The sequence below is a fragment of the Eleutherodactylus coqui genome, chromosome 6 (genome assembly GCF_035609145.1).
Source record: "Eleutherodactylus coqui strain aEleCoq1 chromosome 6, aEleCoq1.hap1, whole genome shotgun sequence".
Lineage (NCBI taxonomy): Eukaryota > Metazoa > Chordata > Amphibia > Anura > Eleutherodactylidae > Eleutherodactylus > Eleutherodactylus coqui.
In genome coordinates, this window is record NC_089842.1 from 23,674,900 (window position 1) to 23,963,257 (window position 288,358).

Genomic DNA, 288,358 nt, shown 5'->3' on the forward strand with positions numbered 1-288,358 from the left:
GCTCCATTCTCACTGCAGTGGCAAAGCTTGGAATTGCAGGCACAACTCCCATTGAATTGAATAGGAACTTTGCCTGTTATACCAAGCCTGGCCATCGCAGGGAGAACGGAGCTATCTGCTTCTCACAGAAATCAGATCAGTGTAAGAGCCCACTGGCTCAGAGTAGAGCTGATCAGCAGGGGTCCTGGATGGCGGACCCTCACTGATCTACTAAGGATAGATCATCAATAGTTCACAACTGTTCAACCCCTGTAATGCAACAGGTATAGAGGAAAAGCTCTTATTGCATTAGTTCATTGACATGTCTGCTGCACAGACTCATGGGAGTTGTAGTACAGTCATTATGTAGGGCAGTAGAATAGCTTGTATCCTCAGTCTGTGTACTGGAGGTCATAGGTGGAGTAGCTGCTGCACATCATAGTGGTAGTAGTAGCTTTTGTAGTAGTAGTTGTGCTTTGTGCTTCTCTCCTCCACAGCTGCTCCATCATTTGGCCATTGCCACCATTACAGTATCCTGCTTTCCACAGACACAGAATGGCTTATCAATTGCATCATTCTGTGTCAGTCTTCACTGTAGCCCTGGCCTTCTATTCACGAACACAGGACACAACGATAGACCATAGTGCATGGAATTGATATCAGTAGGGAACGCTGCGGGACTCCCGTTATATCCACAGCCTGCCTGATTCCAGGTGCCAGTAATGTGATCCTGTCCCCATGGATGTCGCCAGCGCTGCATCCATATGTTATCAGTGGTATGTGCAGCGCAGCGTGTAATGAACCTCCGCAGTTTTAATTCAGGCAGAGCTGGGCGAGCAGAGCTGAGATCACATGACATGGCAGCGTCTACGGGCAGCAACATCTCGGGTGCTGCTAGATGTACACTGTCTATAGACTTGCATCTTAAAACCTGCGACTAATGAACATCCGAACGTAAGAGCAGATTATATATCGTAGATTGTTACAGATCTCCGACCTCCAGACCTCCTGCATAGACACAGAATCACATGGTCACATCCTCCCCTGCAGTATACAGCTGCTACTATAGGAAGCTCAGGGAATTATTGTATGCACATTTACATAGCTACCACTAGGGGGAGCTCACTACATACAGTCACCACTAGGAGGAGCTCACTACATACAGATACATACTGCTACCACTAGGGGGAGCTCATTATATACAGCCCCCACTAGGGGGAGCTCACAACATACAGCCACCATTAGGGAGAGCTCACTACATACAGCCACCACTAGGGGGAGCTCACTACATACAGCCACCACTAGGAGGAGCTCACTACATACAGCCACCAATAGGAGGAGCTCACTACATACAGCCACCACTAGGAGGAGCTCACTACATACAGCCACCACTAGGGGGAGCTCATTACATACAGCCACCACTAGGAGGAGCTCATTACATACAGTCACCACTAGGAGGAGCTCATTACATACAGTCACCTCTAGGGGGAGCTCACTACTTACAGCCACCACTAGAAGGAGCTGACTACATACAGATACATACTGCTACCGCTAGGGGGAGCTCATTATATACAGCCACTACTTGGGGGAGCTCACCACATGCAGCCAACACTAGGGATACTTTATTTATATAGTGCCAGTATATTCCGCAGCAATATACAGCCTATACTACAGTGAATGCCCTACATACAGATATATAAAGCCACCTCTAGGGGGAGCGCACTGCATACAGTCACCTTAGTGGGAGCTCACTACATACAGCCACCACTAGGTGGAACGCACTACATACAGATATATACAGCCAGCACTAGGGGAAGTGCACTACATACTGCCACCAGAAAGGGTAGTTCACTGCATATAGATTTATATAGCCAGCACTAGGGGTCTCTTTGCATAGAGATATACACAGCCACCACTAGGATGAGCTCAGTGTATACAGATATATACAGCCACCAATATAGAGCCACTATTCAAAGATATATACAATCACCACTGGGGGGAGCTCAAAAAATGATGTACATTACACTCCGTAATAACCCAGTATACAGTAAACTCCCCCTAGTGGTGGCTGCCGGCAAGGAAGATGTTACCATGTAACTGTAGGTCTATGCAGGGGATCTGGCGCTCTGATAGTAACTAATGAACATGCATAGAGTTCTGAGCCTAAAAACAACATGAAGGTGAATGTGACCAAAGAGAGATGTTATCATCCGTGGTGGATCCTGTATTATCTGCCATCATGTAATAGATGCCAGTTATAGCTGACGGTGTCCCTTACCATCACCATCCTCCTCATCTTACCAGCAGCAGCCACCACATCCCCTTCTCCCACTTCCCAGCTGTCACCTCTGCCTGCAGGGTGTGAACACGCACCTGTTCCACTGAACCTCTGAAAGGGCCGGCACGTACACCCAGCTTTCCGGTTATCAGCCAATCCAGATGGGCTCCAATCTATTCAAGCCACTACCACCTATGGGTGCCGGAGCAACTACTGCCCTACTGTGCGAAGTTGCTAATGGAATCTCCTCTGTGCCTGTCCTACTCAACTTTTCTGGTTTCATCTCTCCTGACCTCGGCTTGCTTACTGACCACAAATCCTCTGCCGGCTGAGTGCCCTTACTCTTGGCCTGTTCCTCGAAAATGCAAGTTAGCTGCCTGTCCCGACCTCAACTCTGTTCTATAGCTCAGCCTATACCCTTCGGTACCGCAGGCCAATCCTGTGCCAATTATTGTATTCCTGCAGTATAATACAGAATGTGACTCAGGATAAGTAATGTATGTACAGAGCGACTCCACCAGCAGACTAGTGAATGCAGCTCTGGAGTAAGGCTGTGTGTGTGCTGAGCTCTGCTGGTTCAAGGGTGTGGTCACAAGAGGCAGGTGAAGGTCTTGCTGGATCCCAGGAATAGTGCACAGTTCCTGGGTTCATTTGCTATGGAGTCCCGTGCTTCCCCCCCCCCCCCTTCCCCTCCGGCTCCGGTCGGGAGGGGGGAGTAATGAACCCCAGGAGGGGAGAGGATCCAGTTGGGGTACGAGCAGCGTCACCCAGACTCCCCGGGAGGACATGGAGCACAGGAAGACCTGAAGCCAAACTAAAGGCAAGGTGAGTGCTGCAAAAGCACCTACAAGTGCCAGCTGGGGAGAGTGCAAGAGCGGTGAGCCTATGACTGACATGGCGTCTCAGATAGCTGCCATTTTAAAAGACTATGAAGAGGTTGGTAAGCAGCTTCAGAAATATTGCAGGGAACTGCAGACTGCCCTCAGCGATCTGGATAAAGCCCCACAGGGAAAGAAGATCACTGCAGCGGAGAACGTTAAAGAACTGCAAGGAGGCTGTTGATTACTACAAGGAGGAGAGATATAAGATACTCCAGGCCAGCGGCCCGTTTAAAGAAAAGCTCCTAAATGACGAGCGATTCTCCGGTATGGCGCAAGTGAGCAGTAACAGCAGCTCCGACAAGTCGGAGGATGCGCAGGACGGGATGGTGGTATGTTCAGGGGAGCAGCCGTCCTTACAGCAGAGGGGAACTGCAGGGAGCAGCATTCCTGCTGAGCAGGTTAGCCTGCCCCCCACATCGGAGGAGTCCAGTGCCGAGGACTGGGATGATGACAGCGACAGCAGCAGCGGTGAGGGGGCCCTCATCATGCAGCAAATCATGCTGCAGGAGTCCCCAGAAAGGATGCAGAACATGTACTTTGGTGACGACATGCCTGAAACATCGGCAGGCAAAAAGAAACAGAAAAAAAAGATGAAGACCACGGTGCAGGAGAGGTTTGTGTACGTCACCAAGCACTCCGGTCCGGCTGCAAAGTCAGATCGGGGTGCTAGCCCTGGTATACCCCTAGTCCCGGGCTCTGCAGTGGGTCCGGTGAAGGGGACTGGGGAAGAGAGGGTTAATGCGGCCCAAAACTCCATTCCTGCTTGTGCCAGTAGTGGGAATGGAGGCGATAAGGAGGCAGAGAAGGTCCGTGGGAAAGATGGAATGAGGGGTCGCGGCCAATCCGGAGGTGCTGGTGCTGATGGCTGCCCCCCAGTGGGAGGGGGGGGGGCAGTCCGGCATCAGGTCCCGCCAGTGGCGGCTTGGCTGTCTCTCCTGTGTCCCTAAAACGCCTGTCAGGTGTAGAGGGCGCGCAGTGGGTGGTGGCCAAGCCTGCCAATCCTCCCACCCATCATAAAAGTATTGCGGTAACAACTAAGCAAGTAAAAAGTACCACAAGTCCCAGAATGGCTGGCAAAATGGGCGGAGCTAAGGCTGCAGAGACAGCTCCTACCAAGAATAATATGGGATTTAGAACTGATTCTGTCGATGCCGGTCTCCAGCCTCAGCCCACTGGAAAGTGTAATATTAAAAAAGCAAAGGTGAAGCAGGTCCTGGTCCAGCGAAAGGAAAGAAAGGTGCGAGTGGTGTGATGGATATAACTGCCAGTGCTAGCGCTGCCCCTGTTCCCGTGGAGGCTCCAGAAGCTCCGGATACCCCCAACCCCATGGGAGGTATGCCATCAGCTGTACAGGAGGGTGGGGCTTCTGGTAGTCAGGGGATGGGCCAGGATCCAGTCACCCCTCCAGCGGCGACAACACCTGGTAGAAGTTATGCCAGTGTCACCGCTGGCACCAGTGTCTTTGGGCTCTGGGGACGGCGTTTTGCAATGGCGCCTCCTGGAGGCCTTGAGGAGGGGGGGAGAGCTCGATGAATGTAGGGGGCAGAGTTGTGGATTTGTCTCTCTGGGTGGAGAGACATGGTCTTGGTGCCTTCCGAGAACAAAGGGGGGAGACCATCTGGTCCCTGCCGACAACCGGGCAGGACATTGGTCGTAGGAATGTGGCTCGTCTTCAGTGGAGAGGCAATGATGCATGCCCATCCAGGAGTAAGGTGGTGGAGCTTCTGCTGAAGATGGGTTTCAGGGCAAATGACATCTATGCCCTGATCCATCCTTACGGCACGTCTGAGTTCGACATCAGCTTTGTTCGCCCAGAGGGCCTTGAGCTCTTTTGGGTTAACTATGAGTTGATGAAGGACGAGCCAGGGTGGCGCGGTTTTGCTGCACAAGTGGTAACCCGCCAGACTGGAGTCAAGAGAGTGACTGTTTTGACTCGTAACGAGTGACTCTCTTGTTACGATATCATGACTTGGCTAAGTCAGTACGGAGAGGTGGTGGATATGCCCAATAAGAACCGGGATGAACACGGCATCTGGTCTGGAGCCTGGACGTTTATGGTGAAACTTAAGCATTCAGGGAATTCGGTGTCCCACATACCATCTGCGGCCTTCCTTGGCAGGGATCGTATCTTGGCCTTCTACCAGGGGCAGCCGAAGCTCTGTCACAAGTACGGCGACCCCACACATTTGAGTGGGGCCTGCAATGTCATCAAGTGCGCTCTGTGTGGCGAGGTAGGTCATCTTGCGGCATCTTGTGCGGAGATTAGGTGTCTCCTGTGCGGTGACCTCGGTCACCCATTCAGTCGCTGTCCACGCTCTTTCGCCAATGCGGTCATGGCCCCAGCGGAGGAAAGCCTTGTGGTTGCTTCTGCAGGGGAGGGGACCAGCAGAGGCGATGGAGTCCAGGAGCCAAGAAAGAACAAACATGCTGGGGCAGCCAAGCTAAGGCACCAAGAGAAGTGCGGAAGGGGCAGGGAGCTGGTGGGAACCAGGGTGGCAGGTGGGTCAATGCTGGCCCCTGCTCCAGATGCAAATCATGTGGCTGAGGCTCCAGGGGACAGGGCTGGATGAGGAGGTCAGGAGGATCTGAAGGGAAGAGGATGCCACTTCTTCAGATTTTTTCCACTATGAAAGTGTGGGTGAGGTCAAAGAAGAGTGGCAAAAGAAAAAGCACAAGCAGGGCGCCAAGAAAGGGGAAAAAAAGAGAAGGTAAATATTCCCCTGCAACGGGCCAGGCGCAGGAAGGCATTCCAAACTCTCCTTTTGTTGGGCTCTCCAACAGGTACCAAGCTCTCTCCTCCTCTTTGGAGGAGGCGGAGGGAGAGGTGTCTAGGGCAAGCGTGAGGCCTACAGGGGGTGCTGAGCCTTCCTCTTGTGGGGGTTCGGTGACCTCCAGGGAGAGGGCTGGCCCGGAGCCCAGTGGCAAGGAGGACGAGGTCGAGAAGCCCTTTGCCATGGGCCTTTCAGTGTCCAAGAAACGTGGCAAGGGGTTAATCTCAGACCCTGATGAGAAGGGGGGTGGGAAGAAGAAAGCCATCTAACTTGATCACCAGTGATGGCGGCACCCGCTCCATTGACGCTGGCATCCATTAATGTTGCCAGCATTAAGTCTGATATGGCTAGATTTGAGGCCTTTGATTTTCTTGGCCGCGTTAAAGCCGCCATTTTGTTTTTGCAAGAGACCAGGCTGCCAAATTTGGCAGCTGTGGATAAGGCAAGGAGGGAATGGAGGTCTGGTCCATCTTACTGGTCTCTTGTGGCCAAGCCATATAGCGGAGTGGTGGTTCTTTTTACCGCAGCGGTTGAATGCCGACAGGTTATTGAGTTAGAAAAATATGGAGGTGCCTGATCCTGGATGTTCTCATGAAGGGACAAGAGCTTCGGCTAATCAACATCTACGGTCCCCAAACCAAGCGGGACCGCAAGGATCTCTTTATGAGGATCAAGCCGGACCGTTTTAACAGTCGGCAGGTGATCTTTGGGGGTGACTTTAACGCAGTCACGAGGACCCGTGACAGGGGAGGCTCCCTAGGCAAGCTGACTTATGATAGCGTTGCGCTTAATAGCATAGCTAGTGAAGCTCACCTGGTGGATGTCCACATCCGGCACACCCCAGGCCACAAGGGGTTCACCTATTAAAGAGGCGAGAGCAGGTCTAGAATAGACAGGTTTTATTTAAAGGAGGAAGCCATCTCGTCAGTTTCTGTTGTTGAGGTGGAATTCTCCGACCACTGTCTGATTTTGTTTTCACTGAATGTTGCAGAGACCCCCCTGGATAAGCAGAGGCTTGTGGAAGCTGAATTCATTACTCCTGGAGGAAGCAGAGATAAGACAGTCCTTTGAGAATTTCCTGTAGAGCCAGGTACCATTACTGGATCTTTGTAGCAGTAAGTCAGAGTGGTTGGAGATGGTCAAGATCAGGGCGGCGAGGTTCTTCCGCCAGCTCTCTAGCCTCAGGAGCCTGAGTAAGTACTATCTTTATCAGGGCCTGAGGAGGAAACTCGAACATCTCGTCTCGACTGGAGGTAGCCGAGAGGATATCTCCAGAATGAAGTCTTTGCTCAAAGGGTGCCAGTATAATAGGCACGCATCTTTGGTTTTTGAGAGGGATTTCGGAAAGTACCACTCGCCTGACCCTCACAGAAACTGTAAGATGTCAGTGAATCGTAAAGTTGTCACTGGACTGATCGACGGTACAGGATCTCTGAGCAGATCCAGGTCAGGGATTCTGGAGGTCGTCAGATCCTTTTACTCGCACCTTTTGAGAAAGAGGGATCTAGATTGAGATGTGATGTCGGCTTTCCTGGTTGAAGTTGTCCCTGAGCCAGGGGATGACATTTCCCTTAATGTTTTGACTGAGGAGATCAACATAGAGGAAGTTAAACTGGCGATAGATGGGCTTGCGCTCAAAAAATCGCCAGGACCGGATGGCTTAACATCTGAGTACTGTAAGACCTTTAAGGACCTCTTGAGTCCCCTTTTGACTGAGGTTTTCAATGAGTGTCTTTCCTCGGACACTCTCCCAAAGTCAATGAGGAGGTCGGCCTTGATCCTTCTGTCAAAAGGTAAAGACTCGAGCCGTATTGAGAACTGGCGTCCCATAGCGCTTCTCAATACACACAGGAAGGTTCTGGCAAAAGTGCTGTTTAATCGGCTGGTCAAGTTTGCACCCCGGCTCCTCTCGGGGGCCCAGCATTGCTCTGTTCCAGGTCGTAGCACCTTTAGTGCTGTTCTCGGTGTCCGGGAGGCAGTGGAGCAGAGTGGGGCGGGTCACTGGGAGGGGTTCCTGCTGTCCTTGTATCAGGCCAAAGCACTTGATCGGGCTAACCACGAGTACCTCTGGTCTGTTCTTCTGAGATATGGCCTGCTGGTGGGATTTGTCAATTGGCTCAGGACATTGTATGCGGGAGTGAGACTTTCCCACTGGTGAACGGTTGGGTCGGCCGCCCATTTGAGGTTGGGTCTGGCGTCCGTCAGGGCTGTCCTCTGAGCCCCTTGCTGTACGTGTTTGCCATTGATCCTCTCCTTAGAAGGATTGATGGTGGGCCTATGGCGGGGTCGGGATGGATCGGGCGATGCCGGAAGCCGCCCTCAGGGTGGCAGCATACGCTGATGAAGTCACCGTCTTTGTGTCCTCGAGGGGGAAGGCAGAGTACATGATGACGGAGGTGGATCGCTACTCGGAAGCATCCGAGTCCAGCATCAACTGGAATAAGTGTGAAAGTCTCTGGTAAGGAAGGGGAGATCCTACATTTGGTCTCCCGGACACCCTTCCAGTGCCCCAGGACTCGGCTAAAGTTCTCGGCAACAAATTTGGCCGGAGAGATTACCCCATGCAAAATTAGGTGGTCAGGCTCAATGGTGCCACTCAGAAGGTGGCCCAGTGGAAGGGTTGGTCTTTGACCCTTCGGGAAAGGGTTAACCTGATCAAAACATACCTGCTCCCTTTATTCATCTATCTGGGCAGCGTATGCATTATGCCAGAGCCTCTCTGGACCCGGGTCTACAACCTGTTCTTCCTAATGTTGTGGGGAAACAGGTTGAACCTAATTAGGAGAGATGTCACATATCGCACGAGGAGACTAGCGGGGTTATCTATGGTCAACCCTGTGGTGTTTCTCGTAAACCCCTTTGTTAAGATCAATATAGGCAACCTCTGGCAAGAGAGGGCTCCTCCGTGGGTATTCTCCTGTTGGGGATGGCATCGGCCTTTCTTCCAGGAATGGGATACTGGAGGGCGAGTGAAGGATCTTCGCACGCCGCACGGGCATCTTCCGGCTTACGCTACCGTGATTCTGAAGATGATACGTCGGTGGGGTCTGGGGATGTGGGAGATCAGAACTCTGTCGAGGAAACTCCTCGATAAGAGGGTTCTGTTGACCCATTTCCAGAAGCCCCTGGCGCTCAAGGACTGCCCAAGTCGGGACCTGGAGGGAGGGTTACGTTTATTGAATTCTGACAGGATCCCCTTGAAGTTTTGGGGCTTGACTTGGCGCTGTTTCCACGGGAGACTGTATGTAAGGGGCAACTTGAAGAGCAGGCCTCTGGTGGATAGGGGTTGAGCCCGTCAGGAGTGCAGCGACGTGCTGGAAAGCATGGAACATTTCCTGCTTCAGTGTCCCTTTAATACAGAGGTGCACAATCGGGTGGGAGCCTCCATTGGTTGGCCCAGGTTGGCACGCCTCTCGTATGCGGAATGGGTCTATGGGGCATTCAGGGACCTTGGTGGCAGCCTAGTGGTGAGGTTTCACATTTGGAATGCACGGTGTCTAGTTTCGACGGAAGAGAAAACCCTCCCCGTGCATGTGGTGAATAGAAACATCCTGGGTGACCTGGTGAAGGTGCGCTCTCTGGATTATGAGAGGTTGGGCACGACTAAGGCCTCTCTCATATGGAGAGGGTTTGTCTTTCGTTAGGGACAGTTTTCTTATTGTTAGGGTCTTTTTAGGGACAGAATAGGGAGAGGTAGGGACAGTTTCTATGAGGGTAATTTTTAGGGAAGGAGTAGGGACATTGTAGGGACAGATTAACTATAGGGATAGTTTTTATCTATTTGGTCGGTGCCCGGCTTATCATATCCAGTCCTTGTGGAGGGCTGTGTGTGACACTAGTAGAGTTTTTGTTTTCGGTCAAAGATAAAGTATGTACGGCTGCAGGTAACTGAACCTTAGGCTTTCGGGTATTAATATGTAGTGTTGGGTTGTAGTTATGTAGTATAAGAGATGTCATATGTTTTGTTTTGTATATAGGGTTAGGGGTTATAGATAAGTTGGGTGGGGGCTTATTGGGGGGAGGGGGGATTTATGCCTCAGCCGTAGCTTGACACGTCCCGGACAATGAACATTGGGCACAGGCTGTTGGTGCAGGCGTGGCCCTCAGGCTGCGGCGGGCAGGGCGTGTATTCTGGTGCAGCTTGGCTCGTCCTAGACATAGACATTGAGCATCAACTTGGGATGCAGGCGTGGCTCCCAGGCTGCACCATAGGGGTTTTGTTTGGGGTGTGTGGTGGTTTGGTCTGGTTATAGGGTTAGTTTAGGATTATGTAAGGTTTAGAGATGAGCGAGCATACTCGTCCGAGCTTGATGCTTGTTCGAGTATTAGGGTGCTCGAGATGCTCGTTACTCAAGACGAGCACCACGCGGTACTCGTCTCGATTAAACGAGCACTGACCATTGAATTCAATGGAGCCAGCAATACAGCCGTCTCCATTGAAAGCAATGGGCTGCCGGCGAGCGCGGGATGAATTTTTGGGAAGGGCTTAAAAATAGAAGCCCTTACCTGAAAATCATCCTAAAATGTGTAAAAAAAAAAAATGTATACTCACCTTTCCGCTGCAGCCGGAGTTCAGCCGCGTCTGGCCAGCAGTTCTGAACTGCTCTGTGTAGTATTCAGCAGCCGGGGATTTAAAATCCCCGCCTGCTGAATGAGCTGCCTCTGGTCACAGCCTCACCAATCAGAGGCAGCTCTCACTCACACCCATTCATGAATTTAATGAATGGGTGAGTGAGTGCTGCCTCTGATTGGCTCAGCTCAGCGGAGAGCTGCCCCTGATTGGTCCCTGCGCAGAGCCAATCTTTATGCTGACAGTGCGGGGAGGGGGGGAGGGTCTCACTCTTGCCACTATTGTGGCTTAATAGTGAGACCTCGGAGCCCGAAATGCAGCCCTGCATGTTGCTCCTCGCCTGCCCTATCCATTTCTGTGTTTTTTACATGACTTTGGTGATTTGCTAAGATTTTCACAAATGAAAACCTTAGCGGAGCACCAGTCATATACAAAAATGCTCGAGTCGCCCATTGACTTCAATGGGGTTCGTCAGTCGAAACGAACTCTCGAGCATCACTGAAAGTTCAACTCGAGTAACAAGCACTCGAGCATTTTGGTGCTCGCTCATCTCTAGTAAGGTTCTATTCTTTAGGTGGTGGGCATCACACAAAAAAAAAAAAAAAGTACCAAAAAAAGGGTATTGGGTTGTTCTTGTTATTTTTATTACTCTTTGTTGTTAGTATTATTGTTATTATTATATAATTGTTCTGGCGTGGAATTTCGGTTATTAGTCATATTTTCTTTCTTCTTATTTTGGGATTTCTGGCTGGATCCTGTGAGTTAGGGATGTTTTCTCACATGTGGGTATATTGTTAGATGTAGTATGTAGCGTATATGTATTGGTGAGGATGAGTGAGTGTAGTTTTGGAGTGCAGGTTGGTATAGTGTGCTGTGTGTATTGTTTGGACGAGATGGACCTTGTGCTTTGTCCCTTTGTCCTGAAGTAAGGCAAAGTACAGATAACACAAGTGATGATTTGGTTTTGTTTTATGTTTATGTCTTATGCCAAGTGAGCGATATTTATGTTCTGTTTATTGTAATGTTTTTCACTTTTATAATAAAAAAGATCTACAGGATGTAACTCAGGATCAGTACAGGATAAGTAATGTATGTACACAGTGACTCCACCAGCAGAATAGTGAGTGCAGCTCTGGAGTATAATACAGGATGTAACTCAGGATCAGTACAGGATAAGTAATGTATGTACACAGTGACTCCACCAGCAGAATAGTGAGTGCAGCTCTGGAGTATAATACAGGATGTAACTCAGGATCAGTACAGGCTAAGTAATGTATGTACACAGTGACTCCACCAGCAGAATAGTGAGTGCAGCTCTGGAGTATAATACAGGATGGAGCTCAGGGTCAGTACAGGATAAGTAATGTATGTACACAGTGACTCCAGCAGCAGAATAGTGAGTGCAGCTCTGGAGTATAATACAGGATGTAACTGAGGATCAGTACAGGATAAGTAATGTATGTACACAGTGACTCCACCAGCAGAATAGTGAGTGCAGCTCTGGGGTATAATACAGGATGTAACTTAGGATCAGTGCAGGATAAGTAATGTATGTACACAGTGACTCCACCAGCAGAATAGTGAGTGCAGCTCTGGAGTATAATACAGGATGTAACTCAGGGTCAGTATAGGCTTAGTAATGTATATACACAGTGACTCCACCAGCGGAATAGTGAGTGCAGCTCAGGAGTATAATACAGGATGTAACTCAGGATCAGTACAGGATAAGTAATGTATGTACACAGTGACTCCAGCAGCAGAATAGTGAGTGCAGCTCTGGAGTATAATACAGGATGGAACTCCGGATCTGTAGAGAATAAGTAATGTAATGTACACAGTAACTCCACCAGCAGAATAGTGAGTGCAGCTCTGGAGTATAATACAGGATGGAACTCAGGGTCAGTACAGGATAAGTAATGTATGTACACAGTGACTCCACCAGCAGAATAATGAGTGCAGCTCTGGAGTATAATACAGGATGTAACACAGGATCAGTACAGGATAAGTAATACATGTACACAGTGACTCCACAAGCAGAATAGTGAGTGCAGCTCTGGAGTATAATACAGGATGTAACTCAGGATCAGTACAGGATAAGTAATGTATGCACACAGTGACTCCACCAGCAGAATTGTGAGTGCAGCTCTGCAGTATAATACAGGATGTAACACAGGATCAGTACAGGATAAGTAATACATGTACACAGTGACTCCACAAGCAGAATAGTGAGTGCAGCTCTGGAGTATAATACAGGATGTAACTCAGGATCAGTACAGGATAAGTAATGTATGCACACAGTGACTCCACCAGCAGAATTGTGAGTGCAGCTCTGCAGTATAATGCAGGATGTAACTCAGGATCAGTACAGGATAAGTAATGTACTGTATGTACACAGTGACTCCACCAGCAGAATAGTGAGTGCAGCTCTGCAGTATAATACAGGATGTAACTCAGGAACAGTACAGGATAAGTAATGTATGTACACAGTGACTCCACCAGCAGAATAGTGAATGCAGCTCTGGAGTATAATCTATATATATAAAATTGATTGTATGCGTGTCTGTCTGTTTGTCCTTTATGCGCTACTACACCATTCATCCGATCGCCATGAAACTTTGGGAAGTTGTTGAGTACACTCCTGGGAAGATTATAGGCATAGTACATCGATCCTATGATAAATGGCGCATGTGCGAGCATCATCGACAGTTATGATCCCCCACGTGGATCGTACGATTTCCATCATTGCCACTAATTCTCTCACTTCCCCATGTCGTAGAAACATGAAATTTGGCATGAGCATTGATTATGTCATAAATAGGAAAAGTTAACGTGTCCCAACTCAATTATTCAATTCTAAGCACCAAAGAATTAGCGTCCAAATTTTACGTACGGAATCTAATTCTCTCACTTCCCGATGTAATTTGGCACGAGCATTGATTATATCATAAATAGGAAAAGTTAATGGGTCCCAACTCGATTATTCAATTCTAAGCGCAAAAGAATTAGCGTCCAAATTTTATGTACGGAATCTAATTCTCTCGCTTCCCAATGTCATAGAAACTTGAAATTTGGCATGAGCATTGATTATGTCATAAATAGGAAAAGCTAATGGGGCGCAACTCGATTATTCAATCCTAAGCGCAAAAGAATTAGTGTCCAAATTTTATGTATGGAATCTAATTCTTTCACTTCCTGATGTCATCTATATATATAAAAATGAATGTCTGTCTGTCTGTCCGTCTGTCCTTTATGCATTACTATACCATTCATCCAATTGCCATGAAACTTTGGGAGGTTGTTGAGTACACTCCTGGGAAGGTTACTGGCATAGTACAACTATCCTGCGAGCATCGTCGACAGTTATGCTCCCCAGACAAAGATCATTTGATTTCCATCTCAAGTACAAAAGCAAAAGGCAATACGAGCAACCGTGTTCAACTACAAAATGATGCATCCGCCGAACGTTTCACAAGACAATTGCAGGATATTGAGAATGCTGAGGTAACATGAAAGCTGTGCTGTGATTGGTTGTTATATATTATACTGCTGAGGCAACATGAAAGCTGTGCTGTGATTGGTTGCTATATATTATACTGCTGAGGCAACATGAAAGCTGTGCTGTGATTGGTTGCTATATATTATACCGCTGAGGTAAAATGAATGCTGCGCTGTGATTGGTTGCTATTTTCTATATTGCTGAGGCAGAATAAAAGTTGCGCTGTGATTGGTTGTTATTTCTCTTACTGCTGAGGTAACATGAAAGCTGTGCTGTGATTGGTTGTTATATTTTATACTGCTGAGGTAACATATAAGCTGCGCTGTGATTGGGTGTTATATATTATAAAGCTGAGGTAACATCAAAGCTGCGCTGTGATTGGTTATATATTATACCACTGAGGTAACCTAAAAAAACTGCGCTGTGATTGGTTGTTCTCTAGATATATAAAAACGAATGTATGTATGTCTGTCTGTCTTCGCAGCAACGCGCGACGGGTAAGGTAGAGCAAAATATAACCGAGAATCAGTACAGGATGAGTAATGTATGAGTAATGTATGTATGCAATGACTCACAATATGCAGTATACAATAGACATATATATCATTGGTCGGCTTCCATCTCTTGTGCAGATAAGACGCAGCAGCCTTGTTGTCCTCGGCTGCAGACGTTCCTGCAGTTGCAAATTGTGTTAGGAACAGATGAAACCAATTTAAGTCTATTTTAGAGCCAGCAGCTATCTTATAAGGACAGCAGACATTGTATTTGACATCATTGCTGGCGTTAGATGCAGGATTCAATGAGCTCTACAGAAAGGGAGGTGGATCCAGAGAAATGCCGATCCCATTGTGTACAAGCAGCTCCCTATGTCTCGGCTGACTAGACTATTGTACACCCAAGACTCGTCGGGTTTGGAGTGGCGCAAGGATTCAAGTGATTTCATTGTAGCTATAACCATCTTGTTGGTTTACTTTACATTACATTCTGTTTTCAGAGCTGAAACCTCCCAGCACCCCCTGCTTGTTCAGTGTCTGCACAAAACATGATGTTATTTTTGGATTATTACCTTACAATATGGAAGGTCACTTTTAGGGGTTGTGACATTATGCAAGTTTTCTTCAACTTACAATGTAGGGTGTTTCTTGAAAATTGATGAGGGTCGATCACTGGAAACCTCATCATTCCCGAGAACGGGGGTCCTGTTGTGTCCCAAGGTGTGGGCACCAGAAGTTGTACATGTGCACTGCTGTTCCATTCACTTCAATGGCACCAAAGGAGATAGCCAAGTTTAAGCAGCATTACACTGCTGAAGTCACATGCATCCTCTGCTGTTGACAGGTTGGTGCCCCTATCATGGGGTCACCTGAGCCTGCCGCCTCAGGTGGCAGTCTGCAGGATCTCAGAGGGACAATGCTAGGGTTGTCCTGTCCAGTAATGGCTGCTGCTGCTGTAGTTGCTCTGTGACCCATGACGCCTACCCCCAGCATCCAAGTTCCTACATGCAGATGGAGGAAAATTATGTTGGGCACTATTAATAACAGTGACCCCCATAGTGGCCCCACTCCCCAAGTGGGAGACACTTACTACTGGGGCCACTATGAGAGCACCAGTATTACTGGAGCCACTGTCGGGGCAATATTAAAACTGGGGCCACTATTATTACTGTGACCACTATTACTACTGGGGCCACTACGGGGGCTCTATTAATACTTTAGCCTCTATAACTAATGGGACCACTATGGGGGTTACTAAAACTACTCGACCACTATTGGGGTGACTAAAAATACTAGAGCCACTATAGGGGTCACTAAAACTACTAGACCAGTATAGGGATCACTTTTACTACTGGTCCACTTTGAGGGTCACTAAAACTACTGGGCTACTATGGGGGTCAATAAAACTACTGGGGCCCCTGTGGGAGGCACTATTACTACTGCCGCTACTATGAGGGTTCCTATTACTACTGGGACCTCTATGGGGGGCACTATTACTATTTGAGCTCCTATTGTGGTTACTATGATTACTGGGGCCACAAATAGGGTCACTATTACTACTGCGGCCATTAAGGGGGTAACTGATGCAGCCACTATTACTCGGTCACTTCAGAAAAGTCTCAGTGGTTCAAATAGGTGTCAAATTGGGCATCTTGTGTATTGGTGCTTTCAGGGCATGTAAAATTAGCTTTTTGTTCGAGGTGGGGGGGGGGGTTGAGTGACATTTCACAGTTTGCCTCAAGCAGCACCCCTGGCTGCCCCCCACCAGACACCCCTCTCCTGCTGCCCACAATACTCTGTTATCAGCCCGTGTCTGAGGCTTCCTCTGTAGATTAGTTTGCCATGTACAGACTGAATCATCCCTTCTCATCCTCCTGTGGCTTCTGAATTGCCTTACATTGCAGCAGAGTCATGCTGGTATATGTAGTGCCCAGTGTCGGAGGACCGGCAGTAGCTCTTGTACGGCTTTGTTCACCTTGAATGAATTCAGCCAGTTCATCTACACAACCTAATTTTGATGAACCTCTCAGTCCGGTGCATTTAATGTCAGGCGGTTGCTGGGCTCCAGGTGCAGAGCTGCAAATAATTCAATCCCGGCTCCTAATGGAAAGCGCATTTAATAGCCGGGTGAGTAATATTCCCCGCAGGGCTCAACATAGTAAGAAATCCTGACACACGAGTGAGGTGGGAGGCGGAGGGGCTGCGAAGACAGAGCAATGAGGAATCGTTGTGCCATCCTTACAACATAATGGGGATATATGTGGTTGGTGCATTCTATGAGCAGTAAAGGGTCCGGGGGGGGGGGGGCATGTAGCAGCGAGGGCCACCAGTCCCAGCTCTCCCATTATCTAGGCTGACTTCTGCTCCACAGACAGGGCCGTAGGTCCTACATTCATTTATGTCACCAGGGCGGCTTGGAGCCCATCCATACTGTCTTTTGCAGCATCTGTTTAACATATGGACTTTGCAAGTGTGTCCTGGTCTGACTGTGGGTCTCCTGATCAGAACTTGGAGCACCTTACTTCACTAGGGGCCCCACTGATCAGTCAGGCAATTCCTCTGGCTCCTTTCACAGGTCTTCCTCCTTTGACAGGTTTTCCTTAATGATGGAAAGGAACAATCCTGCCCAAATGATGGTGGTCATGCACTCATGGTCAAAAAAACTCCGGCCCCTAGAAGGAGTTGTCATTTTGTTGCAAAACCCGCCCTACAGTTCCATCTCGGGCAGATATACAAATGATGAGAGTTGTGGTGATTAGATGAACAGTCTTGTCACCGGAGGCCCTAATAGTGGTCCCGTTGTCTATATAAAGATAAAAGCCGTCCCTGACTGACTGACTGACTGACTCCCTGACTGACTGACTCGCCCCTAATTCTCCAACTTCCCGATGTCGTACAAACATGAAATATGGCACAAGCATAGATTATCTCCAAAATAGGAAAAGTAAAGGGGTCCCAACTCGATTATTTAATTCTAGCGCAAAAGAATTAGCGTCCAAATTTTAAGTACGTAATCTAATTCTCTCACTTTCCGATATCATAGAAATTTGAAATTTGGTATGGGCATTGATTGGTCATAAATAGGACAAGTTATTGGGTCCCAACTCGATTATTCCATTCTAAGCGCAAAAGAATTAGCGTCCAAATTTTATGTATGGAATCTAATTCTCTCACTTCCTGATGTCATTTTATATGAAGGAAACGTTGCATGGTTACCTCCCCGTGGTGTTTCCTGGGTAACGCAAAGAACTATGCAAAATGGTGAACATATTTTTTTCCTCAGTATCTCTAAAGTAAGGACGACTTCATAAGATTTTCCATGTGAACACCAGATAAACACCAGTACCAAATTAACTCGGGCGAAGCCGGGTATATCAGCTAGTTATGTATAAATACGGCCAACAACTGGGTGAGAGTTAGTTCACTATTCGCCTTATTTCTGCCTGCATATAAATAGTCGCTGGTTGAGCGTCTGGTGTGAACAGGTAATCGTTGTCTGTCAAGAATTGTCCAACAGATTTACAGGGAGGTTCCGCGCCTGTTGGGAATGTGCCTCCCATTTAATGCTCATCGATTCCCAAAGACACATACATACGTGCGAGTGATCGTCGACTGAATAGTCCCTGCTGATCATGGAAAGTAGACCCGCTGCTGCTGCCTCTGGCTGGTTTTAGTCTTTGAAGGAACACTTGGTGTTTTGGCCGCTCACAGTAAAACGTCTTCTCTCGAAGACCACTTATACGTACTTTAGTGCATCCAGAAGCCAATGAGTGCGCATTGGAGGGGGGGGGGGGGCAAAATCTCAAATACTCACCCAACGAAGAACTTCACCCACCCTGAGTAGTAGGCAAATTATATTTTGGTTTAGGTAAATGCTCCCGCTTCTCATATGCAGCGTCCGAGAAGCGGGCCACGGCCTAGGAGACAGCGGGGTAGAGTTTGGGCCTCGTCACGGCGGCCCTACCGCCTTCTACCCGGAGGGTAACTGTTGACACGGCCCAGGGCCAAGGGCAGGTTAATAAATGGGAAACCCACTTAGGGATTACCTGAGTCCTTTTAGTTACTCGTGATGCCACCGTTTCTTCTGCAGCGGGGAATTCCTAGATGCTTGAGTAAATCCTCTCTCGCACAGCTTTTGCGGGGAAATTCCTGGTTGTCGGAGTAAATCCACACACGGGTACCTTTTAAGACACGGCCTCTGGAAGCAGACGGATGACCGGTCGTTTTACTCAATGTTAGCAGCAAATACAGTTCAGCAGTTTCCTAGACAGGCGGTATGACAGGGAGGACTCACGGGATGTCAGGAGGAACCACAGCTACAGTTATCTGCAGGTCCTGGCCTGGTACCACACTCTCTTCTCTCCTCTAATCTCTACCAGTCCACACTCACGGTCAGGTTCACACTGCCGAACTCTTGAGGGTAGTAGTCCCCGACAGTCGTTAGGCTATTCTCTCTGCCTCTTCCATTCTGAACCACACAGGTTGCAGGTACCTCTGTGGAACTCCTGAAGACCTCTCTTCTCCCTCAGAACTCTCTCAGAACTTAGAACAGAACAACAACAACTCCTTGCAAGCGCATATATCTCACAAGGTCACATGACAAACAAACTGATACATTTTCCAGACAGTCAGCTCACATACCAGATAGTTAACTCTTTCAGTGCTGCAGCTAGGCAATATACATCATTCTTGCAAGACACTGACAAGACAAATGCATGCATACAGTTTTGGATGGGCCCTGTTGTAGCAGGCCACTACACATGCAGTGATTGCAAAATTTAACAAGTGAACAACAATTGCTCCGTGTAAAAGCACAAAAACTGCAGTCGTTCGTACGCTTTAGCCAATCTTCAGATGATACTTGTCCCAAGTAAAGTTATGAGCAATAATGCCTTGCAGTATAGAAGTACTGCAATGCATTGTCATAGTGACCAGAGCTTTTATGGTTCAACCCCCCCCCCCCCCAATAGGGACTTAAAAAAATGTGAAAAAATAAATAAAAATAGGGTAAAAAAAGCATAAATAAAACAAACTTTGTCGTGTTTGTATAAAAAGATTTAAAAATGCAAAAAAACTCCACATATTTGGTATCATTGTATGTAATGACATGTACAATAAATTGAAAACACTATTGATCCTGCACGGCAAAAACCGTAAAAAGGTGAAATGCTTATATTGTTCAGTTTGCCCAAAAAGAACGCAATAAAAGTGATCCAAAAAGCCATATGTAACCCAAAATAGTACCAACATAAACTGCAGCTCGACATGCAAAAAACAAACCCTCACAGAGCTCCGCCCATGTAGAAAAGAAAAAAAAAAGTTATAGGACTGAATTCCCCCCCCCCCCCCAAAAAAAAAAAAAAGATTCTTATTGCTCAAAAGTGGAAAACCTAAAAAAATTTATATAATATACTGTATAACCTAAAAGTTATACAGTATATTATATGTACACTAAAATGCCACCAATTAAAACTACAACTCGCCACGCTAAATGCAAGCCTTCATACGGGCATGTCGATGGAAAAATAAAAATGTTAAGGCTTTTGAAAAGTGGAGATGAAAATCAAATCCCACCCCAAAAATCGTTGTGTCTCTATGGCCAAAATAGGCTGCATCACTAAGGGGTTAAAATATCATTCAAGTGGCTTGCACGGTGTGGATTCTAGCACATATACTGTGTGTTCACACGTCGCTGAAAGCTGCAGATTGTCTGTGTCTGCATGGGATTGGTCTGGAATCTGTGCCAATCCCTCAGCAAATCTGCAAAAAGTCTCCCGCTGATTTTAGTGCAAATCCGTGCCGTAATCTGCAAGAGTGTCCAAAAATAGCTGAGGGTCGGGAAAAGCAAAAAAAAGTGCAAAATAATTATATTGAGGCCCGTTTCACATCTGCGTTGGAGGTTGCATCACAGATCTGGCTGAAAATACCGGGGAAAAAGTGTTAGATGCAGCGGTCCAAAAGCCAGCCAGGCGGGCGGAACGCGGATGGACCCCATTATAGTCAATGCGGTCCATCTGGCACTGCTCGCTTCTGTCCAGAGATGGAACCATTTAGCTGCAGGGATTCCCCTTTCCTGCTCCCCAAACATAGCAGGAAGCAGAAATCCCCGATGCAGATGTGAAACCTCAGCTTCTATTTTTAGAAACGCCCTGGAATATGAAACAATTGCAAATCAAAAACAACAAGACAATGTATCCAGTTTGGGTGAAAACAACACAATGTATCCAGTTTGGGTGAAAACAACACAATGTATCCAGTTTGGGTGAAAACAAGACAATGTATCCAGTTTGGATGAAAACAAGACAATGTATCCAGTTTGGGTGAAAACAAGACAATGTATCCAGTTTGGGTGAAAACAAGACAATGTATCCAGTTTGGGTGAAAACAAGACAATGTATCCAGTTTGGGTGAAAACAAGACAATGTATCCAGTTTGTGTGAAAACAACACAATGTATCCAGTTTGGGTGAAAACAACACAATGTATCCAGTTTGGGTGAAAACAACACAATGTATCCAGTTTGGGTGAAAACAACACAATGTATCCAGTTTGGGTGAAAACAACACAATGTATCCAGTCTGTGTGAAAACAACACAATGTATCCAGTCTGTGTGAAAACAACACAATGTATCCAGTTTGGGTGAAAACAACACAATGTATCCAGTTTGGGTGAAAACAACACAATGTATCCAGTTTGGGTGAAAACAACACAATGTATCCAGTTTGGGTGAAAACAACACAATGTATCCAGTTTGGGTGAAAACAACACAATGTATCCAGTCTGTGTGAAAACAACACAATGTATCCAGTTTGTGTGAAAACAACACAATGTATCCAGTTTGTGTGAAAACAACACAATGTATCCAGTTTGTGTGAAAACAACACAATGTATCCAGTTTGTGTGAAAAAGACACAATGTATCCAGTCTGTGTAAATCCTCCTCAGCATGTTAATAAAAAGGAACTTTTGGCTGTTCAAAAACAATAACAGTTGCAGCATTTTTCTATAAACACTCAAAAATGTCACGTAGAAACCGAAAACTGTAAGATTTCGCTTATGAATGGCGGTACTAATATCTAGTGACATCACCGTTGTGTCCGGGAACTTCCTGACGTCTGTGCCGCCCGGAGTCACCAACTTCTGGCGTCTCTAGCAGATTCCGGTTCTGGAAGACTGTTCTACTTTCCACAGTTCTGCTGCAGCTCTTGTTCTTGCCTCGTAAACCGTATTTTTGGGTCACACCACAAGTTCTCTATGGGATCGAGGTCCGGGCACTCCATGGCCTCAATCCTATTTGTAACCCAGATGTTATTTGATCAGGCCGGCTTCACAGGGGCATGAGTGTATTTGTGCAAGGGGCATTGTGGATTTTTGGACGCCAATGTTTACTTTGCTGTTATTTTGAGGCGGGCAAAAAAACCTGCAAGCATGCTCACATTAATTTCAAGGGGTAATGAGGTTTAAATTGGTTTAATATGTGCTGTGCACATGTGCAATACACCCGAAGATAGAACAATCTGCGTGAATGAAATGCGTATGCAAAATACGCTCATGTGAATAAACCAATTGACATCAATGGGTACTATTCACTGCGTATTGTGCACGCAAAACATACACGGGAGGATCAGAATTTTTCAGAAATGATGCAAGGCGTTTTTGGCAAGCGTAATATAGAGCCAAGTTTCTCAGTCCAATATCACGCTGGCCCATGTGAAAGTAGCCTCAGTCTACAAAACGTTGCGCCATTTCCTTTTCGGCAAGTCTATGTGTTCCTTTGCAAACTTTAACCTATTCAGGATGCCTGGTAACTCGGCTTCACTTGATTGTCTTCTGGCTGCAGCAGGACTCGCTGGGAAGTTCGGACCTTCTGTGAACTTTCTGGAGGTGATCATTGGGTGTATTTGCCATTCTGGTTATTCTTCCATCCATCAGTAGATCTCCGCTTCCTTCCGTGTCTTTCAGGTTGGGGTTGCCACTTCAAGGCATTGAGATCACTTTAGCTGAGCCACCGATGATCTGCTGCACTTCTCGGCATGTTTCTCCCGCTCCAATGAACTTTTTAAGGTAGTCTACCTAGGTGGGTCTTGTTTTTACGGCGTACATACTGCAGCTTGATAGGCTATCAGCCATGGCAGTGCTAGGAGGTCCTCAAAAGGCTCCAGGCTGCCATGGCAACCAAAGGACACTTTGTGCAGATTTTAAATGTCACTTTTTTATCTGCAACATACATCACTTCTTCATGTGGAATCCGTGTCTGAAGATCTGCGGCAGAAATTCCCCATTGATGAGGCAGAATCCGTACGCAGATCTGTGGCTGCAACAAATTGGCCGCGACCGTATAGATTGCTGATGTGGATTTCCATTGAAATCCATGTCGGAAAAATCTGATGCGAATTAGTGCCGAGAGAGGATCTGACTCGCGTTTATATCCAAAGAAGACATAAGGCCAGGCTTCCTTGCTCAGATTTGAATTGCCGACCGCACGATAGAACGCAGGCATTGAAAGGCATGTATTCTTGCATTTCTGCTTATACTCGTGGGTACGAATTGCATATTATGCAGCATGCTCCATTTTAGCGCACATTCTGCGTGGACGGCCCCCATTGAAGTAAGTGGATGCGAGTGTTCTGTCGCCGACGCCTATACACAATGATCATCGCTTATGAGTGGCGGAAACACTCACAATGTTAGGCGAAAAAAGATAGAAAAGACAGAACTCCAGCTGAAGGGAGAGAGAGAGAGAGAGAGAGAGAGCTTTCTTCTGCGCAGACGATACGCTGTACATTCACATGGAAAAGGAAAGCCGCTCACATCCGAGATCTCCAACGATCATTTGCAATTACTTTCCACGAATGATCTTCCGCTGCGGAACTCTACATGTGGAATCCGACCTGTTCGTGTGATCCTGGTCAAGAGCAGGCAGCTGGCACAGGTGGAGATGTCAGGATGTGGGCAGTGCCAGGGAGGTTACATAACCCGCTGCCACACCACCTGCACAGATGGCGGCCATTACTTTCTGCTGCATTAAAAGCATCTGACGCTCTGCCACCGACTGTCACATCAGCCTCAACCAGACATCATTAACCCTCACATTGGCATGCTGAGGTACGACAGAGACACTAGAATCGCGTCATTCTAAGATTTGGATGGACTAAGAATCTGATACAAAGTGACGAACATACAGCAGATAACCATGGAAGGGCCCATAGATGTCCCAGCTGGCTCATTTCTGGCGTGCAGTCGCAATAGCGCCAGGAGTGCTGCCAGGTCTTTCGAGACCCACATGTAGACGTCAGCAGAAGTGACACTAATACCATCGGACATCAGTGCTGCAGTCGGTTTTGTGAAGATGCTTTAGCAATGGAAAAGGCTGCTATAAAAATGTGGTACGTGTGCCAGTCGTCCACCATCATAAAGAACTCCAACGTTGGCATTGTATTAACACGGGCGCACCATCTGGGGATTATTTTTGGCTGCCAGATTGCAGCAAGACCCTCTGAGTAGAGGCATTCAAAAGTTACAATTTTGTTGCAAGTACTAAAATTGCAATGTTTACACTGGGTGTCGCCACTTTTCTAAAGTGGGCAGGGCCTAGTGTTAGTTGGCATGGCTGCACGTGGACCTTCACGTTTCCTACAATGCATAGAAAAGTGGCATAATTTATAGCTGAAACCCATGCCCGCTTAGTCTGTCAAATGGAAGCGCCTCCAGATGCCAGAAATGTAAAAATGTATTGCACTTACTCCAGGGGGTATTTTACTTGGACCAGCATATGAAACATCTGTCTTAGACATGCTGATGTCCCACCCTCCCACATTACACCAGGGTTCTTGTATGACCCTTGAATGTCTTCCTACAACCCTTGAAGTCTATGCCTAATGCAATAGTACACAAGTGAGGGAAGCCAGCTGACCCCGCCACAGCACCCATAGGTAACCCCACTGCGTCTTCTCCCGGCGACCCCACTGCATTTTCTCTCTTGACAACCCCGCTGCGTCTCCTCTGGCAACCCCCGCTGCGTCTCTTCCAGGTGATCCATTGTGTCTCCTCTGGGCGACCCTGCTGCATCTTCTTTGAACAACCCCCGCTGCATCTTCTTCGGGTTACCCTGCTGCATCTTCTCCGGGCTACTCTACTGCATCTTCTGCAGGCTACTCTGCTGCATTTTCTTCAGACGACCCCACTGTGTCTGATCCAGGCTACCCTGCTGCATCTTTTTCGGGCAACCCCACTGCATCTCCTCTAGGCTACCCTGCTGCTTCTCCTAAAGGCTACCCTGCTGCATCTTCTTCAGGCTACCCAGCTGCATCTGCGTCTTAGACATGCTGATTTCCCACCCTCCCACATTACACCAGGAGTCTTGTGTGACCCTTGAATGTCTTCCTACAACCCTTGAAGTCAATGCATACTGCAATAGTACACAAGTGAGGGAAGCCAGGCGACCCCGCTGCATCTCCTTCAGGCGACCCCGCTGCGTCTTCTTTGGCAACCCCACTGCTTCTTCTTCGGGCAAGCCTGCTGCGTCATCTCCCGCGACCCTACTGCTTCTCCTCCAGGCGAACCCGCTATGTCTCCTCTGGGCGACCCCGCTGCATCTTCTTCAGATGACCCCACTGCATCTTTTCCCAACAACACTGCTGCATTTCCTCTGGCATCCCCCGTGTCTCTTCCAGGTGACCCATTGTGTCTCCTCCGGGCGACCCTGCTTCATCTTTTTTGAACAACCCCGTTGCATCTTCTCCGGGCTACCCTGCTGCATTTTCTTCAGACGACCCCACTGTGTCTGCTCCGGGCTACCCGGCTGCATCTTCTCCAGGCTACCCTGCTGCATCTTCTTCGGGTGACCCCACTGTGTCTGCTCCAGGCTACCCTGCTGCATCATTTCAGGCGACCCCACTGCATCTCCTCCAGGCTACCCTGCTGCATCTTTTTCGGGTGACCCCGCTGCATCTTCTCCAAGTACCCTGCTGCATCTCCTCCAGGCTACCCTGCTGCATCTTCTTTGGGCGACCCCGTTGCATGTCCTCTTGGCTACCCTGCTGCTCCTCCTTGGGCGACCCCGTTGCATCTCCTCCAGGCTACCCTGCTGCGTCTTCTTTGGTTGGATAAGCTGGATCTTTGTCTCTGCGGTTTCTCCATCTTACACTTTTCTATCAAGTTAAACAAGAACTGAACACATTTCTGCGTAGATCACAGGACGCGGTCTGAGCAGAGCACTCAGCAGTTTTTGGATAGTGGGGGTTAAATTAAAAGCTCGCAGCTCATTAATAATGCAGACTTGCTGAGTTGGTGCTTTCTGGCTCAGCGGAAATAAGGCTAAAGGGTGATAAGAGAACATTAACCCCTTCAAACCATGGCCTAGTAGAGGCTTATTTTGACCTGTGATTCAGTTTTGCGGCTATCAGCGATGTGCTGAGAAAGACATTGGCGGAGAAAAACTCATTCCCAAGAGCTTGTCTGTGCCAGGATTACACAAGGTCTTGTTAGATTCAGCCTCTCATGAGGCATCATGGGAAAAAAGCTGATTGTAGCAAGATCAGGTGTAAGATCTCTCGCTTTATCTTTCCATTATCCGTCCCATCGATGTTCTAAATACAGCACTGTATTAGACTGGAAGTCCCATCATATATGTTGAGATGAGACCCCAACAATTATAATATCTGGACCCCCCATCAGGAAGCAAAGATACTCCCCATCGATGTCTATGGAAGGTGAAGGGTGGTGAACAAGCAAAAGATGGGGCTCCCTTGCCATTTTCTCTATGGAGCCCCATTAAGGTGTAGTGTAGTGGCCCACTACAACGGGGCCCCTCCATAACTGTATGCATGCATTTCTCTATGTAATGTCAGTGTCTTCTGTGTTGCATGAATGATGTGTATTGCATAGCTGCAGCACTAAAAGGGTTGTGTCTGGTATGTGAGCCGACTGTCTGGAATATGTATCTGTTTGTTTGTCATGTGATCTTGTGTGATATATGTGTTTTGCAAGGTGCATACAAGGGGATTCGGTCTGTTCAGAGCTTGCAAGAGGACCACACGGGCACCTTCAGCCTATACGGCCCAGAATGGAAGGGGCGGAAATAGGTCTACAGCCTGCCCTGGGCTTGGTGTATACCCAGGAGATATGTAAGAACTTCTTCCTTACCAAAAGTGAGAGAATGAGGCACCACCCTGCAGCGCACCCTTGTTCATCAAATGTGAGTGTTGACCAGTAGAGTGTTGGAGAGAAGAAAGTGTGTTGCCAAGATCAGGACCTACAGATAACAAGACTGTGGTTTCTTCTGTCCACCCGTGAATCCTCCCTGTCACACCACTTTATGTTGGCACTGTCTTCCTGTTGGTGTGTATTCGGAAATTGTAATCATGCTATTTCAAGTAAAGCAACAAGTTGCTCATCCGTTTCCGGAGGCTGTGTCTTAAAAGACCCCCGTGGAATTCCACAACGGAGGCTACATGAGAGTGAGTTTACTCCACCACCGAGGAATTCCACCGCGGCAAAAGAGAGTAAGGTGATCCAATATTGGGTTTCCCTTTTATTAACCTGCCCTGAGCCTTTGGACGTGTCACTAGTTACCCTCCGCGTGGGAGATGGTAGAACCACCGTGACAAGGCCCAAAGTCTGCGCCGCTGTCTCCTAGACTGGGGCCCGCTGCTCGGATACTGCAGTAGGCCCACGGCCCGAAAGGATTCGTTGATCCTAGGATGTAATAAGCAACGGACCTAATGAGTCAATGGTCCTTAGCCGAGCAGCAGGGACATGGCTGGTGGGATTCTCCTTAATATATGTTCTAAACCAATTATGCAGAAACATCCGCATGGACTAATTCCGTCCCGTGTGAACGCACCCTAAAAGTACAAGAGCGATGACTGATGGGACAGCTGTTCCGTGTAAAAGGGCCCTTAGAATGGCTTTACTTGGGCCGGCTATCATCAATATAATTGTGCAAAAGAGCGAATGCAAGCAGTCGTTCTGTGTAAACATGGCCACTAAGCGGGTGATGAGCGATAAGTCCCTCTCATAAGTCGTCCAGCTGGCCGAATAGCATCATTGGTGGTCAGGACCAGAAGCGTAATAGCCGGCTTCTCTCCCACTGAAATCAAAGGGAGCCATGCCTCCAATTAGACTTCGGCTCTTCACCTAGGAACCATCTATGGAGAGCAAAGCGCACAGCAATGTCACCGATGGACGCTTCATCGGTTGTGCACACCATTGATCAGAATGGACCATCATATAAGAAATTATTCCAGAATAGGACACTCCACCAGTCCCCCCCCCCCCATTTACATTGGTTGTGATTGGTCCACGGGTTGTCCGTGTGTAGTAAGTTGCAGACTGACCAGAATTATGACCATCTGAATCAGCTCATGGTCCACTGTAGAACTGCAGGGCCGGAGTGGTAGGTCCTCCTGGGTCGTACCATCTCAGTGTAGCGCCCCCTGCTGTGCAGATGTGTGCACTAGACACAAAGGATTGTACAAGCCAAGAAGTTTCAGATGATTTTTAATAAATATTAGCATGATGACAAAATCTTCACACACAGTGTATTCAAGTCTATCTAAACCTGCCGGGGGCTAGAAGATCCGAAGGGGAAGGGGTACAACCCCTGAAATTAGTACTACTACTCCCATCCAGCCACATTACCCCCACCCCCCCACCCCCACCTAGTCCTTATGTATCCTGGGGCTATTGTCGGAGCTTGAAGGCAACATTTTTCTGTCCAAGCGACCCGAATGTCCCCTACAGAACCCCCCCAAAAATCATCATAAAAGGGGACCAAATATACTGCATCTCATACTAGTAACACCCTTAAAGTGACAGTACACAAATCTGTGCAAAATACATTAATACAGTGTGAAAAGGGGGCAGGGAAGGCAAATTTTGAAGGGTCTGAATACTAGATGACCATTACCCATTGGGAGGGTCTTGTATGGGTACAGCAAATATCAGAAGACTTCTTCATAACATAAGGGGTCACCATACTGTGGGGGTGATGAGAATCACTTAAATCAGATTTTTTGCAGGCCTGAGACTCTTTAGAGAAAAGACACTATTGGGAAGACTTGGCCTGGAGAAAGCCAAATCACAAACAGGGCAGCACCTTAGGAAGAACCCTTACACGATATGTCCATTTGAACATGAGTCGTGACAGGACCCAGCAGCACAATGGTTAAAAGGTGTTGCCCTTGGATGAGTCACCCATAGTAGATTGGTGGGGATTCGTTGTTCAAGCCCCTTCCCGATCAGGTGTTTGCCAGGCCACTGCACTTGTGTACTGAACGGAATTCTGCAGGAAGCAGACAGCTCCGTTCTTTCTGTTGTGGCCAGGTTTAGCATTGCAGGCCAAGTTCCCCTTTGAAATGAAATGTAAAATTTTCACTGCAATACCATGCTTGGCCACTGCAGTGAGAATGGAGCTGTTTGATTTCTGCAGAAAGCAGCTCAGTGCACAAGCATGCCGACCTGGCAAACAACTGATCGGAAGGGGGCCCGAGCAACAAACTCTACTATTGATGAGCGAGTCTGAGGATAGGCCACCAATAGTTCACAACCAGACAACCCCTTTAATAGGTGAAATCATTTCCTTCTAGTCCTGTCACTTGATTCAGTTATAAAGAGAAACTCTACTCAGCTTTAGGCTTCCATTGTACAAGGTGGATTCACAAACATCGGATTTTGGCGGCGTGAGGGTATCAGTCCTCGTGATTGGATAACATGGCAGGACCAATGGGAGAGGAAGTCCATGCACTCATATAGGTTTGTGGGATGGGAAGCCCTTTGCAAACATGGGGAGGACATAAGGGGAAATTTGGAAGGGCCATGTGCTGGCCTTATGGTATAAAAGAATTCCAGCTTTTTGCACAAATACAGCTTATACGAAATATGTGACCTTTGTCCCAAGGCCAGAGGGGGGAGGGGGTATATTACCCGCAGATGCTCTTTTCTGCTGTCCATCTGATCCGCCAGCTCCAGATCCGGTTTTGGGCTGTACTAATTGGCCAAGGCAATCTTCAGACTACCCAATCCCCACAGTGCATTGGTAGTGTTAGACTAATAATGCACTATACCTGCTTTTCCATTGGTCACAGCTGCCAATGTGATCAGCACTGGCCAATTAGAGTAGTTTTCAGTGTGCATTAGGTAGTTAGAAAATTGCTAGAGCCATCTTGGAAGGGCTGAAAACGTGGCCAAGATATTGAAGGAGCGGCAGAGAAAAACAACTGCAGCTAATATAACCCCCCCCCCCCCCCCCCCCCCCCCCGCTCCAGGAGAGAATTTTGTACCAAAACTGGTGGGTTACTTTAATAAATACCCGCCCCCTTCATAAACTTCATACAGCTGTTGCCCCGGGCAGATACCAAACCAGGACCCCCTTGTCTGCACAGTAGAGCTTGACAGGACCACCTCATATTGTTTCTGCATAGCAAAACAAGCCCAGAGGTGCGGCGCTGCCAACCGCGGCACCAAAGTAGTCATCAACACTTGACTCCATGCCATGTCTAAAGAAAAACATGGCCAATGGTATAACAGCCCCAAAGCTGGTTGAGTTCCCATCTCAATATAACTGCAAGGCCTCAGGATGGGGCTTAGGTTAGGAGTCAGGGGGAATGCCAAAAAAATGTCACACGACATGAAGGAGCGCCAATAATACATCAACACATGTATTTCTTACATTCATATGCCAAATACTAAAGAAACTTTAAGACCAAGGCTTGTAGACCTACAGATGTGTCCGCCGTGAACTTGGCTTGAGGACGCCAATATCACAGGATAAAAAAAATTGATACAATCTTGCACCGTCCAAGTCAAGTCATCTCGCGCCACTCATATTAGGATATGTTGAGCTGTGAGAAGTTACGGGAGGACACATCTGTAGCGTTGTAGACCTTTCAGCTTGTCTGCCGATTGATATGTTGTGGTGAGGAAGAGCCGTGACCTGGAATGTTCCAGCACCGAGGTCTTCTCTTCCATGTGAATACAGTCCGGTGAGGTACGTTGCACACATGAATATCGATGAGTCCAGCCCATCGTCACATCTACTCCATCCTATACAATTCTGGGGGTTCTGGCAGTGACTTGGGGCTCTTGCAGTGAGGACCCCACGGCAGTGAATGGAGAATACTTTGCAGGCATCTGACAGGAATAATAAATTAAAACACATAAAGGTCGTCTGCGTTCCAGCAAAATAAATTAACATTGGTGTAAATAATACAAGTTGGGACACAACCAATAGTAAAGTGTTAACGATCATGGCTCCTTGTCAAATTTAAAGTGCACCTATTACCTACAGCAGAAGCAGCCAGGCTATGGGGTCTTTTCTTGTGTAGATTCTAGAAGGGGTTGTCATGAAGATACTCTAAGTAAGCAGAACACCCATTGATGGTGGTGGGGGACTACCGGAGACCCTTCTAGTCACCAAAGCTGAGAACTGCATCCAGCACAATTCTCCAAACTAGAAACCGGCAGTGAAGATCAGTGTAAGCACATGATGATGGCATGGACACCACCCACATGGCTTCTAGAATGGGCATCTACCCAGTGCCAGCTATGAAGGGAGATTGAGCAGAAATGCTTCAGCACCGACACCTCAAACAGCAGCTAGAGATGGGTTTCCACCGGGAGAACCTCAACAATCAGCCTCACACAGATCCATGGTTGAAGGGGAAAACAAAATCATGGCATGTCCTATTCTTCTCTGTTTCATGGACGAGAAATAGGACATGCCAATGATATGAGTGTCCATGTCTATCGGACAGCACAAAGACTCATGTCCATGTGCTGTCTAATTCGAGTCGCGCCCAAGTTTCTTGGGTACAACTCACAGTTACGGCTAACACGCACCTAGCCTTACAATAAGGCTGGTTTCATACGAGCGCATCACGGGCACATTTATGCGCCCATAATGCTTATGTGCATTCCAAACTGACCAGGGGTCTGCTTACCTAAACTCAGGGCATCATGGGGATAAATGATATTCTGAGTTTGGTCAAGTAGATCTGCACTTGGGCTCACCCTTACTATCAGCACATAAATAACTGTAAGGCTCTTCACCCATGCATCCTAAGGGAACTAAGTTGACTTCCCTTGTAGGTATGATGCCACCTCCTAGCTCTAGGTAAGAGATCCACTTTAAAAATGTTGCAAGAGAAATGAGGAGCACAAAACGTGTCTAATAACCAGAGTCTCTTGTGCTGGAGAAGACGTTGCCTCATACAATAAATAAATACCCAAAACGTTCTAGAGTAAAGTGGGCTTGCTCTGTATGAAATATTAGAGACCAGGGATAACATTCATAGACTGCAAAAGAGGCACTCGGGGTTCAGCTCTCAGCGTCTTCTACTGATAACGCAACCATAAAAATCTACACTCCACCGAATCCGGGGAGGAGGCTTATCATTAGCAGGAATGTGTTCATGGTCAAAAATCTGAATCACAGTGCTGATTTGGAGTTATTATGTCTACCCCCGGGCCAGACTAGAGAAATCTACTCTAGAATTAGAAAAAAAAATGAAATATCAAACATTATGCCAAGTGATGGTGCCTCATACACCCCATTATAAAGGGAAAACCCATAAAGACCACCGTAGAAGGTTCCTCGGAGTGTCGTACTATGGAGAAAACCAAAACAGGCAAGCGTCAGGTAGTCACGTAGGTCCAAAGGAATGCCAAATCTGCATCATGGGAAACCTGCCCCACAGCAATCACGGCCCTCTGTGTTGTCCACGCCGTTGCAAAAATCAAAAACGTTTTACATTTCTAAATCGGTCGTCACCGCGAGTCTTTACTTTAAACAATGATAGGAATTTCAACCAAAGCGTGAGAAGATCCGCGTTCTTCTAGAGTCTCTCTCCAAAAAAACAAAAACATTAACAGACAAAAGAAAAATAAAGTTCCCTTTGATACTCTAGATCTTTAAATAAGCAGCGAGAACTTGATGTACTCTCATCTAGGGAGTAACCACTCTCCCCGGACTGCAGCTATTGTACATCTCATGGTCAAGTAGTCTTATCTGCCGGTGACTGAAGGGAAATATTGTCCAGCCCTCCATTCCCTAGAGCAAGGTCTTCGCTACTGCGCCATTAGGAGTTCGGATCACCAAACTGGTCTTCGAGAGCAAATAAGTCTTCCAGGATCTGCTCCGTGAATGGACTCCTCCTCGGCAGAAATGTCCTATAGGAATCAGGTGAGAAGATCATGGGTCATGACAGCGCGTCTTCTTCTTGAGTTGGTGCGGTGGTGGCGGCATCATTCACCAAAACCCCCTGTTGTAGTCTCTGCAAGGAGGATCTCATCTGGAAGAGAAGGAGGAACATCTGTCTTATTAGGTTGGGTCAGCATGTTTCTACAAAAGCCCCAATACAAAAGAGAGCTTAAGAGGATGAGGTTTTGGCTGACTGGGCTAGTCTTTTAGGTATACATGAGGTCTTCTTGGCTCTGCCGAGCATGTATGCGTTTTTAACCCCTTGCAGCCTTTTTCATATTTCTCCCCCCTTTCATTAAATCACAACTCTTATTTTGCTACTGTAGGCCGGTCTCACATGGCCGAATTTGAATTGCGAGTGTATGAGTCATGGTAATATGCGGATCAATCATAAGAAAGTGCAATTCTGGTATTGCGAGTATCTTTTTTCTGACGATGTTCACTGTGGGATATTTTAATAACCTGAACGTTTTCTGGAGGATAGTTCAGTCTTTTAAATAGCGGGCAGGCAACCCCTTTAACAGCCGTGATCAGCGTGAATGCTGATCATGGCTGTCGCCGGTGGATGTCAGCTGTCAAAGACAGGTGATACCCGTAGTGTATGTAGCAGGCTCAGCTGCTTTGTCCTCTCCGTACACCCGGCGTGTACTGGGCGTACAGTTCACTTCGCGAAAGGATTAATAAAGAGGGAGGAACAAGTTTCCAGGCTCTCCAGACTCCCCTCACGGCCATCTCTCCTGATTAAACATGTAGAAATCCAACAGTCCTCCTTTCTCTCTCGAGCCGAGACACCATCATACACATTAGATGGTCGCCTGCTCCCTCTGAAATAACCATCTAATGGATATGGCCAGCTTATAGTGTAACTGTGCTTTCTGAGACCTTTTGACGTGTCAAAAGTTTTGATCTCTGGGGGCTGACTAGTGAGACCCCCACCAATCGTTGGAAGGGGCCAGCTGAAGCGCAGTCACTGCTCACTAGCTGAAGACTGACCCATAGACTTTCCATTGAGCCAGCTATCAGCCAGTGACCGAGCTCGGATGAGCGCTCTAGTGTTCTTGGTGAGAGTCTCAGGAGTTGGACCACCAGGCATCAAAACATTTGGCACGTGAAATTAAACATTTTTAGAAAGTGAAGTTGAAGTCTTCTGAAACCCATAATTGGGTCTTCCATCTTGGCAACCATACCGATACTATGGAGATGTAATATTACAGGCCACCATTCCAAAGAAGGTCCAAGATGTAATATACGGTAGTACATGGGGGCCATCGAAGCTATTTGTCAGTAACGCCCCCTCCATGGTGTCCATCTTCCCTACAGAGGTCTCCGCAGTTGTATTGGCAAAATTGGAGGACTAAAGGAAATAGTTGTCACCCAGCTTTTTCAACCTCCTGAATAGCAAATCCTCCAAATTCTGCAGTGCTACTATGGCGAGAGTGGGATGACAACCTCCGTGGAAGCTGTCATGGCGGCTGTGCTGGTTGTCACCCAGGATTCGTAATTCTGTGACATAAGTGGATTTATTTTTACTCTTTGTTATTATGTGAGGGGGCGGGTTTATGCTCTGATGAGGTAACGATCCGCCCGCACCCATCGCCGTCTCCCACCGCTTCTTTCCTTCCCTCTGATACCATCTGTCACTCTTCTTTATGTCTCACACTATTTGGTGGGAGTTTTGACTCATCAGAAATGATGGAATCCAAAAAGTAACTAAATAAGAAGAAATGTGGTTAATTAATATTTAATGATTGCGTTTCCGTATTCTCCGGACGTTCGCCAGTTTTCCCATCCTGAACTCATTGGAACACGCAAAACAGATTCTCCAAATGGAAAGTCAAGCATGAGCCAAACTCTCCTTGATTAAAAGGAGCTGTACCCAAATAGGCTTTCATTGCCTATCCATGGGGTAGATGGTAAACGTCTGAGACCCCCACTAATGCAGAAAACGGGGGCCCATGTGTCCCTCTTCTCTTCCCTGCGGGCTCGCTGCGTGCATGAACAAGGAGGTGGAGACTGAATGAAGCCGCGGTCACACATGCGCGGCGCCACTGCATTCATTTCTGCGCTCCCCCATCTCTGGTAGTCCCAATAAAGGTGAATGAAGCGCCGCATGTGTGTGACCACCGCTCTATTCAATCTCCTCTTCACTGCGGGGGATGCAGTGAGCCCGCAGGGCAGAGGAAAGAGACCCTTACTTCTTGGGAAGTCTTAGCAGTGAGACCTCCGCCGATCAGACTTATCATCTACCTTGTGGTTGGTAAAAGTCACTCTTGGCACAATCCTTGAAGGCAGGAGCTGCATGGCAACGTTGGCCATGGCCAAAGAACGCAATGCAATCCTTCCGTCTCACAATCTAATAGAAGTCAATGCGGTCACAATGACCGCGACTCGCAAAAAAAAAAAATCAAACTTCACTGGCTTTGCGAGCTGCAAAGTGACCCCATTAGTCTTTTACACTGCGAGGTCGATGGTTACAGCGCACTCTTTGGCGGCGGCACAGGCTGTGCGGGCCGTGCCGCAGTGTAGTACTCGCCTTCAGGTGTGAGTACACAAATGATCTTCCCATGCGAGTTTCATCCGACTGCGATATGGAAGGAACTCGCAACAAAATAACTCGTTGATTTCAATGGGTCAATTTATGTGAGCGATGCATCGCTCACTGATAGTGCGAGAATGCAGAAAAAAAAAATTGCATGCGATGCGTTCTGCAAAAAAAACACATCGCAATAAAAAATTGCAAGTTTACAACCATGATATTGGTCCGAGTGGGAGGGACGCACGCTATCCCGTTCTTAGGCCGGCTGCACACGGGCGTTCCGGATTCCAAATGTGGGAGCCTGCAGTGGAATACAGCTTTGACCCCGGCCGGCGACCCCGCAGACCTTCTCTTTCTGTATTGCAGATGACCGCAGACGCTCGCTATCATGTGCAGTCCAGATTATTTTTTAAAAAATTGAAATCCGCAATTTAAAACCGATCATGTGAAGCCGGCCCTAGGGAAGAAGGGTTTTCAGGACTGGTGGATAATCCCAGTGGCCAGAAACAACCAAGTGCTTCTCACAGCTGAGACTTCGTTGCAATTGTATCCAGTCCAGACAATCTCTCAGGAGCTTAAGACTGATACACTGTAACGAACTATCAGAGCAGGAGGGAGATCTGTGCTTCTGTTGTGTTTACCTTACAGAGGATTTTCTGCACTTGATAGAATTGTAACAAACCCTCAGCTATGAAAAGTCAGAATTTTACATTTTAAAATGTTCCCATTCACTGACAGCAAGCAGGGGTCTTAAAGAATCGGAGACACAGAGTATGTACTAAGTGAACTTCGACCCCCCCGTTACCCCGCACTCACCTCATCCAGCAGTTGTACGGACGTCCGCAGCGTTTGCTTCCACTTCTGAACCTCCGCGCTGTGGAAACGTTTCTGAAGCTCAAGTATTTCTGCCCAATCCGCCGATGTCTGCGGAAACCTCCTATGAAGAGAGGGAGCCGTTACCATTATGGAGGGGCCACACGGGTGGCGATACGGGGCCCTTGCTGCTCAGCAAGGCTTATCATAGAGCAACTTCACAAGCAGATCAGTGAGCGCTGCTCCTGGGAGATGTCACTTGTGTGTAGCAGAGCAGAGTTGGTTATGGGCACAGTATAGAGAGACACGTATGGTTTTACATAGGACTGCAAGTCAGCTATTGTAAGAGAGAGACGCACAAGTGGCCGTATGAATGCCGCTGCTCTCCATGATAGTCACTAACAGTTTGACCGCCATATTGGTTGATTGCGTGGGAATCATCCGCTTTTTATACCCGATGGGTCGGCTTGCCATAAGCTGCAGGATGCCTGAAGTGATTTATGCAAACGATACAACAACAGATGGAACAAAAGCATCATTAGTGGCAATCAATGCAAAGTAACGACTAATGTGTTCGTTTAGAGTTGATGGCCGGTTCCCTTTGATATACAAAGTTATGGTGCTTGTAGATTAGGTAACGGGGGTCCGCAGAGCTGTCTCAAGCCCACCCCGTCCGCCGTTTCTATAGCCAAGAATGGGAATGCACATGCGCAGCCTTCTGAAGAGTCACACTAGTTGTAGGGGTAGACCGCAGGAACGGGGTGGCTATGAAACAACTCCTCGGACCCCCATTACTTAATCTACAAGCACCATAACTTAGTTTATGGTGCTTAGAGTTGATGACCACTTCTCTCCAAAGGACATCGGTCACCTAAATTTGGCCCATTACCCTAATATACTATTACATGCATGCTGTCATAAGGAACCGGGCGTTACCTTTATCTTTAGCCAGAGTGTCTCCTATGCGAAGATATCGGCCAATACGTCTCACCACATGCTAATGAGCCCCAGACCATTCGATAGGCGGTCCAGCTCTCTTACAGTCTTTTCTGCTAAACCTACGCCCGCCCTTTTTGCCGAGTCACACCTCCGGCTCTTCCCGTCATCAGGCGCATGCGCAGTGATTTGTACTCACGTCACATGCATGCACCGTCGTCAATGCGGCGCAGCTGTTTCATAGGGCTGATGGCAGGCCATGATCATTGCTAGCTTCAATCACAGCTGCCTAACCCCATAGATGCCGTGGTCAGCAATCACAGCTGCCTAACCCCATAGATGCCGTGGTCAATGCTGCCCACGGCATCTAAGCTGCAAGAAAAATCCGATAAAAAGTGATCAAGACGTCAAATGGACCGAGAACGGAACAAAAGAGACGGCAGCTCACCCTGCAAAACAGGAGCCGCCAGAACCCAGCCGGCAGAAGACATAGCTATGGGAGTCAAAAAACGGCAACAAGAAGCAATTGGTTTTAATTCTTTACAGTACTTAAAAAAACGCAATAAAAACACAAAACACGAACGATTAATTTGGCATCTGTGCGACGGCGTCAACCACAAAATATATTCAGATTTATGTAAAAAAACTCCAAAAATGGCAAGTTATTTTTTACTTTACTCCACTAAACACTTGTGTCCTCAAGGGATTAATTAAAAAGGTTTATCCAGAACTAAAGAGAAGACAAAAAAAAAAAAGAGAGAGAGGGTCTGCTTAGAAACAGCACCACCTCTATCCATAGGCTGTGTTTGGTATTGCAGTTCATTTTCATTTACTTCAATGAGGAGGACATGCAATACCAGATGCAATCCATGGACAGAGGTGGCGCTGTTTTGAATAAAAAAGGGCACACCTTCCTATCTAGTCCTGGACAGGTCCCTCATATAGGTTGGCTTGTGGAATTAAATAATAGACATTGAAGTTCAAAATGCTAAACCTGCCAATTGGGGAAGCGCAGAGGTGTGAGGAGGGGACAGTAAGAGACACTTACCCTTTAGACACAGCATAACTCTGCCACGTCTGGAACGTTCGAGCAGTGTGCTCCAGAGACCACAGGCGGTAGAAGAGCATCATGTTAAGAACCACCAGGACCAGCAACCTGTAACGGACAGGAATTATGGGTAATGTAGAGGTCTCCACATCATAAACCAGAGCTCTCCCTTTTTTTCTTCCAACATCCTTAAAGAGACTTTACTACTGATGAGGATAGGTGATCAATAGTTGTTCTGTGACGGTCCACCACTAGGGGTCTCCGCCGATCAGATCAGCTGTATGTCGGGTCTACTGTCATAGTGGACAGAACCGAGAGCAGACAGCTTTGTCCGTAGTGCAGTGGCCCTGGTTAGTATTGCATTGAGTTCAATGGGAGCAGCATCTGCAATACCAACCCAGGCTGCTGCACTAGATAGAGTTGTCTGCTTTACGCTATGTCCACATTGACAGCAGGCCTGATGAACAGCCGATCGGCAGGTATCCTGAGTGGTGGACCTCCGTCAATCAATAGTAATGTCCCAGACAAATACTTTTATCATATTGGCACTCTTCAATTAGGTTAACCAAACGCTAGGTGACATCCGTAGATGTTACACTGACACTAATGGTCGAGGAGAGGAGTCCACCATAACCAGCACCAGCTAAGACCAATTCCTTCCTTATTGGCCAAGGGAAGAGGATCTGGGTGCATCAACAGTTAAAGTTATCAGAACATTTGTAGGAGGAGGGAAATTGTCAAGTTTATGGACAACTTTAAGACAAAGTCATTCCCTTTGCACCCATAAACACACCGGCCCATTAGCAACTCCTAATAATGATAGGTTGGGCCTAGTGAGATTCATGAAGGACCCTCCACTGAGAACATCCTATGATGGGTTGTGTGACTCACGATCACATGAAACAATCACCGGAGGCGGCTAGAGAACATTGTGGATACAGTCTTTGGAAGAGAAAGAAAACCACCTATCGCGTTACGAACACCGAGGATGAAGCTCAGTCATCTGATGGTGATGTCACCGCGGTAAGAACTAAACCAAAGATGGTTCCCTGGAAGACGCACGCCCTGCGGAATATGTGCATGATGCATTGGAGAGGATACTCCGCCAACGCACAACCTTGAGGTAAGGAGCTTTGTGTCATAATTCTCGCTGTGTGTAGGTGGCAGGTTGGTGGGTTGATTGGTTACTCACACAATACTGATGATGAAAAGGGCTGTTGGGATGCTCTGCGACGTTCCTCTGTCAGAAAGGTGGGAGAGCTGAGAGGAGATGCTGCCTGTAGTGGGCAAGATGGAGAGAAGATGGTGAGTGGATGACCTCAAAGGGTCCTTCAATGGACTAAAGAGACATCCTGGTGACAAGCAAAAGTACAGCATTGTTAAAGAGGCTCCACCTCGCGAGGTTCAACATCAGAAGCAAAGGGTTTAAAATATGGTCTAAATGATGCTTCAGCGTATAGCCAGACACTACTGTAGGGTTTCACCTCACAACATTCTCACCTTATCATCTAACCGAATACTTCATCTACTGCAAATATCTACTGTATTCTAAAAGCTGCTATCATGCAGGGGGTAGTCTGGGATAAGGGCTATATTTTCTCTGCAGACATTGAACAAGCAGGAGATGTGACTTTTACAGTACTCTAAGACCTACTTTCATGCTGGGGGCAGTTAGTTTCTCCTCCATCAATTGATTATACCATATTTAGTGTAAAGACTATATTTGCTCTGCAGACACTGAACAAGCAGAAGATGTGACTGCTACTGAATACCAAAATTTCCCATCATGTAGTGGGATTGGAGGTAGTTTGTTTTTTCTCCATCAGCTGACTATACGATGTCTGGTGTAAGAGCTATATTCTCTCTGCAGAGACTGAACAAGCAGAAGATGTAAATTAAACTGTATTCCAAGATGGCGTATCATGCAAGGGGCAGTTAGTTTCTCCTCTATCAATTGACTATACATTATTTAATGTAAGGACTATATTTTCTCTGGAGACACTGAACAAGCAGGAGATGGGAATCATACTGTATTCTAAGAGCTTCTATAATGCAGGGGAAGGAGGGGAGGTGGTTAGTTTTTCCTCCATCAATTGACTACACAATATCTGGTGTAAGGGCTATATTTTCTCAGCAGACACTGAACAAGCAGGAGATATGAATGAAGATTATATATAAACCTCAACATTGTATTCATGACTGGACTGTGCCATTACTGCATCCCACCCACAAACCACACATCTCGGACATCAGTTGGACCCTGTGGCCTCTCTCACATACATACTATGGATCCAGTGGTTCTATGAGCAGCTGCTTTCATCTGCTCAGTCATGCAAGTGTTAAACATCAGTGACCAGAAAACAATCTAATCACCACTCTCCCGTATCATCACCGGGATACACTATCTACTGGAGTAGTAATTGGGCTCCTTGCTTCCCCTGCTAAATTAGCTTCTGCGTAGTGATGATTATCTCCAGTCATAAACCAAACCAAGGAATACTGGGTCCAAAAGTACAAATCCCGTCTCCTCCGCCCCTCCCCGAGATCATGACGGAGACAAGACAAGACCATTTCTTGGAATGAAACAACTCGTAGAACTGGTGCCCTACATGGGGATCGCAGGCAATGCTGGACAAGGGTCCTTCTTGACCACCACATGATCCTGAAGACCCCACCTTACAGAGTCCCCCTTCACTGCCCCCTTTAGAAGCCTTCTATCATGGGTTTACCATTACACTACACCCTGGGCTCACCAGCAAATCCACAGGTCCGGCCTGGCCCAAGTTACTTTCCCAAACAGAGGATTCATTGGAGGAGTTATATGAGAGCTATGTAAGCTAACGTAAAGCAAGTGTGTTGTGATCCAAAGTGCGTTGTGTCCCGAATGTGTGACTTAAGATCAAGTGACTAGAATGGAGAAGGAATTTTTTTCCTTAAAACAAGGAAAATTGGCTTCTACCTCATGAGGTTGTCTTTTGCTTTCCTCTGGATCAGCATTACAATAGGCTGAACTGGATGGACATATGTGTTTGTTGTCGGCTTTACATACTATGTTACTTGCATTGACTTCTTCTGTGTTGGGGGGGTGGCAGTTTTTGTTGCTTGTCTCTGTCCGATCCAGTTTGCAAGTTTATTGTTTTTTTGACATGCTGTACATTTTTTCACCTGGACCTTCCCCACTTCGTGACGACTAAATACGACTAGAGGTATTCAAGTGCAACAACCTTGTGAATGGAAGGCAGTAAGTAATGGGATCAAACAGGCACAGAAAAGGGAGTTATTCCCCTTTAAGAATGGACTTCAGATAATGACAGATGGGCAAATGGAACGCCCAATAGTTCCACACAGAGAATCCACTCTGCTTTATTTTGATACCTGATATTCTGGAGTGACGGTTTACCCTCACGTTATCCAAAGGTGGAGCGACCGTGTTCAGCGTGTCCACATGATGGTTCTTCCAGCTCAACGTCCGCTTTCGACGCCGTAACACTGGCTTTTCTCTGACTCCTAGTTCCTCCACACAAGACTGTTCTAACTTGACCACTGCATCCGCTGAAAGGGGGGCAAAAAGCAGAGAAAACATGTAAAGTCCTGGTCTATCCTTTGAGGGGCGTCATGGCCTTCAGATTGGTTACTCTGACACTAATGCTTGAGTAGAAGGGGCATCTTAGACATGTCCACATAGTCAATAAGGAGTAGGGCTGACCTGAAGCCCCTCTTCAAGAGCCCCATAGCAGTCAATATGGCACCCTTGAGAGTAAACATGCGCAAATGGAATGAGCATTTACTTGGCCTTTCCAATGCAAGTTCCCCAAATGTTTCACAATCCGGCTGGATGACGCAACAGCACATTACCTGGCACCCAATGAGGATTCTGGAGGTAAAACTACAGGTTGTCCATCAGTGGTTACCATGGACAGTATTGTATCGACACAGATACAAGTAGCCATCTACAGGTCCACCTCACAGGAACCTACCAAGCTGTCTAAAGTGATCCTCCATGCCGCTCCAGGAGTTCTTCTCTATAATGCCTCGTACCAGACTCCACGGCTGCTTCCGGTAAACGATCTCTGAAGAGACCCTACAATACAATGGTCTGAGGGTTAGACCTAAGGAACACAACTCAACATGGTTCTACTGTATGGATGGACAAGGGGCATAAGTGAGAGTTCAGAATGGACTAAAGAAGTTTTATAAGTTCTGCTGAGACTTGGATTGTCATTACATCTACTCCACAGTAATACGTGATGGGTTGTCAGACTTGTCTCCTTGGGTGGGTGTATGGACTGAGCCTTCAGTCACACTGTAGGGGGGCAGAGTGATGGATGCACATACGGTGAGTAATGCATGGTGGGTGTGCCGAGTGGGCACATGCTGAGTTGTCAGAAGACTTCTGAAGTCATATGGGACAAGGCGATGATTGTGTGTGTGTGTGTGTGTGTGGGGGGGGGGTTGTAGCTTAGTACCTGAGACGCGCTTTATTCTTGGTCACGCTGGTGATGCAGTATCGGTGAGAGGTGTAAAAATAATCCTGATAGGGGATGCCTTGTGTGACCACCTGTGTGTCCAAGATGCAGAACGACCCCTTCAGGCTGTAGGTCAAAGTCTAGGTGGAAGGAAGATGATGTTATACATTGTACATCAGGTAAAAAGGGTGTCAGAACTCTTCACGATGAGAACGTCTTTGAACTAAATGCCTTATTTATTAAAGGGGTTTTCCTAAGTTGTAACATCTCTATAAAAGCAACTCCCCATGTACTAACATAACAAATCAGCATGGACTCAACTCTCCCGCTGAGTTCTGCACTGCCCAGCTTAAATCACGTTTACAGGCTTCTACAGTCTGCTGCTTACAAGAGGTCACAGGTGCTGCAGCCAATGACAGAGCTCAGATCAATCAACGTGCTCTGTCATTGGCTGCAGAGCCTCTGACATCCCGTAAACAGGGCGAGCCTATAACATGTACGCAATCACCAGAGCAGCACATAGGGGGGCAGTGGTATACCGTGTTTCCCCAAAGATAAGACATAATCTAATATTAATAAGACACAGTGTCTTATTTTCAGGGGGAGTGTGAGGGGGGGGCTTATAATACTCACCTAGCAGCCGGCGTTCAGGTTCCTCGCGCTGGAACCTGTCGCTGCTGCAGGCTGTCGTATTCTCCGGCATGACAACAGACCAGTTCTTCCTGGTAGCGGGGCTTGAATACCCCGCCTCCAGCAAATTAATGCTCTGATTGGTTAATTCAGCGCCGCGTCAGCAATGAAAGCCAGCGCTCAATTAACTAATCACAGCCATTCAGTGAATGACATTATTGAACGGCTGTTATTGGAGGGTCGGCTTTCATTGGCTGACGCGGTGCTCGATGAGCTTGCCAGAAGAGGGGTATTCCCGCTACCAGGAAGAACAACTCTATTGACGTGCTGGCGGACACGGAAGCCTGCAGCAGCACCGCAAGCCCAGCGCGAGGGACCCGAACGCCAGCTGCTAGGTGAGTATTTTTTAACATGTGGTGTAGCTAGGGCATATTTTCAACGCAGGGCTTATATTTCAAAGGGGCAGTACTATAGTAGTTATATTCTTGTACATAGGAGCAGTATTATAGTAGTTATATTCTAGTACATGGGGGGCAGTATTATAGTAGTTATATTCTTGTACATAGGGGGCAGTATTATAGTAGTTATATTCTTGTACATAGGGGCAGTATTATAGTAGTTATATTCTTGTACATAGGGGGCAGTGTTATAGTAGTTATATTATTGTACATAGGAGCAGTATTATAGTAGTTATATTCTTGTACATAGGAGCAGTTTTATAGTAGTTATATTCTTGTACATAGGGGGCAGTATTATAGTAGTTATATTCTTGTACATAGGGGGCAGTATTATAGTAGTTATATTCTTGTACATAGGGGGCAGTATTATAGTAGTTATATTCTTGTACATAGGGGGCAGTATTATAGTAGTTATATTCTTGTATATAGGAGCAGTATTATAGTAGTTATATTCTTGTACATAGGGGGCAGTATTATAGTAGTTATGTTCTTGTACATAGAGGGCAGTATTATAGTAGTTATATTCTTGTACATAGGGGCAGTATTATAGTAGTTATATTCTTGTACATAGGGGGCAGTATTATAGTAGTTATATTCTTGTACATAGGAGGCAGTATTATAGTAGTTATATTCTTGTACATAGGGGGCAGTATTATAGTAGTTATATTCTTGTATATAGGAGTATTATAGTAGTTATATTCTTGTACATAGGGGGCAGTATTATAGTAGTTATATTCTTGTACATAGAGGGCAGTATTATAGTAGTTATATTCTTGTACATAGGGGCAGTATTATAGTAGTTATATTCTTGTAGATAGGGGGCAGTATTATAGTAGTTATATTCTTGTACATAGGGGGCAGTATTATAGTAGTTATATTCTTGTACATAGGAGGCAGTATTATAGTAGTTATATTCTTGTACATAGGGGGCAGTATTATAGTAGTTATATTCTTGTACATAGGGGCAGTATTATAGTAGTTATATTCTTGTACATAGGAGGCAGTATTATAGTAGTTATATTCTTGTACATAGGGGGCAGTATTATAGTAGTTATATTCTTGTACATAGGGGGCAGTATTATAGTAGTTATATTCTTGTACATAGGGGGCAGTATTATAGTAGTTATATTCTTGTACATAGGGGCCAGTATTACAGTAGTTATATTCATGTACATAGGGGGCAGTATTATAGTAGTTATATTCTTGTACATAGGGCAGTATTATAGTAGTTATATTCTTGTACATAGGGGGCAGTATTATAGTAGATATATTTTTTTACATAGGGGGCAGTATTATAGTAGTTATATTCTTGTACACAGGAGGCAGTATTATAGTAGTTATATTCTTGTAAACAGGGGGCACTATTATAGTAGTTATATTCTTGTACATAGGGGGCAGTATTATAGTAGTTATATTCTTGTACATAGTGGGCAGTACTATAGTAGTTATAATCTTGTACATAGGAGCAGTATTATAGTAGTTATATCCTTGTACATAGGGGGCAGTATTATAGTAGTTATATTCTTGTACATAGAAAAGTACTATAGTAGTAATATTCTTGTACATAGGGGCAGTATTATAGTAGTTATATTCTTGTACATAAGGGGCAGTATTATAGTAGTTATATGCTTGTACATACGAAGCAGTATTATAGTAGTTATATTCTTGTACATAGGGGCAGTATTATAGTAGTTATTTACATAGGAGGCAGTATTATAGTAGTTCTAATCTTGTACATAGGAGGTAGTATTATAGTAGTTATATTATTGTACATAGGAGCAGTATTATAGTAGTTATACTCTTGTACATAAGGGGCAGTATTATAGTAGTTATATTCTTGTACATAGGGGCAGTATTATAGTAGTTATATGCTTGTACATAGGAGCAGTATTATAGTAGTTATCTTATTGGACATAGGGGGCAGTGTTATAGTAGTTATATTCTTGTACATAGGGGGCAGTATTATAGTAGTTTTATTCTTGTACATAGGGGGCAGTATTATAGTAGTTATATTCTTGTACATAGGGGGCAGTATTATAGTAGTTATATTCTTGTACATAGGGGGCAGTATTATAGTAGTTATATGCTTGTACATAGGAGCAGTATTATAGTAGTTATATTCTTGTACATAGGGGGCAGTATTATAGTAGTTATATTCTTGTACATAGGAAGCACTATTATAGTAGTTATATTCTTGTACATAGGAGGCAGTATTATAGTAGTTATATTCTTGTATATAGGGGGGGAAGTATTATAGTACTCATATTCTTGTACATAGGGGTCAGTATTATAGTACTCATATTCTTGTACATAGGGGTCAGTATTATAGTACTCATATTCTTGTACATAGGGGTCAGTATTATAGTAGTTATATTCTTGTACATAGGAGCAGTATTATAGTAGTTATATTCTTGTACATAGAGGCAGTATTATAGTAGTTATATTCTTATACATAGGAGGCAGTATTATAGTAGTTATATTCTTATACATAGGAGGCAGTATTATAGTAGTTATATTCTTGTACATAGGGGCAGTATTATAGTAGTTATATTCTTGTACATAGGAGCTGTATTATAGTAGCTATACTCTTGTACATAGGAGCAGTATTATAGTAGTTATATTCTTGTACATAGGAGCAGTATTATAGTAGTTATATTTTTGTATGTAGGAGGCTGTATTATAGTAGTTATATTCTTGTACATAGGGGGCAGTATTATAGTAGTTATATTCTTGTACATAGGGGCAGTATTATAGTAGTTATATTCTTGTACAGAGGAGGCAGTATTATGGTAGTTATATTCTTGTACAGAGGAGGCAATATTATAGTAGTTATATTCTTGTACATAGGGGGCAGTATTATAGTAGTTATATTCTTGTACATAGGGGGCAGTATTATAGTAGCTATGTTCTTGTACATAGGGGGCAGTATTATAGTAGTTATATTCTTGTACATAGTGGGCAGTATTATAGTAGTTATATTCTTGTACATAGGGGGCAGTATTATAGTAGCTATGTTCTTGTACATAGGGGGCAGTATTATAGTAGTTATATTCTTGTACATAGTGGGCAGTATTATAGTAGTTATATTCTTGTACATAGTGGGCAGTATTATAGTAGTTATATTCTTGTACATAAGGGGCAGTATTATAGTAGTTATATTCTTGTACATAGGGGCAGTATTATAGTAGTTATATTCTTGTACATAGGAGCAGTATTATAGTAGTTATATTTTTGTACATAGGGGAAGTATTATTGTAGTTATATTTTTGTATGTAGGAGGCTGTATTATAGTAGTTATATTCTTGTACATAGGGGGCAGTATTATAGTAGTTATATTCTTGTACATAGGGGGCAGTATTATAGTAGTTATATTCTTGTACATAGGGGGCAGTATTATAGTAGTTATATTCTTGTACAGAGGAGGCAGTATTATGGTAGTTATATTCTTGTACAGAGGAGGCAATATTATAGTAGTTATATTCTTGTACATAGGGGGCAGTATTATAGTAGTTATATTCTTGTACATAGGGGGCAGTATTATAGTAGCTATGTTCTTGTACATAGGGGGCAGTATTATAGTAGTTATATTCTTGTACATAGTGGGCAGTATTATAGTAGTTATATTCTTGTACATAGGGGGCAGTATTATAGTAGTTATATTCTTGTACATAGGAGGCAGTATTATAGTAGTTATATTCTTGTACATAGGGGGCAGTATTATAGTAGTTATATTCTTGTACATAGGGGGCAGTATTATAGTAGTTATATTCTTGTACATAGGGGCCAGTATTACAGTAGTTATATTCATGTACATAGGGGGCAGTATTACAGTAGTTATATTCTTGTACATAGGGCAGTATTATAGTAGTTATATTCTTGTACATAGGGGGCAGTATTATAGTAGTTATATTCTTTTACATAGGGGGCAGTATTATAGTAGTTATATTCTTGTACACAGGAAGCAGTATTATAGTAGTTATATTCTTGTAAACAGGGGGCACTATTATAGTAGTTATATTCTTGTACATAGGGGGCAGTATTATAGTAGTTATATTCTTGTACATAGTGGGCAGTATTATAGTAGTTATATTCTTGTACATAGGAGCAGTATTATAGTAGTTATATCCTTGTACATAGGGGGCAGTATTATAGTAGTTATATTCTTGTACATAGGGGCAGTATTATAGTAGTTATATTCTTGTACATAAGGGGCAGTATTATAGTAGTTATATGCTTGTACATACGAAGCAGTATTATAGTAGTTATATTCTTGTACATAGGGGCAGTATTATAGTAGTTATTTACATAGGAGGCAGTATTATAGTAGTTCTAATCTTGTACATAGGAGGTAGTATTATAGTAGTTATATTATTGTACATAGGAGCAGTATTATAGTAGTTATACTCTTGTACATAAGGGGCAGTATTATAGTAGTTATATTCTTGTACATAGGGGCAGTATTATAGTAGTTATATTCTTGTACATAGCAGCTGTATTATAGTAGCTATACTCTTGTACACAGGAGCAGTATTATAGTAGTTATATTTTTGTACATAGGGGAAGTATTATTGTAGTTGTATTTTTGTATGTAGGAGGCTGTATTATAGTAGTTATCTTATTGGACATAGGGGGCAGTGTTATAGTAGTTATATTCTTGTACATAGGGGGCAGTATTATAGTAGTTATATTCTTGTACATAGGGGGCAGTATTATAGTAGTTATATTCTTGTACATAGGGGGCAGTATTATAGTAGTTATATGCTTGTACATAGGAGCAGTATTATAGTAGTTATATTCTTGTACATAGGGGGCAGTATTATAGTAGTTATATTCTTGTACATAGGAAGCACTATTATAGTAGTTATATTCTTGTACATAGGAGGCAGTATTATAGTAGTTATATTCTTGTACACAGGAGCAGTATTATAGTAGTTATATTCTTGTACATAGGAGCAGTATTATAGTAGTTATATTCTTGTACACAGGAGCAGTATTATAGTAGTTATATTTTTGTACATAGGGGAAGTATTATTGTAGTTGTATTTTTGTATGTAGGAGGCTGTATTATAGTAGTTATCTTATTGGACATAGGGGGCAGTGTTATAGTAGTTATATTCTTGTACATAGGGGGCAGTATTATAGTAGTTTTATTCTTGTACATAGGGGGCAGTATTATAGTAGTTATATTCTTGTACATAGGGGGCAGTATTATAGTAGTTATATGCTTGTACATAGGAGCAGTATTATAGTAGTTATATTCTTGTACATAGGGGGCAGTATTATAGTAGTTATATTCTTGTACATAGGAAGCACTATTATAGTAGTTATATTCTTGTACATAGGAGGCAGTATTATAGTAGTTATATTCTTGTATATAGGGGGGGAAGTATTATAGTACTCATATTCTTGTACATAGGGGTCAGTATTATAGTACTCATATTCTTGTACATAGGGGTCAGTATTATAGTAGTTATATTCTTGTACATAGGAGCAGTATTATAGTAGTTATATTCTTGTACATAGAGGCAGTATTATAGTAGTTATATTCTTATACATAGGAGGCAGTATTATAGTAGTTATATTCTTATACATAGGAGGCAGTATTATAGTAGTTATATTCTTGTACATAGGGGCAGTATTATAGTAGTTATATTCTTGTACATAGGAGCTGTATTATAGTAGCTATACTCTTGTACATAGGAGCAGTATTATAGTAGTTATATTTTTGTACATATGGGAAGTATTATTGTAGTTATATTTTTGTATGTAGGAGGCTGTATTATAGTAGTTATCTAATTGGACATAGGGGGCAGTGTTATAGTAGTTTTATTCTTGTACATAGGGGGCAGTATTATAGTAGTTATATTCTTGTACATAGTGGGCAGTATTATAGTAGTTATATTCTTGTACATAGTGGGCAGTATTATAGTAGTTATATTCTTGTACATAGTGGGCAGTATTATAGTAGTTATATTCTTGTACATAAGGGGCAGTATTATAGTAGTTATATTCTTGTACATAGGGGCAGTATTATAGTAGTTATATTCTTGTACATAGGAGCAGTATTATAGTAGTTATATTTTTGTACATAGGGGAAGTATTATTGTAGTTATATTTTTGTATGTAGGAGGCTGTATTATAGTAGTTATATTCTTGTACATAGGGGGCAGTATTATAGTAGTTATATTCTTGTACATAGGGGGCAGTATTATAGTAGTTATATTCTTGTACAGAGGAGGCAGTATTATGGTAGTTATATTCTTGTACAGATGAGGCAGTATTATAGTAGTTATATTCTTGTACATAGGAGCAGTATTATAGTAGTTATATTCTTGTATATAGGGGGCAGTATTATAGTAGTTATATTCATGTACATAGGGGGCAGTATTATAGTAGTTATATTCTTGTACATAGGGGGCAATATTATAGTAGTTATATTCTTGTACATAGGGAGCAGTATTATAGTATTTATATTCTTGTACATAGGAGGCAGTATTATAGTAGTTATATTCTTGTACAGAGGGGGCAGTATTATAGCAGTCATATTCTTGTACATAGGATGCAGTATTAGAGCAGTTATATTATTGTACAGAGGGGGCAGTATTACAGTATTTAATACAGAAACAAATGGAACCAACTCACTTGTATTGTGATATGGACACCACTTTGTTTCCATTATATTTGGAGGATAGAATAACAATCAACTGCAAACACACACCTTGTAAAACGGACATCTAAGTGGTGCCCACTTAACAATACAAGTGAATGGTTCTGTTTGCTTCCATTTGGGGGTGCCATCACAGTGCACCACTGTCTGCATTGGCAACGGAAACCCCAAACTGAATCATACAGTGTGTTAAAAAATGATCCCTTGTATTCGTGGCATGTGACATTATGTGGAATCACTTACCTGCGTCTCCACAGCAGGGGCTGATTTTGGCCCCAATGGGTTATTGATGGGAATGATGTAGTTGATAACTCGAGACTGTTTACCGCTGCTGTCAGGCGCCCAGGGGTTCACCACAATATCTGCAGTAAGCATGTGAAAATCAACGATTAAATATCAGTACGTGTGCATTGTGGTAGGAAGGGTTTGTTATTGGATCATTTAATAGTAAGGATGCCCATAGATGCTCAGATAGATGTAATATGATCAGGTTGTTACCACAGATACACTAAGAGCTAAACTGCACTTTACAAATAACTTTTGACATGTCCAAAGTTTTGATCAGTGGAGGTCGAAGTGCGGAGACTCCTGCTGATCGCTGAACTGAAGGGGCTGCTGGTGGGCACTGTGGCACTTCAGCCATCTCTGCTGCCCATCGGCTCCTCTTGGCAGCTGAAGATGGACACAGAGACTTCTATAATCAATTGTGAGTCAGGCTTCCGCTGCCAAGAGGAGCCGATAGGCAATGACTGACCTGAAGAAGCACAAAGCTAGGGTAAGCACTGCAGCCCCTTCAGTTTAGCGATCAGCAGGGGTCTCAGCACCTGGAACCCCCCTGATCAAAACTTTTGGATTTGTTGCTCTGACATGTCCAAAAAGTTTTTTTTTAAAGTGTAGTTACTCCTGAATTACATGTAAAACACATATAAGAGACGCCGCTGACCTGTGAAGTTTCTTTGCTCCATGAAGTCGCTCATAAAGCGGGTGTCGTAGGTCAGAGCCTGCTGCAGGCGGTCCGCGCTGATGTGATAAACAGCGTTGATGTGCAGGCGGCCCGAGAGGTCAGAGGTCAGTGCGTCTTTACCGAGCCCAATACCTTCTGGAGACAAAACGGAATGTGCGACCGGTTACAGAATGGAAATACATTCCACATTCAGATATTACACTGTTCTCACTCCCAAGCAGCGAACTACAAGTCCCAGAATACCCGCAGGGGCCTATAATCTATATGTATAAAAACAAATGTCTGTCTGTGTGTTTGTCCTTTATGCGCTACTACACCATTCATCCAATTGCCATGAGACTTTGGGAAGTTGTTGAGTACACTCCTGGGAAGATTACTGGCATAGTACATCTATCCTATGATAGGTGTCGCGCGTGCGAGCGTCGTCTTCGACAGTTATGCCCCCCAGACAAAGATCGTTTGATTTCCATCCGAAGCACAAAAGCAAAAGGCATTACGAGCAACTGTGTTCAACTACAAAATGATGCATCCGCCGAACGTTCCTGGATATTGGGGAATGGGAAGATGCCAAATCGACAGATCTACACAATGCATCACATTGCCAACAAACTTTGGTAAGTAATTGGTTGCCATTTCTTATACTGCTAAGTTAACATGAAAGCTGCGCTGTGATTGGTTGTTATATCTTATACTAGTGAGGTTACATGAAAGCTGCGCTGTGATTGGTTGCTTTTTCTTATACTGCTGAGGTTACATGAAAGCTGTGCTGTGATTGGTTGCTATTCCTTATACTGCTGAGGTTACATGAAAGCTGTGCTGTGATTGGTTGCTATTCCTTATACTGCTGAGGTTACATGAAAGCTGTGCTAGAGAGCCACAAGAAAAAAACTATGGACCTGCGCTACTTTGCATATGAAAAGTCAATAGTAACTGTCTCAATAGCCAATCTTTGGATAGAGACAAAAGATATTTTATTTTATACAAATAAAAAAGAGAGAGGTCTCAGCCTCATATAGTAGTACAACAAAGAAACATATACTTGCGGGGATCCTATGCGACGCGTTTCGGCGTGTTACACGCCTTTCTCAAGCATAAGACGTGACCTGGTAACTCAAGTCACGTAGTTACGGCCTGTGACGACAGGTTTTACGTTCAACTGAACGCACCGTCGCGCTCTGAGGGGCGGGTTTTCAAAATACAAGGTATGCGCTATGACCTCCGATGCTGGCCGTGTACACTACATCCGGGGCGCCGTATGGCGCGTCATAAGGAGGAACACGTCATCTCCCTCCGCCATAACAGCACCACGCATCGCAATACACTCAGGTTTAATGATGCAGCCTAATAGGTATGCAATTTATCTTTACTCTATATATACCACTGTTTGTCTATACTCCTGTATGCTTGAGAAAGGCGTGTAACACGTCGAAACGCGTCGCATAGGATCCCCGCAAGTATATGTTTCTTTGTTGTACTACTATATGAGGCTGAGACCTCTCTCTTTTTTATTTGTATAAAATAAAATATCTTTTGTCTCTATCCAAAGATTGGCTATTGAGACAGTTACTATTGACTTTTCATATGCAAAGTAGCGCAGGTCCATAGTTTTTTTCTTGTGGCTCTCTTTCACTGTATCCGACCTCTGATGAGGAACGCAGTTTTGCTGCGACCTGCAGCTCTCCAGTGAGCTGGATTTTTCGTGTCATTGGATTCCGCTATTTCCTGGAGAAAGAAATTGTTATGAGCAGACCAAGATGTTGGGTGCAGGCATAATCACCTTAGGGTGACATGCCTTGCACCAGGTGAGTTATCACATTACGCTTATTGTGATCACCACTCAAGGTGTTTGGCGCTCTCCGTGACCCTTATCTTATGAAAGCTGTGCTGTGATTGGTTGTTATAACTAAAAATATCGTGTATCCACAAGCACTCGAATAAATAAATAGAATTAAAACGACACTTTGAAATGTTTTTTATATGAAAATGAATAAGTTTCAATAAAAATGACACAATGGAAATTCAATGTTATCAGAACGAGTTTCCTTGAATTCCCTTTCTTCTGATGTCGCAGCGACGGGTACGCTAGTAAATAATAAGATATCTGCACACAATCGCTGATTACATACATCTCCTCTATATTTGCCTTTAGATGATTGGTCACTATATGGATTATAGCGGGAAGATGTGCAATCCCATTCTGTTACTCCTCAGGGCGCCGTTGGTCAACGTCCACATATAGTACAGTCGGCCATGTTGCTGGCGGCTGAATCTCGGCGAGGCAGCAGACTTTCCCGTCTCGCCAGCATTTGCTAGAGAGGTGACTGCAGCTATGATCTGTATTTCCGGAGTTCCCCATCGTTCCCGTATACCGTCCTCTTAACCAACGTGCTCAGGTAATAAAGCGAATGCCATCACAGTGACTGGCAGCCATGAGACCGCCGCCGCCTCTCTGGCGGACTTGTTATCCAGCAGCAGATGTTCAACATGATAAGTCAAAGCTGCGATCAATCAACACCGGAGAGCTCAGCGATCCCATCACTCCGTCCCCGCAGCCGCGACAGACTTCCTGCGCCCCGACAGGGGTATGGTGACAACGGTAACGAGGAAACTGCAGATCATCATCATCATCATCATCATCATCATCAAGCTCAGATTAAAGCCGCTGCTAGACGGAACCATTATCATGCAAACAAGCGGAAGTCAGCAATAATCGTCCGGTCTAAACGCGAGCCAACGGCTGAATGACGGGTGAGAATTGTTCGCCTTTTGTTCGTCCATTTACGCAGGCATAAAGCTCACCGTCGGCTCGTTCATGGATCGTTTGGGTTAAACCGATCATTCATGCATTCATCACTTATACAGCGAAAGTGAAAGACGGAACGATTCTTGTTTGAATGAGCAACAATGTATCTGCCAGTATAAACAGGCGGCACGAGAGCGAACGAGCCGGCGGTGACGTCATTCGCTCATTCAAACTATAATCGGCTCACGTAAAAAGACCCTAACGCCGGTCATACACATTAGACAGAGACCTGCTGAAGGCAAGGGGTCCGGACGATCATCTACTGTGTATGAAGGCCTGCCGACTCCCTTAGGGGAGATCAGCCACTGTCAAAGGGGTCTGGCAGGGCGACAGAGGGGGTCTGGCGGAGGAACAGAGGGGGTCTGGCAGCGGCTTCCTCCTCTCTCTACATATTCAGAGCACATGTATACTCAGCCAAGGTCAGTGTGAAGCTGTATGCAGGTGTCGGGCGAGATAGCTGTCCGCCGAACGAGCGTTTCGCCCACAGCCATCTACTGTGTAAGGGTACGCACACACACACACACACACACATGCACGCACACACAGATTTCTGTCCAATTTCTGAACCAAAAACAAAAATCGGTCTGACAATCAGGCAGAATAGGCCCCCCATTCATTTGAATGAGTGTACGCACATGGACCTTTTTTTTTTTACTCTGACGGAAAGTCTGATTAAGGGCTTATTCACACGGGTGAGAATCTCGCGCAACTTTTGTGCCTTCTGAGACCCACAAATATGAACCACATTCTTTTAAATAGACTTATTCACATGAGCCATTTGCCTTCCGCACAGCGATGCCACGAGGATAAAAATCGCAGCTTGTTCTATCTCTGCGCGTTCTCTCGGAACGCCTCCTCCACCGTTTACAATGGGACCTTACAAGACATCGCATGGCACTCGCACGTCGTCCCGTGTGCGTGTGAATGCGATGTCACGTGTCCCACGGAAATATTTATAAATGAATAACGCCTTGCATCGGCGTGAGAAACGCGCACTGGCAGGTGTGAGATCACGTTTCTCAGCCCGATATCGCCCGTGTGAATGTAAGCTAAAAGCAAGATAAAAAAAATTTGCAGCATGTCCTATTCTTGGATGAACTAGCACACGTAGATGTGCGGGGTCCCGGATATCGGACGGCCAGCAAACGGGATGCGAGGTACGACTGAGAATAGCGGATGCAACTGTACAATCACCCATGTGCCCCGAGGGCGGCCATTATACAGGGCTGCCATTGTCCAAATAGTCATTGAAAATAGTTGCTGAAGCTGATGAACGACTGTTGGGCGCTTCTACTCAGTGCAATGGTCATTCAGTTTCGCTTTAGGTGAGCTGAAATGAAGCAACTAGTTAAAGGAATTCTCACTCCTGGTTGGGTTGGTCACCCAAATTTCTGAATGCAGCTCTGGATGGGACTAGAGTATAAGGAATGCAGCTCTGGATGGGACTAGAGTATAAGGAACGCAGTACCAGATGATCCGCAGGAATGATTCTCCAGCCCCCTTACTATTACTTACCCCCGTACGTCCCATTCTTACCCTCATCCTGTGTGGAGCTCGGGGTGGAGTTGTTGCTCGGGTCGGTGGGAAGGTCCTCTCCAGGAAGAAGGTCCAGAGCGGGTAGAGAGTCCAGCAGCCCCGATCCGGCCATCTCCGAGAGAGGAGTCACCGTCTGACTGGATGAACCGTCCACCTGGGAGTCCGAGAGCGCGTCCGACTGTCCGGTCATGTCTTCTACTGTCTGAAAAAACAGCGAGAAATACACATCAACTACATACATTTCTATACAGCTCGCTAGTAAAACGCTCTAGAGGCCCCGAATCGCAGACCCGCCCAGCATTGCAGTGCCAGGAGTGGCGGATGCGTTGTGTGGATTTGTCCGCCGCTGTAGACGCGCCTTAGATGTTCGCACACAGATTTCGGTTAGGGCTACATGCTGACTTTGGTCACGGTACATGAAGCCTCAGACCTCCCTCACACCAGCGTATGCGTATATGCGTATGCCTGAGCGCTGCTTATTTGTAAAGTGAAAGTTTGGATTTTTTGTCCATATTGGCGTATTTTACTGTTTTTTGTGCCCGCAAGGCATGTTCATTTGTGCGCAGCGAACCGATTTAAATGACCAATTAGTGTAATGAGCTCAGATGGGATCTTTTCCCTGCGCGATTCCGCAGGGCATCACCCATCTTCTAGCGTATTGTGCGCACATTTGTGCGTCTTCATTGACTTCTATGGGAATAGTGGTTGCGCAAATGTACATGAAAATGCAGCATGCTGCGGTTTATTCTCCACGACCAAAGTGTGTGCTGGAAAATACATCCGAAGACACGACATGCGAGTTGCAGACGCACGTGATTGGCATTACATTCAGTGATAGCGCAGGGACATGTGACCAGAAATCCAACAGTTTGGGCTTTTATGCGACAGTTTTGTCCCCATTAATCACAACACAACCCCATTGACAATCAACACTCCGATCTTTAGGTCACATGACTAAAGTTACCAAGCGGCCCAAGCTTCACCCTTGGGGAGACGTACTAAGGAAATTGTGCCAAAAATGGTGTAAAGAAATCTGCCGCCATGTGGTAGATTTATCGTGCATTTTAGACAATTTTCACGCCTCATTAGACAGTTTTGAAAGAGGGCGTGGCTGAGAAGTTTTGTAAATGCGCCAAAATTATTGGTATGTGCCATTTTGCCACTACAGACTGGGGTACAGTGAGCCGGCCAAGAGCAGGCGTAAGGAAGAGAGAAGTGTCGAACGTGACTGGGCAAACATGCCAAGTATATCACACAGGGTGCGTCACTGTGGTAAATGTGGCGCAGCTTCTGCCCAGTCTAGTTTTATACTACCCAAGCCGTTATTCATACGGGGAAGCACGATCATGGTCATTGAGAAACTGACTCATTTCCCGGCAAGTATGTGCGGTTTGCATCATTTTTGTTGTACTTATATGTGTTCAAACATCCAAGTTTCACCCGTTTTTCACGTGCGCAAAGAGAGAAAGGAAAGAAAAAACACACACGCAGGAATAAGGTGAATGGCAGCATTCGTTTTAATGGGTCGGACCCCGGCTGTGCCTGCAGTTACAAGCAGCGGCCACTACGCCGGGTCGGATCATCTGCTTCCACTCTGCCCCGGTATACGCCGCGGGCGCACAAGCAGCTGTTCGGTCGGGGTCCTGAGCGGCGGACCCCGGTTGATCATCTATTGATGACATATCAAGAGGAAACATCAATAGTATTCTCCCCGGAATGTAATAATAAATCTGCGCCGTTGTCCGTATGTCTGAGCTTCCGGGGCCCTTTTACACGGAACTATTAGTGTTAAAAAAAAAAATCATTCAAACGAGCGAAAATGAATGATAATCGTTAAGTGTAAACGCAGCAAACGGCAATCGATAAATCGCTCACTTTTCGTTCGTTGTAGATTTTTGGCAGGCGTATAAACCATCGTTAGCTCGTTTAAACAATAAATCGGTATGTGTAAATGGCCCCCGACAGGAATATACTGACCCCCTAGAAAAGATCTGAGGGACTTACCGCAAGTAAACCTTCAGCGCTGCCGGCGAGGGAGGCGAAGGAGTCGGTGGCCGGCAGCTTGGGGCTGGTGCTCAGCTTGTTGTCACTACGGGTAGACGTGTCGCTGAGGTCCGGACACTCGGGGTACTCCTCACTGACCCTAAAACAGCCAGGGAAGAAACTGTAGCGTAAGGACAATGGATGAGAGTGTGGAATACAATTAATGGGATCCTGCGCCCTCTAGTGCCCGATGACAGCGTAGCGGCGATTCTCTCCCAGTGCAGACAACCACTATCCCAATCATCCACTGCAGTATGTGTGACATGGCTTCCATACTTGCATCTCTGCTTCCTGTCAGTGAATACTAACCACCTGATACAAAGTGTTCTGTTCAAACCCTCCACATTCCAGTCCACCAATATTTATTCTTAAAGATTTTCTAACTTTGCACAATAAAAATAATTTTTTTTTTTTATTTATTTATTTTTTTTTGGGGGGGGGGGGGGTTATTTTTTAACCCATCATGGCAGGAAATTCATTACAGACTGGATATTATTCGTGCTACCACTGCAGCACATGGAGGTTATTAGCGTGCGATGATAGATATATTTTGCGCTGTTCTTACATCTTCCGTAGTTCCATTTTCTTACCACTGCTCTGCAAACTGATAAATTGTGGAAGGTTTGAATGGAACACCCTGTATGTCTCACAGCTGAGGGTTTGCTACAATTGTATGCAGGCTACACAACGCTTTGGAGTCCAGACTGATAGACATTAGCTGCACTGATACATTGTAGCAAATTGTGGGACTTTACATCATACTAAATCAGAACCCGCATTATTGCCCCACTGGCCATGGCTGCCAGTCAGAGACGGCGATAGCCTGATGGGACTGACAGTTTCCTATATGGACACTTAGAAGATTTTCTGGGTGCTTTAACCCCTTAGTGACCGGCCTATGTTTTGCCTTAAGGACCAGGCGATTTTCATTGCCGCATTGTAAGCGCCATACGTGGTTTACAAATATGGGGGGTTGTTTTAACAGCATTCACCATTCAGTGACCGTTAACTCTTATCTGATCGGCACGATTACTGCGATCTCCAGTTTATATAGATTTTTCTTCATTTTTTACTACTCTTTGACACTAAAAACTAATTTTTAAAGAAAAATAATTGACTCTGTATTCCCGCATTCTAAGTGCTTATTTACATGAGCATATATCAGCCGGCGTTTTCACGGCTGGCTGATCTACGCTTACATCTAAGCAGTTCCCCCCTTCCCTCCCCCTCACTGGCACTCTGCCTCTCTCCTCCACTCTGGCGTTTGCAATGGGAGGAGGCTGGATGGGGGCGGAGCAAAGCTCTGCTCTGTCCCACCCACTCCCTTTGCTGGTTGCGAACAAGAGGCGGGGCTTAGCTCCACCTTCTTCCCGCCTACTCCCATTGAAAACGGACGGAGGGGTAGGAGAGATGCAGAGAGCTGGTGAGGGGGCCGACTGCTCAGATGGAAGCGTATATCGGCCGGCCGATACACGCTCATGTAAATAAGCCCCAGAACATTTTTAATTTTTCCAGCTCAGATTTTTTTTGTGGGAGGAGTTGCAGTTTTTACTAGCACCAGTTTGAGGTACAGCGGACTTTTGGATTGCTTTTTATTGCATTTTTTGGGGACGTGAATTAAAGAAAAAAAGCAATTCTGGCATTAGTTGTTTAGATTATTTTTATGGCATCCAACATGCGTAATAAATCACAAAATATCATCATTGTCTGGGTCATTACTAACATGATAATACCCATTAGGTGCAACTTAAATGTATTATTTTGCGTTTTATCCATTTAAAAAGGGTTTTTGTGTGTTGGGGGGGGGGGTGGGAGTATATTATTCTTTTAATTGGATTTTTTTTTCTTTAAATTAAAACTTAACGAGCTTTTTTCCATGCTATTTTTAGTCCTTCAAGGGAACTTCAATATGTGATAATTTGATTGCTAGGATAGTACACTGCAGTACGTACGCAGTGCATTCACCTAAGCCTATGACATCAGCCTACTAGACTCTGCCAGAGGTGGAGTCTAATATATTGAGTTACATGGAAGTCACAGAGGCCTTGGTTAATCTTCCAACTGTTATGGGAGCCCATTGGTACCTTACAATTGCACTGCAGTATGCTGATGGGTGACAGAAGGAGCCTCTTCTCCCGTTCATCCACTTACAAATAGCAGCTGCTATGGATTGTGGAATGTTAGGGGTTAAACTGCCAGAATCTGAGGTTTCCCTGGTTGTTAGAGCAGGAGCCTGGCTGTCAGCAGTAAGCCCAGCCACCAGACCTCCCATTAGGGAGGTATTAAAAAGACACTAAAGGGTTAAATCTTTCCATTTCTTGGAATCTCCTCTGTAAATTGTAACTCACTTCTCAGACGTGGCAGCGATCGGCCGCACTCACCCCAGGCCGTTGAGCAGCTCTCGTGGAGACACGTAGTCCTCATCCTCACTGGTCAGGCCGAGCTCGGTGCCATAGCACTGGTGGACCGTGTGCCACAACTCCTGGGGGGACAGCGTCTGCCAGGACACAAGGAAACAGTGTGACGCTGATCCCTACTGACTGCACTGCTAGACGCTACGAGGAAGGAAGACATGACAAATATACAACGTACCCCAGAGACTGAGGGGCGGTCAGTGCCCCCGAGGACCTACAGTCTACGGTCAAGCATGATGCTAGAACAAGGGTCCCTAGTCACCTGCCCATCAGGAATACGACGGGTGATTAGCGCCCCCCACTGACCTATCAACGTTCCAAAGTGCCAACAGAGAAGTCACAACTCCTCTGCCCATCGATATCTAGGACACTGGCAGGTGATCAGCACCCACCATGAGCTATGAATGATGCCAAGGTCACACAGCCCGGTGATAGACGGGTGAACATTGGATGGGAGGGTTGAGGGGGCACATAGGCTGAGTCCATACTTACCATGCAAGGACGACAGGTTATTGGACAACACTTGCGTTACTCTCGGACTGTGTGCGGCTGACCGCCATTGCTGGGATGCAATATTAGATAGTACTACCACGTGTTCTACAGGGGGAGGTGTTGCTGCCCTTTGTGATATAACAGATCTTTACCCTCCCCCACTCCCGTTAGAGTTAAGCATTCTCTTATTTCGAGTCAGTCAGGTTGTCCAACGTTTCTGAATAACCGTATATTGCTGATCTATTAACAGAAGCTTCTACGGTACTTCATCTCCAAGTTTGTGAAAACATATATATATTGTGTAAGCCTGGTGTCCACATCGTACCCCAACTCCCGTCGCCTGCCCTACGCCGACACCTGTCCTGCCGGACACTGATCCCAGGCGACCAACATTGGAACGTTCCCGATTGTGATTTGTGTTAATAAAGTTGGGTAAAGCCGTTAGAAGTTCAGGCTGCAGACTATTACTTCCCCGAAGCATCAACCAATATTGAAGAACTTCTGAACCCGAGACAGCTTTAAGAAAAGAATCTTGGTAGACCAAAGGTCCGCTCCTGCTATATCCCGCACCACCGCTGGGCCTGGCTCTGAATTCGAGCCGGTCTCATTACTTCAGCTGCAAGGCTCAAGTACGAGGCATCACTTATCTGGGGGTCCCGCAGGGTCCCCAGCGATGGAGGCCAAGAGGGTCTTCTTCATCCCAGCTCTATACTTGGCACTACAACACTGATCTTGTCCTCTGATCTGTATCTGCACAGTGTGGATTACTACATTTACATGATGTCCAGGGAGGAGATCACTACAGGAGGTCAGCCATTATGTCTGCATTTTACCAGGGCTGATAACAGGGGACAATAGGCTGCATTCACCACCTCCACCCAAAGTTGATTTGATCTCCATGTGCTAAGTATCCCTTTAAATTAGGGGTGTCAAACTCCTTTTCACTGAGGGCCACATCAGCCTTATGGTGACCTTCAAAGGGCCGATTGTAAGACAGTACAGTAAGGGCCCGTTCACACAAGCGTATTTGCGTACATAATATGCAGTGAATAGAAGCCATTGATGTCACTGAGTTCATTCACATGATGTATATTTTCACACAGCATGACCTATTTTGTTGGGTACTGCGCACCCCGATAGGCCATGGAAGTGAATGGGCCGCGCAAATACATGGTGAATGCGCAAGAAACTGATGTATTCACTGCATATTTGCGCAGCATCTCAGTGGCCCCATCTGCGTTCTTTTTTGCGTGCCCAAATATACAGGCATAAGCGATTTTCGATTGCGCAAATATGCAGCGTATGTGTGCGACCGAAATACGATTACGCCCGTGTGAACGAGCCCTAATAGTGACCCCTATAGTGGTAGCAATAGTAATAGTGACTCTCATAGTGGCCCCAGTTAAAATATTGACCCCCACAGTGGCCCCATTAGTAATAGCGAGCCCCACAGTGAACCCAGTAGTAATAGCGAGCCCCACAGTGGCCCCAGTTAAAATATTGACCCCCACAGTGGCCCCATTAGTAATAGCGAGCCCCACAGTGGCCCCAGTAGTAATAGCGAGCCCCACAGTGGCCCCAGTAGTAATAGCGAGCCCCACAGTGGCCCCAGTAGTAATAGCGAGCCCCACAGTGGCCCCAGTAGTAATAGCGAGCCCCACAGTGGCCCCAGTAGTAATAGCGAGCCCCACAGTGGCCCCAGTAGTAATAGCGAGCCCCACAGTGGCCCCAGTAGTAATAGCGAGCCCCACAGTGGCCCCAGTAGTAATAGCGAGCCCCACAGTGGCCCCAGTAGTAATAGCGAGCCCCACAGTGGCCCCAGTAGTAATATATACCCCCTCACTAGTAATAACCCCTCAGCAACATCATCCCCAGCAGTAATATTAACCCCCCCAGCAGCAGTAATATTAACCCCCACCCCCCAGCAGCAGTAATATTAACCCCCACCCCCCAGCAGCAGTAATATTAACCCCCAACCCCAGCGGCAGTAATATTAACCCCCCCCCCCCACCAACCCTTATACTTACCTCCTCCCTGCAGTCAGCGTCGCTCTCCTTCTGCTTGCACTGTGCCCGGATGCACACTGACGTCAGTGTGTGGCCCAGCATGCTTCCTCCCAGAGTCCTTTCCTGCAGAACTGAAGAGCAGGGGACTCAGGGGAGGAGGATCCCGGCTGCACACTGATGTCAGTGTGCGCTGGGAACAGCGGTAATAGCGTGATTACCAGCGGGGAGCTGCGGCACCCCAGCTGATAATCGCTTCAGTGGTGAGTGGCGTTGGCACGCCGCGGGCCACATAAGCATGAGGCAGCGGGCCGTATTCGGCCCGCGGGCCTTGTGTTTGACACGTGCTTAAATGTTTATCTGGTCCTCGCAGGTTTTTGTCTTTATAAAGTCCAATCAGTGATGGCGATTGGCGAGCGCGATGAAGGGCCAGCGCTGCTTCTTTAAGGGCCACAGAGTCTCAGAGTTTACCGAGGTCGGATGAGTTCTGATAATGGGATTATCTTATCAGAAATGGTCAAAGTCCCTTTAGCACCAAGTTCCCTGGAGGTGATGTAATGCTGGTGTGAAGGGCAATCACTCCCATCCCGCGAGCCCCCAGAATCCACGGTCAGATCAGACAATCACCGGAAATAGAATTGTAACCCCATAATGTGTGCGCTCACATAAACGTAAATCAAGTTCTGCCTACTAGACGTGGAGCCGCCTGGCGAGGGCGCTGGCACCTCTTTGCCCCCGGTTCAGTGCTCAACATGCCACCTGACAACTCTATGAAACGACTATGATTATATTAAAGGAGTCTTTCCACAAGAGCCGCCCCTAACCCAGTCAGTGAGAAAGCAGAGGAGTTAGGTGGGGGTCCGGAGTCTATGAGCCTTGATGATGCGGAGAACAAGGGCCCCCAAATGTAAGCTTTCAGCCAAAGAGTTGGAGGACAGGAGCCCTCGTTCTCCACTGAGGTGAACGGGAGCTTCAGAAACAATCAGCAAGCTGGACCCCCACTTATGTAATGGAGAACAGCACTTGTTGGGGGAAGAACCCCTCTTTGGTTAATATGCCCTACTCATCGGATTTTTGTAGTTTCGGTGGCATTGTCCGTTATACATGCCCGCCCCGCCAAAGAGCGGAGAACAGCAGCGTGGTCACAGTCTCTATTGTAATTAGGACATGATGGCTCGTATGAAATCAGCTCATCAGTGCCGAGATATCATTGCCCAGACCCCCTTCACACGAACATATACGTATTTGCACACACCAGAGCGCAGTGTACTTGCGTAATGAACTACGCTTTTTTTGCGGGTGCATCAGTGTATTTTATGGTCCTTTTTGCGCCCGCAAGGCCTGTTCTTTTGTGCGCGGCAAACAAAAAAATGGCCAATTTGTCTAATGAGTTCCAGATGTCTTCTGTTCCCTGCGCAATCTCGTATTGCATGTGCATTTGCACATCCCCATTGACTTCTATGGGTGTGCAGGAAAACAGAGCACGCTGCGGGTTTATTTTGCCAAAATGCGCAGGAAAAGCACGCCCATGTGAACGAACCCACTACAATCAATGGGTTCCATTCTCTGCGTATTGCATGCGCAAATATGTCCGTGTGAACTGGGCCTTAGGGTGCTTTTACATGTGATGGGTGGTCGGGCGCAGATACACACAGGTTGTCCCAGCGATAATGTTCCTCTGCTTTCACACAGGAACAATCATCGCTGGTAAATGGAGGCGGAGCGGCCAGGGATCGTTCCAGCTCACCTGCCTTCATTCACAGTGAACAGGCAGTTGGTCATAAGTGAGTGACTGCCTGTTTACATGGGATATATATCAGTACACTGACAAGGCACATCAGATGAATAACGTATGATCTGGCGGGAAGGGCCTGGCATCTAAGGGCCCCGATACACGGATCAAGATATTGTTCTGATTCCCGCTGATCGCTCAGTGTTAAAGCAAGTGCCAACTGTCTTTCTGTTCTCTCAAGGACCAGCCGGGACTGTTCAGTCGAGGATCACTCGCAGGTATTGGGACCCAGTCAGCGTTCGGTGAGAGGCGCACACCTCCCTGCACAGTCAACGATTACCCCTGTACACCAGACGATAATGAATCAACCAGCGACTATTTTTAGGTGAGCTGAAACCCAGTTGGTGGCCAGACGGCGACCGGGCAGGTGAAGCTCACCTAAAAATAGTCACTGGTTGATTAATAATCGTCTGTACTTGGAACAACTGTTGCTTACATTCGTTCTATCGAGCGACTATTTGGAAGACAGTGGTCCCACTAAAAAGCCACCTTTAGGGTCCTACAATTAAACCGGCTCTACATGACCGCTTTTCCTCAGCGGGATCCGTGTCCGTGTCCATATGGAGTATCTGCAGCAAATAGCATGTATTGAAAAATCTGCAAACGAATTGCGTATTCCGCGAGGAATAAAAAAACGCAGCATGCTCTATTTCGCTGCGGACGGCTTTCATTGGAACCCATCTGACCCGCAGCCCATCCGCAATTGACACTGCATATGGGCTGCAGGTACCCGCGTCATCACCGGCTGCACACGACCGAGTCAGATTCTGCATGTGGGAGCCCGCAGTGTAATCAGACCCTGTGCCCAGCTGGCATCTGTGCGTGCCTCACATTGTGGTTCTTTTCTGCGGATGGTCCGCATGGTGAGCCATAAGACATGCGCACTACAATTTTTTTTCTTTTTAAATCCCTGCCTTTCCGGCGTCATTGCTAGGCGATCACACGGGTACCCGCAACCTTTCCGCAATGTCAATGCAAAAGGGCCGTGGGTCGGACGGCTCCCATTGGCTTCAATGGGAGCCATATGTGAAGAATCCGCACTCACATAGACAATCACAATTGATTACCGTCGTGTGCAGGAAAAAACGTTTTCCCAAAGCATGCTATGGGCGCCTGCTCCGGATTCCACAATGCAATCTGTCCATCTGCAAGAGAACAGGACCCCAATTTTCGAGATCGGTGAGGGTCTCGGCCGTGAGACCCCCACAGATCAGCAAGTTATCCCCTATCCTCATCTGTATCAGAAACAGGATTAGGTGGGCGGCTTGGAAATGCAATGACTGGCAGGGGTCACCAATGTAATTCCAGTATACGACAACCTTAGTGGTGCTGCTATAGGAGGTGCAGAGGGAAGTACAAGATCGGGGCCCTAATGCTGGGGGCCCCATAGACCCCCATGATGTATAAGAGCACAGCCATCATTATATTCTCATATATCGATACTTGTGACGTCCGGATTGTTGGTTACTGCTGTTCTTATATATGGCGAATTTTTGCTCTACGGTAAAACGCGCCGACGGAATATCATGAACTTGTAGAATGACAATATGATTAAATAGCTATATCTGTAGGCTGCTGTGCCATATATACACATATCACATCCCATCCCCCGACATCGCATCCCCTTACCTTATCTAGAAGGGCGTTTTGCCAGAGTCGGAAGATCAGCAGGAAGGAGCGGTCCCTGGCACCGAAGGACGTGAAGAAGTGCTGTAAGAGGAACACGAGAGGCAATGACTTACCACCAGGCGCTATAGACCGACACATCGACTTACGCATCTAACTGCCCCATAATATCCGGATGTAGCAGAGCGCAGTTTGTCATCACGCGCTGCCGTTCTGTAAGGTAGGACTGTCGGCACTGCTACATCTGCGCATCGTCTCTCCCCGCGACCAGAACTTACGGAGAACAGAGTAAAACCTCGCGGCGCTGCGGAGCGGCTTGGCAGGTGACTGTTCAGGAAGAAATCGAAGCCTTAATGGTGCAGATAACGCGCTCCACATCACTGCAGGGGGGCGAAGGTCAAGTGACTCCGCGATAAGCAAAATCAATGGTGTCACTGCACGGATATCACTGGGATGTTAGTCGTACGCGCAGGTTCGCGGACAACTCCTCTGAACCGAAGGAAGGATGGCTGGGGCGCACATTGTGGGGTCCGCGATGCAACGCTTTGTAGATTCTAAAAGGGGGGTGTCTACTGCAGACAAGTTCTATAAGCAGCTCACCGGGGGTCCAAATCCCTTACTGACAGCAACCGCTACCCCATCATCACTAAAACCATTATTGTGTTATACTCCAGAGCTGCACTCACTATTCTGGTGGTGGAGTCACTGTGTACGTACATTACTTATCCTATACTGATCCTGTATTATACTCCAGAGCTGCACTCACTATTCTGCTGGTGGGATCACTGTGTACATACATTACTTATCCTGTACTGCTCCTCAGTTACATCCTGTATTATACTCCAGAGCTGCACTCACTAATCTGCTGGTGGCGTCACTGTGTACATACATTACTTATCCTGTACTGACCCTGAGCTCCATCCTGTATTATACTCCAGAGCTGCACTCACTATTCTGCTGGTGGAGTCACTGTGTACATACATTACTTATCCTGTACGGATCCTGAATTACATCCTGTATTACACCCCAGAGCTGCACTCACTATTCTGCTGGCGGAGTCACTGTGTACACACATTACTTATCCTGTACTGATCCTGAGTGCCATCCTGTATTATACTCCAGAGCTGCACTCACTATTCTGCTGGTGGGATCACTGTGTACATACATTACATCCTGTATTTGGTTGTATTCATAGGTTGTGTTTAAACCAAGACCATTTGCGTTTTTATGTGGTTGTTGGAAAAACCATGGCACAAACACATGTAGTTTTGCAGGTGCATTTTAGTTGACCAGCTGTACTGCACTCAAAAACCACTGTATGAATTCAGCTTTATACTCCAGAGCTGCGATTCCTACTCTTGTACTTGTCAGTGGAAACAGCCAGCAAGCCTGTTGTCATAAACTGCTATAAGCTTGGCTCCTATGATGCAGAGAGGAGGGGGTGTTAGTTGTTCCTACATTAGATGACTGTAAAGTAGCTGCTGTACAACACATTTCCCAGAATGTAAGCCACCAGAGCAGTGCATGCTGGGAAAACTCAGCTCCAAATTACATGTATTTACAGACTGACCGTGATATTGTCCGAGAACAAGAGCCAAAACAAACATATCAAAACAAGCCCTGCCTATAAAGTGGGACCCTCACCCTGAAAAAGGCGATCCTGCAACATGTACCACCTAATGTTAGACTCGGATTGTCCCGTATGCCATCGGCTCTGCTATCGTTGCCCTATGGGTCACACATGCACTGTGTAATGTTGCTCCAGAGATAAAGGGATCTATCAATGCCTTTTAGGTTTATGATATTTTTCTAAGGCCTTGTGTGATGAACTGTGGCCCTTTGAATAGTTATAGGGAAACATCTTGGAGGCGTGGGTCATGTGACTCAAGTTTGGTTTTCGGAGAGGTGTGGTGATTTTGCTGTATTAGTATATACACAATGATTCCATCAGTTCTTCAGTTGATCAGAGCGCTTGTCTCATCACCTCCTTTATTGGGATTGCCCTCTGTCTTTTTACTTCTGGGATATCGTTGAACTATGTGCTAATGTGGAGACCATTATCACCACTTGATGTAGCCCTGTTACTCCCTACGTAGACCTGACTAACAGTTTATGTGTAGCAGGGTCACCCTTTTCAGGGTTGGGGGGTCTCATTTAATAGACAGGGCTGGTATGATGGGGTGACTCTAGGGTAAATCATTTTATCGCTCTTCCCCCAAGCTCCTTACCTATCCCTGCCCCATTTCCTGACTAATAGTCATCGTTTTGATAGAAGTCTGGTGGCTTATCCTTTTTGCCTCTGTTCTGTTTGCATTTGGCTTTTTGAGACTTATTTGTAATTGCCATTAACCTTTATAATTAGCGGACTCTGTCATCTCCACATTACATCTACTGGGTTGAGTTACATAGCATGAATATGTATTTAAGGTGATGGACACCTTTAGGAGGCAATTTCTTTTTTTACTTAAAGGCATGTATTGTGGGCTGACAATCATTTTTGCTGCAGCGGCCGATTAATATATTGCAGCGTTTGTCTTCTGCAGCTTCTGCATGTCACTGTATATGATATCTGCAGTCTAAGGGCTCTATGACGCTGGACGACCCATCTTAAGCAGATGCCCAACAGGTCGTCCCAGGGATAATATAATTGTTCTTGTGCGGAGGATTAATGGAGGCGGAGCTGCCGGGGATCATTCCAGCCCCCAGCCCCCCGACCCCACTCCCCCATTCACAGTAAGCAGGCAGTTTGTTCATAAATTCCACACTGATTTTGTGCAAATTACTTCCATCGCATGTGGATGAGATTTTCAAAAATCACATCCACTTTGCTGCCACGTTAAGCAGATGTGGCAATTCCGCTCCGTGTGAAGCTCTCCTAAAAACGGCCCCAAGTCTGGGTGATGCAGCAGTGAGGCCCCGGCTGACCCTCAGCTCCCAGCTTATCTCTTCTCTTATCTCTTCTCTTATCTCATCTATGACATCACAGACAATCTTTGTTGGGGTCATAAATTAGCTGATTAGAAGGTGCAGCGTCGACTAACGCCCCTTTGATGCTGGGTTCCCACTGGACGGTTTCACTGCGGAAATCTCGCTGTTTTGCTGCAGCGAAAAATCGCGAGATTTCCGCTGGATAAGCGCAGCTTCAAACCCCGGGTACTTAGCTCAGTGCCCAGCTTTTCCGTTGCGGCCGCTTTTCCCACAGAGAGGAGCGAGGCCACAATGAAAAAAAAAAAGAATTGATATGCTGCGTCCCGGGAATCTGCGATTTTTGACAAATCTCATCCACGTGGCCGGCCAATTCCGGGATTAGCGGCCTCAGGCGGATTTGCCGCAGGAAGATTCTGGGGCAAATCCGCCCTGTGTGAACCCAGCCTTAGGCTGGTCTTGGGTCGCTTTCCACATGCGTGAGCCTGTAGCAGAATCTGGCTCTGTCCCGGCCAGTGTCCGCGTGTACCTATCATTTTCTGTACTGCGGATGGTCCAGACGGCGGCCATCGGTCATGTGTAGTGCAGATTTTTTTTCTTCTTCGACATTCGCGATAACGCGAATGCCTGCAGCCAATCGGCAATGCCAATTGCGGATGGGCTAGGAGTCAGACGGCTTCCATTGACTTCACTGGAAGCCGTTTGTGTGGAATCCACACAAGAGTAGAGAATGCTGCAATTTTATTTCCGTGAGTAGAAATCGCAATCGCTGTCCGGTCACACGCGAATGATTTTTTCTTGTTAATGGATGCAGAATCTCTCATATGGTCCGTGTAAGTGGCGATTACATATTCCGCAATCCAAATCCGGTCGTGTGAGACCAGCCTTACACTGGAGAATCTCATCAGCAGCTCGCCGCGCTCGGGTGGCGTTTTTTGCAGTTCTCATTTACTAATTGTTCAGAGTTTCACATTCCGTTCGGAATTTCGCTGCGGCAAGTCCGCCTGCGGCCGCTAATCCCAGTACTGGCCGGCCATGTGGACGAGATTTCTCAGAAATCTCGTCCACACATGACGGCGAATCTGCTGCGGCAAAGCTGGCAGAAACCAGGGCAGATTCACCGGCCGCAGCATGTTCATTTATTTTCTTCTTCCACTGCGGCCGCGCTCTCCTCTATGGGAGCGCCGGCTGCAGCGGCAGAGCGCGCAGCCAGGACACTTCAAAACCTGCAGCTAAGTGCCGCGGGTTTTGAAGGCGCGCTTTTAATGGCGGAAATCTCACGGTTTTTCGCTGAGGCCAAATAGCGAGATTCAGGCGTGTGTGAGCCCAGCCTTATTGTTCCGAGTAAACGAAGCCGATTCTCATTTGAGCCAGCGAATGACGTCACCGCTAATCTGAACGATGGGAGCCCTGACGGATCTCCTACTGAGACTTGGACTGCAGTTTCTGTATACAGGGATATGTAGAAGCTGCAGCAGACAAATGGCGCAAAATTTTTTATGAAACCCTCTTGCAAAACTGGTTGAAAGATTAAAGCTGACTGGGCCGTAAAACTCTGCCCAATATCACGCTTGCTAACGTGCGATGTCCCCGTAGATGCGAGGCGTTTTTGTGCTAAAATCACTTCAGGGTAGTAGCGATCCTCCATTGGGGCTTTTAGCTCCAGCGGAGAGACGTGGAGTGTTTCACATTGTTTTCAATGGGTAAACCTTACATCGCACTCGCGTGCACCTCGCCCGTCGTGCCGTCCCCAATGACAACAATGGGCGATGCGTTCTGAGAGAACGCCAAAGATAGGACATATCGATATTTTTTCCCACACCGTGATGCGATGCAAAAAAACCCCAAATCGCTCATGTGCATCACCCCATGCAAAAGAATGGGGTCCATATTAGCGAGTCTCGCAACGCACAAATCTTGCGCAATTTTCTCGGCCGTGTGAAAATGGCCTAAAATACATGCATTAAAGCGATCCTCTGATCTTGGACAAATAAAGATGGCTGCTCCATTTCTATGACTACTTCTTAGACTAAGGATGCACACGAATACACAGTGTACATCGAGTAATCAGGGACGCGGTGCCGCCATCTTTGTTTGTCCAGGACTGGCGGATCGCTTTAAGTGATGAAAACAAATTCCCCTCCCCCAAAAGGTGTTGGTTTCTCTCACCTTCTCGGTTTCAGTGCAGACTTGGATGGCGTTGGGAATCACTTTCGCCGTCTTCTCCTTCTTGACACATCGAATGTCTTTTAGCTGAATAGTGATCTAATCAATGGAAGAAAGAAAATACTTATCTCACAAGTAGGAGGCCAGGGGGGGGGGGGGGAGGGGAGGGGGGGGATGCGGAATGGAGATGTACTACACCGAACAGCTGATCACTGGGCCGGCTTCAGTAAGGAGGGGTCATCATGATGAGACAAAGCGGCCGGACTCACTTACTGCACCTTAAGATGTCTGGGGGTCATTGCAGGACAAATCCCCCAAGGGGTAACACCCGACCAGCGACCAACTCTGATTTGTACGAACCTTTCACATTTGTTTGTTACTAGAATGCACACTCATTCTTAAAAAAGAAGGAAATGTTTTTGTCCAGATGTTCCAATAAATGCTTGTTTTTACACTCCAGTGGTGTTGCAGGAGCGCATGTTGGTATAATCTTCCCGCACGCTTGTATGCTCACTCCTACCATCTCTGTGCACCGAGAGTTCACTGTAATACTGGACATTCCTGACATAGCAGCGATGTTCTCTGTCCTCTTAGAGCTCCTTCACACAGGCCAGGCCTTACAGCCCGATATCACGCTTGGCCTGTGTGAAACTAGCCTAAGGGTACTTTTATACGGGACGACCTATCAGATGCAAGATACCCGACAGGTTCTCCTAGTGATAATCATGTAAACTGAGGAGAGTGACACCTTGTACCTCTCCCTACGGCCAGTAGTTTGAGATATGAAGCATCAAAAATTAGGGTTCTTGGTAAACTTTCGGAAAATTGACCGCCCTGTTTTTCTGGACCTGAATAATCCGAAAATTGAGATTTTATATACATTCTAGAAACGAACAAATATTAAATTTTTTTAAACAAAACGGAGCTGGTCGGGTGTTACCCCTTGGGTAATTTTGGGCGCGTCATCCTCGAATGACCCCTCTTTGGTTTCCCCCTTAAGATGGGATTCAATTATCAACCCCTTCCCGACGCTCGCCTGGTGGGTGTGAGCCGACAGATCTGGGTTATGGCTAGACTGAAGCTAGCTCAAGTCACAGCCGTTTAACAACTTAGATGCAATGGTCAACACTGACCACGGTATTCAAGCCATTGGAGGGGGAGGAGATCGCCCCCTCTGTCTACCATCGGCCTCCTTGTAACACGACCATGGGGTGCGATGGGTTGCCTTGGCAATGCTGGGCCTAGTGAAGCCTCCCAGGACTGCCATGTGTTGACGGCTGTCGGAGTGCATAAGAGGCAGAGGTTGTATGTACTATACACTGCAATACAGAAGTATTACAGTATTTTGTACACAGAATCGCAAGTTCAAGTCCCCTAATGGAACCCAAGACAAAAACGCCAAAATTTGTCAAGTGTGCATGCAGGGCACGGCAGGGGCCAGCAAACCCAATCAGGTGCCAGGGCCCACAATGCACAGGGCCTACCATTGCGGATTTTCCGCTGCTGAAGATCCATACTATTTGATGTGGATTCACGCTTTCCAAATGGTGCGCACAAATATCTCCAGGTGTGAACACACCCCAAGAGTAGAATGGTCTTTGTTGCCTGCAGCAGCCAATCAGAGCTCAGGAAGTATAAGAGCTGAGCTGTGGGGTAGTCTTAAATATGGGGCAGATTCTATTCTTTTTAGAGAAATGCGCACACGAAAAAGTAAATGTGGATGAAGCAATGCAGAAACTGAACGACGAATGAGAAGCGAACAAATTCTCATTCGTCGTTCAGTTGGGGCGTGCCTTTACACTTTTTTCTCTTATAAAAGGGCCCCTGCGGCACATAGTCCCCAACTGTCCTTCCAGCCGTGGCTACAGAGCGGACCCGGGCTCGCCATTACATGCGGACAAATAATTCCGTATTTCGTATGTGACTTCTCGCTGTGGTGTTAAACGCTCGTTAGCATCACTTACGGTGGTCTCCCAGCGGAATATGTTGCTATGGAAACAGATCCAGTTCTCCGATAAGTAAAGTCTTCCCTGAAGGAGGATATCTCTCTGCAGAGCGCAGGAGTAATCTGGGGGCAGAGAGAAGAGGGGGAGCAGTCAGGGACGGGGGGCTACAACAACTCCGCACAGCGAACCCCGGCCCCCCACTCACCCACGATGAGCCGCTCCGAATCAGGCAATTTCTTGAAGATCTTGCGGAAATCTTCATTGCGTTGCTTATAATTGGGGCTCAGCATCTGGAAGAAACACCCCGGGGTGAGAAACGGCAGAGCGGATAGGAACACAGCAAGTTGTCCAAAACAGAAGTGTATGGAGGGGGTAACAGGGTCATAACTCTGCCTGTAGCATCAATAGACCACATCCACTGCCGCCCCTCTCCTGACCGCCGCCTCAGGCACAGGCCCGGATGGGGATGTCGCTGCGGCCGTGCCCTCTAGGGTTCTTTATACTCCATGACACATATACATGCACCTCTATGTATATATCTATACATGGCAGATGTCACATGACATAACGGATACTTACACTGTAGAAGCTCTGGATCTTCTAGGAGAGAAAAGAAAACATGCAGTCACTAGAAATCATCATACGGCATCGCAGCAGACAAAGATGGCGGCAGGGGAGCCCAGCCCTGGACAGTCAGAGCCCTACTGGGAGCTATTCACTGCAAGCAATGTAGGAAATGGCAAACTAGCGGATGTCAGTGCATAAAGTCTCTTATTCCTCAATTGCTGAGGAAAATGCAGTCTATTACTCTCCGTTATCAGCCACGTCAGGCTGGCTGTAGGATTCCCTGCAAGAGCTTGTAGAACGAGTTTTATGCGATGCGCACAAATATGAAATCCGATCATTTGGATGGATTCATTCCCACGAGCGAAAAAAAAGAATCGCAGCGCGTTCTAACGCCTCGCCGAAGGCTCTCAATGGGAGCTTCAAAGACATCGCATGGCGCTCGCACGCCGTATGATGTGCATGCGACTCATGCGATGAGATGCTTCCCATATAGGTGAATGGGGAACCCTTGGGATCCTAACTCCTGCGGGAGGACGGCGACTTCACAGAAGGGATGCGATTTTTAATCAAAAACACTGAAATCGCACATTTACGGGTGCGTTATCATTATGGGTTTTTTTGCGTTTTTTGAACCGCGGAATTAAAAACAACATATTAAAAAAAAAAGTGTAATAATTGCGATTCCAAAACAAAAAAGAAAGGAAAAAAAATAAATAGCCAAGTCTGAACGCAGCGGACAACTGTTGGACGCGCGAGCACCTGACAGCCGTCCCACGGACTACTGCCCGACTGTCTCGCTTGTCCTTACACAGGAGCAATAGTTATCAGTCAATGGAGTGGCGGGGGTTATTGGAGCGCACTCACCCTCATTTACAGCAAGCAGCCGTCTCTCAAGTATTGCGCGGTTTCTACGGCCGATCATCACTGGTTTCTAGTTCTCATAAAGCGACATGCGAGCGGCGCAAACACGGGACAGTTATCACCCGATAACACTGTTTCCAGCAAGAATTTGGGCAATAAATAGTAGCCCCATGTAAAGTACCCATTAGGACAAGTGAATCAATCTATTGTTCCCTGTTATCAGCCACTTCAGGCTGCGGAGAGGCCTATAGGATGAGTGACAGGAATGGCAGCTGTGCGAGCAGGACAAGACCAGTTTTCAGTCTCTGAATATAAAAAGGACGGTTTCTATTCACTAACAGCAAGCAGAGATCTTGGACTGTCAGGCATTATACAGGACGACCTCTGGGAAAACCTTTCTATTAGTTATTGCATTGGCATAACGCCCGTGGATGGCAGAGGGGCATTAAGAGGGGCTCACCTTGCTGTTCCATATCGATGCCCTTCCACTAAGTTGGGATGGCAGCGGGGTCCCGGGCTGAGAGTTGGGCAGCTGGGCATTGCTCTGGAGGGTGGTGGGCACGGCTCCTGGAGGGGGCGACGTGGGGGTCTGTGCGCTCGGTGTCTTCTCATACGAGTTCTCCGATCCTTTCTCCACCATGTTTTCCGCTTCGTTACCAGTCAGCCGTTTCCGCGTGGCCGGGGAGTTACTGGGCGTGCTGCGTGGGGTGATGCTGCCAGAGCTGGGGGAAGACAAAAAGGTAGAGAGGATGAGAAACCAATCCAAAGACAGCAGCTTTTATACTCCAGTCACATCCAGAGCTGCACTCATTATGGTAACAGGCAACGCTGCAGCTTTGGATCTGACTGGAACGCAAGATATAACTGAAGACCTGTACAGAACTGCACCAGTATGAAGGTCGCCTGCATGTCCACTGCCAGGCCGAGAGGAGCTGGGCCTGGTCACCTCCGCTGGGGGCAGACGGAGGGGGCAACCAATCACTGCCATCTGCATATCTCAGGCCATATTGTATTTGCTCTGCTTATTTCGCAGCTCTGCTCTAAGTGGATGATGGGAGATCACATCCTCCACGTCTGAGGCAATCATTGTGCAAACACCATTTGCATTGACTGCAAGCTGGGGGGCACACAGGGGGTCTTCATGTCTGACAATTGTGTTTGCACCAGGCAGATGACAATCTTATGTCTCCCTCACCCAGGGTGCAAATAAAGAGGTGGCAGACAGGCCCTGGTGCCTGTGGGGGTCCTAAAGCCCATCTGCCACATCAGTATGGCACACAGAGGGTAAAGGGGGGGGGGGGGGGGGCGATACAGATTTTGCATTGGGGGCCGAGAGCTTCTAGTAACACTTTAGTGATCTGGGCAGAGGTGAAGACCAATGTTGTGCCCACTCTCCCGCGATCCCTCATATGGTGGAGAGCTCTGCCGATTTCCCCCCCTCCCCAATAACTTGCTCCCATGTTGTGGAGCGTTGTCTTCTCTCTCATCCCCACATTGTAGGTCCCTCTGATCCACTTGTTGAAATGCCCCCTCTCTGATCTCTTCCCGTTGTTACCCTTTACCCATATATTAGGACGTATCATCATTGCCCGCCCGTATGCGGCAATACACTCTGCCCTCTCTCCCCCCATGCTGCGCATTCTATCCCACCCCACCCCCAATACTGGAGTGCACTCCACCCCCCACCCCCAATACTGGAGTGCACTCTACCCCCCCCAATACTGTAATGCATTCTAACCCCCCCCCCCCCAATACTGTTGTGCACTCTGCAACCCTATTTTCTCCACATTGAGGCACACTCTGTCCTCTCTCCCCCTATACTATATCACACTCTACACACTTTTTAGCTCCATGTTTCTGCACTCTACCCTCTCCCACCCACACCCCCAATACTGCAGTGCACTCTGCCTTCCCCTATTATCTTCACATTGAGGTGCACTCTGCCCACTCTCCCCTATACTGCATTACACTCTACCTCTCTTATCTTCGTGATGTGCTGCACTCTGCCCTCACTCCCCCTATACAGCACCGCACTCTACTCCCCTTTTATCGCCACACAGAGGCGCACTCTACTCCCCATATGTTGCACTGCTTACTGCCCTCTCTCCCCCTAAACTGCATCGCGCTCTATCCTCCACACTGAGGCGCACTCTGCCCTCTATCCCCACTATATGTTGATGTGCACTCTGCCCTCTATCCCCTATACTGCCTTGCACTCTACCTCCATTTATCTCCACACCCCGCGCTGCACTCTGCCCTCTCTCCCCCCACACCCCGCGCTGTACTCTGCCCTCTCTCCCCCCACACCCCGCGCTGCACTCTGCCCTCTCTCCCCCCACACCCCGCGCTGCACTCTGCCCTCTCTCCCCCCACACCCTGCGCTGCACTCTGCCCTCTCTCCCCCCACACCCTGCGCTGCACTCTGCCCTCTCTCCCCCCACACCCTGCGCTGCACTCTGCCCTCTCTCCCCCCACACCCTGCGCTGCACTCTGCCCTCTCTCCCCCCCCCCCACACCCTGCGCTGCACTCTGCCCTCTCTCCCCCCCCCACACCCTGCGCTGCACTCTGCCCTCTCTCCCCCCCCCACACCCTGCGCTGCACTCTGCCCTCTCCCCCCCCCCCACACCCTGCGCTGCACTCTGCCCTCTCTCCCCCCCCACACCCTGCGCTGCACTCTGCCCTCTCTCCCCCCCCACACCCTGCGCTGCACTCTGCCCTCTCTCCCCCCCCACACCCTGCGCTGCACTCTGCCCTCTCTCCCCCCACACCCTGCGCTGCACGCTGCCCTCTCTCCCCCCACACCCTGCGCTGCACGCTGCCCTCTCTCCCCCCACACCCTGCGCTGCACGCTGCCCTCTCTCCCCCCACACCCTGCGCTGCACGCTGCCCTCTCTCCCCCCCACACCCTGCGCTGCACGCTGCCCTCTCTCCCCCCCCCACACCCTGCGCTGCACGCTGCCCTCTCTCCCCCCACACCCTGTGCTGCACGCTGCCCTATCTCCCGCCACACCCTGCGCCGCACTCTGCCCTCTCTCCACCACACGTTGCGCCACACGCTGCCCCCTCCACCCCCACATATGTTGCGCCGCACTCTGCCCTCTCTCCCCCCCCACATATGTTGCGCCGCACTCTGCCCTCTCTCCCCCCACACCCTGTGCTGCACGCTGCCCTATCTCCCGCCACACCCTGCGCCGCACTCTGCCCTCTCTCCACCACACGTTGCGCCACACGCTGCCCCCTCCACCCCCACATATGTTGCGCCGCACTCTGCCCTCTCTCCCCCCCCCACATATGTTGCGCCACACGCTGCCCTCTCCCCCCCCCCCCCCCGTATGTTGCGCAGCCCTCTCTCCCCCACATATGTTGCGCTGCCCTCTCTCCCCCACATATGTTGCGCAGCCCTCTCTCCCCCCACATCCTGCGCCCCTTGCCGTAGGCGATGCTCACGTACATTACTACTATGCTGGCTAATGACTAGAATCGGTAATGGCAGCGGCGTTATGTTCGCACACAGGCCTAATGACATCTCCGGTAACTCTGACAGATCGCTGAAGGCTTTGAAGGTTTGCACTCTCATACACAGGCACCCCGGGTACAGCGGCGAGATGTTTACAGCTTGTCATGCCAACTTCAAAAACAATCGGCACATTAAAGCTGGTTACGGTGCCAACAGCGGCGCTGATAGCGGGGGATGTTATGTTTATAACAAAGGACTGTCATAGGGTGAAGAGAAGGAAGGAAACACAGTCAACACCACGCTGCAAACAGGAACACTTCATCCTCCGCAGCACGGCCTTTAAAGGGGAATGCCACCTAAATATGTCAGAAGACCCTGTGCTTAAGGAAGGGTGGCGGTTAGTGCTGGGCAAACCAAACCAGTAGAGCCTGGGTTCGAATCAAACTTTGCTAAAGCTTCAGCAAACTCACGTGGTTCAATTCTGCAGAAGTTCAATAAACTCCTAAAACTATTACTGAACACTAAAAAGTCCTGAAAAAACAGCAGTGGCTCAGTGGTTAACACTGCTGTCCTGCAGTGCTGAAGTCCGAGGTTCAAATCTGACCAAGGGCAAGATCTGCAAACAGTTTGTATGTTCTTCCTGTGTCTGTGTTTCTTCTAGTTCTTCTCCTCCTCTGGAGCAGGAAGAAGAAATTGTGGTGGCTCAGTGGTTAACACTGTGTCCTTGCAGTGCTGGAGTTCAAATCTAACAGCAGACAACATTGAGTCTGTATGTTTTTGTGTCTATCTCCTTCTCCATAGAAGGAAGCAGCATATGGTGGCTCAGTACTTTCACTGTTACCTTGCAGTGATGGAGTCAATGCAGCTGTTGTTGGTGATCCGATTTAAATCTAGGACCCCAGTGCTAACCCCCCAGCTACATCCATTGAAGACGACCACCCACCACCACCACAGTTGTAGTTTCAGGCCTTTTACATAGTTTTCAGTAATAGTTTTAGAAGTTTTTATGAACAAACTAATTTGGGCTGAACGTTTTTGCCTAAATTTGGCGAACTAACTGAACTTTTGAAAAGTTCTCTCCTCTCTAGTGGGGGTCCCAGCACATCGATATTATCTGGCAAGTCTCTACAGATCTGGTATTAAGGTGGAGTTCCCCTTTAAGAACTGATCCAGGCAAGAACACGTCTGGCCATATAAAACCTCCCCCTTATAAACAGTCACACCAGGGCCGGCCGTCACTTCCAGTTCACAACGATAAGCGATTGCACATTGAGCGATATGCTGTTTTATACCCGATCAGATATCACTCATACAGTGCAGGAACCAGACGTGCTGGGCGGAAGAGCTTACACTCTAGTATCCAACATCCCAAGGAAGGCTTTTCTATTCCATACAGAGTATAGAACCCAACGAGCCAGAGCTGAGCTGAAGAGCTGACAATCTACATCCTGAACAATGGGCTACATTACACAGTATCCAAACTGTTAGATACCCAGTATATCACCAGGGCTGAGCTTAAGAGCTTGCAATCTAATGCTCAAGGGCTGACGGCAGCACTTACGGGGGTCTCAGAGCAGCTAATAATCTAACCCTCATTTTCAGAACAGGAGCCGAACATCAAGGACACTAAGCCAAAGAGCTGACAATCAAGAGCAATACACACTGATGTGTTCTGTATACAGCGCTGCGGAATACGTTGGTGCTACATAGTAAAAAGGCGCACAAAGAAGAAAAGTGAAACTCACACAATCCTGTTAGTCGTGCGGCCCGGCCGGACCCTGCGTCCCCTCAGATGCTACTATCCCCCCATACAGGACTAGAGCAGGTGTGGGACAGCTGGCAGCCCCCTCTCCCCTCCTCTCCATGGCTTTCTCTGCTCCCAGACAGATGCTACAAGGGAAGAGGGTGACAGATGTCATCTGCTGCACAGTGCTGCCCCCAGTGTCAGAGCAGAGCAGTGCATCCAGGTTCTGAGAGCTGCTGGACAGTTCAGAGGAGCCGAGGGGCGCAGAAGACACTGTATAAGGAAAAGTTTTGCAACTTTATGATATAGCTTGCGTCTGAAGTTTCCCCCGTCTTCTAGACCTCTGCTTGCTGTCAGTGAATGGAGATGCGTTGGTTTACATAGGCTAAAAACAACAACCTGTGCAGACCCACTACTGCTCGCACTTGTAAGTCTGGACAATCGTCTACGAGCGTCTTCCGCGAGCGCGGTTTGGATACGATAGTCGTTCGGCGTAAACGCTTGCTGCGACTGGACAACGACTGATAATCCGTTCACTTCTCCCACTTCCTGCTCCGGGGATCAGTGGGGGTGCAGCGGTAGGACCCCAATAACTAGGCACCCGCGGCACATACAGGGTTGCTCAAGAAGGACAGACGGACTTTTTTCGATACTATGTTACTATTTGGAGATTTAATGACAAACAAGCTACAGATTTGTATTGCCGATTCCGCGATCGCCGTCCACGGGGGCCGATCCGCCGCCAGGCCACTATGAACTGCGTATTCTAAAAGCAGAAGAAAAATTGCAGCGTGGTATATTTTGCAGCGGAATTAGCGTGGACCGTCTCCAATTTAATGGAGGCCGTCCAATCCGCAGCCCATACAAAATTACCATGGCACATGGGCAGCGGGCACCGGCGTCATCGCTAAGCGACGGCGCAGGAAAACGATAATCATTTAGTCTAAACGCGAGCCGATCACTGAACGACCAACGAGAATCGTTCGCTTTTCATTCGTTATTCGTTTTGCGCAGACATAAGAACCATCGCCGGCTCGTTCGCTCATCATGTGGTATAAGCGGCGCTCGTTCAGCCGTCCTCATCGCTTACACAGCGAACATGAAAGACGGAAGGATTCCGAAAGATTCCCGTCTGAGCGAGCCAACGATGTCTGCGCTGTCTAAACAGGCCGTCCGAAAGAACAAGATGGCGCATTCAGAACCGGCTCGGCTAAAAGGACCCCAAGTCCCGTTTTCGGCCGCACCGCAGCGCTGTTTCTTGTTAAGGAGTTTTTTGTTTTTTTAAATGGCGCTACAACAGGAAAAAGAAAAAATTTGCTTTTTTGTTTTGCCAAGTGCAACGTGAATTCTGGCGCCGATTCCAAAAACAGCCGCCGGGTCACACAGATTCGTGGAACTTAGTTGCACATGCAAACCGAACCGCGCTGCTCGCCCCGCGGACGTCTCACGGATACGCGCTGCGGCAGAAAATGGGACTTACTGGTGTGTCACAAAAACTTAGAGCCTTCCCCTTGTCAGTGAGGATGGGGGGCCTTCTCTCTGAAGCCCCCAGGAGTTTGCAGGAAGACCCTCCTCTGCGTGCAACAATGTATCATCTTCTGCAGCGCTGAGCATAGAAGACACCCAACGGGAGGGCACACGTCACCGGACGGGGAGCAACACTCCGACACATCACCCTCCAGGGCATCCATTGTGGCAGGAGGCTGGTGGGTATACATGTATATGAGGTTCCCCACGTGCCCCTCCCCCACCCCCATTGTACAGGGAACAACTGAGGCAACACCTGTCCCCAAGCTGCAACTTGGGAGCCAAGACCCGTGTCTGTCCGAGCAACGCACGTCAGTCAGCGCCAATCTACAGCGCTAAGATGTGTGAGGTGAGGGGATGCGGCCGGCGCTACGTGGCGGTCACAGTGGTGCACTGCAGCCCCATAGCCAATGATTGTCAATGGTAGAACCGTCGCCATCATAGACCGCCGCGCCATCATAGACCGCCGCGCCATCACAGGCCGCCGCGCAAGTCGCGCGACTGATATAGAGGCCTTTTATACGGGCCGATAAATGCAGCGCAAATCTGACCGATTATCAGTGTAATATAAGCGTAATCGTATATAGAAAACGCTAAATCTGTCTGCTCCGATTTGAGTGACATTTAGCCTGAGCGTTCTCCAGCGCCCGGCAACGAATACTGGCGGAATTAAGAATCGAAAACTGAACGACTTCCCCTGTAAATTTTGTTGCCAATAGCAACCAATCACAGCGCAGCTTTCATGTTACCTCAGCAGTATAAGGAATAGCAACCAATCACAGCGCAGCTTTCATTTTACCTCAGCAGTATAAGAAAAAGCAACCAATCACAGCGCAGCTTTCATGATACCTCAGCACTATAGGAAATAGCAACCAATCACAGCACAGATTTCATTTTACCTCAGCAGTATAAGAAAAAGCAACCAATCACAGCGCAGCTTTCATGTTACCTCAGCAGTATAAGGAATAGCAACCAATCACAGTGCAGCTTTAATTTCTTATACTGCTGAGGTAACATAAAAGCTGCGCTGTGATTGGTTGCTATTTCTCAGGGCTCCTGTCCACGGGCGAATTTTCATTGTGTTCCCCGCGGCGATAATCCGGCCGTGGAGAACGCAGTGAACGCTCTCCATTATGTTGCTATAGAGAGAGCAGCCGCCCTGTCCACGAGCCGAGAATCATTGCGATCCTCTGCTCGCGGCCGACAAATCGCAGCATGCTGTGAATTGCCGTGATTCTCCGCTGTGAGCCTGTCAGATAGGCTCACCGCGGAGATTCGTCTGCCGGCTCCTGCTCCCGGGATTTCGCAACGTCCGTGGACAGGTGGCCTTATACTGCTGAGGTAAAACGAAAGTTGCGCTGTAATTGGTTGCTATTTCTTATACTGCTGGGGTAACATGAAAGCTGCGCTGTGATTGGTTGCTATTTCTTATACTGCTGGGGTAACATGAAAGCTGTGCTGTGATTGGTTGCTATTGAAGCGCTGTCTGCTCTATTTTACCAGATTAGCGCACCTCCCCACCCATCAGAGTAATGGGGTGCATTAAAACCCGCTGTTGGGAGTCAGTACCTGCCTCCAAAAAAAGTGGCAAAACGCCGTGATCAAAATCGCGGCGTTTGTGAGAAGTGGGGCACACAGGACACCCATTTGTAAAGGGGTATATACGTTACACACATATATATATATATATATTTAGTTTTTTTCGGGGTGTCAAACCCATTTTCACATCAACATTACTGTCCGTTTCGAAGGGCTCATTCACACCGGTGTATTTGCGCTCCGTATTACATCCGTAATTGACCTGCCTCGGGGTATTCATATGTTTTTCACACACGTATTTTATGCGTATGAGAAAAATTCGCGGCACACCCTACTTCGGTCCCTACTGTGGGCTGAAACTGCCCATTAAAGTCAATAGGGCTGCGTAAATCCATGTGATACTTGTCATTTTACTGCACATTTACGCATGAAGGCGGAAAAAATCTATGAGACCTTCTTGTGTTTTTTTGTACACGTGAAAAATCACAAAAAGGACCAAATACGCACAGTTTCAGTATGTAAAAACGCTGCGTATTTCACAGACCGAAACTGCATCCATCCGTGCAAATGAGCCCTAAATAAAGGTGACCGGACTTCCCGATTCAGGCAGGACGGTCCTACTTTGTGACCGTGTCTCACTTTCCCCAGTGTCACAAGCAGGACAGCCTGGGGTGTGGGCCACCATGATGGGGATTACCAGCTTGGGTGCTGCAGCTCCCCGGCTGGTGATCCCTCACTGGTGCTGCTGCGGGATGCACATACTGACGGCAGTGTGTGCACCTGGGATTGTCCTCCCCTGACCTCTCCTGCTTGGTTCTGCAGGAGAGGAGAGGGGAGGCAGCATCTGTGCGCACGCACACCCGCCCGCAGCAGCGCCAAGAAAAGGAACAGCGGCGCACTGCAGACCGAGAGGAGGTAATTTGATGTGCAAATTTTGACTGTTTTTGGATGCAGAAATGCTGTATAATTTGCTTACGGTCTTTTTTGGAAATGGCGCTGTACTTTTTATAATGATGGAGGTAAAATCATCAGCACGATAAGCCCCGCCCCTGACCACACCCCTTTGCCTGACCGCGGGAAATCTGGTCACCTTACCTTTATGTAACCACTCCTTACCCATCTATGCAGTCCTGCCAACTATGATGGGTTTCTCCTCTGCCACCTCTTTGGCGCTCATCTTCCTACCTTGGCAGGTGGCGGGTAGGGCTGCCAGCACTGTGCCACCACCTGTGAACGTAGCGGTGTGGAGGTGCGCGCTGAAGCCCAGAATCCAAGATAGCCCCTGCTCCGTGTTGGCGCTGCCCCCTATGCCAAGCGCTGGCTGCATTATCCAGGGAAAGTGGAGAGCCGGTCCTTCTACGACTGGACTTCGTCGCGGGTCACATAAAATGAGGTGGCGGGCCGGATTCGCCACGTAGTGTAAAGTATATAAACTTGTATATGGGACTAAGGAATCTTTCAATCACCCCCCCTCCCCTCCTCCTGACCGCACCGCCAAGTATATAAATAGGACCTGCGAGGAAGCGGGAGGCTCCGGCGCGTTTCACTTCATATTTGTTTTAGGGAATTTACATTGAATTAAACAAATAGACAATCTCTCAGTGCAGGACGGGAAATCTGCGTCCCGGGGAGGTCACCGCGACCTTGAGAAAAGGCCAGAAAGATGTAAAAATAACACGCGGGAAATGGAAACGTGACGGATCAAAAGGGCAGATCACTGGGAGATCACAGGGGCCGCCATGATGGCGTTCTCAAGTACCATGAAATGAGCGAGCTTCGGGTGCTGCTTTGCCACCTCTGACCCTGCACTGGGCATAAGAGGGGGCACCCATTGTACCCAGAGACTGTTCCTTTAAGCACTTGCAGGAAGTGGACATGTGATTTTAATATCAGGGCGCTAAAGCGGAGCTTAGGGGAATTTGCCTATTTTTTAATAAGGGGGGCTCGTTCACACCTGTGTATTTGCGCACTTGTGCATGTCGTAAACAATTAACCCTTTGCAATCCAATTTTGAATTCAGGGTTTCCTAGGGGGCTTTCTCTTTCTGCCATTATATAATGGCGCCATCTGCTGGCTAGTGCTGCGGTATAGTACATGCTGGAGAGGCCCCCCGACAACAGACAGGCGAGTAATATACAGTAAGAATACCCTGCCGGACGTCTTTAATCAGAATGTCTTTAGACGTCAGACAGTGGATTGGAAAGGGTTAATAGAACTCACTGATCTCAATGGGTTCGTTCGCGTATTTTTTCGTGATGTGCGATTGTGTGAAAAGATACATGACGACCACTGAAATCAGCAGTTTCCATAAAAGCGCGGCATACGCAGAAAACCCGGATGTACGCCGCGCATAAATGCACAAAATCAATGTGATTCTGTGCGCAAATTTGGTGTGTGCAAACTCGTGTTGCGAACACAAAGGCGTTGCGGAGCGGCCGTAATACAAGAGCCTAGCCGCCTTATGTGCACGAACATAGAGCGCGCTGCTTTTTTTTCACGCGCACGCAAAAAATAATAATGAGAATAAACGCACTGATAGAATGGCTTCTGTTCTCTGCGTATTGTGTGCGCAAATTTCACACGTGAAAATACACTAGTGTGAAAGGACCCTAAGTTACACGGTTCTGTGATGTAAACCTATGAAGACATCACTCAGTAGTGGACCATGAATAGAATGCCGGTACTACAGTGCAGACTGACACTACATGAGCAGAGCATCACAACGAACAAAGCAATATGGAGGTTATATCTCTGCATACTGATGCAGCATCCGGGTCCCCCCAATGTAATGACTACTATTACGGGTGCTCACCAAGAGGACGGGTCGGGGACCTGCGTTTCCGGGACCATGGAGTGGTGCCCCTTTCGCTCCTTGTAACGCACCGCTGCACTTTGTAGTTACACAACGACCGCGTCTCCATCTTTGCATATTCATCAGCAATGTCAACACTCAGCGGATAAATAGATCTGCTCAAATATTGAATCAACTCTGCGCACATAGGAAGTGGGATTCACCGCGCCGGGGTTATGGCGGGTGCCGAGAACAGCTAGAGGACCCCTCCGCCTCATATAAGGAGTCTGGGGGTCACCTATTATCCATCATCACCCAGTAGATTAATTGTGTGCACCAGTGGAAGGTCCTGCAGATACACCTCCAGAGCAGAAATCATAATGATGACCCATCACTGCCTAATAGGAGGGTCCCCGCTCTAGTTGCCCCACTTCTTGTAGGAGAGAAGAGTAACATGATGCGATATATACCCCCCTTGTGAGTGGGTTCACACGACCCATAGCGAAGGGGCATCTTGGCCAGGGGCGGAGCTATAAGGAGTGCAGGGTTATCTGTAATGGGCGCAGGAAAACGGATTGAATGAACGGATCCATCTCATAAAGGAACCAACCTGTGCCGATCGGACCCCACTGACTATAAGGGGTCCCGTTCGGTTCCTCACCTGGACGGCATTTTTACCGGACGAAAAAGTCCTGCATGCGCAACTTTTTTGTCCGCAATATAATGCTGGATCTGCGCCGCAGGCTGCGAACGGAACCTCCGTCACGGATGTAAATAGAGTCTTAGAGGGGCTCCGAGACCCTTCTACGTAGGGAGTCCGCAGTAGTAGGTTGTGTTCACACTGCGACTCGCACTCCACGCCAAAACTCGCTTACAATATGCGTCCCATTGATTTGCAATTGGAAACCGCATTGCTTTGTTGCGACTTTTAGCCAATGGGAAAACCTCGCATTGAAAACAATGGGCGATGTGAGGGAACGCCCAGAGATGGGTCATGCCACAGTTTGTAAGCATGTTGCCAGGAGACGGTGGAAAAAAAGTGACCCCAATTGGGCCTTCTTGCATTTTTTTTTTTTTTTTTGCGTGCATGAAAACCCGCGAATACGGATGCAACACAGATGTAAAAACGGAGATACGCAACAAAAACGAACGCAGGGAAAACGGTGCATTTTTCAAGGACCAAAATTGTCTATGCCCGTTCCCATGAGGCCTTATAAATGGCGCATGCACTACTGGGGCGAGCGGCCAGTTCGCACGCTGCTCGTGGCGCCGCAAACCTCCCACCTGGGGGAAAATGTGCAAAAATGAAATATGAACAAACCTTGCGATTGTTACTTGGCACCAGTTGCCGCTCGTGTCGGCGTCGGCGTGCTGCTCTGTACGCCTGGAGGTGACACGTGTCCTCCCGATGTACGACACTGCTCATCTGCAGGTTCGTATAAGACGCCGTTCTTCATATTTTGCCTCGCTCGCTACAAGGTTTGCCAACTTGGCGTCAGTCTACCACGTCTAAAGTAATAACCCGCCAGATGCAGCCGACTACCTCAAAAGGGAACTTCCTGAACACAAACTTATATTCATGCTACCTCTTGCTAGCCCTGGCTGTTTGGGTGTCAGTCTTTACTGTACTCTGGCATTCTATTCCCGCCGGTTCCTGTGCTGTGGGATCCAGACGGACGCTATCAGCTCCCAGGATCAGTTCTCCAGGGAGTTACTATAAATGCACAGTTATAAGACACGTCGGGCCTCTTTCTCAGCCCTCTGTTCCTTCCAAGACGTTATTAATGCCCTTAGTTTAAAATATCACTTCCGCACAGACCGCGCCCGCCGGACATAACTATCATTCTGGGGTCTGCAGCGGACCCTGAACCAAATCTCAGTGTATCCTTATATACCACCGTCTATGACACTACTATATAGTGCACATATAAAACTGCCACATAGTGCTGATGGAAGTCATGCCGATGCCAAAATAAGGAAACATCGTAGTGCTGAGATCATGTCACTTTACAAATCACACAATGGTCAGATACAGTGACAAACAACTTGGTACAGCTTGTAATTGATACTATTGTAGTTTAGACCAAACATGCTACCATACAGACTGGCATATTGTGCCAACATAATACTGCCATATAGTGCTTAGAAACAAAGCCGTACAAAACCCTTCAATAGAATTCAACATATAATGCTTAGGCCCCCTGCACACGAGCGGAAATTCCGCGGCGGTATTTACCGCGGAATTTCCACTGTTGGAAGCCTGTTTAGGATTGCGTTAACAAACGCAATCCTATGCAGACGGCCACGATTTGGCGCGCGAAATATCGCACGGCAAACAAATCGCGGCATGCTCTATTTCTGTGCGGGGCTCGCAGAGCCTCGCACAGACATGTCACTCACCGGCACATCAAACAGCCGGAGGGCGCGGGTGAGTACGCGCTGGTCCCTGCAGACCCTCGGGTCGGGTCCCGCGGCGAGAATCCTGCAGGCAGCTTTAGGCTAGGGTCACACAGGGCGGATTCGCTGCGGTTTTGCCGGGGTTTTTCCGTTGCGGTTTTGCCGCAGAAGAACTGCTTCTGCGGCTAAACCGCTTCAAAGGTTAATTTTGGCTTGCGGATTTTCTTGCGGAAAGATCCGCAAGTGTTTTTTTCCGTAGCGCTTTTTTACTTTTTGCAGCGGATTTTGCTGCATCCATAGAGGTCTATGGACAAAAAAGCGCTGCGGAAAAGACAGAAGAATGGACATGCTGCGTCTTGAAAAACCGCGACGCAGTTGCATTTCCGCACTGCGGCTGTGCAGAAAAAATCCGTCCTGTAAGAACAGCTTTTTGCCCAAACACATTTGCACTGCATTGCGCTGCAAACGCAGCGGTTTTGCCGTGTGTGAACCCAGCCTTACACTACTGCCATACAGTACCATATAGTGCTTACACACTACTGCCATATAGTGCTTACATAACATGGACATATAGTACCATATAGTGCTTACACACTACTGCCATATAGTGCTTACATAACATGGACATATAGTACCATATAGTGCTTACACACTACTGCAATATAGTGCTTACACAACATGGCCATATAGTGCTTACACACTACTGCCATACAGTACCATATAGTGCTTACACACTACTGCCATACAGTACCATATAGTGCTTACACACTACTGCCATACAGTACCATATAGTGCTTACACACTACTGCCATACAGTACCATATAGTGCTTACACACTACTGCCATACAGTACCATATAGTGCTTACACACTACTGCCATACAGTACCATATAGTGCTTACACACTACTGCCATACAGTACCATATAGTGCTTACACACTACTGCCATACAGTACCATATAGTGCTTACACACTACTGCCATACAGTACCATATAGTGCTTACACACTACTGCCATATAGTGCTTACACACTACTGCCATACAGTACCATATAGTGCTTACATAACATGGCCATATAGTACCATATAGTACTTACATAACATGGCCATATAGTACCATATAGTGCTTACACACTACTTCCATATAGTGCTTACATAACATGGCCATATAGTGCTTACACACTACTGCCATATAGTGCTTACACACTACTGCCATATAGTACCATATAGTGCTTACACACTACTGCCAAATAGTGCTTACACACTACTGCCATATAGTACCATATAGTGCTTACACACTACTGCCATATAGTGTTTACATAACATGGCCATATAGTACCATATAGTGCTTACACACTACTGCCATATAGTGCTTACATAACATGGCCATATAGTACCATATAGTGCTTACACACTACTGCCATATAGCGTTTACATAACATGGCCATATAGTACCATATAGTGGTTACACACTACTGCAATATAGTGCCATATAGTGCTTACACACTACTGCCATACAGTGCCATATAGTGCTTACACACTACTGCCATATAGTACCATATAGTGCTTACACACTACTGCCATATAGTACCATATAGTGCTTACACACTACTGCCATACAGTACCATATAGTGCTTACATAACATGGCCATATAGTGCTTACACACTACTGCCATACAGTGCCATATAGTGCTTACACACTACTGCCATACAGTACCATATAGTGCTTACACACTACTGCCATACAGTACCATATAGTGCTTACACACTACTGCCATACAGTACCATATAGTGCTTACACACTACTGCCATACAGTACCATATAGTGCTTACACACTACTGCCATATAGTGCTTAAATAACATGGCCATATAGTACCATATAGTGCTTACACACTACTGCCATATAGTGTTTACATAATAATACTGCCATATAGTGCTTATATAACATGGTCATATAGCACCATATAGTGCTTACACACTACTGCCATATAGTGCTTACATAATAATACTGCCATGTAGTCCTTATACATTAATGCCATATTGTGCTTATACATTACCATATAGTGCTTACATAATAGCGCCATACAGTAAACACAAACCATTGTTATCAGAGAAGTAAAGCACAAAGTTTCCTCCCTGCGATGATGTGCCCCACCACTAGGCGGCTCCACACTATAATAGTGAGTTTAAAAAAAGTTCAAAACCGTCAAGGGTTGCGTATATGCTCGAGTCACATGACTGATTGCTTCAACTACGAGGAGCGCAGCGGCTGCATCAGGAGGTGAAACAGATACTCATGAACTATACATGTATCGCTACTTAATGGCCAGTAATGTGAGGACCCACCGCGTCACCGCGACAAGCACAAACATCCAATTCTAAATACAGAGGCCACCCCTGTCCATCAGAGGCCACCCCTGTCCATCAGAGGCCACCCCTGTCCATCAGAGACCACCCCTCTCCTGACCTCCTCGGTGCTGCTGGGGACCCTGTTACTCCCACCACATGACTCTTAGTCTGTGACCTCCCACGTTATCAGACCACCCCTCTCCTGACCTCCTCTGTGCTGCTGGGAGGAACCTGCTTCTTCCACTATGTGACCCCCCCACATTCTCTGCAAGCCCCCTCCTGACCTCCTCTGTGCTGCTGGGAGTGACCCACTTCTTCCACTATGTGACCCCCAGGGTGTGACCTCCCACATTCTCAGCACAGCCCCCTCCTGACCTCCTCTGTGCTGCTGGGAGGAACCTGCTTCTTCCACTATGTGACCCCAAGCCTGTGACCTCCCACATTATCAGACCACTCCTCTCCTGACCTCCTCTGTGCTGCTGGGAGTGACCTGCCTCTTCCACTATGTGACCCCCAGGGTGTGACCTCCCACATTCTCAGCACAGCCCCCTCCTGACCTCCTCTGTGCTGCTGGGAGTGACCCGCTTCTTCCACTATGTGACCCCAAGCCTGTGACCTCCCACATTATCAGACCACTCCTCTCCTGACCTCCTCTGTGCTGCTGGGAGTGACCTGCCTCTTCCACTATGTGACCCCCAGGGTGTGACCTCCCACATTCTCAGCACAGCCCCCTCCTGACCTCCTCTGTGCTGCTGGGAGTGACCCGCTTCTTCCACTATGTGATCCCAAGCCTGTGACCTCCCACATTATCAGACCACTCCTCTCCTGACCTCCTCTGTGCTCCTGGGAGTGACCTGCTTCTTCCACTATGTGACCCCCAGGGTGTGACCTCCCACATTCTCAGCACAGCCCCCTCCTGACCTCCTCTGTGCTGCTGGGAGGAACCTGCTTCTTCCACTATGTGACCCCCAGCCTGTGACCTCCCACATTATCAGACCACCCCTATCCTGACCTCCTCTGTGCTGCTGGGAGTGACCTGCTTCTTCCACTATGTGACCCCCAGGGTGTGACCTCCCACATTCTCAGCACAGCCCCCTCCTGACCTCCTCTGTGCTGCTGGGAGGAACCTGCTTCTTCCACTATGTGACCCCCAGCCTGTGACCTCCCACATTATCAGACCACCCCTATCCTGACCTCCTCTGTGCTCCTGGGAGTGACCTGCTTCTTCCACTATGTGACCCCCAGCCTGTGACCTCCCACATTATCAGACCACCCCTCTCCTGACCTCCTCTGTGCTGCTGGGAGGAACCTGCTTCTTCCACCATGTGACCCCCAGAGTGTGACCTCCCACATTCTCAGACCACTCCTCTCCTGACCTCCTCTGTGCTGCTGGGAGTGACCTGCTTCTTCCACTATGTGACCCCCAGCCTGTGACCTCCCACATTATCAGACCACCCCTCTCCTGACCTCCTCTGTGCTGCTGGGAGGAACCTGCTTCTTCCACTATGTGACCCCCAGGGTGTGACCTCCCACGTTATCAGACCACTCCTCTCCTGACCTCCTCTTGCTGCTGGGAGGAACCTGCTTAATCCACTATGTGACCCCCAGCCTGTGACCTCCCACATTCTCAGCACAGCCCCCTCCTGACCTCCTCTGTGCTGCGGGGGACCTGCTGCTTGTACTGCACAATTCTGTCTGTGACCTCCACCACTTGTGTCCATCCTCCTCATCCTCCCATAACGCACAACAATCCCCTTTAAGTGCGGCATTCCCCTTTAAGCAGATATCTTATAGCCGTTACATGTTGCTGCGCTTTAGAACAGTTTATGAAAGAGAACAATGCGCCCGTCTGCGGCGACCTCGGCGCTCGTTATGTAACGCGCTTTATAATGTGAAGTGTTCCCCACAGGAGGCGGAGGAGGGGTGCAGGGGAGGGGTGCAGGGGAGGGGTGCAGAGGAGGGGTGCAGGGGAGGGGTGCAGAGGAGGGGTGCAGAGGAGGATTCGCACCTCAAAGCCTTCAGCGAGGATGCAGATTCACTGACTGGTAAACAGGCCGCCTATTGTATGTCTGGGACTGGCGGATAATACCTGTGCCGCCGAGTCACGTGCCGCTCACTGAACACCACATTCTGGGTCTGAGATCTCCCATATACACTGATACATTGTAACAAACCTGCATGAGAGAACAGACGCTCGGCTGCTGTAACTGGATACAATGTAACGACCCCTCATCTGTAATGTAACAACAATATTCTCATTCACTGACAGCAAGCAGAGGTCCATAGGGCATTCACCCACTTTCCCATGCTTCTGAGCAGCACATCTACCTTAATAGTCCTGCTTGAGGCAAAAACAGATTGTCTATTCAGGGGTCTGGGAAAGCCAGGTGACCCCCTGTACGAGCAGTAATTGCCTTTAACCCCTTAGTAACCGCCAATACGCCGTTTCATGATGTAATGGGCTTTAAACCCGCACAGACATCTTTTGACTGACAGCCAGCCTCCTGCTCTAACAGCCGGGAACAGAGAAACCTCAGATCCTGGCAGTTTAACCTCTTACATGCCACAATCAATAGCAATTGCCACATATAAGCAGATGATGGGGAGGGGGCTCTTTCTGTCACCCATAGGCACACGATAATGTGATTGCAGGGTACCAACGGGTTGCCACGGCAGCCAGAAGCCTAACAAAGGCCTCCATGTCTTCCATGTAACTGTATTAGACCCTGTCTCCAACAGAGTCTAGTAGGTTGATGTCATAGGGCAGATATTTGCTGCTGAATACGTGGCGGGCGTCTGTACCACGGATCCGCAGCAAATAGCGCCCACAGCATGCTGTGGGAAATCACTTCTTCCTCCACACCTGCAGAAAGCGGAGGAAAAAAAAATCGCAGCATGCTCCAGTTTGTTTGCGGCTTCTATTGAACTCAATGAAAGGCATCCGATCTGCGGCCCCTCCACAATCACATTGCGGAAAGGTCGCGGATTACGCGTTATCGCCAGGTGATGAAGCGGGAAAAGCAGTAGTTTAAAAAAAATCCGTACTGAGCATGTCCGTCAGCGAGCTGTACAGAAGGAGAAACTAAGCAGGCGCGCGGACGCCGCTGCGGGAAGAGCTGGCTTCAGCATGCGGAATCCAGCTCTGCAGTGTGCAGGGGGCCACAGGCTTAGTAGAATGCACTACATAAGTAATGCAGTGTACTATCCTAGTGATTGAACAATCACATCTTCCCTCCGAGAGACTGAAACAAATCTAAAAAAAAGTTCAATAACGGTTAATTTAAAGAAAAAAAACATTTTAAAAATAAAACATTTTTTTCCCTATAAGGCTGGATTCACGCGAATGTATATCGGCTCGTTTTTCACGCCAAGCCGATATACGTAGTCCTCATCTGCGGGGGGGGGGGGGGGAGGATGGAAGAGCCAGGAGCAGGAACTGAGCTCCCGCCCCCTCTCTGCCTCCTCTCCGCCCCTCTGCACTATTTGCAATGGGGAGAGGCGGAACAGGGCGGGGCTAATAGCTCGCCACTTAGCCCAGCCCCCATCCCGCCTCCTTTCATTGAAAATAGTGCAGGGGGTGGAGAGGAGGCAGAGAGGGGGCGGGAGCTCAGTTCCTGCTCCTGGCTCTTCCATCCACCCCCCCTGCAGATGAGGACGATGTATATCGGCTCGGCGTGAAAACCCAGCGGGTATACGGTCGTGTGAATTCAGCCTAAAACCCTTTGTAAATCGATAAAATACCCCCCAAAAAGTTGTCAAAAGGCAACACCTAACAGGCATTACCGCGACCGTAACGACCCGAACAATGAAGACATTGTGTTATTTATCTCGCATGGTGACCGCCAGAAAAAACATTTTTCCTTTGTTCGCCTCCCAAAAACTGCCATATAAAACAATCCAAAAGCCGGCGGAGCTCAGACTGGTGCCGCTACAACCAAGCCCTTACAGGACCCGCTGCTGGAAGCAGAACAGTGCCGCAGCGCAGAGTCAGGGGGGGTTTATTTTTTGTTTCGTTTTTTTGAATTTTTTTTATCGCTACAATAGTAAAAAAAACAAAACAAAAAAATTCTATAAACTCGTCATCGCAGTAATCGTGCCGATCAGATAAGAAGGTTATCAGCTTATTTGTACCGAATAGTAAACGCTGTAAAAACAAAAGCCAAAAACAAACACCCCGCCGTCTCACAAAATGTAATAAAAGTGTTACAGCGCGTTATATGGACCCCGGAGTGCGGCCAGTAAATATACAAGTCATCCCACAAGGAACAAGCCCTCATACGGCGACCAATGAGTTATCGCTTGGTCCTTAAGGCTCCCAATAGGCTTGTCACTAAGGGGATAGACGGGGGATTTCCATCACAGCGAGTCATCCCCAATCCCCAGGGAATCCGTGTCCATAGAGGATAACGGGCCGACTGCAGAGACCCCCAGTGTCCATGAAGTTTGACAGCGTTGGCCATGTATGTGCGCCACTGTGTCATCCGAGCGCTTGGACTCCACTATCTCTAGTGGCCGGGGGACATCGCTCATGTCTAAGAAAGGGATCATATTGTACAAGATTTGTGGGACTCGCAGTGTACAAGTCTCACCCGTGTGAAAAGAGCCTGAATAAATGGAAGTGAGTGTTGTGGACGGCTGAATCACAGCACACCATCCTCCGATCGGATGGCGGCACTTGGGTGTGGGGGTTACCTGGAGAGCAGTTTCTACGTGACGGCATCATCCCAACAGTGAGGTTTGGAGGAGGTTCTGTTATGGTGTGGGGGGTTTCTATGGGAAGGACTAGGACCAGGGGCGTAACTATAGAGGGTGCAGGGAATGCGGTTGCACCCGGGCCCTGGAGCCTTAGGGGGCCCATAAGGCCTCTCTTGTCCATATAGGGAACCCAGTACTATGAATCAAGCATTATAGTTGGGGGCCCTGTTACAGGTTTTGCATTGGGGCCCAGAAGCTTCAAGTTATGTCTCTGTGCAGCATGGTTTAGGTATGGGTACGGGTACAGATACAGATAGAGGGGGGCCCCAGCTCACGTTTTGCATCAGGGCCCCTGAGCCTTTAGTTATGCCCCTGACTAGGACCATTGGTTATAGTGAAGTTCCAATTCAATGCCAATGGGTAGACAGACATTCCGGACAATGTGGCATTACCTCCCCGGTGGCATTGCTTGAGTACTGCTCCGTGTCTCTACCAACATGACCGAGCGCCATGCCATACGGCACGCAGAGTTCAGGCTTGGTTTTAGGAGTAGAGAGTCTGCAAACTTCATTGGCCGGCTCAGCGTCCGGATCTCAATCCCATTGAGCGGGGCGAACTACAACGCCATATCCATGCCCATCATCCCCCAATCACTATCGGAGGCTCTCCTCGGAGAATGAAGGCAAATCCCTCCACGCATCTATGGGAATTTAATGGAAAGCGGCTGCGGAGGGTTACTGCAGTCATTGGGGCCAAAAATGTGAATAAAATCAAATTTCATCCCCTTCTATGTCTGCTCCTCTGTCAGCGCAGCGTATATTAGCCTGAAGGGTCGTGTGGTTGTCGGAGTATCTCAGCTCATCAGACCCGCTTGGGTTTTGGGACTTGTTGGTGTAAAACGGGCACAAAATATGCCGCATTCTGGAGGCCTCGCAGATTTCTATTTACTCCTGTGTTTTGATGTTATTTTTTCCCGTGGCTGGCCCTTTAAGACAGTTTCCCATTCTACAACCCCTTAAGGGGCAAACGGTTAACAGGAAGCATTAAAGATTGGGTCGCTGTCACTGATTTTCCGCTGCGATGGCTGAAAACATTTTTGCCTCGGCCTGCTGCGTCTTCCTAGGTTTCACACAATATCTGCTCTTTCCGGAGCGTCGCCCCAGCCGGCCGGCAGAACAGGAGACACAACTGGCAGCGAGAAGAGAAGGGAGAGGCTGCCAAAAGGGAACCAAGACGGAGGATTGTGCTGAGGAAATGGGGCAGAGAAGAAGCGATGGGCCGGGGCCAGCAGAGTGCGGGCATCATCAATAACCAAGAACAGAGGGCGCCAGCCCGGACACCATCTCCGCCAGCAGAAGACGGAAAAGCAGGACAACCGTCCCCGCAGCATACTAATCATGGGAACCGCGGCCGCCTGATACAATGCGGCCTCGCCGTCATCGGCTATTAATACAACGCAACCGTATACGGAACTAGAGCCGATCCCTGATGTATCGGGGAGTGAAAGCGCAGCTCCGGTCATTACAGCGGCGTCGACTTTAATCATCAGTGAAAAGTTCTACAACTTCTTACTGGACTTTGCGCTACGTCACGCGGGACGACTGTCATCCAAATAGTCGCTCGATAGATTGAACGCAACCGGCAGTTGTACTGTGTAAACAGGGAGGTCTGCGCTTGTCCGGCTGCGCCTACCACTGAGCGCTGATTGGTTTCTAAAAACACGTAAAAACGTGCGAATGATCCCCAACTGAACCGTCCTTGCTGGTCTTTGAAGGAACGCTCACTTCTGCCGCCTCTGGTTGGCTTTGGTGTAGCAAGAGATCGCGGCAGCGAATGTTCACTCAAGAGACCGCTTGCTCGTATTTATGTGCGTTCCGTGGACTCGGCAACCAATGATCGAGCGTTGGGAGGGGTTGACATTTCAAGTACGCGCCCACCAAAGAATCTCCCGCATCTTAACTAGTCGCCAAACGATATTTCGGTCCGTGTAAACGCTCCCAGCAATCGTGAAACTGAACAGGTAAAAAATAATCGCTCCATGTAGAAGTGCACAAAAAGTCGTTTGTACGCTTTAGTGACTATTTTGAGCGACTATATGGCAGTTGTCCCGTGTAAAGGCACCCCCTGAGTTGTGATTCTTCACCATTTTCAAGATCTCTGTTTCATGTCAGTCAATAGAACATTCTTGTTTACAATTGAATGCAGCTCACAGCTGAGGTCTGTTACAATGTATCCAGTCCAAACAATCCTCTGTGAGATAAACAGCTGGAAGCCCAGACTGATACATTGTAACAATCTCTCAGCACAGAACCCAGATTTCTGCTGCTCCCCAGCAGTGATTAGTCTTCAGTCTGAACAGGTTTTCAGCTCCGAAAACAGAAACTTTGAAACTAATGGAGAACTGAGCTAAAAGGTTGGATTCCCACAAACAATTGCGCATCGGGCAAAAAACACACAACCGCGGTCCCAGCCATTGAAATGGCCAATTAGTGTAATTAGTTCCATATGTTCTATTTCCCTGCATTAGGGTGCATTCACACGAACGTATATCAGCTCGGTTTTCACGCCGGCCGATATACGGCGTCTCTCTCTGCAGGGGGAGGAGGCTGGAAGAGCCGGGAGCAGGAACTGAGCTCCCGCCCCCTCTCTGCCTCCTCTCCGCCCCTCTGCATTATTTGCAATGAGAGGAGGCGGAACGGGGGCGGGGATAAATTCTGGGAATTAGCCCCGCCCCTGTCCCGCCTCTGCTCGTTGAAAATAGTGCAGGGGGGTGGAGAGGAGGCGGGAGCTCAGAGCACTGCTCCTGGCTCTTCCAGCCTCCTCCCCCTGCAGAGAGAGACGCTGTAAATGCACAGAAAAATGGAACAAGTTGCATATTTTTTTTTGCGTAACCGAACTGTGCGCACAAAATACGCGCTTGTGAACAAACACGCTGTAGCCCGTGTCAAAGCAGCCTTGAGCGAAGTTCACACTAGCGTTTTTTTTTACGCATCCCATTCTAATAAAACCAGAAAGCAATTGTAAGCCCTGGTTTTCAGCATTTAAAATGGGGTGGCAGCAGCTCAGTGGTTGGCACCAGTGCCCTGCAGCGCCAGGGTCCTAGGTTCAAAACTCAGCAAGAGCACCATTAACTTCGAAAAACTCCATACAGCCATCCCCCAGGATCAGATTTGAACCTACAACTTCAGTACTGCAAGACAGCAGCTCTAACAACTGAGCCACCACACTTGTTCTTTCATTGCTATTTGGGGTTTTTCACACGTCCTATTCTGGTGCGGACTGCGTGTAATACGCAGCGCCTATAAGCCTGTGTGAACGAGCCCTAAAAGGGGCCTTAGAGAATCGCACATATATAGTGCGGAGGGCGGGTTTAGGTTGTATTTCTACAGTTGGGGATCATTAGTCAATCGCTGGATGGGGAAGTAATTGCCTGCGGCTGTGACGTCATCATGTGGCCACAGAAGGAACTTCTAGCACGCGGTTCGCCGCAGTCTGTTACAAGTTGCCCGTTATTTAACAGTTTAACTGTTATTTCCTTGCGTTGTGGCACGTATTACACCCGTCCTGGTGACCCCGAACCAAAAGGTGCCAGACAGCTGCTGGAAAGTATCACGTCCTCGCGCCACTTTCACACAGTGGCAGACTTTTTCCATACGACATTTCCCAACTACGTACAGAACAATGTTGGGCTCCATTCACATCTGCGCTGGAGGCTCGTTCACAGTCCGGGGGCGCCGATCCGGCGTGGAATACCAGACGAAAAAGGTTTACATCAAAATGTCGGACTGGTGCAGGAACCGAACGGACCCCGTTATAGTCAAGGAGTCTGTTTGGTTGTGTTGTGAGACGGATCCGTTCATTCAGGGGATTCCGCTTTCCTGCTTCCATAACGGAATCCCCAGCGCTGATGTAAATTACGGCTAGATTTAGATGGACATATTTGCACCCAAAAATTACGCCCGTAACATGTAGAACACAGGATGATTCCAATGGGTTCCTTCACAGTTCCGTATTTTGCGTGCGCATTTCGGTAGTGAGCACCAAACATCCCCATAGAAGTCAATGGGGATGCGCAAATACGCACGCAATATGCAAGGAGATGCGTGAAATCCTGTGGAATTGCGCAGAAAAAATAATGACACTCATTAGACTAATTGGCCATTTCATTCGGTGCATCATTGCAAATGCTGCGCTCCGTGCACCATGTGATCTGTGCGACGCGGCACGTCTGTGTGTTCCGTCCTCACACGGGAATAGAACATGCGGCTGTTCCGTCTCGCAGCATCGCTGCAGGAGTCGCCCGTGTAAATACGTCTTTTACAAATAATGTTTGCAACACACAAAACCCGGGCGAGAATAGAATCATTTTGTATCGCTGCATTCAATGGCGCATAACTTTTTAAAATTTTTCCACGGAGCGGTGTGCTTTTTTTTTGCGTGATGAGCTGCAGTTTTTATTGATACCGTTTCGGGGTACATACGGCTTTTTTGCTCACTTTTTTTTAGTCTTTTTAGTAGTGCGTTCAATTTAGGCCGGGTTCACATGGGCAAGAAAATTGCGCACAATGTATGCATTGCAAGACGCACAAATATGCGATGTGATGCAGGAAACAAATGGCGGCATCTTCTATATCTGTGCTCGCTCTCGCATCGTAGTGCCCATCGTTTTCAATAGGACCGCCGGCAGCAGCGCACGGTCCCCCATTGAAAGCAATAGGAGAACTTCCACGATCCTCCGCCGCGACTGTCAGGATTGCTTTTTTCCTGAAGTGATGCCAGGCGGTTTTGGCATGGCAGGGAGCGCGATATGGCGGTGGGATTCACGGAAGCATATTGCGCTCGCCCGTGTGAAGTTAGCCTTGTAGTACACATCGATACGGATGCAGCAATACCAACCGGGATTAAATTACATTTTTAACAAAAGAGATGCATTTTTTTTAACAAAAAAGGTGCAATTCCGTCCCGTGTGAAAGGTCCTTTGTAGGACATTGTAGACCCGCCCCAATCTCATCGGGACCGGGGTCACCTTCCCTGGTCTGACAATCCAAATGTATAGGAACCCCTTCATTTTTTGTTCCATCATTCCTTAGTTATCCAGGTCTCAGGATGCCGAGTGCCCACAACACAGCCGAATGCCCACAGCTCAGTCGAGTGCCCACAGCTCACCCGAGTGCCGACAACTCAGCTGAATGCCCACAGCTCAGTCGAGTGCCCACAGCTCACCCGAGTGCCGACAACTCAGCCGAATGCCCACAGCTCAGTCGAGTGCCCACAGCTCACCCGAGTGCCGACAACTCAGCTGAATGCCCACAGCTCAGTCGAGTGCCCAGAACTCAGTCGAGTGCCCGCAGCTCAGCCGAGTGGTCGCAGCTCAGCCGAATGCCCACAGCTCGGTCGAGTGTCCACAACTCAGCCGAATGCCCACAACTCAGCCGAGTGCCCACATCTCACCCGAGTGCCCACATCTCACCCGAGTGCCGACAACTCAGCTGAATGCCCACAGCTCAGCCAAGTGCCCACAACTCAGCCGAATGCCCACAACTCAGCTGAGTGCTCACCGTTCAGCCGAGTGCCCATGTGTGTCCTTCACCCTCCTTTTCATAGAGCAGTAAATAAATCTTCCTGTGTCAGTATTTACTAAAGTTCTGGCATTCTATTCATGCACCAGGAAGTCGAAAATGCCGAAGCTCTCTCCCGTATAAGGGAAGCGTATGGAATATTAATGATAGGGTGCTTTCACACCTACCAGAATTTGTCGCTGCGGAAATCCGCATCTCTAAATGTAGAATTGCACCGCATCAAAAATCCACATGTGACACGCAGATTGTGGTGCAAATTTATCAGCTCAGCAGCAACTTCTGGCGGTGGGGGGGGCAGCCTCTGAGGATGCTGGGAGTTGTAGTTTCACAACAGATAGCGGTGCCATGTTGTGCGCGCTCCAACACATTGTAATCGCCTGGGCGGCTGTAGAGGAATGTTAATAGCAGAGATAAAGCACCAGGAGCGCCGAGATGAGGAGACGGATGAGAGGGAACACGGCGTCCGCCCCGCGAGGGAGCGCAACCGGTATATCTACCCACTTAGGTTGTATTTACACGGCACATATTCTTGTACGAGTTTTCTGCATTGCGAGACGCACAAACCTCAAAGATACAACCCATACAACGTGGGAAATGCGCGTAAAAATGACACCTTTGGTGATGCGAGGCCATAATCTCACAAATCGCTAGAATGCGAGAGACTTTCTGAGTGATACTGCGCTGACCGCTGTGACTACAGAGTAGCGCTCATGTCTACGGCTTGTTCTTCACTGCGTGTTAGGCATGCATTGCACAGGCGACTGTCATTGATCCATACACATGAGCGTATCGATATGCACGAGAAACAGATCGCAGCACGCTCTACTTCTCTGCGCACGGCACAGCATGAGCCCAATACTTTTGTATGGGCAGCCTATGCAACGCTGTCCACACGCAATACAATACGAAATTACTGAACCAGAACCAAGCTTGGTGCATAAATACAGCGCCAGAACCGAGCTCAGTACAAAACGCTGTACCAGAACAAAGCTCAGTGCATAATTACAGTGCCACAGCCAAGCTCATAAGTACAGCACCAGAACCGAGCTCAGGATGGATTATCACTGCGGAATACGCAGACAGACACCCGCCGCGAATTCCGCAGCAATGTCCGTCCATAGACATGCTGCGGGAAACAATTCTCCCATACTCACGAGCGGAAATCATCCGCTATTTCCCGCACGCGGTGGAGAATCGCTGCATGTTCAATTTTATGCGGAAAATTGCGCAGTCAGTGGAAGCCGTTCATCCCGCAATACTTCCGCTGTGTGCACAGCGGAAGTACAGCGAGAATCCGCGTCACCGCCCAGTGCGTCATGCACTGCACTGCAAGACACTAGCGGCGGATGCAGAGAGGTGAGTGTAGGGTCTCTGGGGGGCACCGGGTCTGATTCCGCTGCGATATTTCATGGGTGGAATCTGACCCGGCGGTGGGCATGAGGCCTAAAGATCACTGCATGCAGTAACCAGCACACGACTTCAGCCCCGAACCAAGCTCAGTACAGAAAATCACAGAACAGAAATACAGCATCACAATCAAACTCAGGCCGCTTTCGCACAGCCGAGAAAATTGCGCGAAATTTGTGCATTGCGAGACGCACGAATAAGAACACCATTCTTTTAAATGGGATAACATACATGAGCGCTTAATTTTTATTTATTTTTTCTTGCATTGTGGGACGGCAAAAAAATCCCAGCATGCCTTATCTTTTGGCGTTTCATCGCAATACCTTGCCCATTGCTTTCAATGGGGCAAGGAAAAAATATTGCATGGCGCATGAGGAGCAATGAAAACAATGGGAAACACTTGAAGATCCTCAGCCGCGCCGGAGGATCGCCAGCTCCCTGAAGTGATCCGAGGGGTATTCGACACAAAAATGCCTCGCAGCCGCGGGGAGATCGCATGTTCCCAAGCGTGATATTGGGCTGAGATTCACAGCCCGATAACGCGCTCCCCCATATAAAATTATCCTCTGTACAAAAATACTGTACCAGAACCAAGCTTGGTGCACAAATACAGCACCAAAAGCAAGATGAGTACATAAATACAGTACCAGAAGCAAGCTCGGCACATGAATATAGCACTAGAAGCAAGCTGAGCTCATAAATACAGTACCAGAAGCAAGCCGAGAACATAAATACAGCCCCAGAAGCAAGCTCAGCACATAAATAAAACACCAGATGCAAGCTCAGCACATAAATACAGCTCCAGAAGCAAGCTCTGTGCAGATACAGTTGTAGAACTAAGCAATTTCTTTGTATTGTACTTCTCCACATATAAGAGACAACAGGTTATTCAGTGTTTCAACATCTTTGTAATTATGTTGTGTGAGTCCAAGGTGCGCTGTGTGCATTGCGATGCTGCACAGTATGGGGCGCTACAGACACCATTTCCCTAAAATTTTCCATTGCACATTAAATGCTAAGAGGACCCTGGCACAGGTACAAGGGACATAAATGCATCCTGTTCCGCGTCCTGTTCGCATTGTTCCTCCAGCACCCACGTTTTCTGGAATGGACAATGATCATTATTTTACTCATCTGTCTTCACCAACACGTTCTACGTTACTATACAAGATGGCAAGAGTGCAAAAAAGAGGACCGGTCCGCAGTGAATAGTCAGTGTCTGCAGGAGAGGATCGGTCTGTAGTGATTAGTCAGTGTCTGCAGGAGAGGACCGGTCTGTAGTGAATAGTCAGTATCTGCAGGAGAGGACCAGTCTGTAGTGATTAGTCAGTGTCTGCAGGAGAGAACTGGTCTGTAGTGATCAGTCAGGGTCTGCAGGAGAGGACCGGTCTGTAGTGATCAGTCAGTGTCTGCAGGAGAGAACTGGTCTGTAGTGATCAGTCAGTATCTGCAGGAGAGGACCGGTCCGCAGTGAATAGTCAGTATCTGCAGGAGAGGACCAGTCTGTAGTGATTAGTCAGTGTCTGCAGGAGAGGACCGGTCTGTAGTGATCAGTCAGTGTCTGCAGGAGAGGACCGGTCTGTAGTGATCAGTCAGTGTCTGCAGAAGAGGATCGGTCTGTAGTGATCAGTCAGTGTCTGCAGGAGAGAACTGGTCTGTAGTGATCAGTCAGTGTCTGCAGGAGAGAACTGGTCTGTAGTGATCAGTCAGTATCTGCAGGAGAGGACCGGTCCGCAGTGATCAGTCAGTATCTGCAGAAGAGGACTGGTCTGTAGTGATCAGTTCATGTCTGCAGGAGAGGACCGGTCTGTAGTGATCAGTCAGTGTCTGCAGGAGAGGACCGGTCTGTAGTGATCAGTCAGTGTCTGCAGGAGAGGACCGGTCTGTAGTGATCAGTCAGTGTCTGCAGGAGAGGACCGGTCTGTAGTGATCAGTCAGTGTCTGCAGGAGAGGACCGGTCTGTAGTGATCAGTCAGTGTCTGCAGGAGAGGACTGGTCTGTAGTGATCAGTCAGTGTCTGCAGGAGAGGACTGGTCTGAAGTGATCAGTCAGTATCTGCAGGAGAGGACTGGTCTGTAGTGATCAGTCAGTGTCTGCAGGAGAGGACCGGTATGTAGTGATCAGTCAGTGTCTGCAGGAGAGGACCGGTCTGTACTGATCAGTCAGTGTCTGCAGGAGAGGACCGGTCTGTAGTGATCAGTCAGTGTCTGCAGGAGAGGACCGGTCTGTAGTGATCAGTCAGTGTCTGCAGGAGAGGACCGGTCTGTAGTGATCAGTCAGTGTCTGCAGGAGAGGACTGGTCTGTAGTGATTAGTCAGTGTCTGCAGGAGAGGACTGGTCTGAAGTGATCAGTCAGTATCTGCAGGAGAGGACTGGTCTGTAGTGATCAGTCAGTGTCTGCAGGAGAGAACCGGTCTGTAGTGATCAGTCAGTGTCTGCAGGAGAGGACCGGTCTGTACTGATCAGTCAGTGTCTGCAGGAGAGGGCCGGACTGTAGGGATCAGTCAGTTTCTGCTGTAGAGGACCGGTCTGTACTGATCAGTCAGTGTCTGCAGGAGAGGGCCGGACTGTAGGGATCAGTCAGTTTCTGCTGTAGAGGACCGGTCTGTAGTAATCAGTCAGTGTCTGCAGGAGAGGACTGGAGGTCAGTAGTGATCAGTCAGTATCTGCAGGAGAAGACTGGTTTGTAGTGATCAGTCAGGGTCTGCAGGAGAGGACCGGTCTGTAGTGATCAGTCAGTGTCTGCAGGAGAGGACTGGTCTGTGGTGATCAGTCAGTATCTGCAGGAGAGGACCGGTCTGTAGTGATCAGTCAGTATCTGCAGGAGAGGACCGGTCTGCAGTGATCAGTCAGTATCTGCAGAAGAGGACTGGTGTGTAGTGATCAGTTCATGTCTGCAGGAGAGGACCGGTCTGTAGTGATCAGTTCATGTCTGCAGGAGAGGACCGGTCTGTAGTGATCAGTCAGTGTCTGCAGGAGAGAACCCGTCTGTAGTGATCAGTGAGTGTCTGCAGGAGAGGAACGGTCTGTAGTGATCAGCCAGTGTCTGCAGGAGAGGACCGGTCTGTACTGATCAGTCAGTGTCTGCAGGAGAGGGCCGGTCTGTAGTGATCAGTCAGTGTCTGCAGGAGAGGACCGGTCTGTACTGATCAGTCAGTGTCTGCAGGAGAGGGCCGGACTGTAGGGATCAGTCAGTGTCTGCAGGAGAGGATCAGTCTGTAGTGATCAGTCAGTATCTGCAGGAGAAGACTGGTTTGTAGTGATCAGTCAGGGTCTGCAGGAGAGGAACGGTCTGTAGTGATCAGTCCGTGTCTGCAGGAGAGGACCGGTCTGTAGTGATCAGTCCGTGTCTGCAGGAGAGGGTCGGCCAAAAAGGAAAAAACCTGATTCTGGATGCATTAAGAGAAGCATAGAGTCTAGATGACGTGAGGTCATTATCCCCCTCTACGCTTCCTTAGTCAGACCTCATCTGGAATACTGGGTCCAGTTCTGGGCACCCCACTTTAAAAAAGACATAGACAAACTGGAGCAAGTTCAGAGAAGAGTTACCAGGATGGTGAGCGGTCTGCAAATCATGTCCTATGAGGAACGGTTAAAGGATCTGGGAATGTTTAGCTTGCAGAAGAGAAGGCTGAGAGGAGACTTAATAGATGTCTACAAATATCTGAAGGGCTGTCACAGTGCAGAGGGATCAGCCCTATTCTCATTTGCACAAGGAAAGAGTAGAAGCAATGGGATGAATCTGAAAGGGAGGAGACACAGATTAGATATTAGACAGTGAGGGTGATCAATGAGTGGAACAGGTTGCCAAGGGAGGTGGTGAGTTCTCCTTCAATGGAAGTCTTCAAACAAAGGCTGGACAGACATCTGTCTGGGATGATTTGGTGAATCCTGCCCTGGGAGGGGGTCGGACCTGATTACCCTGGAGGTCCCTTCCAACTCTACCATTCTATGATTCTTTGATCTACAGACCCCACAGCTTCTATTTCACTTACGTTATATGGAGATCCATTAACATTTTTCTCATTGGGTAGCCATGTCCGGTTCTCGGGTGTGAGGGGGTCCGGAGAAGGAGATTATATCTCAGACTATTATGTGGGAAATGTTTATTTCTGTCCCTTTTCAGTTAATCTGCTCAACAGACCGTTAAACCTGTTAATAATCGCCATGTAGGGGGAATGCGGGCAGAAAGCTGCTGAGTCCTCATTACTGAAGGGCTATCTGTTCCTTTCCACCCTAAGCTTGTCGTTAACCCCTTCAGCCCTGGAAACAGCTGATGGATACAGATAAAATACATCAGAAGGTTGTAAAGACCTTCAGGGCCGTGTGACCGCTCAAACTAAGCTGCTGTTGCTCTCTGTTAACAGCCAGCTTGCTGACAAGTTTAATGAGGTGCCATACATCAGACACTGAAGCTGGGCCATAATCCCACATGTATCCAGATTATTTTTCTGCTCCGTCTATTAAAATTTACATTAAATAAATCACCAGCGTTGGTCTCAAAAGCTGTGGGGCCGCCCCTCTTTATGTGCAGAGAACAGAGGGATAATGTACAAATGGGAGGAGTCGATGTATGTGAAGTTATAGTATGATGGGTGGAGCTATAAATAGTGGGTGTGGCTTGTTCTCTCCTGAATCTCACAAATTTTAAGGTTTTCCTCCACAAACATTTTTATACGGATAAAGATATGAAAACACAGAGGACTGTGGCAACTTATATACCATCTATCTTCTGGCAGCCAACAGGGAGCACTATTGGTAGAAGCCCCTGGTCATGGCTTCTCTTTATAGACAGGATATACTGTATATAGCGCCCTCTGTCACCCTATTCATCTATAGTCATATTCAGGAATCAGTCATGCAGGGTACAATAATCCTTGCAGACCCCAAAATCAGCATCCAATCTTAATCAAAGTGCTAACGACCACTTGTCTGTGAGTCCGTGTGTGCTGTGTGAGTTACATGCAGAGCCTGACAGCACCTGTGTGATGTCACCATCACGTAATCAGTTATCGGCTCTTAGCTCCGCCCCTGATGACATGGCAATGAGGTCATCACAGATCCTTTATCCTCCTTGTGCACTGAATGAGGGATTATGGGAGGACTACATCCCCCAAAAACCCTGCGACCTCATGGATACAGTAGTACTCAGTCTGGCAGTGTGTAGCTGGTTGTGAGACATCTGGACACCTGTGTGGAGACTCCAATAAATGACACCTAACAAATGTACACATACATAGCTCGTGTGCTCACAGGACCTGTGATGCTGTCATGTGATCAGTCACATGGTCTCTGAGCTGAATGAGGAATTATGGGTGGACTACATCCCCCACAAACCCCGGTGGCCTCAGTTGCTATGGATACAGCAGTACTCAGTCAGGCAGTTTGTAGCTGGACACCTGTGTGGAGACTCCAATAAATAACACTTCACAAACGTCCACATACATGGCTGACGGTGCATACTGACTAACAACATTGTAGCATAGTCCTTCACCGCTATCCTCACATCTCCTGAACGTGATATCATATCATCTCCAGTGCTAATGCCGCCATCACCAGTCCGGCCTTCATCTAATCGTCAACCATTGTCCAGTGTGGAAACAATCCCTTTCACTATATATTATTATATTAGTAAGCGGCGCATGGACACTGGTACTATAAATGATACTAATAGGTAGTAGGATCTGTATTAGTACACGAGCAGCCAAGGCCTTCTCTGGAGAATCCCTTTAAGATATCTGCTCAATGTGCAGCCCAGTGTACAGATGAGAAAGAGTACAATGTGTAGATACCACGCCAGGCCCTACAGTCCTGCTCATCCTGGTCTACCTGCTTCATGAGCAGTGAGGACTGACACAGCAGAGAGCAGCGGGGATGTATCACTGCAGTATGATGTCCAGAAAGAGCCTATGAGGATCTATGCAGAGAACATCCCCTATAGGCGCTGCAATGGCCTCCGTCAGGTCTTGTCACCCGGAGTCTGTATCTAATCCTGTCATGTGCGATACGATCTGCTAAACTGCGGTATCTAATCCTATCATGTGTGTTACTGTCTACTGAGATGCTGTATCTAATCCTATCATGTGCGATACCATCTGCTAAACTGTATATAATCTCATCATCTGGTACTGCCTGCAGATCTAATGTATCTAATCCTGTCATATGTGGTACTCTATTCTGAGCTGTGTATCCAACAATCAGCAAATTATTCCCTATCCCTAGGGAACAGGACTGTGGATCGTTGGGGGTCTCAGCAATGAATCCCCCATGCCATGGATAGGGGATACCTTGTGATCCTGGTCCAACCCCTTTAAGCTTATTATGTGTGCTGTCTGCTGAATGGTTGTATCTAAGCACATCATGTGTGATACTCTGCTGGCTTGGGATTTTTAAGCCCGTCATGTGTGATACTATTTGCTAAGCAATTCCATGGAACTCATCAAGGTGTAATACTTTGTACTGACTCATGTAAAGCTCCGGAGAGATCCCGTAGCCTGCGGCTGACGACAGGTAACCCTCCCTTTACACCTCTGCAGGTAGCATTGAGGTTGTAGATGCGCAGCGTCCACTGAGCAATCACACAGACACATGTACACGCATGAATAAGTCATGAAGGATCATGAGACAGGTCTCTTCATGCTGCAGTCACTGAGAGACATCTCCACCTCTCTGCTGTGCAGTCTGTTCTTCAACACCCCTTCCCGTCTCACTCACTGCTTAAATTCTTCTCTTCCCTCCCAGCCCCCCACCCTGCACCCCCATGGCTTCCTATTACTTCCATTTCTGCTGTCACTTGTTGCAGCATCTATTGTACAAATACATACAAGCCCGCAGTGTCACAATCCTTCCTCCACAAGAGATAAATACTTTACTGAATGCTACCAAACCCAGAAACAACTGAGCAACTGTTATGGCAGTTCATATTACTCAGTCACCAGGGATCTACCTACCATACCCAGAACTACCAACCACACAGAAATGAATATTACACAGCAGAACAATAGTTGTAGAACAAGACATAAACCAGTATAATTCTGCCCCCTATTTACAAGAATATAACTACTATAATACTGTCTTCTATATACAAGAATATAACTACTATAATCCTGCCCCATATGTACAAGAATATAACTACTATAATACTGCCTCCTATGTACAAGAATATAACTACTATAATACTGCCCCCTATATACAAGAATATAACTACTAAAGTAGTGCCCCCTATGTACAAGAACATAACTACTATAATACTGCCTCCTATGTACAAGAATATAACTACTATAATACTGCCTCCTATGTACAAGAATATAACTACTATAATACTGCTTCCTATGTACAAGAATATAACTACTATAATACTGCCCCCTAAGTACAAGAATATAACTACTATAATACTGTCTTCTATATACAAGAATATAACTACTATAATCCTGCCCCCTATCTACAAGAATATAGCTACTATAATACTGCCCCCTATGTACAAGAATATAACTACTATAATACTGCCCCTATGTACAGGATTATAACTACGATAATACTGCCCCCTATGTACAAGAATATAACTACTATAATACTGCTCCCTATGTACAAGAAAATAACTACTATAATACTGCCCCTATGTACAAAACTATAACTACTATAATACTGCTCCTATGTACAAGAATACAACTACTATAATACTGCCCCCTGTGTAAAAGAAAGAAACTACTATAATTCTGACTCCTATGTACAAGAATATAACTACTATAATACTGCCCCCTATGTACAGGAATATAAGTACTATAATACTGCCCCCTATGTACAAGAATATAACTACTATAATACTGCCTCCTATGTACAAGAATATAACTACTATAATACTGCCCCCTATAAACAAGAATATAACTACTATAAAACTGCCCCCTATGTACAGGAATATAACTACAATAATACTGCCTCCTATGTACAAGAATATAACTACTATAATACTGCCTCCTATATACAAGAATATAGCTACTATAATACTGCCCCTATGTACAAGAATATAACTACAATAATACTGCCTCCTATGTACAAGAATATAACTACTATAATACTGCCTCCTATGTACAAGAATATAGCTACTATAATACTGCCTCCTATGTACAAGAATATAACTACTATAATACTGCCTCCTATGTACAAGAATATAACTACTATAATACTGCTCCTATGTACAAGAATATAACTACTATAATACTGCTCCCTATGTACAAGAATAGAACTACTATAATACTGCCTCCTATGTACAAGAATAGAACTACTATAATACTGCCTCCTATGTACAGGAATATAACTACTATAATACTGCCCCTATGTACAAGAATATAACTACAATAATACTGCCTCCTATGTACAAGAATATAACTACTATAATACTGCCTCCTATGTACAAGAATATAGCTACTATAATACTGCCTCCTATGTACAAGAATATAACTACTATAATACTGCCTCCTATGTACAAGAATATAACTACTATAATACTGCTCCTATGTACAAGAATATAACTACTATAATACTGCTCCCTATGTACAAGAATAGAACTACTATAATACTGCCCCTATGTACAAGAATAGAACTACTATAATACTGCCCCTATGTACAAGCACATAACTACTATAATACTGCTCCTATGTACAAGAATATAACTACTATAATACTGCCTCCTATGTACAAGAATATAACTACTATAATACTGCCTCCTATGTACAAGAATATAACTACTATAATACTGCTCCTATGTACAAGAATAGAACTACTGTAAGACTACCTCCTATGTACAAGAATATAACTACTATAATACTGCTCCTATGTACAAGAATATAACTACTATAATACTGCTCCCTATATACAAGAATATAACTACTATAATCCTGCCCCCTATCTACAAGAATATAGCTACTATAATACTGCCCCCTATGTACAAGAATATAACTACTATAATACTGCCCCTATGTACAGGATTATAACTACGATAATACTGCCCCCTATGTACAAGAATATAACTACGATAATACTGCCCCCTATGTACAAGAATATAACTACTATAATACTGCTCCCTATGTACAAGAAAATAACTACTATAATACTGCCCCTATGTACAAAACTATAACTACTATAATACTGCTCCTATGTACAAGAATACAACTACTATAATACTGCCCCCTGTGTAAAAGAACATAACTACTATAATACTGCTCCCTATGTACAAGAATATAACTACTATAATTCTGACTCCTATGTACAAGAATATAACTACTATAATACTGCCCCCTATGTACAGGAATATAAGTACTATAATACTGCCCCCTATGTACAAGAATATAACTACTATAATACTGCCTCCTATGTACAAGAATATAACTACTATAATACTGCCCCCTATAAACAAGAATATAACTACTATAATACTGCCCCCTATGTACAGGAATATAACTACAATAATACTGCCTCCTATGTACAAGAATATAACTACTATAATACTGCCTCCTATATACAAGAATATAGCTACTATAATACTGCCCCTATGTACAAGAATATAACTACAATAATACTGCCTCCTATGTACAAGAATATAACTACTATAATACTGCCTCCTATGTACAAGAATATAGCTACTATAATACTGCCTCCTATGTACAAGAATATAACTACTATAATACTGCCTCCTATGTACAAGAATATAACTACTATAATACTGCTCCTATGTACAAGAATATAACTACTATAATACTGCTCCCTATGTACAAGAATAGAACTACTATAATACTGCCTCCTATGTACAAGAATAGAAGTACTATAATACTGCCTCCTATGTACAGGAATATAACTACTATAATACTGCCCCTATGTACAAGAATATAACTACAATAATACTGCCTCCTATGTACAAGAATATAACTACTACAATACTGCCTCCTATGTACAAGAATATAGCTACTATAATACTGCCTCCTATGTACAAGAATATAACTACTATAATACTGCCTCCTATGTACAAGAATATAACTACTATAATACTGCTCCTATGTACAAGAATATAACTACTATAATACTGCTCCCTATGTACAAGAATAGAACTACTATAATACTGCCCCTATGTACAAGAATAGAACTACTATAATACTGCCCCTATGTACAAGAATAGAACTACTATAATACTGCTCCTATGTACAAGAATATAACTACTATAATACTGCCTCCTATGTACAAGAATATAACTACTATAATACTGCCTCCTATGTACAAGAATATAACTACTATAATACTGCTCCTATGTACAAGAATAGAACTACTATAAGACTACCTCCTATGTACAAGAATATAACTACTATAATACTGCTCCTATGTACAAGAATATAACTACTATAATACTGCCCCCTATGTACAAGAATATAACTACTATAATACTGCCTCCTATGTACAAGAATATAACTACTATAATACTGCTCCTATGTACAAGAATATAACTACTATAATACTGCTCCCTATGTACAAGAATAGAACTACTATAATACTGCCCCTATGTACAAGAATAGAACTACTATAATACTGCCCCTATGTACAAGAATAGAACTACTATAATACTGCTCCTATGTACAAGAATATAACTACTATAATACTGCCTCCTATGTACAAGAATATAACTACTATAATACTGCCTCCTATGTACAAGAATATAACTACTATAATACTGCTCCTATGTACAAGAATATAACTACTATAATACTGCCCCCTATGTACAAGAATATAACTACTATAATACTGCTCCTATGTACAAGAATATAACTACTATAATACTGCCCCCTATGTACAAGAATATAACTACTATAATACTGCCCCATATGTACAAGAAAATAACTACTATAATACTGCCCCATATGTATAAGAATATAACTACTATAATACTGCCCCCCTATGTACAAGAATATAACAATTATAATACTGCCCCTATGTATAGGAATATAACTACTATAATACTGCCCCCTATGTACAAGAATATAACTACTATAATACTGCCTCCTATGTACAAGAATATAACTACTATAATACTGCCCCTATGTACAAGCATATAACTACTATAATACTGCCCCCTATGTACAAGAATATAACTACTATAATACTGCCCCTATGTACAAGAATATAACTACTATAATACTGCCTCCTATGTAGAAGAATATAACTACTATAATACTGCCTCCTATGTAGAAGAATATAACTACTATAATACTGCCTCCTATGTACAAGAATATAACTACTATAATGCTGCTCCCTATGTACAAGAATATAACTACTATAATACTGCCCCCTATGTACAAGAATATAACTACTATAATACTGCCTCCTATGTAGAAGAATATAACTACTATAATACTGCCTCCTATGTACAAGAGTATAATCACTATAACACTTCCCCCTATGTACGAGAATATAGAAGTACAGAATTGTTGTTTGTGGCTGGAGTTGCCTTTTATGTTTGCTTTGTGTCTAGTATATCATTTGTGTACTTGATGCATTTAGAGTCTGACTATATTCGTACAGCTGCGGGGTGAATTGTGAGGCAGATAGTGTGAATTTGTGGATGGTGTGCAGGTATTCCATGTTTGACCTTGACCGGAAGGTGAGGTGACCTCTGGAGTTCTTTGTGCTTTTTATTACATATAGTGATAATCGTGCAGACTCTATTGTTTGTCCGCGGGGGCATGGACGTTACAGTGAGTAAACCGTCAAAGTCCAGAGCAGATGAGAAGCTGGTGTAGAGGATCACAAAGCTGCAACTCTGCGCTGACGTGATTCGTACACATCCCAATTGTGGGCAGAGCTTATGGAGAAGCTGCATCTATGGTAAGTAGGGCCCCTGTCCACCCTCAGATCTGCGCTTATGATAAACACAGTGGCATATGACCCATGTTTTTTGCCTCATGCCCCCAATAGCGATCACCACATTGAGTTGTGTCCGCCCCATGCTATAGTGCTTGGATGACGTCAGCCCCACAACAATCACCTCCCCTCTCATAGAGTATGCGTGGACTAGATTGGGCCTCAATGCTATATGTTCAGGTAGTGAATGAATCCTCCCATGGGATACGGGGATAGACAGCCTCTACCATGTGGCCCAGCAAGAACTTGTCCCATTGTATGATGTAAGCTTATATAGGGCTCCTCTTGTCTACAAGTGCCCAACTTCACATGGAAAGGGAGAGGGAAGCCAGGGGTAATGCCACACTGCTATGGGCAATCCCCACATCCTCTTATCCTGGACTTCCTGACCCTCTACTCTCCCATATATCTCCAAGCAGTATATTGGGCCCTGTGTACCACCAACATGTGACCTTTTACCTCGTTCTATACACTGATCAGCCATAACACTGACTACCTGGCAACAATGATGCCTATTGGAGGTGCGATAGATTATGGAATGTACCAGGAGGCCTGAGGAATCAGTCAGTTCTTGAAATAGAGAAAGACAGTGGCGGTGTAAAGGTTAGAGGTCTAATACAGCAAAGTGAGTCATGGTGAGCCATCTGATGATGGACTCTCCCATACATGGCAGCACAGGAACCTTTAAGAGATGACGTGGGGCCAGCATGTGCATTTTGGTGGCTACTTCAGTAAGAGTCATAACAGCAAGCGGTTGGTATGTGCAAGCCAAGGTGGACACTGGTGAGAGAACGAGAGATAAGCTACTGCAAGTGATGCCAAAGTCAGATGCGGAGAGCCAGGAACGGAGCGATGGATGGAGCCATATGCAGGCCTAAGGGTAGTCAGAGTTCTGTGTGTACAAGCGAAGGAGAGCTGGCGACAAGAAAGAAGAGCAGCGGGGAAAAGAGGGCTGAGAACAGACAGCCCGGTGAGTTTAGAGTGCTTCGGTCATAAGTCTACTATGATGTATTGCTTCGGGCGGCAAGCCCAATGTACGTAACTGAGCCAGAGAGGGCGTTAGGTCCACATATATAGTAGACTACTTAGAAGTATTAGGACCTGCGGTACCGGGGTATTAGTAGTTAGGGGTAGTTAGAAAGTAAAAAGTTATTAGATGGACAATTGCAACTGCTAAAAAGTACAAGCTCTCGAGTTATTGTATTTGTGGTGACAGAATAGCAGATTTTACTATGTTTTTGCAACGCTTCAGTATTTTAACCCTCCTGCAAAAAGATACAATGTAATTTGCCCCCGCCTCCGTCTGTCACCACCGCGCCCTTACACAACATTCACCTGCAACTGTGGGAACACGAAAACCACTGAAGAACGTGCAAAGACCAGAAGATGTCCAATAGCCCCCTGCCCAAATGAAGGTCCATCATCAAGGACAATGAGGTCACAAGGTGCAGAACCAATAAAAGGTTCTTCAGTCTTGTCTCAGTCACACAATGTCATCACTCCCGTATCCTGGAAGATGACACCCAGCTGTAAAGCACCCCCACTTTTATTTGTCCTCTCCAATCTGAAGAGACTGGTGGACACCAGAAGACATTAGCAGCAATCTCAACTGAAAGTACAAGAGATAGATACAAGAAGGGAGAGGCTCAAGTTAAAGGGATCCCCTTCTGTGGAATGAAAGTGTATGTAGTGGTCAGTACTTCCGAAAGTGCTAAAACAAGTGGCAACCAGCTACAGGTTCATGGCACCCTGGGGTCATTGATGGGCATGAAGCCTAATCCATCTGGTCCGATCACACAGAAGAGAAACTGTAGGACAAATTACTCATAACGTTCCTACTGGAGATGTTAAAAAAGCAACAGATCACACAGGACATTACAACTCGCTGTATATGGGGCCGGCCGGTCAGAGTGTCCATGTAACCCCTGTTCACCACCGGAAGTGCCAACAAGAGCATCAGAACTGAAGCATGGAGCAATAGAAGAAGGTGGCCTGGTCTGATGAATCATGTTCCATCACGTGGACAGACGAGTGCGTCACTTATCTGGGGAAGAGATGGTACTAGGTTTGGAAGAAATCAAGCTGGCCAGGACAGTGTGATGCTGGGCACTGAGGTCCTGGCATCATGTACCATCTACCTAACATTGTACAAAGAAGTACCCCCTTCATGGCAGCAGGAATCACTGCAGGAACTGCTCAGGAACATGACAGAGCGATCAAGGTGATGTCTTCTTCTCCCAGATCTCACCTGATCGAGAGAAACAAATCTGATCCATGGAGACCGCAACGAGCAACCTACAGGATCGGCTGCTGATACTACAGGACACTCCAGAGAGGGAGCGACGAAGTATTACACAGCTGGTTTAATGTTAGGACTAATCAGTGCAGGTTCAGAGTTACATAGTATGTTAGGCTGAAAAGACACCACCTAGTTCAGCCTATTACCCCTAATGTTTATCCAGAGGAAGGCAAAAAAAACACACGAAGTAGAAACCAATTTCCTTCCTGACTCCAATCACAATCAGAATAATCCCCGGATCATCGACCCTTCTGAAGAATCAGTGATATAACAGGTAATATTGTATCGCCCAAGAAGGTATCCAGAACCCTCAAGTTCCTTTATCGATTTTGCCATCACTACGTCCTCAGGCACAGAGTTCCACAGTCTCACTGCTCTTACAGTAAAGAACCCCCTTCTATGTTGGGGTAGAAACCAGTAGTTGTAGAGGGTGCCCCCTTGTTACAGTCGCAGTCCTGGGTATAAACAGATCATGGGAGAGATCCTTGTATTGTCCCCTAATATATTTATGCATAGTTATTAGGTTGTCCCAAAACCGTCTTTTTTTCTAAACAAAATTATTCCAATTTTGATGTCCTCTCTGGGTATTGTAGTCCGCCCATTCCATTTTTTACTTTAGTTGCCCGCCTTTGTACCCACTCAAGCTCTGATATGTCCTTCTTGAGTACCAGTGCCCAAAACTGTCCACAATGTCCCATGTGTGGTCTGACCAGTGACTTGTAAAGAGGAACAACAATGTTTTCGTCATGCGCCCCTAGACCTCTTCTGATGCCCCCCACGATCCTATGTGCCTTGGCAGCAGCTGCCTGACACTGGTTGCTCCAGTTAAGCTTACAGATATCTAAAACCCCCAGGTCCTTTTCCATATCCGTGTTCCCCAGTGGTTTCTCATTTAGTGTGTAATGGTGACATGTATTTCTTGCCCATGTGCAGAACCGCACATTTATCAGTGTTACTCATTTGCCACTTTTCTGCCCCAAACTTATCCAGATCCTCTTGTAACCGCATTCTGTCCTCTTTGGTGTTCGTTACTTTACATAGTTTTGTATCATCTGCGAATATTGCTATATTACTGTATAATCCTTTTACGAGGGAGTTAGGGGATCATTCACATCAGCTCGAGGGGCTTCTGTGTTCCTGCTTTGTTTGGGGGAGCAAGAAAACAGTAACTCCTGGCTGACTGGAACCATCATATGCCGGAAACAAATGGCGCCGGATGGCCCCTATTGAATATAATTTTGCCAGATTCGGCAGGACTGAGCAGCGCTGCATGTGGCGCTATTTTGTCCCGTTTTTTAGCGCCCATCAGCGGCAGAGGTCCGATGCTGATGTGAATGAACCCCAATAAATGTATTAAAAAGAACATTAACATTTTCTTAAAGGGGCCGTCCATTATTATCCCAATAAAACGTAATATTTGTACAATGCTCAGCGCTGTAGCTTTGCAACTCGCCATTTTCAAGATCTCTGCTTGCTGCCACTAAACAAACATTCACAGTTTATCTTCAAACACCCGTCCTGATATTGCAGTCCTGTTGAATACAAAGAGCGGTCTGTTACAATGTATCACTGCAGTTGGCACTCCAGAAGCTAAACACAGCCGCAGCTTTCTTGTCCTGGACTCCAGGTTGCCTGCACTTAGACATTGCAACAAACCGCCGCTGTGAGAACAGTCACAATGGGGTTTCTATTAATAGACAGCAAGCAAAGATCTTAATAATGATGCAGAAGTGAAAGAAGAAGTCTATTAGAAAGTCGCAGAAGCTTTTTGACTGGGTGATCCCCTTTAATGTCGCTCCTTGACCACAGGAGGTTGCACTCTAATCCCTCTCCGTAGCCCTGATCTGTACCGCACATATGATTCATTTCGCTGAACGCCATTCAACCTGTGCGTTAAGACCGTAGGAGGAAAACTGCGTCTGGATGAAACCCACGCAAGCAAAGGGGGGAGAAGATTATCTCCGGGAAGATGGAGCCCTCGTAGCGATGCTGATCCCCGAACCCCGCGCCTCCTCTATGTGCAAGAGCTTGGGGGCATTTGGAACATTGCTGCCATTGATAAGTGCCTGGCCTGCTGAAGGTGATCGCTATAAATCCGTCACATGGTATAACCACCATGTTTACAAACATGGCGCCATTTTTGCATCTACACCATGTTGCTACCTGACCACCATTGTGCCCAGTAGTAACGATCTATGCAAACGCTATATACTTACGTTATAACGGGCGACCCCACAAGTCAAACCCGCCTCTGTCAGTCACTTTTGGAGGTGCCCCTCACTGGACTGCGGTTTCGCCAGCCGTACGTTTTTTTCTCACCGGTGCCACGTTTCATCCCAAAACAATCGTAATATTGTATAACCCAAAACACTGACCACGTGTGCAGCGCGCAGCAGCCCCCTCCCCGGCCAGATACCGCAATCCCCTCTGGGTCAGTGCTGCTCATTCATCGATGCTGCAGACCATATGGCCTGACAATGAGAGAGGAAAGCGAAGGCTGGCAAGGGTTAAACGTACGCAGCTGTCTTCCTGTTCTATGCATCGCATCCACCGATTGCCGAATCCATTTTTACAGCCAGACCCCCCAACGTCGTGCGAGCCCCCAGCCCGCAATCGGCTGTAAGGATAAAAGCGGGGTGCTGAGACTCACTCGATCATAGTGGGGGCTCCACGTGTCCCTCGTAGACGCGGTTCTTCAGTCTGATGGCTGTGTCATGGCCCTGTGGACTGCAGCGTTGCCAGTTAGGTCGTCGCTGTGTTACTTTGCATCATGTTGCCGTCTGCAGTGTGCGTCGTTGATGCTCGCGGTGTTTTTGGGGGGTCAGTGTCTAAAGTCGTGTACGGCGTCTCTTACTTCCATGCTGCCTCCTTTTGTGTGTAGGTTGCCACATCTGCCGGCCCTGTGTCTGCTCTCAGCCGGCCATGGTTCCTGGGCTCAGTGTCCCTTTCCTCTTCTCTCTCCGGCATCTAAGGATTCAGAAATCTGACACCCAGCCTCCCCCCCACCGCCGCTGCCTCGTTCGCCCTCCCCTTTCCTACAAGAGATGGGAAATGAGGCAAAAAGCATCACACAATGTGTCACAGCCTCCGGGCAGCAAACGTGCGGCGGCTACAGAGGGTCCCCAGGACGTTACGTAGTCGGGGGGCGGCATTCTGCGATGAATAAGTACAGCCAGCGGGTCACGTAGTAAAGAACCAAAACCGATGGAGGATGTAATGCTGCAATGGAGGCTCTAGTACCCTGTTGTACCACCTCTAGCTTAGATACAAGATGTGATACGGGTGGGCATGGAGGGTCTAGTACCCTGTTGTACCACCTCTAGCTTAGATACAAGATGTGATACGGGCGGGCATGGAGGGTCTAGTACCCTGTTGTACCGCCTCTAGCTTGGATACAAGATGTGATATGGGGGGCATGGAGGCTCTAGTACCCTGTTGTACCACCTCTAGCTTAGATACAAGATGTGATACGGGCGGGCATGGAGGCTCTAGTACCCTGTTGTACTGCCTCTAGCTTAGGAATACAAGATGAGATACGAGCAACGAAAAAGTTGGAGCTGCTCGTGCTTGTTGGACTACCAGACACTCCTCTCTACTGGTGGTCTGTCGAGGGCATCCTGAGCCTAGTTGCCTCATGTGCCCTCACACATCCACTGGTCCCAACACCCCCTAACAGTCTTATCAGATGGTCCTCTCTACTGGTGGTCTGTAGGGGGCATCCTGAGCCCAGTCACCTTGTGTGCCCTCACACATCCACAGGTCCCAACACCTCCTAACAGTCTGGTCAGACGCTCCTCTCTACTGGTGGTCTGTCGGGGGTCCTGAGCCTGGTCACCTTGTGTGCCCCCAGCCACTGGTCCCAACACTTCCTAATAGTCTGGTCAGAACAGCCGGTGGGGGACAATTCATGGATACGACCATCCAGCTTCTCACATCCCAATAATGCGCCCCTCTCAGACTCTGGTAACGGGGTGAAATCTCTTCTCTGTGTCGTAGAGGCGTCTAGTGGCCAACAAGCTCTACAAGCAGAAGAAGAGGTCACTACACACAAGGAGCCTCCGAGAGCCCCTTATAGGCCAAGGGGGAAAATCACTATTAAGGTCTCCGGTGACAAGACCGTCCATCTAATCACCACAACTCTCATCACTTACAGAACGGCCTGAGATGGAACTGCATGAGTTTTGCTGGGCTGGGTTGTTTTTTTTTGTTTTTTTTTACAAAGAGTATAGTAAGGGCATGATGGGACCTATTTATCATGCCCCGGGGGAAAAGACACCCACCCTTCTTTAAGACACCCTTCTTAAGCAGTGTCCTCTTGCCCTAGGACTAGGCAATATGGCGATGATAAGAGATGGGAGTCCCATTGTGATTAATAATATGGTCCTCGAGCCCACCACCTGCTTCAGGATGCTCCATGTTGCCCCCACCCACATGACTCTAGTGGTCATATAGCCTTGGCCTCCTGAGTTCTTCTCAATCACTGGATGTCATGGTTCTGCTCCATGATCTGGAGGACTTTGGAGGGCGCTCCACTCAAGGATTGAAGGGATGTTGGGTGCGAGTGAAGACACCATTTCGGTTTTACTTTGGCGCCTCCATCCTCATCCCATAGCATCTTATAGGCCGCTGGTCTTCTCTAGTTTTCGCTCACAGGCAGCGGTGCTGACACCGTACACCCAGACGTCACATGTACCGCAGTCCCGGCTATATTTAGTGTGCAGCCGCTCTCTCTATTGTGCCGGGTGGTGGTACCACCTACCATATGATCTCTGTGACCCTTTTTCCAATACAGAGGCATTGAATGCGCTCTCCAGTTACCCTGTTAGAGGTTAAATATCAGGGTCCTGGAGAGTGCAGACGTCGAGCTCCTCTCTCACAGCTGGGTCACGTATAATGACCCGAGGTACGTGTGTGCTCAGAGCCGCTCTCCTTATATGCCAGGGAAGTGTTTACAGGTGGCAGTGCCCAAGACACTGGCATGTCTCAGCAGACTGCAATCTAGGAAACTATTACCCCCGAGACTGGAGCCAATCTGCAGATCCACCCCCCCCCCCCCAGATAATTATATATGAACAGCTGATATACGTTATACATCTCCCTGTATATAGTCATAGGGACCATGCTGGTATAACCTGGGTAACTTCTGTATATAATTCTATATGCTGGTATACATTTGACATCTCCTGTATATAGTGATATGGAGCATGCTGGTGTAACCTGGGTATCTCCTGTACATAATTATATATATACAACTGGTATAAGTTGCACATCTCCCTTATATAGCGATATGGAATATGCTGGTATAACCTAGGTATCACCTGTATGTAGAGGCGTAACTTGAAGCTTCTGGGCCCCAATACGAAAACCTGTAACAGGGCCCTCAACTATAATGCTTTATTCATAGTACTGGGCTCCCTATATGGAGAAGAGAGGCCTTATGGGCCCACTAGGGCTCCTGGGCCCAGGTGCCACCGCATCCCCAGTATTATTGTACCTTGTCACCACTGGAAGCTAGTGGTTTGACAGGGCTTCCATGGAGGAATGTCCCTGTCATGCCACTGCTCCCAGCCTTGCCGCTGCACTTGGGGGATTTTTCACGGCTGTGCCTCACCTTCCCCTGCTGCCTCTGCATCTCCTGCCACCAGTGCCGCCCACTGTTCCAAGCCTTAGCGCTGCTGCCTCTGGATGTGCTTGTGCCGCCACCGCTCCCACGCTTGCAGCTGTAGTACCCTGCTGCTGCCTGTGGATCTCCTGCTGCCACCGGTGCTCCCAGCCTTGCCACTGTGTGAAAACCTTAGTGGCCTGCCAGGACCGGCACGGGACCCAGCTCTCCAGCCAATCAGGAACAGGGGGTGTCACCGGCCTGCCACTCTGGTCTCCACTACTTCCTGGTGGTGAAAAGATACAATAATACCCACATCCCCTGCATCTCCTATAGTTACACTAGTGCCTGTATATGATTATATATGTACTCCTGGTATAAGTTATACATCTCCCTGTATATAGTGATATGGAGCATGCTGGTATAACCTTGGTATCTCCTGTATATAATTCTATATGTATAACTGGTATAAGTTTTACATCCTGTATATAATGATATGGAGCATTCTGGTATAACCTGGGTATCTGCTGCACATAATAACATATGTACAGCTGGCATATGTTCTACATTTACCTTATATAGTGATATGGAACATGCTGGTATAACCTGGGTATCCCCTGTATATAATTATATATGTACAGCTGGTGTAAGCTATACATCCCCTGTATATAGTGATATAGACCATCCTGGTATAACCTGGGTATCTCCTGTATATAATTCTTTATGTATAACTGGTAGAAGTTCTACATCCTGTATATAATTATATGGAGCATGCTGGTATAACCTGGGTATCTGCTGTACATAATAAAATTTATACAGCTCCCTGTATATCATGATATGGACAAAGAAATACATCCATGAGTGGTCGCCCGCATTAGACTAATGTCAGCTAAGCATTCATCTGTATGGGGATTGGGGGGGTCAGCAGGAGTAGCTGACAGTCATTGGAGGTGTATTGGGCCAGGAATGCCCTTATCTTAGCAGGTAGTTTGCATAGTGGTACACTGAAGATTAGTGTAGCTCCAGACCCCCATTCATCCTCCCCTGCTCTGGGGTGGAGACAGTCTGGAATGGCGCTTATCTTCAGTGGTGCACCCCGCTTCTAAGAAAATGAAAGCAACCGCATAGCCAATAGAGAGTAACAGCAGAAGTGAGGAGCGATCTATGGGAGAGAAGATAGGAAGGATGAACATCTAGAGACACCCATGGCCGGTGCCAGCCTTGGGTTAGATGGCAACCTGGGCTGATGTTTCATTGGTGCCACCATCATAAGAAAAAAACGACATATATATATTGCACTGATAGGCAGTCTGTCAGTAGTCTGCTTGTGCACAAAGTAGCAAGATAGCAAAATGCCCACATCAGAGAAACTCAATGAATAGATATTGTACTAGAACTAAGATCCCTACAGAAATACAGAACAAGAACCAAGCTCATAACATAAATACAGCACCAGGACCAAGCTCATAACATAAATACAGCACCAGAACCAAGATCAAAATATAAATACAGCACCAGGACTAAGCTCAAAATATAAATACAGCACCAGGACCAAGCTCATAACAATATAAATACAGCACTAGAACCAAGCTCATAACAACATAAATACAGTGCCAGAACCAAGCTCATAACAACATAAATAGAGCACTAGAATCAAGCTCGTAACATAAATACAGCACCAGAACCAAGCTCATAACCTAAATACAGCACCAGAACTAAGCTCATAACAACATAAATATAGCACTAGAACCAAGCTTATAACAACATAAATACAGCACCAAAACCATGCTCATAACAACATAAATACAGCACCAAAACCATGCTCATAACAACATAAATACAGCACCAAAACCATGCTCATAACAACATAAATACAGCACCAGAACCAAGCTCATAACAACATAAATACAACACCAAAACCATGCTCATAACAACATAAATACAGCACCAGAACCACGCTCATAACAACATAAATACAGCACAAGAACCAATCTCATAACAACATAAATACAGCACCAGAACCAAGCTCATAAGAACATAAATACAGCACCAGAACCAAGCTCACAACAACATAAATACAGCACTTGAACCAAGCTTATAACAACATACATACAGCACCAGAACAAAGTTCTTAACATAAATACAGCACCAGAAGCAAGCTTATAACATAAATACAGCACTAGAATCAAGTTCATAACACAAATACAGCGCTAGAATCAAGCAGTACTAGAACCAAACTTAGTATATAACTTCAGAACCAAGCTCACAGCAAATTCAGTACCAGAACGAAGTTTGCGACATATTTTAAGCCCCACAAGCTGGTGGTTGGTGGCCTGTGCCATGTCTATGGCTATAGAGGTCTCATGATGGTCTCCAACCCGCGGCTCTTAAGCTATTGCAACAAAACAACTACCAGCATAATTATTACTGGTCTAATTCAGAAGCGTCTGCTCCATACACTGCAGTACTTGGTCCTGGAGATAGAAAAATGTGCTGCAGGGATGAACATCATCATCTCTGCCCCCCATAGGAGTGATCGAGAAATCAGATGGTGCGATTCATGGAGGTTCACTCAATGGGCAGTTCCGCTAATAAAACTACAGAAGTTAGTGAATAAAGGGTTAAAGTCAGGTTTCGGTGATGGGATTATGGCAGAGAATAGAATGCTAGGACATACAGTCCACTGACATTAGCGGTGCTGCCTATTTCTGTTGCTCTCTGGGTAGCACATTACACAAACACCAGGGGGCACTAGCACTCTGCCCCGATATGTGGTGACTGGGGGCATCAATCTGTCTCCTCTCATACAGCTGTGCTGGGAACTCTGGACTATCAGATGCCGGATAATTGGAATTCACAGAAGTAGCTCTGCCCTGGATATAAGGATGGCTTATAGGGCGACGTGAGACCCTGCAGCCTGGTTTTTGGGCCCTGACTGGGAGCTCGTTGCTGGGGACAGATTTCCCCTCCACGAGGCGCTCAGTGATTAACCTAGTTTCCTCCTGAAAGTTGGACATCTGCGCCAAACGCCAACACGTAGGGCTCTGCCATAAAATGGGATTACCCGTTAGTCACGCATCGGTGAACAGGCAGGACTATGCAGGAAGACTCATCTGGGAAAGTAAGTGCACCTCCGAGCAGATCGCAGGGCGGCTAAGACCTCTGCTTGCTGGCAGCGAATGGGGACAGCATCCTGACTAAAGGTGTCTTTACATGGGAAACCATTGTCTGAATACAGCGAATGTAAATGCTAGTTGTTCCGTATAAACATGGCCGCCAGCCGGGGGATGAGGGAGAATTCATTCACTAGCCGCTTTGTTTGAGCTGACCTAAAAGTAGTCGCTGGTTGACTAATTATCACCTGGCGTAAACAGGTAATCATTGTCTTTCAGCGACCAGCCAACAACTTTGCAGGGAGGCGTGCCATGTCCGGTGTGCTCCTCCCACTGAACTCTGATTGCAAAATCTGCAAACGGAATCCCGTCGCAGAAACATTTTGTACGCTTTAGCGCCTATTCAGAAGATAGTTGTGCCGCGTAACGCCACGCTACAGATACCTTCCCCTGTAGTGAAAAATGGCGCAGATTGTCTACAACACAATCCGCATCAAAACTGCAACTAAGATGTGCCAAAATCCACACCGTTTTCCACGTGTTGGAACGTACCGGAAGGCCGGCTGTCCACGGGCGGTGGGATAGACTGCCACGGATTTCTGCCACAGGAGCCGCCGCGGAGAACACCTTGTCACCGTGATTTTCCACGATGGATCTATCATTCTGATTTCCCACTTGTGTCCATCAGGCTGCGCTCTCCATAGTTCTCCTATAGAAAGCGTTCATTGCGTTACCCGCGTGCGGATTATCGCCGCGGGTAACGCAGTGAAATATCGCCCGTGGACAGGAGGCCCACGGCCGGGCTCACACGGGGGGATTTGTATTGCGGATTCCACGGACGACCATTGTGAAACGCGGGCATTGAAAGGCACGTATTTTAGAATTTTCTTTCAAACTTGCGGATACGAATTGCGTATTGCACGAGCGAAATAATAATCGCAGCATGCTCTATTTTGTAGGGAATCCGCACGGACGGCCTACAATGATGTAAATGCAGGTGTCCAACCCACAAGCCATACGGGATGCACATTGCTTATGGGCCGCGGATACCCCCGCCATCGCTAAGCAACAGCGCGAGAAATACAAATAAGCAAAAAAAACCTGTACTGCGGGTGACCGTCAGCGTGCTCCGCGGCCATCCGCAGTACAGTTATAGGAGGTCCGCAGGGTCACCGCCGGCCTAAGGCTTCTCACAGCTGAGCTATTGCTACAATTGTATCCAGTCTAGATAAGAATGTGTGAGCTAAACTGCCAGACTGGGAGGGAGATTTGTAGGGCGCAGGGGCGTAACTATAGAGGATGCAGGGGATGTGATTGCACCCGGGCCCAGGAGCCTTAGGGGGCCCATAAGGCCTCTCTTCTCCATATAGGGAGCCCCGTACTATGAATAAAGCATTATAGTTGGGGGCCCTGTTACAGGTTTTGCATTGGGGCCCAGAAGCTTTAAATTATGTCTCTGTGCAACATGGTTTAGGTATGGGTACGGGTACAGAAACAGAAAGGGGGGGGGGGGGGCAGCTCACATTTTGCATCAGGGCCCCTGAGCCTTTAGTTACGCCCTTGGTAGGGCGGATGTGTTTACCGCACAGAGGATTCTCCAGACTGATACATTTTAGGCCTTATTCACACAAGCGTTTTATCGCGGCTGTTTTGCCATCAGGCGAATATCGCGGCCATCTGAAGCGCTGGATTCCAATCTATTCGTTCAGATGGCCGATTTTCAGTTGCGTCAAAACATCGCGGCCGTGATTATAAGACAGCGCCAAATACGCCGGCTGATGTTTTGATGCAGCTGGAAGAGATAGGTCTTACCCTATCTTTTGGCCACGATCAGCCGGCGGCTCCTATAGGCTTCTATGGGAGCTGCTGGCAAAGAGAGTGGGAGGGAGTTTAGCAGTGGCTAGCACTATTAAACTATGTCAGCTGGCTCTATTAAGCCAGTTGAAGGGTTTATGTCACCCAAAGGAATTCTGGGCTGCGGTGTCTATACACCGCTCTCGGCCAAGTAAATGGGTGAAAAAAAACGTGATATTTAGACGTGACTTCATGCATTTTTCGGGCAGCCTGCGATGCCGCTGGACGAAAAACGCATCACTCGTGTGAATGAGGCGTTAAGGTTCTTTTAGATGGAACTCATTCAAATGAGTGAAAGTGAAGATAATTGTTCGTTCTAAATGCAGCCAATCACTGAACGGCGAATGAGAATTGTTCGTCGGGCATGAAAATCATCGTTGGCTCATTCACGTATCGTTCGGTATAAGCGGCGCTCGTTCAGTCGTTCTCAGCGAACGTGAAGGACGGCGCCAACGATGTATCTACAGTACAAACGAGAATCGTCTCATCTAAGGACCCTTAAGAACCCCTCAGCTGTGGGATGTATTAACCCCTTATCGGCACAGGGCATACAGTTACGTCATGGAGGTTCGGGGTTTGATTCTGGAGCCGATCCGCTCCATACAACGCGGGTGCCAGATGGTCCTTACAGATGACACTCACCGGCAACCGCTGCAATCAGCGCTCCGGCCGATCACAGCCGTTAACCTATTAAATACCACCATCAATTCTGACAGCGACATATGAATGCCCTGATCAGAGTTCAGGGGTCCCAAATGGCCCCCTGTTATAAGATGGCGGGGTGCCGTGCAGAAGCCAAGGCAGCCGGGAGCCTTCAGAAAGCCCCCAGGGCTGCCATTGCAGTTTGCCTATCATAGTTGTCATAGCTAGATAGATCATGGTATTACATCATACTGCAGGACCAACATTGCAAGTTCAAGTCCCCTGTGGGGAGGCAAAAAAAAAAATGTAAAAGTCAGTTTAAAAAAGTTTATATTAATTATTAAAAAAGAAGAAAAGATTAAAAAAAGTAAAAAGCAACAACAAAAAAAACTTTACCTTATTTATAACAGAAAATCTAACTAAAATACCCCAAAACATATTTGGTATCGTTGTGTCGATGAAAGTCTGATCTATCAAAGTAACGCATTACTTTTCCCACATGGTGAACGTCATCTGAAAAAAAAAACACATCAACATTTTTTGGTCCTGCCGTCTTTAAGAAAAAATGTAATAAAAAGTGATCAAAAAGTTCTCTGCACGCCAAAATGGAACCAATAGAAACTGCACTATGTCCGACAAAAAATGAGCCCCTGCACAACTATGACGGCGGAAAGCTATAAAAAAGTTCTGGCGGTCAGAAGATGGCGGCGGAAAATCATCTTAGGATTAAGATATTTTTTTAAAGAAGTACAGAAAAAACCAATATAATTTAGGTATTGTAGTAATGGTACCGACCCACAGAATGAAGTTATCATGTCCGTGTCACTGCAGCGTGTGCACCGTGGAAACAAGACCCCCCCTAAAGATGGTGGAAGGTTTTTTTTTTCCATTTCACTCTACTTAGAACTTTCTAAAAGTTTTTCAGTACATTATAAGGTGCATTACATACCGCAGGAAGATTGAAAAACGCATCTCGTCCCGTTAAACAGCCGCCCTCAGACAGCCGCGCTGATGGATCAATGAATGAGTTATGATTTCTCGAAACAGGGGAGGAAAAAACGAAAATGAAAATGAAAAAAAAGGGTGCGGTCCCGCGCCGAAACGGGTTTTTTTTTTTTTAAACCCCCCCCCCCCGTTCGGCGCGAGACAACCCCGATGCAGGGGTTAAAAAAACCACCCGCACAGCGCTTACCTGAATCCCGGCGGTCCGGTGACTTCAATACTTACCGCTGAAGATGGCCGCCGGGATCTTCTACCTTCGTGGACCGCAGCTCTTCTGTGCGGTCCACTGCCGATTCCAGCCTCCTGATTGGCTGGAATCGGCACGTGACGGGGCGGAGCTACACGGAGCCGCTCTCTGGCACGAGCGGCTCCATAGAAGAAAGCTGAAGACCCGGACTGCGCAAGCGCGGCTAATTTGGCCATCGGAGGCCAAAAATTAGTCGGCTCCATGGAGACGAGGACGCTAGCAACGGAGCAGGTAAGTATAAAACTTCTTATAACTTCTGTATGGCTCATAATTAATGCACAATGTACATTACAAAGTGCATTATTATGGCCATACAGAAGTGTATAGACCCACTTGCTGCCGCGGGACATCTCCTTTAAGGGGTTAATCTAGGCAACAGTCTGTGAACGGCACAGCTGCACACGTGTTCCTCCTTTCCGGGACTCTGTGCTAACGTTGGGTTAAACGATGACTTTGGCTGCGCGACCGTAGATTGCTGTGCAGCCCTGTGGCCTCGAACTCTCAGAGAAGTCAATGGTGCCGCAAAAAAAATCCCCTTCGGTTGCAGTTTTTGAGATCGGTGGGTTGCAGCAAGCGGGAAATCCCACCGCAACCCCACGGACTTCCATGGGAGTGCGATGTCACAGCACTATACAGCGATCAACATTGCCCGGTAGCCTGAGCCTCATCGCCCTTACCTACACTGATACATTGTAGCAACCCGCAGGCAGAGCTGAAAATACATGACTGCATGAAGAACGATGGATGCACAATATCTCTGCTTGCTGTACTTGAATAGAAACATTGAGTAGATTGGATCTTACTGCAGTGCAGCTCGGTTAGGAAATATCCTCAGCAACAAGAATGTTTCTGTTCAGTGGCAGCAAGCAGAGATCTTGAAAATTACCAGAATTTTTAGCGCTTATTCAGATGGAGGAATCCAACATGGATTTCACTTCTAAGGTTAACCCTTTCCAATCCACTGTCTGACGTCTGAAGACATTCTGATTAAAGCCTGCACAACTTCCAATGTGGGAAGACCTCCAGCAGGGTATTCTTATGGTATATTACTGGCTGCTCTGTTGTTGGTGGCCTCTCCGGCATGGCACATACTGCAGTACTGGCTCTAGCCAGCAGATGGCACCATTGTAAAATGGCAGTAAGAGAAAGCCCCCTAGGAAACCCTGAATCCAAAATTGAATTGCAAAGGGTTAAATTCACATCTGCGCTAACCGAATCCCCTGGATGAACGGATCCGTCTCATATCAGAACCCGACTGTGCCGAACTGACTTTTTTGTCCGAATCTGCGCCAAAGGCTTTGAACGGATCTCGGACGCAGATGTGAAGGGAGCCTTAAGACTGTAGCAGCAATTTACAGCTGAGCGATGGATTTCTGCCGCAGATGTGCAAGCAAAGAGTCGCTAATCTGCATACGGAATTCCCAATGTGCGTTCCGCACGGAAATTACGTGGAATCCATGTCTAGATGCGACACGTCAATTTTTTTTCCGCGTGCGGAGAGAAAGATCCATGCTGTACAGACTTTGGCGCGGCTTCACATTGAAGATAGTGGGGCGTGGAATTGCCCGCTGTATGTACGTGGTCGTAGGTTTTAGCTGAACGGGGTTTCCTATGGAAAATACTATTGATGACCTATCCTCATGGGTCCGCCGCTCAGGATCCATGAGCTGACTGGGCATCCGCTGACTGCGCCGCAAATACACAGGGATCGGGGCAGAAGCAACAGCTCCGACCGCAGGGTAGTGGCCGGCACTTGTAACTGCAGGCTGGGGTCTCGTTCACATGAAAAAGAGCTGTGCCGGCAGTTAAAAGTTCTTCTCCGACCCCTGTGTACTTGTGGCGCTGTAATCGAGCGCCCGATCAGCGGATGGACCGCGGTCCCGAGCGGCGAGCCCCATCCGATGAGCTGCTATTGACTTATTCTGAGGAAACCTCATCAATAGTATTTTCCCTGGAAAACCCCCCTTTCCTGTTCTTCGTAAACGCTTGAAATGTCACCGTTCTCACTTAACCCTTTACTATCCACCAACTGCACCTGCCTTTGTTCTAGGCCTACAGCGGCGAACAGCGGCGGTTCGAGTTAAGTAGCCGCACGACAAGAGCGTTAACCACATGGAGAATGCAGGACGAGCGGATAATCCAGATCTGTGGAAACAATGCTGGGAGGTGAGATTAGCCAGGTTGCTGCGTACCACTAACGGCGGGCACGGGGAGGGGGGCACCGCTTGTTGATGTATAAACACTGGGATGGCGACCGCAGTCGTCCGGGGGATGTACTAACATTTCCATTCAAGGAGGGAAGCCGGCCAGAAGGCCCAGAGTCTAATGTAGAGGATCCTGGGATGACTGCGGAGGGGGTGGGGGTACTTGAGGCTGGCACAGACTTGGCACACAGTAGCGGAGGGCACGCTGCCAGGATCCAGATAAACAAGTTACACACTGATTGACACAAGAAGGGAAGAAGCATTAAAGGGGAAGTCAGCGAAAATGTTTTTTGGGGATGTGGAGCTTTTGAGGTGCCCGACGGACGCTTCATCCAGGCCGTCAGATTCTGATAGTGGCGCACCCTATATAGCATCTATCTTAGGCCGGCTGCACACGGGCAGATTTGCAGTGCGGAATCCGGATCGGGCGCCCGCCTACGGATTTCCCAGCAAATACCGCCTATAGCATGCTATGGCAAAACGAGATTTCCATTACATGAACGGAAATCGCATGCAATTTGCAGCTCGCGATTTTTTGTGCGACCGAGATGCGCAGGAAAAATCTATGCTTTGCATATTAGGTGCGCAAATACGTCCACGTGAATTTGGCGTTAAATGGGTGACTGTTGTCCAAGGCGTCAGGCTGGAAACCGTAAGTTTGTAAAGCGCCATTGATTGTACGGGTCCGGTCACATGGGGATACTTCCTGTCCATATGCAGAATACGGACTGCGCACAGACCCGCTGATTTGTTATATTCGGACGTGTAGAAGAACAGCAATCCCGCCGTCTCCTATTTTAGGCCGTATTAACGCGCCAAGATCAGCCATTAGCGTCTATGGGTGCGCAAAACCAACCTCACAGCGAATACGATCCACGTTCATTGCAGGTTTTTTTGCGCACCGTCTGTGTTGTGACAAAGCTGGCTTCCCTTGGGCCTTCTCGCAGGTTTATTGCACACGTGACAAGCAGATGACACAACACGGATGGACAAACACTGCACACGCACACGTATCGAAAAGTGCATTTTTCACACATCAAACTTGCATACGCCCGCGTGAACGAGGCCCAATGTGTCCGCGAGCGAATATGGAAAGCCCACCAATGGGAAAATTGCTTTTGTGAACGAGCCTTTTGTGATCTTGAGTTATATCATGTTTTATACTCCAGTCACATCCAAATCTGCACTGCAAATTAGGGTCGGGTTCTTTTGACTTGGGAGCAGTGCATTGTGGGTAGTCAAATGACAACAATTCAATAAGTGTTCAACCACAGGGACATCCAGCAGCGGCTTGTATGCAGCTCTGGATGTGATTGGAGTGTGAATACCAAGGTAGAGTTAGTGCAGCGGTGATGCTGCGGCTCCTTTGTGCGGTGTGACATTGGCGCAGTGTTCTGGCTGCACTTCGCATTGTTCCTGACCTTGTCACTTGTGACTCGCAGAACCTTATTTATTGGCTGTTTGTTCCGTTATGAACCTCATGATGTACCTGGCAGCAGCTCTCACTGATCCAGAGCGGGCAGAAGGGACTCCTCCTGTGGGAACCGAGGCCAACAGCTCCAGGAGACATATATGACCTCCATTCTGGGCCTCTGATAATTCTGCCTGCCTCCACCAATGGTCCGAGACACAGAGTGAAAGAACTTTTTTACCAGCACCTCTAGAGTAAGAAGTTATGGTGCCCGCACCTACAGTGTATGGTGCCACCAGCCGGGTGTTCTGTGGGCTCAGAGCAATGAATAATATGCTCTTAGGTTTTTTTTTTATATATGAGCATGGAGGCTCTAGTACCCTGTTGTACCGTCTCTAGCTTGGATACAAGATGTGATACAGGGGGCATGGAGGCTCTATTACCCTATTATATTGCCTCTAGCTTGGATACAAGATGTGATACAGGTGGACATGGAGGCTCTAGTACCCTGTTGTACCGCCTCCAGCTTGGATACATGATGGGATACAGACGGGCATGGAGGCTCTAGTACCCTGTTGTACCACCTCTAGCTTGGATACAAGATGTGATACAGGCCGGCATGGAGGCTCCAGTACCCTGTTGTACCACGTTTAGCTTGGATATAACAGGATACTAAAGCCTCCATGCCTGCCCCTATCACATCTTGTATCCAAGCTAGAGATGGGCCCACAGGGTACTAGAGCCTCCTTGGCCACCATGTCACATCTTGTATCCAAGCTAGAGGCAGTACAATAGGGTACTAGAGCCTCAATAGCCACTTGTATCACATCTTGTATCTAAGCTAGAGGTGGTACAACATGGTACTAGGGCCTCAATAGCCACTTGTATCACATTTTGTATCTAAGCTAGAGGTGGTACAACATGGTACTAGGGCCTACATGCCCTCCTGTATCACATCTTGTATCCAAATAAAAAGGTGGTACAACAGGGTACTGGAGCCTCCATGCCCTCCTGTATCACATCTTGTATCTAAGCCAGAGACAGTACAACAGGGTACTAGAGCCTCCATGCCCGTCTGTATCACATCTTGTATCCAAGCTAAAGGTGATACAACAGGGCACTAGAGCCTCCATGCCCCTGTATCACATCTTGTATCTAAGCTAGAGGTGGTACAACAGGGTACTAGAGCCTCCATGCCTGCCTGTATCACATCTTGTATACAAGCTAGAGGCAGTACAACAGGGTACTAGAGCCTCCATGCCCGCCTGTATCACATCTTGTATACAAGCTAGAGGCGGTACAACAAGGCACTAGAGCCTCCATGCCCACTCGTATCACATCTTGTATCTAAGCTAGAGGCGGTACAACAGGGTACTAGAGCCTCCCTACAATGGGGCAGTCTTCCAGATGTAATGACCCTTTTGCTCTGATATTGTAATCATGTTACAATCACACAGAGTTTCATCCCTCTGACAACTTCTTCTAGGGAAGGGATGGGTGATGAGCGTGTAGGATTATAGTGCCGCCTAGTGGACTCAGACAGAATAGTCTCTGGACATACGGTAGTCACTCCAGTGTATGAACGACTGTTTCCTTCTGTGTTTTTACACTCTGATTGTTCCTTTTGAATGAATTGCTGTAAGTGTTTACATGGAGATAGTCTTGTTTGTCGTGTAGTTTGGGGCGTGAGCTTCTCCCCAACGCTCACTGGCTGCTGAGTCCACTGGATACACATAAATACGTGTGAGCGGTCTTCTCGCTCGCTGCTGCCGTCTCATCTGAATAGTCAGTGCAGCGGTGAGCGTATCTTCCAAGAGGCGGCAGCAGCGAGTGATCTTTGGAAGACCAGCGGGGCCCTTCAGTCGAGGATCACTCGCATGTATTCATATGTATTCGGAAACCAATGAGCGTCCAGTAGGAGGGCAAAACGTAAAAAATGTGGGAGCCAACGGGCATTTAGTGGGAGGTGGACGCAGAACAAGCGCACACCTCCCTGTGAAGTTGCAGGCTAGTTGTGGCAAGACCAGAGGCTTATTTTAGGGCTTTTCTAAAAGGATTTCCTATTGTAAAAGTTGCATTGCACTGTTTGGACGAATCCATAGGAAAGCATGGGCTTCACATACATGCGATTTGTAGCACTGTCGCATTGCGAGAAAATCGTGCAATTTTGTCACTCGTGTGAAAGCGGCCGTAATTTCCTTGTTCTGTAGTTCTAGTCCATCGGTGGCAGGAGTGGCTGTAATGAGAGTGTGACCCTTGACCTCTTCCCGGTGTCTGCATTCCTGCACACAGACGCTGGCCTGTAAGAAGCGCAAACGTTAGCTGTAGAGGCCAGGGATCATACTCTGATTACAGCAATGGCGGTGGCCAGAACTACTTAGTGAGTTAAATGCTTGCCATGCTGCTGCACAGCTGGAGATCACTATCACTACTAATGGGGTCACTATTACTACTGGGGCCACTAACTGAGACACTATTACTACTGAGGCCCCTATAAGGTCACTATTATTATTGGGGGCTGCTAATGGGGACACTATTACTATTGGGGCCATTAACAGGGGCACTATTACTTTTGGGGCCACTAACTGAGACACTATTACTACTGAGGCCACGATAAGGTCACTATTATTATTGGGGGCTGCTAATAGGGACACTATTACTATTGGGGCCATTAACAGGGGCACTATTACTTTTGGGGCCACTAACAGGGGCACTATTACGACTAACAGGGGCACTATTACTACTGCACCACTAACAAGGGCACTATTACTACTGGGGCCACTAACAGGTGCACTATTACTTTTGGGGCCACTAACAGGGGCACTATTACTACTAACAGGAGCACTATTTTTACTGTGGAGCCACCAACAGGGGCACTATTACTACTGCACCACTAACAAGGGCACTATTACTACTGTGTCCACTAACAGGTGCACTATTACTACTGGGGCCACTAACAGGTGCACTATTACTACTGGGGCCACTAACAGGAGCACTGTTTTTACTGTGGAGCCACCAATACGGCCACTATTACTACTGGGACCATTAACAGGGGGCCTATTATTACTGGGGCCACCAACAGGGGCACTTTTACTACTGGGGCCACTAACAGGGGCAGTATTACTACTAACAGGAGCACTATTCTTACTGTGGCGCCACTAACAGAGACACTATTACCACTGGGGCCACTATTACTACTCCAGCCACTATTATTCCATCACTTCAGACAAGTCTGACTGGTTTAAATATGTGTTTGGTATCCTCTGTATTGGTGCTTCCAATGCCTGTAAAATTAGAGGGTTTTTTGGGGGAGGCGGGGTTGGTGTCCTTTCACACTTCACCTCCGGCAGCATAAAGGCTTGGGGCGCCCCTGACTGGATCCTAGTATAAAGGTTTGGGGCGCCCATGACTGGATCCTAGTATAAAGGCTTGGGGCGCCCCTGACTGGATCCTAGTATAAAGGTTTGGGGCGCCCCTGACTGGATCCCAGTATAAAGGCTTGGGGCGCCCCTGACTTGATCCTAGTATAAAGGCTTAGGGCGCCCCTGACTGGATCCTAGTATAAAGGCTTGGGGCGCCCCTGACTGGATCCTAGTATAAAGGCTTGGGGCGCCCCTGACTGGATCCTAGTATAAAGGCTTGGGACGTCCCTGACTGGATCCTAGTATAAAGGCTTGGGGCGCCCCTGACTGGATCCTAGTATAAAGGCTTGGGGCGCCCATGACTGGATCCTAGTATAAAGGCTTGGGGCGCCCTGACTGGATCCTAGTATAAAGGCTTAGGGCAACCCTGACTGGATCCTAGTATAAAGGCTTGGGACGTCCCTGACTGGATCCTAGTATAAAGGCTTGGGGCGCCCCTGACTGGATCCTAGTATAAAGGCTTGGAGCGCCCCTGACTGGATCCTAGTATAAAGGCTTAGGGCGCCCTGACTGGATCCTAGTATAAAGGCTTGGGGCGCCCCTGACTGGATCCTAGTATAAAGGCTTGGGGCGCCCCTGACTGGATCCTAGTATAAAGGCTTGGGGGCGCCCCTGACTGGATCTAGTATAAAGGCTTGGGGCGCCCCTGACTGGATCCTAGTATAAAGGCTTGGGGCGCCCCTGACTGGATCCTAGTATAATGGCTTGGGGCGCCCATGACTGGATCCTAGTATTAAGGCTTGGGGCGCCCCTGACTGGATCCTAGTATAAAGGCTTGGGGCGCCCCTGACTGGATCCTAGTATAAAGGCTTGGGGCGCCCCTGACTGGATCCTAGTATAAAACGCTTGGGGCGCCCCTGACTGGATCCTAGTATAAAGGCTTGGGACGTCCCTGACTGGATCCTAGTATAAAGGCTTGGGGCGCCCCTGACTGGATCCTAGTATAAAGGCTTGGGGCGCCCATGACTGGATCCTAGTATAAAGGCTTGGGGCGCCCCTGACTGGATCCTAGTATAAAGGCTTGGGGCGCCCCTGACTGGATCCTAGTATAAAGGCTTGGGACGTCCCTGACTGGATCCAAGTATAAAGGCTTGGGGCGCCCCTGACTGGATCCTAGTATAAAGGCTTGGAGCGCCCCTGACTGGATCCTAGTATAAAGGCTTAGGGCGCCCCTGACTGGATCCTAGTATAAAGGCTTGGGGCGCCCCTGACTGGATCCTAGTATAAAGGCTTGGGGCGCCCCTGACTGGATCCTAGTATAAAGGCTTGGGGTGCCCCTGACTGGATCCTAGTATAAAGGCTTGGGGCGCCCCTGACTGGATCCTAGTATAAAGGCTTGGGGCGCCCCTGACTGGATCCTAGTATAATGGCTTGGGACGTCCCTGACTGGATCCTAGTATAAAGGCTTGGGGCGCCCCTGACTGGATCCTAGTATAAAGGCTTGGGGCGCCCATGACTGGATCCTAGTATAAAGGCTTGGGGCGCCCCTGACTGGATCCTAGTATAAAGGCTTGGGGCCCCCCTTGACTGGATCCTAGTATAAAGGCTTGGGGCGCCCCTGACTGGATCCTAGTATAAAGGCTTGGGGCGCCCCTGACTGGATCCTAGTATAAAGGCTTGGGGCTCCCCTGACTGGATCCTAGTATAAAGGCTTGGGGCGCCCCTGACTGGATCCTAGTATAAAGGCTTGGGGCGCCCCTGACTGGATCCTAGTATAAAGGCTTGGGGCGCCCCTGACTGGATCCTAGTATAAAGGCTTGGGGCGCCCCTGACTGGATCCTAGTATAAAGGCTTGGGGCGCCCCTGACTGGATCCTAGTATAAAGGCTTGGGGCACCACTGACTGGATCCTAGTATAAAGGCTTGGGGCGCCCCTGACTGTATCCTAGTATAAAGGTTTAGGGCGCCCCTGACTGGATCCTAGTATAAAGGCTTGGAGCGCCCCTGACTGGATCCTAGTATAAAGGCTTGGGGCGCCCCTGACTGGATCCTAGTATAAAGGCTTGGGGCGCCCCTGACTGGATCCTAGTATAAAGGCTTGGGGCGCCCCTGACTGGATCCTAGTATAAAGGCTTGGGGCGCCCCTGACTGGATCCTAGTATAAAGGCTTGGGGCGCCCCTGACTGGATCCTAGTATAAAGGCTTGGGGCGCCCCTGACTGGATCCTAGTATAAAGGCTTGGGGCGCCCCTGACTGGATCCTAGTATAAAGGCTTGGGGCGCCCCTGACTGGATCCTAGTATAAAGGCTTGGGGCGCCCCTGACTGGATCCTAGTATAAAGGCTTGGGGCGCCCCTGACTGGATCCTAGTATAAAGGCTTGGGGCGCCCCTGACTGGATCCTAGTATAAAGGCTTAGGGCGCCCCTGACTGGATCCTAGTATAAAGGCTTGGAGCGCCCCTGACTGGATCCTAGTATAAAGGCTTGGGGCGCCCCTGACTGGATCCTAGTATAAAGGCTTGGGGCGCCCCTGACTGGATCCTAGTATAAAGGCTTGGGGCGCCCCTGACTGGATCCTAGTATAAAGGCTTGGGGCGCCCCTGACTGGATCCTAGTATAAAGGCTTGGGGCGTCCCTGACTGGATCCTAGTATAAAGGCTTGGGGCGCCCCTGACTGGATCCTAGTATAAAGGCTTGGGGCGCCCCTGACTGGATCCTAGTATAAAGGCTTGGGGCGCCTCTGACTGGATCCAAGTAAAAAGGCTTGGGGCGTCCCTGACTGGATCCTAGTATAAAGGCTTGGGGCACCCCTGACTGGATCCTAGTATAAAGGCTTGGGGCGCCCCTCACTGGATCCTAGTATAAAGGCTTGGGGAGCCCCTGACTGGATCCTAGTATAAAGGCTTAGGGCAACCCTGACTGGATCCTAGTATAAAGGCTTGGGGCGCCCCTGACTGGATCCTAGTATAAAGGCTTGGGGTGCCCCTGACTGGATCCTAGTATAAAGGCTTAGGGCGCCCATGACTGGATCCTAGTATAAAGGCTTGGGGCGCCCCTGACTGGATCCTAGTATAAAGGTTTGGGGCGCCCCTGACTGGATCCCAGTATAAAGGCTTGGGGCGCCCCTGACTTGATCCTAGTATAAAGGCTTAGGGCGCCCCTGACTGGATCCTAGTATAAAGGCTTGGGGCGCCCCTTACTGGATCTTAGTATAAAGGCTTGGGGCGCCCCTGACTGGATCCTAGTTTAAAGGCTTGGGGCGCCCCTGACTGGATCCTAGTATAAAGGCTTGGGGCGCTCCTGACTGGATCCTAGTATAAAGGCTTGGGGCGCCCCTGACTGGATCCTAGTATAAAGGCTTGGGGCCCCCCCTTGACTGGATCCTAGTATAAAGGCTTGGGGCGCCCCTGACTGGATCCTAGTATAAAGGCTTGGGGCGCCCCTGACTGGATCCTAGTATAAAGGCTTGGGGCGCCCCTGACTGGATCCTAGTATAAAGGCTTGGGGCGCCCCTGACTGGATCCTAGTATAAAGGCTTGGGGCGCCCCTGACTGGATCCTAGTATAAAGGCTTGGGGCGCCCCTGACTGGATCCTAGTATAAAGGCTTGGGGCGCCCCTGACTGGATCCTAGTATAAAGGCTTGGGGCGCCCCTGACTGGATCCTAGTATAAAGGCTTGGGGCGCCCCTGACTGGATCCTAGTATAAAGGCTTGGGGCGCCCCTGACTGGATCCTAGTATAAAGGCTTGGGGCGCCCCTGACTGGATCCTAGTATAAAGGCTTGGGGCGCCCCTGACTGGATCCTAGTATAAAGGCTTGGGGCGCCCCTGACTGGATCCTAGTATAAAGGCTTGGGGCGCCCTGACTGGATCCTAGTATAAAGGCTTGGGGCGCCCCTGACTGGATCCTAGTATAAAGGCTTGGGGCGCCCTGACTGTATCCTAGTATAAAGGCTTAGGGCGCCCCTGACTGGATCTAGTATAAAGGCTTGGAGCGCCCCTGACTGGATCCTAGTATAAAGGCTTGGGGCGCCCTGACTGGATCCTAGTATAAAGGCTTGGGGCGCCCCTGACTGGATCCTAGTAATAAAGGCTTGGGGCGCCCTGACTGGATCCTAGTATAAAGGCTTGGGGCGCCCCTGACTGGATCCTAGTATAAAGGCTTGGGGCGCCCCTGACTGGATCCTAGTATAAAGGCTTGGGGCGTCCCTGACTGGATCCTAGTATAAAGGCTTGGGGCGCCCCTGACTGGATCCTAGTATAAAGGCTTGGGGCGCCCCTGACTGGATCCTAGTATAAAGGCTTGGGGCGCCTCTGACTGGATCCAAGTAAAAAGGCTTGGGGCGTCCCTGACTGGATCCTAGTATAAAGGCTTGGGGCACCGTCGTGACTGGATCCTAGTATAAAGGCTTGGGGCGCCCCTCACTGGATCCTAGTATAAAGGCTTGGGAGCCCCTGACTGGATCCTAGTATAAAGGCTTAGGGCAACCCTGACTGGATCCTAGTATAAAGGCTTGGGGCGCCCCTGACTGGATCCTAGTATAAAGGCTTGGGGTGCCCCTGACTGGATCCTAGTAATAAAGGCTTAGGGCGCCCATGACTGGATCCTAGTATAAAGGCTTGGGGCGCCCCTGACTGGATCCTAGTATAAAGGTTTGGGGCGCCCCTGACTGGATCCCAGTATAAAGGCTTGGGGCGCCCCTGACTTGATCCTAGTATAAAGGCTTAGGGCGCCCCTGACTGGATCCTAGTATAAAGGCTTGGGGCGCCCCTACTGGATCTTAGTATAAAGGCTTGGGGCGCCCCTGACTGGATCCTAGTATAAAGGCTTGGGGCGCCCCTGACTGGATCCTAGTATAAGGCTTGGGGCGCTCCTGACTGGATCCTAGTATAAAGGCTTGGGGCGCCCCTGACTGGATCCTAGTATAAAGGCTTGGGGCCCCCCCTTGACTGGATCCTAGTATAAAGGCTTGGGGCGGCCCCTGACTGGATCCTAGTATAAAGGCTTGGGGCGCCCCTGACTGGATCCTAGTATAAAGGCTTGGGGCGCCCCTGACTGGATCCTAGTATAAAGGCTTGGGGCGCCCCTGACTGGATCCTAGTATAAAGGCTTGGGGCGCCCCTGACTGGATCCTAGTATAAAGGCTTGGGGCGCCCTGACTGGATCCTAGTATAAAGGCTTGGGGCGCCCCTGACTGGATCCTAGTATAAAGGCTTGGGGCCCCCCTTGACTGGATCCTAGTATAAAGGCTTGGGGCGCCCCTGACTGGATCCTAGTATAAAGGCTTGGGGCGCCCTTGACTGGATCCTAGTATAAAGGCTTGGGGCGCTCCTGACTGGATCCTAGTATAAAGGCTGGGGCGCCCCTGACTGGATCCTAGTATAAAGGCTTGGGGCGCCCCTGACTGGATCCTAGTATAAAGGCTTGGGGCGCCCCTGACTGGATCCTAGTATAAAGGCTTGGGGCGCCCCTGACTGGATTCCTAGTATAAAGGCTTGGGGCGCCCCTGACTGGATCCTAGTATAAAGGCTTGGGGCGCCCCTGACTGGATCCTAGTATAAAGGCTTGGGGCGCCCCTGACTGGATCCTAGTATAAAGGCTTGGGGCCCCCCCTTGACTGGATCCTAGTATAAAGGCTTGGGGCGCCCCTGACTGGATCCTAGTATAAAGGCTTGGGGCGCCCCTGACTGGATCCTAGTATAAAGGCTTGGGGCGCCCATGACTGGATCCTAGTATAAAGGCTTGGGGGCCCCCCCCTTGACTGGATCCTAGTATAAAGGCTTGGGGCGCCCCTGACTGGATCCTAGTATAAAGGCTTGGGGCGCCCCTGACTGGATCCTAGTATAAAGGCTTGGGGCGCCCCTGACTGGATCTAGTATAAAGGCTTGGGCGCCCCTGACTGGATCCTAGTATAAAGGCTTGGGGCGCCCATGACTGGATCCTAGTATAAAGGCTTGGGGCGTCCCTGACTGGATCCTAGTATAAAGGCTTGGGGCGCCCCTGACTAGATCCTAGTATAAAGGCTTGGGCGCCCCTGACTAGATTCCTAGTATAAAGGCTTGGGGCGCCCCTGACTGGATCCTAGTATAAAGGCTGGGGCGCCCCTGACTGGATCCTAGTATGAAGGCTGGGGGCGCCCCTGACTGGATCCTAGTATAAAGGCTTGGGGCGCCCCTGACTGGATCCTAGTATAAGCTTGGGGCCCCCCCCCTTGACTGGATCCTAGTATAAAGGCTTGGGGCGCCCCTGACTGGATCCTAGTATAAAGGCTTGGGGCGCCCCTAACTGGATCCTAGTATAAAGGCTTGGGGCGCCCCTGACTGGATCCTAGTATAAAGGCTTGGGGCGCCCCTGACTGGAACCTAGTATAAAGGCTTGGGGCGCCCCATGACTGGATCCTAGTATAAAAGGCTTGGGGCCCCCCCCCTTGACTGGATCCTAGTATAAAGGCTTGGGGCGCCCCTGACTGGATCCTAGTATAAAGGCTTGGGGCGCCCCTGACTGGATCCTAGTATAAAGGCTTGGGGCGCCCCTGACTGGATCCTAGTATAAAGGCTTGGGGCGCCCATGACTGGATCCTAGTATAAAGGCTTGGGGCGTCCCTGACTGATCCTAGTATAAAGGCTTGGGCGCCCCTGACTGGATCCTAGTATAAAGGCTTGGGGCGCCCCTGACTAGATCCTAGTATAAAGGCTTGGGGCGCCCCTGACTGGATCCTAGTATAAAGGCTGGGGGTGCCCCTGACTGGATCCTAGTATAAAGGCTGGGGTGCCCCTGACTGGATCCTAGTATAAAGGCTGGGGGCGCCCCTGACTGGATCCTAGTATAAGGCTTGGGCGCCCCTGACTGGATCCTAGTATAAAGGCTTGGGGCGCCCCTGACTGGATCCTAGTATAAAGGCTTGGGGCGCCCCTGACTGGATCCTAGTATAAAGGCTTGGGGCGCCCCTGACTGGATCCTAGTATAAAGGCTTGGGGCGCCCTGACTGGATCCTAGTATAAAGGCTTGGGGCGCCCCTGACTGGATCCTAGTATAAAGGCTTGGGGCACCCCTGACTGGATCCTAGTATAAAGGCTTGGGGCGCCCCTGACTGGATCCTAGTATAAAGGCTTGGGGCGCCCCTGACTGGATCCTAGTATAAAGGCTTGGGGCGCCCCTGACTGGATCCTAGGAGGTCATATTCTTATAAAAGCCGCCCACACCTCAGCCTGCTGTCACATCTGATTGGCTTGTTACAATGTATCAGCATAAGAAATCCTAAACCCAGCAGCACCAATCTCTCTCATTTAGGGCTCATGCCCACAAGCGTCACGGGATAAGCCCGCGGATTTACGCTGTGGAAGTACCGCAATATAAAGTGCCAGCTGGTGATCGCGGAATTCTGCATCTCCATTCATACTATATTAATCAAGACCTCCTACGGCGTAAATTCACGGCAAATACGACATGTCGCGATTCACTTCCCTCTGCGAATTCCCTCTGAGCATTTAACAGGCAGAAAGCTATTAGGTTCAATAGAACCTAATAGCTGCGGGATTCACGCGCGTTTTTCTGCAGCGGGTAACACATAGCGTTTCCATCCGTGGGCATTCACCCTTAGTGTCCAAGTTGACTGCTCCTGCCTGCGCTGATACATTGTAACAAAATCTCAGCTGTGAGACATATTCGTTCGGAAAGGGTTTTTAGCCTTTGAATGAAAAAAAATGCCGCCGTTCACTGACAGAAAGCACAGATTGTGAAATTAGTGAGAATTGAAATGTAACCTTTACGGCTTCTTACTTTTTCATTCTCCTATCCATCGTATGAAGGAACCAGACGGTCTGCGCGGAGCCCGCTGACTGTATTGGAATCCGTCTCGCTTCCAACCCGCCCTCTGGAAATTTCCGAAATGAATAGCGCTATTTTGTCTGCCATTCTGTGTTGGATCTCTGAATGGCGCCTCAGACGCAGATGTGAGCAAAGCATTAAGCCGGATCCACATGAGCGGACGTGTATTTGCACGTGCCTAAGCGCAGCGTTTTGCGGAACGAACTATGCTTTTTTGCGCACGTCCGCATATATTACTGTACTTTTTCTACACGTAAGGCGTGTGCAGCTAAAAAATATGCGCCGATTGAAATGGCTAATGAATTCCAGAGGTGATCTTTTCTCGGCAGTGTTTCGCACATCTCCAAGCGTATTGCCTGCATTTTGGTGCACTTTTGTTTTGCATGACCGAAATTCTATTCTCTGCGTATTGCGTGTGCAAATACGCCCCGTGGATCCGGCCCATGGGTGTGTTCACACATGATCAAATTGTTGGATCTCCGCTGGACTTAAAGGGGTTATCTCGAGGAAGCAGTGAATTTTTTTTTGCCCAGTCCCCCTAATTAAGCGTACATTACTAAGCCCCCCTATAAATGACTTTTCTAGCTGGTTTGTACTTACCGTTCCAGCGTTTCAGCAACTTATAAAAATTTTCCCAAGATGGCCGCCGGCTCTTTTCCCGTCGCTTGCTGTAGCCCGACGTGCGCGCTCCCGAGGCACTACCAGCTGTGTCTCCCTGACAACCAGACGCCCCGCAGCTGCTGACCGGACCCCTGGATTGAACGCGGCCGACCAGTCACCCACCGCCAGGCAGCAGGTAACCGGCGCAGCCCCCCCCCCCGGCACAGCGACAGCCCCCCCATCACAGCGGCAGCCCCCCCCCCCCCCCGGCACAGCGGCAGCCCCCCCCATCACAGTGGCAGCCCCCCCCCCCCGGCACAGCGACAGCCCCCCCATCACAGCGGCAGCCCCCCCCGGCACAGCGGCAGCCCCCCCATCACAGCGACAGCCCCCCCATCACAGCGGCAGCCCCCCCGGCACAGCGACAGCCCCCCCCATCACAGCGGCAGCCCCCCCCCCCGGCACAGCGACAGCCCCCCCGGCACAGCGACAGCCCCCCCATCACAGCGACAGCCCCCCCATCACAGCGGCAGCCCCCCCAGCCCATCACTTACCTGGGCGGCAGGACGGCGGGACAGCTGGGCGGCTTCTCGGGACAGCTGAGCGGCTCTGCACCTTCCTCTAACAGAGGATGGTACAGAATGGCCGCTCCAGCGCGCTCCCGAGCAGTGACAGCAGAAGAGCTGTAGCGCATGCGCAGAAGAGCTGTAGCGGGGAGCACACTGAAGCGGCTCGTGCTGAAAGGAGAAGACCGGACTGCGCAAGCGCGTCTAAAAAAGCAAGCTGCTGGCGAATTTAGACGGAACCATGGAGACGAGGACGCTAGCAACGGAGCAGGTAAGTGAATAACTTCTGTATGGCTCATATTTAATGCACGATGTATATTACAAAGTGCATTAATATGGCCATACAGAAGTGTATACCCCACTTGATTTCGCGAGACAACCCCTTTAACTGACCTGGATCTGACACCCAGAAATCTGCGGCTCCTTCACACGGGTGTATTTGCGCCTGCGATATGCATTTACATTTCCTTTTTTTTCGCACATACAGAAAAGTAGAACCTGCTCTATTTAGTGCGCATTTGTGCACCAAAGGGCCTCATAGAAGTCTATAGGAGGGGTGCAAATGCACATGCAATACGCAAAGGGATGCGCGATAAACAAAACCGCGGTGAAAAGAACATATCTGGACCTCATTAGCCTAAATAGCCTTTTAAATCAGGGCGTAGGGCGGTGGCGCGTCACGCATATGAACAGACCCTGCATGCGCAAGAAAGGACAGTAAATGTAAAAAAAACAAGCGCAAAAGTGCTTTGTTCATACTGCGGATACATGGCGCTGAAGCGTGTGCGCATATTTGCACATACGTTCGTGTGAAGGAGCCCTCAGGCCTGCGTCACAGAAAGATATTTGCGCAGAGTTTAGTGAATATAACCCGTTGATTTCATAGGGCGATTCACATAAGCTTATTTTGCGGCCGCATTTTGTTTGCGCAAAACAATACGAAGCGCGCTCTACTTTTCTGCACATTTGTTCAGGGATAGAACGCATAGTGAGCTAATTGCACTAATTGCCCATTCCAATGATGGGCAGCACGGCCTGGAGTGCTTTTGCAAGCGTAAATCGTCACGATTTGTGCGCAGAAAGTACAGTAAAACACGCACACGTACGCCGATTGTGTATATACGTGGCGAAAATTCACGCATGTCCGTGTGGCACTGGTCTAAGCATCAGAATTATGTCGTGAATTTGGCCGCGGAGAGATCTGCTGTGCAGAACTGTTCAAGGATAAGATAACTTTTTAGCCTACAGACAGAGTCCTGAATCTTTTCCCCGAACATTACGCCATTAGTTCAGGATAACATCATGTGATTATATCGCGTTATTAGGTGAACCCGGTGAACGCAGCTGTATTTTTTTTTTTTACAATGGTGCAGCATCAATGTTCAAACACCAGGGGGCAGCACAAGTGCACTAAAGACAACATAAGTATTACAGTCCCGAATGGTCTGTATTCTCTATACTTATCATGAGCAGTAAGGGTTGAGGGCTTATTCACACAAACGCATTTGCGCTGCGTATTACATGTGCAATATGCAGTGAATAGAACCCATTGGTTTCAATGAGAGCTGCACTTACAATTACGAGCGCCGGCCACAGTAATCGGAGCAGCGCTTCCGCTCAGACCCCCGTGTATCTCGGTGGGCGCTTCCTCAATAACCCCTTTACTTGCCCATTGAAAGAAGTTCAGCTGACTGAGAATCTGACTAATTTGAGAACACATAAAGCCAAGTAAATCTCAGGAGGTCAGAAGGAGATCACATGACCCACCTGAGCAGAAGATCTCCAGGGGGTTCAGATACAGGGGGATAACTAACCAGGTAACACTGGGAGATAGCTACATAATTCACATATTCCCTGCTGGTCTGGGGTAGTGAAGAGGTTAATTTTACATTTCCTGTTCACCTAGGGTACCGAAAAGGTTAATTTTATATTTGTTGCCGGTCTAGGGTAGTGAAGAGGTTAACCGGCCATTCCAAGCTGGTTTAAGATAGGGAAAAAGTTAAGGGGGTTTTCAGGGACATAAAAAAATTCTAGGGGCTTAAAATTGTGTAAAATGAAGAAAAATTGTATACTCACTAAAATTGTGTAAAATGAAGAAAAATTGTATACTCACCTATCCCAGCGGCTCCACATCCAGGGCTGGAGCCCTGATGCCCGGAGGAAGCGGCGGGCAGTCAAATGCCATTCATTGTGCAGGTGACCGCTCAGCCAGTCATAGGCTTCAACGGTAATTCTTCAGTGCGGTGGGCTCCGGGGCTCCAGTGCTGGATTGAAAAGGTTAATTCTATGTTCCCTGCTGGTCTATGGTAGTGAAGAGGTTAATTTTACATTGCCTGCCAGTATTTGAAATTCTATGTCTCTTACTGGTCTGGGGTAGTGAAGAGGTTAATTCTATGTTTCTTACTGGTCTGGGGTAGTGAAGAGGTTAATTCTATGTTTCTTACTGGTCCGGGGTAGTGAAGAGGTTAATTCTATGTTTCTTACTGGTCTGGGGTAGTGAAGAGGTTAATTCTATGTTTCTTACTGGTCTGGGGTAGTGAAGAGGTTACATTTTTACATTCTCTGCTGGTCTGGAGTAGTAAATCACATTGTCCTTGAGGAGCCCCTAAAGAACATGGAGATCCTGTACAACCCTCTAGTTTGCCCCCTCTCCCCCTTCCTAAAGCTAGTCGTGTCATGACATGACCAAGTAGAGGAGTAGGCGACCTCCTCTTTATCAGCCCGCCATGCCCAGACATAACCCAGAGCCTCTCTTGGCGCCGGGACAAGTCAGGGCCATTGCTGAGCTCGCGTTTCATTGCCTTTGATAACCATTGCAGACTGCTAATGCAGATTTACTTGTTGGCGACCCTGAGATCTGCAGGATGCTGCCAGCGAGGGAGACTGGCATTACCGGGCACAATAAGACTGAGCATTAAATGAGTATACAGTCAAGATGAGGAAATAAAGTCACCTAGCAGAAGTAAAATATCATACACAGATGTAAGGGGGAACCCAGAACAGAGATGCCCTTCCCCTTGGCACGGGCATACTGGATAGGCTAGCACAGTATGCCAGGAAAGCACCAACAAGCCTCACATCCTGGCACCCAGAATTTGAGTGCTGATGCCAGGAGTTCAGAACGGTGATGCTGCAGCCTCTGATTAGCTGCAGCAGTCGGGTAACAGCTGGTGACGTCATCCTCCACAAGAAACGCCAGGAGGTTGGCGGAACCGCAGACCTGCAAGCCTGACTTCTACACTGGGGAAGGTCTTTGAAGGAATTATTTAACAGCACGTATGCAAGTACTTGGATGAGAATGGAGTAATTAGCCAGAGCCAGCATGGGTTTGTAACAGACAAGTCATGCCGGACAAATCTAATTTCCTTCCTCAGGACAGAGGATCTTCTACTTCTTGTCCTCCCGTCCCCCTCAGGATACTCCTTGCTAACAGTGGGGTACTTAAGCAGAGGGAGCCCCATATGGGTCAATAATACCCACTGTAAGGAGGAGGTGAAGCTGCCCCCTCCTCCTCCTTGCTGGGTTCCTGTGATATGTACATTATAATCAACCCCCAATTCCCAGCAGCCTCTGATCGTCCTTCACGGTTTGTCCCTGGAAATGTCCTTGTTCTGACAGCTGCAGATTTATTGGATGCTTCGGGGCAGCACAAATTTTCCTATCTGTACAGTTTCTCCCCATCCTCCTCCTCTAACATTCCTCCATACTACAGGTGGCGCTGTTTTTACAAGCTAGATAATGACAATGATGACGGATCTCTCTAGACCACCTACAGGATGGGTGGCGGTACTGCACCTATGAAAACCAATGCAATAAGTAACATGTCAGTGTTCATGGAAGGAATCAGTATAACGATGTCACTTACCATCCTCCTCCTTCTCTCCTACTCAGCCATTTCTTTAGCAGGCCTCGGCGTCTCTTCGGTGAAGCACTCGGCGTGGAGCAGTTTGACCACACTTCATCTTCGCTGGATGGAGTTACCTCTATGGCGGGGGGTGTCAGAGTTTTTCCTCTGGACGCTGTCCCTTCCCTGTCGCTCCCACCACATGACTCTGGTGACCCCTGACCTTTCTTCAGCTTCAGGCGCCGTCGCCTGGCACTTGGCGTTGAAGAACATGACCATAACTCTTGAGGCTTCAGCTGTCTAAAGGTTTCCATGATAACACAAGGCCTAGCATGCCCAGTAAGCCTTGACCCTATAGATTTAGGTGGCAAAACTCCTCATCCATCTCCTTGACCGTAATTGCCAAGTTTTTGGTATTTTGCAGCGATTGTATAATCTTTGGTGTCTCCAATAATCCAGCACAGGCGGCTCCACCTCGCCTCCAAACGTGACCGTTCTCACCCTCCAAATTCCACCGCCATTACCGTCTATTAATAAAGCTTTAATGTGCACTTAACTTCGGCAATGTGCAGGCGTTGGACCTGAAGAGCAGGAGTTCGATATAACGGAGAGGAGGCAGAGGGAGGTGTCCAACGCTTTCTAAAGCAATTATTTTAAAACATCTTAATTAACGTAAGTGCAAATATCCCTTTGGTCAAAGCTCCTTACCATCCTGTGCAGCGGATTCTGCAAAGGAGTCAAGTCCAGAGGCAAAATGATAAAGCTTTTACCAGGAGACAATTCAGAAGGTCCCTGTGCCCCGGAGAGGAAAAGTCTTTAGGTTGGAAAACCTGAGTCAATCTATAGATTTCACAAGATTTACATTTCCAGCCAATCAGATGCCCTTGCCAGCACCCTCCTGACTCTGAGATGACGGTTTCGATCATTTACTGGTCTTGTGGTTTAAAGTGTCTCCATACAAGTTGAACATCTTGAGAAATTGTCCTTTCATATTGTGGCACTCCAACCAACGGTCTCATCTTATCTGCGGGAAGAAACATAAATTACTAAAAAAGAAGACACTAATGAGTGAACGGAGTATGATTGTCTACAGGAACGAGTGTGATAGTTCACCGAGAGATGTGATGGTCTTAATGGGGGAGCCATGATAGTCCGAGAGGGCCATGATGGTTTAAATGGGAGGGTTGTGATAATGTAAATGGAAGGGATGTGATAGTCCACCACCGGAACTATGGGTTGGCCGGGCTCACCTACAGGTAACGCCCAAGTCACACCTGAAGCTGGCAAAAGCCCCCGATTGGCAGAGACATACTACACTAGTACTGCTCAGTACTAGTAGGCGGTTCCCAGCTCTGGCATTACTACACCCAGGAAACTCCTGGACACTCCTCCCGAGTGACCGGTGACGGACCACAGGGCTGACACTCCGGCACCGGTCAGGATGCGGAGGAGTGACACTCAGCTCTGGCATTACTGTAGCCAGGAAGCTCCCTCTGGACACTCCTCCCAAGCGACCGGTGCCGGACCGGAGGGCTGACACTCCAGCACCATTCGGAATGCAGAGGGGTAACACTCAGATCCAGCATTACTGCAGCCAAGAAGCTCCCTCCGGACACTCCTCCTGACTGTTACCAGACTAGAAGGCTAACCCTTCAGCAACGGAGGGCCGGGTGCCGCCTACTAGTACTTCCGGTGGAGACATACTACACTAATAGCCACCGGGAAGGCTATGAAAACTACCTGAAGAGGTTAATAATCCAGCAGCAACGCAGGGGGGGGGGGGGGGGGAGGGGGAGGGGAGGAGGAGCTCAGATTTTTTATGAAAAAAAATGCCAATACATCAGAAAATACGACATACTGTATAAAAGGTGTAGCACATGTCAGTGCATATCACTATGTTGAATCACATGACGCAAAGGTCAGTCATCTGTGCATAAGTCTCATCTCACAAGATGGTCTTCTGCTCCACCGGGTAAGTACACAGAGGTTTAGTGGTTTAACAGTGCAAATTAATCATGGAATTCCCCTCCATGTGCCAGTTTATACCCCTACAACCTATCATGCATCTATACGTTTCATCCGAGAAAGGTAGTATCATCCTTCGGCTGACACCCCCCACTTTGTTTAACAAGTTGCGGAGCAAGTGGAGGAGTGATATTGTCCATGGGGTATGTAGAAGAAGCTGTGCTCCCTCTTCATGGCCCTATATATACCATATTTTATTTCCTCTAGGAGGCACAAGGATCTGTACATGGCCAGCCTTAGCTACGTGTGACCTATGTGGATGAACATAAATTACTGGTTATCAACTTGTAGGGTGACACCAGGTGGGTATAGGCTGGGAGCAATCGCCCACCTTATGCCACCTGGCCTCCGTGCGGCTTGTGAAGCTACATGAATCACCATTTTTCTTCTGATGTTCTGAGCTTGGTTCTGGTACTGTATCTAAGTACAAGGCTGGTTCATGCTGTATTTATATTATGAGCTTAGTTCTGCTGCTGTATATATGTTATGAGTTTGGTTCTGGTATTGTATCTGTGTACCGAGGATGGCTCATGCTATATTTATATTATGAGCTTGGTTCTGGTGCTGTATCTCTGGACTGAGCTGGGTTCTGTTGCTATATCTGTTAAGAGCTTGGTTCTGGTATTGTTTCTATGTACCGAGAAAGGTTCATGCTGTATTTATGTTATGAGCTTAGTTCTGGTGCTGTATTTCTGGACTAAGGATGGTACATGCTGTATTTATATTATGAGCTTGGTTCTGCTGCTGTATTTATATTATGAGCTTGGTTCTGCTGCTGTATTTATGTTATGAGCTTGGTTCTGGTGCTGTATTTAGGTTATGAGCTTGGTTCTGGTGCTGTATTTAGGTTATAAGGTTAGTCTCCATAGGTCCTTCTGACCACTATATCCTTCACTGACTGCCTGACTACACCCCTCTGTAAGCATGCAACATGCACATCACTCAAAACTTGTGTCACCAGGAGAATAGTTCCTACCCACCAGCTGGCTAACACAGGTCTTGTCCAAGTCACTATATAAAGAAGGTCACTGCCTCTTTAAGGACTGCTTGGCCCAGCTTTCACAGCAGTAGTACCAGTAGTAACCAGGACTGGGCCCCCTCAGGGGTAAGAGATGCCACCACCCTCTACCCCTAATGTTAGTCCTCACCAGTGTCCCGGCTGGATTCTGCCCACTGCAGAGCAGCAGTTGGCGACCAGATCCGCGCCCCTCCAGGCTTGACGGGCATCTATAATCCTTGGGCGACAAATTCCTGTAGGAAAAGTGCAGTAATAAAGTCATCCCAGCAGGATATTTATAGGAAGCCATTGACTCGACTTATCTGCAGAAATGAACCCGCAGCTCGCTCCGCCGAAGAAGGATTCTAATTAACGGCCATAAATATGCCGCATGTGTCCTGCAGAAGGGGGCGGAGCTTACAATGGCGGACATATTTCAGGGCTGTAGAAGAAAAGGCAGCAAATCCTGCTCATTTAATAGAACCGCTCACAGACAATTATGGCAAATGATGCCGGCGCCCAGGAATGATGACAGCAATATATTAGAGTATGGCCTGTCAGCGCCGCAGCTGGATACAGGCTTATATATCAAATGTCAGGGATGGCAGCGGGCACAGAGACGATGGAGATGCCAAGAGGTGACCAGGAGGGAATCAAAAGCAATGGTACTGTGCTGTGTCCATGTATACAAATTAGTAGCAGATACTGAGAATTACACCCAGTATACAGGACAGGAGAAGTGGCGCTGTACAGTATATATATATATATATATATATATATATATATATATATATATATATATATATATATATATATATATATATATATAGAGAGAGAGAGAGAGAGAGAGAGAGAGAGAGAGAGAATACGCCTTGTAAAAAAAAAACAAGCACCTAGTAGGAGTTGTCGGAATCGAATGTAACATTGAAGTACATGTACAATTGGTGATCAGTCTGGCGGCCGGGCGGTCACAGAAGTGTGGCAATGTTGTGGGGGCTTCCTGTGACCCCCTTGTGTGTGCGGCCGAGCATTATCCTGCTGGAAGCCGCCATAAGAGGAACACATGTGGCTGCAGGATGTGCTGAACATATCGCTGAGCTGTCATTGTCCCTCGTACCACCACTAGGGGGGACCAACTGTCGTATGCGATGTCCCCCAGGCCATCACACCAGCAGGGGGCAGTGTATCGCTCTATAGCAGAGGCAGGATTGAGGCGCTCACCCCGAGGTCTCCAGACATAAAAACAGTTGTTGTCAGCGCCCAAACTAAGGGCTCAGTCACACGGGCGTTTTGTCGCACGAATTTTTGTGCGCGTAACTGATGCGTTCAAAAATTCGTGTGGCCGAAGCTGGCATCACGGCGAAACATCTGCACCTAGCAGCATTTATCCGCGCTAGTAAAACGCCCGTATGACCCGAGTATATGCACAGTGCGCTTCAAAATGCGCATGAATCTGTGAGCGGCCCAAACCTTTTTGTCGAGCTCCATGACGGGAGTACAGTGCGGCGTGGTCAAAAAATAAAAATTGCAGGCATCTTCAAAACATGCGTTTGTGCGCAACATTGAAACGCAGAACGCAGATAGCCACATTCTGCGAATCGTTGTGCCCTATAATTTACACGCCTGTAAAATTCGCACATGTGACCGCTCCCATTGAAAAGCATTGGTTCTGTATAGATGTGGATCGCAAACGCAACTGACAGACGAGCGTACAAACACCCGTGCGACTGAGCCCTAAATCTGGATTCATCACTGAAGATACCCAGTTCCCCTCCGTAGCGTCCAGTTTTCTTGTTCACGACATCCCTGCAAACAGAGGCGACGGTGGATGTCAGAGGCAGTACATGTAATGGGGGCTGTAAGAACAAATGTCCTTCAGCCAAGTGCCTGGAAATGATTCTGAAAGACACAGGAGTGTAACGATGGCGCCACCTGTCTCTGGATGGCCGACAACGAAACAGTTGGAGCTGCTGGTGCTTGTCGGATGATCAGATGCTCCTCTCTACTGGTGGTCTGTAGGGGGCGTCCTGAGCCCGGTCACCTTGTGAGCCTTCACACATCCACTGGTCCCAACACCTCCTAACAGTCTGGTCAGAGGCTCCTCTCTACTGGTGGTCTGTAGGGGGCATCCTGAGCCCGGTCACCTTGTGAGCCTTCACACATCCACTGGTCCCAACACCTCCTAACAGTCTGGTCAGACGCTCCTCTCTACTGGTGGTCTGTAGGGGGCATCCTGAGCCCGGTCACCTTGTGTGCCCTCACACATCCACTGGTCCCAACACCTCCTAACAGTCTGGTCAAACGCTCCTCTCTTCTGGTGGTCTATTGGGGGTCCTGAGCCTGGTCACCTTGTGTGCCCTCACACATCCACTGGTCCCAATACCTCCTAACAGTCTGGTCAGACGCTCCTCTCTACAGGTGGTCTGTTGGGGGTCCTGAGCCCATTTGCCTTTTGTGCCCTCACACATCCACTGGTCCCAACACCTCCTAACAGTCTGGTTAGACGTTTCTCTCTACTGGTGGTCTGTAGGGGATGTCCTGAGCCCAGTCACCTTGTGTGCCCTCACACATCCACTGGTCCCAACTCCTCCTAACAGTCTGGTCAGACGTTTCTCTCTACTGGTGGTCTGTAGGGGGCGTCCTGAGCCCGGTCACCTTGTGTGCCCCCATGCACTGGTCCCAACACCTCCTAACAGTCTGGTCAGACGCTCCTCTCTACTGCTGGTCTGTAGGTGGCATCCTGAGCCCGGTCACCTTGTGTGCCCTCACACATTCACTGGTCCCAACACCTCCTAACAGTCTGCCCAGAACGGCCCAGTGGAGGACAATTTGTCAATATGTCCATCCAGCTTCTCGCATTAGTATAAACACCCTCTTACAATTGGGGATGTGATTGTGTTCAAAATTAGCCAATCACATTTAAACCCATGTGAAATAGTAGTCAGCACTCCGCTGCCATTATTTACAGGGATTCACATAAAAAGTTCTGCTCCTCCAGGAGGATTTTCCTGACATTTTCTTAGTTGGTCCGTAAAGAGCTTACAGCACTTCAAAGGGATCTGATTGTTGGAAGGTGTGAGTCAGGAGAAGGAACAAAAAAAAGTTTCCAAGGCATTACGAGGAGCTGCTGATAAGTCTTTGGCTTTGTGTTCTTTTTTCGTTTCTATGGTAACGAATGTTACATCACATGAAAGCCTTATGTGTCTAATATATGTTTTCAAAATTTTGTGTTTGCAGCTTATGGCAACAGCGATCTCGGCACGCGGGAAAACAAAATGGCGGAGTCTAAGGCGATATTCACAGCCAATGAGAGCAGAGGACATTCTGCAAAGGACATTCCTGGTAATATGTCGCAGACATTGGGGGATCAATGCCCTTCATATTCTACAGTTAAGAACTGGGTTGCCAAATTTAAAACGGGCCACTTCAGCACCAATGATGAGGAACGTCCTGGACGACCATGAGAGGTTGTTGTTCCGCAGATCGTCAATGCTGTGCACAACCTCATACTGGAGAATCGGCCAATTTCAGCTGCAGGAATAGCAGACATCATGGGGATTTCTCGTGAACGTGTTTGTGCCATTATCCATGAACATTGGAACATGAAGAAGCCATCTGCAAACTGGGTCCCCAAATGTGTGACAACAGATCAAAAAAGCATGAGAGTGAAAACTTCCTGGTCCATTTGTGTTTCCAGACTGATAAGAACTTCCTGGATCGACTGATCACTATGGATGAGACCTGGATTTATTTGTATGACCCTGAAACCAAGGAGCAGTCAGAAGAGTGGAGGCACGGTGGTTCTCAGCCACTAAGGTGATGGCGTCTGTGTTCTGGGATAAGGAAGGCATGCTGCTAGTGGACTACCTTCGGAATGGTTCCACCATCAATGCAAGGTATCACATTGAACTTTTGGACCAATTGAAGGCAGCTCTGAAGGCCAAAAGGCGCAGTAAGCTGTCCAAAGGAATCTTGTTCCTGCAAGACAACGCCTCCACTCACACTGCACAAGCAACCACGGCAAAACTGGTGGAGCTAGGCTTCTAGCTGGTTGACCACCCACCTTATTCACCAGATCTAGCTCCCTCCGACTATCATCTGCTTTCAAACCTGAAGAAACACCTCAAGGGTACCAAATTTCACACCATTTCTGATGCCATGGCTGCTACGGATGACTGGTTTGAGGCACAACAGAAGTGTGTTGACATCAGTGGAGAGTATGTGGAGTAAATGTAAAGTTTCATCTTCCTATCTTGTTTCTTTCTGGGTAAAGCCAAAGACTTATCAGCACCCCGTCGTACATATACCAAGGGACACAGTGAAGACGGTCATCAAGAAGTAGATTACATGTGGCACAACAGTGACATTACCAAGAACTACACGGACCTCAAAAATTGAAGGAAAGACCAGAAGAAAATTGGTCTGGGACGCCAAGAGGCCTACAGTAGCATTAAAGGAGCTGCAGGAATTTCTGGCAAGTATTAGTTGTGTAGTGCATGTAACAACCAGCTCCCTTATCCTTCATATGTCTGCGTTGTGGGGTAGGGGGCAAGATAGAAAAACCTTTTGCAGAGCCCCGCACAGAAACATCACTCACCCGCCGCCGCCTCCGGTCTGCGCATGCGCCGGCTGCCCGGCAAGCAGGCACATCAAACAGCCGGAGCCGCAGGCGCGGGTGAGTACACGTCGGTCCCTGCAGGCGCTCGGGTCGGGTCCCGTGGCGAGAATCCTCACCGCCGGATCCAACCGCCCGTCTGCAGGCGGCCTATGAAGTGGTTAGTTGACTTATACAATGTGATTAAAATGTAACAAAGCCTCATCTTTATAAACACTGCTGAGAAGCGCTGCATCCTTGTACAATATGTGGATGTATGTATGCCCGTGTGTTTTTTCTCCAGTGTTGCTGTCACTGTCAGTTCTGATAGTGGCATTTAAGTGGCCTGATAGAAGGAAGGGGGCTCCCTCTGTTCCCTGCTCAGGCCCCCATTGATTAAATGGCAGAGTTCCAATCATTACCCATGGATTTCATTCTATTAAGACCTATCTTGTGGCAGGACTTAAAGGTATAATATACTGCAATAGTGAAGTACTGCAGTATATTTTGTATAGGCGGAGTCCCTGTTGCAGATCCAGCATGGAATGTCGGACGAAAAAGTCGCGCGTGCAGGAGTTTTTTGTCTGGTATGAATGTGGACAGATGAAGGAACTGAACGGACCCCATTATAGTAAATGGAGTCTGTTCAGCACAGTTTGGTTCCATTATGAGATGGATCTGTTTGTCCAGGAGAATCTGTTTTCCTGCTCCCATAATGAAGCAGGAAATTGGAATCCCTAGCTCTGATGTGAATTTAGCCTCAGCTGAGGGTTTGTTACAATTCTATTCAGTCTATACAATGCTAAGAGAGCTATTGCACAAATGCCATTAACCCTTTCCAATCCAATGTCGGGCCTGCCCCGACATCATCATTTCCCTCCACAGCTCCGATGTCGGGGCAGGCCCGACACTGCAGTGCAGGAGTGCATCTGCACCCGATCATCAGACACATCGGGTGCAGATGCACTCCTGCACTGGTCCTCATCAAGGACCCCCAAGGAGAAGGCAGAAAGGGTTTTTAACCCTTTCTGCCTTCTCCTTTACACACTACAAACCCTTAATTAGCGCTATGTAATGCACAGAGATCCCGGCCGGTGATCATGTGACGGCAGGTGTTACCTGACCCCCAGTGGTCACATGAACGCCGAGCCGGGAGCCTGCACCGTGTGGGGACCTGCTTACCTGTCCGGCGTCTTCTGCATTCTCCCTTCTGCCTCCCGGCCCGGTGATCATGTGACCGCTGGGTGCCACCTGACCCCAGCGGTCACATGATCGCCGAGCCAGGAGGCAGAAGGGAGAATGTGGAAGACGCCGGAAAGGTAAGCAGGTCCCTCCACGGTGCAGTGAGCACCTGCACCCTCCTGAACTCTGTCAGTTCAGGAGGGTGCAGGGAAAATGTATTTTTTCTCATCCATTCTCCCCAGCTCCAATTTATTTGGAGCTGGGGAGAATGGATGAGAAAAAATAAATGGATTGGAAAGGGTTAATGCTCATGTAACAGCGCTAATTGTCAGGCTGCACCGGTAATTGTTGGAAATCACGAGTGCTAGCACTTGTATAGTAACACCCTAAAACAGGAACATAGAATTTTAGGCTGGTAAAATGAAAACAAAGGTTTGGTACCGTGTTAGCCTAGAGCAATTATTAAGAACAAGGAAAAGAAACTCCAGAGACTTCGACTCAGAGCAGGCCTCTACCCAAACACGGATCAGGAGCACCCCGAGTCTGGCAGGATGGTACAGAACCCTCAATGGGACACAGACAAAGGTAAAATCAGCTGTGTTATCAATCTGTCATCTCACAACCCCAGTAAGGTGGCGCTCCGTGTCCTCTCCAGGGGACTTTCATTCTGTCCCACTAAAACACTTGAGAAAACAGAACTCTGCAGTGACATGGAAGAATATTTCAGAAGACTAAGACTGAAAGAATTCTTTCATGATAAAGAGGACACAGGACTCTCAAGCACCCAAACACAGGAGGAACTTGGGGCCAAAAGGAAGTCTGATTGGACGCCCCCTCCTGGCCGCAATCCCACTTTGGACAAATACATAGACTCCTTCAGGCATGTGGTGCAATCTACTATACTGGACAAGCATGGAAGGGAAACATTTAATATCAATATACAGGAAAGAAGGGCCATCCATGCACTTAAGAGCAACAAGAAGATCACCATTAAGCCTGCAGATAAGGGTGGTGCTATAGTCCTCAGGAACACATCGGACTACAAGAAAGAAGCAGACAGACAGCTGACAGACGCCAGATACTACACCAAACTGGATCAAGACCCGACTCAGAAATATGTAAGGAAATTGAGAAGGGTCATCAGAAGCCTGTCTGTGGGCTCCACAAAACTTCTGGACTTGATACTGGAGAACCCCAAGGTGGGAACATTCTACATGCTTCCAAAACTACACAAAGTTGGCAACCCAGGGAGGTCGATTATCTCAGGTGTGGGAACCCTCACTGAAGGAATCTTGGGATGGGTGGAAGGTGTCCTCAAACCGCTACCAGCTACTTGCAAGACACCACGGACCTACTGAACAAACTGTCAACCGTAGGTCCCCTCCCCAATCGCGCCATCCTGGCCCCTATGGATGTGGAATCCTTGTATTCCAACATCCCACACGAAGATGGACTGACAGCCTGCCAGGCGCACCTTGAGGCCAATGAGGTGGTGCTACAACTCACAAGATTCATTCTCACCCACAATTATTTCTCCCTTGGCAAAGAGATATTCCAGCAACTCACTGGAACCGCCATGGGCAGTAAAATGGCACCGCCATATGCCAACCTTTTTATGGCAAAACTGGAGAGTGACTTTTTGGCCTCCTGCCCAAACAAACCATTGGCCTACTTCCACTACATTGATGACATCATGATCATCTGGACCAACACTGAACAAGAACTATTAAAATTCCATGAGAGATTCAATGCATTTCACCCCACTATAAACCTGACATTAAGCTACTCGTATATAGAAATCAACTTTTTGGACACCACCATAAAGATTTCAAACAACTCAATAACGACATCCCTACACCGAAAACAGATTGATCGGCCTACATACTTCAGATAGGGCAGTTCCCATCCTGAACACATCAATAAGTCCATTGTTTACAGCCAGGCCATCAGATACAACCGGATCTGCTCCAACCCAACAGATAGAGAGGAACATTTGTACCATCTTAAAAGGGCATTTTTAAATCAGGGCTACCATTTCACCTCAATTGATGACCAAATCACCAGAGCCACCAGGATACCCAGGAATCAACTACTCCAATACAAGGAGAAGGAAAGAAACAATCGTGTGCCTCTAGTAGTGACCTACAATCTGCAACTAGAGGTACTGAGAAAACCACAAAGAAACTCCACCATACCCTACACAAGGATGACCGTCTGAAAACCATATTCCCGGACCCTCCGCTTCTGTGTTACAGGCAACCTCCTAACTTGAGGAACTTTACCCTCTGACACACAAAAAGGAACTTATCCCTGTAAGGTAAGGAGCTGTAAGACCTACTGACACGTACGGACCATGGACAGGATACGGATCCCCAACACACAGCAGGACTATAAGATCCCAGGGACATTCACATGTTCCACGTCCAATGTTGTGTACCTGATCATGTAAATGTCCTGTTGGGGGTCTTTATATTGGGGAAACAGGACAGAAACTGAAAGCGAGGATGAGATCTCATCGCCACACGATTAAACACAGAAAAAGAGAATTGCCTGTGGCCGAGCACTTCTCTAACCATGGACATAACATGGGAGATATGAGAGTTTTGATATTGAAGGGTGGTTTCAAGTCACAAAACCACAGAAGAATTTGGGAATATAAATTGATAACAACCTTTGACATGCTGAACACTGGGTTAAATTATTCCCCAGGATTTATGGGTGAATGGGAAGTGTGAGACATTTATTATACAGATAAGACCCCCATCAACAGTAATTTAGGGACCATAAAACTTTCACTCCGCTATCAGTGCCTAGACAAAAAATGTTTGTCTCTGTTGCAGAATTCCTTTTAAAGGGGTTGTCCCGCGCCAAAACGGGTTTTTTTTTTTTTCAACAGCCCCCCCGTTCGGCGCGAGACAAACCCGATGCAGGGACCTAAAAAAAAATCTGCACAGCGCTTACCTGAATCCCCGCGCTCCGGTGACTTCTTACTTACCGGTTGAAGATGGCCGCCGGGATCTTCTCCCTCGGTGGACCGCAGGGCTTCTGTGCGGTCCATTGCCGATTCCAGCCTCCTGATCACCGACCCTTCTGCAGTAATCAGTGATGTAACATGTAATATTGTATCGCTCAAGAATGGCGTCCGGGTCCCACTTGTACTATTTTATCGAGTTTACCATCACCACGTCCTCAGGCAGAGAGTACCACAGTCTCACTGCTCTTAGGCCCCCTGTCCACAGGCCATGATGGAATATCGCTAGCCGCGGGGGAGAGCTGTCAGCTCTCTGCGGTGAGTCAATCTGACAGATAGGCTCACCACGGAGAGTCGCGGCATGCCGTGATTTGAATCCCACGAGCAGAGAATCGCTATGATTCTCCGCTCATGTACGTCGGGGCTGCACTTTCCATAGTAAGTCCATGGAAAGCGTTCACTGCGTTACCCATGGCCGGATTATCGCTGTGGGTAACACAATGAACTATCGCCCATGGACAAGCAGCCTTACAGTAAAGAACCTCCTATGTTGTGTAGAAACCTTCTTTCCTCTAGATGTGGAGGGCGCCCCCTTGTTACAGTCACAGTCCTGGGTATAATAGATGATGGGAGAGATCTCTGTGTTGTCCACTGATGTATCCATACATAGTTATTAGAGCGCCCCCTAGTTACAGTCCTGGGTATAATAGATGATGGGAGAGATCTCTGTATTGCTCCCTCATATATTATACATAGTTATTAGGTCGCCCCTCAGCCATCTTTTTTCTAAACTAAATAATCCCAATTTTTGATGACCTCTCTGGGTCTTGTAGTCCACACATTCTGTTTATTACTTTAGTTGCCCACCTTTGTACCCGCTCAAGCTCTGATATGTCCTTCTTGAGTATCGGTGCCCAAAACTGTCCACAATATTCCATGTGTGGTCTGACCAGTGACTTGTACAGAGGAAGAACAATGTCCTCGTCATGTGCCCCTAGACCTCTTCTGATGCCCCCATGATCCTATTTGCCTTGGCAACAGCTGCCTGACACTGGTTGCTCCAGTTAAAGGGGTTGTCTCGCGCCTAAACAGGTTTTTTTTTTCCATAGCCCCCCGTTCGGCGCAGGACAACCCCAAGGGATGTGTTAAAAAAAAAAAAATACATATTACTTACCCGAATCCCCGCTCTGCGACGTCTTCCTTCTTCTTCCTTCACCAAGATGGCCGCCGGGATCTTCACCCACGATGCACCGCGGGTCCTTTCCCATGGTGCACCGTGGGCTCTGTGCAGTCCATTGCCGATTCCAGCCTCCTGATTGGCTGGAATCAACACACGTGACGGGGCGGAGCTACGAGGACCAGCTCTCCGGCATGAACGGCCCCATTCACCAGGAAGAAGACCGCACAGCGCAAGCGCGTCTAAAAAGGCAAGAAGACATCAGAATTAGACGGCACCATGGAGACGGGGACGCCAGCAACGGAGCAGGTAAGTGAATAACTTCTGTATGGCTCATAATTAATGCACGATGTACATTACAAAGTGCATTAATATGGCCATACAGAAGTGTATAACCCCACTTGCTGCCGCGGGACAACCCCTTTAAGTTTACAGGTAACTAAAACCCCCAAGTCCTTCCCCATGTCAGTGTCCCCAGTTGTTTCCCATTTAGTGTGTAATGGTGATATGTATTTCCTGCCCGGGTGCAGAACCTTACATTTATCAGTCTTAAACCTTATTTGTCACTTTTCTGCCCCAAACTTATGCAGATCCTCTTGTAACCACATTCAGTCCTCTTTTTCGTAATTTTGTATCTTGTGAAAATATTGATATTTTACTGCACAATCCTTCTATCAGGTCATTATAAATATATTAAAAAGAATAGGGCTCAATACTGCCCCCTGTGGAACCCCACAAGTAATGGTGACCCAATCACAGTATGAACCATTAACCCCTTCCTGCTATAGGACGTACAGTTATGTCCTGCGGGGTTGGGGTATGTATAAAGGGAGATTGTGGGGCGACCTCCAACAATACAGCGTGGGCGCTGGGTGTTTATTACAGCCAACACCCAGCGGCAACAGCTGAAATCAACTGCGCTGCCGATCAGCGCTATTAATCATTTAAATGCTGCTGTCAATTCTTACAGTGGCATCTAAATCCCCTGAACGGCCCCCCTACAATGAGATTGCAGGGAGCTGTACGGGTGTCATGGCAGCCGAGGGCCTTCTGAAAGGCCCCAGGGCTGTCTTGGCAGACTGCCTATCAGGTCTTCCCCGTGGGGTGGCTTGATAGACTGCCTGTCAGATCGCAGTATGACGTAATGCTATGGCATTTCATCATACTGCAGGAGTGATCAAAGCATTGCTAGTTGTGGTCCCCCAAAGGGGCTTAAAATAAATAAGAACAATACATTTTTACTAATTGTTGAAAAAAAAAGTAATAAAAGTAAAAAAAAAAAAACCTTTTGGCATATCTATGATAAAAGAATCTAAATTATAAAACAAAAAAACATTTTTTTTGGTATCACTGAATCCGTAAACGTCCGATCTATCAAAGTAATGCATTATATAGCCCGTACAGCGAATGTCATCAGAAAAAAATAAAGAACGCCAGAAATGCGCTTTTTTGGTCATTCTGTCTTCAACAAAAAATGCAACAAAAAGCGATCAAAAAGTTGTTTGTATTTGAATGCTACCAATACAAACTCCAGGATGTCCTGCAAAAAACGAGCCCTCGCACAACTACGGCGACAGAAAAATAAAAAAAGTTATTGTGCGCAGAAGATGGCGGCAGAAAATAATAAGAAAAAAAAATAAGTGTCTTTGAAAAATATACAAGTAGTTCAGCAAAAAAACACCGACATAAGGGCTTTCACCCACTAGAGGGTTTTTACTGCAAATATCAATGGGACTCTCTAATATTAAAATCGCATCACACAGAAATCGCAGAAGCGCAGAAGCAGACGCCATTTTATCATTAGAAAGTCCCATCGATACTTGCAGTAAAAAAAAAATGCTAGTGGGTAAAAGCCCCAAGTTTGGTATCGTAGTAATCGTACCGACCCATAGAATAACGTTATCAGGTGATTTTTGTTGCAGTTTGTGCGCCATAGAAACAAAACGCACTGAAAGATGGCGGAATGTGGTTTTTTTTTCATTTTACTCCACTTAGAATTTTTTTTAAGTTTTTCAGTCCATTATACGGTACATTAAACAGCACCATTGAAAAATATAACTCATTCTGCAAAAAACAACAAGCCCTCATACAGCGACGGTGATGGATAAATAAAGGAGCTACGATTCTTTAAAAGAGGGAGGAAATAACGAAAATGGGGGGGGGGGGAAGGCTGCGTCATTAAGGGGTTAATAACCCCCTCTGCTTTCTATAACTGACCAGTTCCTAACCCCCTTACACACATTCTCCCCCAGACCAAGCATCCTCATTGTATATACCAAGCTTTTATGAGGCACAGTATCAAATGCCTTTGGAAAAGTCCAGATCCACAAGATGCAATGACTCCCCAGTCCGGTCTAGGACTTACCTCCTTGTAGGAGCCGATCATAAACCCGCTGATAGCGGCCCACATCCCCGGTCCGGTCTAGGACTTACCTCCTTGTAGGAGCCGATCATAAACCCGCTGATAGCGGCGCACATCCCCGGTCCAGTCTAGGACTTACCTCCTTGTAGGAGCCCATCATAAACCCGCTGATAGCGGCGCACATCCCCGTTCCGGTCTAGGACTTACCTCCTTGTAGGAGCCGGTCATAAACCCGCTGATAGCGGCGCACATCTCTCACTTGTTCTGATTTGCTACAATGTAACAGTGCTGATAAAATGTATCTGCTGGAGCCCAGACTGTCCTGGAGGCTCGTCTACCGGACGCCCCTGTAACAAACTCTCAGCTGTTCACAGCAGCGTTACGGTTTCCGTTCTCAGGCCAGAAAGACAAAATCAAACAGATCAGTTAAAAGTCCTATTAATCTAAATGGGGACCAATTTCTTCCATTTGCTGCCGTTTGCATCCGTTCCATTTTTCGGATGCAGGAAATAGCGCAGCCGGCGGCGCCATTTCTATCACTGATTATAATGGAACCGTGATGGAATTCTCAACTCCGTTTTTTTCCTTAAAGCCAATGACCAGGATTTCACCCCGTTCTGCAGAGCGTGCGAATCACCCCCCCAAAGCGGGATGAAATGAAACCATGGATGTCAATGCTTTTGTTTTGACTCCCGTGTTTCTTGCGCGATATTGCTACACTAAAGGTGGTCCGCGCTCTATCGCTCTCGCATGTGGTTTTTATATATGCGAGGACAGAGAGGGTCAATGGGAAACGGATGCGAACACAGCTGCTATTTATTTTCATTTAACAGATCCGTTTTTCTCCGGCGCAGACGGTACGACGGACGGATTTGTCATGAACTGATGAGGAACGGAAACAGATGGAGGTGCCGTCCGGACGTTACAGTCACTGCTTGAGTCTGGCGTCAGAAAGTTGCATTTTAGTGCAACTCCTGCCGGCGCAAAACTTTTGAAACTCTTCTTTCTGTCTTAGTCCACATTACGGACCCAAACTGCCCATTAAAGTCAACAGAATCACATTGAATATGGGAATAAGGGTGATGTATGAAGTCAATGGCGCCTTCTTGTGTTTTTTTTAGTGTATTTGCGCGATGCATTTTTGCGCACTCACAAAAACACGCACGCACGCTCCCATTCATTCCAATGAGCAATTAAGTGTAATTAGTTTCATTTGTGCTATTTCCGTGTGCAATCCACATGACAATGGCACACGCTACTTTTTTTTGCATGACTGAAATGTGCGCGCAAACACACGTGACCGAACTCAATGGGTTCTCTCCACTGCGGATGGCACACAAATGTTGCACGCATGATACGCAGCACCAATGTGCTGGTGTGAATAAGCGCTTAAACATGCAGATTCAGGTTGCAGAGCCGTCCCCTCCCATGTGAATGGACCCTTAGGAGTATCAGATCTGGACAAGTTTTCAGACTCCAGATGTGTAAAAAAAATATTTCTATTCACTGACAACAAGCAGAGATCCTGAAAATGGTGCGAAGTCGAAACACAAAGTATATTAAAAAGTTGCAGAACTTTTCCGAATGCAATGACCACTATTCTCTAATGAAGGCAATGAAGGTGTGATGGTCTCTCACCCGCTCTCCGAGGTTCCCTCCGGCTCGCCTCCTCCGCTACCTGTCACTCACACATCACTTTCTTCACTTCCTCTTTGTATCCAGTTTGTTTCTTCTTGCATAACCTTAACCGTTACAATGCTGCAATGCAGGTGGAAAGTTTGAGGAAGGGGGGTGGGGGGTGAGTACTTCTGCACAGGATGCACTGCCACTCTTCAGGGACCGCTGATGAGGATGCAGAGGAGGAGTGCGGTAGATGAAGGTGTTGTCATGGATCTGGGACTGAGCCCCTCCTTCCTGCACCTCTTTGTGCTCATCCCTGTGGAGTATCCCCTGCTGGACCAGCGCGGCGCACCCCCTCCCTGGACTGTGGGGGTGAGGTGCTCCCTCACCCCAGCATGCAGCAGCGCACACCTACCTCTCCCTCTGCAGAGCTGCTAATGACCCGCTGGAGGGATGAGGTAACTGCTCGGGGCCTTTGTTTCCAGGGCTGGAAGTTTTGCTCTGACCTTGTAGCTGATAAAATACAAGACAGCAGATTTAAAGCTTGCCTTGGATGGCCACCGAGCGGGGGAGGAGGTGGCCTTCACTGCAGGGACATGTGCTCCCCAGCTGCTGCGGCGTCACAGGGGTTAATGAGTCTTGTGGTCCCCGGGCCAGCCGGTGCTCCGTCAGCTCCTCGCTGCAGGAAAGAGCTGCAGTGTCTGGATGAGGATGCCCGCGGCCGAGATTGATAGCCCCTCGGAGAGTCATCATTATCCGGGACGCTCGCGGTTTTGGGGCGCATCATTGGCTTTTTTTTTTTCAATTTCCCCTTTCTGTCCGGATAGTAAAAGCCATTTAATTAGTTGTATCTGCAGATGGGAAAGCTGGGTGACGACCAGTAAGTGGCCACGATATAGCAGTCATCGTCAGTAAGGGGCTTCTAAGTTAGCCGATCCTTTATCCACAGTCTCTGTATCACTAGACTGATATGCCGTTCAGGGCTCTGGGAAAGCTGGGTCAGGGCTGCTTTAACCATAGGGCAAACATTCATTGGCCTCCGGCACTTTAGACTGTATCTGCAGCACCAGGATGCAGAAGCAGTTGAACACTATTGCAGAGTCATCGCCCCACTGCGGCCCCGGGGACTGGGGGGCAAGATGGGGAATTAATACTAAGTGGTGGTAGAAGAGAAATTACATGAGAGGGACAGAGGGGGCACTATTACTGGGGGCCACATAAGAGGTGTTACTTTGTGGCAGATCTGTTAGGCCGGGCTAACACGGGCGGATTCCAATTGCAGAATCCATGATCAGTGTCCGCTCGGAGGATCTGCAGGTATTGACATGCATGTACTTTCGCTTTTTTGCTCATGAGTGGAGGGGAAAAAAAATCGCAGAATGCTCTATTTTGCTGCGGACTCCACAGACTTGAGGCCGTCCGACCCACAGCCCATACGTAGTTAACATTGCATATGGGCTGCGGGTACTGGCGTCACGACTAAACGATGGCACGGGACATGCAAATATAAAAAAAAACAAACTGCACTGCGCAGAACCCACGATGAGCCGCTGCGGTCGGAATCCGGTCCACCCGTGAGATATAAAATGAGGCTATAATACTTGGGGGGGGGGGGGCACAGAGAGGGGCATTAGGGGCAGCAGCAAGATGACTGAAAGAAACTATCATGGTGGTCTGTGCCTTCTCTTCCGGTATTTTCAGCTGGATCTGCGAATGGAGGTTCGAACGCAGATGTGGATCCGGATGTAGAAAAATAAACAGCAACAAACCGCAATAAAATGCTGATCAAAGATTACATCATCCAAAGTCAGAGAGCGAACGGGGGACCCCGAGACAGGAAATACACGGGTGCTATGCAGGCGCATCCACACGGGCGAGCGCGATTCCAGTCCGGGAAAATGGTAATGTTCACTGCCAGTGCGTTACAAATTGCATCGCCCTCGCATGTCGTCGCCCTCGCATGTCGTCGCCCTCGCATGTCGCCGCCCTCGCATGTCCAGCTGATGGGAGCGGAATGGGAGTTATATATACCAGTTGGAATTAATGGGTGAGATTTCTGCGGACTCGCAGAAACGTCAGACCTGCCGCGCTACGTCCATCTCACAGCATCGCTGTAAGAGAAAAATCGCCCATGTAGATACACACATTACAAATTACGGTTCAGATTTTCGTGCGTCTCCAACACACAAAACCTGCACGATTTTCTAGCCCGTGTGAATGCCCCCTGTTACAAGTCAGAGGGTCGGGAGGGGTGTGGTGTCTCCTATAAGAGAGCACCCAGAAGGTATGTGGAGACACCTAGGAGGTGAGTGAGGAGACTTATAAGGCCATGCATGCTCCTCTGGATAATATATGTAAATAAGGAAGATTGAACAATACCTCTGTAGCGCCACCTATTGGATGGCAGCATTAACACAAGATACAATAAGACATAAATTGGCACTGCTTAACGGTTAGGATTAGAGATGAGCGAGTATACTCGCTAAGGCAAACTACTCGAGTGAATAGTGCCTTAGCCGAGTATCTCCCCGCTCGTCTCTAAAGATTTGGGTGGCAGCGGGGGGCGGGGAAGAGCGGGGAGTGGGGGGGATCTCTCTCACACTCTCTCCCCCCGCTCCCCCCTGCTCACTCCCGCAACTCACCGCTCTTCCTTGACGGCACCCGAATCTTTAGAGACGAGCGGCAGGTACTCGCAAAAGGCACTACTCGCTCCAGTAGTTTGCCTTAGCGAGTATGCTCGCTCATCTCTAGTTAGGATATGTCTGCAATAATGTCAATGGCCAGGGCTCCATCATGAACCACACAGCAAGGGGTCAGCTCACTGGTTGGGGACCACTGGATTAGGGAATATGGGCGGGCCTCCCTATAGAGATGTGTTTTTAATAATAATCTTTATTTATATAGCGCCAACATATTCCGCAGCGCTTACAAAACGGGAAATAAAAACAAAACCACTGTTGCATAAAGTAATTAGTTGATGGAAACAATAGGGGTGAGGGTCCGGCTCCAACGAGCTTACATACTACATATAATGGGGGGATACAGAGGGTAAAGGGGCTGGAGATGTGCGCGGTATAGTGAGGTGGAGTGAGGGATGCTATACACATAAGCAATGGTCAGACATAAGCCGTATAGTGGCTGAATTGGTATGACTGCAGGAATGGTTTATGATGGCTAGCAGGGATTGCAGTCAGTAAGTCAGGGAGCATGTTATCAGGCGGAGTACAGAGGGGTTCGGTTTAGGGGATGTGATATGCCTCCCTGAAGAGGTGTGTTTTTAGAGCACGCCTGAAGTTCTGCGAGTCCTGGATTGCTCGGGTAGCCTTTGGTAGTGCGTTCCAGAGGACCGGTGCTGCTCTGTAGAAGTCTTGGAGGCGGGAATGGGAGGTTTGAATTAAATGGGCACTCAGTCTGATTTCGATAGCAGAGCGGAGGGTGTGGACTGGGCAGTGGATTGGGATGAGAGAGGCAATATAGGGGAGTGCGGTGTTGTGGAGGGCTTTGTGGATGTGGGTAGTGAGTTTGAATTGAATTCTTTATTTAACGGGCAGCCAGTGCAGTGACCGGCACAGGGCAGAGGCGTCCGAGTAGCGGCTGGACAGGAAGATGAGCCTGGCTGCTGCATTCAGGATGGATTGGAGAGGGTAGAGCCTGGTGCAGGGGAGGCCGATCAGCAACGAGTTGTAATAATCGAGCCGGGAGTGGATGAGGGCAACACTGAGCGCTTGTAGCCTGTCCACAGCGAGGAAAGAGCGGATTCTTGCGATGTTCTTGAAGTTTTTAGGGCAGGTGTAAAGCTGCAGGTGTTGGGAATTAAGCTGATGGTCTTTGTGGAGCTTCCAAAGAACTGCTGCGGCTCTGGAGAAATCTCTGAGATGGGAGTAGAAGGCTGGGATTAAAGGGGAGCTTACCTCAGGTCATTAGCAGAGCTTAGAACATAGGTAGGGTGGTAGACCAAGAAGAGGGAGAAGATAAGGTGCAGCACTGTGGAGAGATTTAGGGATGAGAGTTATGAGTGTAAATTTGCTCTCTATATGTGAAAGGCAAACCATGCAGGGACTGGCACAGTGTGGAGGTATCACTACAGTGACTGGCATAGGGTGGAGGCATCAGTGCAGTGACTGGCACATCGTGGAGTCATCAGTGCAGTGACTGGCACAGGGTGAAGTCATCAGTGCAGTGACTGGCAGGGTAGAATGATCAGTGCAGTTATTGGCACAGGGTGGAAGCATCAGTGCAGTGACTGGCATAAGGTGGAATCATCAGTGCAGTGACTGGCATAAGGTGGAGGTATCAGTGCAGTGACTGGCACAGGGTGGAGTCATCAGTGCAGTGAATGGCAGTATGGAGGCATCAGTGCAGTAACTGGCACAGGGTGGAGGCATCTGTGCAGTGTCTGGCAGTGTGGAGTTATCAGTGCAGTGACTGGCACAGAGTAGAGTAATCAGTGCAGTGACTGGCACAGGGTAGAGTAATCAGTGCAGTGACTGGCATAATATGGAATCATCAATGCAGTGACTAGCAGGGTAGAGTAATCAGTGCAGTGACTGGCATAATATGGAATCATCAATGCAGTGACTAGCAGGGTAGAGTAATCAGTGCAGTGACTGGCACAGGGTGGAGTTATCAGTGCAGTAACTGGCATAAGATGGACTCATCAGTGCAGTGACTGACAGGATAAAGTCATCAGTGCAGTGACAGGCACAGGGTGGCGTCATTAGTGCAGTGACTGGCACAGGATGGCGTCATCAGTGCAGTGACTGGCACAAAGTGAAGTCATCAGTGCAGTGACTGGCACAGGGTGGAGGCATCAGTGCAGTGACTGGCACAAGGTGGAATCATCAGTGCAGTGACTGGCACAAGGTGGAGTCATCAGTGCAGTGACTGGCAAAGGGTGGAAGCATCAGTGCAGTGACTGGCACAGGGTGGAAGCATCAGTGCAGTGACTGGCATAATATGGAATCATCAATGCAGTGACTAGCAGGGTAGAGTAATCAGTGCAGTGACTGGCACAGGGTGGAGTCATCAGTGCAGTAACTGGCATAAGATGGACTCATCAGTGCAGTGACTGGCAGGGTAAAGTCATCAGTGCAGTGACAGGCACAGGGTGGCGTCATCAGTGCAGTGACTGGCACAGGGTGGCGTCATCAGTGCAGTGACTGGCACAAAGTGGAGTCGTCAGTGCAGTGACTGGTTTAAGTTGGAGTCGTCAGTGCAGTGACTGGCACAGGGTGGAAGCATCGGTGCAGTGACTTGCAGGGTAGAGTAATCAGTGCAGTAACTGGCACAGGGTGGAATCATCAGTGCAGTGACTGGCACAGGGTGGAGGCACCAGTGCAGTGATTGGACAAAATGATAGGCCTGGCTGCTACGTTCAGAATGGATTAGAGAGGGGAGAGTTTAGTAAGGGGAAGACCAGTCAGTAGTCAGTAGCAGTAATGATGCCAAGAGTGGATAAGGGCAACAAGAAGAGTTTTTGATGTCCATGGTGAGGGCAGATTTGGTAGATGTTTCTGAGTTTCAGGTAACATGAGTGAGAGACTGGAAGAAAGGCCAGAATCAGATATGACCCCGAGACGGCGCCAAGGAGTGATGGGGTCCTGCAGGGTGAGGTGGAGATATCGGGATTGAGTAGGTTAGATGGCGCAAACACAAGAAGTTCTGTCTCTAAGAGGTTCCATTTGAGATAAGGAAATATCTTGGTGTCAGAGACAGTGGACAGCCGGTCAGCGGCATTACGTGGCGGTGAAGGAGTGATGGAAGACATGTATGATTGGGTGTCCTCCTGAGAGCCAAGGATCTACGGGAACACCACAGAGAGATGAGCCGCTCGTATTTGATGTCACATCACATGTTCTGTTGTCCTTGGTGGATTAATACTTGGAGATATTATTGTCGGGGCGCTCGTCCTTCATTTGTGTATCTGACATTGTGTCTTAAAGGGGTTGTCCCGCGGCAGCAAGTGGGTCTATACACTTCTGTATGGCCATATTAATGCACTTTGTAATGTACATCGTGCATTAAATATGAGCAATACAGAAGTTATAAGAAGTTTTTCACTTACCTGCTCCATTGCTAGCGTCCTCGTTCCCATGGAGCCGACTAATTTTCGCCGTCTAATGGCCAAATTAGCCGCGCTTGCGCAGTCCGGGTCTTCTCCTCTTCTCTATGGGGCTCCGTGTAGCTCCGCCCCGTCACGTGCCGATTCCAGCCAATCAGGAGGCTGGAATCCGCAATGGACCGCACAGAAGCCCTGCGGTCCACGGAGGGAGAAGATCCCGGCGGCCATCTTCAGCAGGTAAGTAAGAAGTCACCGGAGCGCGGGGATTCAGGTAAGCACTCTCCGGTGTTCTTTTTTAACCCCTGCATCGGGGTTGTCTCGCGCCGAACGGGGGGGGGGGGGGGGGGGGGGGGGTTGAAAAAAAAAAAACAGTTTTGGCGCGGGACAACCCCTTTAAAGGGAACCTGTCACCTCCCCGGAGGACTATAAACTAAGGTATGGTGCTGTCTGCGGGTCGGGAAAGGAGATCGGGACCCGGTGATGGATTTTTTATATGCCCGTTCCCTGGTTCCTGTGCTGTCACCCGCTGAAGATTGTGCCCAGCACGGAAATCCGCCACTTTTTAGACTGCCATGTGCGCGCTCTGCTATAGACTTGAATGGAAGAGCTGAGCACAATCTTTGGTGGGTGACAGCACTAAAACGTAGGAGCGAGTGAGTGTAAAAAGTCCATCATTGGCTCCCTGTCACCTCCCCGAACAGCACCATAACTAAGGGCCCTTTTACACGGGCTGATAAACTGTTCAGATTCCCACTTCAAGCAGGAATTTGAATGATTAACATTTAGTGTAAAGGCACACCCCGACTGAACGATGTGTGAAAGTACAGGAATAACTATTGCTGGGATGTCTGATGGGCATCTGCGGCCGACGGTCGTACCATATAAAAGGGCCTTTAGTCTATAGCACTGTAGGGAGGTGACAGGTTCCCTTTAAATCTGGTGGCATACAAGTCACAAAAGACACCATTTTGTTTTTTGGAGGTCAATAGGAAAACACGAAAAAACACTACAAACGTTGCTTTTTTTTTTTTGCTGTCTTTTTTCCCTCACATTTGCTGCATTCTTGGGGTCCATTACATTTTTTCTATATCCCAGCATGCTTTTGGGTCTATAGCATACTCGCTATATGTAAAACTAATTTATCACTGTGGCAGGAGAATGTGGCCTCTTAACGCTATGGGACAGGTTTGGGGTCAGTATGGAGGGGGATATGGGTTGGACACCCACCCACAACTGCTCAGATAAGCCACTGATGGATATGAGAGGACTTCAGATGTCAATAGACAATGCAGCTAAGTTGGAGCCACTGATCAAAGCCATGCACTAATAGAGCAGAGCTGAGATGTAAAGCATGGTGGGGGAGCTTGACAGCAGCTCAAGCCTCTGTTGGGACAGGGGGTAGATTTCATACTACCGCAAACTCCGGTAGACAATACAACTAAACTGGAGTCACTGATCATAGCTGTGCCCTAATAGAGCAGAGCTGGACTACAAAGCATGGAGCAGAGCCCAAAAGTGTTGCTCTATCACCGCTAATCCTTACCTTCTGTGGTTTACAGCACATTTTTATCATTCCCATTGAGGTCTTTTAGGATTTCAGCCGGAGATATTGCTCTCTGTTATCAGCTCTTTAGTGTGTTGCTAACAAGACAAGTAATTTCCTTTTATGGAATTGGCTCTATTCATGTGATAGTAACAATTATCACACCAGCTGGACTCACGTCTATGTATCAGTTCTCCTTAATATATCCTTATGGTGGTCATCCTGATACAGAGATTCAAACCCCCTGCATAGACATAGAGACACATGATACTTGAAGTGACCACTAGAGGGAGCTCACTACATACAGATTTATATAGTGACTACTAGGGAAGCTCACTTCATACAGCCACCACTAGGGGAGCTCACTGAGTAGAGATTAAGCAGCCACCATTGGAGGAAGTTTATTGCATACAGATATATACAGCCACCACTAGGGGGAGCTCACTATATACAGATATATACAGCTATCACTAGAGGGAGCTCACAATATACAGCTATCACTAGAGGGAGCTCACTATATACAGATATATACAGCCACCACTAGAGAGAGCTCACTATATACAGATATATACAGCCACCACTAGAGGGAGCTCACTATATACAGATATATACAGCCACCACTAGAGGGAGCTCACTATATACAGATATATACAGCCACCACTAGAGGGAGCTCACTATATACAGATATATACAGCCAACACTAGAGACAGCTCACTATATGCAGATATATACAGCCACCACTAGAGAGAGCTCACTATATACAGCTACCACTAGAGAGAGCTCACTATATATAGATATATACAGTCATCACTAGAGGGCGCTCACTATATACAGATATATACAGGCCCCACAAGAAGGAGCTCACTATATACAGATATATATATAGCCACCACTAGAGGGCGCTCACTATATACAGATATATACAGCCACCACTAGAGGGAGCTCACTATACACAGATAAATAAAATTAAACATAATACATTTATCTTAGCTCCCCCTAGTGGTGACTGCAGGCAGATAAAAATGTTTAATGTACCTCTGTGTCTATGCTGGAGCTCTGTATTGGTTGAAGGGGTTGTGCCTGAATAACAAGTTCTCTTCTATCTACAAGATGGGGCATAATGTGCTGATCGGTGGGAGTTTTACTCCTGTGTCCCGTTCTCCTAACACTGTTAGGGTCCCTTCTTCCTCAGCAGTGACGTCACTCTCAATGGAGCGTTGGCGGCGCATCTGTGGTCAGCGCTCCATTCCTTTCAATGGGAGTGACGGAAATCCCCGTGCGGGTGCCTATCCTGTGGGTAGGGGTAACTGAGCCCCCCTGACTATGACATATATTACACTAAGTCACAATGAAAGACTGTGGTGAGTTGGGTTAGTTGTGTGATTGAAGAGAAGATGTGAGAAGTGGTCACATGACTACATGTAGAGAACTCCAGCAGCTGTGGAAACTTTGCTAAGACGATTCCTTGAAGGCCCTGTCACTTTCATATGTCCTGCGTGCAATATATGGGGGCATCCCAACCCCCCTATTAGCCTAGGCGGAGTACGGTATCCGGTAGAGGACTGGATGGCTGCAGGGATGTTCACTGTAAACCATGTGCCGACTTACTGCTGTAACAGCGGCAACACCCCCTGGCCAGCTTAGTAGTGGGGGGCTGCAACATATGGTGGGGCCGGGGCTTTCTCTACTGAACTCCGTGACCAGCCATGTGAAGTTTAGAAGTGGGAATCCTCCAGAGCAGCAGTTCAGAGAGGGGGATCCAATAGCAGTTCGGAGAGGGGGATCCAATTCGGGGGTTACTTTATTAACCCCATATGTCCAAAGTAGACTGCTCCTTTAAGAGAGTGGCTGTATGTTTAGCTTTAGCATAAGACATCTGGATCAGCATTTCCTACCTGTGTGTCCAGCAGCTCAGGCCCCGTCCCTCTGTTAGTTCTGACTGTCGCCCTGTCACATCTTCCTGCCCTTCGGTGGAGTCCTCCTCATTTCTTCCTATCTGTTTGGGAACTAGTTCTCCTTGCTGACTTCCTCCCTCCCCTCTGCTGCACGTATTCCCTATGTATTAACCCTACAATTGCATCACTTCTCTATCGCTGTTGCCTGTGCTTGCGTTTGCTTTCTCTCCCCTCTCTAGTCTCATGATTAACTCTTTATATCCCCTCCCCTGTAACCCGTCCCTATCCCCCCCGCCCCCGTACTCTTATTACATTTCCTGTATTGTCTGTCGTCTCGCCGTTTTTACCGTCTTCTATTCTTCCCTCTCATTCTATGATAAAATCGCCTTCCCCATCTGTCCGCTTGGAGTTTTCGTCCAATCAGCTTGCCCGATTTCATCACTAAGGTGAGCGGTCAAGCGATGCAGCCAGTGTACCAGAACAGGACTGTTGTTGGGTATCAGGTGGATTGAGCCGGGTCTGCAGTGCAAGTGTTCTGTGATCAGGGGCTGCCGGTGGGGCGTAATCAGCGTTACTTTATGGGGGATCCCCGACCGTCACTGCTCAACGCCTGCAGAACAAGTAGAAACAACCTCAAAGGGTTAAATATTGGACAAGGATGTACTGGAAAGTTCGCCACCGCTAATCCGAACTAAAGACATCTGGGTGTAGGTCATGGGGTGCACGAAAACCATTGATGCCTGTCAAAGGAGACGTCACAACCGCCTGCCGCCGGTAACTGCTCCCATGATGAAGTCACCAGCCTGCTACATTACCCAGCATGCTTGAGTCATTTTCTGAGAAGATTTCAGTGCTTTGCCGCCCCTTCTCATACCTCTCAAATTATGAACAATGAAAAGAGGGGCAATTCTTTCTGCTATAAGCCATACATTTTGTGTCCCCTCACAGTAATAGTGCCCTTTTATGATCCCCTCTTAGTAATAGTGCCCCTCTCACGGTAGAGGTGAGCCTTAGTGACCCCCTTCACAGTAAGTGTCCTTTAGTAACCCACTTTCAATAATAATGCCGCTCAGTAGCTTTCTCATACGGTAGTAGTAGTCCCCCTCAGTGTAACTATCAGTAATAGTGCCCTTTAGTGTCCCTCTCATAGTAATAGTGACCCTCACACAGTAGTAGTGCCCTTTAGTGTCCCTCGCATATGGTAGTACCGTAATAGTGACCCTCACACAGTCATAGTGCCCTTTAGTGTCCCTCTCATCGTAATAGTGACCCTCACACAGTCATAGTGCCCTTTAGTGTCCCTCTCATCGTAATAGTGACCTTCACACAGTCATAGTGCCCTTTAGTGCCCCTCTCATCGTAATAGTGACCCTCACACAGTCATAGTGCCCTTTAGTGCCCCTCTCATCGTAATAGTGACCCTCACACAGTCATAGTGCCCTTTAGTGCCCCTCTCATCGTAATAGTGACCCTCACACAGTCATAGTGCCCTTTAGTGTCCCTCTCATCGTAATAGTGTCCCTCACACAGTCATAGTGCCCTTTAGTGTCCCTCTCATAGTAATAGTGACCCTCACACAGTCATAGTGCCCTTTAGTGTCCCTCTCATAGTAATAGTGACCCTCACACAGTCATAGTGCCCTTTAGTGTCCCTCTCATAGTAATAGTGACCCTCACACAGTCATAGTGCCCTTTAGTGTCCCTCTCATAGTAATAGTGACCCTCACACAGTCATAGTGCCCTTTAGTGTCCCTCTCATAGTAATAGTGACCCTCACACAGTCATAGTGCCCTTTAGTGTCCCTCTCATAGTAATAGTGACCCTCACACAGTCATAGTGCCCTTTAGTGTCCCTCTCATAGTAATAGTGACCCTCACAGTCATAGTTACCTTTAGTGACCCACTCATAGTAATAGTGACCCTCACACAGTAATAGTGCCCTTTAGTGTCCCTCTCATAATAATAGTGCCCTTTAGTGTCCCTCTCATAGCAATAGTGACCCTCACACAGTCATAGTGCCCTTTAGTGTCCCTCTCATCGTAATAGTGACTCTCACACAGTCATAGTGCCCTTTAGTATCCCTCTCCTAGTAATAGTGACCCTCACACAGTCATAGTGCCCTTTAGTGTCCCTCTCATAGTAATAGTGACCCTCATACAGTAATAGTGCCCTTTAGTGTCCCTCTCATAGTAATAGTGACTCTCACACAGTCATAGTGCCCTTTAGTATCCCTCTCATAGTAATAGTGACCCTCACACAGTCATAGTGCCCTTTAGTGTCCCTCTCATAGTAATAGTGACCCTCACACAGTCATAGTGCCCTTTAGTGTCCCTCTCATAGTAATAGTGACCCTCACACAGTCATAGTGCCCTTTAGTGTCCCTCTCATAGTAATAGTGACCCTCACACAGTCATAGTGCCCTTTAGTATCCCTCTCCTAGTAATAGTGACCCTCACACAGTCATAGTGCCCTTTAGTGTCCCTCTCATAGTAATAGTGACCCTCATACAGTAATAGTGCCCTTTAGTGTCCCTCTCATAGTAATAGTGACTCTCACACAGTCATAGTGCCCTTTAGTATCCCTCTCATAGTAATAGTGACCCTCACACAGTCATAGTGCCCTTTAGTGTCCCTCTCATAGTAATAGTGACCCTCACACAGTCATAGTGCCCTTTAGTGTCCCTCTCATAGTAATAGTGACCCTCACACAGTCATAGTGCCCTTTAGTGTCCCTCTCATAGTAATAGTGACCCTCACACAGTCATAGTGCCCTTTAGTGTCCCTCTCATAGTAATAGTGACCCTCACACAGTCATAGTGCCCTTTAGTGTCCCTCTCATAGTAATAGTGACCCTCACACAGTCATAGTGCCCTTTAGTGTCCCTCTCATAGTAATAGTGACCCTCACAGTCATAGTTACCTTTAGTGACCCACTCATAGTAATAGTGACCCTCACACAGTAATAGTGCCCTTTAGTGTCCCTCTCATAATAATAGTGCCCTTTAGTGTCCCTCTCATAGTAATAGTGACCCTCACACAGTCATAGTGCCCTTTAGTGTCCCTCTCCTAGTAATAGTGACCCTCACACAGTCATAGTGCCCTTTAGTGTCCCTCTCATAGTAATAGTGACCCTCATACAGTAATAGTGCCCTTTAGTGTCCCTCTCATAGTAATAGTGACTCTCACACAGTCATAGTGCCCTTTAGTATCCCTCTCATAGTAATAGTGACCCTCACACAGTCATAGTGCCCTTTAGTGTCCCTCTCATAGTAATAGTGACCCTCACACAGTCATAGTGCCCTTTAGTGTCTCTCTCATAGTAATAGTGACCCTCACACAGTCATAGTGCCGTTTAGTGTCCCTCTCATAGTAATAGTGACCCTCACACAGTCATAGTGCCCTTTAGTGTCCCTCTCATAGTAATAGTGACTCTCACACAGTAGTAGTGCCCATTAGTGATGATCTCATAGTAGTGACCCTCTCACAGTTATGGTGCCCCTTAGTGACCTTCTCACAATAATAGTGCCCATTTTGTGATCCCCTTTCAGTGACGGTGCCCCTCAGTGACCCTCTTACAGTTAAAGTGAACCGTAGTCACCTCCCTTACAGTAATAGTGTCCTTTAGTGACTCGCTCACAATAATGCCCCTGAGTGTAACTATCGCAGTAATAGTGCCCCTTTGTGACCCCTACACAATAATAGTATTCCTTATTGTAACTAACAGTAATAGTGCTCTCTAGTGTCCCTCTCATAATTAGAATGCCCCTCAGTAATCCTCACACAGTAGCAGTGCCTATTAGTGATCCCCTCATAGTAATAGTGACCCTCTCACAGCCATGGGGGCCTTTAAGGACCCTCTCACAGTAACAGTGCTTCGTAGTAATCCCCTCAAAGTAATAGCAATCTTGAATGACTTCCTCACAGTAATAGTAACTCTTCAACAGTAATGCTTTCCCTCACGTAGTTCTCCCTGGCAGTCATCCATTCTGTGCTGAAGGTTTGTTACAGTGTACCAGTGCCAGGAACATGGATGAGTCTGGAATATATTGAGCCCTGATGGGTGAGATCAGGAAGTTAAACGCCAATCCCAAGTCCAGTACTCCTCTCCTCATACCCACTACATGTCCTGCACATGGCGTTCCTGGGGGGTGATGGGTACAACCACCCTGGTGTTAGCTTTCATGTAACATCTGATTAGCAGCAGATTAGCAGTTTATCTTTCAGTTGCATTAATTAGATGAGGACTCAGGAGCAGCTAGAATAGTCCTGGCTGAAGCTAATGAGATCAACTATGAGAGGTACCGGATAAACTGTAGGGTGGAGCTAGAGCCATGGGGGAGGGGGAGGCATGAATTATGAAAAGCATGAAAAAGAGATGGGGAAAAAATGTGAAAAACTGCCTCCTTTAAATACACTTAAAAGAAAATCGGATCTACAATGCTAAGCCTAAAGCCGCACTTAAAAGGTGGAGTATTAGAAAGTGATTATTTTGAACTAAGTGTAAAATACCGGGTCTGTTTTGCTCAGAGTGGTCTTTTAACCCCTTGAGGGCCAGAGATTATCTTTTTTTATTTTCATCCCCGCCCTAACTTTTTTGAATTGACAGCCATATGGGGCCTTGTTTTTTTGCGGGTTGAGTTGTATTTTTCAGTGGTACTATTTCATGTACGGATACATGTAAACATTTTTAAGGAGGTGGGGGAGGAATTAAAAAGAACTGCGACTTTTAGGTTTTTTTTAGTTTTTACACCATTGACAATGCAGTAAGAATGACATGAACCTTGCTTCATGGGTCAATAGGATCTCAGTGATGCCAAAATTATGCGGCTTTTAATGTTTTTCTATTTTTAAAAAGTAAGGAAAATTTGTTAAAAAATAATTGCGTTCCATCGCCGTATTCTGAGAGCTGCGACTATTTTTTTAGTGGTATTTTTGTAGATTGGGCTGTGTGAGGGCTTGTTTTTTTTTTTCCAAGGCAAGATGTAGTTTTTAATAGACATATGTTTGCCAAAATGGTACTTTTTGATCACCTTCTATTCAGGATAGTTTGGGCTTCTATTATAAAAAACACATTTCGTATTGCTGTGGAATTGTTACGTTTTTTTTTAATGGGAAAATGGGTTTTTCTTTCAAACAATTTTTTTTTTCCTGTTGCAAACTTTTATACATTTTTACACTTTTATTTAATCCCTGCAGGATTTGAACTTGCGATCATTTGTACTACCAGGTTTCCCCGGTAATAAGCCCTACACCAGTTTTTGAAGGAGGCTTGTAATATAAGCCTCTCCCCCAAAATAAGCCATAGCTAACCGACGTAAAAAAAACAAAACACGTCAATACTGACCTGGTTTGCAGCATCCCGGTGCCTCGCAACAGTCTCCAGCGGTGCTGCGGCAAGCTGCAGTGTCCCTCCACGCTGACATATCAGTTTCTTTCTAGTGACGGAGCTTTGAATACCCCGCTTCTGGTAATATTGGATCGGGCACTAGCCAATCACAGCCAGTGCACGATCATTCACAGCTATTCAGTGAAAGATATCACTGAATCGCTGTGATTGGCTGGTGCTCAATCGAATCACAGCGCTCGCTTTGCCGGAGGCGGGGTATTCATACCCCCGTTTACCAGAAAGAAACTGATATGTCAGCCGCAACAACGCCCGAGACCATCGCATTGTGATTTTCAGATTTGCCTATGAAGCTATGCTACAGGCATGGCTTCATAGGCATCAACACATGGCAGCCTTGGGAGCATTTAAGGTAAGCACTGGCTGAAGACCGCAAACAAGTGCCGTGGAACTGCCGCAGCATCGCACAAAACATAGCCGCAATATAGCTATAATTCTCTTGTGGCGATAGCGCTGTCGCCCGTGTGGAAGAGGCCTTATAATACTCTTGACAGAGATGTGTCTCCTCAGCCATGAAATTTTATTAATTCATTTCCAGGAGGAATAACAGAGGAACAGTTAGACAGTGGCACACTCTACCGGAGGAAGTGGTGATGGCAAAATCCATAGAGGAGTTTAAAAGAGGACTTGATGTCTTTCTGGAGAGGAAGGATCTTACAGGATATAAATATTAGGTTAATTGTCAATCCTGGTATATAGGAAGGTAGGAACTATTAGGGGTTGATCCAGGGAACAGTCTGATTGCCATTAGGGAGTCGGGAAGGAATTTTTCCCCCAAAAGGGCTAATTGGCTTCTGCTCTTGGGGTTTTTTGCCTTCCTCTGGATCAACACAGTAGGATAGACAGGCTGGACTAGATGGACATTGTCTTCATTCAGCCTTACATACTATGTTACTATGTAACACCACAATACATACTTCTAAACAAATGCCCCAGAATAGTTACTTCATGAGCAATACACATATTTACTAAAACAGACATGTTAGTAGAGGTGAAGGGTCGGGCCAGGTGACAGGTGGTCTTTAACGGGCAACTGCTGAATATTTGGGTTAATTTTCTAAATTTCAGCTTTAAAAAAAACAAAAAAACAAATGTTAGTTGCATCACAACAAATAAGTGGAGAGCTCCAGGGCGACAGAGGTTAAATTCAATAAAAGCATCAGGTCTCTGTCCTGATAACTATCCAGAGGTCTGCTTATCAGCGCTGGAAACAAGGACTCCATTACTGCAAGAAACCAGCAATCAATCATCTATAACACCTGCAGTCACCAATATTACAGACTAAAAGGGGAAATCTATCACTACTTATATTCCCAGCAAAGAATATAACTACTATAATACTGCCCCCTATGTACAAGAATATACCTACTATAATACTGCCCCTATGTACAAGAATATAACTACCATAATACTGCTCCTATGTACAAGAATATACCTACTATAATACTGCCCCCTATGTACAAGAATATAACTACTATAATACTGCCCCCTATGTACAAGAATATAACTACTATAATACTGTCCCCTATGTACAAGAATATAACTATTATAATACTGCTCCCTATGTACAAGAATGTAACTACTATAATACTACCCCCTATGTACAAGAATATAACTACTATAATACTGCCCCCTATGTACAAGAATATAACTACTATAATACTGCCCCCTATGTACAAGAATATAACTACTATAATACTGCCCCCTATGTACAAGAATATAACTACTATAATACTGCCCCCTATGTACAAGAATATAACTACTATAATACTGCTCCTATGTACAAGAATATAACTACTATAATACTGCTCCTATGTACAAGAATATAACTACTATAATACTGCCCCCTATGTACAAGAATATAACTACTATAATACTGCCCCCTATGTACAAGAATATAACTACTATAATACTGCCCCCTATGTACAAGAATATAACTACTATAATACTGCCCCCTATGTACAAGAATATAACTACTATAATACTGCCCCCTATGTACAAGAATATAACTACTATAATACTGCCCCCTATGTACAAGAATATAACTACTATAATACTGCCCCCTATGTACAAGAATATAACTACTATAATACTGCCCCCTATGTACAAGAATATAACTACTATAATACTGCCCCCTATGTACAAGAATATAACTACTATAATACTGCCCCCTATGTACAAGAATATAACTACTATAATACTGCCCCCTATGTACAAGAATATAACTACTATAATACTGCCCCCTATGTACAAGAATATAACTACTATAATACTGCCCCCTATGTACAAGAATATAACTACTATAATACTGCCCCCTATGTACAAGAATATAACTACTATAATACTGCCCCCTATGTACAAGAATATAACTACTATAATACTGCCCCCTATGTACAAGAATATAACTACTATAATACTGCCCCCTATGTACAAGAATATAACTACTATAATACTGCCCCCTATGTACAAGAATATAACTACTATAATACTGCCCCCTATGTACAAGAATATAACTACTATAATACTGCCCCCTATGTACAGGAATATAACTACTATAATACTGCCCCCTATGTACAGGAATATAACTACTATAATACTGCTCCTATGTACAAGAATATAACTACTATAATACTGCTCCCTATGTACAAGAATATAACTACTATAATACTGCCCTCTATGTACAAGAATATAACTACTATAATACTGCCCCCTATGTACAAGAATATAACTACCATAATACTGCCCCCTATGTACAAGAATATAACTACTATAATACTGCCCCCTATGTACAAGAATATAACTACTATAATACTGCCCCCCTATGTACAAGAATATAACTACTATAATACTGCTCCTATGTACAGGAATATAACTACTATAATACTGCCCCCTATGTACAGGAATAGAACTACTATAATACTGCCTTCTATGTACAAGAATATAACTACCATAATACTGCCCCTATGTATTAGAATATAACTACTATAATACTGCCCCCTATGTACAAGAATATAACTACTATAATACTGCCCCCCTATGTACAAGAATATAACTACTATAATACTGCTCCTATGTACAAGAATAGAACTACTATAATACTGCCCCCTATGTACAGGAATAGAACTACTATAATACTGCCTTCTATGTACAAGAATATAACTACTATAATACTGCTCCCTATGTACAAGAATATAACTACTATAACACTGCCCCCTATGTACAAGAATATAACTACTATAATACTGCGTCCTATGTACAAGAATATAACTACTATAATACTGCCCCCTATGTACAAGAATATAACTACTATAATACTGCCTCCTATGTACAAGAATATAACTATTATAATACTGCCCCCTATGTACAAGAATATAACTACTATAATACTGCCCCCTATGTACAAGAATATAACTACTATAATACTGCCCCCTATGTACAAGAATATAACTACTATAATACTGTTCCTATGTACAAGAATATAACTACTATAATACTGCCCCCTATGTACAAGAATATAACTACTATAATGATCTTTTTATTTAAAACTTGCAACAAAATTATTACAATATACTAACTATAAACTCATAAGAGTCAACAACGAAAACAGAACAACAAAACAGAAAAACAGAACAAAATAAACTTCAGACCAACCGCACAGAAGTTGGTACCCGGATTCTCCTCCAGTTTATACTATGTACATTGTTTCTGTTCTTAGTCTTTACACTGTTCCCATTTATAGAGCAGACTCTCAAAACTCATTTAAGTCACTGGTCTTTCTTGCTTTTCCTCCTCCGTCCGCTGCTGTCACCTGCAGAGCCCCATCTTTTGGTGGACACTGATGGTTGAGGTTCCTCTTCCTGAAGGTCATCATCAGAGTTATGTAAAGAGACACATTCTTTTTCCGACTTCTCTGATTCTTCTCCCAGCACTCCATACTGTCCGGATGTTATGGCCGGCACCGGCTGATACGGGATTTTCTTTGCAAATCCTGCTCGAAAAATCACCGCAGCAGTTTTATTCTTTCTTTTCACCGCCTGGAACCCCTCTTGATCCACAGAGGGGCGTCTGGGCCTTGTGGCTCGGTCGGAGGGTTCTGTAGCCTTACATGGCTGCTGTTTAGGTGATTTAGCAACAGGTTTACTGGATATTTTCTTCCTTTCATGAGGTTTATCTTTAATAGCTGGTGCTTGTAGTACAACAGGGGATATTTCACTTCTTACAGCAAGGATTTTTCTTTTTCCATCAGATGCATTCTCGGTGGCTGGTACTTGTACTGTAGTGGGAGGACCATCCATCTCTCCCTCTGCTGGTACTTGTAGTGCAGCAGGTGAGTTATCAGTCTCTAAAGCATGGTCACTGGTACTTGGCACTACATTAGTATTAGGACTGTTGGATTCTGGGGCTGTATCTGCTCTTGCGGCGACATCCTCTTTACCTTCCTCCATGGGCTCTATGCCGATATCATCACCTCCTTTATTGTGTTCTGCATGTGGCCACTCCCGGAATGTATGACCTGCTCCTAAGCACAGGTTACAGATGACGGGTCCTCTACAATCACTTTTTGAATGTCCAAACTCTCCACATAATGAACACTTGACTCGAGAGCAGTTAAAAGCGAGGTGTCTGCCCCCACACCTATGACATAGACGAGGCTGACCAGGGTAATAGCATATTCCTCTCTCTGAGCCTAGATAGAAGGAGTGCGGTAGATGTCTGGTCACACCACTGGCTCGCTCTAATTGGATCTTTACAGTATATCCACCATTCCAGATTCCCTCCTCATCATAGATTTTTTCTGGATAGTTCATGATCATACATTGCCTACTCAGCCAGTGCTCCAGATCTGCCAGCGCCACCACCTCAGACTGGAACAATATGGTGGCCCTCACCACCTGAGGCTTGGACAGCTGGATCACCTGGAGATACTCCCAGATTGACTGTCCCCTTGTGTCATTATATATACTCCAAAATGCATCCAAGTCATATTGCAGCTTAAAGCTGATGTCGTAGATCCTGCTGGAGGGGATATGGATCAGAACGTACACCTCAGAGGCTTTAAACTTCATAAAGTCTTTTAGGAGACTCTTCCCAATGTACAGTCTGGAGGGAATGTTCTCCTCTGGCCCTGTGTACTTAATCCTGACAGCGTTTCTCCTCTGTGGTGGAGGGGGAGCTGAATTTGTGACATTAGAGAATAGTCTGTTGAATTGTGGACGGTCAGCAGAGGGATGAGTGCCTGACCTTTCCTCATCAGCAGGCTTACTGACTCCTGATTGATCTGCAGACACACCTGCGGTGGTTTCACACTGTCCTGCAGACACACCTGCGGTGGTATGAGACTGTCCTGCAGACACACCTGCGGTGGTATGAGACTGTCCTGCAGATTGCTGTATACACTCCTCTGCAGATGGCTGAGAACCTTCACTAATCTCCACCATATCTACTCCGGACAATGTAGTTGTCTCTTCACTCATTACACTACACGGTGTTTCATTTACAATGTCAGTCCCTGAAGCATACACCAGATTACTACTTGCATTCATTTCATCAGCACTGCAAACAGAGTCCTTTGCAATTAACCCCTTATTGGCTGTCACATTTTGCTCCTCAGTATTAGCAGCATTTTCAGAGTCTGATAGCTCAGCTCCCATACTCAGTGACCCTCCAGGCGCTGCACCCGCACATCTCAGAGGGGTTCCCTGCTCCACCATACTATACACAACATTATAGTCAGTACCTTTTTCCTCAATAACTTTTTTAATCTTCATGTTTTGCACTCTGGCCTCCCTCTTCATGTTTTGCACTCTGGCTTCCCTCTTTTTCTCCATTGCCCAGTTTTCTACTTTAGGTATTGCATTTGCTTCTTTGTCTAGTCGCTCCTTTAATATAGCGAGCTCACGTGTGCAATTATCCAGGCACTCACACTTCATCAGCTTTGTCTTTGGATCCGTCTCTATCTTAATCTCTTCTCTTAACTTCAAAATTTGTCTTTCCAGTTTAAATAAACTTTTCTTAGTCACTTTCATACTCAATCCAAATGCTTTACATGATTCAGTAATCTCACCAGCCACCATTTCCTGGTTACCACTTTCTTGATCTCCATGCTGCAAGCCACACTCCAGGCTCTGGGCTCTCCCAGGATCGTCAGCCCAGCTGCACTCACTTCCTCCTGGGTCAGAGGCCATGCCTCCTCCCTACTGGGAGCTCACAAGCACACGTCTATCCTCTCCTATGGACAAGAATATAACTACTATAATACTGCCCCCTATGTACAAGAATATAACTACTATAATACTGCCCCTCTGTGTACAAGAATATAACTACTATAATACTGCCCCCTATATACAAGAATATAACTACTATAATACTGCCCCCTATGTACAAGAATATAACTACTATAATACTGCCCCCTATGTACAAGAATATAACTATTATAATACTGCCCCCTATGTACAAGAATATAACTACTATAATACTGCCCCTATGTACAGGAATAAAACTACTATAATACTGCCCCCTATGTACAAGAATATAACTACTATAATACTGCCCCCTATGTACACGAATATAACTACTATAATACTGCCCCCTATGTACACGAATATAACTACTATAATACTGCCCCCTATGTACAAGAATAGAAGTACTATAATACCGCCCCCTATGTACAAGAATAGAACTACTATAATACCGCGCCTATGTACAAGAATATAACTACTATAATACTGCCTCCTATGTACAAGAATATAACTACTATAATACTGCCCCCTATGTACAAGAATATAACTACTATAATACTGCATCCTATGTACAAGAATATAACTACTATAATACTGCTCCTATGTACAAGAATATAACTACTATAATACTGCCTCCTATGTACAAGAATATAACTACTATAATACTTCCCCCTATGTACAAGAATATAACTACTATAATACTGCCCCCTATGTACAAGAATATAACTACTATAATACTGCCTCCTATGTACAAGAATATAACTACTATAATACTGCCCCCTATGTACAAGAATATAACTACTATAATATTGCTCCTATGTACAAGAATATAACTACTATAATACTGCCCCTATGTACAAGAATATAACTACTATAATACTGCCCCCTATGTACAAGAATATAACTACTATAATACTGCTCCTATGTACAAGAATATAACTACTATAATACTTCCCCCTATGTACAAGAATATAACTACTATAATACTGCTCCCTATGTACAAGAATATAACTACTATAATACTGCCCCCTGTGTACAAGAATATAACTACTATAATACTGCCCCCTATGTACAAGAATATAACTACTATAATACAGCCCCCTGTGTACAAGAATATAACTACTATAATACTGCCCCCTATGTACAAGAATATAACTACTATAATACTGCTCCTATGTACAAGAATATAACTACTATAATACTTCCCCCTATGTACAAGAATATAACTACTATAATACTGCCCCCTATGTACAAGAATATAACTACTATAATACTGCCTCCTATGTACAAGAATATAACTACTATAATACTGCTCCCCATGTACAAGAATATAACTACTATAATACTGCCCCCTATGTACAAGAATATAACTACTATAATACTGCCCCCTATGTACAAGAATATAACTACTATAATATTGCTCCTATGTACAAGAATATAACTACTATAATACTGCCCCTATGTACAAGAATATAACTACTATAATACTGCCCCCTATGTACAAGAATATAACTACTATAGTACTGCCTCCCTATTTACAAGAATATAAATACTATGATACTGCCCCCTGTGTACTAGAATATAACTACTATAATACTGCCCCCCTATGTACAAGAATATAAATACTATGATACCGCCTCCTATGTACAGGAATATAAGTACTATAATACTGCCCCCTATGTACAAGAATATAACTACTATAATACTGCCCCCTATGTACAAGAATATAACTACTATAATACTGCCTCCTATGTACAAGAATATAACTACTATAATACTGCCTCCTATGTACAAGAATATAACTACTATAATACTGCCCCCTATGTACAAGAATATAACTACTATAATACTGCTCCTATGTACAAGAATATAACTACTATAATACTGCTCCTATGTACAAGAATATAAGTACTATAATACTGCCTCCTATGTACAAGAATATAACTACTATAATACTGCCTCCTATGTACAAGAATATAACTACTATAATACTGCCTCCTATGTACAAGAATATAACTACTATAATACTGCCCCCTATGTACAAGAATATAACTACTATAATACTGCTCCTATGTACAAGAATATAACTACTATAATACTGCTCCTATGTACAAGAATATAAGTACTATAATACTGCCTCCTATGTACAAGAATATAACTACTATAATACTGCCTCCTATGTACAAGAATATAACTACTATAATACTGCCTCCTATGTACAAGAATATAACTACTATAATACTGCTCTCTATGTACAAGAGTATAACTACCATAATACTGCTCCTATATACAAGAATATAACTACTATAATACTGCCCTCTATGTACAAGAATATAACTACTATAATATTGCTCCTATGTACAAGAATATAACTACTATAATACTGCCCCCTATGTACAAGAATATAACTACTATAATACTGCCCCCCTATGTACAAGAATATAAATACTATGATACCGCCTCCTATGTACAAGAATATAACTACTATAATACTGCCCCCTATGTACAAGAATATAACTACTATAATACTGCCCCCTATGTACAAGAATATAACTACTATAATACTGCTCCTATGTACAAGAATATAACTACTATAATACTTCCCCCTATGTACAAGAATATAACTACTATAATACTGCCCCCTATGTACAAGAATATAACTACTATAATACTGCCTCCTATGTACAAGAATATAACTACTATAATACTGCCCCCTATGTACAAGAATATAACTACTATAATACTGCTCCTATGTACAAGAATATAACTACTATAATACTGCCTCCTATGTACAAGAATATAACTACTATAATACTGCCTCCTATGTACAAGAATATAACTACTATAATACTGCCTCCTATGTACAAGAATATAACTACTATAATACTGCCTCCTATGTACAAGAATATAACTACTATAATACTGCTCTCTATGTACAAGAGTATAACTACTATAATACTGCACCTATGTACAAGAATATAACTACTATAATATTGCTCCTATGTACAAGAATATAACTACTATAATACTGCCTCCCTATTTACAAGAATATAACTACTATAATACTGCTCCTATGTACAAGAATATAACTACTATAATACTGCCCCCTATGTACAAGAATATAACTACTATAATACTGCCCCCTATGTACAAGAATATAACTACTATAATACTGCCCCCTATGTACAAGAATATAACTACTATAATACTGCTCCCTATGTACATGAATATAACTACTATAATACTGCCTCCTATGTACAAGAATATAACTACTATAATACTGCTCCTATGTACAAGAATATAACTACTATAATACTGCCTCCTATGTACAAGAATATAACTACTATAATACTGCCCCCTATGTACAAGAATATAACTACTATAATACTGCTCCTATGTACAAGAATATAACTACTATAATACTACCCGATATGTACAAGAATATAACTACTATAATACTGCCCCCTATGTACAAGAATATAACTACTATAATACTGCTCCTATGTACAAGAATATAACTACTATAATACTGCCTCCTATGTACAAGAATATAACTACTATAATACTGCCCCTATGTACAAGAATATAACTACTATAATACTGCCCCTATGTACAAGAATATAACTACTATAATACTGCCTCCTATGTACAAGAATATAACTACTATAATACTGCTCCCTATGTACACGAATATAACTACTATAATACTGCTCTCCTATGTACAAGAATATAACTACTATAATACTACTCCCTATGTACAAGAATATAACTACTATAATACTGCCCCCTATGTACAAGAATATAACTACTATAATACTGCTCTCTATGTACAAGAGTATAACTACTATAATACTGCCCCCTATGTACAAGAATATAACTACTATAATACTGCTCTCTATGTACAAGAGTATAACTACTATTATACTGCTCTCTATGTACAAGAGTATAACTACTATAATACTGCCCCCTATGTACAAGAATATAACTACTATAATACTGCCCCCTATGTACAAGAATATAACTACTATAATACTACTCCTATGTACAAGAATATAACTACTATAATACTGCCCCTATGTACTAGAATATAACTACTATAATACTGCCTCCCTATTTACAAGAATATAAATACTATGATACTGCCCCCTATGTACTAGAATATAACTACTATAATACTGCCCCTATGTACAAGAATATAAATACTATGATACCGCCTCCTATGTACAAGAATATAACTACTATAATACTGCCCCTATGTACAAGAATATAAATACTATGATACCGCCTCCTATGTACAAGAATATAACTACTATAATACTGCCCCTATGTACAAGAATATAACTACTCTCACGCCAAGGCACCACAGTATTATAGAGCGGCACGGGGATGGAAAGTTCCGGATCAGATGCCTCAGCGTGATGATGAATCCGCGCTGCAGAGTGACAGATGCTCCATGAACCCTGAAGGACAGACTGTCGCACCACATCCAATGTCCTTCATATGAGATACTGATTCGGGGCAGGCGAGGAGGCAGCCGTGTACGCAGTTGCACGGATCCGTACAGTCGTGCACTTACCGTACATCAGGATCACCGCACGCCATTTTTTATATTTTCTCCAAGTGATAAAAAAATAAACAGGATATGTTAATTGTACATAACGGTTGTTTACTAATCTGTGCCCCCGGGGGGCGGTAGGGGTCAGACCGCAGAGTCAGACCGCAGTGTGCAGGTCTATGGGGTGTCAGACCGTAGTGTGCAGGTCTATGGGGTGTCAGACCACAATCCACGCCTATATAATAACGGACCCTGCGCACTTTATAAGACGCGGTCATACGGGTCTGAAAAACATTTTTCCATGACTAAACCTTGATTTCCCATGACACTCTTGGCGCTCGCAGCAAAACTCGCCATCAAAGGTCTAGGCCTCGCTCCCACGGGCGGCAGCGATAACGCTGCTATGGACACCATTTTGTAGCGTCAGTGATGCTCCTCTCTTGGGATAATACAGCGTCGCCGCTAACCACCATTTCCTTGTGCGATTTTTTTCTAGCAAGAAAGTTAACCGGACTTCTAACGTTAAAATCACAAGTTCGTGCGCCGAAATTAACAAGGCGGCTCCATGGGGAAACACGGGCTACAAAACATCGCAGCAGTGTAGAGCGCCGCAGCTTTTATCTTGCAACGCAGCAGCCGACAAAACATCGCTGATGTAGAAGAACCCGCAGGAGACCACGGGCGGCACAGACATGACATCACTACAGAATGGCGCGACACCGGCCGTATTAAGGCACGCCCGGCCAGCCAAGATATTCCCATCCCCCGCACGAGCGGCCGGGTGGGAACAAAACAACGCACTCTGAAATGTGAAATATCTTTTGTATTTTTAGCGCTGAGATTGTCGGGTGGTTTTAGTAGTTCAACTATAAACATTACAGACCCGGAACCGCAGCAGAAAATGGCCGTTACTTACTGAGTGAGGAGTGCATATAGATGCATCCTCCTCTCACCATGCAGGTAGCCGACCACCAAATGGAGGAGCCAATAACACCTGTGCAACGCCAAGCAGCCACCCCATTCTATATCAAGAGGCAGTGTGAGTGGCTGTCTCATCGGTGTCCTGCACGGGTGTAATTCGCTCCTCCATTTGGTGGTCGGCTACCTGCATGGTGAGAGGAGGATGCATCTATATGCACTCCTCACGCAGTAAGTAACGGCCATTTTCTGTGATTGTTTTTAATTTTTTATAAATGCATCACAGAAGGGGAAATATTAGTGTAGGGACCCACTACAATGCAAGGAACCGTGAAGTGGTTAGTGGGCTCATGTATCGTGGCCAACATCCAACCAATGCCTTGCATTTATTATCTATCATTCACATGCAGTGTGGCATTAAGACTCCAGGGGGAGCCCAGGGTGGCAGTACCAATGTGGTTCACTGATGGATATGCAGGGCAACCCGCCGAATTATCATGGCGTCATTAATAGGTTGCTGGTCTGCATGGTGAACTACATATATCAGAATGGTCTGGCACTTTGTATCCACTATGTGTGGGAGTGAGCACCAAGCATCCACCCCCCTCATTATCAGGAGGCAGTGTGAGTGGGTGTTTCATCGGTGCCCTCACAGGTGTTATTGGCTCCTCCATTTGGTAGTGAGCTACCTGCATGGTGAGAGGAGGATGCATCTATATGCACTCCTCAGTCAGTAAGTAACGGCCATTTTCTGTGATTGTTTTTAATTTCTAATTTCCCCTTCTGTGATGCAGGAACCGCGGCAGAATTCAATTAAGAGAGTTTGTAAAAAGTTTTTTTTTTTTTTTAAATCCTTTACTCTCAGACAGAAAACTTGGAATATTTTGACAAACCAGGTTCTCGGATTCTGTCGATCCCCCAACCCTTATCCCATCTTTAGCGTATGAACTGCGGTCAAATATAATAAAAAGTCATCGCTTAGAGATACAGGTGAGGAAAAAAAAAAAAAAAATCACCGATTCAACTCCTAGCGAGACTTAGAAAAAAATAAATGACAAAAATCCATGACAAATCCGAAGATTCCAGGCCATTCCCAGGTATTCCAGGTTTTCCATGACGCTGATGAACCCTGTAAGAGTCCCAAATACTTAGTGGAATAGAATGAGGGCCGACAACCCCATAATAGAGGTACCATTCTGGTAGGGAGCGGAGCCCACGGTCATGGGAGGACGCAGACGGCCAATGAGATGCGAGACCCAGACTGTAAGAGGAAACCTTTTATTCATCATGTCCTATAAGAAAAAAAAACACACGCTAACGGGATCGGCAGGTGGGTCACGTGACCGGCGGGGGCGGAGACATCCACGCTTCACTTGTAGAACTCATGCTCTTGCTCATCCTTCTTGATGACGGTTTTGTACGCTTTCTCAAAGTCCTTGCCCAAGACGATGTAACGGTTCTCACGTACGGCGAGCATACCGCCCTGCGAATACAGACGGAAATACCATCACTGAACATGCAGCGTGACGGGGCGGTGCAGGGCGAGCCCTCAGCCAACCGGACCACTATACAGCAGATTAGCCACTCGATATGCGCCAAACACTGGCAAACGCACCACATTTATTATTTGGTCTAGACAACTTTCCAAAGAGTCTAGAAGGGGCGTGGCCTAGGTGAGACGTAAAACGCATTACATGTACTAATGGCGGGCGCCAGTCGTTGGGCCAGTCTTGAGATGGTGCAAGGACAGCTGGATGACACATCTATCACACAGTGCGGGCCGTTGTGTTAAGTTTGGCGCTTTCTCTGGTTGGCTCGGTCTAATCATTCAAAACAAGTGAAACTAAACGATAATCACTCAGTGTAACGTGAGCCAACGGCTGAACGACAGGTGGGGATCGGACCTTCTCATTCGTCGTTCAGTTTCAGCCGATGTTAAAACCAGCGCCGGCTCGGGCGGCCATCGCGCAGGTGAAACACGGATCGGTCAGCGCTTCACATAGGAGTGTAACACTGAACAATTAGTTGAGAAGTGCACAACATGCCGTCCGAGCGCGGAGGAGCTGGTGGTGACATCAGAGCTGGTGGTGACATCAGAGCTAGTGATGACGTCACCAGCTTATTTGCTCCGGCAAAGAGAATTCTGAGATACTCGCCCCGTGTAAAAGGGGCGTTCGTTTACGCTATTAGACCAGATTAGTAAATCTGCCCCGATTAAGGCCTCCTGTCCACGGGTGATATTTCACGGCGTTACCCGCGGCGATAATCCGCACACAAGTAACGCAGCGAATGCTTTGCATAGGATAACTATGGAAAGTGCAGCCCGATGTACTAAAGATAGGTTCATCACAGAAAATCGCGATGACAAAGTGCTCCCGGCGGTATATCGCACCGCCCGTGGACAGGCGGCCTAACATTTTACTCTTATGTGTGATGCAGTTCCTTCTCAGAGCCATTAGATGGCAGACTGGATGCTGGAAGCAGATTCAGCACAGGCTTATATTGCCCTCCAGTGTCCAGATGTGGGTACTGCACAGGAAAGAATATTCACAATTCTGTTCATTCAGGACAGTTTTGTGTTTTTCTTTCTGGGATTGCTTACACAATACTGGATGCATCGTTGCCTTACAGGGTCATATGGCACAACTATAAGGGCTAGTGCCCACCAACAGATTTTTACCGCGGTACCTACTGAACCTACTGACCCTGATCTGCCAATGCCGACACGTGAAATTTTACCGTGGATTTCTGCCGCTGGAAATAAACCGTGGCATGTTCTAGTTCCCGCGGATTTCCGCCGCAGGAGGTGTTCATTAACATTGTGTTCATAGAGACCCCACAGAAAACGTGCGTTTTCTGTGATCGCTAGCAGGCGCGTTTTGTTTACGACTGTAATACTCCTGCGGCGGAATTCCGCAACGACCGTGGGCATGAGCCCTAAGGTGCTTCAGCGCCCATCGCTGCTGTGCTTTACATTGAAGTGATAATCACTCAGCAAATAGAAGCGGAGCGGCTGGAGATCCCCCCCAGGATACACCGAGGCTGGAGCGGAAGCCGCTGCTCCGACCCCTGCAGTGGACGGTGATTGTAATTGCAGGTAATGTGAGCTGCACCTGCAATTACTAGCGTCGGCAACTACACGGGGGTTGAAGAGCGGCTTCTGTATGCTGGCACTGACAGCGGGCGCTGCCTAGAAAACCCCTCAAAAAGGTTGAAGTACCCAGCAGCAACACCCGGCATACGGATACAAGCGGCGCTGCATTCACCAGTGTAGGACACAAAGCTCTGCACCTTTCTAATATACTTAGTGTGCCAATTCCTTACACCTTGCAGGATCTCTGCTTGCGGACAGTGAATGAAGACATTCTTGTTTACACTGAGAAGCAGACATGCCCTTCTCACAGCTGATGGTTTACTACAATGTAAGGAGCTCAGCAGCTGTGTGAGACGACCCGGTCAGGATGGAATCGCTTACCTCCTGGCAGATGGAGTTGATATCGGCACCGGAGATCTTATCAGGACGAGCGACGTCTGTGAAGTTGGTCAAGGAGTCCAACATTTTAGGAATGAAGCTTGAAAGAAAAATAAGGGCATGCAACGCTCCCTCACAGCGGGTCTCAGAGGTATTCATTTACTGTGGGGGTGTCATCAAGTGGGAGGGTCCCCTAGAAGTTACTAGCAGTATGTACGGGGGAAGCAACCAATACAGCTGATACCCAAATGCAACAGCCTGGATTGGAGAGGACTCTGATCACAGACAACCCCTGAGATGTCGTCAATAGCGACCACAACACCTAAACGATTAGGCAAAAGGAGCGGCTTCATCCGTTACCCCATCGGCAACATGATCATAGGATGCTGAGGGGTTGTAATGGCAGTCGGGGTCCTAGGGATGGCTGCCATGGCTGTCATTTTAATACGGCTATTACACTTCGCCAGAGGCATAATAGACTGCAATACAGAAGTGCTGCAGTGTATTATACAAGACCTCAAGCAACCGCATAGTGAAGTCCTCCAGTGTGACAAAAGAAAAAAAGTTTAGTAAAACCTTCAGACGATTGCAGGTTTGAGTCCTCTTTGGGGACGAAGCAAAAATTACTGGAAATAAAGATTTCTTTAATTAGTAAAAAAAAAAATTAAGTTTAACTTCTTAGTGACTAAAAATACGCCTTTTTACATCGGTCAGGGGGCCTTATTCCGATACGTTAGTCTTTTTTAGAACGCTTCTATATAAGGCTGGTATGGGTGCATCGTGCCAGAAAGAGCAGAGCTCAGCTGTCCAATGACAGCCAGGCTCCAGCTCCAACAGCCAGGAATGGTGAAACCTCCAATCACCTTTTGCATGCCACAATGTAACTGTAAAAATGTAAGAGACCAGTCGTCAGACCACCACAAAGTGATCGCCGGGTGCTGACAGGTTTGCTATGACACCCAAAAAACAAAAATTTCTCCTTATGTAGAAGATCATCACCGTCCGCTCGTGTCGTCACTCTCATATCGCACTGAAATCCCTCCTTAGTTACATCCGTGTCTAAAAAGCTGGGTGATAACCAACATGGCTGCCATCGCACTCCCCTCAGAAGCAGACACCCAACTTTCCCACATTCCCGAGTGACAAGCCTACATAGTCCTTATATCTCACATTGTACAAACTACAAATTCTCAACCCCACTGGGAGCCGCAGTGGCAGCCATCTTTGATGTCACCCAACTTTCCCAAGATTGGCGCATTGAGTAGGCGAGGACGCCAAGAGACTCTGCGGGTCTGAAGGATACAGTCTTCCAGGTCCACCTCCTCGGACAAGTTCATCTTGCTGGTGATGGTGGAGAAGATGAGACGTTTCTGTCTGCGGTCTGGCAGAGGGAATTCGATTTTGCGGTCGAGGCGCCCGGGCCGCAGGAGAGCTGGATCCAGGGTGTCCGCTCTGTTGGTAGCCATGATGACCTGTGAAGGGCAGAAGAGCAGAGATGTCAGAGAATGATGATAAACTGCAATGAAGGTGACGGATGCGAAACGCTGCCATTACCTTCACATTGACGTTCTGATCGAAGCCGTCCATCTGATTGAGCAGCTCCAGGAGGATCCTCTGCACCTCGCGGTCCGCTGCAAGAGTACAAACGCCCTTTAGTCGTCCCTGATCTTTTTTAGAGACACAGTCCCAGGATAGCTGGGTGGTAAACAATATGGCCGCCATTACAGCTCCTGCAGAACAAGGCACCTCTGCCATGCAGGACTCCGGGAAAGACAAGCGACATCTAAGCATGGCTGCAATCACAGCTCCCACACCATTGTCACTAGGCTCTTCCAAAGTCCTGAACAGCTAATCTAGGCGACCTCACAGGACCTATAGTCACCCGTGTCCCCCGCGCCCCTACTCACCTCCTGTCTGTGCGTCAAATCGTTTTGTGGCGATGGCGTCGATCTCATCGATGAATATTATGGCGGGAGCGTTCTCTTTGGCGAGTCGGAAGACATCTCTCACCATTCTGGGACCCTCGCCCAGGTACTTCTGTACAAACTCCGAGCCCACCACACGTATGAAGGCCGCTGTGAAAATACAAGGATGGGAGTCAGGGTCTACGAAGCTTGAACGCAGGAGCTAACAATCTATTTAGCAGGACTCCACACTGATACATTGTAACAAGCTGTCTGTGGTGCTGATGAGTCAACTCAGAGGATTGTCTAGATTGGAAACAATGTTTCCATTCACTGACGGGAAGCAAATATATTGAAAATGATGATAACTGAAACACAAAGTCTATTAAAAGAATTCCAGAACTTTTTATTGATACACCGAGTGAAGGGCTCTTCCCATCTCGGCTGCAAGAAGAATACTCCGTTGTCCGAGGTGGCCGGGGGTTCTGGAAATAGCGCAGCACAGCAGTTTACGTACATCCGGACTACCGCCGGTTGCGTCATACAGCCAGGCTGGGGGGTGGAGCAGAACACAAGGATGAGGGCCCGGAGGGGTCGCCCGGACCTACAAGACTTATGCCATCTACTGCGCATCTACCATAAGAGTCTCTGATGTGAAGCCCTTTGAGGACGCGGCCATTTTTGTTTTAACATTTTTGGTTTCGCCTCCCCACTTTCTAAAAGATCAGAACTTTTCATTCTTTTGAATTCGCTGTCCGAAGACTGTTTGTTTTTACGCGACGACTTGTTTTTTTTTTTTACTATTTCACGTACCATTTAAGGTGTTGAAAAAACAAGTGGGGCAAAAATGGAAAAATGCAATTGCGCCATTTTTTGGGTGGGTGTTCGCGTATTCACAGCATAAACACCGACAAAAACGACACAATAACTTTCCTCTGTCGGTCGGCACGATTACGGCGACATCCAATTATATGGGTTTGTGTCACGTTATCCTTTAAAAAAAAAAATCGTACTTGCGGTCGCCATCTTCTGCCCACGGCGACTTTTATTTTTCCGTTGTTGCAGATCTCTGAAGGCTTGTTTTTTTACAGGAAGACTTGTGGTTTTTAGTGAGATCATTTTGGGGCGTATTTGGCTTTTTGATCCCTTTTTATTCAATTTCTTCCTGGAGACGGAAACGCCATAAAAGCGGAATTCGGGAGTCGTGTATTTTTTCCAACACCAACGTTTAAATGGGTAACATCTGCAATCGGAGTGAGCTCTGTCCGTAGCTGTTGTGGCCGAGTGTCAGAAGACAGCCGATCCCGCTGAGTGCCAACCCCGCACCCATCGGACATACTTGTATGTCGCTAAGGGGTTAAGCTTCATTTACATCCCAAAGATTAAGTATTAATCCCCCACGCACCTGTTGTGTGATGGGCCACGGCTTTGGCCAGCATGGTCTTCCCGCAGCCGGGGGGTCCGTACATCAGGACGCCGCGGGGAGGGTCAATTCCAATCTGCAGAGTGAAGAGAAAGTCACGGTCACCATGTTGACCCCATAACCTCTTGGGACGGGGGGCCGCAGATCACTCACCTGTTTATAAAGCTCAAAGTGTGTGAGGGGCAGCTCCACGGCCTCCCGCACCTCCTGCTTCTGGATGTCCATGCCGCCAATGTCCGAGTACAGCACGTCTGGCTTCTGGTCTGAAGAGTGATAAGCAGAGATGACAATCCTGCACTGGGAAGCTCAGGATGAGCAGCACTACAAGCCCTGGAGGCGACGGCCTGATGGGTACTGAGTCGCCCCCTTTGGAGAGTGCTATATGAGCATGAGAAGTGAAACTGGTGTTCGGTCCATTACCTGACGTGAGCATCATGATGCTGCTGTCGGCCTCCGGGGGCAGCACGTCCACCAGCGCATTGCTGTGTTTGTGAAGGGCGACCGACGCGTTGGGCTTCAGGAGCTCCCGGTCGATGGTGCTCAGGATCCGCACATAGTAGTTAGAGCCTGGGGGTTAGACAGAAGAGAAATTAATTCCAACCTTGATGTATTGGACCCCTTGCCCTATATATACCAGCCCGTACTTCATATATAGTGCTCAGTGGTGATGGGTGACCACTGCCTGCCCCGTCACCTCACCCCCTATTTATACCAGCCCGTACTCCATATATAGTGACCAGTGGTGATGGGTGACCACCAGCTGCCCCGTCACACTTCCCATTATGTATACTGTCCCGTACTTCACATATAGTGCTCAGTGGCGATGGGTGACCACCACCTGCCCAGTCACCGACACCCTTCCCTGTATATACTGGTCTGTTCTCGATATACAGTGGTGTCTTGGGTTAAGAATTTAACCCAAAACACTGTTATCTCAAAACCAGTTTCCCCACTAAAATGAATGGAAAAGCCATTAATCCGTTCTGGATCGCGAAGCTCTCCCACTGATTTCAATGGTGATGGCGTTGCCCCACTGATAGCAATAGGACGCAGGCACCCCCGCAGTGATTTTCAGGGAAGGGCTTTAAATATAAGCCCTTCCCTGAAATCATCACTAGCTGTAGTAAAAAAACAAAATATATACTCACCTGTCTGCCGGGGCTCAGGCCGCTTGTTCTCCCTGCACTGATCTGAAGTTTTTCAGCAGGTGGGTATGAAAAACGCAGGGAGAACAAGCAGCGGCTAGACCCACCTGAGCCCCGGCAGCGACGGACAGGTGAGTATATATTTTTTACACCAGCTAGGGATGATTTTCAGGGAAGGCCTTATATTTAAAGCCCTTTGCGGAAAATCACTGCAGGGGTTGCTGGCAGACCATTGCTTTCAATGGGGCCACTGGCAGCAGCGGCGGACCCACTGAGAGCAAGGCTTGTAACCCAAGTTTTTGCTGTCAAGTCAAAAAGCTTGTAAGCTGAGACACTCTTAACCCAAGGTATCACTGTATAGTGGTCAGTGGTGATGGGTGACCGCCGCCTGCCCAGTCACCCCTTTCATAGTCACTCACCCCTCCCTGTATATACCGGTCAGTGGTGATGCGTGACCATTGCCTGCCCAGTCACTCACCCCTCCCTGTATATACCGGTCCGTTCACCATATATAGTGGTCAGTGGTGATGCGTGACCATTGCCTGCCCAGTCCCACACTCAAATGGAACTTGTCATGTTCTCCTTCAATGTCAGCAAGCAGAGATCTTAAAAATTTTGGAGGATCGAAACACAAAGTGTATTAGAAAGAGAACTGATCTCCTCCCAATTTGTGACCCCGTTTGTCTCCACAGATCCTGTAACCCTCCTAGCAGAAAGTTCTCTATAATATAACTGATATCCGCCATCTCGTACCGGTCGTGGAGCCGACTATGGCGGTGTTCTGGTCCACGGCTTCCAGGAACTGCCCGATGACCAGCGGGATACTCTGGATGCGCTTCACCTCCTCCTGGGCGTGCAGGAACTCCTTCTTAAGGTTCTTCTGCTCATCTTTGATATATTCTTCCTGTACCTCAAGAAATTCCAGCTCCTGCTGCAGCTTCTGTAGGGACAGAAGGAGTTGGTCAAGAGGGGGGACGATGAGCGGATGAGTTAGTCAAGAGAGGGAGGGAGGGGGGGGGGGAGCAGAGGAGTTAGTCAAGAGAGGGAGGGGGGGGGTAAAGCAGAGGAGTTAGTCAAGAGAGGGAGGGGGGGGGGAGCAGAGGAGTTAGTCAAGAGAGGGAGGGGGGGGGAGCAGAGGAGTTAGTCAAGAGAGGGAGGGGGGGGGAGCAGAGGAGTTAGTCAAGAGAGGGAGGGGGGGGGAGCAGAGGAGTTAGTCAAGAGAGGGAGGGGGGGGGGAGCAGAGGAGTTAGTCAAGAGAGGGAGGGGGGGGGAGCAGAGGAGTTAGTCAAGAGAGGGAGGGGGGGGGGGAGCAGAGGAGTTAGTCAAGAGAGGGAGGGGGGGGGAGCAGAGGAGTTAGTCAAGAGAGGGAGGGGGGGGGGAGCAGACGAGTTAGTCAAGAGAGGGAGGGGGGGGGGAGCAGAGGAGTTAGTCAAGAGAGGGAGGGGGGGGGGGAGCAGAGGAGTTAGTCAAGAGAGGGAGGGGGGGGGGAGCAGAGGAGTTAGTCAAGAGAGGGAGGGGGGGGAGCAGAGGAGTTAGTCAAGAGAGGGAGGGGGGGGGGAGCAGACGAGTTAGTCAAGAGAGGGAGGAGGGGGGAGCAGAGGAGTTAGTCAAGAGAGGGAGGAGGGGGGAGCAGAGGAGTTAGTCAAGAGAGGGAGGGGCAGAGGAGTTAGTCAAGAGAGGGGGGGCAGAGGAGTTAGTCAAGAGAGGGGGGGGCAGAGGAGTTAGTCAAGAGAGGGGGGGGGCAGAGGAGTTAGTCAAGAGGGGGGGGGGAGCAGAGGAGTTAGTCAAGAGAGGGGGGGGAGCAGAGGAGTTAGTCAAGAGAGGGAGGGGGGAAGCAGAGGAGTTAGTCAAGAGAGGGAGGGGGGGGGGAGCAGAGGAGTTAGTCAAGAGAGGGAGGAGGGGGGAGCAGAGGAGTTAGTCAAGAGAGGGAGGAGGGGGGAGCAGAGGAGTTAGTCAAGAGAGGGAGGAGGGGGGAGCAGAGGAGTTAGTCAAGAGAGGGAGGAGGGGGGAGCAGAGGAGTTAGTCAAGAGAGGGAGGAGGGGGGAGCAGAGGAGTTAGTCAAGAGAGGGAGGAGGGGGGAGCAGAGGAGTTAGTCAAGAGAGGGAGGAGGGGGGAGCAGAGGAGTTAGTCAAGAGAGGGAGGAGGGGGGAGCAGAGGAGTTAGTCAAGAGAGGGAGGAGGGGGGAGCAGAGGAGTTAGTCAAGAGAGGGAGGAGGGGGGAGCAGAGGAGTTAGTCAAGAGAGGGAGGAGGGGGGAGCAGAGGAGTTAGTCAAGAGAGGGAGGAGGGGGGAGCAGAGGAGTTAGTCAAGAGAGGGAGGAGGGGGGAGCAGAGGAGTTAGTCAAGAGAGGGAGGAGGGGGGAGCAGAGGAGTTAGTCAAGAGAGGGAGGAGGGGGGAGCAGAGGAGTTAGTCAAGAGAGGGAGGAGGGGGGAGCAGAGGAGTTAGTCAAGAGAGGGAGGAGGGGGGAGCAGAGGAGTTAGTCAAGAGAGGGAGGAGGGGGGAGCAGAGGAGTTAGTCAAGAGAGGGAGGAGGGGGGAGCAGAGGAGTTAGTCAAGAGAGGGAGGAGGGGGGAGCAGAGGAGTTAGTCAAGAGAGGGAGGGGGGGGGAGCAGAGGAGTTAGTCAAGAGAGGGAGGAGGGGGGAGCAGAGGAGTTAGTCAAGAGAGGGAGGGGGGGGGAGCAGAGGAGTTAGTCAAGAGAGGGAGAGGGGGGGGCAGAGGAGTTAGTCAAGAGAGGGGGGGGGCAGAGGAGTTAGTCAAGAGAGGGAGGGGGGAGCAGAGGAGTTAGTCAAGAGAGGGAGGGGGGGAGCAGAGGAGTTAGTCAAGAGAGGGAGGAGGGGGGGAGCAGAGGAGTTAGTCAAGAGAGGGAGGAGGGGGGAGCAGAGGAGTTAGTCAAGAGAGGGAGGAGGGGGGGGGCAGAGGAGTTAGTCAAGAGAGGGAGGGGGGGGAGCAGAGGAGTTAGTCAAGAGAGGGAGGGGGGGGGAGCAGAGGAGTTAGTCAAGAGAGGGAGGGGGGGGAGCAGAGGAGTTAGTCAAGAGAGGGAGGGGGGGGGAGCAGAGGAGTTAGTCAAGAGAGGGAGGGGGGAGCAGAGGAGTTAGTCAAGAGAGGGAGGGGGGGGGAGCAGAGGAGTTAGTCAAGAGAGGGAGGGGGGAGCAGAGGAGTTAGTCAAGAGAGGGAGGGGGGAGCAGAGGAGTTAGTCAAGAGAGGGAGGGGGGGAGCAGAGGAGTTAGTCAAGAGAGGGAGGGGGGGAGCAGAGGAGTTAGTCAAGAGAGGGAGGGGGGGGAGCAGAGGAGTTAGTCAAGAGAGGGAGGAGGGGGGGAGCAGAGGAGTTAGTCAAGAGAGGGAGGAGGGGGGGAGCAGAGGAGTTGGTCAAGGTAGAGGGGGGGGGAGCAGAGGAGTTGGTCAAGGTAGAGGGGGGGGGGAGCAGAGGAGTTGGTCAAGGTAGAGGGGGGGGGAGCAGAGGAGTTGGTCAAGGTAGAGGGGGGGGAGCAGAGGAGTTGGTCAAGGTAGAGGGGGGGGGAGCAGAGGAGTTGGTCAAGGTAGAGGGGGGGGGAGCAGAGGAGTTGGTCAAGGTAGAGGGGGGGGGAGCAGAGGAGTTGGTCAAGGTAGAGGGGGGGGGAGCAGAGGAGTTGGTCAAGGTAGAGGGGGGGGGAGCAGAGGAGTTGGTCAAGGTAGAGGGGGGGGGAGCAGAGGAGTTGGTCAAGGTAGAGGGGGGGGGAGCAGAGGAGTTGGTCAAGGTAGAGGGGGGGGGAGCAGAGGAGTTGGTCAAGGTAGAGGGGGGGGAGCAGAGGAGTTGGTCAAGGTAGAGGGGGGGGGAGCAGAGGAGTTGGTCAAGGTAGAGGGGGGGGAGCAGAGGAGTTGGTCAAGGTAGAGGGGGGGGGAGCAGAGGAGTTGGTCAAGGTAGAGGGGGGGGGAGCAGAGGAGTTGGTCAAGGTAGAGGGGGGGGGAGCAGAGGAGTTGGTCAAGGTAGAGGGGGGGGAGCAGAGGAGTTGGTCAAGGTAGAGGGGGGGGGAGCAGAGGAGTTGGTCAAGGTAGAGGGGGGGGAGCAGAGGAGTTGGTCAAGGTAGAGGGGGGGAGCAGAGGAGTTGGTCAAGGTAGAGGGGGGGGGGAGCAGAGGAGTTGGTCAAGGTAGAGGGGGGGGGGGAGCAGAGGAGTTGGTCAAGGTAGAGGGGGGGGGGAGCAGAGGAGTTGGTCAAGGTAGAGGGGGGGGAGCAGAGGAGTTGGTCAAGGTAGGGGGGGGGGAGCAGAGGAGTTGGTCAAGGTAGAGGGGGGGGGGGAGCAGAGGAGTTGGTCAAGGTAGAGGGGGGGGGGAGCAGAGGAGTTGGTCAAGGTAGAGGGGGGGGGAGCAGAGGAGTTGGTCAAGGTAGAGGGGGGGGGAGCAGAGGAGTTGGTCAAGGTAGAGGGGGGGGGGAGCAGAGGAGTTGGTCAAGGTAGAAGGGGGGAGCAGAGGAGTTGGTCAAGGTAGAGGGGGGGGGGAGCAGAGGAGTTGGTCAAGGTAGAGGGGGGGGAGCAGAGGAGTTGGTCAAGGTAAAGGGGGGGGAGCAGAGTAGTTGGTCAAGGTAAAGGGGGGAGGGGAAGCAGAGGAGTTGGTCAAGGGGTGTTTAAGAGTATGCAACCGTAATGGAAGTAAGCAGCGCACACTAACCTTGTAGCGGCTGTACAGGTCCTCTAGGTCTTCAGGTTCTGGACCCAGAAACGAGAGCGCCGTAACGGGACGAGACGACACCAAAGATGGAGCTTCATCCTGGGGAGGGGAAAAGCAAAAGATGAGACTGGCGCACTGGCATCACCCCTCGGAGGGTTCAGTATGGAGGTGCTTAAAGGGAGTCTCTGTAGTTCCAGACCCCCCAGAACCACTGACAGCCGCGGGTCGGGGAGAGCGGATCACCCGGTACACGGGGGTGGGTGTAGTCCCAGCATTACTGTGTAAGGGACGTTATAATCTGATGTACGCTGCTCCACCAGCAGGAGGCGCCTCGAGCCGGGCTCACACGCCGATTGTGTATTACAGTGCGGGAAAGGAAGAGGAAAATCACGGCATGTTCCATCTTAGTGCGTATGTACGCCAAGACAGCGCGTGGGGATTGGCGGTTGGCAGCCAGCAGGCGTCACTGATCGCGTACTTTCTGCGTGTCTCACGTGCAGCTGATTCCGGCCGTATGCGGGCGCAGCGCCGCCCCTCTGCTCTACGATTTTTAAACGCTGTCTGCCTTATTTTCGTGCGCTTCATGGGGCGCCGTAAATAGTTTTGGACGCGGACTAAGGGTCCTCACACAGGGGGGCTGCAGCCTTGGTGATAACTGCTGTTGTGCCATTAGAAGGAATCGCTCAGTGAATGGAGGCGGAGCCGGAAAGATGGCTCCGCCCACCTCCATCCAGGGCTGCCATGATGCTGACGGTACAGTACATGACAGCCTGTGGCCTCAGACTCATGGCGGTTACACGGAGGTCGGCGCAGAGACTTCCGCTGCTTTGGCTCCTCCCTCTCTGTATTTGCGGGGCCGCTCAGCTGATCGGTGGCGGTCCTGAGGATACCGCAGGTCATCAATAGGATTCTCCCTGGAAAACCCCTATAATCCTCCCGCGCCGGGGGAGGGGTGTTCGCGTCCTCTCCATGCACCAGTCGCCTTCGCAGGGCGCAGTAATCCTACACTTCGGGCGCACCAGTGTTCGTGCCGCGTGTTTTGTGCGCAGTGAATATAAACCCCTGATCTCACCGGGTTCGTTCGCATCGGCGTATTCTTCCACGCGATGTGCGACCGTGTGCGATCACGGCCTCTTGTGGTGCGGATTTTGCAGCGCGGTCGGCCATCGCAGTGAATACGCAGGAAACAGACGGATTTGCGCGTATTTCAGAGAGCCGCCTGCAGTGGTTCACATAAAACCGGCAGATGAAGAACGTGCGCCGGCGACTATCGGTCGTACGAACAGAAGCAATGGCGCACTGCAGTCGTGTAAACGACCCCTAATACTGGCCCCCCCATAACTGCCGCAGCGGTAGCAGAGACCCCCTTAGTAGGCCCAGAGGTGCTGTCCGGAGGGGAGAGGTCAGCGTTCACAAACTCTGTACCGAGGTCAGAGACTCAGCAGCCGCCGGATGGGTGGGGCTATAATCCCTGTTTTTTGATGCACAGCCGGGGGGTTACTTTGGGGTAGATTAGGGCATACAGGGTGCAATACCGACCCCCACCTGTGGGGGCAGCAGAGGCATCTGTTATAGAGGCACAGTGCATGCAGAGGATACAGGGCTGAGGGCTCGGTGCAGTAGGGGGATGCCGGTGAGTCTGGTGTACATGAGGGGGGGTATATGTGGGATCGGTGCCCCCCAGTACCTGACTGCCGAGCTTCTCTATGATCACTCCGATCTCATCCATGTCTTCCGTTTCCCTGTGTCACGGCTGAGAACTAACCACGCCTACTTGCGGCGCCGCACCAACGTCACTAAGTGGGCGGGGAATTCTACTTCCTGCGGCGCGGAGATGACGTCACTGGCGAAAAGTGATGATGCCGCTCAGGCTGTATGAATACTAATGAAGGGGGCGGGGTTAATTCTCATTTAACTCTTTCCTTGCTCTCGGAGGTTTCCGCCCCCCCCTTCCTCCATGCAGTAAAGGCCCTTTTACACGGAACGGTCATCGTTCAAAAAATGGTTCAAATGAGCGAAAATTAACGATCGAATAAAGTGCGATAAATTGTTGACTTTTTGTTTATAAAGGCATAAAAATACCGTCTGTTTCACTCGTCGTTCCGTGTAAATCGCGCTCGTTCCGCCCTTCTTAGGACGCTCCCACATTCACCGCCTTTTACTGCAATTAGCACGGCGTGTCGAGCGTCGCGGTACAAGGCCCCCATAGATTTCGATAGGGCCTCGCAGATCTGCGCTCGAACGTTAAAAACGCAGCATTTTTGGAGCGCTGCCCTATTTTTGTGTTTTGACGTTTTTAACGCTTCTCATCACCCACCGCAATGATGAGGTGCATCAAGAAGCGCCGTCAATCGCTGTGACAAGCGGTCAAAAACGCCGCTGGAAATTGTGGGGAAATGCTGCGATTTCCAACATGGAGCTTTGCGGACGCGTGAGAGAGCGGCTGAGGGTCCTCGTAGGCGAGTAACGTCACCGCTGTCTGGCCGCTCTCATGCAGCCTGCTTGTACAGCACATACATCGTATTTCACATTCGCGGTGTAAGTGATGAGAACGACTGAGCGGGCGCCGGGTAATCCGGACGAGACGCGAACGAGCCGACGGTGATTTTTATGCCTGAGGAAAATGACCAAAAAGCGACCGATTATCGTTCTGTCATTGGCGCCCCTTCAGACTGGATCATTATCCTTCACTTTCACTACTTTGACCGATTTTTTGAACTATAATCATTTGGCGCACAGATTTTGCCCTCTGATGGCGGTGAACCTGCATACGTATCCGCAGCAGAATCCGTGTGAAGATCTCGCTGCTGAATTCCGCCTTGAGAGCGCAGTTTAAGGCCGCCGTCACACACCGTGTATTCGCTGCGGACTGCGACATTTTTTCTGCTAAAAAACGTAAACCTGACAGAAGGGAAGCGAACAGAAGCCGATCCGTGTTTTTAAAACCTCACTGAAATTTTATATCAGCTTCTCAAGCGGACAGACGGAAACCCTAAACGGACCCCAACGCTTCCTTGCACACGGCGGAGCATGGTATCCGGCCGCGAAACTCGGACCGATATCGCATTTGCTCACATGATGTGCCGGGGTGCAAGACATTTTTTCTGTTAAAAAAAACGCCTTCCATCACTTTAGTGAGGTTGCGATCCTCCGGCGCGGCTTTCAGCCGTGTTTCCCATTGTTTGCATCGCACCCACGTTCACATCTTGCGCCGTGCGTTGTATTTCCCTGGGCGATGCGTTCTGACAGAACGCCCAAAGATACAACACGCCACGATTTTTCCAGAGAGGTGAGAAAAAAAAACCGCTCATGCATATAACCGCAATCAAAAGAATGGGGCTCATATTCATGCGAGATTTGTGTCTCACAACACAGAAATCTCACGCAATTTTCACGGCTATGTGAAAGTGACCGTAAACCGGGTCAGATTCCCGATGTGAGAGCCTGCAGTGGGATCCGTCCCTGACCGCGGCCGGCGTCTGCGCGTACCTGACTCTTTTCTCCATTATTTGCATTGCGGATGATCCGGACGGCTCGCAGTCGGACAGGCGAGGTCCAGATTTTTTTTCGCACACCGTAGCTAGGCAATGACGCTAGTACCCTCGACCTACCTGCAACGTCAATAGCCGATAGGCTGCAGGTCAGACGCCGTCCGTGTGGAATCCGCACAAAAATAGAGCATCCTGCAATTTTTTTCTCCTCTTGCAAAAAAAAAAAATCACAATTTTTTTTGAAAAAGCGCTTTTACATACCATGTAGCGAACGGTATTTGGTGCGGACGCCATTCGCGTGCAGCCGGCCTTACGTTGCACTGTACTTTTGATGTACATTCTGCAGCCGACACTTCACAACAGATCCGCCATGTGTGAACGCGCTCCACAATTCGTTTTTAATACACCCAAATAAAAAATCTGTATCATCAGCCACTTCCGGCCGGGAACTGCCGGCTCCATCCATCGTCACGTCTGATGCGTCTTGAAGACCGTGAGAGATGTCCGGTGGGAGTGACGGTGATGCAAGGGTGCTTCAGTAGGAATGCGCGAGGTCTGGATACTGCAGGCATAATATGGGTACTACAACGTGACCGCATGAGGGTCTTATGGGATGTCGGAGCAGATAACGGGGACCGCACTGTCATGGGGTTTACATGGGGATACTTAAAGTCACCTTCCGGTTCCAGGACAAAATTTTGCCCATGGACCAGAAGGAGGAGCTATATTACTGGCTGTATTCTGTCGGACCCACCAGTTCTCAGCCTGTTTTTCGATTTTTCAAGATGGCTGTCACCTCAATTTTCAGAGTACTCGATGCATACTGAGCATTGGTAGTGTGCTAGACTACTGATGTACTATGGTACATCTCCTCTCTGGCGAGCACTGATTACATGATCACATGATCACAAACACGTGGTACATTCATGCACACACGTACACAGAGTGGGAACTAACGCATTTCAGGCGAAAACTATTAGACAGTGAGGGTGATCAATGGGTGGAACAGGTTACCATGGGAGGTGGTGAGTTTTCCTTCAATGGAAGTGTTCCAACAAAGGCGGGATAATTATCTGTCTGGGATGATTTACTGAGCAGGGGGTCGGACCCGATGACCCCGGAGGTCCCTTCAACTCTACCATTCTAGCATTTTTGAAATCCACAACTGGGGCCCAGAGAGACCACAGTGCCCACGAGGGGCGGCAGGTACTACAACTCCTCCCTCCTGTCCCTTCTATTGAATTTTGTCCCTGGACAAGAGGTTTACTTTCAAGGGGACCTGTCGTCAGCAACCGGCCCCCCCAGGACGGCAGTCCAGGACGGGGTCCAGTGATGGCCTTTTGTAGTCAGTATTGGCGTTCTGCAGTCGCTCTGATGAGGGTACCGCCGGCCTGTAAGGGACCTCTCACACCGGGCAGAATAGGCCACACAACGCCCTGCAAGATGCGGTAAATCCCGCACCAGCGTCCGCAGGCTACATACAGATTTTGATGCAGAATTGAAATCGGCTTAAAACCGGTCTGCAATTTCACATCAAAATCCGCAGTTAGACCTGTAGACTTTGGTGTGGAATTCCGCAGCTGCGCATTTGGCTGCGGCCTGCGGCATAATTCCATCCCGCGTGAAAAGTCCCATAGAATCACAGTGAAGCCCCGCAGGCAGACTCCCTCCTGGATTGATTTATGGTCCACAAGCCGGGTACATCATCACAAGCCACCAGCAGCGGCACCCAGGGCACAGGCGATGCCGAGGCTGGTATGCCTCACTGCGCTGCTCATGTACTCATAGTGGCTTGTGATGACGGACTTGAAGGCATCGCTTTGGAGCGCGCCATCTGACCCTGTACAGCACCCGCCAACCATGAATCCTCTCCCCTTACCTCATTGTATGTGGCCGCCGGCCGTGCAGCAACCTAACAGGCGTTCCACAAACCCAGCCTGCAGATCCGGATGCTGCTGCAGAGTCTGTGACTGCTGACCTCTCCTCTCTGCCTTTTGAGTGCGCCGTTTTGTATGCAGCGCAGACACCGAGGTCAGCGGTCACAGACTCAACGGCGGTTGCCACCAGACCGGAGCCACAGGCAGGGCGAGTAGAATGCCTGTAGGGGTTTGCTATTACAACTGGGGCAACTATTTCACTTGGGGCCACTATGAGAGTCACTATGATTACTGGGGCCACTATGATTACTGGCACCATTATTACAGCTGGGGCCACTTAGGGGGTCACTATTACTACTGGGGCCACTATGGGGGGGGGGGGGGGGAGGGCACTATTACTAATGGGTTCACTCTGGGGGAGGTCACTACTACAACTGGGGCCACTATGGGGGTCATTATTATTACTGGGGCCACTATGGGAGTCACTATTATTACTGGGGCCACTATGCAGGGGGGGGTCACTATGATTACTGGCGCCATTTATTACTGCTGGGGCCACTAAGGGAGGGTCACTATTACTACTGGGGCCACTATAGGGGAGGTTACTATTACAACTGGGGCCACTATGGTGGGGGGTGGGGGGGTGTCATTATTACTGGGTACACTATTTCACTGGGTGCTACTATGGTAGTCACTATTATTACTGGGGCCACTATGGGGGTCTCTATGATTACTGGTGCCATTATTACTGCTGGGGCCACTAAGGGGGTCACTATTACTAATAGGGCCACTATGAAGGGGGTCACTATTACTAATAGGGCCACTATGGGGGAGGTCACTATTACTACTGGGTCCACTATGGGGGGGTCACTATTAGGGCTCGCTCACACGGAGAGAAGTGCATTTCGATCGTACAAATACACTACATATCTATGCATTCCAAAAAGAACGCAGATGGATCCATTGAAATGTTGCGCGGGTCCACAGGTTAACAGCGTATTTGTGGCTTATTCACTTCAATGGTCTATAGCGGTGCGTGACATTAACATACATCATGCCGTCGCACTTCGCGCGAAAAAATACACTCACCAATGAGTTTTATTCACTGCATATTACTTGCGCAAAAATTAAACAAGTTTTTACACTAACGTCCCACGGTCGCCGGCATGGGAATTTCCCGCAGATGCGAGGGGCTTTTATGTCAAAACCGCCTTGCATCACTTCGGGAAAGTCGCAGTTCTTCCCTGTAGCTGACAGCCACAGCGGAGGATCGCAGAGTTCCTCCCATTGCTTTCAATGGGAGATCTTGCATTGCGTGCACCTGGCAAGTGCGATGCTGCCGCCGGCCCCATTGAGAACAACGGGCGGTGCGATGTGAAAGAACGCACAAAGTAGAACATGCCGTGATTTGTTTTCCGCATCGTGGTGCAATGCAGGAGAAAAAAAAACCACTCATAGGCGTGACGCCATTCAGAAGAATAGGGGACATAGTCGTACGTCTCGCAATTTCCTTGCCCATGTGAAGCCAGCCTTACTGTACAGTCGTAGAGTTACAGGCAGCCCCTTGAAGGCCGCCATGAGGCTGACACAGCCCTCAGGGAAGAGGAGTTTGACGCCCTGCTGTACCGCCTTCAGATGGGTTTCTTCAGGACGCTCACCTGCTTGAAAGTACGAAAAAAAAAAAAGCTGTACTGCCCACGACCGCCGCAAGCCTCACGATCATACGCAATACAATGTACACAGGGTCACCAGCCGGGCTCACAGTCTGCTGCGGCCCTCCCGCGTGCGGACCCCAGCCCGCTCTGCCAGTCCAGTGTAAGTCGCAGCATAACAACCTGCTAAATAGAATAGGGGGAAAAAACATCACTAACAGCAGCTCCATCTACAACCAGCATTTTCTCTGGGAGATTGCTGCCATCTAGTGGTGAGTCAGTAAACTATAGGAAAGCTGCTGTCTGCACAGCCTACCATGGCAGTAATGCTTCTAATGGACAGTCCCTCTGTAACACAACAAACACTCTGATAACATAGATGTACGGTGGAGGAACTCATGTTTCCGACTGCTAGAAAGGGCAGAAGGTCCTGGACGGATGGAGGTAGCCAGCGGAAAAGAAAAACCTGAGGGCAAATCATAAGTAAAAATATCCCAGTCAACCTCTATAAAGGCAAGTATTACTATTGAGAATGTGTCCTCAGGTGAAGTCATCAGTAGCTGCTCAGCGGAGGTTCAACGCTCGGGCTTCCAGCTGATCACCTGGCCTGCTGTGAGTGCTGGAAGCAGACAGCTCAGTCCGTGGCGCAGTGGCTCAGATTGGTACTGCAGGCATTAAAACTTCCATTAAATTCAATGCAGTACCAACCTTAACCACTGCACTGTTAACAGTGCTATCTGCTTCCATACTGACAGCAAGCCATACAATCAGCGCAAGTCCTGAGTGGCAGATTCTCACCGATCTACTATGACCTATAGGCTTCATCCGCACAGAACAAGTGATGTTTTGTAGCCCGTGCGGATGCAGTTGGGGTCATCAGTAGAAAAAGTCCCAAAGAACCCCATTAGCCTGTATTTACATAGCGATGTCGGTCTGAAGAAATTGGACCCGAATCACACTTGTAAAACACGCTATTTGCATCACTAAAATGGGCAGACTACATTGCACTCGCATGCAGGTCACATGACACAGGAGTGCGTTGAAATTTCTTTTACGCTTGCCTAAGAATCGGCGATTCTCGCAGCGGAATCACCCAAAAGGACACGTTGTGATTTTTTGATCTCGCATTATCAGTGGCCCTGAAAAATCCCGTAAATTAACCCATTGAGACGTGTTCTTTTCACGTGCGAGTTTGTGCGTCTCGCTATCACACAGAACTGGTTTGTGAATATCAACAGCCTAAAAGGGATAAGAACGTAACGTTACCCCCTACACAGAGGGATGGGCACAACTTTCTGATTGGTGGGGGTCCCATTGGTCCCCGCGTAAATTGAGCCGTGGTCGCACAGTCATTCATTTCCACAGGAGCGCCAGAGATGACTGAATTCAAGCGCTCCGCCATTTCCAACCGTCCCATTGACAGACACTGAACAGCAATGCGGATGCACAACAGCGGCTCCAATCCTTTGGTCGACCTTCAAGACCCCCACAGAACAGAAAGTTATCCCCTACCCAGTGGAGAGTAGAAGACTTTCAATCTTGGAAGCCCTTTAAAGCAACTGTAGAGAAGAGGCCGCACCGCCGTCCCCCATTCACCACTATGACAGCCGTCACCCCGCGGCGATTACTGACCACCTACAACAGTGCTTCCCACCTGCAGTCCTCAAGGACACCCCAACATCATGTTTTCAGGATATCCTCAGTATTGCACAGGTGGTCTATCTATAGGATATCCTGAAAACATGACCTGCTGGGGATCCTGAGATGTGAAATCCGTTTTATCATCACATGATGAAACGTTCTTCGGATCTCTAATATGCTGCGAGTTTCTTTTTCTCACCACTTCCAAGATCTCCGCTTGCTGGCAGAGGCTGAAAAGTCTTCTTGACCCAATGCTTATCACAGCTAAGAGTTGGTTACAGCCAAAGGAATCCAATACTAGAACCGGGCCCGGCCTCCAGCAAGCAGAGATATTATAAATGAAGAACAGAAAGCAGATTAGAAAGTCTTACGTACGGATGAGTGGACAATCCCTTTAAAGAAGTAGGCCAGAAATAGCAAAAAAAAGACTAATGTTACTGCAGAAAGTAGAAACCTGTCCCAGGACAAAAGGAGAGGTATCGTTTCTCCTTAAGGAGAGCACCTAGATCGTGTGAGGAGACTTATAAGGTCATCTATGCTCCTCTGCGAAATATGCAAATGGCGCAATGCACCTACAGCACCACCTATTGGAAGGCAGCATTCTTGCAAGTCAATGTCAGACTTTTCAAAGATGCCTTATAAACAACGACTGGGAATTGTGAGCCAAAGCCAGCATCACCATACACAGACAGCTGTTTCTGGGTGATTCCCCCTCATTAGTGGTTATATTTCTGGCTTGACTAGTGAGAGGCCTATAGATGTGGGTCAGGACGGGTATCGCTACTCCTTAAGGAGAGCATCTAGAAGGTGCGAGGAGACTTACAAGGTCATGCATGCTCCTCTAGGAAATATGCAAATAAGGGAGATGGAACAATCTCTCTGCAGCGCATGGTTATTCTGGCTTCGGCTCACAATCCCCAGCCGTTATTATAAGGCATGTGTAAAAGATGTGGCGCTGCAGAGGTATTGTTCCATCTTCCCAAGGACAGGACAATGCATGTGTAGGCTGCAGGGGGCGGAACGCAATACTACACTGCTCTGGACAGCGTAGTATTAGGCTCCAGCCCACCCCACATGTCGGTGTACTCTTGGGTTCCACCCCCTCTAGTCTGCATATACATTCTCAAGAGTCCCACAGACTGCACCAACAGCGGCCATTAAACACCATTCCTGGATACCCCTTTAAGTTCTCCGTCCGCTCACAAGTCCGTGTCCTGGGCAGGATCTCTAAATATGTGCATCCCAATCTATGAACCACATCCACTACTTAGCAGCTTCTCCCATCACACATCACATACGGCACCTTTAGAAGTACATGGCAACTTTAATAACATACAGCAATATGAACAAATATACAGAACGAGCCCCGCTGGTGACCACCAACAGGTCCGGGAGGGCAGGGTGGGGTCTGCGTGTGCAGGGGGTGTCATGATTCGGGCAGTATTTTGGATGTGACGGTGTCCAGCGGCTGCCAGTGGCAGGTCATCAGGGCGTCGTACAGCTCCTCGCTCTGCTCCATGAACTGTTTATTGGCCTCGGCCACGTCCACCTGGGGGTCCGGGTCTGGGAACAGACAGAGCAAGAACAGCTGTAAATGGCGAGACACAGAACTAGATTCATGGTGGTCTCCAAGTCAGGGGGCTGCAACCGGTGGCTCAACCTAACCAGAGAGCACAGTATTGAAGCTGTGGTTCCCCGGCTGTGGTGCAGCTACGTGTCCTACACCATCTACATATCCCAGGGTAATGTGTCAATGTTATATGAAGGCATCACACAGGGGGCACGGGTGGGCTTTCATTCTATAAAACCACTTATGTGCAGTGGGCAGCATTGAAGGTGGCATCTAAGGGGTTTAGGTACCATAAATGGAGTTAACTCCAATCCCAGCCATTACAGCAGGGAGCCAGCCAGATGTAACAGCTAATGTGCTGCAGATAGTAGTATGGCATGGTGTGTGAAGGGGACATGTGACCCCTACGGCATATCACGTGGGAGGAGATTCGTTATATTTACCTACAGCATGCACATCCCTTATTAATCATCATAGGATGATACTACAACTCCCAGCATGCCTTATAACAGCTGCAAAAGTTGGTCAACCACAAGCTGCAGACTTTTGCCACTTTCACACATAGTAAGAAAAGCTGTGGAGTTTCGGTAGCAAGCTTTTCTGTGGAAATTGCGCAGCATTTACGGTACGAGCCATGTGCAGGTTTCAAAAATCCCCTTCGCACAAAGTGAAAAATTTCAGAACCGAAATTTCAACCCTTGAACTACGAGGGTCAAACCCTCGGCAGATCCGCAAGAAAACGTGCGGCAAAATTTGCAGTTTATTTACTGCGTCTTTTCCCTTGTGGGAAGCTTCTGGCAAATACGTCCCATGAAGGCGGCCAAGAAGTGCGCAATCATCATTCTGACAAGAGAACAGTCACATAGTATGTTAGGCTGAAGGCAGACAATGCCCATCCACTTCAGCCCGTCTCCAGCACCCCCCCACCCCCCTGTTGATCCAGAGGAAGGCAAAAAAATAACCCCAATGAGGCAGATGCCAATTTAGCCCATTTGGGGGGAAACAATTTCTTCCGGACTCCATAAAGGCAGCCAGAATAAACCCTGGATCAACATTTGAAAGTTCCGACCTGAATGTAAGACCTTGATAAACAGCACACTGGTAACCGAATGTCTATATCCTGTAGATCTTTCCTCTAATCGTAGCAGATGCCCTCTTGTTACCGTTGCAGTCCTGGGTATAAACAGATCCTGGGAGAGATCCTTGTATTGTCCCCTCATGTATTTATACATAGTTATTTGATCACCCCGTAGCCGTCTTTTTTCCAGGGTAAATAATCCCAATTTTGGTGCCTCTCTGGGTATTCCAGTCCCTTCATTCCATGTATTAGTTTAGTTGCCCTTCTTTGAACCCCCTCCAGCACTGTAACATCTTTCCTGAGCACCGGTGACCAGAACTGTGCGCAGTATTCCATGTGAGGCCTGACAAGTGCCTTATATAGTGGGAGAGTAATGTTCTCGTCCCTCGCCCTTATACCTCTTTTAATGCACCCCAAGACTATTAGCTTTTGCAGCAGCTGACTGGCATTGATTGCTCCACTAGTACCTCCAAGTCTTTTCCCATATCACTTTTCCCTAGCAGTACCCTATTTAGTGTATATTGGTGACATCCGTTTCTCCTGCCCATGTGCATAACCTTACATTTATCAACATTGAACTTCATTTTTCTGCCCAAGCCCCCAGTTTATCTAGGTCCTTTTGTAGCCGCACATTGTCCTCCGTTGTGTTAGTTGTCCTTTATAATTTTCTATCATCTGCAAATATTGATATTTTACTGTGCAGCCCCTCTATCAGGTCGTTGATAAATATATTGAACAGAATGGGGCCTAATACTGAACCCTGTGGCGCCCCACTAGCAACGGTGGCCCAATCAGAGTACGCACCATTTATTACCACCCTCTTCTTTCTATCATTGAGCCAATTTTTTACCCACTTACACAGGTTTTCGCCCAGTCCGAGCTGCCTCATTTTATATATCAGCCTATTATGTGGCACGGTGTCAAAGGCTTTAGAGAAGTCCAGATATACGAGATCAATAGACTCTCCCAGGTCCAGCCTAGTGCTTACTTCATCGTAGAAGCTGATGAGATTGGTCTGACATGCTCCACCTCTCATGAACCCATGCTGGTGAGGAGTTATTCCGTTGTTCTCCTTGAGGTATTCTAGGATGGCGTCTCTCAGAAAACCCTTGAATATTTTTCCAATTATTGAAGTGAGACTTACCGGCCTGTAGTTACCAGGCTCTCTTCTTGACCCCTTTTTGTATATTGAACCACATTGGCAATGCCCAATCCAGCGGTACAACCCCGGTCTCGAGATTGTCCATATAAGAAATAGTGGTCTGTCCATCACGTCACTTAGAAGCCTTGAATGTATTCGATGGTCTCCTTAGCGGTGCGGCAAGCTGCTTGAGACTTCTCCCCGCTGTCGTCTCCCTGCTCGGCTTTGAATTCGCCCGCCGTAAGCACTGTGCAAGAAATCTATATGATTGGATTGAGCCCCAGCCAATTACATCCAGTGCTCGATAAACCAATCACAGGCATTCAGTGATGTCATTCACTGAATTGCCGTGAATAATCAAGCACCGGCTGCGATTGGCTGGCGCTTGATCCAATCATAGTGCTTACATAAACAGCGCTGACGGCGGGAGAATTCAAAGCCGATCAGGAAGATGACAGCGGGGAGAATTCTCAAGCAGCTTGCCGCACCGCCGGGGAGACCATCACGCCGGGGACACAGATGCCGGCTGGAAGGGGAGTATTGCGGGTTTTTTTTTTAACCTCACTCGAGTATAAGCCGGGGGGTTCTTTTTCAGAATAAAAAAAAATGTGTTGAAAATCTCGGCTTGTACTCGAGTATATACGGTAATTTCTTTTTTTTTTGCTGTATAATTTTAGCGCTTCTTTGCTGCCTTCCTGTTTTAACAATGTAAGCGCTTTTTAATCGCTTACTGCCCCCCTTACAGTCTGGAGGTTGTCCCAATTCATGTTACCAATAGTAGTTCTCAGCTGATCAAATTTTGCTTTACTAAAGTTTAGTTTTTGTATCGTTCCCTGATAAGGCTTCTTATTGAATGACAGCTGGGAATGTTATTATATTGTGGTCACTATTTCCCAAGTGTCCCTCAACCTGCACCCCTGTGATTCCATCAGGTTTGTTAGTTAATAAGTCCCAAGTGGCCCTTCCTCTCTTTGGCTCCTGCACAAGTTGGGTAAGGTAGTTATCTTTAATTGTTCTCAAGAACTTAAATCACCTTCCGTCGCCTCCTCTCCCAACTCTTCCGCAGCCTAAAAAGTGGAAGAAAGCAAAAAGTTAATTGAGCTCACAGAGCATTGCCTGCACAATACACTGTAGTGGACCGCAGCGGGACAGGCCGGACTGACTTACCGGCCAGGTATCAGCTGTGTAGCCGTACTGCTGGTAGGTGTAGCTGTTGTTCTTCTGGTCGTACTTCCAGTTGGTGAACATCTGCTGGAACTGCTGGGAGTAGTAGTTGAAGGCGGTCACATATTCAGCGGCCGGATTCCTCACTGGTGGACTGAAACCCAGAAAATGCTTCTGAATGTGACATCACCAAGACTCACGTAGAGCCTCCCTGTGAGCAGCGATACAGCTAGGCTAACGAGAATGAAAACCTCCATGCTTTACACTGCGGGCAATATTACCAAAATCATACAACTCAACGAGCTGGAAAGTTGCACAAAGTCTGACCCTCAAATAGACTCTACACTTCACATCATCTGAAGTCAACACTTCAAAATGAAAAGTGGCCCTCTGGTTCTGAACAAAGATGGCCGCAGCGCTTCTGACTACCTGATGCACACTGTGTATACATTGGTAGTCTAGGACACTGCATGCTGATCATGTGGGCAGCACTGGCCAATCAAAGCAGTATGTAGGGTCTTGGACTAATGATGCATACAAATGTACATCAGGTAGTCAGAGAAGTGCTGCGGCCATCTTCGTTTGTCCAAGTCGGGAGGGTCGCTTTAATAGCGGTGTCCCCTATCGGCTCAGTGAGGAGACCCTGCAAAATGCAGCCACCACTAGAAGATTGACCCTTTGATACAATATTTAATTTTCTGCCACCGCTTTCATTGTAAGAGCAGATTGTGAAGGTTGTACCACGTGTGCGATACTCACATGTGAAAAAAATCTTAAAAACACGCATGAAGTTTGCATTTCACACGTGTGTTCAATAGGTTTTGTTTTCTCCCATAAGAACTAATAGGGAAGTCCTGAATAGAAAAGCCCAAAAATAAGACCCGCTGCGATGTTAGCATTGCGGACCGTCAGTCTAAGAAGAAAATGAATAAGCCGCTGCTGTAAATAAACAGATTGACGTTAACGAGTCAGTTTCACGTATGGAGTTCTGTCCGTCCGCACGAAACTCATCTGTGTACAGCCTTAAGAAGGTCAGTAAACCACTAGCCCGCCCCTGATCATCTGTGTACAGCCTTAAGAGGGTCAGTAAACCACTAGCCCGCCCCTGATCATCTGTGTACAGCCTTAAGGTGGTCAGTAAACCACTAGCCCGCCCCTGATCATCTGTGTACAGCCTTAAGGTGGTCAGTAAACCACTAGCCCGCCCCTGATCATCTGTGTACAGCCTTAAGGTGGTCAGTAAACCACTAGCCCGCCCCTGGTCTTCTGTGTACAGCCTTAAGAAGGTCAGTAAACCACTAGCCCGCCCCTGATCTTCTGTGCGTCACCACCATGTGAGGGGTCCGCTCAGCAGCCCCCCAGTGATGCTCATCTCCTCACCTGGGGTCCGGCGGCTTCGTGTACAGCGCATGCTTCAGCTTGAATCTCTTGGGCTGAAAAAATAAGCGCATTCTGTTACTATGCATCAAAAAATCCATTAAGACTAAATTCTGCCATTTCTTGCATTTGTTTATGGACGAGCTTGTGGCAACAAATATGGCCGCCAAGCCCTCAGAGTACAGCTACCACATTAGTGAAGGCACGACGCTCTATGTGCGATCACCACTACCCTGTTTCCCTGAAAAGAAGACATAGCATGATTTTCCAGAATTTGAGGATGCAAAATGATTTTTCAGGCTTTTTGAGGATGCTTGAAAAATAAGCCCTACTCCAAAATTAAGCCCTGCTAACAGTTAATTAAAAAAGTCAATGTAAAAAAAGTTAAACCTTTTTGAACAAAAATTAATATAAGACACTGTCTTATTTTCGGGGAAACACGGTAGACCCCGCAGTAGTTGCTGGAAGTCTCTGATCCCGGCCTTATAACTCGTTAGATAACACCTCATTAGCGGCCGCTAACGGACGGCGGGAGCGCAGCCTGGTGAAAAGCTGAATTGCCACTTTTACATACAAAAGTATTTTTAACTATGAAACATGTTTTTATTATGCAAATAACTAAACCCCACATATCTGTCCAGAGAACACGAAGCACAAGTTATCTCCGGTGGTCCCACCAAGTGAAAGGTGCAGAGGGGCACACGTGTCGTCTGCTTCCCGAAGCATCGGCATTGCATTACAGAAAAAGGCGGTGATGAGACATCCCCTTTAAGGGCCGAAGTGACCACCAGTGGAGAGTTATGGGTCCTGCCGGGCGACTCTAACCCACACACCGTACTACATCTACTGCAGGGCCTGACAGCGACTCTCTCAGTTTGGCGGTCTTTGAGCCCCCTCAGCCTAAATGTGACATCAGACTTGGCACAGAACTTCCCCCCCTTAGCCCTGGCACGGTGTACTCACAGGGTTGGCACCGGGTATCAGCTTCCCATTGACGTTGGCCAGGCACCTGGAGGCGGAGGACTGCTCGGGAAATTCTACGAAACAGTAACCAGAAAGCGCCCTGGAAGAAAGGAACAGAAACGCAGGTCACACGACTGTATTCATACCATTATAAACTTTCTCTAGTGTCTGCAGCTCCCTGCGGGTGTATGCGTCTCCATGGATACAAGCCCTGTAGTCATGTGTTACACCCCCTTCATCTGCCGCAAGGATTAGACTACAGTGTACTTGTTGTCTGTAACCATGGAGACGCATAGAACTGCCTAAGAGCTGTGGGCTGAAGTTTATTTTTGTGCGGCCTTTTAATAATACAAACAGGAGACATTGTGCTAAATACGGGGGTTTTGTTCCATTTTTCTTTTATATTTTTTATGTGCCTGTAAGAGGCTTGAACCATAAAAGCTACGGTCGCTGTGATAATGCACTGCAGTACTTATGTACCGCAATGCCTTTTCGCCTACAATAAAGATCACAGGCCACAGTGTCTGGTTGCCATCGCAACCCATTGGCCCTCGGCGATCACATGGTTGAAGGCCCATGACGTCACATTCATCAGCACATCTAAGGGGTTAACAGCGGGATCGGTGTTCTCACTGATCCCTGCTGTTGTAGCAGAAGGCTGGCCATCAGTTACAGCCGCCTCCCGCTGCGGGATCACTTCTCGGCCTGCTGCGTACACAGGATACAGGTTTACATCCCGCTGCGTTAATCATCAGCCAGTCGGGACTCTTGTCCACTAGAATATAGGACTTGTTCACACGGACGCACACCTACCAACTCTGAGCGCTGCAGCGTGTATCTGTGTGCGCCAATGTACACAAAAATACGCACAAAATTACACCGATTCGCAGCGAATACGCATTTATACACGCACCGATATGAAGGGCTCGTACGCTCCTGGTGCGCCCAGATGGGTCACGCCAACTATGACGTCACACGATCGCACATCATACGGAAACAAATACCCTTGTGAACGTGTTTTAGTCGCTGCATGTAACTTGCGCAATACACTGCACAAGTACGCTGATAAGGACGCGCTCTAAAGAAAAGCCATCAGCAGGACGCAGCAGGTGGTTCTGCATGCTGATCAGTAATGTGCCGTATGTAACGCCGTCCGGCTGGTTGGGGGGGGGGGGGGGGGGGGGGGAGGGGAAGGGGGGGCCATGGGGCAAGTCTATAGCCGGCGCTGCAGCAGGCGGCGCTCCTCACCCTGTGAAGCGGTTGCGGATGATCTTGACACTGAGGACCGTCTCCCCCATCGACTGCAGCGCCTGAGTGATGAACGCCTCGTTCATGTTCTCGTCGATCTGTGGAGGAAGACGACGGTGTAACACGGGCTGGGTGGGGTAACCGGAGGACGGCACCAAACCCTCCAGCTGACAGAGAACTACATCTTCCAGCATCCCCTCCTCCTCCCTCCAACCAACGCGGCACTACAACTCTCAGCATGCCCCCCTCCACGTACCTTGTGGTCACTACAACTCCCAGCATGCTCCCCGTCTCCCTCCACCTGACAAGGCACTACAACTCCCAGCATCCCCCCCCCCCGCCAGGGCACTACAACTCCCAGCACCCCCCCCCCCCCCGCCGGGGCACTACAACTCCCAGCACCCCCCCCCCCCGCCGGTGCACTACAACTCCCAGCACCCCTCCCCCCCCGCCGGGGCACTACAACTCCCAGCACCCCCCCCCCGCCGGGGCACTACAACTCCCAGCACCCCCCCCCCCGCCGGGGCACTACAACTCCCAGCACCAACCCCCCCCCGCCGGGGCACTACAACTCCCAGCACCCCCCCCCCCCCCGGGGCACTACAACTCCCAGCACCCCCCCCCCCCCCCGGGGCACTACAACTCCCAGCACCCCCCCCCCCCCGCCGGGGCACTACAACTCCCAGCACCCCCCCCCCCCCCGCCGGGGCACTACAACTCCCAGCACCCCCCCCCCCCCGCCGGGGCACTACAACCCCCAGCATCCCCCCCCCCCCCGCCGGGGCACTACAACCCCCAGCATCCCCCCCCCCCGCCGGGGCACTACAACCCCCAGCACCCCCCCCCCCCCCGCCGGGGCACTACAACTCCCAGCACCCCCCCCCCCCCCGCCGGGGCACTACAACTCCCAGCACCCCCCCCCCCCCGCCGGGCACTACAACCCCCAGCATCCACCCCCCCCCCCCCCGCCGGGGCACTACAACCCCAGCACCCCCCCCCCCCCCCCCCGCCGGGGCACTACAACCCCCAGCATCCCCCCCCCCCGCCGGGCACTACAACTCCCAGCACCCCCCCCCCCCGGGGCACTACAACTCCCAGCACCCCCCCCCCCCCGCCGGGGCACTACAACTCCCAGCCCCCCCCCCCCCCCGCCGGGGCACTACAACCCCAGCATCCCCCCCCCCCCGCCGGGCACTACAACCCCCAGCATCCCCCCCCCCCCGCCGGGGCACTACAACCCCCAGCATTCCCCCCCCCCCCCCCCCCGCCGGGCACTACAACCCCCAGCATTCCCCCCCCGCCGGGCACTACAACTCCCAGCATGCCCCCTGCCTCCCTCCACCTGACAGGGCACTACAACTCCCAGCATGCCCCCTGCCTCCCTCCACCCGACGGGGCACAACAACTCTCAGCATGCCCCCCCCACGTACCTTGTGGTCACTACACACTACAACTCCCAGCATACCCCCCTCCACCCGACGGGGCACTACAACTCCCAGCATGCCCCCGCCTCCCTCCACCTGACAGGGCACTACAACTCCCAGCATTCCCCCCCCCCCACCTCCCTCCACTCGACGGGGCACTACAACTCTCAGCATGCCCCCCCCACGTACCTTGTGGTCACTACACACTACAACTCCCAGCATACCCCCCTCCACCCGACGGGGCACTACAACTCCCAGCATGCCCCCCCCCCCCACGTACCTTGTGGTCACTACACACTACAACTCCCAGCATGCCCCCCTCCACCCGACGGGGCACTACAACTCCCAGCATGCCCCCCTCCACCCGACGGGGCACTACAACTCCCAGCATGCCCCCCTCCACCCGACGGGGCACTACAACTCCCAGCATGCCCCCCTCCACCCGACGGGGCACTACAACTCCCAGCATGCCCCCCTCCACCCGACGGGGCACTACAACTCCCAGCATGCCCCCCTCCACCCGACGGGGCACTACAACTCCCAGCATGCCCCCCTCCACCCGACGGGCACTACAACTCCCAGCATGCCCCCGCCTCCCTCCACCCGACGGGGCACTACAACTCTCAGCATGCCCCCCCCACGTACCTTGTGGTCACTACACACTACAACTCCCAGCATGCCCCCCTCCACCCGACAGGGGGGGGCACTACTACTCCCAGCATGCCCCCCTCCACCCGACGGGGGGGGCGGGGGCACTACTACTCCCAGCATGCCCCCCTCCACCCGACAGGGGGGGGGGGTTGGGGCACTACAACTCCCAGCATGCCCCCCCTCCACCCGACGGGGGGGCACTACAACTCCCAGCATGCCCCCCTCCACCCGACGGGGGCACTACAACTCCCAGCATGCCCCCCTCCACCCGACGGGGGCACTACAACTCCCAGCATGCCCCCGCCTCCCTCCACCCGACGGGGGCACTACAACTCTCAGCATACCCCCCACATACCTTGTGGTCACTACACACTACAACTCCTAGTATGCCCCCCATCTCCCTCTCCCTGACGGGGCACTACAACTCCCAGCAGGATCCCTCAAACTCCCTCGTGGGCACTGCAACTCCCAGCATGCCCCTTCCCACTACTCTTTCTCCACCTGGTGAACACTACAACTCCCAGCACGCCCACCCCACCTCCCACGTGAAGACTACAACTCCCAGCACGCCCACCCCACCTCCCACGTGGAGACTACAACTCCCAGCACGTCCTCCATCTAATGTGGCATTACAACGCCCAGCATTGCCTGAACTTGCGCTCTTAAAGTGCCCTAAAGCTTGTCGTCCTCCAGGACTCCCACTTACATCTCCCATCCACAGACTCGCCATATCTGCGCCGTTTCTCCCACCAGCACTGACCGCACGGATCACGTGACGTACTTCCGGAGAGCTGCCATTTTGTTGGCGACCAATGTGCGGTTTGTGGATGATAGTAGATTGGACTAAAGGAGCTCTGACGTCAGAGGGTCAGCTGACTTCCCGGTCACGTGACTCTATAGCCGAGGCTGTCTATGAAGAGAATAATGGCTAGAGCATTTTAGAATCATGCAGCCGCTGGAAAGCAGCGGAACCTCTGCAGACCTGCTGAGTCCGCCGGGATTAGGGTCCCCCGTAGAGGCTAGAATGTATGATCTCATGGGAGGTGATGGCGTCACGTGATCATGTTCAAGCTTTCCCGCGGCCAGACGGCAGGAGAGCAGGAGTGATAGAACTGGAGCCCCTCCGGCTGCACAACCCTGCAGAGTACAGCGGGGGCACGCAGTAGTGAGGGGATGAGTCCGGGGTCTGCAGGGAGTATTAACCCTCTAACAGCCACCTCTCCTCACTCACCTTCATACAACGCCGGCTCAGTGACGCCATGACACTGGGTTACTTTTAGATTGCCGGCCATTCTCCTTTGTCTTCCCTGGTTGCTGCGTCACATGAAAGCGTCGGCTGAGCTTCTCAGAGAGCGCAGGCCAGCGGGGAGAGTGCAGGCCACTGCAGAGAGAGAGCGCCACCGAGGGGGGAGTGCAGTCCAGTGCAGAGAGAGCGCCACCGGGGAGGGAGTGCAGGCCACTGCAGAGAGAGCGCCACCGAGGAGGGAGTGCAGGCCATTGCAGAGAGAGCGCCACCGGGGAGGGAGTGCAGGCCATTGCAGAGAGAGCGCCACCGGGGAGGGAGTGCAGGCCATTGCAGAGAGAGCGCCACCGGCGAGGGAGCGCAGGCTGCCGCAGAGAGAGCGCCACCGGGGAGGGAGCGCTGCGGGAAGAGAGTGCAGGCCACTGCAGAGAGAGCGCCACCGGGGAGGGAGTGCAGGCTGCCGCAGAGAGAGTGCCACCGGGGAGGGAGCGCAGGCTGCCGCAGAGAGAGTGCCACCGGGGAGGGAGCGCAGGCTGCCGCAGAGAGAGCGCTGCGGGGAGAGAGTGCAGGCCACTGCAGAGAGAGCGCCACCGGGGAGGGAGCGCAGGCTGCCGCAGAGAGAGCGCCACCGGGGAGGGAGCACAGGCTGCCGCAGAGAGAGCGCTGCGGGGAGAGAGTGCAGGCCACTGCAGAGAGAGCGCCACCGGGGAGGGAGCGCAGGCTGCCGCAGAGAGAGTGCCACCGGGGAGGGAGCGCAGGCTGCCGCAGAGAGAGCGCTGCGGGGAGAGAGTGCAGGCCACTGCAGAGAGAGCGCCACCGGGGAGGGAGCGCAGGCTGCCGCAGAGAGAGCGCCACCGGGGAGGGAGCACAGGCTGCCGCAGAGAGAGCGCCACCGAGGAGGGAGCGCAGGTTGCCGGAGAGAGAGCTCAGGTTGCCGCAGAGAGGGCGCTGCCAGGGAGGGAGCTCAGGTTGCCGGAGAGAGAGCGCTGCGGGGAGGGAGCGCAGGTTGCCGCAGAGAGAGTGCCGCCAGGGAGGGAGCGCAGGTTGCCGTAGAGAGAGCTCAGGTTGCCGCAGAGAGAGCACGGCCGGGAGGGAGCGCAGGTTGTCGCAGAGAGAGCGACGCCGGGGAGGGAGTGCAGGTTGCCGTAGAGAGAGCTCAGGTTGCCGCAGAGAGAGCGCGGCCAGGGAGGGAGCGCAGGTTGTCGCAGAGAGAGCGACGCCGGGGAGGGAGTGCAGGTTGCCGCAGAGAGAGCACGGCCGGGAGGGAGCGCAGGTTGTCGCAGAGAGAGCTCAGGTTGCCGCAGAGAGAGCGCGGCCGGGGAGGGAGCGCAGGTTGCCGTAGAGAGAGCTCAGGTTGCCGCAGAGAGAGCGCGGCCGGGGAGGGAGTGCAGGTTGTCGCAGAGAGAGCGCCGCCGGGGAGGGAGTGCAGGTTGTCGCAGAGAGAGCGCCGCCGGGGAGGGAGTGCAGGTTGTCGCAGAGAGAGCGCGGCCGGGGAGGGAGTGCAGGTTGTCGCAGAGAGAGCGCCGCCGGGGAGGGAGTGCAGGTTGTCGCAGAGAGAGCGCCGCCGGGGAGGGAGTGCAGGTTGTCGCAGAGAGAGCCCTGCTGAGGAGGGAGTGCAGGTTGCTGCAGAAAGAACGCCGCCGGGGATGGAGCTCAGGCTGCCGCAGAAAGAGCGCCGCCGAGATCCGCTTTATGTCAGAAATTGCACTAAAATATAAACTGGAATATGTGGAGCCAAGGGAGGCCACACCCCCTTTCAATAAACCCCACCCTCTGTCCCGAAAAACAGTAAAAAAAGTTTAAATTAAAAAAGTCATACATTTTTGTTCAAATGCTGATTGCACGCTTTTTCCTCAAGAATTCTGCCACAAATGCCTAAATTCCACACTTTTGTTTCCTCACGATTAATCATAAGGCGAGATTTATTGTTTGCAGCTATTTTTTCTTTTCCTTTTGGCATTCGCTGGTTCTCATTTTGGAAGTTTTATTTTTGTGCCAGACATATTTATTAGTTGTTCATCAGAGGTTTATGCTGCATTCAACACTTTGATGTCTAAATGTAGACAATCGGTGTGGTTGAGCAGAATCTAACTTTTCAACACATTATTAAAGTTCACTGGTTGGAGCTGCTCGTCCACATAAATCAAATTACTATAATATGTGCTAAATTATAACCACAATTCCAAAAAAATTGGGCCGCTGTGTAAAATGTAATGAAAAAAGAATGCAATGATTCTGAAATCTTATATAGCCATATTTTATTCACAGTAGAACAGAGAGCGCATATCAGAGGGGGAAAGGGAGACCTTTTTCAATTTCATTAAAAAAGTTAAATCATTTAGAAATTGTTGGCAGCAACACCTCTTACAAAAGTTAGGACAAGGGTAATAAAAAGCTGGAAACGTAAGTAATGAAAAACAGCTGGAGGGTCAAGATGCATATCTCAGTGCAGGAGGCGGCTGCTTAGGTGCTCTGAAGCGACTCTCTGACATCTGTGACAAAGCCACAACGGCCTCTTCGTGGAGTTATTGCGATATTATTTATTTGTGACGGCAGCACTACATTAGCGCAAGAATGGTAAATGTGATGCAATTAGGAAATCACAAGAACCAGGGTTAAAAACATAACGTTCTTTTCCATTTCTTAGTTGATGCTAGTAGCGATCATATATCAGTAGATACATACAAGCCTTTCGCTAAAAGTGGTTATCCCCTTTACATGTTAGTGTCAGGGTAAAATTCTCTAAGTACAGCACCAATCAGGCCCACCCCACTTGCCCCGTTGCCGGCGGTAAAGAAAAAAACACCACACAGAGGTCTGGTATCATTCCTCACACGGGACATGGCTCTCCTTTATTACAGATTACATGAGATCTTATACCCTTTTGTCCCATCCCCAGCAAGGGGTGATGGGCTCATAACCATATATGGGCAGTCCGGATTTCCGGCCTGAGACAGTGAAAATCATATAACAGTCATTATCTTGATACTGGCGCCTCTGGCTTATGTACAGAAAATCACGTATTCAATTAACTCCAGTGCAAAGAATCACCCACTCAATTCTAAGAAAACGGCCAAGCATGCATTCTCCATATATGGGAAGTCTGGATTTCCGGCCTAAGACAGTGAAAATTATGTACATAGTGGAACATCTTGATATCTTGCTTCTGGGAAAACGGCCAAGTACACGCGTCCTTCATGTCTGGTTCGGTATCATCTCTGAATTTCTAGAACATCTCTCTCAGCCTTGCAAAGCCTTGGAATATCTGATGTAAGGCGACATATAAGTTTTTTCTCATTTGGAATTGAATAAAACTTGCATATAGGTATAAAAGTATAAAGAACATATGGCAATATATATATATATATATATACCCTCACAAACCCCCCTAAAAAACTTAATATGGAGATCAAGCATCAGACTTTGCACTCTTCCTCGGTCGCCTCTCCCTTGCGTCAGGGTTTCTCCACTGCCCGTAAGTCCCTACTTCTAAAAGGGAGGGATCCCTACCTCACCTCAGAAGGAGGCCATGGATTCCCTGGGCTTATTTCCGGGCATCCATACCCTCTCTCTGTACGAGTTAACACCCCGCAGGGTGTGCCCTCGCCGGAACCTAAGGTCTTCTGCACTTTCACTAGGCAAATGGGAATTCCACTGACAGTCCATCTTATGAGACCGGGGCGGCGCAGTACTAGTCCATTTCTCCATTCTTCTGGTAACGTATCTGGTTGGCACTATCGGAAATGGCTCTTCATCTTTTTCAAACAAGGGAAATTTTGGTTACCATTAAAGGGATAATACACAAACAGGAAATTACATACCCCACCTCTTTCTGCTAAAATCATATCCAGGGCCACTCTGTTTTGGAACGCCATGGATGCAGTGGGCCCTAACTGGTCAGCTAACCCTTGCGAAGCATCTCTGGTGTAGTTTACAAACCTCTGCTGATTGTAATAGATATAATTCATCCAATCTACATTATTATTAACAGTGACAATAGCAAATAAGGACTCAAAACTTGCTTTAACCTGATCTCTAGAATTAAATTCATCTGGCACCCCCCTTGGCACTCCTATTGCATCTATGTGTACATGTGGGTCAAAGTTACCACCTGGAGCGTCAACTTCTCTCTTAGCATGATGCGGTGTTGGATTCTCACCCTCAGTGTGGGCTTCATATTGCACATTTGATTGTATTAATTTGTTCTGAAACGGGGGGCTAGTGTACAGTAGTCAAAGGTGTGTGTTAGAGGAATTGTACCACATTATAGCATGTAAAGGATATACAGGATCATGCGTTCTTTCAGTGCGAAGTGTGGATCCAAGTGGGCTTTCCTTCGAGCTTGACTGTAGTTGGGGTGGTGAGCAACATCTGGTAAGGACTTTTAAACTGGGTTTCTCTCTTAAACTTTTTCACATAGACCCTGTCACCTGGTTTCAGATTGTGACACTCATCTGTAGGACCTGGGAGAAAAGCAGAGACTGCAGAATGGATTACTAACAATTCCTTGGGGAGGCCTATGACAAAATTAACAAGAAAATCATTCCCCAAACTCAGCTACTGTGGCATGTACCCTCCTAAGAAAAAGAACCAATGGGAGACACTCAATTCAAAATTTACCCATTTTCTTCATTGCCTTTTGTATCTACTTTCCCACTACTCCGCGGACGGTAGGGTGTGTGAAAAGCCTGGAATATACCCAAAACAGACATGATGTGTTGCATTATTTCACCTGTGAAGTTTGTACCTTTGTTTGACTCAATCACTTCCGGTACCTCATATCTGCAGATTACCTCATTCATGAGCTTCTGTGCGATTACCTGCTTATTTACTTTGGTAACAGGGTAGGTCTCCAACCTGAAAAGAAATCAACAACAACAAGCACATTTTCATGCTTCCCAACAAGTAGGAGCTGAGTGTAGCCAATTTGCAATCCCTGAAATGGGTAGAGTGGCCTAGGCAAGTGTGGTGTGGCAAATTTACTTCTGCCCTGTTGCTTTACGGCAAAGATCATGCAAAATTGGACAAATGATGCAGCAGCTACAGAAAACCCAGGAGCCACCTCGTCCTCGTTCAAGCGTCGACATCATTACTGCATTTGAGAGGTGCGTCTTTCCGTGCGTCAGCTGGGCCATCATGGGGCACAGGGACTATGGTAGGCAAGTGCTGTTGACTGTTCACCATATACCGTCCCTTTTTAGTCCATCTTTTCTTCCTTGCTGGCTTGTAACTGTAAAGCCATTAGCATATCAAAGTCCAAGTTTTTATCAAAGTCCAAAGTGTAGTCAAATTCTTCTTTTCTTCTTTCTTCCACGGCTTGAGGGCCGCTGCTTTTGCTGTGTGGTCTGTGATGGCGTTGCCTCTTGTTTCTCCAGTGTAGGAATTGGTGTGAGCTTTCCACCTTGTCAGGTAGAAGTAGGGCCTCCATGAGACTCTGCACCGCTGCAACATTCTTAATTGGCTGTCCTGCTGAGGTAACAAGCTGTCTGGCCTTCCATGTTGGGCCGTAATCATGAGCTATGCCAAATGCATACCGGGAGTCAGTGTAAATGTTTGCCGTCTTACCTGTGGCCACTCTACACGCCTCAGTGAGGGCCTTTAGTTCCGCTTCTTGTACTGCGACATGCGGAGGCATTCTGCTTTTTAGGACATCTTGTTGTGTGACCACTGTATATCCAGTGTGGAGTCGTCAATCACCCTGGTACCATCTATAAAAAACAACTCAAAATATGCATTATTAACAAGGGCTTTCAGTAACTTTTTAAAACTTAAATTTTCTTGTTGCATCAATGCTAGACAATCAGGCTGGTATTCTAATTCAAAAAGATCAGAATCTTGTTGTAAAAAATTTAAAAATGGCTTGCAAAAAATTTAAAAATGGCTGAATTTAAAAATGGCTGACTTGCAATACCTAGATCACCTATGCCTTCTCCTCCCCCCCCCCTTTAAACCAGGGTACTCAATTGGAACAATAGTAGCCGGGTTTAAGTTATTATAACATTGTAAAAATATTTGATGGATGCAGATAAGGCCTGCAAAATGTTAACACCAATAGCAGAAACATGAGTTACATCGGGGCAGAATAACCTACAAAACATCTACTAATATTGGAAATGTGAGATCCCTTTAAGTGAATTCATTATTAGTCTGTTCCTGCATGCAATGTCTTATCAAAATTTGAGACGGGAGGGAAAAAAAAACAAAACAAAAACTTTTACTAGCTGCTCAAGCTCCTCACCCCTCCCTTGTCGAGAAGAGGGATGAAACATTACGTACTATTACATCATCTAGCTCCACCCCTTCGATATTGGCACATTGCGTCTGTCTTCTCAGCTTAATTTCAGTTTAACAGTCTACACGTCCACATCTCAACCAAGCAAAGTCCCATGCATGGGGAGGACTTTTATCCCCAGTCATTACCTGCATCACACATTCCACACAGCCCGAACACGGGTCACTAACTCTCATCCATCCATGCTCTCAAGTCTGCTCCGTCACCCCCTATTGAAGCTGTACCAGTACATACAGATGCACAGACAAAAAAAGTTTGAGAAACATACATACATCATCTGAAAAACATTGAGGTGAGTGCTTTTAATGTTATAAAGTACATGATTCTATTGAGATGAGATTGTGAATGAGCGCTATCTTTGACAAATTATGTGAAAAAAAGTTTGCTGAGTGACTGAGATATTCTATATTTCTTATCTACTGAAGCTATTATATGCTGTATTAAACGCTGAAGTATTTTGGAATGCGTGGGTATTTTTCAGCCCCCCTTGTGACCCTGAGCTCAGAGTGAATCTGAAAGCCCCCACCTTTTTAAAACATCTCTTATCTCTCTACGAATATGAAACACAGACTGAATTGTTTTAGCTTAAACTATTGCCTGACCTTGCAACATTCATTTTCAACCCCTGTATAAGTAAGAATATAAATTGCTATATTTCCTGCCTACTAAGACAGTATAATTAATTAAATTCATTTCAAGCCTTCATTCCATTTACGCAAGCAGAGATATTATCCAGGGTTATTATTGCATTCTCTCTCGTTTGGTTATCTTCTTGACCTTGAAGACTGAACACAAGCTCGCAGCTACATGTCAACAATCTTTCTCATCTAAAAGCAAGCTCAGTTAACTATTTGCACATACAGTATATATATATATATATATATATATACACACATATATATCCATATAGTATGGATTATACATATTATCTATTATCTATCTTGTATTATACACATTTTCTTCTCTTTCTTTCTGCCAACAAATCACATGCATTGTAACTTTCTTCTCGACTTTGCCTGCTCCCCTTATTTCTCTCCCCTACCTAACTGCCAATGTAACCTTCAATAGACACTCTCCTGACGCCCTCTTGATCACTTACTGTACTTTTCAACATTTCACTTACGGATACTTTCTTAAACCAATAATGTGTACATACCTAACTTTCTCTGACTGTCTCTCTCTCTCTCCTCTCCAGCACTTTCTAGAAAACCTTGATCTTCCAAGGCACCTCTCGGTCCTAAAGACCTCCCTCCCAGACACCATTTTGTAATCTGCCGTGCGGGTCGGTGTCACACATTTTCATAAGTTTTCTTACATTTTACAAATTCATCCACACGGCGGCAGCCCTTGAGGGGCTCTATCTTCTTTAATAAGATCTTACGCATATTACAACAACAACAACAATAATAATAATAACACGCTCCATAGAATGCATCCCTCTTAATTTTCAAATTGTCAGGCCCTTATATACTGGCAAGACAACCGAGGGTCCCTTCTCCTTATGGAACCAGCCTCACAGAATGCATCCCTCTGAAATCAAATCGTTAGCCCCATATATAAGGCTAAACGACCGAGAGTCCCTTCTCCTATGAGGCCTATCTCACAAAATGCATCCCTCTCTGCTAAACCATTAACAACTAACTAAACTAAACCGAGGGTCCCTTCTCTTGTGCGACTAAATGAAAAGAAAGAGAAAAAAAACTTCTGCAGATACAACAATCTCCACTATTATTAAAACGTTAAAACTTCAAAGTACAAATAGACTACAGACTAGTTTCTGGGTGACCGATTGGTGCGCTTATCACGGTCAGTGGTCCATGACGGCAAACCCGGAGCCCACACGAGTTACCGTGTAGAACTCTTAACCCAACCCGTCCGGTCACAAACCACAGATAGTCAGTCCCGCTGCAAGACTCTCAGCGTAAAACACAACATAAATATATGCTGGCCTTACCTGGAGTTCTAAGTGAGTTGATCAGGCTCGGTTTGCAGCAGGACGGCTTCTCAGTGGCGTGGATCCGGGTGAATTGCGCTGTAAGCTCCGATTTTACCGCCCCAGTTGGTTGCGCCATTTGTCAGGGTAAAATTCTCTAAGTACAGCACCAATCAGGCCCACCCCACTTGCCCCGTTGCCGGCGGTAAAGAAAAAAACACCACACAGAGGTCTGGTATCATTCCTCACACGGGACATGGCTCTCCTTTATTACAGATTACATGAGATCTTATACCCTTTGTCCCATCCCCAGCAAGGGGTGATGGGCTCATAACCATATATGGGCAGTCCGGATTTCCGGCCTGAGACAGTGAAAATCATATAACAGTCATTATCTTGATACTGGCGCCTCTGGCTTATGTACAGAAAATCACGTATTCAATTAACTCCAGTGCAAAGAATCACCCACTCAATTCTAAGAAAACGGCCAAGCATGCATTCTCCATATATGGGAAATCCGGATTTCCGGCCTAAGACAGTGAAAATTATGTACATAGTGGAACATCTTGATATCTTGCTTCTGGGAAAACGGCCAAGTACACGCGTCCTTCATGTCTGGTTCGGTATCATCTCTGAATTTCTAGAACATCTCTCTCAGCCTCGCAAAGCCTTGGAATATCTGATGTAAGGCGACATATAAGTTTTTTCTCATTTGGAATTGAATAAAACTTGCATATAGGTATAAAAGTATAAAGAACATATGGCAATATATACACTACCGTTCAAAAGTTTGGGGTCACATTGAAATGTCCTTATTTTTGAAGGAAAAGCACTGTACTTTTCAATGAAGATAACTTTAAACTAGTCCTAACTTTAAACAAATGCACTCTATACATTGCTAATGTGGTAAATGACTATTCTAGCTGCAAATGCCTGTTTTTTTGTGCAAAATCTACAAAGGTGAATAGAGGCCCATTTCCAGCAACTATCACTCCAGTGTTCTAATGGTACAATGTGTTTGCTCATTGGCTCAGAAGGCTAATTGGTGATTAGAAAACCCTTGTGCAATCATGTTCACACATCTGAAAACAGTCTAGCTCGTTACAGAAGCTACAAAACTGACCTTCCTGTGAGCAGATTGAGTTTCTGGAGCATCACATTTGTGGGATCAATTAAACGCTCAAAATGGCCAGAAAAAGAGAACTTTCATCTGAAACTCGACAGTCTATTCTTGTTCTTAGAAATGAAGGCTATTCCATGCGAGAAATTGCTAAGAAATTGAAGATTTCCTACAACGGTGTGTACTACTCCCTTCAGAGGACAGCACAAACAGGCTCTAACCAGAGTAGAAAAAGAAGTGGGAGGCCGCGTTGCACAACTAAGCAAGAAGATAAGCACATTAGAGTCTCTAGTTTGAGAAACAGACGCCTCACAGGTACCCAACTGGCATCTTCATTAAATAGTACCCGCAAAACACCAGTGTCAACATCTACAGTGAAGAGGCGGCTGCGGGATTTTGGGCTTCAGGGCAGAGTGGCAAAGAAAAAGCCATATCTGAGACTGGCCAATAAAAGAAAAAGATTAAGATGGGCAAAAGAACACAGACATTGGACAGAGGAAGACTGGAAAAAAGTGTTGTGGACGGATGAATCCAAGTTTGAGGTGTTTGGATCACAAAGAAGAACGTTTGTGAGACGCAGAACAAATGAAAAGATGCTGGAAGAATGCCTGACGCCATCTGTTAAGCATGGTGGAGGTAATGTGATGGTCTGGGGTTGCTTTGGTGCTGGTAAGGTGGGAGATTTGTACAGGGTAAAAGGGATTCTGAATAAGGAAGGCTATCACTCCATTTTGCAACGCCATGCCATACCCAGTGGACAGCGCTTGATTGGAACCAATTTCATCCTACAACAGGACAATGACCCTAAACACACCTCCAAATTGTGCAAGAACTATTTACAGCAGAAGCAGGCAGCTGGTATTCTATCGGTAATGGAGTGGCCAGCGCAGTCACCAGATCTGAACCCCATTGAGCTGTTGTGGGAGCAGCTTGACCGTATGGTACGCCAGAAGTGCCCATCCAACCAATCCAACTTGTGGGAGATGCTTCTAGAAGCGTGGGGTGCAATTTCACAAGCTTACCTCAACAAATTAACAGCTAGAATGTCAAAGGTGTGCAATGCTGTAATTGCTGCAAAAGGAGGATTCTTTGACGAAAGCAATGTTTGATGTAAAAACAATGTTATTTCAAATACAAATCATTATTTCTAACCTTGTCAATGTCTTGACTCTATTTTCTATTCATTTCACAACGCATGGTGGTGAATAAGTGTGACTTTTCATGGAAAACACAAAATTGTTTGGGTGACCCCAAACTTTTGAACAGTAGTGTATATATATATATACCCTCACATTAGGAGTATCAATAAGAGGAATCATGTGCATGGGATTCTTCAGGTTACAGACAGATGATGCTTGGGGTAACATGGCAGTGCTGTTAGTTTTCCTTGGGCCCGTTTAATGGCACTTCAGTGGCGTGAACTGTCAGCAGTATACACCTTCATTTTGCCCCAGGTTATGAGGGTATTCCGTGGCTCTGGTGTCTGCAATTATAACTCTGCTCTGTATTTGGGGCCCTCTCCTCATGGTAAAATAAATAGTTTTGTGTTTTACCTCTCATGTCTCAGCCGCCTCGCAGGAACTCGCCGCTGGATCCAACAACTCTTCAGGCAGCTCCCTGACTGCAATGCTGTCAGGGATATTTCTTCTCCTGGTACTCCTAACTCACTCTCTATACACGCTAACACTGTCTCTCTCTCTCTCTGATGGACGCCCAAAGATTTTCACTATCTAACTCTCTTACTTGTGCAAAGGTGGAAAAACCTATAAAAATTATAATATTTTTAGTATCTTTGTAATCGTACCGACCCGCAGAAAAAATATATTTTATTTACATGATTTTACATGATTGACACTGTAAAAAAATAAATAATGGCAGTATTGATTCTTTTTTTTCCCTACAAATGTCACTTGCTAAAACCAAAAGTCAGCTACCTTGGACATGTATTCAGTGCGGAAGGAATGCAATTAGACCCAGAGAAGATTGCTGCTGTGAAAAATTGGCCGACACCAACCACTGTTAAAGAAGTACGAAATTTCTTAGAATTCACTGGTTATTACCGATGCTTTATTCCACACTTTGCCCAAGTGGCTGAACCACTAAATGAACTATTACATGGATGTCCAAAAGAAAGTTACAATCATAAGCTTTCTGTCGATTGGTCAGAAAGACAAGAAACCACTTTTCAGATGCTGAAAACCCTCTTGACCAAACCTACCATACTGGCATATCCAGACTATAGCCAACCATTCTGTCTCTATACTGATACCAGCCATCAAGGTCTTGGAGCTGTGTTGTCTCAAGTTCAAGATAACAGAGAGTCATCTCATATGGAAGCTGTAGTTTAGGACGTGCTGAAAGGAATGATGGAAACTACAGTTCCTTTAAGTTAGAGCTGCTAGCTCTTGTGTGAGCCATCACTGAAAAATTCAAAAATTACCTTGTAGCTATGACATTCACTGTGTATACTGATAACAACTCCCTCGCACATCTTGATACTGCGAAGCTAGGTGCCTTGGAGCAAAGATGGGCTTCCAGATTGGCAAACTACTCATTCTCTATTAAATGCAGAAGTGGCAAGTCCAACGTCAATGCAGATGCTTTGTCCCGCCTACAAGTTGGAGAAGAACCCCCACAAGATAACTGGGAAGAGGTGGAAATACCTCCTTTTTACAACAGGTTTGCCCTACAGAATGCTATCACTGCACCCGCAGACGGTGACCAGTTGCCTGACAAAGCATCTAAGCCCTTACTGGATCCTTCTATGTGGAAGTCAATCCAGAGTGAAAGTCGTGTTCTTGTAGAGATTTGTGACATTACTGCTGGTAGAGTACCAACATGACTACGTCGTGCTCATCCAGATATTGAACTTGTCCGCCTGTGGAGACAGAGAAAATGTCTATTCCTTCAAAAAAGTGTGATCATGCGCAAATCACTTGATCTAGTCTCTGGCAAGAGGCTACATCAGATCCTGATCCCAAGAAGAGATGCTAACATGGTTTTAGATGCATACCATGACCAATCGGGACATTTTGGCATATACAAGACAGAGGCTACCATATCGAATAGCTTTTATTGGATCGGAATGAGAGGAGACCTTGAGAAGTGGTGTAATGAATGTTCTGCATGCCAAATCACCAAAAATGGACATAAAGATGCTAGAGCACCACTTCACCCAATCCAGACTCACAGGCCAAACCAGTTAGTAGCCCTTGATCATGTAAAGCTTTCCCCAACACGTTCCAGCTACTCATATGCCTTAGCTATGGTGGATCATTATTTCAAATTGGTCAATGTTGTACCTGTTAAAGTCCTTACAGCAAGAACGACTTTCGTCATGTTCTATGACAAGTATGTAAGCTGTTATGGATGTCCAGATGCTGTGTTAACTGATCATGGGTCAGCATTTGAATCTCAACTGTTCAAAGAATTGTGTCAATTTCACAAATGCAGAAAGCTGAGGACAACAGCTTATCATCCTCAAGGTAAATATGCTTAGGACCACTTCAGTAAAGAAACAAGCAGAATGGCCTGAACTACTTTGTGAACTCCTTGAGATCTACAACAATACATCACTTTGTTCTACTGGATATTCGCCTTACTATCTCATGTTCGGAAGACAAGGGCAACTTCCAAGAGACCGAGCCTTAGGAATTCAAGTACCGGACACAATCAACCCCTTTCCAAAAACTGATTGGGTTGCAGAACACCAAAGAAGAATAATTGAAGCTCAAGAAATAGTAGGTCAGCGCATGGATGAAATTCATCAGAGACAACAGGATGAATGCAATCTTCATGCACGAGCCAAACCTCTTCAAATTTGAGACAAAGTATAGCTTAAAAAGTTGCAGTGCTCAGGAAAACTCGATCCTTTATGGGAACCAGAACCCTATACACTCACAGCTATACCCTATCCAGATACAGATGTATATGAAGTCCAGAAAACCGACGGGGTTCCCCAAGTTGTGCACCGTAACCTCATGAAATCATGTGCTAAGGAAGACATCGCAACTTTTTATATACCGCTGGAGATTACAAGTTCCTACCCCTTCTTACCAGATCTTGTGGAAAGACTAACTGTTACTGAACCAGCATTTTAACCAGAACTGTACCAGTGGGTACCTGCTGCAAAGATCCAAACGAGTGACCAGAGGAGTGCCACCAGCACGCTATAGAGAGTAAAGAACTAGTAACCTTTTCCTTACGATACCTTAAATTGTTAAATGTACATATGTTTGTCCGCATCTAAGTTTATACCAACTGCAAAATCCATTGCAAGTCTTACTTACTAGACTATTGCCTTTGTGTTGTTTCATAAACTGCAATACTTATTACCTGTAAATGAAAAATATTTGTAAATCTTTGCATTTCTAAATCTCTGGACCATCCTCCATCAATATCGCCGAGGACAGCTTATCGTAAGAGGAGGAGTTTGTAGTGTCCCAGAACCAGAGTCCTTGTTACACCCCAGTGCCAAGTTGTGTGGTTTCATAAAGCATATTTTTCACAATGCACTATAATATATATTGTTTGTATTTTGCACTGCCCTGCCTTATATTTGCAGAACCTTGCATAGCTCAGGCTATGAAGAGATATAAGGGTTAAATTGTATAGATGAGATGTGATTTTGGTTATCAAGCCGACCCTCAGCAGATGTTGCAAAGTTCCACATTCTCAAGAATGTGGGAAAGACCCCACAGCAAAGGGAGTCAGTTGTCTCTTGGAGGGGAAGGGGGTAGAGTAACATGTGAGCCAAGAACAAAAGGCAGACAGAGAGAGAGCTCCTGGGATCTTGACCCACTCTGCCATTTTTTGTGTCAGTCCACGCTGTGAAGGGGATTACTATGTGATGAGCTCTGATGAAGTGAGACAGAGTTGGAGCTAAAGACAGAGAGGATAAGTTGTACAAGGACCTCCCTGCATGTGCTGTTTCTGTTTGGTGGAGAGCAGTATTGGTCAGCTAGCACGCTGATGAATTGTCCCCGCATGTATTCTTCGAGGCACCACTTGACGGAACGGAATTGCGAGTACAAAGTGAATATTGTAATGCAATTTGAATGCAATCCCACAGCAGAGGTTAATCTAAATTGGACTGTGTATGTCGAGAATTGAATCTAACTGTTAGCAAAGATATTCCTGCTACAAGCGAAGTAAGAGACATTTCCAAGAGCATCAAAGGCTGTATCATCAATAACTCTGCTGAAGCAGCTACCTTTAATGTCACGATAACCAAATGATCATCCATCTACTGCTTATTTGTAACACCTCATGTTATGCTTTGATTGACTTGTAGCCTGGAATGTACATAAGCAATTGCTGTTTCATGAAATCTCAGTGTCAGAAGTCCATCCTGCACTCCGTATAACTGAAGCAGCTCCCTTGACAAAAGGGTGTGGTGTGGAGCACAAGACCCTCAGATTAGTGAGGACACCCTGCAATGTGACATGAGAACTACAGCCCCTGTCAGCCTGTTGCATTAACCCCCGATGCACCACACTCTGCGAGGTGCCGCCACACCTATCTCCTGTGTCTCTTGCCTGGGATCCCGGCACTGTGGACTTCACAGCGGTGGGGTGGCACCGAGCACCAGCCGCTTTCTCTGAGCCCCACTATAGGAGCTCTGGGAGGAGGCAAGGTGCCGCCGCACCAATTACCAGTGACCCCCTCCATGTGCCTGAAGTTGTGAGCAGGGAATTTAAATATGGTGGTGCAGCTCCATTCACCAGAGGTTTCCCCCTCCAGCTAGGTGGCGGGGAGTGCTGGCCTCAGCGATGTGCGGCCGTGCTGTATGCAGCCAGCTCCTCAACTTGATCGTACAGATGCTCACCTACTTGCGAACAGGTTTCGTTTAAAGAACCTGCTCCATACAACGTCGGGTGCAGGCTGTTCTTACAATGGACACCCAGCAGCTGCAGTTGCGGCGAGCCGCGCCGCTTGCATGTCTATCTGGGTAAAGAACTGGCTCAGAGATAGAAAGCAGAGGGTGGTAATTAATGGTTCATACTCTGATTGGGCCACCATTGCTGGTGGGGTGCCACAGGCTTCAGTATTGGGCCCTATTCTATTCAGTATACTTATCAATGACCTGATAAAAGGATTGCACAGTAAAATATCAATATTTGCAAATGATACAAAATTATACAAGATAATAGAAAGCAGGACAATATATGGCTGCAGATGGGCCTAGATAAGCTGGGGGCTTGGGTAGAAAAATGGCAAATGAATTTCAACATTGATAAATGTAAGGTTATGCAACGGTAGGAGACATGGAGAAATGTAAGGGTAGGAGACATGGATGTCACCAATATATACTAAATGGGGTACTGCAAGGGAAAAGGGATATGGAAAAAGCCTGAAGTACTAGTTTACTGTAGAACTGGAGCAATCAAAGCCGGTTAGTTGCTGTAAAAACAAATAAAGTTTTGTGTTGCATTAAAAGAGATAGTGGCATGGGGCAAGAACATCATTCTCCCACTATATAAGGCACTTGTCAGGCCGCACATTGAATACTGTATGCAATTCTGGACACCAGTACTCAGGAAAGACATTGCAATGCTTTGTACCCCACAAAGAAGGGCAACTAAATTAATAAACGGAATGGAGGACTGGAATACCCAGAGAGGACACCAAAATTGGTATTATTAACCATAGAAAAAAAGACGGTTAACGGGTGACCTAATAACTATCTATAAATACATTAAGGGACAATGCAAGGATCTCTCCCATGATCTGTTTTATACCCAGGACTGCGACGGTAACAAGAGGGCATCCGCTACATCTAGAGGAAAAAAGGTTTCATCACCAACACTAAAGGGGCTTCTTTACTGTAAGAGCAGTGAGACTGTGGAAGTCTCTGCCTGAAGATGTGTTGATGGCAAAATCAATAGAAGAGTTTAAGAGGGGACTAGACATCTTTTAGAGCACTATGACATTATAGGTTATAGACATTAAATGGTCAAAAGGGTTGTTGATCCGGGGATCTTCCGACTGCCGGACTTGAAGTCAGGAAGGAATTTTTCTCTGAAGAGTGTTGACCCTGGGATTATTGTGACTGCCATTATGGAGTCAGGCAGGAATTCTGTTCCCCAAAAGTAGGTAAATTGCCTTCTGCCTCATTGTTTTTTTTTGCCTTCCTCTGGATCCACTTGGGGTGGTGGAGACAGGCTGAACTGGATAGGCATTTGTCTTTTTTCAGCCTAGCATACTATGTTACTATGTATTTTGCTATTAAGTGTCCCAGCAACTTTCAAAGGACTATCGCCTTTACAAGTGCTAAGACCATAAGCAATTCTGGCGTATACAAACATTCAAGATAAGGACAAGATACGTTTTACATCTTTTCAATTTGTCGTTCCTATGCAGCTCATTATTGGGGGCCATATAATACAGTGCTTGGCTATGTTAGATTCTGGAGCAGGACAAAATTTTATGGCTTAAAATGCGCTCTTGATAACATTTCAAGCAGCACTAAACCCATGCAAATTGATGGAAACAGTGGATAGATCCGCTTTTATTTTCTGGTCCTGTAATTTAAGAGACAATTGAACTTGAAATCTGTATTGAACCTAAGCAACATTCAACTATTAGTTTCCATCTAATTTCTTCTAGGAATTCCTTGGTTTTCTGTCCATAATCCTTATTTGACTGGGGTTCAATGACTATTACCTTTCCCTCTGAGTGCTGCAGGGAAGATTGGCATATGACTCTACCCGCCCTTAAACATACACAATTCTCTGAGAGTTGTCATCAGAGTTTTGATAAGTTGCACGTCAGTATCAGCAATTCGGTAATGTCTGCTGCAAGAAGAAACCTGATCAATTGTCCCCTTATCAGATTTATGATTGTCCAATTGAATTGCTTCCCAGAACAGCAATTCCTTTTGGGCAAATTTACAATCTTTCCGAACCAGAATTAAAAGTACTCAGAGAATATGTGAATGAAAATTTAAAGAAGGGTTTAATTTGACCACCTTCATCCCCAGCAGGGCCACCTTTGTTTTTTGAAGAGAAGAAGGTCTCAACTTTGCAGCCATGTATTGATTACACAAAACTAAATTACATTTACTGTTAAAATCGCTACCCTCTCCCCTTGATTCTGAAATTGCTGGAAAGATTCTAATCTGCCAAGATTTTTAACAAACTAGATCTAAGAAGAGCCTATAAGCTTATACAGATTCACCCAGTGGATGACTTCGAAGACTGCCTTTAGCACTAGATATGAACATTTTGAATACCTGGTTATGCCTTTTAGCCTTTGCAATGCCCCTGCCACATTTCATCATTTTATTAATGAATTGTTTAAGAATCTCTTGAATCAATTTGTTGTTGCTTATCTCGACGACCTTCTTATATTTTCTAACTGCTTGAAGGAACATTGCAGGCATGTCTGGCTAATCTTGGAACACTTCCAAAAGAATCCCCTTTATATCAAACTGGAAAAATGTGAGTTTAAACAAACTAGGATTCAATTTCTTAGATATATCATCTCCCCTGAGGATCTGAGTATGGGCCCTAGAAAAATTAAAGTTGTGGTTTAGTGGCCTATTCTGAGAAATGTAAAAAATGTTCAACGCTTTATAAGGTTTTCAAATTTCTACAAAAGATTTATAAAAACTTCTCACAAATCATCATATTAATCACGTTGCTCACAAAGAAAGCCAAAGCATATTTACATGGTCTTCAGAGGCACAGGATGGTTTTGAAAAACTAAAAACTCTTTTCACTTCTACACCATTACTGGTCCATTCAAATCCCAAATTGCCTTTTTGCTTTCTTTTCTCAACGACTCAGAGATGAAATGCAGCTGCATCCTTGTGTATTTCTTTCTCATATCATGTCATTTGCAGAAAGTAACTATGACATTGGAAATAAAGAACTTTTAAACATCTAAGTTGCGTTCTCTGAATATCAGACATCTTTTGGAAGGAGTCAAGCATGCTGTTGTAGTCCTTACTGACCACAAAAACCTAAAATTTATTCGCACATCTAAGAAATGTTGGCAAGACAAGCACGATGGGCCTTGTTCTTCTCCAGATTTAATTTTATCATTTCATATCGGTCTGGTTTAAGATAAGAAAAAGCAGCCAGCAGCACTCACCAATTCCCCAATTTGTGGGTGGAGTGAAGTGATGCAAGTTTCAAAACGGGATTAGACCCATATCCCAGTAGTATCCACTTAATCCAATGATATGAGCAGCATCCAAGGTGTAACACAGTAGTCCATATAATCAAGATAACTTCAATATCAAATGGAAATTTTCTTTATTCCATGGTCAAGACAGCGACGTTTTGACCCACCCTCTTGGTCTTTCTCAAGCTGGTTTAACATACACCATCCTTGCTCATGTTTAAATACAAAACAACCACCAATCAACATATCCCTAATTAAGTAGAACCTCCCTCTCACATGTGTTAATTACTTTTTTTACTCGCCATAGGGTGGCACGTGAATGGCACTCCGGAACTAGATGGTTCTATACATTATAGTACTCAACATTTAGATCACATCCGCCATTACTCACCGGTTGGTGTAACTGCACATTGCGCATGCGCAAGATCAAAATACCTTGCAAGACAAAATGAGTCTTTTCTCAATCATCCTTCTAAAGATGTGGATCTCTTTTTGAAAGGAGGGGTTTTGGATGCAGGAAAACAGACTGTATGTCCCTGATTCGGTTTGACTTGAAGTTCTTAAACTGGTCCATGATTCTAAATGTGTAGGTCATTTTGGGTTCATGAACTCTGGAACTATTGCTTTGTTCATTTTGGTGGCCTAATTGTAGGAACGATGTGAGAAATGATTTAGCCTGTTGTGTAATGTGTGTATGAAACAAGACACCATGGTCTCCTCCTTTAGGACTTCTTCAACTACTTCCAGTTCCATCCAGACCATGGGTATCAATATCAATGGATTTTGTTGTGGATCTTCCCTCTTCTAAAGAAATTACTGAAATCTTTGTTGTGGTGGACCGACTTACAAAAATAGCCCATTTCATTCCCACTAGAAAGATTCCCACAGCAGAACAAACTGCTGAATTAATGATCAATGAGGTTTTTAGGCTGCACGGAATACCTGATAATGTAGTTTCTGATAGAGGTGTTCAGTTTACATCTAGATATTGGAAAAGCTTCTGTACAGCCTTAGGAATTACTATTAATTTGTCTTCTGCCTTCCATTCGCAGTCCAATGGCTAGACTGAAAGGACTAATCAGACTCGAGCAATAACTGCTGTTTTAATTCCTACCTCCAGGATGATTTGGTGGACTACTTACCAACAGCAGAATTCGCATATAACAATTCCAAACATAACTCTACATCTCAAAGTCCACTTTATGCTAACTGTGGCATACATCCAGTATTTATTCATGATCTTCCATTTAATACTCCTACCATTAATCACAGACTAACTACGTTGCAGGGAACCTATAAAAATCTAATAGAGATCCTTAGTGATTCCTGCATTGAGCAAGAGGTTGGACCCAATGACTCTCAAGGTCCCTTGCAACTCTATGATTCTATTCTAATTTACACCAGTTTTAGGGGTAACTTATACACAACTGTCTCAGTTCAGGGCCGAGAAGCCATGCCTCCTTTTCTGGAAAGTGGCAGACAATGGCAAACACAGCCAAATATTGCACATTTTTGCACAAACAAGCTTTGTGCAAAATGTAGTGATTTTTAAATTTTTTTTTTAATGCCAAAAACTGGTGTAATAACGGTTATGAACGTCCCTGTGAGTGGGTGCCATGAGCCTGTGCAGGCAAAAAATATATAAACCAATGTATTTATTATATATTTTTCTACACATATATACATAAGAATAAACAAATTCACTGCACTTAGACACAAAGTCAAGGAGGAAAGAGATGAACTCGCCCAGCAGATGGGAGGGAGATCGGCGGATGCCGGAAGAACTCTCTCCCCTCTGGATATCCAGGAAGACCTTGTATATTAAATCACATAGGATCCGCATCCAAAGTGTAGATTCAAAAAGGTTCCGTTTTATTGTTAATAGAAGAACAATATGGGTCTCAACCTGATGACCCACTGCATAAAATCCAGGGGAAGTGCACTGTGTTTCGGCTACCAGCTGTAGTCCTTTTCAAGCACATACAAAATATAGACTATAGCACAGCCAGGGGGTCGGCATCAGGGAATTGATGATAGGTAGGACGCAGAGTGCGTTTCACATGACATTGGACACTTGACCTATCGTCAATTCCCTGACACCGACCCTGGATTACGTCATGTGGAACGCACCTTTCGTTCCACACACAGCCAGGTGATCTCTGACGCGGATCTACACACGTCATCCTGCAAAGTCAAGAATGTCATCCACCAGCCAGGACGGCGTGATGACTGTCACATGCACTTTTTGGACCAAGTAAGTTCTCTATATATTTGGCTGTGCTATAGTCTATATTTTTGTATGTGCTTGAAAAGGGCTACAGCTGATAGCCAAAACGCGGTGCACTTCCCCTGGATTTTATGTAGTGGGTCATCTGGTTGAGACCCATTCTTCTATTAACAATAAGACAGAAACTTTTTGAATCTACACTAGCCCTGGGCTATTCACTTATCTTGCCTCCCCGCTGTATCTCTGGTCAGCAGCACCACCCATCAGTACATGTTGTACCATGTTGGGGGTCTTCTAATAGTTTGTTGGAAAACTATAACCCCCATATATCCCGAGAGCTGTAACCCTTCAGGAAAAAAGGCTGTAGTTCTTAAGATATGTTGGCAATTGTAGCTGGAGGACGTAACTCGCAGGGCAGCAGAATAGAGCAGAAAACAGATTTGCTGCAGAATTCGCACAAATTACATGTGAAATCCATGTAAAAAAGCCATGTGAATGACTTACATTATCCAATTATAATGAGTATCTTGGCTCTTATTCACACGGCCACATTTTCTGTCTATGTGCGGTCCATACTTCCAACAGATCCATTAGAGCCTATGAGGCTATTCCTACAGACTGAAAAGAAAAGTCACCACAAGTCCTATTTTTGTCAACATGGATGGGTGTCGGGGTGCTGTCCAATGTGCGTTGCCCTCCAGCTCCTTTAGTTTTGGATTTCTGAATCTTACTAAATGATGACTTAGAAATAGAAGAAACACAAAAGATGATTGTGAATTTTTTATTATCATTTGTAAGAGACACATAATGCGGCCACAGATAGTGATAAGAGAAGAAAGGGGTTACAAATATGGCCGCCTCGATGAGCTGCAGGGTCCCATCTTCTATTTTTTAGGACAATCCTCAGTGAGGACGCATGTGTCATTATTCTTACTTATAAGCTCATACTTTATCTTACAGAAGCAGCCATATTCACAAGGATCGGAGCACTTTACCCGCGGCTGATTGCAGATTTTGGGGCATTTCGGGCGGCGACATACGTATGTCTGGTTGGTGGGGCAGCGTCCTGCAAAATTATAATAATGTTAGTGGAGAAAGGGGTGGAATGACATAAAAAAATAGAATCATAAACTGTAATTAGACAGGTGAGTGCAATGGGGGTCCGAGAACCTAACCACTAAGACAGGTTGTTATATAGGGGCTCACACAGTAAGATTTGCTGGGTCAGTGGCTATGTAGGGCTTCAGTGAATAAGATATAGTGACTCAAGGGTTAGGTAGTCCACAGAGGTCTTATTATAAAGTGGTCACACATAGGGGTCGTATTACTAAGTGGGGCCACACAAGGGGTCACTATTAATATGTGGAACCATAGCAGGCCCATTAAGGGTGGCACTAAAAAGTTGATGAGGGGTTGCAGTAGCAGGATTGGCAGATGCTAGTTTATGTAATGAGCTTTGTTCTGATGCTGTATTTATGTACTAAACTGGGTTTGGTGCTGTATTTATGTTATGAGCTTTATTCTGGTGCTGTGTAGATATGTACTAAGGTTAGTTATGGTGCCGTATTTATAAGCAGGTGAAGGGCGAGAAGACATGGTGGGGGTTTCTACAAACATCCAAACCATCCCTACCTGCAGTGGCCAATGGCTGCACTATTTTTCTAGTAATTCGCCTGGCCATGATTTGGCTTGGTGGTGTTAGGAGCACAGTGTGTTTCCACCCTTAGACTACCTACACACGGGTAGAAACTTGGCCCGATATTGCACTTGCCAGGGTGCTTTTCTAGCAAAACCGCCTCCAATCACTTCTGTGAAATAACGATCTTCTGCACAGCTTTTAGCCATGTTAGAGGAACAGCAAGTGTTTTCCATGAGAAATCTCACATTGCATCGAGTGGACGGATTCCTCCCATGCCAAGCTATGCAACCTGCTGGGGTAGGCTGTGCGCCAATCCCTGGATGATTCCTGGAGGTTGAAACCCTGGAGGGCACCGATAACGACACTGAGTTCGGAAGACCACGTTGGGGCTAAGCCAAACAAGAAGCTAAGACTGGCGGATGCAGTGCTTTTCTTGTGTAGGTGATGGGGCTGCTGCGGTCGCACGTTGAGGGCTCCCTGAATCTAAGCCGTCAGCCAGTCAGTCCTGAGGACACCAGCGGCAGCATGCAGCTGCTCTAAGATGCCGGAGAGGTCTGCCATGGTAAGCCTGTTGCTGTGTAGGACTCTGATCTGCACTTTCCCTGCTGGGATTTCTCTCCCACTTTCCCTGTTATCCAGCTAACAACTGCTGCTGTCACTCACTAGGAGGCAGTTTTACTCTCCTCTAACTCTTCTCCTTGCCCTAAACTTCACCTTCAACTACCCTATCTCTGACTTGCAAACCCTGTCCCGGGGGCTTCTGCTGTAGGCTAATGGCCCTTATTTTTTCTATGCAAGTGACTTCTGGGATGTGTTCACTGAGCAGCGGTAATAGTCATCAGGGATTTTACAGAACATAAGAGTAGAAGGCATTGATATGATGTATAATACTCACTAGTTGTTAGCTCAATAGTTGTTGGCTCACTTGTACTTGTCGGCTCACTTGTACTTGTCGGCTCACTTGTAGTTGTCGGCTCACTTGTAGTCGTTGGCTCGCTTGTAGTTGTCGGCTTACTTGTAGTTGACAGATCAATTCTAGTTGGTGGCTCCCTTGTTGGCAGCTCTGTTACTCCGCTGAGCAGCACAAAGGCCACATCTACAAAGCACAAAAGCAGGAATCAGATGTCCCGTTTCCTCCCTGGAGACGTATAAAATGTCATCTTATACAGATAAGTATTTAAAGGAGTTTTCTGAAAACTATATGTAAGAAATATACTCACGGCAGCGCCGGACCGACATCTGACAGGTGACATCACCCAGCGGGCCTGGTGATGTCCCGTAAACCTGTCATGTGGAAGCCTGATGTAGAAGGCCGAGGCAGGTTGAAGAAACATCACTGATGACATCCCTGTCCATTTTTATTGGCTGCAGCGGTGACATAACTAAACAACCCACATGACTGCTGCTACTTATGTAAATGGTCTACCAGGCGTTGCCGGCAAGCAGAGTGCAGCCAGAGGTGTGTATGTGGGGGGTTTTATTTTACTGGTTTTCTACTGTCACCGATTGTTTAAAAAGTCATAAGACCACTTTAACGGACCTAAGGTAGATCGCTACGTTTTTATACCATTAGATAATGGCGATCACATGACCGGGCACTCTCCAACTTCTTGCTGGAAGACGCATGTACGAAAGCTGAAGAAAGTCATAGGAGGATGATTGCGTCAGGGGACAAATCCAGGGACCTCCGGTAAGAAGTTTTATCTCCTCTCACCGATTGCATTGGTAAGGGGAGATGAAACATCAACTTTTTTAAACTTTTATGTAATCGCTGTTATTCATTGGACTGGGGACCAACTTTGGTGGCCGGGAGCAAGGACATTTTAAATTTGCCGGGCAATCCCCGCTTCTGCGCATGCATCGGCCAATTTGCCGGCTGGCGCATGCACAGAAGCTGGGGAAATGTCCTTGCTGGATGCAATCTTTGCAGGGACATTGCAGAGGCCTTAGGTGGGTAGTTTCACCTCCCTTTATGGATCCGATCCATAAGGGGAGATGAAACTTTTACTTTTTTAACCTTTTTAAAAAACTTTTATGTGATCGCTGTTATCCAATGGCTACCTCCAGTAGCTGATAGCTGGGAGCTTTCACACTCCTAGACCCCGGGGCTTTATTCTACAGGGCCAGCGTGTTTTTACAACACCTAGGAGCCCTAATATCGGTGAAAACAAGTATGGGTGGTCACTAAGGGGTTACAGCTACACATACACTAATATATTATGTTAAAGTTTCACCTTTGGTGTATCTCCACGTATACATGTTGATGGAGAACTGGGCTGACTTTGCTGTTGGCTAAAGGCCCTACCGTAGAGACGGGCTGCATCTCAATGGGGAAGGTGCAGCTATGCTGAGGCAGAAGATGGTTAGAAGGTTAGAGTAGTGTTTAAACTAGGGACTGGGGCAGAGGACAACAAAAGAAATAGGAGGGAATATAGTGTAGACAGAGTTCTGTGATTAAGGGATGGGGGTCGAGCGAGGAAGGAGGGGTTAGTACATATAGAACTGACAGAGCAACAAATCTGGCCAGTAAAGTGGGTGAGCTTGAAGCGAGAATGTATGAGGAAAACTATGATATAGTAGGAGTAACTGGAACATGGCTTGACAAAAATTGCGATTGGGTGGTGAACTTACAGTGTTACAACCTCTTCAGGCGAGACCATGGGAACCAGAAAGGAAGGGGGGGGGGGGGGTGTGTCTGCATGTTAAATCCTACTTAATGCCAAGGCTATGAGACAATATAAGTGTAGAAGATGAATACGTGGAATCTCTGTGGGTAGAAATACAGTAAGGAAAGAGTTATAAAATCCTGATAGGAGTTTTCTATAGGCCACCAAAATAACAGAGGAAACTAAACACTTATTAATAAGAAGTGTCAAACCGCAATTAAGTAATTGTTATGGGAGATTTTAATTATCCGGATATAATATAGGAAGATGAATCTTGAGAATCTCACAAGGGTGATCAATACCAAACTTGTATACTTTTTTATTTTTGCTGTACTATTTAATTTTTTTTAAAGATATTACATTTCTTTTTAAACTATTTTTTGCCCACAATAACTTTTTTATTTTTCCGTCGACAATAGTTATGCAAAGGCTCATTTTGTGCGACTTCCTGTAGTTTCCGTAGGAATCATTTTTGAATACATGCGACTTTTTGATCACTTTTTATTACATTTACTACATTTTTTTCGGGTGACCAAAAAAAACACAATTCTGTTATTCTTTTTTTTGGACGACATTCACCATGCAGGGTAAATTATGTGTTACTTTGATAGATCAGACTTTTATGGACGCAGCGTTACCAAATATGTATTTTTGTTTTATTATTTAGATTATTTTATTATTATTATTTATTTATTTTTTTTAATTAGCAATACTTTATTGATCTTTTTTTACTTTTACTTTTTTTAGTCCCAAGAAGGGACAACAGCCTTTGATTTCCCATCATACGTACCCCAACGCTGCAGGACGTAAATGTATGTCCTATAGCATTAATGGGTTTAAGATATCTACTAGAGATGAGCGAGTATACTCGCTAAAGGCAATTGCCCGAGCGAGCATTGCCTTTAGCGAGTATCTCCCCCGCTCGAGACTGCAGGTTCGGGTGCCGGCGCGGGGGGGGAGTAGCGGCTGTCAGCAGGAGGGAGCGTGGGGGGGAGAGAGAGAGATCTCCCCTCCGTTCTGTCCCGCTCTCCCCCGCAGCTCCGTGCCCGTTGCCTGCAGTCTTGAGCGGGGGAGATACTCGCTAAAGGCAATGCTTGCTCGAGCAACTGCCTTTAGCGAGTATACTCGCTCATCTATAATAACTACCTTACCAAACTTGTGTGGGAGCCAACTAGAGGGAGGGACATTCTGACCTTATTATTAACCAACAGCCTGGACAGAATTATGGGGGTGCAGGTTGGGAAATAGTGACCATAATATAATACATTTCCAGTTATCACTCAATAGGAAGCCTTATCAGGGAGCAACAAAAAAACTGAACTTTATTAAAATCAAACTTTGATCAGCTCAGAATTTCTTTAAAACTAACATTATAGGTGACAAATGGGAGAAGTTTAAAAACATCCTAAATGCTTCATGTGAGCAGTTCATAGCCATTAAAAAAAAAAGTACAAATAGAGGGATGCCAATGTGGCTCAACAAGACTGTAAGAGGGGCAATAAATGAAAAAAAAAGAAAGTGTTTAATTACTAAAACAAGAAGCGCTAAAAACATATACTGAAAAAAACCAAATATGTAAGGAAAAAACAAAATCTGCCAAGAAGGAGGTAGAGAGAATAGCCAAAGAGAGCAAAAATAACCCTAAACTATTTTTCAATTATATAAACAGTAAAAGTATTTGCTCTGAAAGCACTGGCCCTTTAACAAATAATGCAAGAGAAACCATAGAAGATGATGGAGGAAAGCAAATCTATTAAATAGTTTTTTCTCAAGTATATTTGCGAAGGAAAAAGAAATGCCGCATGATATGCAAGGGGATAAAATGAACCCCCCACTAAATATCATCTGCCTAACACAGGAGGAAGTGCAGAGTCGGCTAAAAAAGATTAAAATCGACAAATTGCCAAGCCCAGATGGAATACACCCAAGGGTTCTAAGGGTACTAAGTGACGTGATAGACAGACCGCTATTTCTTATATTTAGGGACTCTATTAAGACCGGGGTTGTATTAGTGGATTGGCGCATTTCCAATGTGGTTCCAATATACAAAAAGGGGTTAAGAAGAGAGCCTGGTAACTACAGGCCAGTAAGTCATACTTCAATAATTGAAAAAATATATGAGGGGTTTATGATAGATTTCATTCTGGAATACCTCAAGGAAAACAACAGAATCATTCCTCACCAGCATGGGTTCATGAGGGTTCAATCATGTTCCACCAATATGATCAGGTTCTAGAATGAAGTAAGTTCTAGGCTGGACCAAGGAGAGTTAATTGATCTCGTATATCTGGATTTTTCTAAAGCATTTGACACAGTAACACATCACAGGTTAATATGTAAAATGAGACAGTACGGGGTGCATTAAAAGAGGTCTAGGGGGAAAGGACAAGAACATTATTCTTCCACTATATAAGGCACTTGTCAGGCCTCACATGGAATACTGTGTACAGTTCTGGACACCGGTGCTCAGGAAAGATGTTGCAGTGCTTGAGGGGCTACAAAGAAGGGCAACTAAACTAATACATGGAATGAGAGGACGGGAATACTCAGAGAGGATATCAAAATTAAGATTATTCACCCTGGAAAAAAGACGGCTAAGAGGCGATCAAATAACCATGTATAAATACATGAGGGGACAATATAAGGATCTCTCCCATGATCTGTTTATACCCAGGACTGCGATGGTAACAAGAGGGCATCCTCTATGGTTAGAGGAAAGCAGGTTTCATCACCAACATAGAAGGGGGTTCTTTACTGTAAGAGCAGTTAGACTGTGGAACTCTCTGCCTGAGGACGTGGTGATGGCAAAATCCATAGAGGAGTTTAAGAGGAGACTATACGTCTTTTTAGAGCGTTACAACATTGCAAGATATAGACATTAAATAACCAGAGGGGTTGTTGATCAGGGTCTTGGAGTCAGGTAGGAACATTGAAAACATTGATCCAGGGATTATGGAGTTGGGAAGGAATTTTTCCCTCAAAGTGGAAGAAATTGGAATCAGGCATATTGTTTATTTTTGCCTTCCTCTGGATCAACAAGGGTGGGTGGAAGCAGGCCGAACTAGATGGACGTTTTTTTTTTTTTTCAGCCTTGCATACTATGTTACAAGAGGGAATCGCCTAAATAACGATCTCTGTATACAGCGTATACAGATTTTCAGAATCGTTCACATTAGAAGCTGGAGGGAAACTCCAGCTCAGGGCGGTCTGAGGGCGCCTCCATGTTGGCGGTGGGCTCAGTAAGCATTTCCATTTTTTTGTTCCACTGCCAGAGCAGAAAAACAGAAATAAAAATGGAATGAAAGGGGGCCGTTTTGTTGCCTGTTGATTTCAATGGGTTTTTATTAAAAACAAAAATAATTCAGTTTTTCAAAAGGGACAAATAGTGCGGTCAGCTGCGCCGCTCGTTCCATGTGATAAACGGCAATGAAACAGAAGGGAATTACATGGAAATATTTCATTCCTTTCTTATTTACGTTTTTCTGCTCAAATGCGAAAGAGTAACGGAAATGGTTACTGAGCCCAATGCCAATGCGAAAAAGCCCCTCTATGGGTAGGTGCCCTGTGCGGTGCCTTCGGTTGGCGACCTTTCCATATGGTGTACAGTCATAACCATAATATTCAGGGTCTTATTGTAAGCGCCATTTATTATGATGCCCAGATAAAAGTGCCGTACATAAGCCCAAATTACATTTCCAAATTGTCACCACCAGACACTGTAAAATAATCTACTGTAAGCGTGTAAGTAGCATAACTGGTGGAAACAGAAGAAAATATCTAAAAATCAATACAAAATGTAAATGTTCTGAAAAGAGGGAAATTGCTCAAAACTCTAAGAAATACTCACTCAGCGACACCAGCAGCAGCACAGAGACCGGTCTCATGGTCAGTTCGGGGGTTTCACCTTCGTCCTGTAAAAGACAAAATACAACTAGAGAATCCAGTATTAGCTAGACCTCTGCTTGCTGTCAGTGAACTGATGATTGGTCTTGATCTTGATATATGTTCAGGGTTTGTTGCAGTGGATCAGAACTCTCTAAGGGACTTTTCACACGGGAAGGAATTATGCCGCAGGACTCAGCCGAATCCACAGCTGTGGAACTCCACACCAAAATCCGCAGGTCTAACTACAGATGTTGATACAGAATTGCGGGCAGGTTTTAAATCATTTACAATTCTGCATCAAAATCCACAGGTAGCCTGCGAATTTTGGTGCAGAATTGACAGCGGCTTGCTGTGCATCATGCGGTCCGTTCTATCCCATGTGAAAGGTCCCTAATATGACAACTGATGGATACAAAATACAGTGCAGGGATTATCTATGTCTGGATTATAGGAGCTGTAGGTGAGTAGAAGCAGGTACCTACCTGTGTGATGTCGGCTGTGGTCTTCTTCTGGTGCAGGGATGTGCAGGATTATATAGGGCTCTGTGGTGTCAGCAGGCTGGACTTCTTCCTTGCAGTAAATCACCATTTAGTTCCCAGTTACATCATGTCAGGCGTTATGTGTTATAGTATAGCTTGTAGACAATGCTGATGTTGATATCATGCCAAAAATCATAAAAGTAATGAATGGCTCTTGGTCACCTTCAGGACAGGGGCAATAACAATGTGACCCTTTACAGATGACATAAAGCTGCACCTGTGTATTATGTACATATTCGCCATCTCTCCCAGAGCATCCTGGATTCCCACGGAATAAAGAAAGACCTCTCACACTCCCGGGAGAGATGAAAAGTCTCCTGGGCAGAGCCGGTTCTACCACCAGGTGGGAGATGTGATTGTTCAGGAGGCCGATGAGAAAGTAACCGACTTAAAGGGGTTATTCCAAAATCTAATATTTTTTTTCCAAAAGCTCTGCAGCCTAATAACATAAGGAAATTTAACCAAAGATGGTCCCCGAAGCGCTCAGAAACTCACTGCATACATTTTTGCTCCTCTTTTTGGCCCCTGGTCTCCAATGACTGTCTCTCTTCTCAGTGGGAAGTGGGCGGTCCTTCAGCGAGGGGGAGACTTGTAAAAATGTGAGCGCATGGCACATAACCCCTTGATGCTGTGTGTATATTGTTTGCACTATCATTTTAAATACTGTTAATTGGAAACATTCCATTTTAAGACTGTACCCTCTGCATCAGGAAACACGTAGTAACTGGTAACTAGGGAATAGTATACATTGTAAGATGGTGCCGTTCCCTAGTAGAGAGAGAGAGTAAGGCAGTCCTGAGTTAGTGTGCGTCTATGGAGTGTGAAAAAGCCTAAGGCTGAGCATTAAGTGAGGCTGGGGCTATCTACTGGGCTCTGCAGAGTATGCCACACCTATGCTTAGAGAGAAACCAAGTACTGCAATAAATTCCATTAAATTTAATGATGGATGTGAGTTTTTGGGTTTCTCACGGGAAATGGAACAGGCAGGAGAATCGGTTACCTAGAGCGGTAGAGAAAACGGTGACTTAGAAACGGTTTGTGAGCTGGGCGGATACGTTGATGCCAGGTTACCCATGTAGGACACCCAATCCCGAGATACAGTTGGGCCTCTAACCTCCCAGACACTACAACACCAGTCAGCCAATCCCAATCCTGGATGGAGGCCTCAACTATAGTGCCCTCGTTTCATCTGTGTGAGAGAAAACCTTCCCTTTTTGCCCATAGCTACCCATCACAGCTTTTATTTTCTATTCTGTTCTTTTAAAAGTTGACCAGCAGTTGTAGCAAAGCTGGATGGGAGGACAGAGTGCGTGACAAACAATGTAAGGCCAACAGAGCACTTTGCAGCTTTGCCCACATGGACTGCTGGCGCCTATCTCTGGTGACGGTAGGGGGCAGGTTGGCATTTACCTGTCTGCGAGTTAATTCCTATGTAAACTGTGGCTTCTGTTAGATTCTGGAACTGGAGGGAATTTCATGGACTTGAAATACACTCGTGACAACAATATCTGAAGTAGGACCAAACCCATACCAATTGATATTGAAACCAGGGATGGATCACCATAATCTCTGGCTTCCCCTGACCACACTCTGCTTGCACTGGTTGCAATACTAAGGCTCCAAGTCAGAACTGGACTGTTACAGTTGGTGACTCCCTAAGAGTTGCATTAAAGGTTCTGGCGGGAATCTTGAGAGGCTATTTCTGTCAGGAGTGAGCAGGTCCCAGAGTCTGTCTAAAGAAGAAGCTGAGCAGAGCTCCCACCCTACCTTGGAGGCAGAAGATGTGCTGTTTGTTTAGAGGGGGTGATTGCCCATTTTAATATGGGCAGACTTGGGTCATATGGCATCACTGGTAATTCGACTTAGACTTGCATCTTTAGGACCAAGCCCAGTTGGGTTGTGGTATTTACAAAATTTTTAAGTTAGTAGTTTTTAAACCAATATTATTAGTAACCCCCTTCAATAGATGCCACAGCCTTTAATTATCCAATTTCTGAGTGTGGTATGTTTAAAGTTCAAAGCCATTTATGCAATTAATATGTGGTTCATCTATGTTTTAATAGTCATGCTGGTTATAATGGCACCTGGGTTCCATTGGGTGGGGGACATATTGTCAATCAGACAGCAGGATGCAAGAACTGAGTGATTGATGGGCTTTCACACAGGGCCCATTCAGACATCCGATTCTCCTATCCAAGTGCTCTCCATGTATTTCACAGACAGCACATAGAACAAAGTTCTACATCTGGGCAGGAAAAATAAAAAAGCACATACAGAATGAGAGAAATTGGGCTAAGAAGCACATGTGAAAAAGACAGGCACATTAATAGATCCCATTCTGAACAGGCGTCAACAGTGTGATGCAGCAACAAAAAAAGCAAACACAATTCTGGCATGTATTAAGAGAAGCATAGAGTTTAGATGACGTGAGGTCATTATCCCCCTCTACTCTTTCTTAGTCAGACCTCATCTGGGAAACTGTGTCCAGTTCTGGGCACCCCACTTTAAAAAAGACATTGACGATCTTGAGCAAGTGCAAAGAAGAGTTATAAAGATGGTGAGCGGTCTGCAAATCATATCCTATGAGGAACGGTTAGAGGATCTGGGAATGTTTAGCTTGCAGAAGAGAAGGCTGAGAGGAGACTTAATAGCTGTCTACAAATATCTGAAGGGCTGTTACAGTGCAAAGGGATCAGCCCTATTCTCATTTGCACAAGGAAAGACTAGAAGCAATGGGATGAAACTGAAAGGGAGGCGACACAGATTAGATATTAGACAGTGAGGGTGATCAATGAGTGGAATAGGTTACCATGGGAGGTGGGGAGTTCTCCTTCAATGGAAATCTTCAAACAGAAGCTGGACAAACATCTGTCTGGGATGATTTAAGGTGTGTTTAAACTGGGCAATAGTGAAAATCTTTCCGACTTCAAAATAGGTATTTCTTAATCATTTCATCATTGCACAAAATGAAAATGACTTTGAAAACTTTGAGTTAGCGGTTGGCTCTGAAATGTAGCCAAATTAAGTTGGACTCATGAAGAACTTTGTAGAGGGGTTAAACCTGGGGAGGAGAAGCTTTTCAGCACCTCAGAAGACAATTTCCACAGCTCAGTGATGCTAAAGTTAAAGAAGGATCTTCATTTGCTGCAGATTCATCATCTTCTTAAAGATAAAAACTTTGATGAAGTTCTTCGGGGTCGTGAGAAAGCAGCCTGGGAGGCATTTATAGATGTTGTGCACGGCTTCCAGGGAAATTGAAGAGTTGAGAAATACATTGAGATTATGAATAATCTTATAGAAAAGTACCATTGATTAGGTTGCAACATGTCCCTCAAAATTGATTTCCTATCTTTTCACCTGGACGTCTTCCCTGACAACTGTGGCGCTGAGAGTGACGATCATGGAGAGCGATTCCATCAGGATATATCGAGAATGGAATAAAGATATCAGGAAAAATGGAACGCTTCTCTGCTTGAGGACTACTGTTGGACAGTGACAAGAGATGTCCCAGAAAAGAAGTACAAGTGACTAGCAAATAGCTTAAAAACCAGATCTAAGAAACAAAATCAAATGTCATATTCATGTTTCTTGACCCAAAATTAGGGTAGTTTAACTATTTAGGGAAAGCAAAAAATGTCAAAGTGCATTTTTGTTGTCCAGTGTTATTGCTCTAAAAACTGCTAGATTGTTAGAATTTGAATCATAATCATTCAGTTTAAACATGGTCAATGATTGAATGATGAACAATAATTCGCTCATTTGTCATTCATTTCATACAAGCATGAAAATCATTGTTAGCTCTTCTGCAAATCATCTCATTCACCTATATGATGAACTAGCTGATATACCCGGCCTCACCTGAGTTAATTTGACACAGGTGTTTACTGTTGTTTGCATTGAAACTTTTATGAAGTCAAGGTTACTTTAGAGTATCCGAGGAATAAAATATGTATACACATAGAGGAGCGTTAGATTCTCCTCAGGCTGCATGTACCGATGTCCCTCTGCAGAATGTGCCACCCTTCCCACTCTCCACATTTAGAACCTAAAGATTGCTTGTGCCAAATTTCACGCTTTTACGACACAGAGAAGTTACATTACATAGGGGTACACTTACTTTTGCACTTAGAATTGAATGACCCCCTTTACTTTTCCTATTTAGGACCTAAAGAATAGTCATGCCAAATTTCATGTTTGTGCGATACCAGGAAGTTACATTACATAGGGGTAACAGTACTTTTGCACTTAGCAAGTTGTGACCCCGTTATTTTTCCTATTTAGGACCTAAAGAAGGCTCATGCCAAATTTCATGTTTTTACGACATCGAGACGTTAGAGAATTAGATTTGGTGCATTTCACACGGGCACCAATATTTTCCACTCGGCATTGAATTTTTGACTTGGGACCCTTTACTTTTCTTATTTAGAAACTAAAGAATAATCATCCCAAATTTCATGTTTGTACGACATCAGGAAGTTAGAGAATTAGTGGCGAGTCAGTTAGTGAGTCAGTGAGTGAGGTCTTTCAGCTTTATATATATATAGCTATAAACGACTGAATGATTTATTTGCCTGTATAAACAGGCTGCACTGAGTGAATAAGTGAACTGTGACATTGTTCGCTTGTTCAAACAATAATTTGTTCTGTCTAAAAGGATTCCTAATGAATCCGGCATTGAGCAAGAGGCTGGGCCTGGTGTCCCTTGAAGTCCCTTCTATGATTCTATTCTAATTTACACCAGTTTCAGGTATGGTGCGCCATGACAGAACATGAGGGGTTGCGTGATAATGGCGGCAGTGGCTCCACTGTTGCCCCCATGAAAGGCAGTGACCGACAGCGTAATGAATTCTATGTTTGGTGGATAAAGCATTTGGGCTACCCGCCATTCAAATAGGGTATGGTGGTAAACATTAATAATTGGTAGTGACACCACCCCATACACAGGCCTAAACCTCTTCCAGGCAAAAATAAAGAAAAAAAAATAATAAAAAATGGATGTAGTCCCTTCCCCTGGAAGGTGGTGTAGTTCGCAGTGCAGATGTTAAATGGTGAGAAGGGATCTCGAGGAGTCAAGTAAACAGTTAAACAAATAAACAGAAATTTATTTCTTGGAGAGGTCTTCAATTAATAAAATTCATACAGTAGGCACGTTTTTAACTTTCAAAAAATATACAGGCAACACATCTGTATTTCTTTTCTTGTGATAAGTAATTACAGGTAAGTACAGGACCCACATCCATATGCTTTACTTCATGACTGATTAAGGTAAATACAGAAATAGACAACTGTACTTCTTACTTTGGCTTTCTGCTTTTCTCTCGGGCTTTGTATCTATAGATCTCCTTCTTTTCTCCTATTCCTTTCTTCTTTCCTGGCTATCAATTCTTCTGTCTCTATCCTTTTTACATAAAATATTTTTCCTGATTTCTTACTCTCCTCAATACAATCCTCCTTTGTACTTACACTTCCTCCTTCTCACTGCACTGTATTTTCTCTCTCCTGCTCTGGTCTTGTCTTCTCTCCTCGCTCTCCAACTCCTAATTGCTCTGCTCCTGACTGGAATTAACCAACCAACCCATGCAGAGAGCTGCTCCACCAATCAATATAATATATATAATGTTGTTGTTAGCTGTTTAGTTGTTCACGACCCTCAGCGACCCTAAAGGTGAGCTTGCTCCATGTTTTTTGGTTTTGCACTGCTTCTTTCAGTTGCCAAAGAGAGATAGAAGACACTAAGGTGTATAGAGATGACATAAGGGTCAGTTTAAAAAAGGTGAGCAGACACTGCCTGCCACTATGGAGCAGATGCGTGATGCCAGTGTGAAAGCTGAAAATTATAAACCACTTATAGACCAAGCTGTGTAGCAAGAAAAGACTGAAGGAATTACTGTTGTGATAGAGATGGTGGGCACTGAAGACCTGATGCTATGTCAGGAGATTTGCAAATAACAGAAAAGAAGACCTTATTGAAGGATCCTAAAGATGATCTTAAACAAAAAGAAATCATAGCTGGTAAAGATATAGAAGCTATGACTAGCATAGCTGTTACAGAAGAATACCTGAAAGTGCCAGTTAAGGAACAGGCTGAAGAGAGGGTCAGTTTATCAGATAACCAGAATAGAAAAGTCCACCAACAGCACAATAGAAATTCACCCTTCTCGGGGGAGGCTGAATGTCTGCAAAGCCGATCCAAGGGACTGGACTCCAATTTCCCAATCACTGCAGTATCCAAAAGTATATGAACGGCAGCAGACGACTCGTGGTGCATAAAACCAGGCTTTTATTCCATCTCAGATAAAAGTACACGCGGCGTTTCGACCGTAGAACGGTCTTTATCAAGCATGCAACCTATTACAACCAACCCCCTTAAATACCAAAACATAAGTCATGTTGGCCAATCCACTGAGCACTTTAACACTCCTCCCACTCATTAAGGTTAATACAGCTGTACAATATACATAGTACTTACTCATCTTGCTGGAAGAAACCACACCTCCATCCGGATCCCAGGTGCCGGCACCGCTAGTGTCTAAAGTCTCTCATAGCACTGGCGTCTCTGTATACCCATTATGCATGCGTCAAAACTCCCCTCCTGCACTCCTACGTCATCTTCTCGCGAGATCTTACTGAGCTCTGCTCATATCGCGCCTGCTCCAACTCACTCTCATAGGGGTTACTGCGCCTGTGCGAGCATCCTTAGCGATATATCTGGCCCTTGTCAAAGGGAAAGACAACAGAATCTCCATGCGCTCCTGCGCACGCACCAAACACTCTGTCTAGCATTGTTACCTCAATGGCACTCATAACTTCAGATCTTTATTTCCATGCACTAAACCACCTTTCTAGGGCTACTGTGCATGTGCAGGCGTCCCCATTACTCTCCATACACAGAACTGATAATGAATTTCTGAGCATCACAAAGGTTCTTAGATACATTCAAAGCAGCCCATACTATAGAAGATTGCACCAGAATAACGGGTATACCATTAGAATAACAGGTATTTCTTCACCCAAGAGATCTCATTGTATTATGAAATCAACTTTTAAAAGATTTGTCCTTTACTTGGCCGCACCAAATGTAGCCAATTGCAGTGTTGTGTGGTACATCAGTGCAGTAGAACAATGATGAGAAGGAACTCCAGGAAGCAGACTTTAGAAGGTAAACCAACTTTTAACTCTTTATTGCAGGGAGAGAGGAGACTGGATATTGCAGTAGATAAACACAGTTCAAATTCACTTGCAGTAACTGTTGAATCGCATCGACTTGAAGTGGTTGATGACTTGAAATGACATTCGTAGATATTGCATGGAAACACTTTCTCAGGGGCTGTAAGAAACCACTTCCAGCTTTTTGCCCTGGCTTTGACTAATGCTTTGCAGATAGATTACTGACTTGCTTCTTTCTCCTTTTCTCATCTGCTTCTCCTCTCTCCCTCTATGTCTCTCTTCTAACTCTCCAGCATAACTTAGTTTCTAGTACTCACACTTAGATGTTCTAGCTTCCCATCACACTGACTCTGGTAAATATTCTCCTTAAAAGACTTTGTTAAGATGTTTGCCTTGTAACTCCCCTGTCTCTATCTCTGGATCTTCTCTCCGCTATCTCCAGGACTAAATTCCCTAACCATGCCCACTCTCTATCATTTATAGTCTTCCTGCTAACCAACCCTGAGCTAGAGGAAATCTTACAATCCAATCTCAGTACTAGTTTGAGGTGACTGACAAGTGTAAGAGTAGGTTAGGGGGTATTCTGCACAGGCATACAGTACTAGGTAGTAGGAACACCAAAAATTAACACTTTAGTGACCATTTAGGACCACATACAAATAATTTATCATTACTACACACTTTCACAAATTTATACACATACGTTTACATTAAGTAACAATAGCAGCAATGTGGGACCCAGAACTCTGGGGTACTACAATAACACACTGGCAGCGGTGCGGGTAAGCACCGTTAAAGAATGTTGTGCAAGCTCTGGCTACTCTTCCAGCTTAGACACCCAGAAGTGAAAGGGGCCAACGCCATGTCTGAATACATCCATGTGTAAGCTGACATACTCTTAGGCCATCAAGGATAAGTGCTGCCTGTGACTGTCAGTCATACTCTGTACTGTTGCTGCAGGCTGGGACGGACTGAAAAAGCTATGTCACACAATTCAGTCTCGCTTTCCGGACGCGGGTTTGCCACGAAGGTAATTACTAGCCGGGATACTGCTGTGGGGGTCACTATTACTACTGGGGCCACTGTGAGGGTCACTATTACTACTGGGGCCACTGTGGAGGTCACTATTACTACTGGGGCCACTGTGGGGGTCACTATTACTACTGGGGCCATTGTGGGGTTTTCTGTGGCAAATTTCGCAGCATTTCTGCATCTAAAAAACATACAAAACCCATACCATTGGTGTGGATTTTGACTGGAAGTCAGTCGTGTATCCTGAGCTGATTTCATGCTATTCAGTACTCCCTCTCACCTCCTCCGAAGACTTCCTGTTGTATGCACTCCCCAGCTTCCAGCTCCCAGCGGCCTGGTCAGGTGAGGCCACTACAGGCCACTGGGCCTCGGAAGCTGGGGACTGCTGACAGCGGGAAGACTTCAGAGGAGGTGAGGGGGAGCACCACAAAGCATACAATCAGTTGCGGACACTGAACCAGAAGAGAGAGAATTAGTGAGGAATATCACACCTCCTTCTGAGACAAACCCACTTCCTACCCTTCCCATGGCCACTATACCCGAAGAGTCTACAGAGACTCACAGAAGATAAAGGGCTAGAGCCATTAGGGCCACTGTTAATTTCCAGAGGTATTTCGCCTAGGACCATGAAGATGAAAATAAATGGCCTGCGGCCTAGTGAGAAAAAGACTCACCTCTATCTAAAAACTTGTGAATACTATTACCCTTTACGGGCTGGACCCTGAGCTTCTAAACTGAAAACCCCTGTTTTATTGTGTCCCTCCTTGTTGAAAAGGCAGGAACACCGTGCAAAGAAAATGCAGCTGCTGAACTGAGGGTGCACTTTAAAAATTTAAAGGAGCCATGCCGACATGCTATATTGTATAGCAAGGACTCTGTATACATTGTTCATTTGCCCTTAACAGCCTGGTGCAGAATATTTATTGTAGTCTGTGTGCCGTGAACTGTAGGAGACGGAGTAACGAAGTACCCACAATAACAGCTGCCTACCTCAGAGGAAAGGCGTCTTTTTCTACAGTTTATATTTTGAATTAATATTGTATTTTCGGGCCTAAGTGCCACTGTAAACCCAATTACTATTCAGGGTCTTCGTGCCATTCTAACTCATATTTTTTCTATTTGCATAGAAAAGTGATGTAATAATTCTTGAAATGTTATAGGTAAACTCGTCTTGAGACAAAAGAAAAACAGTTGTTGGTTTTCCTCTTTTTTTGTAGTCCATCTATTGAGCTCATCATCTCTGTCCAGGTTAATTAATGGCTGGGTCATTAATGAGGATCTAGTTGGTTAGTCTGTGGGTAGAATGACTTTGAATACCGCCTATAGCTTGTATGAGACACAGAGTTCCGCTCCGACTCACCGCTGTTGTGCAACTCTCACATTGCTTTGTGTACATCTATACCCCGCAGCTGGGAATTGAGATTTTGTGGATGCCTAGAGGCATATTTGTTCTTGAGTATTTTGGACATACGTCCCCTGGGAAAATTAAAGTGGCCTAACTTGATTTAAAAGCAAATATAACCAAACACCAACTATGTCTTAGGTTAAAAAAAGGAAGAATTGCAGTGACTCAAAGTTCTTAATACAAAAATATCGTACATAGTTTATAATATGGTTAATATGTTAATAAAAGTACTAGAATGGAGTTGGTGACTGGAGGAGCATCAAGTCTAAACCAAAAGTTAGACAAGACCTATGCGTCCTATGCTCAACACCCATTTGTCACGCCAGGTGGAGGCTGTTGGTGCGGGGTCTTCTGGGCAGATGCCAGTGGCAAGCTGCCAGTATAGGAAGAAGGAAGCAGACCCCAGTCACCGTAACCGACCGCCCTTCCACAGTTGTAGTCAATTATTTCTGCAGCCCCCTTGAAATCAAGTGACGCCATACATGCCCTAATATGCTTCATTCAGTCTTGTCCTCACTTGGGGAAGTGTTCTATTTTGGGGCATTCCCGCGGAGGCACCGCTCATTCATTCCTTGAAAATTTGCATGGCACTCGCAGGTCATGTGACGTGCATTCAAGTGTGATGGAATTTTTCCCATTAAAGTCTATGGGAAGGACTTGCGATTAGAGATGAGCGAGCACCAAAATGCTCGGGTGCTCGTTACTCGGGACGAACTTTTCGCGATGCTCGAGGGTTCGTTTCGAGTAACGAACCCCATTGAAGTCAATGGGCGACCCGAGCATTTTTGTATTTCGCCGATGCTCGCTAAGGTTTCCTTGTGTGAAAATCTGGGCAATTCAAGAAAGTGAACGACACAGCAACGGATAGGGCAGGCGAGGGAACGACACAGCAACGGATAGGGCAGGCGAGGGGCTACATGTTGGGCTGCATCTCAAGTTCACAGGTCCCACTATTAAGCCACAATAGCGGCAAGAGTGGGCCCCCCCCTCCCAAAAACTTTTACTTCTGAAAAGCCCTCATTAGCATGGCATACCTTTGCTAAGCACCACACTACCTCCAACAAAGGACAATCACTGCCTGCATGACACTCCACTGCCACTTCTCCTGGGTTACATGCTGCCCAACCGCCCCCCCTCCCCCCCACAGCGCACACCAAAGTGTCCCTGCGCAGCCTTCAGCTGCCCTCATGCCACACCACCCTCATGTCTATTTAGAAGTGCGTCTGCCATGACGAGGAACCGCAGGCACACACTGCAGAGGGTTGGCACGGCTAGGCAGCGACCCTCTTTAAAAGGGGCGGGGCGATAGCCCACAATGCTGTACAGAAGCAATGAGAAATCCAATCCTGTACCACCTCCATCTGGAGCTGCACACGTGGGCATAGCAATGGGGAACCTATGTGCCACACACTATTCATTCTGTCAAGGTGTCTCTGCATGCCCCAGTCAGACCGGGCTTTTTAATTCATAGACACAGGCAGGTACAACTCCCTATTGTGAAGTCCCTGTCGACCGACAGCATGGGTGGCTCCCTGGAACCCACCGGCGATACACAGAAATATCCCATTGCATTGCCCAACACAGCTGAGGTAGTAATGTCGTGCTTAATGCAGGTGGGCTTCGGCCCACACTGCATGCCCCAGTCAGACTGGGGTTCTTTAGAAGTGGACACAGATGCATTTACAACTCCCTGTGGACCCACAGCATGGGTGGCTCCCTGGAACCCACCGGCGGTACATAAAAATATCCCATTGCATTGCCCAACACAGCTGAGGTAGTAATGTCGTGCTTAAAGGAGATGTCTCGAGGAAGCAGTTATTTTTTTTTTTTGCCCAGTCCCCCTAATTAAACATACATTACTAATTACCCCTGTAAATTACTTTCCTAGCTGGTTTGTACTTACCGTTCCAGCGTTTCAGCAACTTATAAAAGTTTCCTCAAGATGGCCGCCGGCTCTTTCCCCGTCGCTCGCTGCAGCCCGACGTGCGCGCTCCCGAGACGCCGCCAGCTGTGTCTCCATGGCAACCGGACGCCCCGCAGCCGCCGACCAGACGCCCCGCAGCCGCCGACCAGACGCCCCGCAGCCGCCGACCAGTCGCCCACCGCCAGGCAGCAGGTATCCGGCGCTAGCCCTCGGCTCCCCAGTGCTAGACCCTCAGCCCAGGTGAAGGCCCCGGAGCCCAGCGCTAGGTTCCGGAGCCCAGCGCTAGGTTTCGGAGCCCAGCGCTAGGTTTCGGAGCCCAGCGCTAGGTTCCGGAGCCCAGCGCTAGTTCCCCCGGCCTAGCGACAGCCCCCCCATCGCAGCGGCAGCCCCCCCCGGCCTAGCGACAGCCCCCCCATCGCAGCGGCAGCCCCCCCCCGGCCTAGCGACAGCCCCCCCATCGCAGCGGCAGCCCCCCCCGGCGCAGCGACAGCGACGACAGCCCCCCCAGCGCAGCGGCAGCCCCCCCGGCCCATCACTTACCTGGACGGCAGGACAGCTGGGCGGCTTCTCCGGACAGCTGGGCGGCTCTGCACCTTCCTCTAACAGAGGAAGGTACAGAATGGCTGCTCCAGCGCGCTCCCGAGCAGTGACAGCTCGTCTGCGCATGCGCAGAAGAGCTGTAGCGGGGAGCACACTGAAGCGGCTCGTGCTGAAAGGAGAAGACCGGACTGCGCAAGCGCGTCTAAAAAAGCAAGCTGCCAGCGAATTTAGACGGAACCATGGAGACGAGGACGCTAGCAACGGAGCAGGTAAGTGGAATAACTTCTGTATGGCTCATATTTAATGCACAATGTATATTACAAAGTGCATTAATATGGCCATACGGAAGTGTATAACCCCACTTGGTTTCGCGAGACCACCCCTTTAATGCAGGTGGGCTTCGGCCCACACTGCATGCCCCAGTCAGACTGGGGTTCTTTAGATGTGGAAACAGATGCATTTATAATTCCCTGTGGACCCACAGCATGGGTGGGTGCCAGGAAGCCACCGGCGGTACATAGAAATATCCCATTGCATTGCCCAACACAGCTGAGGTAGTAATGTCGTGCTTAATGCAGGTGGGCTTCGGCCCACACTGCATGCCCCAGTCTGACTGGGGTTCTTTAGATGTGGTTTCAGATGCATTTATAATTCCCTGTGGACCCACAGCATGGGTGGGTGCCTGGAAGCCACCGGCGGTGCATAGAAATATCCCATTGCATTGCCCAACACAGCTGAGGTAGTAATGTCGTGCTTAATGCAGGTGGGCTTCGGCCCACACTGCATGCCCCAGTCAGACTGGGGTTCTTTAGAAGTGGAAACAGATGCATTTATAATTCCCTGTGGACCCACAGCATGGGTGGCTCCCTGGAACCCACCGGCGGTACATAAAAATATCCCATTGCATTGCCCAAGACAGCTGAGATAGTAATGTCGTGCTTAATGCAGGTGGGCTTCGGCCCACACTGCATGCCCCAGTCTGACTGGGGTTCTTTAGATGTGGAAACAGATGCATTTATAATTCCCTGTCGACCCACAGCATGGGTGGCTCCCTGGAACCCACCGGCGGTGCATAAAAATATCCCATTGCATTGCCCAACACAGCTGAGGTAGTAATGTCGTGCTTAATGCAGGTGGGCTTCGGCCCACACTGCATGCCCCAGTCTGACTGGGGTTCTTTAGATGTGGTTTCAGATGCATTTATAATTCTCTGTGGACCCACAGCATGGGTGGGTGCCAGGAAGTCACCGGCGGTACATAAATATATCCCATTGCATTGCCCAACACAGCGGATGTAACGTCAGCTGTAATGCAGGTGGGCTAAAAATTCATTTGATTACACTGTAGGCGAGGGCCCACAAAAATTGCTGTATCAACAGTACTAATGTACATCAGAAAAATTGGCCATGGCCAACCAAGAGGGCAGGTGAAACCCATTAATCGCTTTGGTTAATGTGGCTTAAGTGGTAACTAGGCCTGGAGGCAGCCCAGTTTAACGAAAAATTGGTTGAAATTAAAGTTTCAACGCTTTTAAGAGCATTGAAACATATAAAAATTGTTTAGAAAAATTATATGAGTGAGCCTTGTGGCCCTAAGAAAAATTGCCCGTTCGGCGTGATTACGTGAGGTTTCAGGAGGAGGAGCAGGAGGAGGAGGAGGAGGAATATTATACACAGATTGATAAAGCAGAAATGTCCCCGTTTTGGATGGTGAGAGAGAACGATGCTTCCATCCGCGGGTGCAGCCTACGTATTGCTTAGGTATCGCTGCTGTCCGCTGGTGGAGAAGAGAAGTCTGGCGAAATCCAGGCTTTGTTCATCTTGATGAGTGTAAGCCTGTCGGCACTGTCGGTTGACAGGTGGGTACGCTTATCCGTGATGATTCCCCCAGCCACACTAAACACACTCTCTGACAAGACGCTAGCCGCAGGACAAGCAAGCACCTCCAGGGCATACAGCGCGAGTTCAGGCCACGTGTCCAGCTTCGACACCCAGTAGTTGTAGGTGGCAGAGGCGTCACGGAGGACGGTCGTGCGATCGGCTACGTACTCCCTTACCATCCTTTTACAGTGCTCCCGCCGACTCAGCCTTGACTGGGGAGCGGTGACACAGTCTTGCTGGGGAGCCATAAAGCTGGCAAAGGCCTTGCAGAATGTTCCCCTGCCTGCGCTGTACATGCTGCCTGATCTCTGCGCCTCCCCTGCTACCTGGCCCTCGGAACTGCGCCTTCTGCCACTAGCGCTGTCGGATGGGAAGTTTACCATCAGTTTGTCCACCAGCGCCCTGTGGTATAGCATCATTCTCAAACCCCTTTCCTCTTCAGGAATGAGAGTGCAAAGGCTCTCCTTATACCGTGGGTCGAGCAGTGTGTACACCCAGTAATCCGTAGTGGCCAGAATGCGTGCAACGCGAGGGTCACGAGAAAGGCATCCTAACATGAAGTCAGCCATGTGTGCCAGGGTACCTGTACGCAACACATGGCTGTCTTCACTAGGAAGATCACTTTCAGGATCCTCCTCCTCCTCCTCTTCCTCCTCCTCAGGCCATACACGCTGAAAGGATGACAGGCAAGCAGCATGGGTACCGTCAGCAGTGGGCCAAGATGTCTCTTCCCCCTCCTCCTCATCTTCTTCCTCCTCCTCCTCCTCCTCACCGCGCTGAGATATAGACAGGAGGGTGCTCTGACTATCCAGCGACATACTGTCTTCCCCCGGCTCTGTTTCCGAGCGCAAAGCGTCTGCCTTTATGCTTTGCAGGGAACTTCTCAAGATGCATAGCAGAGGAATGGTGACGCTAATGATTGCAGCATCGCCGCTCACCACCTGGGTAGACTCCTCAAATTTTCCAAGGACCTGGCAGATGGCTGCCAACCAGGGCCACTCTTCTGTAAATAATTGAGGAGGCTGACTCCCACTGCACCGCGCAAGTTGGAGTTGGTATTCCACTATAGCTCTACGCTGCTCATAGAGTCTGGCCAACATGTGGAGCGTAGAGTTCCACTGTGTGGGCACGTCGCACAGCAGTCGGTGCACTGGCAGATTAAACCTATGTTGCAGTGTCCGCAGGGTGGCAGCGTGCGCGTGGGATTTGCGGAAATGTGCGCAGAGCTGGCGCTTGCCCACTGCTGTGCTGCCACGCCGCGTGACACCGACTGCTGGCGACGTGCTGCTGACACATCTTGATTGCGAGACAGAGGTTGCTTTGGAGGAGGAGGAGGAGGAAGGTGCTTTAGTGGAGGAAGCATACACCGCCGCTGATACCACCACAGAGCTGTGGCCCGCAATTCTGGGGGTGGGTAGGACGTGAGCGGTCCCAGGCTCTGACTCTGTCCCAGCCTCCACTAAATTCACCCAATGTGCCGTCAGGGAGATATAGTGGCCCTGCCCGCCTGTGCTTGTCCACGTGTCCGTTGTTAAGTGGACCTTGGCAGTAATCGCATTGGTGAGGGCGCGTACAATGTACAATGTTGCGGGAGACGTGGTCGTGCAGGCCTGGGACGGCACATCGGGAAAAGTAGTGGCAACTGGGAACCGAGTAGCGCGGGGCAGCCGCCGCCATCATGCTTTTGAAAGCCTCCGCTTCCACAAGCCTATACGGCAGCATCTCTAGGCTGATCAATTTTGCAATGTGCACGGTTAACGCTTGAGCGTGCGGGTGCGTGGCGTCGTACTTGCGCTTGCGCTCAAACTGTGGCACTAGCGACGTCTGGACGCTACGCTGAGAGACATTGCTGGATGGGGCCGAGGACAGCGGAGGTGATGGTGTGGGTGCAGGCCAGGAGACGGTAGTGCCTGTGTCCTCAGAGGGGGGTTGGATCTCAGTGGCAGGTTGGGGCACAGGGGGAGAGGCAGTGGTGCAAACCAGAGGCGGTGAACGGCCTTCGTCCCACCTTGTGGGGTGCTTGGCCATCATATGCCTGCGCATGCTGTTGGTGGTGCCTCCCCAGCTGATCTTGGCGCGACAAAGGTTGCACACCACAGTTCGTCGGTCGTCAGGCGTCTCTGTGAAAAACTGCCACACCGTAGAGCACCTTGACCTGTGCAGGGTGGCATGGCGCAAGGGGGCGCTTTGGGAAACAGTTGGTGGATTATTCGGTCTGGCCCTGCCTCTACCCCTGGACACCGCACTGGCTCGGCCTGTGCCCACACCCTCACTTGGCCCTCCGCGTCCTCGGCCGCGTCCACGTCCTCTAGGCCTACCCCTACCCCTCAGCATGCTGTATTAGCAGTGATTTGATTTCACAGGCAGGAAAGAAATTGGCGCAAGCCTGCAGGCCAAATATAATTTTTTAACTTTTTTTAAAAAGGAAAGGCCCACTGCCTCTAGTGAATGAATAATAAGTTTAATAACTGTGTTGCGGCCCTGCAAAAGTGTCACAGAACTTTACTGTTGCAGAGTTATTAACTGTGGCAGAGCAGGTATTTCCCAGGCAGGAAAGAAATTGGTGCAAGGCTGCACTCAACCGTAGCTGGTTGCGTCTGATTTTTTTACGTTCTCCACGCAGCACACACGTACCCAGAGCCCTTAGGACTGACAGAGGCAGGGCAAATATACTTTTTCCCCTTTTGTTAAAAAAGAAAAGGCCCACTGCGTCTATTCAATAACTAATATAACTGTGTTGCGGCCCTGCAAAAGTGTCACAGAACTTTACTGTTGCAGAGTTATTAACTGTGGCAGAGCAGGTATTTCCCAGGCAGGAAAGAAATTGGCGCAAGGCTGCACTCAACCGTAGCTGGTTGCGTCTGATTTTTTTACGTTCTCCACGCAGCACACACGTACCCAGAGCCCTTAGGACTGACAGAGGCAGGGCAAATATACTTTTTTCCCTTTTGTTAAAAAAGAAAAGGCCCACTGCGTCTATTCAATGACTAATAACTGTGTTGTGGCCCTGCCTACACAATTCTGTGCCTGTAGTATCAATGGAGGGTGCAATGCTCTGCACCGCCGATTTTGAGAAAAAAAAAAAAAAAGCAACACAGCTAACAGCAGCCTGCACAGTACTCCACACAGTTAAATGTGGCCCTAGAAAGGACCGTTGAGGTTCTTGAAGGCTACACTCACTCCTAACACTCTCCCTGCCTAAGCACCACTTCTGTCCCTAATACCGGGTTCAATGCTCTGCACTGCCGATTTTGAGAAAAAAAAAAATTTCTCCACTGCTAACAGCAGCCTGCACACACGTAGATGTGGCCCTAAGAAGGACCGTTGGGGTTCTTGAAGCCTACACTCACTACAAATACTCTCCCTACAGCAACTCCAATAGAACAGCACTTTCCCTCAGCTAACTCACAAGACATCTGAGGCGAGCCGCGGGAGGGGCCGACTTTTATACTCGGGTGACATCTGATCGCCCCAGCCACTCACTGCAGGGGGGTGGTATAGGGCTTGAACGTCACAGGGGGAAGTTGTAATGCCTTCCCTGTCTTTCAATTGGCCAGAAAAGCGCGCTAACGTCTCAGAGAGGAAACTGAAAGTAACCGGAACACCGCGTGGTACTCGTTACGAGTAACGAGCATCCCGAACACCCTAATATTCGCACGAATATCAAGCTCGGACGAGTACGTTCGCTCATCTCTACTTGCGATCTTTTCACATGTGAAATCGCAAGTTCACAGAAGCAATGCAATTTTTAAGCCAAAACACATTGCTTCGCCATGAAAATGCGAGTTGGCTCACCTGTGTGAGCATAGCCTAAAAGAGTTACAGAAAAAAGTTAGACATATATCAAAAGAAAGCTGGAATCATAGAATGGTAGAGTTGGAAGGGACCTCCAGGGTCATCAGGTCAGTGCAGGATCATTAAATCATCGCAGACAGATATTTGTCCAGCCTTAGTTTGAACACTTCCATTGAAGGAGAATTCTCCACCTCCTGTGGTAACCTGTTTCACTCATTGACCCCCTCACTGTCTAATATCTAATCTGTATCTCCTCCCTCTCAGTTTCATCCCATTGTTTCTAGTCTTTCCTTGTGCGGATGAGAATAGGGCTGATCCGTCTGCAGTGTGACAGCCCTTCAGAAATTTGTAGACACCAAACAATTATCATTTGAACAAGCGAATGACATCAGAGTTCACTCGTGCAGCCTGATTATACCGGCAGATACATCGTTGGCTGATTCAAAAAAACCTGTACTGCACATGACTGCCTATGAACCTCTGCGGTCATCCGCAATGCAGAAATAGCAGGCACATGGGATCACTGGGCAAGGTCACAGCCGAATTCCACATGCGGAATCCAGCTCGGCCAGCCGTGTTCAGCCGCCCACACTTGGAGATGTGTAATCTAAACATCTGAGGGGCAAAGAAACTAAAATCCTTTGTTTTGAGCAATGGCAGAGGTCAAATAGGTCAAATGTCAACAAATTCTATGCAAAGCTGAACATTTTTCCTTTTTTGCCAACGGTGCTGTTTGAAGGTTATTTTTTACGGGATGAGTTGTACTTCTTAATGCCACCATTTGTTGCTCTATGCAATGTTTTGATCACTTTCTATTCTGTTTTTTTGTAAGAGGAGATAGGCAAAATTAACTATTTTCGACATGTTTTTTGTATTTTTTTTTCTCATTACGTGCACTGTGTGGCTGAAATAATGTATTATTTTTTTCTCTGGGTCATACAATTTTTTTTCTTTTCCACTTTGGGGAAATGGGGAAAGCTGCGGTTTTGACGTTTTCATTTTTATTATTTTTTGCACTGTTTTTCTAATACTTTTCAAACTATTCTTTTTGTCCCACCAGGGCACATGAATATCAGCATCTTTTATCATTCTTCTGATACACTACTATACTTTAGTATAATACTGCATGAGGAAGCCTATGAGGTCAGACAAAGGCCACCATAGCTAGCAGACCCAGAGGTTGTGCCATAGCAACCCATTGGGACTCCGCGATCACATCGCATAGGTCCAATAGGTGACAGAGGGACCCCCTCCCTCTGTCAGGCTTTTGAATACTGTGGTTGCCTCAGAATGTGGTGTGTAAAAGGTTAAATACCGGGGATCAGAATTTTCTCCAGTCTCCTTCATCAGAACAAGTGCCACGCCGTCATCCAACAGCGAACACCTGCTTCCCCTGGCAAGGGGGACCCGCGCTGGGCTTCTAATGCGGGGCCGGTGCTGCAGATTAAAGCCCCCAAAATGGCCACTGTCAAATAACGTATGGACGGTCATTAAGGAGCTAAAACTATTGGTTATGTTCTAATTATATTATGTAATTATGGGAAGACAAATGCTAGATCCAGTAAACTTAAAAATGCATGTAACCTTTTGTCTGAAGCACATTTGGCCACATTTTCTCTCTGCATTGCATGACTAAATGGTATAAGCCGATGTACAACGCTATGCATAAGCTTATGTATAAGTCTATGTCATTTGTATCCTGCATATTGCTTAAGCAAATTTATTAATTTGGAACTACTTCACTGTTTTTTATCTATGACAACCCTCATCTGTAACTATGCACCCCTTATGCCCCATTAGTAATATTGCCCCCCTTATGTCCTATCTGCAATAATCTCCCCTTATGACCCCATCTATAATAATGCTCCCTTGTGCCCACAGTTGTTATTCTGCGCCTTTCTGCTGCAAAATGTTTTAAACTAACTACAGCACTCTCTTCTCCACTAATATATTCAGCTGTGGTCCTTCCTTCCAATCCCTGGCCTCAAACGCCATAGCGGTCATGTGACTTTTATCATGTGACCACTCTACCCAGAGAGAGGAGGATCCAGACTGGGAAGATTGCGGGGAAAGCCAGAGAGGGGATTCTACTGATTATCTTGGGTCTTCTTCACATAACCGAGTTTTCTGTCTGTCCATGCTTCCAACAGCAAACAGATCCATGAGGCTATTCACACAGACTGATGAGCCATGTGGAAAAAAAGAATCACTGTACGTCCTATTTCTGTCCATATTATATGGGTGGGTGTCGGGGTGCTGTCCAATGTGAGTTGCATTCCAGTTCCTTGTGTCTTGGCTTTCTGAATGAGGACTTAGAAATAGAAGAAAACACAGAAGATGATTGCAAATCTTTATTATCATTTGTAAGAGACACAGAATGCGGCCACAGACAGTGATTAGAGAAGAAAGGGGTTACAAATATGGCCGCCGCAATGAGCTGCAGGGTCCCATCTTCTACTTTTTAGGACAATCCTTAGTGAGGACGCATTTTGTTTTGTTCTTATCCTCAAACTCATAACCTTTCTTACAGAAGCAGCCTTTTACACATGGACCGGGGCACTTTTCCAGTGGCTGATTGCAGATTTTGGGGCATCTGGGGCCACATCTGTATAGCATGTCCGTGGGGCAGGGTCCTGCAACATTATAATAATGAAGAAAGGGCAAGAATGAAATACAAAATAGAAGCAGAGTGCAATGTGGGTCCGAGAACCTAACCACTAATAGAGGTTATATAATGGCTCACTTAGTAAGATATGGTGGGTCAGTGATTATATAGTTGCTCAGTGAGTAAGATATGGAGACTCAGGGGAGTCTTTCTCATCCCTGCCAGAAGAAACCTGAGCCAGGGCAGACCCCACGCAAGCTGGGAGGAATGCAGCCTTCACAACTGTGTGTCTATCTTGTCCCTGCAAAGTCCGAAGTCAGCTTGCTCACAGTAGAGTCTGCGCTACTCCCGCCATTCCTCCACAAATAACCCTCGAATGACAGTCCCACTCAACTCCGGTTAGCAGCCCCATTTGTCAGGAGAGACTTGAGGTAATCATTTATGTTATGGCATTGCATCTGCTCGGAAGTTGACATATTTGGCTACCTGTTACACTGTCAAGTGTGAAATCTGTGTTCAGTCCACAAGAACAAGTAAACTGTGTGCCTTCGGTTTTACTAAAGCTCTATTAGACTTGTGTCTTTATTTCATTGTCACAACATACTCAAAGGCACTGGCGTCACATAGAACCTAAACTATTTCCAAATCGTTTGCACCTAGAACATTATTGCAATCCCGACATTCCTCTCCCAAAACTCCAATAATTATAATTGATCTGCTCACTTCCCAGACATGTACAGACTGTTGTAAAAAGGAGAGGGGATGCTACACGATGGTGGACATGACCACGGCCCAGCTTTCATGAGATGTGTTGCTGCCATGAATTTCTAAATTAGTTAATTTTTTAAATGAAATGGAAAAATGTCTCCCATCCCCCTTCTGATATATGTTCCATTGTGAATGAAATATGGTTCCATTAGATTTCCAAATCATTGCTTTTTCTTTTGCTTTACATTTATTTACATTTTACAAAGCGCCCAAACTTTTTGGGAATTGGGGTTGTAATAAATAATGCTAAATTAAAACCAACTTCTCACAAATAAAAGGCTCATGTACATGGGCGACGTATTCATGGACTGGATTGCGCCATATTCAAAGTTTATATCACTTGTTTTGGCTTTTTTTCACTCAAATGTCTAAAACACCAAATTTCAGTGTAAATACGCAGTGAATATGCATGCTTTGTGGGTATTTATGCGCTCCTATTGACTTCAATGGGCTATTTCTGTGCATAGTACGCACCAAAATAGGACATGCAGCATTCTTTTTCTTGTGACTGTAAGTCATTTGAAAAATACACTCAGTCGGAGGGGTTGTATTCACACTGAACAATAACCAGGCACACGTCTGATCCCGTAACTCTACTCAGCTGAACTCGGCGACCAGCGCCCCCAAAAAATCAGTTTTTGACCAAAACAGCCAAAGTTCGACTTTATCCTTAAAACAGTTCACATCCTTCTCCAAAAGACAACCCAAAGATCTGCTACTGGGTAACACCAGCTCACCCAAGCAGATAGTTGAGAGAACACTAATGAAAATATCAAACAAAAAAAAGCTTCAAAGGTAGAACAACAGACCCCTCCACCCCCCGTGCTCCATGATTTGAACGTTGCAGTAAAGAAAAGCAAACCGGCCAACGCCTATTCCGCACAACCCATCCTCTTCTAAAACCTTTCAGAGCCTGGCGGATGAAGAAATCCTTGGTGGCATCCCTGAATCTGAATTTTAAAACCAAGCACCAGAGCTGACACCAAGCCACAGACCAGCCCGCCGCCGATGCTTTCTCCATGAGGTGTAACAAAGCCCCGGTCCTGTCCTCATCTGTATCCACATCACCCAGTGACTCTATCCAACTCTGCCAAGCCCTCCAATCCTCCTCATATGCCACCCATGTAGCAGATGATAATGACTCCTGTATGAAATGTCCCACTAAGCTCCAAAGATGGGGAAAGCAAGGAATCCCCTCTGGCTCCACCTCCGGTACCTGTGAATGATAATGTGCCCACTGCAACTGAGAAAGAGAATCCTCAATAACATTCCCCATCCCCCAAAACACGCATTTAGCACCAAGTAATGAAGAAGCCACACTACAGGGGAAGAGAATGCAGTTAGAATATTGCCTGCACTACCCCCAGGTTGTCACAGTTGGGCCACTGACCAATGCACCATTGTCCCCGGCAAAACTCTCCAAACCAGTACTGCCAGCTGCGTCAGTAAACAACTCACAATCAAAATGATCAATCATATCCGCTATCACCAGGGAACAACCGTTGTGTTGCACCAGGAATTCCTCCCAAACTTCCAAACTGTCCCTATGCTCTTTGGTCAACCAAACATAATGATGATGTGCAGATATCCTGCAAAAATGAATGTTCCTGGCAGCATATGTTGTATTAAAAAGTTACTTGATAAAGACCTGTTTACATAGGTCGAAACGTCGGCAGCTATTTTATTACGGAGGAAAAAAGAGTAAATTTTTAATACATCTTACGCTGCCAGGAACATGTACTTTTGATGGATGTGATGTGGGTCTTGATCCTGACCGGTTCTGGCTTTTGCATTTCCCTTCTCCCTAAAGAAGGCTCTTAGAGCACCAGAGAACAATATTTGCCTTCATTTGCTGCTGTGTATCTACTTTCCTGAGGCGCAGATGTCCTGTCCGTAGCTGCGGACAACCGATGACTAAACATCCTTCCCATAGGAATTATCTGGCACACAAAAATTAAGCTTGCCTAGCAAGTATTGCAACTCCCTTAAGGGGATCTTTTTAAGGTGTCTAGAGGCACCAGAGGAATAAGTAACCCATTTTGTGGTCATTAGTAGGGAAAGACAAATAGAAGAACCCGAGGGGTCCAGGCACAAGAAATCATCCAAGTAATGGATAACCAATGTGACCCCAGCTATGTTGAAGAGTACTAGAGATGAGCGAGCACCAAAATGCTCGGGTGCTCGTTACTCGGGACGAAATTTTCGCAATGCTCGAGGGTTCGTTTCGAGTAACGAACCCCATTGAAGTCAATGGGCGACCCGAGCATTTTTGTATATCGCCGATGCTTGCTAAGGTTTTCGTTTGTGAAAATCTGGGCAATTCAAGAAAGTGATGGGAACGACACAGCAACGGATAGGGCAGGCGAGGGGCTACATGGTGGGCTGCATCTCAAGTTCCCAGGTCCCACTATTAAGCCACAATAGCGGCAAGAGTGGGCCCCCCCCCCGCACTGTCAGCGTAAAGATCGTTCTCCTCTGCCATAGCTGTAACAGCTGTGGCAGAGAAGAACGATGTTTGCCCATTGAATTCAATGGGGCCAGCAATGCAGCAGGTTCCACTGAAAGCAATGGGCTGCCGGCGAGCGCGGGGATAAATTGTCGGGAAGGGGTTAAATATATAAGCCCTTCCCTGCAATTCATCCAGAAATGTGTTACAATAAAAATATATACCGGCGTATAAGGCGACGGGGCGTATAAGACGACCCCCCAACTGTCACCTTATACGCTGGCAATACAGTGGAGCAAAGAATAAAAATCATTACTTACTTCTTCTGACGTTCTGCGGCGCTCCTGCAGGCTGTTGCTCCCTCCTGGTTCCCGGCAGAGTATTGCTTTCTGGACGCAGGGCTTGAAATCCCCGCCTCCAGAAACACAGCCAATCACAGCCATTCAATGACATCATTGTCATTGGCTGCGATTGGCTGAAGGCACGTGTGTTTCTGGAGGCGGGGATTTAAAGCTCTTCGTAGAGAAATCAATGCTCTGCCGGGAACCAGGAGGGAGCAACAGCCTGCAGGAGCACCGCAGAACACCAGGAGGGAGTGACAGCCTTCAGGAGCGCCGCAGAACGTCAGAAGAAGTAAGTAATGATTTTTATTCTTTGCTCCACTGTATTGCCGGCGTATAAGGTGACAGTTGGGGGGTCGTCTTATACGCCCCGTCGCCTTATACGCCGGTATATATTTTTATTGTAACACATTTCTGGATGAATTGCAGGGAACGGCTTATATATTTAACCCCTTCCCGACAATTCATCCCCGCGCACGCCGGCAGCCCATTGCTTTCAGTGGAACCTGCTGTATTGCTGGCTCCATTGAATTCAATGGGCAAACATCGTTCTTCTCTGCCACAGCTGTTACAGCTGTGGCAGAGAAGAAGGATTTGTCTTCTATATGTTCTCAATGGGGTCGGCACTGCTGCCGCCGGCCCCATTGAGCGCATATAGAGAAGATTTATGGCCTTAAGAATGACCGTTGGGGTTCTTGAAACCTAAAATACTCCTAACACTCTCCCTATAGCAGCTCCAACACGATAGCACTTTCCCTGAACTAATCTCAGAATGCATCTGAGGCGAGCCGCGGGAGGGGCAGATTTCAATACTCGGGTGACACCTAATCTCGCCAGCCACTCACTGCAGGGGGGTGGTATAGGGCTTGAACTTTGCAGGGGGAAGTTGTAATGCCTTCCCTGTCTTTCTATTCGCCAGAAAAGCGCGCAAATTTCTCAGGGAAGAAAGTGAAAGTAACTCGAACATCACGTGGTACTCGTTACGAGTAACGAGCATCTCGAACACCCTAATACTCGAACGAGTATGCTCGCTCATCTCTAAAGAGTACCCATTCCAAAAACTAATTGAAGGCTTCAAAATAAGCACATAAGATCGAACACCCCGTCGGAAGGCATCAATTCATGTAGTGACAGCCCTACAAATAGCACCCCAAAAGCTATCTTCTATTTTTTAGGACAATCCTCAGTGAGGACGCATGTGTCATTACTCTTACTTATAAGCTCATACTTTATCTTACAGAAGCAGCCATATTCACAAGGATCGGAGCACTTTACTCGCGGCTGATTGCAGATTTTGGGGCATTTGGGGCGGCGACATACGTATGTCTGGTTGGTGGGGCAGCGTCCTGCAAAATTATAATAATGTTAGTGGAGAAAGGGGTGGAATGAAATAGAAAAATAGAATCATAAACTGTAATTAGACAGGTGAGTGCGATGTGGGTCCGAGAACCTAACCACTAAGACAGGTTGTTATATAGGGGCTCACACAGTAAGATTTGCTGGGTCAGTGGCTATGTAGGGCTTCAGTGAATAAGATATAGTGACTCAATGGTTAGGTAGTCCACAGAGGTCTTATTATAAAGTGGTCACACATAGGGGTCGTATTACTAAGTGGGGCCACACAAGGGGTCACTATTAATATGTGGAACCATAGCAGGCCCATTAAGGGTGGCACTGAAAAGTTGATGAGGGGTTGCAGTAGCAGGATTGGCAGATGCTAGTTTATGTAATGAGCTTTGTTCTGATGCTGTATTTATGTAGTAAACTGGTTTTGGTGCTGTATTTATGTTATGAGCTTTATTCTGGTGCTGTGTAGATATGTACTAAGGTTAGTTATGGTGCCGTATTTATAAGCAGGTGAAGGGCGAGAAGACATGGTGGGGGTTTCTACAAACATCCAAACCATCCCTACCTGCAGTGGCCAATGGCTGCACTATTTTTCTAGTAATTCGCCTGGCCATGATTTGGCTTGGTGGTGTTAGGAGCACAGTGTGTTTCCACCCTTAGACTACCTACACACGGGTAGAAACTTGGCCCGATATTGCACTTGCCAGGGTGTTTTTCTAGCAAAACCGCCTCCAATCCCTTCTGTGAAATAACGATCCTCTGCGCAGCTTTTAGCCATGTTAGAGGAACAGCAAGTGTTTTCCATGAGAAATCTCATATTGCATCGAGTGGACGGATTCCTCCCTTGCCAAGCTATGCAACCTGCTGGGGTAGGCTGTGCGCCAATCCCTGGATGATTCCTGGAGGTTGAAACCCTGGAGGGCACCAATAATGACACTGAGTTCAGAAGACCACGTTGGGGCTAAGCCAAACAAGAAGCTAAGACTGGCGGATGCAGTGCTTTTCTTGTGTAGGTGATGGGGCTGCCGCGGTCGTACGTTGAGGGCTCCCTGAATCTAAGCCGTCAGCCAGTCAGTCCTGAGGACATCAGCGGCAGCTCTAAGATGCCGGAGAGGTCTGCCATAGTAAGCCTGTTGCTGTGTAGGACTCTGATCTGCACTTTCCCTGCTGGGATTTTTCGCTCACTTTCCCTGTTGTCCAGCTAACAACTGCTGCTCTCGCTCACTAGGAGGCAGTTTTACTCTCCTCTAACTCCTCTCCTTGCCCTAAACTTCACCTTCAACTACCCTTTCTCTGACTTGCAAACCCTGTCCCGGGGGCTTCTGCTGTAGGCTAATGGCCCTTATTTTTTCTATGCAAGTGACTTGTGGGATGTGTTCACTGAGCAGCGGTAATAGTCATCACGGATTATGCAGAACATAAAAGTAGAAGGCATTGATATGATGTATAATACTCACTAGTTGTTAGCTCAATAGTTGTTGGCTCACTTGTACTTGTCGGCTCACTTGTACTTGTCGGCTCACTTGTACTTGTCGGCTCACTTGTAGTTGTCGGCTCACTTGTAGTTGTCGGCTCACTTGTAGTTGTCGGCTCACTTGTTGTTGTCGGCTCACTTGTAGTTGTCGGCTCACTTGTACTTGTTGGCTCACTTGCAGTTGTCGGCTCAGTTATAGTTGTCGGCTCACTTGTTGTTGTCGGCTCACTTGTTGTTGTCGGCTCAGTTGTAGTTGTCGGCTCACTTGTAGTTTTTGGCTTACTTGTAGTTGTCGGCTTACTTGTAGTTGTCGGCTCACTTGTTGGCAGCTTTGTTACTCCGCTGAGCAGCACAAAGGCCACATCTACAAAGCACAAACTAGGAGGAATCAGATGTCCCGTTTCCTCCCTGGAGACGTATAAAATGTCATCTTATACAGATAAGTATTTAAAGGAGTTTTCTGAAAACTATATATAAGAAATATACTCACGGCAGCGCCGGACCGACATCTGACAGGTGACATCACCCAGCGGGCCTGGTGATGTCCCGTAAACTTGTCATGTGGAAGCCTGATGTAGAAGGCCGAGGCAAGTTGAAGAAACATCACTGATGACATCCCTGTCCATCCTTTATTGGCTGCAGCGGTGACATAACTAAACAATCCACATGACTGCTGCTACTTATGTAAATGGTCTACCAGGAGTTGCCGGCAAGCAGAGTGCATCCAGAGGTGTGTATGTGTGGTTTTTATTTTACTGGTTTTCTACTGCCACCGATTGTTTAAAAAGTCATAAGACCACTTTAACGGACCTAAGGTAGATTGCTACCTTTTTATACCATTAGACAATGGCGATCACATAACCGGGCACTTTCCGACTTCTTGCTGGAAGACGCAGGCACGAAATCTGAAGAAAGTCAAAGGAGGATGATTGCGTCAGGGGACAAATCCAGGGACCTCCAGTAAGAAGTTTTATCTTCCCTCACCGATCGCATTGGTAAGGGGAGATGAAACTTCAACTTTTTTAACTTTTACGTGATCGCTGTTATTCATTGGGCCGGGGACCAACTTTGGTGGCCGGGAGCAGGGAGATTTTAAATTTGCCGGGCAATCCCCGCTTCTGCGCATGCATCGGCCAGTTTGCCGGCTGGCGCATGCACAGAAGCTGGGGAAATGTCCTTGCAAGATGCAATCTTTGTGGGACATTGCAGAGGCCTCAGGTGGGTAGTTTCACCTCCCTTCAAGGATCCGATTCATAAGGGGAGATGAAACTTTAACTTTTTTAACCTTTTTAAAAAACCTTTATGGGATCGCTGTAATCCAATGGCTACCTCCAGTAGCTGATAGCCGGGAGCTTTCACACTCCTAGACCCCGGGGCTTTATTCTACAGGGCCAGCGTGTTTTTAAACCCCTCCAGACACCTAGGAGTCCTAATATCGGTGAAAACAAGTATGGGTGGTCACTAAGGGGTTAAAGCTACACATACACTAATATATTATGTTAAAGTTTCACCTTTGGTGTATCTCCACGTTTACATGCTGATGGAGAACTGGGCTGACTTTGCTGTTGGCTAAAGGCTCTACCGTCAAGACGGGCTGCATCTCAATGGGGAAGGTGCAGCTGTGCTGAAGTAGAAGACAGTTAGAAGGCTAGAGTAGTGTTTAAACTAGGGACTGGGGCAGAGGGCAACAAAAGAAATAGGAGGGAATACAGTGTAGACAGAGTTCTGGGATTAAGAAATGGGGGTCGAGAGGGGAAGGCGGGGTTAGTACATATAGAACTGACAGAGCAGCAAATAGGACCGTAGGTAGCATAGCAAATACAAATAGTATCCACAACTATAAATTGGATGTCTACGAATGCAAGAAATCTGGCCAGTAAAGTGGGTGAGCTTGAAGCGAGAATGTATGAGGAAAACTATGATATAGTAGGAGTAACTGGAACATGGCTTGACGAAAAATGCGATTGGGTGGTGAACTTACAGTGTTACAATCTCTTCAGGCGAGACCATGGGAACCAGAAAGGAAGGGGGGTTATGTCTGTATGTTAAATCCTACTTAAAGGGGTTGTCTCGCGGCAGCAAGTGGGGTTCAGCACTTCTGTATGGCCATATTAATGCACTTTGTAATGTACATCGTGCAATAAATATGAGCCATACAGAAGTTATACACTTACCTGCTCCGTTGCTGGCGTCCCCGTCTCCATGGTGCCGTCTAACGCTGTCTTCTCCTTCCATTTAGACGCGCTTGCGCTGTGCAGTCTTCTGCTGTGTTCAATGGAGCTGCTCCGGCGTGCTCGCGCTGGAGAGCTGGCCTGCGCATGCGCAGAAGACCTCGGCGGCGCGAGCACGCCGGAGCAGCTCCATTGAACACAGCAGAAGACCGCACAGCGCAAGCGCGTCTAAATGGAAGGAGAAGACAGTGTTAGACGGCACCATGGAGATGGGGACGCCAGCAACGGAGCAGGTAAGTGTATAACTTCTGTATGGCTCATATTTAATCCACGATGTACATTACAAAGTGCATTAATACGGCCATACAGAAGTGCATAACCCCACTTGCTGCCGCGAGACAACCCCTTTAATGCCAAAGCTACGAGAAGATATAGATGTAGGAGATGAATGCATTGAATCTGTGTGGGTAGAAATACAGGAAGGAAAGACTAATAAAATCCTGATAGCAGTTTTCTATAGGCCACCAAAATAACAGAAGAAACTAAACACTTATTAATAAGAAGTGTCAAACCGCGATTAAGTAATTGTTATGGGAGATTTTAATTATCCGGATATAATATAGGAAGATGAAACCCGAGAACCTCACATAGGCGATCAGTATCAAACTTATATAGGTTTTTTTTTTTGCTGTACTATGTAGTTTTTTTTCAAAGATATTACATTTTTAAAAAAATTTCCGTCAACATAGTTGTGCAAAGGCTCAATGTGTGCAACTTCCTGTAGTTTCCGTAGGTATCATTTTTGAATGCATGCGACTTTTTGATCGCTTTTTATTACATTTTTTCTTGGAGACAGGGTGACCAAAAAAAAAACACAGTTCTGGTGTTCTTTTTTTTTAGATGATGTTCACCATCTTTGATGGATGCAACGATACCAAATATGTATTTTTGTTTTATTATTTAGATTATTTTAATATTATTTTTTTATAATTAGCTTAACTTTATTGATCTTATTTTTACTTTTTTCTTAGTCCCCAGAAGGGACAACAACTTGTGATCTCCCTTAATACGTACTCCGACTCTGCAGGACATAAATGTATGTGCTATAGCATTAATGGGTTTATGATAACTACCTTACCAAACTTGTGTTGAAGCCAACTAGAGGGAGGGCCATTCTGGCCTTATTATTAACCAACAGCCTGGACAGAATCGTGGGGGTGCAGGTTGAGGGAGACTTGGGAAATAGTGACCATAATATAAGACATTTCCAGTTATCATTCAATTGAAAGCCTTATTAGGGAGCAACAAAACAACTGATCTTTAGTAAAAGCAAACTTTGATCAGCTCAGAATTTCTTTAAAACTAACAGTGTAGTCGACAAATGGGAGAAGTTTAAAAACATCCTAAATGCCTCATGTGAGCAGTTCATACCCATTTAAAAAAGTACAAATAGAGGGACGCCAATGTGGCTCAAAAAGACTGTAAAGGGGGCAATAAATGAAAAAAAAATGTTTAAATTACTAAAACAAGAAGGCAGCGAAGAAGCGCTCAAAGCATATACTGAAAATAACTAAATATGCAAAGAAAAGACAAAAACTGCCAAGAAGGAGGCAGAGAGAATAGCCAAAGAGAGCAAAAATAACCCTAAACTATTTTTCAATTGTATAAACAGTAAAAGTATTTGCTCTGAAAGGACTGGCCCTTTAACAAATAATGCAAGAGAAATCATAGAAGATGATGGGGGAAAGCAAATCTATTAAATAGTTTTTTCTCTAGTATATTCGCGAAGGCAAAAGAAGTGTTACACGAGATGCAAGGGGATAAAATGAACCCCCCACTAAATATTACCTGCCTAACACAGGAGGAAGTGCAGAGTCGGCTAAAAAAGATTAAAATCGGCAAATTGCCAAGCCCAGATGGAATACACACAAGGGTTCTAATAGGGTTCTAATATGCAAGGAAAAGACAAAAACTGCCAAGAAGGAGGCAGAGAGGATAGCCAAAGAGAGCAAAAATAACCCTAAACTATTTTTCAATTGTATAAACAGTAAAAGTATTTGCTCTGAAAGGACTGGCCCTTTAACAAATAATGCAAGAGAAATCATAGAAGATGATGGGGGAAAGCAAATCTATTAAATAGTTTTTTCTCTAGTATATTCGCGAAGGCAAAAGAAGTGTTACACGAGATGCAAGGGGATAAAATGAACCCCCCACTAAATATTACCTGCCTAACACAGGAGGAAGTGCAGAGTCGGCTAAAAAAGATTAAAATCGACAAATTGCCAAGCCCAGATGGAATACACACAAGGGTTCTAAGGGTACTAAGTGACGTGATAGACAGACCGCTATTTCTTATATTTAGGGACTCTATTAAGACCGGGGTTGTATTACTGGATTGGGCATTGCCAATGTGGTTGCAATATACAAAAAGGGTTAAGAAGAGGGCCTGGTAACTACAGGCCAGTAAGTCATACTTCAATAATTGGAAAAATATCTGAGGGGTTTATGGGAGATTCCATCCTGGAATACCTCAAGGAAAACAACGGTATAACTCCTCATCAGCATGGATTCATGAGGGTTCAATCATGTTTCACCAATCTGATCAGCTTCTACAATGAAGTAAGTTCTATGTTGGACCTGAGAGAGTCTATTGATCTCGTATATCTGGATTTTTCTAAAGCATTTGGCACAGTACAACATTACAGGTTAATATGTAAAATGAGACAGTTCACGGTGCATTAAAAGAGGTATAGGGGGGAAGGACAAGAACATTATTCTTCCACTATAGAAGGCACTTGTCAGGCCTCACATGGAATACTGCGCACAGTTCTGGACACCGCTGCTCAGGAAAGATGTTACAGTGCTGGAGGGGGTTCAAAGAAGAGCAACTAAATTTAATAAATGGAATGAGAGGACTGGAATACTCAGAGAGGATATCAAAATTAGGACTATTCACTCTGGAAAAAAGTTGGTTAAGGGGCGAACAAAAAAACAATGTATAAATACATTAGGGGACATTACAAGGATCTCTCCCATGATCTGTTTATACCCAGGACTGTGACGGTAACAAGAGGACATCCTCTATGCTTAGAGGAAAGAAGATTTCATTGCCAACATAGAAGGGGGTTCCTTACTGTAAGAGCAGTGAGACTGTGGAACTCTCTGCATGAGGATGTGGTGATGGCAAAATAGATGGACGAGTTTAAGGGGAGACTATACGTCTTTTTAAAGCGCTACAACATTGCAGGATATACACATTAAATAACCAGAGGGGTTGTTGATGAGGGTCTTTGAGTCAGGTAGGAACATTTAAAACATTGATCCAGGGATTATGGAGTTGGGAAGGAATTTTTTCCTCAAAGTGGAATAAATTGGAATCAGGCATATTGTTTATTTTTGCCTTCCTCTGGATCAACAAGGGTGGGTGGAGGCAGGCTGAACTAGATGGACGTTTGTTTTTTTTCAGCCTTGAATACTATGTTACAAGAGGGAATCGCCTAAATAACGATCTCTGTATACAGCGTATACAGATTTTCAGAATCGTTCACATTAGCAGCTCGAGGGAAACTACAGCTCAGGACGGTCTGAGGGCGCCTCCATGTTGGCGGTGGGCTCAGTAAGCATTTCCATTTTTTTATTCCACTGCCAGAGCAGAAAAACAGAAATAAAAATGGAATGAAAGGGGGCCGTTTTGTTGCCTGTTGATTTCAATGGGTTTTTATTAAAAACAAAAATAATTCAGTTTTTCAAAAGGGACAAATAGTGCGGTCAGCTGCGCCGCTCGTTCCATGTGATAAACGGCAAGAAACAGAAGGGAATTACATGGAAATATTTCATTCCTTTTTTATTTCCGTTTTTCAGCTCAAATGCGAAAGAGTAACGGAAATGGTTACTGAGCCCAATGCCAATACGAAAAAGCCCTTCTATGGGTAGGTGCCCTGTGCGGTGCCTTCGGTTGGCGACCTTTCCATATGGTGTACGGTCATAACCATAACATTCAGGGTCTTATTGTAAGCCCCATTTATTATGATGCCCAAATAAGATTTCCAAATTGTTGTCACCACCATACACTGCAAAATAATCTACTGTAAGCGTGTAAGTAGCGTAACTGGTGAAAACAGAAGAAAATACCTAAAAATCTATACAAAATTTAAATGTTCTGGAAAGTGGGAATCCGCTCAAAACACGGAGAAATACTCACTCAGCGACACCAGCAGCAGCACAGAGACCGGTCTCATGGTCAGTTCTGGGATTTCACCTTCGTCCTGTAAAAGACAAAATACAATTAGAGAATCCAGCATTAGCTAGACCTCTGCTTGTTGTCAGTGAACTGATGATCGGTCTTGATCTTGATATATGTGCAGGGTTTGCCACAGTGGATCAGAACTCTAAGGGACCTTTCACGCGGGAAGGAATTATGCTGCAGGACATAATCCACAGCTGTGGAACTCCACACCAAAATCCGCAGGTCTAACTACAGATGTTGATACAGAATTGCAGGCTGGTTTTAAATAATTTACAGTTCCGCATCAAAATCCACAGGTAGCCTGCGAATTTTGGTGCAGAATTGACAGCGGCTTGCTGTGCATCATGCGGTCCGTTCTATCCCATGTGAAAGGTCCCTAATATGACAACTGATGGATACAAAATACAGTGCAGGGATTATCTATGTCTGGATTAGAGGCGCTGTAGGTGAGTAGAAGCAGGTACCTACCTGTGTGATGTCGGCTGTGGTCTTCTTCTGGTGCAGGGATGTGCAGGATTATATAGGGCTCTGTGGTGTCAGCAGGCTGGACTTCTTCCTTGCAGTAAATCACCATTTAGTTCCCAGTTACATCATGTCAGGCGTTATGTGTTATAGTATATCTTGTAGACAATGCTGATGTTGATATCATGCCAAAAATCATAAAAGTAATGAATGGCTCTTGGTCACCTTCAGGACAGGGGCAATAACAATGTGACCCTTTACAGATGACATAAAGCTGCACCTGTGTATTATGTACATATTCACCATCTCTCCCAGAGCATCCTGGATTCCCACGGAATAAAGAAAGACCTCTCACACTCCCAGGAG

At 47.2% G+C, this 288,358-nt stretch overlaps 3 protein-coding genes and 2 long non-coding RNA genes across 9 annotated transcripts; all 5 read right to left on the reverse strand.

The window, feature by feature from the left end:
* Nucleotides 1-29,726: 29,726 nt before the first annotated feature.
* GRAMD1A (GRAM domain containing 1A) lies at nucleotides 29,727-174,896 on the reverse strand. 5 transcript variants are annotated; one of them, XM_066606453.1, is made up of 20 exons: nucleotides 174,744-174,896; nucleotides 148,338-149,340; nucleotides 74,820-75,081; nucleotides 73,511-73,528; nucleotides 73,137-73,221; nucleotides 72,950-73,053; nucleotides 70,989-71,084; nucleotides 65,898-65,978; nucleotides 59,949-60,064; nucleotides 57,529-57,667; nucleotides 55,525-55,726; nucleotides 51,165-51,320; nucleotides 50,465-50,583; nucleotides 42,467-42,606; nucleotides 41,978-42,081; nucleotides 41,376-41,552; nucleotides 39,193-39,277; nucleotides 38,001-38,108; nucleotides 36,020-36,140; nucleotides 29,727-32,758 (listed from the first exon to the last, which is right to left on the reverse strand). In XM_066606453.1, the coding sequence occupies exons 2-20, from the start codon at nucleotides 148,628-148,630 to the stop codon at nucleotides 32,666-32,668; spliced, it is 2,499 nt and encodes an 832-aa protein (XP_066462550.1). In that variant the 5' UTR covers nucleotides 148,631-149,340; nucleotides 174,744-174,896; the 3' UTR covers nucleotides 29,727-32,665. The 5 variants fall into 5 exon arrangements, with proteins under 5 accessions (XP_066462550.1, XP_066462549.1, XP_066462551.1 ...); XM_066606452.1 differs by having other exon boundaries at nucleotides 73,511-73,531; XM_066606454.1 differs by lacking the exons at nucleotides 148,338-149,340; nucleotides 174,744-174,896 and adding an exon at nucleotides 118,899-119,060 and having other exon boundaries at nucleotides 73,511-73,531.
* An 18,221-nt stretch (nucleotides 174,897-193,117) lies between these two features.
* PSMC4 (proteasome 26S subunit, ATPase 4) lies at nucleotides 193,118-206,251 on the reverse strand. The gene is made up of 11 exons (XM_066606457.1): nucleotides 206,127-206,251; nucleotides 204,440-204,538; nucleotides 200,553-200,739; nucleotides 199,075-199,221; nucleotides 198,808-198,917; nucleotides 198,637-198,730; nucleotides 197,235-197,402; nucleotides 196,882-196,958; nucleotides 196,631-196,799; nucleotides 195,331-195,386; nucleotides 193,118-193,338 (listed from the first exon to the last, which is right to left on the reverse strand). Exons 1-11 carry the CDS (start codon nucleotides 206,166-206,168, stop codon nucleotides 193,225-193,227), a joined length of 1,263 nt encoding a protein of 420 aa, XP_066462554.1. The 5' UTR covers nucleotides 206,169-206,251; the 3' UTR covers nucleotides 193,118-193,224.
* Nucleotides 206,252-214,403: 8,152 nt separating this feature from the next.
* TRNAU1AP (tRNA selenocysteine 1 associated protein 1) lies at nucleotides 214,404-224,562 on the reverse strand. The gene is made up of 7 exons (XM_066606458.1): nucleotides 224,423-224,562; nucleotides 221,642-221,739; nucleotides 220,394-220,493; nucleotides 219,434-219,486; nucleotides 218,057-218,207; nucleotides 217,923-217,956; nucleotides 214,404-214,663 (listed from the first exon to the last, which is right to left on the reverse strand). Exons 1-7 carry the CDS (start codon nucleotides 224,444-224,446, stop codon nucleotides 214,527-214,529), a joined length of 597 nt encoding a protein of 198 aa, XP_066462555.1. The 5' UTR covers nucleotides 224,447-224,562; the 3' UTR covers nucleotides 214,404-214,526.
* A 21,873-nt stretch (nucleotides 224,563-246,435) lies between these two features.
* Nucleotides 246,436-253,885, reverse strand: LOC136572014 (uncharacterized). The gene is made up of 3 exons (XR_010785735.1): nucleotides 253,813-253,885; nucleotides 248,195-248,395; nucleotides 246,436-246,726 (listed from the first exon to the last, which is right to left on the reverse strand). It is a non-coding gene; the product is annotated as an uncharacterized lncRNA (long non-coding RNA).
* Nucleotides 253,886-279,491: 25,606 nt separating this feature from the next.
* Nucleotides 279,492-288,080, reverse strand: LOC136572015 (uncharacterized). Its single transcript, XR_010785736.1, has 4 exons — nucleotides 287,999-288,080; nucleotides 287,486-287,549; nucleotides 281,097-281,477; nucleotides 279,492-279,638 (listed from the first exon to the last, which is right to left on the reverse strand). It is a non-coding gene; the product is annotated as an uncharacterized lncRNA (long non-coding RNA).
* Nucleotides 288,081-288,358: the final 278 nt, after the last annotated feature.

What these genes read in the sequence shown, in the direction of transcription:
- GRAMD1A (XM_066606452.1), bottom strand. Translation starts at nt 148,630, where the DNA reads ATGGAAACCTTTAGACAGCTGAAGCCTCAAGAGTTATGGTCATGTTCT. An exon ending in CATCGATATGGAACAGCAAG is followed by an intron (nt 73,532 to 74,819) that starts GTGAGCCCCTCT and finishes TTTCTCTCCTAG; the next exon opens with AAGATCCAGAGCTTCTACAG. An exon ending in TATTCCGCTGGGAGACCACC is followed by an intron (nt 71,085 to 72,949) that starts GTAAGTGATGCT and finishes TCCATTGATTAG; the next exon opens with ATCACTATTCAGCTAAAAGA.
- PSMC4 (XM_066606457.1), bottom strand. Translation starts at nt 206,168, where the DNA reads ATGGATGAGATCGGAGTGATCATAGAGAAGCTCGGCAGTCAG. An exon ending in CATCATGATGCTCACGTCAG is followed by an intron (nt 198,918 to 199,074) that starts GTAATGGACCGA and finishes ATCACTCTTCAG; the next exon opens with ACCAGAAGCCAGACGTGCTG. An exon ending in ACTTTGAGCTTTATAAACAG is followed by an intron (nt 198,731 to 198,807) that starts GTGAGTGATCTG and finishes TTCACTCTGCAG; the next exon opens with ATTGGAATTGACCCTCCCCG.
- TRNAU1AP (XM_066606458.1), bottom strand. Translation starts at nt 224,446, where the DNA reads ATGGCGAGTCTGTGGATGGGAGAT. An exon ending in ATCCGCAACCGCTTCACAGG is followed by an intron (nt 220,494 to 221,641) that starts GTGAGGAGCGCC and finishes CCTTTCTTCCAG; the next exon opens with GGCGCTTTCTGGTTACTGTT. An exon ending in ACGAAGCCGCCGGACCCCAG is followed by an intron (nt 218,208 to 219,433) that starts GTGAGGAGATGA and finishes TCTGGGTTTCAG; the next exon opens with TCCACCAGTGAGGAATCCGG.